Source organism: Salvelinus alpinus, chromosome 36, assembly GCF_045679555.1.
Source record: "Salvelinus alpinus chromosome 36, SLU_Salpinus.1, whole genome shotgun sequence".
NCBI lineage: Eukaryota > Metazoa > Chordata > Actinopteri > Salmoniformes > Salmonidae > Salvelinus > Salvelinus alpinus.
The window spans coordinates 7866173-8135128 of NC_092121.1; the positions used below are offsets into that span (position 1 = coordinate 7866173).

The 268956-nt window shown below is 44.3% G+C and overlaps 6 protein-coding genes across 22 annotated transcripts; 2 read left to right on the forward strand and 4 right to left on the reverse strand.

Annotated features, from left to right (window-relative positions):
- Positions 1 to 4815: 4815 nt before the first annotated feature.
- Positions 4816 to 95266, reverse strand: LOC139565479 (signal transducer and activator of transcription 5B-like). Of its 5 annotated transcripts, none has more exons than XM_071385857.1 (22): positions 95114 to 95254; positions 61086 to 61225; positions 39049 to 39110; positions 36133 to 36270; positions 35692 to 35848; positions 34512 to 34601; positions 33217 to 33391; positions 32673 to 32803; positions 26582 to 26733; positions 18124 to 18279; positions 15956 to 15979; positions 14624 to 14803; positions 14171 to 14258; positions 13418 to 13540; positions 12498 to 12590; positions 12155 to 12361; positions 10843 to 10937; positions 9836 to 9978; positions 9552 to 9707; positions 9296 to 9347; positions 8717 to 8821; positions 4816 to 8523 (listed from the first exon to the last, which is right to left on the reverse strand). In XM_071385857.1, the coding sequence occupies exons 4-22, from the start codon at positions 36258 to 36260 to the stop codon at positions 8400 to 8402; spliced, it is 2379 nt and encodes a 792-aa protein (XP_071241958.1). In that variant the 5' UTR covers positions 36261 to 36270; positions 39049 to 39110; positions 61086 to 61225; positions 95114 to 95254; the 3' UTR covers positions 4816 to 8399. The 5 variants fall into 5 exon arrangements, with proteins under 5 accessions (XP_071241958.1, XP_071241959.1, XP_071241957.1 ...); XM_071385858.1 differs by having other exon boundaries at positions 36133 to 37510; XM_071385856.1 differs by lacking the exon at positions 61086 to 61225 and having other exon boundaries at positions 95114 to 95266.
- A 4834-nt stretch (positions 95267 to 100100) lies between these two features.
- LOC139565482 (signal transducer and activator of transcription 3) lies at positions 100101 to 125921 on the reverse strand. Of its 7 annotated transcripts, none has more exons than XM_071385862.1 (23): positions 125683 to 125921; positions 114356 to 114505; positions 110448 to 110784; positions 110265 to 110346; positions 109933 to 110066; positions 108903 to 109054; positions 108504 to 108662; positions 108220 to 108312; positions 108026 to 108085; positions 107880 to 107909; positions 107667 to 107760; positions 107540 to 107587; positions 107284 to 107367; positions 106108 to 106206; positions 105788 to 105923; positions 105550 to 105602; positions 105351 to 105445; positions 104901 to 105040; positions 104515 to 104733; positions 104291 to 104333; positions 103415 to 103477; positions 102069 to 102166; positions 100101 to 101969 (listed from the first exon to the last, which is right to left on the reverse strand). In XM_071385862.1, exons 2-23 carry the CDS (start codon positions 114481 to 114483, stop codon positions 101893 to 101895), a joined length of 2424 nt encoding a protein of 807 aa, XP_071241963.1. In that variant the 5' UTR covers positions 114484 to 114505; positions 125683 to 125921; the 3' UTR covers positions 100101 to 101892. The 7 variants fall into 7 exon arrangements, with proteins under 7 accessions (XP_071241963.1, XP_071241967.1, XP_071241966.1 ...); XM_071385866.1 differs by having other exon boundaries at positions 100101 to 101945; positions 109933 to 110033; positions 125683 to 125920; XM_071385865.1 differs by having other exon boundaries at positions 109933 to 110033; positions 125683 to 125920.
- A 934-nt stretch (positions 125922 to 126855) lies between these two features.
- Positions 126856 to 160059, reverse strand: LOC139565483 (caveolae-associated protein 1-like). 2 transcript variants are annotated; one of them, XM_071385872.1, is made up of 3 exons: positions 159821 to 160059; positions 159169 to 159680; positions 126856 to 131076 (listed from the first exon to the last, which is right to left on the reverse strand). In XM_071385872.1, the coding sequence occupies exons 2-3, from the start codon at positions 159676 to 159678 to the stop codon at positions 130225 to 130227; spliced, it is 1362 nt and encodes a 453-aa protein (XP_071241973.1). In that variant the 5' UTR covers positions 159679 to 159680; positions 159821 to 160059; the 3' UTR covers positions 126856 to 130224. The 2 variants fall into 2 exon arrangements, with proteins under 2 accessions (XP_071241973.1, XP_071241972.1); XM_071385871.1 differs by having other exon boundaries at positions 159169 to 159737.
- A 5248-nt stretch (positions 160060 to 165307) lies between these two features.
- LOC139564744 (V-type proton ATPase 116 kDa subunit a 1-like) lies at positions 165308 to 186208 on the forward strand. Of its 5 annotated transcripts, none has more exons than XM_071384512.1 (22): positions 165322 to 165460; positions 166957 to 167135; positions 169066 to 169144; positions 169262 to 169359; positions 169458 to 169598; positions 170303 to 170385; positions 171489 to 171615; positions 171880 to 171962; positions 172093 to 172186; positions 174663 to 174875; positions 175986 to 176136; positions 176481 to 176620; positions 177170 to 177339; positions 177461 to 177551; positions 177704 to 177822; positions 178059 to 178275; positions 178378 to 178485; positions 178606 to 178716; positions 180526 to 180543; positions 181108 to 181225; positions 181349 to 181520; positions 185010 to 186208. In XM_071384512.1, exons 2-22 carry the CDS (start codon positions 167019 to 167021, stop codon positions 185101 to 185103), a joined length of 2544 nt encoding a protein of 847 aa, XP_071240613.1. In that variant the 5' UTR covers positions 165322 to 165460; positions 166957 to 167018; the 3' UTR covers positions 185104 to 186208. The 5 variants fall into 5 exon arrangements, with proteins under 5 accessions (XP_071240618.1, XP_071240613.1, XP_071240615.1 ...); XM_071384514.1 differs by having other exon boundaries at positions 169458 to 169586; XM_071384513.1 differs by having other exon boundaries at positions 165333 to 165460; positions 166961 to 167135.
- Positions 186209 to 193191: 6983 nt separating this feature from the next.
- LOC139564781 (serine/threonine-protein kinase 17A-like) lies at positions 193192 to 209448 on the reverse strand. Its single transcript, XM_071384577.1, has 7 exons — positions 208963 to 209448; positions 203187 to 203399; positions 197842 to 197986; positions 196394 to 196520; positions 196221 to 196269; positions 195861 to 196040; positions 193192 to 195141 (listed from the first exon to the last, which is right to left on the reverse strand). The coding sequence occupies exons 1-7, from the start codon at positions 209058 to 209060 to the stop codon at positions 194856 to 194858; spliced, it is 1098 nt and encodes a 365-aa protein (XP_071240678.1). The 5' UTR covers positions 209061 to 209448; the 3' UTR covers positions 193192 to 194855.
- A 54809-nt stretch (positions 209449 to 264257) lies between these two features.
- Positions 264258 to 268349, forward strand: LOC139565263 (estradiol 17-beta-dehydrogenase 1-like). Of its 2 annotated transcripts, XR_011672881.1 has the most exons (7): positions 264258 to 264470; positions 264846 to 265007; positions 265191 to 265370; positions 265497 to 265590; positions 265697 to 265887; positions 266068 to 266463; positions 267639 to 268349. XR_011672881.1 is itself a non-coding variant. In XM_071385450.1 (6 exons), the coding sequence occupies exons 1-6, from the start codon at positions 264374 to 264376 to the stop codon at positions 266233 to 266235; spliced, it is 885 nt and encodes a 294-aa protein (XP_071241551.1). In that variant the 5' UTR covers positions 264258 to 264373; the 3' UTR covers positions 266236 to 268349. The 2 variants fall into 2 exon arrangements, 1 of the variants encoding a protein (XP_071241551.1); XM_071385450.1 differs by having other exon boundaries at positions 265697 to 265880; positions 266068 to 268349.
- The last annotated feature ends 607 nt before the right edge of the window (positions 268350 to 268956 follow it).

A 268956-nucleotide genomic window follows, 5' to 3' on the forward strand; every position in this document is an offset into this window, starting at 1 on the left:
TCAGTGCTAGAGACGTCACTACAGACATCCTTGTTCAAATCCAGGCTGTATCACAACCGTCTGTGATTGGGAGTCCCATAGGGTGGCGTACAATTGGCCCAGTGTCGTCCAGGTTTGGCCGGTGTAGGCCGTCATTGTAAATAGGAATTTGTTCTTAACTCACTTGCCATGTTAAATAAAGGTTAAATAAAAAAAAATGTAATTCAAAAAGTCCCCTAACTTGCATTAAGAACAAATTGCCCTTTCTGGTGGCAAGGGCAAAAAGCTCCATTGATGCTGATGATCCTCATATTACGTATCCCTATGGGCATTATCAACTTAATCTCAGAACCAAATATGACATGCAGTCTCTTAACGAGACTATTATTATTTTCAGGCCAGACTTCAGTCCCAATCAGAGAGGGAGTGGCGCATCATCGACATTATCTCCAACTCTAATCCACAGAGAATGTCACATGGCTTCCACTCACATAAACACCACACCAGGCACCTCCACATTATCGATTGGTGAGAATGAGAAGCACAGGACTCAGAATAGACCTATCCTTGCTGTATCTATTCCTACTGTAGAACCAATCGCTGTGCCACAGTTCAGAATTCAACTGCTGCGGATAGAAACCCACAATATCAGTAAGGATTCAATTCTGACCACAAATTAGCTCAATCACTTTCACTATCGTCATTCAACAAATCTGGGAAACAAGGGGGACAATTATCTCTGTGCAATCGCTGATGAATTCTACAAAAATCTTTATCGATCTACTTCAACAATGACTTCACAGAAACTCATCATTCTGTTAAAGTGTTTTACCCCTAATGATGCAGGACAAACCCACTAACAGGGTTTCATCCCAAATGGTACCCTATTCCCTATATAGTGCACTACTTTTGACCACAGCTCATATAGGGCCCTGGTCAAAAGTAGTGCATTTTGTAGGGAATAGGTTGCCATTTGTGACGAAACCGGTATCTTCACCATCAGGCAGACATGTCAGGGGAGGAGGAAGGAACGATGAACAATAAACACCAAGATAATACAGTTCAGTTATAACCCACTGAGAGGACAAACCACACCACAGCCAATTGGAAGGAGAGAAATCGTGTGCTGCTGCGGTAGAAATGCTCAGAGTGTTTGGTCATTATTGTCGAACCAAGTCATTATAATCAAATCCTGCAGTATGGATGAATGGTTAGATCAGCTGCTCTGTGGTTTTCTGTGACACTGATGTGTCTTTGAATTGAAGGAGTGTGAACTAGGATAGAGCGTGCATGTTTGTGTGTATGTGTGTGTGTGTGTATGTTTTCTTCCTTCCTGTAAACTTAAATGAGGGCAGTAGCATACATCCTGCGGCTGCCTCATCCGTCTTACACCAGTCAATCTGCCAGTCAGCCAGTCAGACAGCCAGCCAGCGGGTCAGTCTATGTACTCATTGACCAGAAACTACTTCTCAATGTGAATTATTTATACACAGCTGATTCTTCTAGAACACAGTAGTTCAGATGCTGGGCTAGAGAGAGATAGAGAGATAGAGAGATAGAGAGAGAGAGAGAGAGAGAGAGAGAGAGAGAGAGAGAGAGAGAGAGAGAGAGAGAGACAGACAGACAGACAGACAGACAGACAGACAGAGAGACAGAGAGACAGAGAGACAGAGAGACAGAGAGACAGAGAGAGAGACAGAGAAAGAGAGAGAGAGAGAGAGAGAGAGACAGAGAGACAGAGAAAGAGAGAGAGAGAGAGAGATGTTGGTGGAATGAACACATTGGGGAGGAAAATAAAGAAAAATGGGGTGGATGGAAAGATCGAGGAAAGGTGAGAAGGCGAGATGGAGGTGAGGGATACTACTGATGAGAAAAATAAGTCAAGAAGGAAGGCAAGAGGTTGGGGTGAGGTAGTCCCTCTCTTTCCTCTCTCTCACTCACTTTGATTCATGCATTATGCATCTTCAGAAATAATTCAGAATAAGTCCTGCTTTTAAAAGTCCTGCGCCAAGCCTTCCAGCCAGGCTGTCTCACTTTAATGTTCAAATCCCTTTGGCTCCCAAGCCTCAAACTCAAACAGGAGCCCCTCCAGGACCCACACGGAGGATCCACACTAGGACTTATTAACCAAGGACCTTATCTTATGCTGCATCACTGCAAACCGATGTGCTAACACTCCTCCGCTTAGGAAGAAAGATGTTGTGATGAACAGATGAGGATGGTCCTACTCTACTGGGGAGGAGAATGGAATTATTATTAATGAGAGCTGGAGAGAGAGAGAGAGAGATAGTGACAGAGAGAGAATAAAAGAGAGGCTGTGAGAGATCATCAGAAAAGGAAACGGAAAGCAGTTACAGCGTTGTTTTCGATTTGACTATCATGCCACTAACAATTAAATCACACCCTGGTTGATTTCCATTGAAGTTGCTTGTTGCTTCCTGTGACAGGAAGTGAGCCGAAGTGGTGCTGTCTCCCTTCCCCCCACCTCCCCCCTCTGTGAACCACGGACATATAAAGGGGATACACCCCCCCCCCCCCCTCAACCCTGATCCCTCGGGCCCCTCTCCAGGAGAAGCCAGATCATTTTAGATTGTATTGATGACAATAGTATTAATCAGGGTTACCCAATCACAGCTGATGAAAGGCCCTTTGACTGCTGGGTAATCTGACGGTGCAGGTCCCACAGGGTTTTTGTCCTGGAGGTTGAGGTCATAAGGTCTAATCGTTACCATGGAAGTTTTTTTTGTATATGTGTGACCCGGCCACATCTTGTATTTAAGACATTAGACCACAGACGTTACGGCCCTCTCACCTCATTCATGCATTGTGAGAATTATTATGTATCAATACAGGAAATCAACTCTGGGAACTCTAACACAAGATGAGGCTGAATAATCCCCAAAAGTGTCATTCGTTTTTTCTAGTGAAGTGAGCGGAGACTCCCCACAGCAGGGGGTCTGAGGGCATTCCTCCCAGAGCATAACCACCATACTTTCTGTTTCTCTCACACATCACTTCCTGTGCTCACTCACATGACCTCTGTGGAGGGAGGAAATTAAACTCGTTCCTTAAACACCCTCTGTGTTAAAAGTCTTTACTTATCAATCAGAGCAGGGCTGTGGTTTTCTGTACCATCCCATAGCGACCGTGTCTGTGCCCTTTGTGCCTCGACTGGACCTCCTTCCACTGGAGCCCCTAATTACTGGAGTTGATATAGAGATTCATTTGTATGCATAGACTAATACGATGGTAATTAGTGCCAATTTGCATCTTAATTATCTGATGAAAGATGTTTCCTGGGGAGGACTTCAAGGCCGTGGATAAATATTCCCATTTCTGACCTGTAGGAGAGACTGAGCTTTATTGAGCTGGGATGATGATATGAACCTAACAGAAGAGCTCGTTTTAAAAAGCACGTCTGTCATGGTGTTTCTATTCCTGTTACAACATGTTCATCACGTGACATGTCCCACATGCATCCTATGCATACTGCTGACTGGCATTGTGCTTCGTTTCATCGTTCATTTCCATTTCCAGTGTTATTGCAGAGTGCAGGAATCACATTGGGCACTGAGGACATCTAGTGGTCACAAGGTAGAACGAGAGGACGGATCCATCTACTCCATTGAAAAAGCTGTTCATTTCAGTCCTGTGCAGCGAGGCTATACATAGCAGCTGGTGGGTGCCAGACTAGCAAATCTCCCAGAGCCTTTTATCTTGAGTATATACAATCCAATGTCAAGTAAGATATGGCTGTGAATACCTTATAATACTATATTTATGTAGTATACCTTATTATACTACAGTATACAATATTCTACTGTAATAACCCTACACATTCACTAACTGATTTAGAGGGGTTGGGTTAAATGCGGAAGACACATTTCAGTTGAATGCCTTCAGTTATATAACTGACTAGGTATCCCCCTTTCCCTTTCCCTTTCACATGCCCTCAAAGCTCTAACCATTTCCTTTGCTGGAAAAAACTGATTTATTGTGTGAAAGGCTGGTTTCCTGTAATATTTCTGTTTGTTTTATCTGCAGAATTGTCTGTTGTCAACTGAAAGAAAACAGTGGTGTCCTCCTGCATGTTTTCAATTTTAAAATGAACCATTTCCTTACTGCTGTGTTACATTGAATTGTATTCTCTGTCCAACGCTTTTAAAGCTATTGTTGTGAATATTGAACAGTAACCAAGCAACCACGCGCAGTTTCGTATCCAAGCAACAGTCGCTCTCTGACCTCCAGACATGTCCGATGTTTTTAAAAATGGAAAATAATTAATTAGAATATAGTAAATGTGATTGAGTTATTTGTTGAGAAGGCTAACAGTGGGTCTTGGATCTGTCTGTTCCATAGGAAATTGACAATCATAATATATTTTATAGTAATCAATGGGGTCATAGTCGATTGCAGTTCATGCATTAGGTTAATTACATTGTCTAATCACTTTTCCATGTCCCCTTGGCCCTGAGTGACAGGTGAGAAAAGCCCCTCTGGCATTAAAGGGAGAGTACATACCAGTACAGTACTGTGTCTCAGAGACAATATATGTTCCTGCCACAAGATGGCAGATGTGAGTTGCCACTGGACAACCGATCACATAAACCAATGTTATAGCGGTGCTATGATGCCCACACCCAGTCCGAAGGCTGTTGAAAGGCTAGTCAGGGTTTGGGTCTATTCCTTTTCAATTCAGAAAGTAATCTAAATACAATGCTTCAATGCTCAATGAGAAGAAATTAGAATTGGAATTTGAGTTTACATTCTGAATTGACTCTATTGAAATGGTCTCATGTACAGTATCGGTAAGGTGCAGTTCACACTGACATTGAATGTGAACAAATAAACCATTACATTTATTCAGTCACAACTTATTTTTCATTATACATGTTACGGTTGAAATTATTTATAAAACTTTTTTTTTTCAATTGCAGTTTTTCTTGGAACACATGCAAAGTGCTAAAACCAAACCACAAACGTGGAACTAACACTGAACAGAACATATACAGCTTCCCGGGTACATAAGGTGTTTGAAATGATCAGAATAATGTTTAAAAAAAGGAAACGTCACAAGAATTCCCATGTAGCTTTGACTCTTCAAAAAACATCAGTAAAATCAAGAAATACAAAGAAGAAAAACTAGCTGTTTTGACCCGGAAAAATTAAAGAAACAAAGACGGGAAAAGACTAAATAATGTCAGCAGGACAAACGCAAAAGCAACATTCTTCTGATTTCTGTTTGCAATATGGCTCTTTTCAGATACTTCTGATGAAACCTAAGAGGTTGCAGTGGCTGCCGTGTTATACGTACACCCTCCTCAGGTCATGCAAGGGGATTACATTCAGAGGGGCGTGCCACAGACAGTATACTGTAATAAAATAGAATTACGGTACAGAAAATAAATTCATATATGCTGTATATAGATAGCAGAGGAGGCTGGTGGGAGGGGCTATAGGAGGACAGGCTCATTGTAATGGCTGGAATGGAATCAATGGAACTGCATCAAACACATCGAACATATGGAAACCACATGTTTGACTCTGTTGCATTTATTCCATTCCAGCCATTACAATGAACCCATCCTCCTATAGCTCCTCCCACCAGCCTCCACTAATAGACAGAGACTCTATTTGTCTTTTTTTCATTTTATGATACATCAACTAAGCATAGGGCTTCATTCCTGAGTGGGCAGAGCTTATGAGTAGAGGGGATGGGTTGTGTGTGTGTGTGTGTGTGTAATATGACTGTGGCGGTTGTGTGGTGCTATTGCCCAATGGTTCAGACGTGTGTGTGTGTGTGTGTGTGTGTGTGTGTGTGTATGTGCGGGGGAGGGGGGGTGAACAGAGTAGCCACGGCAACAGGTGGATCTATCGTTACATGCTTTGTTAAACTGCGGTAGCTTAGGTGTACCATGGCAGACTAATCCTGCTGGGACTATATGGAGACAGACCCCACAACAACATCTTGGCTGAAAGACAGGGAGTGAGACCGTGCCAAAATATCCCAAACTTTATGGTAGCAACGGCCTTCATGCTCAGGACTGATGAGTCAAGTGTTCAAGCGCCTCATATTGTCTGCACACATAGCTATATATCTGTACCTCAGGTTGTCAGTTGATGTTTTATGTTATATCACACAGAGACAGACATGCACATGCAGACTTAGTGACAGTGATCAGTAATAACAGCAAACAGGAGACAGGCTTACGGACAGAGATAAACAGAGTGAGAAAAAACCGACAGAGAGACAGACAGGAGTACCATCAGGGCTGGTTCCAGGCATAAGCGATATAAGCGGTCGCTTAGGGCCCGGGTCACTTTTTGGGGGAACTCAGTTGGGGTCTAAATTTACTGTTGAAAGTTAGAAGGTGAAGGTTCGAAATGTGGTTGTGCATCAGCAGTTTTTCTCCTGTTTTGTCAGTGACAGTCACTTAATTAGCCATGTCAGCTAACAGCTTACATTGGCAAGTTAGTCTAGCTAGTCACACTCACTCAGATATCATTAACATGACATAAGTAATGGCAAAATGTGTAGAATTACAGGAAATTTGCTTTAAAACTGCAAAAATGTATCTCCACCCCATGGCAAAACTGGTAGCATTGCAGGGAATTAGCTTTAAAACTTCAAAACATGCATCTCTGCCCCATGGTAAAATGAGTAGAATTGCATGAAATGTGTTTTGTTTTTTTATCTCCGCCCCATGGAAAAATTTGTAGAACTGCAGAAAACTTGCTTTAAAACGGCAAAAATGTATCTCTGCCCCATAGTAAAATGAGTTGAATTAGATCTCCACTAGTCATCTCAGGCTATGGATCGAGTAGTTAGTGTACTTCAGCAGATGAACTAAGCCAATAAGGACCCAGTATAGAGACTCTTCTACCATCAGTCCTAGTAATGAACTTTCCTACAGATCTCTCAACTAAACCCCGACCTCTACACACACCCCAGTGACCTCAGCTCCTCCACACACCCCAGTGACCTCAGCTCCTCTACACACACCCCAGTGACCTCAGCTCCTCCACACACACCCCAGTGACCTCAGCTCCTCTACACACACCCCAGTGACCTCAGCTCCTCCACACACACCCCAGTGACCTCAGCTCCTCTACACACACCCCAGTGACCTCAGCTCCTCCACACACACCCCAGTGACCTCAGCTCCTCCACACACACCCCAGTGACCTCAGCTCCTCCACACACACCCCAGTGACCTCAGCTCCTCTACACACACCCCAACAGCTCCCCAAATAGATTGTCAGCACTAGACGTCACAACCGATAACAAGACATGACCAAATGAGTTGTTTAAAACACCAGGCAGACAGACAGAGTGGTAATGAGAGGTAGCGTTGATGGCACATGCATAATCTACAGGGGTAAGGAGGGGAGATAGATAGAGGACTGATCTTTGTATCTGTGCCATTAAAGCGTCTGTGTGACAGCATGGGCAGCACCGTTGAGGTACTAAAGTAGTACATGTTATTCTTCTTCATTGGCTGATTGCTCCCAACTCATAGGAATACCCACCCAGTTGACAACTTTAAAATGGTGGAAGACCTCAATGGCAATGGCCATGTTAAAATGGGTTATATTAATGATGAGTCCTCTTATCTATCTCTATGGGCTGTCCAGAGACCTGAGTGGCCATCCTGGATACATGCTTGTATTTACATTACACCTGTGTGCAAATACAGGAAATTAAAATATCCCTGTGAGTGTAGAGGGGGCACAAAGTCCCCAAGTTTCAGCTGGAGCTGATGTATATTATGCAACAGTGTGTGTGTGTGTGTGTGTGTGTGTGACATAGATACTCAGTGTGCTCTGAGAATGAGATGAGAGCCATTCTGCTTGGACTTTAGTGTGTAAAGATTCAGAATTATTATACTACTGATTGAAAACTTCCCTTAGCAACAAATCCAATGATATTGTCAATAACAACAACAAATTATTCATTGAAGTTTTTCTCTTCTTTGGCAGAGGGCGGATTAAAAAAAAAAAAAACTGTTGATAAACCATTTACAATAATAAAATAACTAAACAAAAATAAAAACAGTACAACTGTTTAAATGACTTCATACCGGTTGTAGAGAGTGCTCTTCAAATATCTTTGTTAGAATTATGACCAAATTAAAATACATGCGTGAATTGAATTTTTTTATACAATACTGTAACATTGTAGTTATTTGCATTTATACCTAGTCTGTTTTACAGATACGCACCGAGACAAACTGAAACAAGTAACTGACATGCAGTTTGCATGCTGAGAAGAAAAAACAAAAAAACAATCACAACCATTATTAACATTTCACATTATAGCTATCTGAAATAAAACAGGAGGAAATGAATGGAATTAAACCATCAGAAATGTCAAAAGGTGCGGGGTTCTTTTGTTGGTGTCAGGGGTCAGAGATTGAGGGTCACGACTGCTGGCCGCTCCATTGGTTCTCCATCGGTCGCCGCAGCAGCTCCTCAACATGTCGCGCCACGTCCATGGTGTCATCCAGGTCAAAGTCACCGTCCGCATCTAACATGGAGTCACTCCTGCCACAACACAGGAACCAGTTAGTAACACAGGCCATCAGACACACACACCTCACAACACAGGGACCAGTTAGTAGCACAGGCCATCAGACACACACACCTCACAACACAGGGACCAGTTAGTAGCACAGGCCATCAGACACACACACCTCACACTCACACATGCACGCACACATATGTAATCTATACTCACATAGGCTGGTATATGCCATAGTTTGGAGGGTGACTGACAACAGGGGAGGCGCCGTGATCCATGTAGGTGGGGTTTGCTGCTGGGTCAGGATTGGTCGTGGTGAACCTGCAGGTCCAGACAAACAGACAGACAGACACACGCGCACGAGTCAGAGAACGTCAATCCGATCGCAAGCTTTGTCGGTTACCACGGCAACCTTCATCACCCTCCCTCACCACCACCACCCCCTCCTCCTGCTCCTCCTCTGCCTCCTCTGCTTCATTAATCACCAGTCCCTTTGAGCAGCAGGATCAGGTTAGGCAGGGTGCTGGGCAGCAGCCCCTGGAGCCCTCCCATTGAGAGGCCCACAGCCCCATGGTAACAATAGGGACCCTGCAAACTCATTACCCAGACTGACATTACTAAGTGCAGTGATGAGAGGGACAGAGGCGCCCTCAGGCCCGCGGATGCTGGGCTCTAATTGGTTCCTCCATCTGGAGTGAAGACCTAATGGTTGATCTGCATTCAGGCCACATTGTTAGGTGATTAAATCAGCCCTATCGCCACAGAGAGCGGAGAAGGAGAGAGAGAGAGACTTACTCTGGTACCACTTGTTTGATCTGCGGTTTCACGTATCCATCCACTGCTTTGGCTGTAAGAGAGAAAGACAAGGGAAGGAGAGACAGGGAGAATCGCTATATTCAGACTGCAGATATGGTCCACATTCACAGGTTCCTCAGTGTGGCTGTTAAGCCTCTATCTGAACAAATTGCAACAGATATAGAGAATAGATACTACAGTATAATTATATGTCATCATTTATTTGTATAGAGATGAATAGAGGTTAGGTACATACACAGGGGTGGCGTGTAGTATTTGGAGAAGACCTCATCCTTGGGTCTGTCTGGGTAGAGGAACAGGAGGTGGTTGAGGTCACTGATGCGGTCAGCCAGAGAGCGGATGGAGAAGTCTTTTGTTGTGTAGGGCATGAGGTTCCACACCATCCTCTCCCCTGGAAACATAGACACACTTACTTTAGTTCCACTTGGCTATTTTTACAGACCATCTCCGTCTAAGATCAATTGACTAACTGACAAAATAATGAATTGATTGATCGCTTGACTGGTTGGTTGTCAGTACCTGGTTTGTTGGGATTCTCAGCCACCCAGGCGATAGTGATCCCTCCGATCTCAGAGTCGCTGAAGCGGAGCAGGAAGGTACCGTTGGGTTTGGACATCAACATGTCCTGGGCCTGCTGCTTGTTCACAAAGCCCAGGATCGCCCTGTACATAGAGAACGGAGGAAGGAAAATAGAGAGAGAGAGAGAGCGAGAGAGAGAGAGAGCGAGAGAGCGAGAGAGCGAGAGAGCGAGAGAGAGAGATGTATAGAGAATAAAATGGAGGGCATAAGGAGGACATGAGGAGGACATCAGGAGGAGCACATAAGGAGGACAGGAGGAGTACATGAGGACAGGAGGAGGACATGAGGAGGACATGAGGAGGACATGAGGAGGACAGAAGGAGGACATGAGGAGGACATGAGTAGAACATGAGGACAGGAGGAGGACATGAGGAGGACAGAAGGAGGACAGAAGGAGGACAGGAGGAGGACATAAGGAGGACATGAGGAGGACAGGGGGAGGACAGGAGGAGGACAGGAGGGGGACATAAGGACAGAGATAGACAAAGATACATTGTTACATACATTGTCATGCCGCCCCTTTCCCCTACAATAATTGTATCCTTTTGACCCATTACAGGTAGGGATAAATATCTCTTTGGTTGCTATGGTAAAGCCATGTCCATTGTGGGGAGGGCCTTTTGGTCGGCTCGTTGAGATTAAAAAAGCAATCCAAATGTGAGGCTGCAACAGCAGGGGGGCTTAACAGGAAAAAACACCAAGTGCACTCTATCAAGAAGGCTCACTAAAGAAAGCACATTACAGCTGCCATTCAAATGACAACAAAAAGAGGCATTTAGTTTATTTGAGCCATTTTCTCTGTCCATTTCCCTGTCTACTTGGGCGGCGTGTGCACGCTGCAGGCATCTCATGTTACGCTAACACACAATCCAAGTCAAACCTCATTTCCACAGGTTATTCTGGAGTAGAAATTCTAGGAATATAGACATTAAAAAAAGTATTCTTACCCATCATTCCAGTGTGGTTTGAGATGTTTTTTTGTGAGTTCCATGACCCCATCAAACCACTGCCAGAATGTGAAATTCCTGCCAGGCAGACTCTCCTGTAGGTTAGAGGGATTGGGACATTGGGTTTCATACAGTCGATAAACAATTTGTTGTCTGTCTGTAATCGCACTAACCTCCCCTCACACATACAGAGTAGAGTAGAGCAGCAATTACAATAGACAGTCAGTCAGTGAGAGATATTTCCCAGAGTTCAGCTGACCCCCATCCATCCAGTTCAGATCAGTATGACTGTTGCAGCAATGCAGAGTCCACCGGGTTATTGTGTTTGTGGGGAGAGCGAGTTTATAAGTATGCGTGTGTGTGTGTGTGTGCATACACGTGTATCAGTGAGTGAGTTGCATGTTCCTGTTCCTGTTTCTAGGCCCTCTCTCTCTCTAATGAGGCTGATGCTCTGTGGTGAATGAGGTCTGAATGTGAGTGTGCTCTCTGTCATCAGTGGCTGGTTAGAGGGAGCCAATGAGGACTGGGGCTGAATTAGTCCTTCCTGTCTGGACAAACAGGCCCATTAACCAGACCTGAGGACCTCACAGCCAGCCAACTAGAGCTCATCAGACTAAATGGCACCCTATTCCCTACCTTTGACCAGGGCCCAGTGAACTATGTAGGGAATATGGTGCCATTAGGGACACACCTTAGAGAGAAACACATTAGAGACTCACTCAGCACGAGGAGAGCAGATTAGAATGTATTTTTTTATTTAACCAGGCAAGTCAGTTAAGAACCAGTTCTTATTTACAATGATGTCCTAGGAACAGTGGGTTAACTGCCTTGTTCAGGGGCAGAACGACAGATTTTTACCTTGTCAGCTCGGGGATTCGATCTAGCAACCTTTCGGTTACTGGCCCAACGCTCTAACCACTAGGCTACCTGCCGCCCCCAATGCAGATATAGTGGAATCATTACTCTGAACACGGGAAGGAACACCAAACAGGTCAACTGTGTCTGCAGTGGCACATACTCACATCTAAATAAAATATACCCAAACAAGGCATGGTAAAACCTCTACAATAGATTCCCTCTGAGTAACAAAGAGATGATATCACCCCTCTGCAACAACTTGTTCCTAATGCAGAGGTCAGGTCTTGTAGTCCACTGGTCAGTAGTCATGGGCTGTGTCCCACATGGCACCCTACTCACTACAAAGTGCACTACTTTTGATCAGTGCCCATAGGGTTCTTGTCAAACGATGGGCCCTGGTAAAAAGTAGTGCACCACATAGGAAATATGGTGCCATTTGAGACCCTGGTCTTACCCTGTTGAACTGGGACCAGGTCATGGTCATGCCGCGGTAGTCATCAGGGTTGATGCTGGAGCTACTGAAGGCTTTCTGGGCCAGGAAGACCAGGTTCTCCTCTGAGAGGCCACGGTTACTCTGCACCTCCGCCTTGTACTTCATGTTGAGGGCCTCACACAGCTGGGGCCACAGCACCTTGTCAGGCACTATGAAGGGCACCCGACCCTGGGGAGGAGGAGAGGAGAGATGGTTAAGGCCCCTAGAGCGACGCTAGAGCGTCCATCAAGAGAAAAACAAAACCATGTGTTAAAGACATCATCACACACACATACACACAACATGATGATCACACTGAACTTACGGGTTCGGCAAAAGCGTTGTCCCACAGCACTGTTGCCGTGGCGTTATTGTCTTGGCTACCGTGGACGATCACCACCACAGGAAGTGATAACGTCTGACAGAGAGAGAGAGAGAGAGAGAGAGAGAGAGAGAGAGAGAGAGAGAGAGAGAGAGAGAGAGAGAGAGAGAGAGAGAGAGAGAGAGAGAGAGAGAGAGAGAGAGAGAGAGAGAGAGAGAGAGAGAGAGAGAGAGAGAGAGAGAGAGAGAGGAAAAAGGTCAGCGTCATTACAAACACAAAGATGTGTATGTGTATCAAATACAGTATATATAAGGCAACTCATGTAAAACATGTTTTCACTTTAACCTACTGTACAGTACTTTGTGTTCCAACCAAACAATCCATATAATTCAGAGAAATACATGAACAAATGTCTTATGGGAGTAGGGGAGCATATATGTTTCCTGTATCATTGACAATATGAAGGTCATTTTTCTTGTGTGACAGCTTTAACAATGATTACTACTTCTAATATGGTCACTGAAGGAGCAGGGTAAGGAACATGGTGTATTGACTGAGCCACCCCCTCTGCGCGTCGAAGACAACTGGATGCATCTGGTTTTCAGGGGAAATGGAAAGAGAGCCTGTGACACGACTTCCTCTTTTGGACGTTAACAAGGCGACACTCCGTCTTAACTCCTCCTCCACATTTACTGGATTGGTTGAACAGTGGAGAAGAGAAAACTCCCCCGACATTTTGTTTTCTTCTCGTCAGGACCAGAAAGAAAGAAAGGCTGCTGAGGTGCTAGGTTAGACTAGAGCCAACAGCTCACCTTGGGCTAGTCCACCACTCTGCTCATCTCTTCTTAAGCCTGTGTGTGCTGTATTGATAAGAGTTGGCAAAACGGCACAAACAGATCTGGGACCAGGTTATCAGTTCTTACCTTAACCTGAAAGACCAGCTCATTACCACCGACGCTGAACTGAGACTCAAACAGAATGGTAAACTTCTCCTCTGTCACAGACTCCGCCCCTCGCCGGTCCGAGCGCTTGATCCTCTTCAAAGACTGCATGAAAGACGAGGCGGGGTCGGAGAGGAGGATCATGAAGAGGACAGCAGCACAGCACACAAACATATTCTAGACTATTCACTTTGAGGAGCTGTTCTCTGATCACACACACACACATACATGAGTCTCTTTCATTTCAGGAGCAGATTTGAAGGGATACTTCGGGATTTTGGCAATGAGGCCATTTGTCTACTTCCCCAGAGTCAGATGAACTCATGGATACCATTTTTATGTCGCTGTGTCCAGTATGAAGGAAGTTAGAGGTAGTTTCGCAAGCCATTGCATATTTACTAGCATTCTGTCTTTAACTTCCTTCATTCTGGAAATAGAGACATAAAAATGGTATCCACAAGTTCATTGCCAAAATCCTGAAGTATCCATTTAAGCCCAAGTTTACATGTAAATGATCCATGGAGGACCCTAGGGAACTCAAAACAGCATGTGGGCTGAGTAACATGTTATCTGTATGAGTATGAACACAGAATGAGAATGCAGAATCTCCAAAAGCCTCTTGGACTCCAGTTTAGCTGGGGTTTGTCTCTGAAGAGAATCTTCTCTAGGTGTGTTATTACAGACTGAGACTCCCTGGTCCCGTCCATCCTCTACCCTGGTCCCGTCCATCCTCACCATGTTCCTGAAGTTGGCGCTGAGTGTTCCTGTGGCCTGGTGGTACTCCATCACACAGTTGTTGTTAAGGATCTCTCCACTGCTGTCACTGGGAGAGGGGGAAGGAAGATAGAGGAGGAGGAGGAAGAGGAGGAAGAGGAGAGGTAGATGCTTCAGCAGATGTATTAATCATAAAGTCATGAAACTTTCACAGAAATGAGAATAACTCATTTCAATTTATGTGAGAAGTTTTTTTCAGGATGCCAACGCTGACAATCTTGCAATATGCTACCCAAATTTAGGCTAACACGGCTATTCTTTTAGTACTAGGAAGGAAGATTTATACACTTAATGTGGGAACGTGGGATGTGGCACGCCCAAAAGTATAATCTAAATGTGGAATCTCCACTTGCTCCATAGATTCCACTGTGGCAGTAGATATCAGTGATGAGGGGGCTCTATGCTGTGACTTACTTCCTGGTGTTCTCATTCTTGAGCAAGGCCTTCGCCTGCTGTTCACTGATGATGGTGGCCTTGACCTGCGGGGGGTTCATGTGCACATTGAGCTTTCCGCCCACTAGGAGGCGCACTGTGGCGGCAAACTTGGTCTGGGTCTTCAGCACCTGGGGAGGCTGCTTCTCTATGATAAAGGTGCTAGAGAGAGAGAGAGAAAGAGAGAGAGAAAGAGAGAGAGAAAGAGAAAGAGAGAGAGGAGAGAGAGAGAGAGAGAGGAGAGAGAGAGAGAGAGAGAGAGAAAGCGAGAGACAGAGACAGAGACAGAGACAGAGAGACAGACAGACAGACAGACAGACAGACAGACAGACAGACAGACAGACAGAGAGAGAGACAGACAGAGACAGACAGACAGACAGACAGACATTTACATTTACATTTGAGTCATTTAGCAGACGCTCTTATCCAGAGCGACTTACAGTAGAGTGCATACATTTTTACATACTGAGACAAGGATATCCCTACCGGCCAAGAGTAGACGCTCTTATCCAGAGCGACTTACAGTAGAGCGCATACATTTATTTTTTTATTTTTTTTTATTACATTTTTACATACTGAGACAAGGATATCCCTACCGGCCAAACCCTCCCTACCGGCCAAACCCTCCCTAACCCGGACGACGCTATGCCAATTGTGCGTCGCCCCACGGATCTCCCGGTTGCGGCCGGCTGCGACAGAGCCTGGGCGCGAACCCAGAGACTCTGGTGGCGCAGCTAGCACTGCGATGCAGTGCCCTAGACCACTGCGCCACCCGGGAGACCATCCCGGGTTCCTTCCCCCATGGGAGAACCCTTTTTGGTTCCAGGTAGAACCCGTTTTGGTTCCAGGTGGGACCCCTTTTGGAACCCTTTTTCCAAAGAGTGTATTATGTTTCCATAGCACCTTCACCTTCATTTCTAAGAGTGTTGAGTGTGAGACAGTGCCATCATAATATAGCTTTTGAAAGTAAATAAGCATGTGTGTCATCAGTTACAGAGTTAATACTATAACAGAGTAAGGAGCAAGGACCCGGAATGCGATTTAATGCCTTCCCTCAGGGTTTCCCAATGTCGGTGCTGGGGCCCTCCCTGGGTGCACGTTTTGTTCTTTGCCCCAGCACCACACATCTGATCCAAATAACCAAAGCTTGACAATAAGTTGGTTATTTGAATCAGCTGTGCAGTGCTAGGGGGAAAAAACAAAACGTGCACCCAGATGGGGGGGGGGGGCAGAACAGACTTTGGGAAACCCTGCCTTATCTATGGAAAAATAACACTGCTATTTTGAATGAACACGCGGATCATTCCACATCACCATTTCCTTGCCAAGGACTCTTCCCTGGCCCCAGACAGACAGACAGACAGACAGACAGACAGACAGACAGACAGACAGACAGACAGACAGACAGACAGACAGACAGACAGACAGACAGACAGACAGACAGACAGACAGGACAAACAGATTAGAGTCAGAGGAAAGTGTAGAGGGGTTGCTTTAAAGGGATAGTGCAACATTTTAGCTTACCCAGAGTCACATGAACTCATGTACACCATTTGCATGTCTTTGCATGCAGTTTGAAGGAAGATTCTGGAGCAACTGCTAACTAGCGTTAGCCCAATGACAAAGTCTACAGGAACAACTAGCATGCTAGTTAGCAATGGCCCCAGAAACTAACTTCAACTTCTTTCATACTGCACACAGAGTCATACAAATGGTATCCATGAGTTCATCTGACTCTTGGTTAGTAGAAAAGGGACCTGATTGAAAACATTTAGCACTATCTCTTTAACTGACAGATCACCACAGGGAATTCTGCTCATCACACACTGCTGCCTATTATGTCTATTTGACCTGCTTTTGAAAGTTACACAGTACGCAAGCTGTCAGCTCTCGATGCTCCCACACATAAACACACACAGACAGACAAACGCTACACACAGGCAGCGTGATGCTCATTCATTCAGGCACGGAGGGCTTTTCAGTAGAGTACGCTGCTTGTGTTTTAAGCTTGGCTGACCATATTCAATATTCTCATCTCCGTGAGCAGGCAGTGTTGAGATACCCTCCCTCCCTCCCTCCCTAGCCTCCCTCCCAGGCGCCTGCTAGAGGTTTAGGGGGAACAGTAGAGAGGATGTGGGTGTGGTTTCACTGGAGAGCAGGAAAGAGCGAATTAAGAGGAGAGGAAACACCAGTGCAGTAGTATTGACTTTAAAATAATTGTTTTTACGCTCTCAACGCTCCCCTGTCTGCGGCCTAACGGACATCGTTCTGACAATGACATAGCTTCTCAGTGCGTTATGGGTCTCTGTGGGGACCACAGTACATTATGGGTCTCTGTGGGGACCACAGTACATTATGGGTCTCTGTGGGGACCACAGTACATTATGGGTCTCTGTGGGGACCACAGTACATTATGGGTCTCTGTGGGGACCACAGTACATTATGGGTCTCTGTGGGGACCACAGTACATTATGGGTCTCTGTGGGGACCACAGCTGGAATAGGGAGAGAGTTCTGGGAGCACTCAGAAGACTTCCTGATCCAGTCAGTGAGGCTGGCAGACTGATACGGGCTGACAGACAGTGTCCCCAGGGCTACAACACTCTACCATGGAACTCAAGCTAACTTTCTGAGCCTGTTAGCCTTTCTTCCCATCTCCCCATCATTGTAGACTCTTCATCTCTAGCCTCAAACACTTTTTGTCTCTTTAGCTCTCGAATCGGCCCTCTTTCTTTCACGTTATGTCTTTGAAACTCTGTTCACTCCTCCTCTTCCTCGTACTGTATCTTCCTCTCCTTTTCTAAACCGTTCACTCTCCCTCCTGTTTTCTTTCTCCTTTCGGATCGATAGCAGGCCTCCCTCTCTCCTCGCTCCATCTCTCCCTCCTTGTAGCGTTGAGGGTTAACGCAGGCTGACTGGGGTTGTGTTTGTGTGTTCATTGGCAGGTTCAGCAGGGGTTGGGAGCAGAGCTGGGCTGGGCTGCTGGAGGAACCATCAGCAGCTTGCTCCCCCTGCCTCAGAACAACCCAGCTTGGGCTCAGCACAGAGTCAAACACACACACACGTTTTGCTGCTCCACAGAGTCACATAACCGGGCTCCCGTGATGTGCGGTGCTGAGTCATTTCTAATGTAATGCCGGTAATAAATGTAATCTCACACTCTATTGGCCACATAAGGAGTCAGGGGTTATGTCAGTAGGATAGGGTTTGTATAAGGGTTCACACTGAGTGTAGTATATGGTAAATAATACAGTTCAGTTGCTATCCATTTAGTCCCCACACACAGAGGAAATGGGGGGGTGTAAACATGACTGTAGAGTAGCATACACACTGAAGATACGTGTGTCTATAAGAAGTTCACATTTAAACACACCCGCATTTCAGCTCAAAGCCACTCGCACACAGTCCAACACACTACAACCTATTCTCACAATACCTTGCACTTTGATACTGAACACTAACAACAACTTCACACACACACACCTGGTGACCAGTGCTGAGATGATGTCTGTGATGGTGCTGTTGAGGTCGTTCAGTAGCTCCTCGATGGGGCCGGGGATGGGAAGCTGTTGTCTCAGATGTTCTGCTCTCCTGATCTGCTGCCTGTTCTGCCAGATGGTCTCTGCCAACTTCTCACACCTGAATCATACACACACACACACACACACACACACACACACACACACACACACACACACACACACACACACACACACACACACACACACACACACACACACACACACACACACACACACACACACACACACACACACAGAGAGAGAGACATGCACACAGAGACACACACACACATTTGAAATAAGGTTCTCAAAATGGGCAAATTAAGATCACACAACTCAAAGTTCAGGGTTCAGACTCTTACAAGCTCAGACAACCAGACAGACTACAGTCTAGTTCAAAATATACAGTTTAAGACAAGGTAATAATTCCATGCTGGAGCGTTCAAAAGTAAACACATTCACTGGACCGTTGCTGATTCTATAGGATTAGCATTGAAAACGTGACCAGCGTTCGGAAAATCAAGTAATAAAGTGGTTGTAGATCATGTGATTTTTTTTTTAATGAACAGAATGACAGGAAAACAGTCATTCTATGTGTTTGCTGAGTAGTGGGCTGAAATTCACAACGATTGTGTTTATTTTCCGCTTTGATGGCAAACTTTCTGTACTGCTAACATTCACATGTTCATATTCATATGTTTTTTGTTTGTCTATCTTTTTTATGTCTTTGTCTACATGTTTATATATGTTTACAACAAGCAAGGGGAAGATATCAGAATAGGGGCATTGGGGAATAATAGCATATTGTACGGAATACATTTGTACTGTAGTGAAGCCGTCTCTACAGTAATGCAAGGTCTCTTTCATGATCATGTGAAACGTCAATTGCTATGGAAATGCTGGGATGTGTTTTCAATGATGTTAAAGGTAATTCTGATGCAACTATGATGGTGATACGATATGGATTACAATTATCATCATGAATATTAAGGCTTTACGCACTACATGTCACACACATAGACACTCGAGTTATTATTTATTTGGATAGCAAACATTATAGTCTTACTCTTATACAGACATCGTACACACTCACTAAATCACATCCAATATCATACACATCAACCTACTCAGATTTACTACACATAATATCTTGTCTCAATTTTCTAACATTTGTGGCATTGGCTCAGAGGCAAGGGAATAAAACAAATATTGCAAGAACCTATTTCTTGAATTCTAAATATCAGACATTTGAAAGCTCTAATTTTGACCGTCATAATACCTCTGATGGCAGTAACCTAACAAGCACTAATGATGGTCAATTCTGACTGAGAATAGTATCTTGTTATGGTAAGGGGTGAAATAAGTATAGCCAGTTATAATTGTAACGGTTTAGCAGATTATAAAAAAAGATCAGTCTTTACGTGGCTAAAAGAAAAGGAATATAACCTATACTGTTTACAGGAAACTCACTCTACATCCTTAGATGAAGTTGCTGTAACATCTCTCGTCGGAAGGCATGGACCAAAACGCAGCGTGGTAAGTGGTCATGATTCTTTATTACTCAAAAACACTCGAACAAAATAACAAAGTGAAAAAACGAAACAGTTCTGTCAGGTGAAGACACTAAACAGAAAATAACTACCCACAAAACACAGGTGGGAAAAAGGCTGCCTAAGTATGATTCCCAATCAGAGACAACGATAGATAGCTGCCTCTGAATGGGAACCACAATCGGCCAAAAACAACGAAATAGAAAGCATATAAATAAAGAAACTAGAATGCCCACCCTAGTCACACCCTGGCCTAACCAAAATAGAGAATAAAAGCCTCTCTATGGCCAGGGCGTGACAGTACCCCCCCCCCAAAGGTGCGGACTCCGGCCGCAAAACCTGACTCTAAAGGGGAGGGTCCGGGGTGGGCATCCCTTACGGCGGCGGCTCCGGTGCGGGACGTAGACCCCCCCTCCGCCCGCAGATCCCTCCGCTTTGGTGGCGGCCCTGGTGCATGGACCTTCACTGGAGGAACCGGGCCGCAGATCATCGCGGGAGGAACCGGACCACCGATCATCGCCGGAGGCTCCGGACCGCGGACCGTCTCCGCAGGCTCCGGACCGGGTACCGGACGCCGGAGGCTTCGTGCCATGGATCATCGCTGCAGGCTTCGTGCCATGGATCATCGCTGCAGGCTTCGTGCCATGGATCATCGCTGGAGGCTTCGTGCTATGGATCATCACTGGAGGCTTCGTGCCATGGATCGTCACTGGAGGCTTCGTGCCATGGATCATCACTGGAGGCTTCGTGCCATGGATCATCACTGGAGGCTTCGTGCCATGGATCATCACTGGAGGCTTTGTACGTGGAGCCGGAACAGGTCTCACCGGACTGAGGAGACGTACTGGCAGGCTAGTGAGTGGAGCTGCCACAACACGTCCTGGCTGGATACCCACTCTAGCTCTGTGAGTGTGGAAAGCTGGCACAGGACACACTGGGCTATGACGGGGCACTGGAGGCATAGTGCGTCGAGCCAGCGCAGGACACACTGGACCGTGGAGGCGCACTGGAGGTCTGGAGCGCAGAGCTGGCACAACTCGTCCTGGCTGGATACCCCCTGTAGCCCGGCAAGTGAGGGGAGCTGGAACCGGCCGCACTGGGCTGTGCTGGCGAACCGGGGACACCGTGCGTAGAGCTGGCGCAGAATAACCTGGGCCGAAGAGACGCACCGGAAGCCAGGAACGCTGAGCCGGCACAATCCGTCCTGGCTGAATGCCCACTCTAGCACAGCCACTGCAGGGAGCTTGCACAGAGCGCACCGGGCTGTGTATGCGCACTGAAGGCATGGTGCGCAGAACCGGATAGCACGGTGCTTGACCGGTCACTCGCTCCCCACGGTAAGCACGAGGAGTTGGCTCAGGTCTGAACCCTGACTCTGCCAATCTCCCCGTGTGCCCCCCCCAACATTTTTTGGGGTGGCTGCCTCTCATTCTTGCCTCGTTGCTCCAACTCCTCGTAACGTCGCCATTCCGCTTTCGCTGCTTCTATCTCCTCCTTCGGACGGCGATACTCCCCGACCTGCATCCAGGGTCCTTTTCCGACCAGGATCTCATCCCATGTCCACTCGTTCTTTTTACCACGCTGCTTGGTCCTTTGGTGGTGGGTAGTCTGTAACGTCTCTCGTCGGAAGGCATGGACCAAAACACAGTGTTGGTAAGTGGACATGATTCTTTATTACTCAAAAACACTCAAACAAAATAACAAAGTGAAAAAACGAAACAGTTCTGTCAGGTGCAGACACTAAACAGAAAATAACTATCCACAAAATACAGGTGGGAAAAAGGCTGCCTAAGTATGATTCTCAATCAGAGACAACGATAGACATGACCACTTACCAACACTGTGTTCTGATTGGGAACCGCCAAAAACAAAGAAATAGAAAACATAGAAATAAAGAAACTAGAATGCCCACCCTAGTCACACCCTGGCCTAACCAAAATAGAGAATAAAAGCCTCTCTATGGCCAGGGCGTGACAGTTGCGTGGAAAAAGGAATGGGGTGGTGAAATACTTTTCTGTCATGGACAAAGGAACTCAAAAGGTGTGATGATATTAATTAACAAAAATGTAGATCTGAATGTGCAAACAGTCAGGAATGATTCGCAAGGAAGGTGGATCCTTTTGAATATGAAAGTGAATGAAAAAGAGATTTGGCTCATTAATCTATATGGCCCAAATCAGGATGATCCATACTTATTCGAAAATATTTATACCAATTTATTGAACTTACAGGCAACAAATGATCAAATCATTATGGTAGGAGACTAGAACACAGTGATAAGTACCTCAATGGACCGTAAAGGAAATTACTCTACAAACTATCATCACCGTGCCCTTAAGGAAATCACACATATTATGGAGACATTAGAAATAGTGGATATTCGGAGGCAAAAAAAAACCGACCTAGTGAGATATACATGGAGGAGACTTAATCAAGCTAGTCGTCTTGACTACTTTCTTGTCTCTTCCTCTCTTGCATCAAAGGTTAAAAAAGTTTTAATAGAATGCGATCGGATCATCATCTAATTGGCCTTCACATAACTCTTATAGCATTTCCACTTGGAAGGGGGTATTGGAAATGTAATCAAAGTTTACTGAAGGACAACTTATTTTTAACTAAGACAAAATAATTTATAACTGAATTTTTCCAGTAAAATATAGGTTCAGAAAATCCCCTTATTGTTTGGGATACCTTTAAATGTACCTTCAGAGGTCATTCAATTCAATATTCACCAATAATAAAAAGCAGTTTCTGGCTAAAGAGACAGGACTAACAAAGGAAATCCATGAACTAATAGTACAGGTAGATAGCAATAAAAACGATACTACAGAGATACAAAATAAGTTAGAGGAAAAACAAAAAGAACTTGAGGAACTTATTCAAGAACAATCTAATGTAATCTATTACAAAAATAAAAGAAAACTGGATGGAATATGGAGAAAAATGCACAAAACTATTCCTGAATCTCCAATACAGGAACGCTAACAAAAATCATTTTCTGAAACTTGTTACTGAAGACGGAGTCATTTATGATTTTCCAAATTATATTTTAAAAGAGAATATTTTAGGCAGATGTTCTCTTTTCCGTCTCATCCTCTCCCACTGAATGAAGATTACGGTAAGGAATTCTTTCCAAATAATAAAAAAAGGGAAAACTAACAAATGTACAGAAAAATTTACAGAGGAAGAACTATTAGAGGTTATTAAATCCTTTCAGTCTGGAAAAACCCCAGGGCTTGATGGCATACCGGTAGAGGTACATCAAGCCTTTTTTGATATAATAAAAGCTCCATTGTTAGATTGTTTTAACTACTCAGATAGAAATGGTAATCTGTCAGGTACTCAGCAGGAAGGTCTGATTTCTCTATTATTAAAACAAGACCCAGATGGCAAATATAAAGATCCAGTCTTTCAAAAAAACTGGAGGCCCCTTACACTTCAATGTTGGGATGCAAAAATACTAGCGAAATGCAATGTTTTTTACATGGGTGATACATTGGAAATAATATACGACAACTACTAGAAATAGGCCAGGCCAGGCCAGGTCTTTATAGCAGATTTTGAAAAGGCATTTGATAAAGTAAGACTGGATTTTATTTATAAATATCTGGATTTTTTTCAATTCCGGTGATTCTCTTATAAAATGGGTAAAAGTACTGTATAGCAACCCCAGGTGTAAAATAGTAAATAACAGCTACTACTCGGAGAGTTCTGAATTGTCAAGAGGAGTTAAACAAGGGTGTCCGCTGTCACCATATCTATTCGTTATGGCCATCAAAATGATAGCTATTAAAATCAGACCAATAACAACATTAGAGGATTAGAAATCCAAGGCTTAAAAACAAAGGTGTCCATGTATGCCGATAACTAAAGTTTTATATTAAGTCCGCAAGCTAGATCCCTGCAATGTCTCATTGAAGATCTAGATAACTTTTCTGTACACTCTGGATTAAAACATATTTATGATAAGTGTACAATATTACGTATTGGATCTTTAAAAATACAACTTTTACATTACCCTGCAGTTTACCTATAAAATGGGCTGATGGTGAAGTAGACATACTCGGTATTCATGTCACAAAAGATATAAATAAGCTCTCCACAATGAATTTCAATAGAAAACTTGTAAAAATAGATAAGATCCTGCAACCATGGAGAGGTAAATACCTGTCTATTTATGGAAAAATTGCTCTGATTAACTTCTTATTCATATTTCAGTTTTCTCACTTACTTATGGCGCTGCCTACTCCTGATGATTCGTTTTTCAAATCATATGAGCAAAAAATATTTCGCTTTATCTGGGATGCTAAACCAGACAAAATAAAGCGTGCCTATTTATATAATGAATATAAATTGGGTGGGTTGAGATTATTAAATATAAAAGCACTAAACCACTCTCTAAAAGCTTCACTTATTCAAAAGTTTTACTTGAACACTAAATGGTTCTCAAGTAGATTACTAAGAAAAGCTCATCCATTGTTTAAAAATGGTCTTTTTGCCTTTGTGCAGATTGCCATTTCTCATTTTCGATTAATTGAAAATTATACTTTTTTCAAAGTATCTCTCTTTTTCAAACAAGCATTGCAGAGCTGGCTACAATTTCAATTTCACCCCCCTGAAAAGATAGAAAAAATATTACAACAAATATTATGGCTGAACTCAAATGTGCTGGTTGATAAAATACCTGTATTTATGGGAAAGATGTTTGAAAAGAGTATTTTGTTCTTAAATTATATTGTAAATTGGAATGGTGGAGTTATGTCAGCTCACAGATTATTGTACCTGTACATAGCCCATCTGTAAATAGCCCATCCAACTACCTCATCCACATACTGTTATTTCTTTTTTTGCTCCTTTGCACCCCAGTATCTCTACTTGCGAATTCATCTTCTGCACATCCATCACTCCAGTGTTTAATTGCCATATCGTAATTACCTCGCCACTACGGCCTATTTATTGCCGTTCCTCCCTAATCTTACCTCATTTGCACACACTGTATATAGACGTATTCTATTGTGTTATTGACTATACGTTTGTTTATTCCATGTGTAACTCTGTGTTGTTGTTTGTGTCGCACTGCTTTGCTTTATCTTGGCCAGGTCGCAGTTGTAAATGAGAACTTGTTCTCAACTGGCCTACCAGTTGGTAGGTCTGCTTAATCCAAGAGTACAACCAATTGATTACAGCATTACCCCAAAATGGAGGAGGCGGGTGGCAGAGGGAGGAGGTAGGGAACTTGTCTGTCTGCCCAATATAAAGGATCAAAAGTGGTGGAGCAATAAAAATAGCATGAATAGGAAAGTATACCAGGTTCATTTGAGGACCAGAATGTTGACAACTGTGCCATACAGATTGCAAAATAGTTGGGAAGAGATTTTTGATGTATCGATTCCATGGTACAGGGTGTATGAGTTGATATATAAAATTCCGCAAGATTCAAGACTCCGTGCTTTTCAGCTACATTTATTATATAGAATTCTTGCCACCAACAAAATGTTGAATATTTGGGGAATAAAATCATTGAAGCTCTGCAGATTTTGTTGTGAGGATACAGAATCAATAGACCATTTATTTTGGTATTGTCCTCAGGTAGCCTGCTTCTGGTCTCAGGTTCAGGAATGTCTGAAAATGCATAGCATTGATCTAAAATTGACCCTAGAAATAGTACTGTTAGGAGATCTGGAGAGACCGGGTCAGTCAATTACTAATATACTAATACTCTTAGTAAAACTATTTATCTTCAACTCGCAATCTGTGGATTCTATTCGATTAGATAGATTGAAATTGTACGTTAAACACCACAGAGTAGTTTAAATATATATGTTCCGTAGAATTCCGAAGAGGGTGGCCAGCAGAGATAGGTGGGATGGGCTGAGGGAAGCTGAGGGTTGGGATGTGGAATTGGAGACAAGTGGGAGTGGAGTTGCTGTGCTGGAGATAGAATTATGGTCAAAGATAAAAGTCAAAAATAAAGTCAAAATAAAACATAATTAAAAGTATGTTTGAATGACACTGAGGGACAGTGTTTTTACAGCTAATGCCGGTTTGCCTGAGGCTGATGCCGTAAAGGTGTTTGTACACATGCATATACACACACTCTCATTCAAATACACACATACACGGGCACACACACATGTAATAGTGCCAGACATGCATTCAAACATATACAGTTGGCATTGCTGTTATGATTTTAGTTGTCCTTTATGTCCTTTGTTTTTTTTGTTTTTTTTCTCTTTAGTTCTTCTCTTGGTTGTTGGTGCATTGGGGGGTTCTTGGGGGTGGGGAATGGAATTAACTGTATTTTTATTTTTTTATATTCTTGGGGGGACTGTGGGAGGGGTCTTGGATGGTTGAGGTACAGCTATTGGGGAACTGTGGGGGGGATCTTGGAGGGTTCGGGTCCCTGTTTTTTTGGCCTGGTGGGAGATCTGTCGACATGCCCTTGAGCAGGGCGTTGACCCTCGATGCTTCTGTGTGTCACTCTGAATGGGAGTCTGTTGGATGACTGGTTTGGTGTAGTTGTTGAGCGGCTTCACTGCAAGTATATTGTATGTTTTGGATTTTCAATCAAATCAAATAAAAATTATAAATAAATAAAAAACATTCACTTCCAGTCATTTTCGCTCACATTGCTAGTCCCATTGTTTTGAATTATTCCCCATTGTTGCAAAGAGTTATGGGATATTAGAATCCTGTTGTCTTAACCTTTGTCATCTTCAACCTAGACTACAGTCATCTTCCCAACTACACCCCATATAAACCCAGCAGTATCCAGTAGTCAGCTTGTTAACTGGGTGGCCACTGCCCTTTGATCAATCCTAGACATATGTGATCTCTGTTAGGGGTAGAGGGTGATAGAAGGGGTCTCACCAGGACTGCAGGATGTCCAGCCCCCCCTCCGGAGGACCCCCGTTGCCGGCCAGCTGTTGCCGTCTCTTCCAGTGGATCAGCTCGTCATCCAGGATGATGGTCTGCTGCTTCCTCAGCAGCTGCAGGCTCTTCTGGTGCTTCTCTGCCAGGTCCTAAGCACGCACGCACACACACACACACACACACACACACACACACACACACACACACACACACACACACACACACACACACACACACACACACACACACACACACACACACACACACACACACACACACACACACACACACACACACACACACACACCGATAAGAAGGTGCCAATATATTACACGTAATATAGGCATGAGATCCCTCCAGAGTTCTGAGCCTACATTTCCTCTCCTGTCTTCATGGCTTTAAATAATGACAAATATAATCCTACTGCAGTTCACTTCCAGTTTGTAATCATGTAGTGTCAAATCAAATCAAACTGTATTTGTCACATGCGCCAAATACAACCTTACAATGAAATGCTTACTTACAAGACCTTAACCAACAATGCAGTTTTAAGAATACACCTAAATAAAGTAAAAGATAAGAATAACAAGTAATTAAAGAGCAGCAGCAAATAACAATAGCGGGGCTATATACAGGGGGTACCTGTACAGAGTCAATGTGCGGGGGCACCGGTGTCGAGGTAATTGAGGTAATATGTACATGTAGGTAGAGTTATTATAGTGACTATGTATAGATTTTTTTTAATTTTTATTTTATTTAACCTTTATTTAACCAGGTAGGCCAGTTGAGAACAAGTTCTCATTTACAACTGCGACCTGGCCAAGATAAAGCATAGCAGTTCGACACTTACAACAACACAGAGTTACACATGGAGTAAACAAACATACAGTCAATAATACAGTAGAAAAAGTCTATATACAGTACATGCAAATGAGGTAGGATAAGGGAGGTAAGGCAATAAATAGGCCATGGTGGCGAAGTAATTACAATATAGCAATTAAACACTGGAATGGTATGTATATATGAATGTGCAAGTAGAGATACTGGGGTGCAAAGGAGCAAGATAAATAAATAAATACAGTATGGGGATGAGGTAGTTAGATGGGCTATTTACAGGTGCAGTGATCTGTGAGCTGCTCTGACAGCTGGTGCTTAAAGCTAGTGAGGGAGATATGAGTCTCCAGCTTCAGTGATTTTTGCAGTTCGTTCCAGTCATTGGCAGCAGAGAACTGGAAGGAAAGGCGGCCAAAGGAAGAATTGGCTTTGGGGGTGAATAGTGAGATATACCTGCTGGAGCGCGTGCTACGAGTGGGTGCTGCTATGGTGACCAGTGAGCTGAGATAAGGCGGGGCTTTACCTAGCAGAGACTTGTAGATAACCTGGAGCCAGTGAGTTTGGCGACGATTATGAAGCGAGGGCCAGCCAACGAGAAGTACAGGTCGCAGTGGTGGGTAGTATATGGGGCTTTGGTGACAAAACGGATGGCACTGTGATAGACTGCATCCAATTTGTTGAGGTCGAGGATCGGTAGGAAGGTCAGTTTTACGAGGGTATGTTTGGCAGCATGAGTGAAGAATGCTTTGTTGCGAAAAAGGAAGCAGATTCTAGATTTAAATTTGGATTGGAGATGCTTAATGTGAGTCTGGAAGGAAAGTTTACGGTCTAACCAGACACCTAGGTATTTGTAGTTGTCCACATATTCTAAGTCAGATCCGTCCAGAGTAGTGATGCTGGACGGGCAGGCAGGTGCGGGCAGAGATTGGTTGAAGAGCATGCATTTAGTTTTAGTTGCATTTAAGAGCAGTTGGAGGCCACGGAAGGAGAGTTGTATGGCATTGAAGCTCGTCTGGAGGTTAGTTAACACAGTGTCCAAAGAAGGGCCAGAGGTATACAGAATGGTGTCGTCTGCGTAGACATTGATGTATACAGAAAAGAGAGTCGGCCCGAGAACTGAACCCTGTGCCACCACCATAGAGACTGCCAGAGGTCCGGACAACAGGCCCTCCGATTTGACACACTGAACTATATCAGAGAAGTAGTTGGTGAACCAGGCGAGGAAATCATTTGAGAAACCAAAGCTGTTGAGTCTGCCGATGAGAATGTGGTGATTGACAGAGTTGAAAGCCTTGGCCAGGTCGATGAATACGGCTGCACAGTAATGTCTCTTATTGATAGCGGTTATGATATCATTTAGGACCTTGAGCGTGGCTGAGGTGCACCCATGACCAGCTCTGAAACCAGATTGCATAGCGGAGAAGGTACGGTGGGATTCGAAATGGTCGGTAATCTGTTAACTTGGCTTTCGAAGACCTTAGAAAGGCAGGGTAGGATAGATATAGATCTGTAGCAGTTTGGGTCTAGTGTTTCCCCCTTTGAAGAGGGGGATGATCACGGCAGCTTTCCAATCTTTGGGAATCTCAGACAATATGAAACAGAGGTTGAACAGGCTAGTAATAGGGGTTGCAACAATTTCGGCAGATAATCTTAGAAAGAGAGGGCCCAGATTGTCTAGCCCGGCTGATTTGTAGGGGTCCAGATTTTGCAGCTCTTTCAGAACATCAGCTATCTGGACTTGGGTGAAGGAGAAATTGGGGAGGCTTGGGCGAGTTGCGGGGAGTGGAGGGCTGTTGATCGGGGTAGGGGTAGCCAGGTGGAAAGCATGGCCAGCCGTAGAAAAATGCGTATTGAAATTCTCAATTATAGAGGATTTATCGGTGGTGACAGTGTTTCCTAGCCTCAGTGCAGTGGGCAGCTGGGAGGAGGTGCTCTTATTCTCCATGGACTTTACAGTGTCCCAGAACTTTTTGGAGTTTGTGCTACAGGATGCAAATTTCTGCTTGAAAAAGCTAGCCTTAGCTTTCCTAACTGCCTGTGTATACTGGTTCCTAGCTTCCCTGAAAAGTTGCATATCACGGGGGCTATTCGATGCTAATGCAGAACGCCACAGGATGTTTATGTGCTGGTCAAGGGCAGGCAGGTCTGGAGAGAACCAAGGGCTATATCCTTTCCTGGTTCTACATTTTTTGGATGGGGATGCTTATTTAAGATGTTGAGGAAGGCACTTTTAACGAATAACCAGGCATCCTCTACTGACCGGATGAGGTCAATATCCTTCCAGGATACCCCGGCCAGGTCGATTAGAAAGGCCTGCTCACTGAAGTGTTTTAGGGAGCGTTTGACAATGATGAGGGGTGGTCGTTTGACCGCAGACCCATTACGGATGCAGGCAATGAGGCAGTGATCGCTGAGATCTTGGTTGAAAACAGCAGAGAGTAGCAGCCGCATAGAAGAGGGGGGAGGGGGCAATGCAAATAGTCTGGGTAGCCATTTGATTAGATGTTCAGGAGTCTTATGGCTTGGGGGTAGAAGCTGTTTAGAAGCCTCTTGGACCTAGATTTGGCGCTCCGGTACCGCTTGCTGTGCGGTAGCAGAGAGAACAGTCTATGACTAGGGTGGCTGGAGTCTTTGACAATTTTTAGGGCCTTCCTCTGACACCGCCTGGTATAGAGGTCCTGGATGGCAGGAAGCTTGGCCCCGGTGATGTACTGGTCAGTACGCACTACCCTCTGTAGTGCCTTGCGGTCCGAGGGCGAACACTTACCATACCAGGCAGTGATGCAACCCATCAGGATGCTCTCGAAGGTGCAGCTGTAAAACCTTTTGAGGATCTGAGGACCCATGCCAAATCTTTTTAATCTCCTGAGGGGGAATAGGTTTTGTCGTACCCTTTTCACGACTGTCTTGGTGTGCTTGGACCATGTTATTTATTGGTGATGTGGACACCAAGGAACTTGAAGCTCTCAACCTGCTCTACTACAGCCCTGTCGATTAGAATAGGGACATGCTCGGTCCGCCTTTTCCTGTAGTCCACCATCATCTCCTTTGTCTTGATCACGTTGAGGGAGAGGTTGTTATTCTGGCACCACCCGGCCAGGTCTCTGACCTCCTCCCTATAGGCTGTCTCGTCGTTGTCGGTGATCAGGCCTACCACTGTTGTGTCATCGGCAAACTTAATGATGGTGATGGAGTCGTGCCTGGCCGTGCAGTCATGAGTGAACAGGGAGTATAGGAGGGGACTGAGCACGCACCCCTGAGGGGCCCCCGTGTTGAGGATCAGCATGGCAGATGTGTTGTTACCTACCCTTACCACCTGGGGGCGGCCCGTGAGGAAGTCCAGGATCCAGTTGCAGAGGGAGGTGTTTAGTCCCAGGGTCCTTAGCTTAGTGATGAGCTTTGAGTGCACTGTGGTGTTGAACGCTGAGCTGTAGTCAATGAATAGCATTCTCACATAGGTGTTACTTTTGTCCAAGTGTAAAAGGGCAGTGTGGAGTGCAATAGAGATTGCATCATCTGTGGATCTGTTGGGGCGATATGCAAATTGGAGTGGTTCTAGGGTTTCTGGGATAATGGTGTTGATGTGAGCCATGACCAGCCTTTCAAAGCATTTCATGGCTACAGACGTGAGTGTTACTTTAGTGTTCTTGGGCACAGGGACTATGGTGGTCTGCTTGAAACATGTCAGTATTATAGACTCAGACAGGGAGATGTTGAAAATATCAGTGAAGACACTTGCCAGTTGGTCAGCGCATGCTCGGAGTACACGTCCTGGTAATCTGTCTGGCCCTGCGGCCTTGTGAATGTTGACCTGTTTAAAGGTCTCACTCACATCGGCTGCGGAGAGCGTGATCACACAGTCGTCCGAAACAGCTGATGCTCTCATGCATGTTTCAGTGTTACTTGCCTCAAAGCGAGCATAGAAGTTATTTAGCTCGTCTGGTACGCTCGTTCACTGGGCAGCTCTTGGCTGTGCTTCCCTTTGTAGTCTGTAATAGTGTACAAGCCCTGCCACAGCCGACGAGCGTCGGAGCTGGTGTAGTACGATTCGATCTTAGTCCTGTACTGATGCTTTGCCTGTTTGATGGTTTGTCAGAGGACATAGCGGGATTTCTTATAAGCTTGGGGGTTAGAGTCCCGCTCCTTGAAAGTGGCAGCTCTACCCTTTAGCGCAGTGCGAATGTTACCTGTAATCTATGGCTTCTGGTAGGAGGATAGAATTATGGTCAGATTTGCCAAACGGAGGGCGAGGGAGAGCTTTGTACACGTCTGGGCGAGGGAGAGCTGTGTGTGGAGTAAAGATGGTCTCGAGTTTTTTCCCTCTTGTTGCACATTTAACATGCTGATAGAAATGAGGTAAGACTGACTTAAGTTTCCCTGCATTAAAGTCCCCGGCCACTAGGAGCGCCGCCTCTGGATGAGCGTTTTCCTGTTTGCTTATGGAGGTATACAGCTCATTGAGTGCGGTTTCAGTGCCAGTATCGGTCTGTGGTGGTATATAGACAGCTACGAAAAATACAGATGAAAACTCTCTAGGTAGATAGTGTGGCCGACAGCTAATCAAGAGATACCTCAGGCGAGAAAAACCTTGAGACTTCCTTAGATATCGTGCACCAGCTGTTGTTTACAAATATGCTCCCGCCCCGTGTCTTACCAGGGGCTGCTGTTTTATCCTGACGATAGAGTGTATAACCCGCCAGCTGTATGTTATTAATGTTGTCGTTCAGCCATGACTCGGTGAAACATAAGATATTACAGTTTTTAATGTCCCGTTGGTAGGATCTACGAGCTTTCAGTTCGTCCCATTTATTTTCCAGCGATTGAACGTTAGCTAACAGTACTGATGGCAAAGGCAGATTAGCCACTTGTCACCTGATCCTCACAATCCTCCCCAATCTCTTTCCGCAAAATCGGCGTTTCTTTCTCCAGTGAATGACGGGGATGAGGGCCTGTTCGGGTGTTCGGAGTATATCCTTCCCGTCTGACTCATTAAAGAAAAATTCTTCCATCCAATTCGAGGTGAGTAATCGCTGTTCTGATGTCCAGAAGCTCTTTTCGGCCATAAGAGACGGTAGCAGCAACATTATGTACAAAATAAGTTGCAAACAATGCGAAAAAAACGAACAAAACAGCACGGTTGGATAATAACCAATAAAACGGCAGCCATCCCCTCCGGCGCCTTCATTCCAGTGTGTACATGTGTGTGTGCGTGTTTCAGTACATGTGTTTGCATGCAGTATTAAAAGTAGTGTACCAGTCTGTATTTCTGTAGTGTGTTGGCCTCCCGGGTGAGCCAGGCCTCCACGGTGGCTCTTTTGCTCAGTAATGTGGGCTCCCTCAGCTGTCTGTCAGCAGGGGGCAGTGTGGCCAGGCTGGTCAACTGGGCTGCATGTAGGCGAAGAGAAGGAGAGGGAGAGGGAGAGGGAGAGGGAGAGGGAGAGGGAGAGGGAGAGGGAGAGGGAGAGGGAGAGGGAGAGGGAGAGGGAGAGGACAGGAGAGAGGGGGAGGTCAGCAAATCTCACATAAACACACTTGTCTTTTACTTTGCAGACAACACACACACACACACACACACACACACACACACACACACACACACACACACACACACACACACACACACACACACACACACACACACACACACACACACACACACACACACACACACACACACACACACCCTCTCACTCGCCTACAAACCCACGCCTCATTCTGCCCTAAAAAGGTGAGGGCTGCTGGGGTTGATGACCCAGGGTGTTGTGACTAGGAAGGGGACCAGGGCAAGGCTGACTCACCCTGGATGCGGAGGCTCTCCTGGTACTGGATGATGAAGTACTCCTGGTTGTGCTGGAGCTTTCTCAGGTCGTTCTCTGTGTCCTGGGTCAGCAGGCGCAGCTCCTCGAATGCCTGGTTGATCTGCTGGTACTTCTGGGACATGGTGTCCATCATCCCGCCCACTGGGGAGCTCGACTGCCAATCAGAGGGAGGAGAGAGAGGTGAGAGGGCTGGGCAGGTAAACAACGCTGGCTTTGAGATCATTTGCAGGAACTAGCTCGTGTGGTGTTGAGCATTTCATCATCATTACATGGAGCAGAAAGACACACAAGCTGACAGAACCTGAAATTGCCTCTTTAACACAACCTCAATGACCCCTGCTTGTGTTATTCCACAGTAATCCCTAACGACCATAACCAGCAGTGATCACCACTGACTGAACATGTGAGACCGTGCAGAGGGAAATGCATTTCCTTATCGTGGGCACACAGCCTATCGCTTATTAAGGCTGGGGACGTGAGCACTGTGAAGACAGTCTGAATAAACAGGTGGGAATGCAATCCTGTGATAGGAGAAACCTGGCAGGACTGGAAATCAATTTAACACTGGGTTTATTGATATTCAGATGTTTTATGGACCACCGGCTTTATGGTTTTATAACCCTCGTTATAAAATATCAAATTTCTTCACCTCCCCACCAAGCCTACAGCTGGTTAATGAGGAATTCAACGTTTATCTTTCAGTGAGACATATGAGCCGTGTCTGGGAAGATTTTCTGACTAGGTGTGTGTGTGTGTGTGTGTGTGTGTGTGTGTGTGTGTGTGTGTGTGTGTGTGTGTGTGTGTGTGTGTGTGTGTGTGTGTGTGTGTGTGTGTGTGTGTGTGTGTGTGTGTGTGTGTGTGTGTGTGTATTTATGTATTTGTTAACAGGTTTACGTATGTCTGAGGGAAAATTGAGAGTACACAGCCTTTGATGTCGGCAGAGAGGCAGCAAAGCGACCCCCAATGGCTGTGATTTCCATAATGTCATGCAATTGGTTGTGTTATGTTAAACATCTCTGTGTGGTGTTTATTCAGTTTGGGTGTCTGCAAATGTTTATAAAAGGTATGTGGGTATTTCCATATGTTTATGTGTGTGTGTGTGTGTGTGTGTGTGTGTGTGTGTGTGTGTGTGTGTGTGTGTGTGTGTGTGTGTGTGTGTGTGTGTGTGTGTGTGTGTGTGTGTGTGTGTGTGTGTGTGTGTGTGTGTGTGTGTGTGTGTGTGTGCGTGTAGGTGGGAGTAGGAATGGAAGTTGGAGAGAGTGCTTCATACTCACATTAGAGGCCTCTCGGACTAGCCTCTGCTCCGTGTACAGGATGTGTTTGATGCATCTCACCAGCTCCAGAGGGCAGCGGTCATACGTGCTCTGAAAGACAAGGACCACATGTGCTGTCGTGTTAGGCCTGTTAGCCGCGTTAGCCGCTGACTGACAGCACGGCCGCGCACACAACAATGACCAATTTAGCCCGCTCCCGAGCCGCGGCATGCTAACGCTCTAAAGCCCACTCCCTGAGCCTAGCTAAACCCAATTAGACTAATGAGATCCTTCTCTCAAGTGCAGACGACTTGGTCTCACATCCACTGGCTACATTTCTCTTCCTTTTCTCTTTTCTCTCTCTCTTTAAACTCCGTTCCTCAAGTAACCCCAAAAGCACACATTTTATTGTAGCCCCAGACAAAAACACATTATTCAACTCATTGAAGGCGTGATGATTAATTGACATGTTGAATCAGATGTGCTTGTCCGGGGCTACAAAAAATATTTGTGCTGTTGGGGGTACTGAAGGACCAGAGTTGGGAAACACTGATCTAAATCCCTCTCTCTCTCACGCACGCACACCAAGGCACCATGCGGGGTTGAAAGACTGCATTGTAGGCCTACAGTGTTGTGTTGACAAGATGCCTCCTACTCCCACTGTGGAAGGTGACCCTGTCCATAAGGGTGAAGACAAACAGACTGAGATCCGTGAGTGAAGCACTCAATCATAAAAGGGAACACTGCCTGGTTACCGTAGCCCAGTGTTGTCCACCTTTTGTTTTTCTTCATATAGACACACTGACCAGAGCAGGCTGTTCTCACGTACTGTTTTATTTCTGAGTACTTTGGGTTGGGGTTTATGGATATGGGCCTGTTGCCAATGAGGCTGTGATAACTAACATTTAGCTGAGTTTGGTATCAGTATAATAGAAATAATAATCACAACGATTCAGCTGGTATAGTTGGCTGTAAGGTTATCATATCCTTGTGAGTTTATTTGGGTTTATACTGGCTTTATGAACACTGTCCAGCTAGCTAGTTAGGTGTGGAGGTTTTTGTGAGGGCACTGGCTCTGTGCTCCGAACACTGGGTATGTGTGCGCGGTATCTCTCGCCTTCATACTGGTACTGCCCATCTGTCTCACCTTTCTCTAGTTAGCTTTGTGTGGAGGTTCGTCTACTGGTTCAATCTGTCTCACCTTGAGCTGGCTGGCGTAGTGTCCCAGTTTGATCTTGAGCAGGAAGCCGTCCTCTCCCACCTGATGCTCAGCCTTGTTCTGCAGCTCCTGGATCAGGCTGTCCAGCAGACGCTTGGCCTTAAACTCCTCCTGGGGGTTCTCCAGATCGATCACATCCCTGGCACAGGGACATATAGAACGCTTAGAGATATCCTGTATGTACATACATGCAGAACAGAGGAGCCATTAATCCCCTATGCATTCCCTAAAAACACACACCTTCACTCAGGCACATACACAGGGACAGTGACTTTACACACTTGCTACTATACATTGCTCTCAGGTTACTACACCTCCATGGTCCCTGCTACTACTGTGACTGTGATTGAACCGAATGTGAAGGTTACCGGGTGAGGCATGTCTTTCTGTCAGGTAGAGTGGTGGGCTTTGTGCTGCACTCACCAGAGTTGGCCCTCGAGCCACTGGGACAGGTAATGGCGCACCTCGATGGGGAAGTGCTGCCCATAGAGAGACTGCATCTGGTGCAGCGCATCCCCCTGGAGCTGCTGGGCCTGGATCCACACTGCCATCTTACACACCCTGGGGGAGGCAAGAGGGGGAGAGAGAGAGAAGGAAGGAAGGAAGGAAGGAAGGAAGGAAGGAAGGAAGGAAGGAAGGAAGGAAGGAAGGAAGGAAGGAAGGAAGGAAGGAAGGAAGGAAGGAAGGAAGGAAGGAAGGAAGGAAGGAAGGAAGGAAGGAAGGAAGGAAGGAAGGAAGTGAAGAGGGATGGGTGGAGCAGATTTGAAGAGAGAGTGAATAGAGAGATATTAGAGAGTAGGGTGTGCAGATTCGAAGAGAGAGTGAATAGAGAGATATTAGAGAGTAGGGTGAGCAGATTTGAAGTGACATGGAAAATGTACAGAAGGTTTTCAATCAAAAGAGGAGAACATCAGTTTGAGTTGACTAAAAGTGAAAGAAGCTTCTTTGAGACAGATGATGTATCTGACTGACACGGCCACAGAGCGGTTGGACTGGTTGTGTTTGACAGCTGTAGTTGGGCAGTTTGTTTCGCTCTGGAGGAGCTGAGGGTCTAAACATTCTGCTCTGTGTTGAGTCAACAGCTGCATGAGGGAGCGGATCTGGGTCAAATACACATGTTAAATACCTTCTTCGCTTGGAGCAAAGTCAGCAGACTTCCTTCGCTTGGGGTTTGCATTATGTCATTGGTTCAATAGTACAAGACCAAGTAGCCTTAATTATGTGAAGCTCATATATTGGAACATATCGGACATATTTATTTGACTAAGGTCTGTAAGGTCAACAATAGACAATACAGGTTCCTTAGCTCTGAGAGAGAGTGTGTCAGTAATGTCTCTGTATGTCTTTGTATGACACAATGTAGAAGGGAATTGAAAGCTCTTTATATAGTGTCCATAAGCTCCTCAATACATTTATACATACAGGTGTAGGATCTTAATTTAATCACTATTTTGTTGCTGAGAATTTGAGCTTCAGGATTGACATAAATTCACTGAAACCCAGCACTAACACATGGTTCTATTAACAGTATTGCACTTTTCATGTAACCTTATTATGGCCAGGTAATAGCCTAAACACTGATCAAGCAACATTGTGGACTAAACGTTCAAATCTTGTTGCTGCAGACTTATTTTGCTGCAAAAATACTGGTCAAATTAAGATCCTACATTTGTACATAGATACGACCAGGAGACGGACAGAGAGAAACACAACAGAAAGTGGTAGGGGAAGACTTCGTGAAGAACAATACATGGTTATTTTTAAACGAATGATGTGGTACAGTATAGAACATGACCTTCATCTGAGCAACGAGATAGAGACAGAAATAGAGTGATAGAGCGAGAGCGAGAGCGAGAGCGAGAGCGAGAGCGAGAGCGAGAGCGAGAGCGAGAGAGAGAGAGAGAGAGAGAGAGAGAGAGAGAGAGAGAGAGAGAGAGAGAGAGCACCAGGTGAACAGAACACAGTAACTCTGTGACCTGGTGGGTGCCTCTGGGCATGACGCTAATATAATCAGCTTACGCTCCGACTCCCACAAAATCCACATCCCATTGGCTGCCATGCCCTGGCATGCCCTCATCACAACTTCAATCTTTAACCTTTTTCACTCATCCATCCCCCAATCCACTTACTGCTACATCACCCACCATTCACTACAACGACAAGCCTTTCAGTTGCTTTCAGTGTCTAACTATTAAACCGGTATGTTGCGGTAAAGATGTAGGATCTTAATTTGATCACTCTTTTGTTGGAAATGTGGAAATGCAGATGAGCTTTGTGATTTACGGTTATTACCGGTTATATTAACAGTATTGCACCCTACTTTGGGCCAGCTAATAGCCTCACCACCGATCAAGCAACAGTATGGACTAAACATTCAAATCTTGTTGCTGCAGGATTATTTTGCTGTGACAATAAAGGTGAAATTAACATCCTACACCTGTAAGGTTGCCAAACAAAGAAAAAACGATTGTGAGAGCATGACAGATGGTTTAAATGCGTTCTGAGCTGGAGTGGCATAAGCTAGGAGGTGGATTTAAATGTAACAGAATGACCTCCGTCAGTCATCTCCGTCAGTCATCAGCAGGTGGCTATGAGCAGACTACTGTCAGCCGATCGAAGAGGAACCATACAGGAAGAGCTGTGAGCCTGTTCTACAGTGCTGTACCAGTCTATCCTGACCTGCTCTATACTAGTGTAGGACTGCCAGTCTGTACCACCGCATGCCCGCAACCACACACCCCGACACATAAACCACACAATGACGCACGCACGCTCACACTCACACACACACACACACACACACACACACACACACACACACACACACACACACACACACACACACACACACACACACACACACACACACATCAATCATCATAGGAGCTGCTCTGTATCTGTGTCTGTTGTTGCTGGGAGTTGCCAGTAAGCAAACTCTGTCTAGCGATGGGTTACTGACAGACAGACAGACTGACAGAATTCATCAGCCTCTGTGACCTTACCAGGCGCCCGGGTTCCCACCATTAGCACCTTAGTTGTCAACTCCACCAGAGGGTTAAGATAATTCCCCTCGGTCTAGTACTTACCACAACAGCCAAACACAGCGGCACAATGAGATCTGAGGGGAAGTGAAAGTTGCTCACTTTTGCTTTTTTCTTCTTCAGCAGTCACTCTTTATCATTGAAGTGAATCTTGAGACTCTTTTGTGAGCCACCCACTTATAACGACATTAACTGACACACAACCCCGGATCGCAGATATAGTGCACATTGACAGTTGACCCAATGAGAGATCTACACAGTGTAAAACAAACTGAAAGGAGAAGGTCACACTGCTTACCTCGTCTTCAGGTCTTTGCTACCATGTAATAGCAGGATATTATGAAGAGGAGCACCCCAAACCTGAGAGAGAGGGAGAGAGAAAGAGAAAGAGAAAGAGGAAGTGAGTATAACCTTGCTTGCTACTGAGGAAGTTGTCTTTTTTTCAAAAGGACCACAACATTGACAAAATCTGATCACCAAAGCATTTCATGATGCTGTTCACTGGTGGAGAGCTCCCGCAAACCTTAGCACCTCTAAGCTTTTTCAAAGCCTCTTATTTTAACCCCAATGTCATTTAAAAAATCATAGTGGATAGCATACGTATTAACTTTATTTTGAATTTTTAAAAGAGGATGGGAGCTTGCGAAACATAAAAAATAGAAATAAATGGTGAAACATTTTTAAAAAGTTATCCTTTTTAGATAAAACTATACTAAAAATAATAACGTCACCAAATAACTGATTAAAACATACTATTTTGCAATAGTATCACCTCCACCCTACCGGACACCCTAGACCCACTCCAATTTGCTTACCGACCCAATAGGTCCACAGACGACGCAATCGCAACCACACTGCACACTGCCCTAACCCATCTGGACAAGAGGAATACCCATGTGAGAATGCTGTTCATCGATTACAGCTCAGCATTCAACACCATAGTACCCTCCAAACTCGTCATCAAGCTCGAGACCCTGGGTCTCGACCCCGCCCTGTGCAACTGGGTCCTGGACTTCCTGACGGGCCGCCCCCAGGTGGTGAGGGTAGGTAACAACATCTCCACCCCGCTGATCCTCAACACTGGGGCCCCACAAGGGTGCGTTCTGAGCCCTCTCCTGTACTCCCTGTTCACCCACGACTGCGTGGCCATGCACGCCTCCAACTCAATCATCAAGTTTGCGGATGACACTACAGTGGTAGGCTTGATTACCAACAACGACGAGACGGCCTACAGGGAGGAGGTGAGGGCCCTCGGAGTGTGGTGTCAGGAAAATAACCTCACACTCAACGTCAACAAAACAAAGGAGATGATTGTGGACTTCAGGAAACAGCAGAGGGAGCACCCCCCTATCCACATCGACGGGTCAGTAGTGGAGAAGGTGGAAAGTTTTAAGTTCCTCGGTGTACACATCACGGACAAACTGAATTGGTCCACCCACACAGACAGCGTTGTGAAGAAGGCGCAGCAGCGCCTCTTCAACCTCAGGAGGCTGAAGAAATTCGGCTTGTCACCAAAAGCACTCACAAACTTCTACAGATGCACAATCGAGAGCATCCTGTCGGGCTGTATCACCGCCTGGTACGGCAACTGCTCCGCCCACAACCGTAAGGCTCTCCAGAGGGTAGTGAGGTCTGCAGAACGCATCACCGGGGGCAAACTACCTGCCCTCCAGGACACCTACACCACCCGATGTCACAGGAAGGCCATAAAGATCATCAAGGACAACAACCACCCAAGCCACTGCCTGTTCACCCCGCTATCATCCAGAAGGCGAGGTCAGTACAGGTGCATCAAAGCAGGGACCGAGAGACTGAAAAACAGCTTCTATCTCAAGGCCATCAGACTGTTAAACAGCCACCACTAACATTTAGCGGCCGCTGCCAACATACTGACTCAACTCCAGCCACTTTAAAAATGGGAATTGATGGAAATTATGTAAAAATGTACCACTAGCCACTTTAAACAATGCCACTTAATATAATGTTTACATACCCTACATTACCCATCTCATATGTATATACTGTACTCTATATCATCTACTGCATCTTGCCATCTTTATGTAATACATGTACCACTAGCCACTTTAAACTATGCCACTTTATGTTTACATACCCTACAGTACTCATCTCATATGTATATACCGTACTCTATACCATCTACTGCATCTGCCATGCCGTTCTGTACCACCACTCATTCATATATCTTTATGTACATATTCTTTATCCCTTTACACTTGTGTGTGTGTGTAAGGTAGTAGTTGTGGAATTGTTAGGTTAGATTACTTGTTGGTTATTACTGCATTGTCGGAACTAGAAGCACAAGCATTTCGCTACACTCGCATTAACATCTGCTAACCATGTGTATGTGACTAATAAAATTTGATTTGATTTGATTTGAAGGCCTACAGTAGCCTCAACAGCATTCTTGTAGGGTAGCACCACGGTGTAGCCGGAGGACAGCTAGCTTCCGTCCTCCTCTGGGTACATTGACTTCAATACAAAACCTAGGAGGCTCATGGCTTTCACCCCCTTCCATAGACTTACACAGTAATTATGACAACTTCCAGAGGACGTTCTCCAGCCTATCAGAGCTCTTGCAGCATGAACTGACATGTTGTCGACCCAATCAAAGGATCAGAGAATGAATCTAGTACTGAAAGCACAATATACAGCTAGCTAGCACTGCAGGGCATAACATGTAAACTCAAAGAGAGAGACAGACAATAGTTGAACAGTTTTGAACAAATTCATTTCTTCCAAAATGTAGGAGAAGCAAGAGAGAGAGTGAGATTTCATAATTTTTTCCACTTTCACTTACTTAGCTAGCAAATGCAGCTAGCTAGTTTAGCCTACTCAAACAGAGGGATGCTATGTTAGCTAGCTGGCTATGACTATTCAACACTGGAACTCTTCCAAGTCAAGGTAAGCTTTTGGTTTTACTAATTTATTGCCACCGGGGCCCGCCGGTGTAACTGCTTACTGACTGTACACTGTAACGTTACTGCATGATTGTAGCAAGGTTACTAACGCATTAGTTCTATTAGCTATGTTACTTTAGCTAATATGGTGACAACGATGTAGGCTGTGTGTAGAAGTTATGGAAAGATTTTTTGGCCTGGTCACATACAGCTGATGTGCTGTGCATTGATGTCATTGATGAGAAGGAATACAACATGGCTGTTCTTTTTTAATTTAACCTTTATTTAATAGGCAAATCAGTTATGAACAAATTGTTATTTACCATGACGGCCTACCCCTATGGGACACCCAAACACGACCGGATGTGATGCAGCCTGGATTCGAACCAGGTACTGCAGTGATCTCTTGTACTGAGATGCAGTGTCTTAGACGACTGCGCCACTCGGGAGCGCCACTTGATCGGTGAATGTGAACCGTGTTACGCATGATCAGGGGTGTATTCATTTTGCCGATTCCGTTGAAAAACGTTTCTTAAACGGAACAAAACGGAGATAAACATAAGAGAATTTGTCCCCCAAAAATTCTCATTTGCAACTTTTGGACTAATGATTACACCCTATCAGCTAGATGCAGGCAAGCGTGTGTAAGGCTGTATTGAATGTGTTGCTGTCTGTCCATGTGTCACTGTGTGTCACCTTAACATTTTCTCCCGACCTGTGTGCACCTACGTTGTAAACCTTCATTCATAGGCTAGGTTGTAGCAACCTTCATGACGGGTACAGGGAAAATTCAAGTATCATGTAGTAGCCTAAACCTATCTCTGTTACATTGAACTGGGTGAATGGAATATGAATGACAGTCATCCAATATGCTGTAATAGAAATAAGGACATGCTCATGAGAAGTAAAAATTGTCCTCTGTCATCTTAAACGACAATGACAGCCACTGTCCCACACATATTTTCTATCTTGTCAAACACGTTGAATTTATATGCCACCAACAACAGTTAGTAGGCTAATGGCCCCACGTATACCCAGAGACTACTGAGGGGCTGAGGGGGGCTGAGGGGTACGGGTTAGGAGGAGCCTGCTGAGGCGATATGGTTAGGAGAAGAGGAGCAGAGAGTCAGACCATGATTGATTAGAGAGATAACTCTTTCCTCTGGTTGGACCAGGAAGAAGGAGATCATCAGGACACCACATGCTGTTGCTGTCCAGAGGCTCCAAACAAAACATTCACATATTATCTTGATTTCTGTCTGGATCTCCTTCCACTGTCAAACACTCTCCTTTCATGTCTCCCTCCTTGTTTCTGCTCTCTAACTCTTCCTCTCTCTCTACAAATGGCAGCCTGATGACTTCACCAGTCGTCCTCCCACTACCCCCATCTCCCCCCAAACAGACACACAACAACAGAGTCCAACAACATCCCGACCTAGTCTAGAATCAGTCGAGGTCCTGTGTTTAGTGCCTGGCGGACGTGGTGTTGGAGGAAGGCTGCAAACATACAGACAAACAGACATGTGACCACCATAACCTACACTGCCCCTAACCTATTTCAGGCTTACTGCGCTGACTCAGGCCTGCTGTGCTCTGTTGTGCACGTACTGCAGCCGCACTGTGTCAGTCCACCGCCTGTCAGTCCACCACCTATCTAAGTACCTTTCCTTTCACCTGGCTCTCAGACCACAACACTACCCTGGCAGACTGTCTCATGGCTCCAATTGAACAGGAAAAAATGGAGGAGAGAAAAAGGGAGCGAAGGACAGAAAGGGCAATAAATCAGCCAAATGGTCAATGAGGCGTGAAACAAGCTACATCCTGGTTCTTCACCTGTGACACATGACCCATGTGTCAGTCAGAGGTAAGACAGAGATCAGAAGTGACACCAAGGGAACCTACGTCGTTGGTCTGTTCAACACACACATACAGTATATACAACACCTATCATACATGAGCTCAAAAGATTTCATATTAAGGATGTCAAATGTACAGTGACTTTAAAATTCAACCCCCAGGCTTATGTACCTTCACATTCCTTAGATTCAAATAACCAGTCCAGGAGCCAAGAGTTAATAATGCTCAAATATGTACAAGACTGGAAGTCTTTCCATCAAGTTCATGTTGTTATGGGGCAACAAGCCACCTGGTCTCAGAGAAAGAAGTATAATACTATACATCCTCGAAGATAAGTTGTGTCATCCAATTTGTATGCTATTGTACGACCAGGTAAGACGTATGATACGATATGTCCACTAATTCGTATGATATTGTATGACCGCTATTCCATTCATAATATAACCTAACGTAAAGTAACATATCACACTAAATGGAGTGTCACAGATTTACATACAGAATGATACGAATTGTCCTGAGACCACGTTGATCAAGAGCAACTATTAGCCTTTTACTGCAGTGGGCTGAATCAGGGTCACACAGTTTCTTGGTAGTCTGAAACAAATCTACTTTGAAATAGAAGTAGACACCTCACACACACATGGTTATGGGCTTAAAAAAAGAAGACACCTGTACCATGTCAGATATAGAGTTGACATGTATTAAATCTTGAGTTTGCGTCCCAATAACACACTTTATATGCATCACAGAAGACTGAAATATAACAACACAGTTTGACATAGGAACACCCTTTTTCTTACAATAATGTTTCTTAATTATGAAATGATGAAAAATACGAATAACATTCCAACCATGAGGCCACTAAAGGGTGATTTGGTCATTTGACTGCAGGACTCCGACAATAGGAAGCACTGGTTATGGAGGTGAAAGATAGCGTGATGATGATGCATCATAGGTCAACCCCAGTGAACTCACTTAATGGCCCCGAAAAGACCTCCATCTAATCTCAAACAGTACAATATTATCCTCTGTTAGTCAAGAAAGTACATTACTGTCTGACAGAATAGACACATTGAGAGATATTACTGATATCAGACAATGTGTTCAGTTAGCAAAGGCTGACCAACCCAGATGGATATCTGCAGCACAGACACAGGGCCACACACACACTTTCACAATCCACACGTACGCACACAAACACACGCAGTAGCAGCCCTATGCTTTAGTCAAGTACAAGCCTCGGTTGTCTCATCTTTACCTTGGCCTTCCCTTCAAAGACCGCCAGACCGTCCAGACCGCAGCCCTCGTGTTTCATCTTTATTACTTCTAAAGATGAAAAAGACATTGGCTACTTCACCCAAATCATTCTCACGCACAGACACTCAGCCCAGTGCCATTCTGACTAGATTTATTATACACAGACCGCAGTAGAAATGGAGAAAAAAAGACACAAATATGTACAGAGACAAGCAAAGAAGACCAATTGCAATTACAGGAAAACGCAATAATATTTTTGTAATTCTTTTTTTAATTTCACCTTTATATAACCAGGTAGGCCAGTTGAGAACAAGTTCTCATTTACAACTGCGACCTGGCCAAGATAAAGCAAAGCAGTGTGACAAAAACAACAACACAGAGTTACACATGGGATAAACAAACGTACAGTCAATAACACAATAGAAAAATCTGTATACAGTGTGTGCAAATGAAGTAAGGAGGTAAGGCAATAAATAGGCCAATAGTGGCAAAGTAATTTACAGTAGAGTGATATATGTGCAGATGAGGATGTGCAAGTAGAAATACTGGTGTGCAAAAGAGCAGAAAAACAAAGACAAATATGGGGATGAGGTAGGTAGTTGGTTGGATGGGCTATTTACAGATGGACTGTGTACAGCTGCAGCGATCGGTAAGCTGCTCTGACAGCTGATGCTAAATGTTATTGAGGGAGATATAAGTCTCCAACTTCAGTGGTTTTTGCAATTCGTTCCAGTCATTGGCAGCAGAGAACTGGAAGGAAAGGCTGCCAAAGCAGGTGTTGGCTTTGGGGGTGACCAGTGAAATATACCTGCTGGAGCGCGTGCTACGGGTGGGTGTTGCTATGGTGACCAGTGAGCTGATATAAGGTGGAGATTTACCTAGCAAAGACTTATAGATGACCTGGAGCCAGTGGGTTTGGTGACGAATATGAAGCGAGGGCCAGCCAACGAGAGCATACAGGTCGCAGTGGTGGGTAGTATATGGGGCTTTGAGGACAAAACAAATGGCACTGTGATAGACTGCATCCAATTTACTGAGTAGAGTGTTGGAGGCTATTTTGTAAATGACATCGCCAAAGTCGAGGATCGGTAGGAGAGTCAGTTTTACGAGGGAATGTTTGGCAGCATGAGTGAAGGAGGCTTTGTTGCAAAATAGGAAGCCGATTCTAGATGTCATTTTGGATTGGAGATGTTTGATGTGAGTCTGGAAGGAGAGTTTACAGTCTAACCAGACAACTAGGTATTTGTAGTTGTCCACATATTCTAAGTCAGAACCGTCCAGAGTAGTGATGCTAGTCAGCTGTGCGGGTGCGGGCAGCGATCGGTTGAAGAGCATGCATTTCGTCTTACTAGCATTTAGGAGCAGTTGGAGGCCACAGAAGGAGTGTTGTATGGCGTTGAAGCTCATTTGGAGGTTTGTTAACACAGTGTCCAAAGAAGGGCCTCCACCCAGCTGGATGTGGTCCTTCACAACTAAGAGTACCGCCAGCCTTGTTTGGGTTTGTGTGTTGGAATGTCAGTGTACTATATGGTAGAGCTGAGAGTAGGCACATAGAGTTTACTTTCATACTGTTAATTGTGTAAAACATGTCCAGGAACCAGACATTTGTACCTGAGAAATACTTTGGATAGAAGCACCTAGGAGACTTGGAGGGGGAAGGAAGTGCCCCCAGGCCCATGTCTGTTTTACAACTCTTTGGCTTCCAGTTGCTATACGAGGAGATCATGTCCTTTCTGTTTGTGATATTCCAAGCTGTTCTCCCAGTGATTGCTACAGAGGAAATCAATCCACAGTGAATTAGGAAGTCAAGACAGCTGGATTAGAAAAAACGATTTCCTGTTCAAAGCCAACAGAAAATGAGAACGGAGAGTGTCAGTCAGTCAGTCAGTCAGTCAGTCAGTCAGTCAGTCAGTCAGTCAGTCAGTCAGTCAGGGAGCTGAAACACCTGCCCTTACTTTACGAAACAGACGCAGAGACAAGGTGTTACAATACTGGCCCTATTTACTGTACATTTGCTGAGTGACCCCCCCACTCATAAAGAGAATCATCTCCATTCATAAATAAATAGAACTCTGAAATAGTAAACTAAAAGACATGGTGGCTGATGGTCCAGTTACTGCACAACAAAGCATATGCTCTCTCTCTTGTTTTGACTCTAAATCTACAGCATTTCACTGATAAATCAGCACCTGGTAATTCCTGCTGCTATTTTTAAATGCTAACAGCCAGCCAGCCAGCCAGCCAGCCAGCCAGCCAGCCAGAGCTTTAAAAAAATATATTGAATACAGAAAAAAAAGACAGCCAGGCTTCTCACTCAACTGCTACGTCTCAGATGGGTCAAAGTGCCCCCTGGGAGAAGAGAGGGGGGAAAAGTCTCACTGAGAACATCATCTGTACTTGACAGACAACGGGATTACACACTTCTCCTTTTCTTTGATGGCAGACACTGTGTGTCTTCAACCCTGTCAGTAAGAAAAGGAGAGGGAAACACACTGTGTGTCTTCAAACCTGTCAGTAAGAAAAGGAGAGGAAAGCACACTGTGTGTCTTCAAACCTGTCAGTAAGAAAAGGAGAGGAAAACACACTGTGTGTCTTCAAACCTGTCAGTAAGAAAAGGAGAGGAAAGCACACTGTGTGTCTTCAAACCTGTCAGTAAGAAAAGGAGAGGAAAGCACACTGTGTCTTCAAACCTGTCAGTAAGAAAAGGAGAGGAAAGCACACTGTGTGTCTTCAAACCTGTCAGTAAGAAAAGGAGAGGAAAGCACACAGTGTGTCTTCAAACCTGTCAGTAAGAAAAGGAGAGGAAAGCACACAGTGTGACGCATCAACCATCACTCTCCCGAGCTCAGTCTCAGTGACTCCACTGGAACCACTATGTACCTCTGGTTCGTTGTGTATGGCCCACCACCACCACCATAGGTGATAGAACCACAATGGGTTGGCCTATTATCCTCTGCAGTGTGTTACTGTGTCTGTCTACAACCCTGTAGTGATAGGAGTATTAACAGAGAGAGAGTAAGTCGAGGCTACAATTAGGAGTTAGTCCTTAACCTTGAGGGGTCTCTCTATTCCACTCTCTCCACTGGACACTCTGTGTGTGTGTGTGTGTGTGTGTGTGTGTGTGTGTGTGTGTGTGTGTGTGTGTGTGTGTGTGTGTGTGTGTGTGTGTGTGTGTGTGTAACTATACCAGAAGTCCCCACAAGAATAGTAAATTAACAAAAATGTGCTATTTCTAAGGGGTTTAGGGTTAAGGTTAGAATTAGTGTTAGAGTTAGAATTAGGTTTAGGGTTAGCTTTAGGGTTAGGAGCTAGGGTTAAGGTTAGGTTTTTGACTTAGGGTTAGGGTACGGGTTAGAGTTTAGGAATTGGGGTTAGGGAAAATATGATTTTGAATGGGACTGAATTGTGTGTCCCCACGAGGTTAGTTTGTCTCTCTCTCTCTGTGTGTGTGTGTGTGTGTGTGTGTGTGTGTGTGTGTGTGTGTGTGTGTGTGTGTGTGTGTGTGTGTGTGTGTGTGTGTGTGTGTGTGTGTGTGTGTGGGTGTGGGTGTGTGTGGGTGGGTTTGTGTGGGTGTGCCTTTGTGCATCTCCAAATTGCAACTCCAGGATGTCGAACAAGATCTCCAGTAAATCTATAAATATCTCAAATCATGTTCCAAATTGTACAGAATGAAAATTAAAGCAAGAGTTGGGGCTCTTTTTACAAGAAGTCTATGTCACCCACTCTTTCCTCTTAGGAGAAACAGTATTTCACTTTCACAAGTACTTCCTGTTAGGTACTTATATGGGAAACTGCCGCACCACCAACCATGTGAAACTCACAGCTTCTTAGTTCGTGATGACACCTACTACCGAAACTAAACAACACACAAATCAACCAATGGTGGACTTGTCATTATAAGATATGTTGACCAAGAACATTATAAATTCAAGTGAGTCGTGTGACTGCAAATAGAAGCACATTTACTTGACTACAGAAAGCAGAAGACACATCAATGATTTACCTCAAATATCCAGGTTCTCCAACCTAAATCAACCCTACTACAGTACAAAAAATTCAAACGTTAAATATGTTAATGGTTTGGAGATGCTTAATGTGAGTCTGGAAGGAGAGTTTACAGTCTAACCAGACACCTAGGTATTTGTAGTTGTCCACATATTCTAAGTCAGAACCGTCCAGAGTAGTGATTTTAGACGGGCGGGCGGGTGCGGGCGGTTGAAGAGCATGCATTTAATTTGACTTAGATTTAAGAGCAGTTGGAGGCCACGGAAGGAGAGTTGTATGGCATTGAAGCTCATCTGGAGATTTGTTAACACAGTGTCCAAAGAAGGAAGTATACAGAATGGTGTCGTCTGCGTAGAGGTGGTTCAGAGAATCACCAGCAGCAAGAGCGACATCATTGATGTATACAGAGAAAAGAGTCAACCCGAGAATTGAACCCTGTGGCACCCCCATAGAGACTGCCAGAGGCCCGGACAACAGGCCCTCTGATTTGACACACTGAACTCTATCTGAGAAGTAGTTGGTGAACCAGGCGAGGCAGTCATTTGAGAAACCAAGGCTGTTGAGTCTGTCGATAAGAATGTGGTGATTGACATGGTCGAAAGCCTCAGCCAGGTCGATGAAGACGGCTGCACAGTATTGTCTTTTATCGATGGCGGTTATGATATCGTTTAGGACCTTGAGCGTGGCTGAGGTGCACCCATGACCAGCTCGGAAACCAGATTGCATAGCTGTGAAGGTACGGTGGGATTCAAAATGGTCGGTGATCTGTTTGTTGACTTGACTTTCGAAGACTTTAGAAAGGCAGGGTAGGATAGATATAGGTCTGTAACAGTTTCGGTCTAGAGTGTCTCCCCCTTTGAAGAGGGAGATGACCACGGCAGCTTTCCAATCTTTAGGGATCTCAGATGATACGAAAGCGAGGTTGAACAGGCTAGTAATAAGGGTTGCAACAATTGCGGCAGATAATTTTAGAAAGAGAGGGTCCAGACTGTCTAGCCCAGCTGATTTGTAGGGTCCAGATTTTGCAGCTCTTTCAGAACATCAGCTACCTGGATTTGGGTGAAGGAGAAATGGGGGAGGCTTGGGCAAGTTGCTGTGGGGGGTGCAGAGCTGTTGACCGGGGTAGGGGTAGCCAGGTGGAAAGCATGGCCAGCCGTAGAAAAATGCTTATTGAAATTCTCGATTATCGTAGATTTATCGGTGGTGACAGTGTTTCCTAACCTCAGTGCAGTGGGCAGCTGGGAGGAGGTGCTCTTATTCTCCATGGACTTTACAGTGTCCCAGAACTTTTTGGAGTTTGTGTTACAGGATGCAAATGACTGTTTGAAAAAGCTAGCCTTTGCCTGTGTATATTCCTAACTTCCCTAAAAAGTTGCATATCGCAGGGGCTATTCAATACTAATGCAGTACGCCACAGGATGTTTTTGTGCTGGTCAAGGGCAGGCAGGTCTGGAGAGAACCAAGGGCTATATCTGTTCTTAGTTCTACATTTTTTGAATGGGGCATTCTTATTTAAGATGGTGAGGAAAGCACTTTTAAAGAATAACCAGGCATCCTCTACTGACGGAATGAGGTCAATATCCTTCCAGGATACCTGGGCCAGGTCGATTAGAAAGGCCTGCTCACTGAAGTGTTTTAGGGAGAGTTTGACAGTGATGAGGGGTGGTCTTTTGACCGCGGACCCATTACGGACGCAGGCAATGAGGCATTGATCGCTGAGATCCTGGTTGAAGACAGCAGAGGTGTATTTAGAGGGCAGGTTGGTCAGGATGATATCTATGATGGTGCCCGTGTTTACGGATTTAGGATTGTACCTGGTATGTTCATTGATTATTTGTGTGAGATTGAGGGCATCTAGCTTAGATTGTAGGACGGCCGGGGTGTTAAGCATATCCCAGGTTAGGTTACCTAACAGTACAAACTCTGAAGATAAATGGGGGGCAATCAATTCACATATGGTGTCCAGGGCACAGCTGGGGGCTGAGGGGGGTCTATAACAAGCGGCAACAGTGAGAGACTTATTTCTGGAAAGGTGGACTTTTAAAAGTAGAAGCTCAAACTGTTTGGGCACAGACCTGGATAGCATGACAGAACTCTGCAGGCTGTCTCTGCAGTAGATTGCAACTCCACCCCCTTTGGCAGTTCTATCTTGGCGGAAAATGTTGTAGTTGGGGATGGAAATGTCAGAATTTTTGGTTGCCTTCCTAAGCCAGGATTCAGGCACGGCAAGGACATCAGGGTTGGCGGAGTGTGCTAAAGCAGTGAATAAAACAAACTCAGGGAGGAGGCTTCTGATGTTAACATGCATGAAACCAAGGCTTTTACGGTTTCAGAAGTCAACAAATGATAACGCATGGGGAATAGGAGTGGAACTGGGGACTACAGGGTTAACCTCTACATGACCAGAGGAACAGAGGGGTAGGATAAGGGTACGGCTAAAGGTTATAAGAACTGGTCGTCTAGTGCGTTGGGGATGGAGAATAAAAGGAGCAGATTTCTGGGCGTGGTAGAATAGATTCAGGGCATAATGTACAGACAATGATATGGTAGGATGTGAGTACAGTGGAGGTAAACCTAGACGTTGAGTGATGATGAGAGAGGTTTCGTCTCTGGAGGCACCAGTTAAGCCAGGTGAGGTCTCCGCATGGGTGTGGGGTGGGACAAAAGAGCTACCTAAGGCATGTTGAGCGGGACTGAGGGCTCTACAGTGAAATAAAACAATAAGAACCAGCCAAGACAGCAGTAGACTGTAACGGTTCTCATGGGCTGAAGGAGTGGACCAAGGTGCAGCGTGGTACATGTTCATGATATTTATTTAACTCAGAACACTAAGACAAACTAACAAAAATAGACCAACACGAAACAGTTCTGTCTGGTGCAGACACAAAGACAGAAAACAACTACTCACAAAACACAGGTGGGAAAAGGCTACCTAAGTATGGTTCTCAATCAGAGACAACGATAGACAGCTGCCTCTGATTGAGAACCACACCCGGCCAAACACATAGAAATGGAAAACATAGAACAAAAACATAGAATACCCACCCCAACTCACGCCCTGACCAACCAAAATAGAGACATAAAAAGGATCTCTAAGGTCAGGGCGTGACATAGACGAGGCATTTTGACGTAGAGAGAGGCATAAAGCAATCACAGGTGTTGATCAGGAGAGCTAAGACAACAATGGGACAACATACAGGACCTGAGTTCGAGGCTGGGGGCCGATAGGTAAACAAAATGAGGTACCGTGTTATTGAAACAGTCCAGGGGGCATCAGCTGTGTAGCCGAGTGATCAAAGGGTCAAAAGAGCAGCAATAGGGGGAACTCCTAAAGATAAATGGTATACAGATATTGGATCTTAATTTGTCTCACTGCAGGAAAATAATCCTGCAGCAACAGGAAATGTAAACTATTGTGTGGATTATAAATAATGGACACTTTTGTAGGGGCTGATACATTTCAGTTAGGGAAAATCAAGTCTGTAATTTTAAAGTGGGAATTACAAACTTTAGAAGCCTTTTAAACATTGAACAAGTTTGCATTAAAATGTCCTGCAACAACAGGGTGATCAAATTAACATCCTACACCTGTAGGGACTTACTGTTCTTATTGACTGACTGTCTGGACTGACTGCACACCCTACACAGGCTGGCAGGCTGTTAGGTAAATCTTCATGAACATCATACAAGCTGTAGGACTGCGACAACACTGCCCTCCCTGCCTGCCTCTGACAGCCTCTGCACTGCGGCTGGCTGTGTCAACCCCTCACCTCCCCCACTCACTCTCGCTCTCTCTCTCTCCCCACTGAATTCAATTCTCTCTCTTCTCTCTCACACAGTCTTTCTCACCACGTCCACCCCCCCCCCCCCCCTCTTTCTCCTCCCCCACTCAATTCAATGCAAAGGGCTTTATTGGCATGAGACACATAAACTCAGCAAAAAAAGAAACGTCCTCTCACTGTCAACTGCGTTTATTTTCAGCAAACTTAACATGTGTAAATATTTGTATGAACATAACAAGATTCAATAACTGAGACATAAACTGAACAAGTTCCACAGACATGTGACGGACAGAAATGGAATAATGTGTCCCTGAACAAAGGGGGCGTCAAAATCAAAAGTAACAGTCAATATCTGGTGTGGCCACCAGCTGCATTAAGTACTGCAGTGCATCTCCTCCTCATGGACTGCACCAGATTTGCCAGTTCTTGCTGTGAGATGTTACCCCACTCTTCCAACAAGGCACCTGCAAGTTCCCGGACATTTCTTGGGGGGAATGGCCCTAGCCCTCACCCTCCGATCAAACAGGTCCCAGACGTGCTCAATGGGATTGAGATCCGGGCTCTTCGCTGGCCATGGCAGAACATTGACATTCCTGTCTTGCAGGTAATCACGCACAGAACGAGCAGTATGGCTGGTGGCATTGTCATGCTGGAGGGTCATGTCAGGATGAGCCTGCAGGAAGGGTACCACATGAGGGAGAAGGATGTCTTCCCTGTAACGCACAGCGTTGAGATTGCCTGTATTAACAACAAGCTCAGGCCGATGATGCTGTGACACACCGCCCCTGACCATGACAGACCCTCCACCTCCAAATCGATCCCGCTCCAGAGTACAGGCCTCGGTGTAACACTCATTTCTTTGATGATAAACGTGACTCCAACCATCACCCCTGGTGAGACAAAACCGCAACTCGTCAGTGAAGAGCACTTTTTGCCAGTCCTGTCTGGTCCAGCGACGGTGGGTTTGTACCTATAGACGACGTTGTTCCCGGTGATGTCTGGTGAGGACCTGCCTTACAACAGGCCTACAACCCCTCAGTCCAGCCTCTCTCAGCCTATTGCGAACAGTCTGAGCACTGATGGAGGGATTGTGTGTTCCTGGTGTAACTCGGGCAGTTATTGTTGCCATCCTGTACCTGTCCTGCAGGTGGGATGTTCGGATGTGCCGATCCTGTGCAGGTGTTGTTACACGTGGTCTGCCACTGCAAGGACAATCAGCTGTCCGTCCTGTCTCCCTGTAGCGCGTCTCACAGTACGGACATTGCAATTTATTGCCCTGGACACATCCACAGTCATGCCTCCTTGCAGCATGCCTAAGGCACGTTCACGCAGATGAGCAGGGACCCTGGGCATCTTTCTTTTGGTGTTTTTCAGAGTCAGTAGAAAGGCCTCTTTAGTGTCCTAAGTTTTTAAAACTGTGACCTTAATTGCCTACCGTCTGTAAGATGTTAGTGTCTTGACGACCGTTCCACAGGTGCATGTTCATTAATTGTTTATGGTTCATTGAACAAGCATGGGAAACAGTGTTTAAACCCTTTACGATGAAGATTTGTGAAGTTATTTGGATTTTTACGAATTATCTTTGAAAGACAGGATCCTGAAAAAGGGACGTTTCTTTTTTTTGCTGTGTTTGTGTTTACATTGCCAAAGCAAGTGAAATAGATAATACACAAAAGTGAAATAAACAACAGAAAATGAACAGTAAACATTACCCTCCAAAGGAATAGAGACATTACAAATGTCATATTATGCCTATGTACCGTGTTGTAAACGATGTGAAAATAGTTTAAGTACAAAAGGGAAAATTAATAAATATAAATATGGGTTGTATTTACAATGGTGCTTGTTCTTCACTGCTTGCCCTTTTCTTGTGGGTCTGTGTAATCTCTCTCTCTCCCTTACTCTCTCTCTCCGCAACTTTCACCGCACCATGGCTGGCTCTGTGCATAGTCACACTGTCCCCCTGCCAAGGTTTATAAATAACTTCTGAAGTAACAGCTGAGTGTAAAATTAAGCGCTTAACCTACATCCAGCGTGTCCAGCCCACCTAGCGGCATCTGTCTCTCTCCCCCTACCCAACCCAACCCCCAGACGGATCCAGACTAAGAGGGGGGAGCACTGCAGTCCAAAGGGCACGTTTTCAAACAGACGCAGCAGTTCGAGGCGAGTCTGTGATAGCCAGGACCCAGAGGAATGGGAGTGGGGGGGTAGCTTCATGATTTAGAGGTGGGGTCTTAAGGGAGGGTCCCAGGCAGATATAGGCAACTGGGAAACCTTGGACCGTCAAGAGAGTGCAATGGTTAGGATATAACACCGTAGAAATGTTGTGTTGACCTCCACTGTAACCCCTCACATCATGACATCACAGCAGACCACTCGGTCTAGTAGAGTCCTGCCTGGCTGGCTGCAAACATTAGGCATGGACAAAGTGCAGCTTGCTTGTTAACAAATCAACTCGCCAGTAGATAGGAAGCAAAACACAGAATGTGAAACTCCCAGTAAAGACCAGACCAGCGAGGATAGATTCCAGCCAAGGCCATCCAGTGGACTGGACAGAGAGACTAGCCTCCATAGAGACTGTGAACAGGCTCATGTCAGGGACACTGCATTGGACTTTACGGGTTGTATTGTGGTAGCTACAGTAGACGTTCCGATGATCATCTCTGCTGTACCCCAGAGGACAACACATGACTGGGTCTGTGAGGTGTCGAGAGGGAAAGAGGAGGGAGGAGACCGGGACAAAAGAAGCCCTTTGTGCCTCCCAGTTGCAGCCCAGAGGGGATGACACTACAGTCGTGACAGGAACATCATCCTTCCATCAACCCAACCCTCCTCCCACCACCATATTTACTGTATACAGTAGACTCAACATGACATGACTCAGCAGTTCACTACCAAGGTCGTGTAGGCTATACTTTAGGTGGGTTCTGGTGATGGTTGTTTCTGGGTATAATGTGTATGTGGGGGCGTGTGTGTGTCTGCTTGCATGCGTGTGCGTTCACACACGCTCATCCCTCCATGTGCACATTTGCATCCAGCTGTGGGTTGGGTAGATTTAGATTTGAATTAATAATAAGGGCAGACAAATCCCCCCTGGGAGTCCAACATGTAGCGGGACATCACATCATGGTCTAGTCTCTCTGCCCTATGGTTTATCCCTCCTCTCCCAGCAGCACCACTGTCTGCCAGTTCCTGTGTGTTCTTCACAGCCCCGCTGCACAGCAGGACACTCCACTAACACATCCACACAACACATCCTAAGGGTAGCAACATGAATGCTGCTGCCATGCTATGTTGTTGTCTTAGGTCTCTCTTCAAGTAGTATTGTGGTGTCTCTCTTGTCGTGATGTGTGTTTTGTCCTATATATTTATTTGATTTGATATTTTTAATCCCAGCCCCTGTCCACGCAGGAGGCCTTTTTCCTCTTGGTACGCCGCCATTGTAAATAAGAATGTGTTCTTAACTGACTTGCCTAGTTAAATAAAGGTTAAATAAAACAATTAAACAGTTGATTGGCGCGTGGCTACTGTATAATTTTTACATTTCAAAAATGTATTTGGGTTTGTTTGTTTGTTTGTGTGTGTGTGTGCAAGTCTGCAGAGGACATTGGTCTAAATGAGCATGGCTAAAAGGGTCATCGTGGTCACATGTTTGTCATTAACTTCATGACAAACTTGTGACCTCCATGCAGGCCCAGGGCTCCTCTTGAAGAACAGAGTGGTAGGGTGGTTACGAGACACACACACACACACAAAGCTTTATTCATACTGAGCATAACAACAGCTCTTCATAGAGAGGTCGATGTAACCATCAAAGCATTTGTCACCATCTGATGGGAGCAGGGATACTGAGGGCTACTGAGTGAAGCAGGAGAGAGGGCAGTGCTCTGTAAAGCGGGACAGCCACATGTTGACACGCTAACGAATCGCATAACGAAGGGTATTCAACAGGGGAGGTTCCAAGGCCTGTCTCTGGGCCCTTTACGGCCGGGGCCTGATAGAATCATTACGCTGTTCGGAGCAGGAACAATGGAGGGACACAGAGGGCTTTGATCATGAGACCGACTCAAGGGAGATGGATGGGGAGTGTGGCTCAGAGGACCCCTCGTGAACCGCCCCGGGGAGGGACGAGTGTGGAAAGGACGAAGGATAACGGATTGCAGGATGACTGGTTTATGCATCCCCAATTCTCCAAACTTTATAACCTTCTGAGATGGAAAGGGGAACTAAGGGAGAAAACCTGTTATAAAAGGCAGTGTAACTGTGGTAACTAACTCAGAAGGTGAGTGCTCTGCACATGGGTCGACTGACTCCCACTACCACTTAGCCCCATCGATCAGGTGCGTCACACACACACGTTGCTAAGGAGAAGTCGGCTAAGTGAACCTGTTGCACTCCGCTGGCGAACACACGCCGCCAGATTGAAAGGCCCAACGCTACCTACTGAGAGGAGGCAAGAGAAAAGACATGAGTGATGTCATTACTATCTATCCAGCTGTAGAATACTAATACGCCGGCAGTCAATATTAGAACATCTACCCTCTGTAGTGCACTACCAGTGTCAATGGCAGCAGCAGTACACAAGTACACACACAAACACACACACACAGTCTTGACCCATGGACAGATCCCATTGTATTGTTGCAAAATGGGGAAGATGATAACCCCCCCCCCCCCCCCCCCACCACGGTGCTAGTCAGTACAGCCTTGGAGTTGAGAACACCTGCTAGCTGTGATTATGGGGCGAAGAGAAAGGAGGAAAGACACACAGACATTACGCACACTCACACACAACAAGCACACACAGAGTAGACAGGCTCTCACTGTGAATAAGCCTCATTCTAACTGACATTTTCACACAGCAGCCAGAGACTCAAAATGTGTGGTATTATTTGGATCCTGAGAACCAGATAGGCCAGACAGCACTGCGCCTCTTTCGTCACCCACACCCCCTTTTACATCCCCTCAGTGGGATACAGAGAGAAGAGGCTGTCTTGGATGTTTGAACGAAAGGAAGAGCGCACATACAAAAGAAACACACGCCCTAAATGCCCACCATACTGTATGTCAATATTGATGACAGTCAAAATGAGACACGGTGAAATGCTCATGGGTGTTACTTGTGTGTGTCAAAATGACTGCTATCTATTGTAGGCTACAGGACTGTCAGTCTATCTCGCTCCGTCTGAGAGTCTAGCAGTAATAATGTCCTCCTGACTGGTTCTATAGGGAAAGGGGGGATACCTAGTCAGCTGTACAACTGAACGCATTCAACTGAAACGTGTCTTCCGCATTTAACCCAACCTGGGAATACTGAGTGGAGGGAAATGCCTGAGCTTTGCGCTGTCTGGGAAATTGAGCTCCTTCTTCACAAGTTGGGCATTGTGGCTAAACCCAAAGACCAACCCACACAGCGTGGCAGAGAAGAGAGAGATGTCAATCCGAGAAAAAGGTGCTTGGGTTTTAGTTTGATTAGTAAACAAAAAGCATCTCAACCTCAGCACACATTCTTGACAACCCAACTTTTTGTTTCTGGTTCTACATTCGTCACTGTCCTAGAAATAGAAATACACAGCTAAACCTGGACGACCAGCCCAACCAGAAGTGAAGCCAGATCCCGACATAGCTCATCGGCAGCACTTCTATTTAAAAACCAAAGGGCCTATTTCTATACTGTAACTCTGTAGCGGGCGTGACGGGAGCAGCACGCATAGATGGCAATTGAAAGGCATTCTCTGACTACACCGATCCATGGACAGCCTCAGACTACGCGTCTCGACACAGCACAGAGGCCTCGGCTCTCTAAAGGAATATAAGCCTGTGTGTGTGTGTGTGTGTGTGTGTGTGTGTGCGCGCGCACACTTCTCCTCCCCACCTCTTATAGAGCACCAGAGGCTGGAAAGCTGTTACTTCCATGTCAGTGGCTGGAACATTAGGAGACTGCAGAGTGATGGAAGGGGAGGGCAGGGCAACAAGTAGAAAGCAGAATCAATCAAAGCACACATGGGAAAAGATGGGACCACATATATGAGTGATCAAACACAGTCTGCCATTGACAACTGCTCAATGCAGTCATGCTGATGTGGTTACCTACTTCGGCTTCATTTACACAAGCAGCCCAATTCAGATATTTTGCCCAATTATTAGCAAAAGAGCTGATCTGATTGATTAAAAAAACAATTAGTGGGAAAATATCAGAATTGGGCTGCCTGTGTAAACACAGCCATAATGGCAAGAATAATTCAGAATTGTGGATTGTCTGAGCGCCCACTAGACGAAAGAACACAACACAGCCTAAGGGCTAGTCATACACAGCTGTCGTAATAAATGTTGCTTCTGCAAGACTATGGTCTAGAAGAGGTATTCCTGTACCCCCAGGGGTACGCGCAATGTCGTTGGGGGTACGGAAAATAAAAAATTAATTAAATTTAATATATATATATATTTTTTTTTTCCCCCCACATTTTCAAACAGTCCATTTATATTTTCTAACGGGGCTATACATTTGGGTGAGTTTTTTCCCCCTCCCTCACCTGAGTAGCCTCGTTTCAGTGGCAAAAATCAAATCAAACCATCTAGTGTTCAGCGAAAAAACAACACAATGTCAAATACAGGTAGACTAGTTAAATAATTAACATCCAATCACATTAACCGTTACTCTCTCGCGGGAATTCCACTAACGGTCCATATGTAGCCAAACTTAGCTGCTGCTCATTCAGTTTGCTCGAAAATGGATAAATGGTTAAAAAAAGTAGAAACATATACCATAGAGACACATACCAGCTCTACTGGTAGTACTGCTACTACCAGCAGTACTAAACCTGCACCTGTCGACGACACAAGTTGTTCTGCTTCCACGAGGACATCCAATGCTAGCATCAGTAATTCTACATTTGTTGTTAGCTCAGCCAGCATGGACACTAACAGTTGTGAATCTGATTCAGCCGAAGAGCTGGTAAATGTCCGTTACGTTTACGGGGGGTCAATTAAGGAAGACATCCTCTTCTGCAAACCGCTGGAAACCAGGACAACAGGAGAGGATATTTTTAAAGTACTGGACAGCTTTGTGACATCAAATGGAATTTGGTAGTCAAGATGTGTTGGTATCTGTATTGATGGGGCAAAAGCCATGACAGGGAGACATAGTGGAGTGGTAACGCACGTGCAAGCAGTTGCTCCCGACGCCACTTGGGTACACTGCAGCATCCACCGAGAGGCTCTTGCTGCCAAGGGAATGCCTGACAGCTTGAAAGACGTTTTGGACACTACAGTGAAAATGGTTAACTTTGTTAAAGCAAGGCCCCTGAACTCTCGTGTATTTTCTGCACTGTGCAATGATATGGGCAGCGACCATGTAACACTTTTACAACATACAGAAGTGCGCTGGTTATCAAGGGACAAAGTATTGACAGGTTTTTTTTAAATTGAGAGACGAGCTTAAAGTTTTCTTTACTGACCATCATTTTCACTTGTCTGACCGCTTACATGATGACGAATTTCTCACACGACTGGCCTATCTGGGTGATGTTTTTTCTCGCCTGAATGATCCGAATCTAGGATTACAGGGACTCTCCGCAACTATATTCAATGTGCGGGACAAAATTGAGGCTATTATTAAGAAGTTGGAGCTCTTCTCTGTCTGCATTAACAAGGACAACACACAGATTTTTCCATCGTTGTATGATTTTCTGAGTGCAAATGATCTCAAGCTTACGGACAATGTCAAATGTGATATAGCGAAGCACCCGAGTGAGTTGGGTGTGCAATTACGCAGGTACTTTCCTGAAATGGATGACACAGACAACTGAACTCATTATCCCTTTCATGCCCTGCCTCCAGTCCACTTACCGATATCTGAACAAGAGAGCTTCATCGAAATTGCAACAAGCGGTTCTGTGAAAATTGAATTTAATCAGAAGCCTCAGGGCAGCGCTCAGAGTATCCTGCCTTGGCAAATCACACTGTTAAGACACTGATGCCCTTTGCAACGATGTACCTATGTGAGAATGGATTCCCGTTCCTCACTAGCATGAAAACTAAATACAGGCAGACTGTGTGTGGAAAATGACTTAAGACTGATACTCTCTCCAATACAACCCAACATTGCAGAGTTATGTGCATCCTTTCAAGCACACCCTTCTCGTTAACATGTGGTGAGTTATTCACCATTTTTGATGAACATATAAAGTTTTATATGTAAGATGGCTACATAAAGAGCAAAACTATTGATTGCTATTATATTATTATTTGTGCCCTGGTCCTATAAGAGCTCTTTGTCACTTCCCACAAGCTGTGTCGTGACAAAAACTCACATTCATTCTTATGTTTAATACATGTATCGTATAGTGTGTGTGTGTGGCAAGCTTATAATGATGGCAAAAAACAACATTTGAGAATGCGCTGACCCTGGTGCTCCAGTACGCAGCTGGAGGTTGAATGTTTAAAGGGGTACGGGACTATAAAAAGTTTGGAAACCACTGTTCTAGAAGAATATTGCACCATAAACATGTCATTACCGTAGCTCTGCGGCTATGTCCGATGAATGATGCTTTAGTTCACAGTGAGCGGACCAGATATTTCTGCTGAGTCTTTGCAGCACAGGAGCCATAGTTCACTGGTGATGACATAGAGAGAACGAGGCTGGCCTTTTGCAACGCTGTGGAGGGGTAGGTGAAGTATTTAAAGGGAAGGGAAGAGTGAAAAAGTAGAGGGAGGGAGGGAGGGAGGGAGGGAGTTAGCTTGAAAAGCACGCTGGTGAAGCATGTAACATGGAGGATCTGCCAATGAGAGCCAAGGTAATGTAGCTAGGACAAAAAGAACCAGGCCGGGCAAAGACCAAATGTCTGTAGAGTGAAGTGTAGTTTTATAACAATTGTTTAATGGAGTACACTCCCAGCCTCATTAATGGAGGACAGGAGTTTTTCAAGAGTTTTTATCAATAGTTAGTTCAGGTCACGTAGTCAGGAAAGACACCTGACCTTAGCGAATAAGGCAGACTTACTGGAATAGCGAGTGTTTGTATAACCGCATTACATCTTACGTCACCATTGGTTATGCCTGTTCATTTGTCCCTCTTTGGAACCCATTAAAGGACGTGTCCAAGTAGACACTAGAGACTTCAGGTGAGTCATAGTGGCTTCCTCTTTCTCTGAAGTAGGCTAGGCTAAATTCTTGTTACTCTCACCATTTTGTGGGGAAGAACTTTGGATCAGTCTGATGTTTACTGGGATACGTCTTGTTCTGGAAGCAGAACTGAGTGATTTCCACTAGATGGGCCAGCTGCAAAGTCAAAATAGGCTATATTGTAAAAACCATGAAAACAAACATTTGCTTTTTAGTCGTAGCCCTTTACACTCGTACCCGTATACTTGTTGAAAATAGATTTGGGCACCGATAAGCACCTAAATTGGAACACAGTAGCTGTACAGTAACCTGCTAAAAATGACGTCAGAACTCAGGCTATAAGCTTCACAGTGCTGTATGGATTTTGACTGAGAGCCGTGCTGAACTTGAGCACCGCGCATGACAAGGAGTTTCCCCCATCCCTCCCGCTAATTAGATAACTTTTGCAAATGTTTTGCTGTCTGAGTGAGGGAAGTGCTGTAAATTAAGAGAACTTTGAAAGATGAGACGTTGAGGATTATAATAAATACAGCTTTGATGTCGTACAAGCCAGCCAAACACCTGTGAGTCCAAATGTGCACTTCACATTTCCATATCATAAAACTCATGTCATATACAGAGTCAACGTTTATGATCACTATCTCTGATGAACAGTCACAAGATGACATGGTGTCATACCCTTGGGTGTCCTGAACAGAATGAGCCTATGTTTGTCCATTGTGAAGAAAATTTGCCACGGAACACACAGCTGAATGCACGCATGACTCGTTTCTATGCGCACAAAATTACAATCCGTTTCTCTGAATTTGCCATGTGAATGCCTAACACTGTCAGATCGTATTTTATAACTTAGCTAGTCATGTTGGCAATCGAACAAGCTTTTAAATGATGCCCACCTGACTCGTTTTTGGATTGCGTAAACACCAACAGTAATTGTGTGATTGTGGGGATGCAGGGTTGTGTTCCAACCAAAACGACTACAAGTGTGCTCTAGTTCCTCAACGGCACAGCTAGGAGAGCTCGAAAAAGCACCTTCTAGTTGAAGACTCTTCTTTGAGTCATAAAGTGCATTGAAAAACTGTGAACACTTTGGAGAGGTGTTAGGCCACTTGGAGACACCAGTTAGTCCTCTCACTTAAACCCATGTTATTTTTATTGCACCTAACCCCACATTTTCCAGGTATATTCTTATCATGTTACTGAATGTATCCCGAGTATTTTCAGATTTCGTTATCAACAAATGCAGGGAGAAAAGTACAGTACAGTAAATGTAATGCAAAATAAATTAACTGTGTAATGTTTGGAATCCCTCATGTCAGGTGAACTTTTGTGTTCTCTTTGGTCTAATAATTTCCCCATAATCTCCAAACTGTTCCCTTTCAATTGCTCATTCCTTTCATTTAAATTTAGCCCTATCCCTATCGGCCAATTTCCACGAGTGTAAAGGGTTAAGGTCAGGGTTAGGCAATAGGGTTAGCAGTGCGGTTAAGGTTAGGTTTCAAATCAGATTTCAATGACGTTGTGGCTTTGCCAGCTAGTGACCACTCTGCAAAGCTGCCTTCAGAACAACATTCATGACAAAAAACGCTAACCTGCCTTGAAACAGTGGAACACTTGTGCTCTGTCAGACACACTGGAACCTCTCAGAAGGCATGGGTCACATCATTTGAGTGGTTTTGAATGATCTTGAGGGGATTCCATTTAAATGAAAGCACAACTCTTATACTATATATACAAAAGTATGTGGCTATTTCAGCCACACCCATTGCTGACTAGTGTATAAAATCGTGCACACAGCCATGCAATCTCCATAGACAAACATTGTTAGTAGAATGGCCTTACTGAAGAGCCCAGTGACTTTCAACGTGGCACCGTCATAGTTTGTCAATTTCTGCCCTGCTAGAGCTGCCCCGGTCAACTGTAAGTGCTGTTATTGTGAAGTGGAAACATCTAGGAGCAACAACGGCTCAGACACAAAATGATAGGCCACACAAGCTCACAGAATGGGACAATGGTCTGTAAAAATGGTCTGTCCTTGGTTGCAACACTCACCACGAGTTCCAAACAGCCTCTGGAAGTAACGTCAGCACAAGAACTGTTCGTCAGGAGCTTCAAATGGGTTTCCGTGGCTGAGCAGTCACACACAAGTCTAAGATCACCATGCGCAATGCCAAGCGTCGACTGGAGTGGTGTAAAACTCGCCGCCATTGGACTCTGGAGCAGTGGAAATGCGTTCTCTGGAGTGATGAATCACACTTCACCATCTGGCAGTGCGAAGGATGAATCTGGGTTTGGCGGATGCCAGGAGAACGCTACCTGCCCGAATGCATAGTGCCAACTGTAAAGTTTGGTGGAGGAGGAATAATGATCTGGGGCTGTTTTTCATGGTTTCCTTCACTGGAACTATCTTAAAGCATACAATGACATTCTAGACGATTCTGTGCTTCCAACTTTGTTGCAACAGTTTGGACTAGGCCCTTTCCTGTTTCAGCATGAAAATGCCCCCGTGCACAAAGCGAGGTCCACACAGAAATGGTTTGTCAAGATCGGTGTGGATGAACTTGACTGGCCTGCACAGAGGCCATCTTTGGGATGAATTGGAACGCAATCTGTGAGCCAGGCCTAATCACCTACATCAGTGCCTGACCTCACTAATGCTCATGTCTGAATGGAAGCAAGTCCCAGCAGCAATGTTCCAACATCTAGTGGAAAGCCTTCCCAGAAGAGTGGAGGCCATTACAGCACCAAAGGGGGGACCAACTCCATACTAACGCCCATGATTTTGGAATGAGATGTTCGACGAGCAGGTGTCCACAATTGTTTGGTCATGTAGTGTACATTGAAATAGACAATGCTACAGTATGTTGTGTGATGCGCCCGTCTAGGAGCCACTGTAAACATGTGCTCAGTTAATTGTGCTAGTTAAGTCCGCAGACTTGTTTTGGTGCATTGAAGGGATGTTGAGTGAGATAACGATACAACAGTAGACTGTAGATTAAATAGCATGGAGCACCAAAGAGATTTGATTTAGATTTCTCTGCTCTCCACCAGTGTGTGAGGAGAATGGACACACACACACACACACACACACACACACACACACACACACACACAGATACTGTTCTTCCTGTCGCCTTCAGAAGCATGTCCGTGAGAGGGGAGGTAGAGCAGGAGGGAGGGAGAGAGACAGGTGCTGATTGAGCCAAGCGTTCTGTTCTGATCTGTGATCTGTGATCTCTCTCTCTCTCTCTCTCTCTCTCTCTCTCTCTCTCTCTCTCTCTCTCTCTCTCTCTCTCTCTCTCTCTCTCTCTCTCTCTCTCTCTCTCTCTCTCTCTCTCTCTCTCTCTCTCTCTCTCTCTCTCTCTCTCTCTCTCTCTCTCTCTCTCTCTCTCTCTCTCTCTCTCTCTCTCTCTCTCTCTCTCTCTCTCTCTCTGACAGTGTGGAGCCTTGCTCTGACCTCGTTGTGCTCACTAGGCATGCTAGGCTCTGTAAATCTCTCTCTCCTCTCCTCTCCCCACCCACAGCCCTCTGCAGCCTGCTGTCTCTCTGCTCTGTGTTGGCTCATTCTCTCCAGCCATCTGGACAGGGTATGGTCCTGAGACATAAACAGCTAAACTAAAGGGGCCTACACAAACAGAGACACGGAGCATCGTATGTGGTCCATTGCAAAATTTGAGCCACATAAAAGGTACGTAGAACTACACAGAAAACGATGCTCCGTCGCAGCGTTTGCGTAAAGTGGCCTTAATTTGTTATTGAACCTTTATTTAACTAGACAAGTCAGTTAAGAACTAATTCTTATTAACAATGACGGCCTGGCCAAACTCGGACGACGCTGGGCCAACTGTGCGCCGTCCTATGCGACTCCCCATCACGGCCGGATGTGATACAGCCTGGTTTCGAACCAGGTACTGTAGTGACGCCTCTTGCACTGAGAGACCGCTGCGCCACTCAGGAGATTCCCTGAGTAACTGCCTGACTGGTTGACTTGCTGACTGACTGACTGTGGGTATCAGCAGCACATTGCACTACACACGGAGTGTCCACAGCGTCCACTTCTAGGGAATGATTTGGACACGTTCCGTGAACGTTTGGCACTAAGAGCCTGGTTCTCATGTCATGTTAACATAATCCTAAATCCAGGACCGCAGGGTCACACAGGTTCCAATCTAAGGGAGGCGCTCGGAGGCACTAGGATACATGCATCCGCAACTCCATACCTTCAGTAGTTTTTGGGTTGGTGTGTGTTGTGTGTGTGTGTGTGTGTGTGTGTGTGTGTGTGTGTGTGTGTGTGTGTGTGTGTGTGTGTGTGTGTGTGCGTGTGTGTGTGGTGCGTCAGAAAGTCATATAATCACGGGGGGATGACATAAGGCTGGGGTCAGCAGGAGGAATGCCAGCTGGCAGGAAAGATGCCAGGCCACAGCCAGGTTGGGTTGGACCAGTTCCCTGCAGCCTCCTCCATCCACAGTGGGTAGGGAGAGAGAATGAGCCAGGCAGGAGGGAAGAAGGACCAACAATCCCTTGTTTACACTAACTGATGTCAGGCAGTCCACACCATTCCTCAGATGTTAACACCTCTAGCACCATATCGTCATGTCCCTTACAACACAACCACCAGTAGAAGATCAGGTCCCACTGACATAGAATGACTGTAAACACAACAAGCATGGTCCTGTCCTTCTGACCTACAAATCCTACTGTAGGATGGCAGCATGTGGCACGGGGCTATGAGGTCTGGGCTTGTTGGCAGGGAGCGGGGACAATCAATTTCCTAAAAGAATAAGCCATCACCAAGAAGCTTAACCTACATATGGATAAAAACAAGATGGCAGATGAAATGACCCACTGAAAGACCCATCACTAGCACCTGTCACAAACACTTCATTTCACACATCTGTCAGTTAAGGACATGGACCTATGACTAAGGCATGGCTGGTAAGCCCCTACTGCTGTGGTATTTGCACATGTGTGTGCGTGTGTGCATGTGTGTGTACGTAGTCTATTGGCAAAGACAAGGCTCACAACACAAACAAAGCAAACAGAAAGTGTAGCAGATCAATTTAGACCAATAATGTTTGGGTCTCATTATCCAGCTCTAATTTGGCCTAAAAACCTTGGCCTGGGCTCATGGGGCAGAACTAACACAGCTGACCACATGGAATGGCTGCATTGTTCAGCCTCAGCCCCAGTTACTGGAGACTGGAGACCCTGCCTCCATAGCAGTGAATTCCCTTCCCTCCAGCAGCAGAGCCCAGACCTCGGGCCCCATGGAGGAGACCTGACCACATTAGTGCCTGGTCACTGCCCACACCCTCATCAGAGACTTCAGCAATCCACTGACAACCAGCAATTCTGCTCTCTCTCTCTCTGCAGTAAGTGAACGTGTAAGAAGGCAGCTTCTCCACTTGTCCAACAGGGCTTGTTACGTGACAGCAGTTACAACACAGCGAGAGAGAGACAACCAAATGCTCTACTTTATTGTCCAGATCAGTATGTGTATAAAGTCCTAATCACATCAGTCAAAAATTAAATCACAGAAAACCAAGGCTCCCGCCCAGCTCTGTGTAGCTACTTTGTTACCATGAATTGGCCTTCAGTGAGACTGGTCCAGGGCCAATCCCTGCCATCTGTCCAGGAGCCAAGGTCCACCAGAGGCCTGATCCCCCCCCTCACAGACAGCCTGTGCTACTTCGGTATCTGGTTCTGTCCCAGAGGAACCACCACTAGCCAGGCTCTCTGACACACTAACCAGTCAGTCATAACCTCACATAACACAAGCCAGCCTTATCCCTGTGGGGTAGCCTTATAACCTCAAGAGATCTTGCTTAGCGGCGCAGACCGGCCACCTCCAGGATTAGAGGTCTTTTCTGATGACACAACAGCCTCCTCCAAGTGAACAGACAAACCATTGTCTCTGTCAGTAGGGTCGTGGTGGAGTGGATCAGACAGGCCAGGCGGCCCGGTGTGGTGCGGTGCTGCTGTCTCAGACGGCTGGTTGCAGTAAAGCAGCTTTAGAGGAGGGATGAAGGGAGAGAAAGAGGAGATTAAGAGGCTGAGATTGACAGCTGGAGACGGTGTAATGAGGCCCCTCAACAAAGGGCCTAGGAAGACAAGTGTGAGGGGGGACCATGTTTACGCATCCCTTAGAGGGTTGCTGATGGGGCCTCAGAGAGCCTCCTGGGAGAGGAATTTCAGGGGCCACCATCCCAGCCCCAGTCCCAGCCCTGCCCCAGTTCCAGTCCTACCCCCAGCCTAGCCCTGCCGCAGTCCCAGTCCTGCCACAGTCCCAACCCTGCCCCAGTCCCAGTCCTGCCCCAGTCCCAGTCCTGCCCCAGTCCCAGTCCTGCCCCAGTCCTGCCCTAGTCCTGCCCCAGTCCCAGTCCTGCCCCAGTCCCAGCCCTGTCCCGGTCCCGGCCCTGCCCCGGTCCCAGCCCTACCCCAGCCCCAGCCCTGCCCCAGTCCCAGTCCTGCCCCAGTCCCAGTCCTGTCCCAGTCTGAGCCCTGCCACTGTCCCAGCCCTGCCCCAGTCCCAGTCCTCCCCCAGTCCCAGCCCTGCCCCAGTCCCAGCCCTGCCCCAGTCCCAGCCCTGCCCCAGTCCCAGCCCTGCCCCAGTCCCAGCCCTGCCCCAGTCCCAGCCCTGCCCCTGTCCCAGCCCTGCCCCTGTCCCGGTCCTGTCCCAGCCCTGCCCCTGTCCCAGCCCCTGTCTCAGCCCTGCCCCTGTCCCAGCCCTGCCCCTGTCCCAGTCCTGTCCCAGTCCGAGCCCTGCCACTGTCCCAGTCCTGTCCCAGTCCTCTCCCAGTCCCAGTCCTGTCCCAGTCCGAGCCCTGCCACTGTCCCAGTCCTGTCCCAGTCCTGTCCCAGTCCTGTCCCAGTCCTTCCCCTGTCCCAGTCCTGTCCCAGTCCTGTCCCAGTCCTTCCCCTGTCCCAGTCCTGTCCCAGTCCTTCCCCTGTCCCAGTCCTGCCCCAGGAGGACTTGTGGTAATTAGAGGAAATTGCTACTGCTCAAATCCCATTAACTCTCTCTCTCTCCCAAGGCTTGGAGGAGGAGACTTGCAGTAGACATGCCCACAGGGTTAGGATCTGTCTATTCAAACAGCTTAGGCATCGAGGCATCAGTGGAGGCAGAGTTGACCCTACAAAAAAGGGTCCTATAGTAAATGAAGTTAAATAGAAGAAAAAGAAGCCAGCTCTCACTAGATGTAGTTGCAGCAGATCCTTATATTTTTGATCTTTTCAGAGGCAACATGTCCTAATAGTCAATGTCCTCATGTAGAATAGACATGCTAGAGTCGAGCCAGACTAGTGGAGGTCCCTACTTTATAGCATTTCCACTATGATGATGATGACTGTAAAAACGTCTAGCCGAGCTCCAGCTAGCCATTGAGACAACTATGTTTTATTGTCACACACACCAGGTAGGTGAAGTGAAATGTGTTTTTTTTCAGGGTCAGCAATAGTAGGATGGTGTCCCTGGAGCAAATTAGGGTCAAGTGCTCGACACATTTTCCACCTTGTCGGCTCGGGTATACGCTCTAAACGCTAGGCTACCTGTTGTCCTAATAGCGTAGCCTACCAATCTGCTGACACTGGACAAGATTTTTTTGTAATTCCGCACATTTAAAAAATATTATTATTATATATATATATTTTACCCCCTTTTCGTGGTATCCAATTGGTAGTTACAGTCCTGTCCCATCGTTGCAACTCCCATACAGACTCTGGAGAGGCGAAGGTCGAGAGCCATGCGTCCTCCGAAACACGACCCGCCATGTCGCACTGCTTTTTGACACACTGCTCGCTTAACCCGGAAGGCAGCCGCACCAACGTGTCGGAGGAAACACCATCCAACTGGTGACCGTGTCAGGGCAGCGTGCATGCGCCCGGCCCGCCACAGGAGTCGTTAGAGTGCGATTGGACAAGGACATCCCGGCCGGCCAAACCCTCCCCTAACCCGGACAACGCTGGGCCAATTGTGCGCCGCCTCATGGGTCTCCTGGACGCTGCTGGCTGAGACAAAGCCCAGGATTGAACCCGGATCTGAAGTGATGCCTATAGCACTGCGATGCAGAGCCTTAGACCGCTGTGCCACTCAGGAGACCACACTGGACAATCATGACCAGCATAGAGAGTGTTATCATCACAGTGCAATTTAGAGAAGAGAGAAAGGGCCTGAGAACCAGCCGGGGGGTAAAGAAAGGGGCAAAAGTCAAGAGATAATAGGAGTGACCCATTTCCTGCAGGGAAACTAGCCAGCTAATAGGCTTAAACCAGTCACAATGATCACACATTCACATCAATCACTTAAACCAAAAAATGCACTCAAACCATAACATGACTGCTTTGCTGGTAGTGTCTGTGTGGTTGGGACTGGGAGACAGACAACCACAGTTGGTTTTCACTGATTGGAGAGGTTGACGAAGGCCGTTAGTAAATTGGACTGTCGGCTGTCTGCTGTCGACTGTCGGCTATGAAAAGCCAACTGACATTTACTCCTGAGGTGCTGACTTGCTGCACCCTCGACAACTACTGTGATTATTATTATTTGACCATGCTGGTCATTTATGAACATTTGAACATCTTGGCCATGTTCTGTGATAATCTCCACCCGGCACAGCCAGAAGAGGACTGGCCACCCCTCATAGCATAGTTCCTCTCTAGGTTTTGGCCTTTCTAGGGAGTTTTTCCTAGCCACCGTGCTTCTACACCTGCATTGCTTGCTGTTTGGGGTTTTAGGCTGGGTTTCTGTACAGCACTTTGAGATATCAGCTGATGTAAGAAGGGCTATATAAATACATTTAATTTGTCAATAGGTGATGTGAACTACAACACTTCCAGATCACATCACGATGACCCATTAACAGCAGTGAGATGATTAACTCCCGGTCTGTAGTCTCTTTAGACATCCGGGTTGCTTCCCACAATTTTCAAATGTTCTGTCTGAACACGTCTGTATGTACCTGAACTTCAGTTTGATATTGAGCAAAACTACTTAACTGCCTACATCACTACCTTATGCGTTTGCATAAAATACAAAATAGTAGTTAGCAAGATGGAGATCACAGAGGTTATTTTGAATTAGTGCATTTCACAATTGACTAGTTTGCATTAACTATCTTCAATAAAACCACTGCAAAGGGTAGTTGGGTTTTCGAGACTAGCTTGTCTGGTCTCTGTGTGGCAGACTGACTTGAAGCAGGGGGGAGGAGCCTGCAGCCTGAGCCTGCACCTCATCAAACTGTGGCATTTCATTTCTCTAACAGGCACCTTTCATCAAGGCTGTGTTTATTGAATAATTCACTTACACCTCAGCCTCCTCTGTCTGTGAGAAGTCAACCTGATTAGGAAGAAGAAGAAAGACCCTGTTGATTTATTACTGTGTGTTACTATAATACTGTCTGATGTTAGAGGTGTTACTATCCTACTGTCTGATGTTAGAGGTGTTACTATAATACTGTCTGATGTTATAGGTGTTACTATAATACTGTCTGATGTTAGAGGTGTTACTATAATACTGTCTGATGTTAGAGGTGTTACTATAATACTGTCTGATGTTAGAGGTGTTACTATAATACTGTCTGATGGTAGAGGTGTTACTATAATACTGTCTGATGTTAGAGGTGTTACTATCCTACTGTCTGATGTTAGAGGTGTTACTATAATACTGTCTGATGTTAGAGGTGTTACTATAATACTGTCTGATGTTAGAGGTGTTACTATCCTACTGTCTGATGTTAGATATGTTACTATCCTACTGTCTGATGTTATAGGTGTTACTATCCTACTGTCTGATGTTAGAGGTGTTACTATCCTACTGTCTGATGTTAGAGGTGTTACTATCCTACTGTCTGATGTTAGAGGTGTTAATATCCTACTGTCTGATGTTATAGGTGTTACTATCCTACTGTCTGATGTTAGAGGTGTTACTATCCTACTGTCTGATGTTAGAGGTGTTACTATCCTACTGTCTGATGTTAGAGGTGTTACTATCCTACTGTCTGATGTTAGAGGTGTTACTATAATACTGTCTGATGTTAGAGGTGTTACTATCCTACTGTCTGATGTTAGAGGTGTTACTATCCTACTGTCTGATGTTATAGGTGTTACTATCCTACTGTCTGATGTTAGAGGTGTTACTATCCTACTGTCTGATGTTAGAGATGTTACTATAATACTGTCTGATGTTAGAGGTGTTACTATCCTACTGTCTGATGTTAGAGGTGTTACGATCCTACTGTCTGATGTTAGAGGTGTTACTATCCTACTGTCTGATGTTAGAGGTGCTACGATCCTACTGTCTGATGTTAGAGATGCTACGATCCTACTGTCTGGTCTGAAGGAGAATGATGAGACGCTAAACTGTAAAAACTATGGTTTTATATGGCTGAAAAAAATAGTACTTTAAGATTCAGATTGTTTATGTACAGGGTTGCAGGTGTGATTGCAGGGTACAGTGAAAAGCTTAGGCTACGAGCTCCAACATGCAGGACTAAGTGAAATAAACAATGATAATGGGCGGGTGCTGCCAAAAACAAATAATAATGGGTAGCCTACATTGTCCTGCAAAATCATTCCAAAATCATCCCGCAAAATCATCCTGTTGTCCTGCATTTGGATATGTTGTGGTCACCCTAACTGTATTTCTGTAGTGGAGAGTAACCTTCCCCCCTCAGGAGCAAACCATCTGACTATTAGGCTTTTTCCATTACACCCAGTACGGCTAGTTAGTGATCCTGTGACTCCACTTCCTGGATATGCTCCAGTGTAGCCAATCAGATCACATCAGACCTGCAGGCTTTTATGCAAGTTCCCTGTAACATTAACCTAACACAGCAGGCGTAAAATAAATGCCTGCAACTAGATCCCATAAATATTGCTCTTGACAAGAAGAAGAAAAATGTGTTGGGGGAGGTTCTTTTCTCCGCTGATCAACCAATCCAGTAAAATGTGGAGGAGGAGTTAAGACGAAGTGTCGCCTTGTTAAAGTCCAAAAGAGGAAGTTGCATCACAGGCTCTCTTTCCATTTCGCCTGAAAACCGAAACATCCGTTTGTTGGGGACTCGGCAGAGGCTACTATAACATCTAAACTCCACTTACCTGGCAACGGCAAGAACTCCTAAAAAGTGTGCTACTTGTGCACACATACACAATAGTCCAAAAGTGGAAAGTAAAACAAGATGCTCCAATGGGCAGGAGGTAATGGTAATAAAAGACAAGAGGATTGACCTTGCAAACAGAAAAACAAACTGAACACCAAAAGAACATACATTAAATGTAATTTGGATGTGTTTGATTTTCTATTTTTGAATGAAAAACATGTTGGTGACAAATACAGTACCAGTCAAAAGTTTGGATACACCTACTCATTCCAGGATTTTGAATAACATTTTTGAACTATTTTCTACATTGTAGAATAATAGTGAAGACATCAGAACTATGAAATAACACATACGGAATCATGTAGTAACCAAAAAAGTGTTATATGAAAATATATATTTATATCTGAGATTCTTCAAAGTAGCCACCCTTTGCCTTGATGACAGCTTTGCACACTCTTGGCATTCTCTCAACCAGCTTCATGAGGTAGTCACCTGGAATACATTTCAATTAACAGGTGTGCCTTGCTAAAAGCTCATTTGTGGATTTCTTTCCCTTCTTAATGTGTTTGAGCCAATCAATTGTGTTGTGACAAGGTAGGGGTGGTATACAGAAGATAGCCCTATTTGGTAAAAGACCAAGTCCACATTATGGCAAGAACAGCTCAAAGCAAAGAGAAATGACAGTCTATCATTACTTTAAGACATGAAGGTGTGTCCAAACTTTTGACTGGTACTGTCTCGGCTCTCCTTCACTTTTACTTCTACATACTACGGGCGTACGCAGACAGACGCACTCACACATGCACACACACACGCCTGAGTAAACACCTCAGGCAAGAGGTAAAGGTCAGTTTGAAGGTTGAATTTTTTATTTATTTATTTTTATTTTACCATTATTTTACCAGGTAAGTTGACTGAGAACACGTTCTCATTTGCAGCAACGACCTGGGGAATAGTTACAGGGGAGAGGAGGGGGATGAATGAGCCAATTGTAAACTGGGGATTATTAGGTGACCGTGATGGTTGAGGGCCAGATTGGGAATTTAGCCAGGACACCGGGGTTAACACCCCTACTCTTACGATAAGTGCCATGGGATCTTTAATGACCTCAGAGAGTCAGGACACCCGTTTAACGTCTCATCCGAAAGACGGCACCCTACACAGAGCAGTGTCCCCAATCACTGCCCTGGGGCATTGGGATCTTTGTTTAGACCAGAGGAAAGAGTGCCTCCTACTGGCCCTCCAACACCACTTCCAGCAGCACCTGGTCTCCCATGAGGGATAAAGTACTGTTCGAACTTACTCAACCTGGTCAGACTGCATTAGTATCAATGTAGCATGTGCAGTAATAACCAAACGGATTGTTGTAGCCTACAGTAAAATGCTCCTATTGGCTTTATTATACACTCTTAGAAAAAAGGGTTCTTGCGCAGTCCCCATAGGAGAACCCTTTATGGTTCCAGGTATAACCCTTTTGGGTTCCAGGTAAAAACCCTTTTGGTTTCCATGTAGACCTCTGTTGAAAGGGTTCTATCTAGAAACAAAAGGGTTCTACCTGCAACCAAAAAGGGTTCTTCAAAGGGTTCTCCTATGGGGACAGCCGAAGAACCTTTTAAGGATCTAGATTTTTTGTTTGTTTATTTATTGTATTTTTACAGGGACAGTGCACATTAATCAACGTTTCAGTAAAAGTGCCGGTTTTAGCCGGCTGGCTAATTTTCAACCGCAGTCCCTGGGTTGATAGTACAGTCTTAGGGGGGAAAAAGGTGCTAAGTGTTTTGTTTTGTGACACACAGTCTGCCTGAATGCTGTTCACACGGATGGATCTTCTTCTGTACTTCTCCTATGCAAGGTTACTCTTTTGTCCAGCTAAAGGGTTTGTAAGATAAAAAACATGGAAAAATAACTGTATGAAGAAAACAGTTTCTGCTTGCAAAAATGCAGGTTTGTCCTCCTCGTCATTGATTTCTATTTGGAAGCCCACTTCTTACATGCATCTAATGTCACTCTATCCCTCTACACTCATCTCCCATTCGCTGTACTGTACCTTCCCCCATGTTCTTCTAACTCTCTCGTGTCTTTTCCCTTGGTACATTTCTGCCCCTCTCTCTCTTGCTCCACATCAACACCCCTGTAAACACCAAGGCAGGCAGCTTTTGAGAACCCTGTCCTTTGACCTTTCCAGCTTGTCACGTGTCAGAGTTCAGATAGCTGCAGTTTCTCACACGCGGTGTCTAATGTGGTCACCAGAGCCAAGCCCCCCCCTTCTCACTACTCCTCCAGCACCCCACCCCGCTCTTTCTCCCTCATGTGCACTTCGTAAAGGTCACCCTCTACCCCACCTCACCCACCCTCCCCTCAAATCCCAGTGATCTGCTTAACCATAACCTATGCTGGAGTTTTATTGCACTGTAAAAACAACAGAGTGACTCACACCCTCCTTCCCAAATGGCACCCTACAGCAGTAATCTGGTCAAAAGTAGTGTGCTACAAAGGGAAAAGGGTGCGAATTAAAGTAGATTTAAAGTCCACACCTGTTTTACTTGGCACATGTGACTAATAACATTTGATTTGATTTGAGACGCAGTCCTGGTCTCGGGGCAGAGTGGACTAGGGAGCTGTGCCACCTAGGATAGAGGAGACCATGACTCAGAACCTAGCTACAGTATGGAACAACAGGAGCCTGCAGTAGTACACAGTGGTACACAATTACACAGTGCCAAGTGGTGCTTGCTGCTGCCTGGGAATCTCTAACATCCAGCTGTCCTTCTTGCAACAGCTGATTTGAAGTGGAGACTATGCTACTGCTGAAATAATACAGAAGAATAACAAAAAACACCACTCAACTATAGCTATGTCTATTGAAGCATAATGGAAATAACAGAAAACACTGTTGCCATGGCGTTTTCGAAGGGAAAGCAGTTGATTTGACCTTGCAGACTCACTGGGTTGTGACACATTTCATAAAGAGCCCCACAAGTACTACAAGGGCGTGTCTCCTGCGGCTGCATGTGACGCTCTGACATTCATAACAAGATATCCCTGAATCAAAGTTGCCACTTTGAATTTGTGCTCTGATTGCATTTCAGTTGAATGACGTTGCCACGGTGAGTTAGCGCGGGGTTCCCCCCAAGGCTGTGGGCTTTCTGCCTCATATGACCTGCTAATAGTGTAATGGACAACACACATTGTCCTTTCACTGGGAAACCTTTTAGCTGAGGCCTGAGGGACTCCAAATGTCACACTGTTGCTAGGCTTGTGGCAGAGGAGCAACCCACTGGCAAGCAGAGCAAAGCAGAGCGAACATCCAGCCAAAGCCAAGTGGGACGAGAGAAGCAAAGGTGTGGGATCATGGATGGGGCCGGGACTGAGGCTGGCAGTGGTGCTGGGACTGAGGCTGAGGCGGGCAGTGGTGCTGGGACTGAGGCTGAGGCTGGCAGTGGTGCTGGGACTGAGGCTGAGGCGGGAAGTGGTGCTGGGACTGAGGCTGGCAGTGGTGCTGGGACTGAGGCTGAGGCGGGGAGTGGTGCTGGGACTGAGGCTGGGACTGAGGCTGGCAGTGGTGCTGGGACGGAGGCTGAGGTGGGAAGTGGTGCTGGGTCTGAGGCTGGCAGTGGTGCTGGGACTGTGGCTAAGGCTGGCAGTGGTGTTGGGACTGAGGCTGGGGCGGGAAGTGGTGCTGGGTCTGAGGCTGGGACTGAGGCTGGCAGTGGTGCTGGGACTGTGGCTGAGGCTGGCAGTGGTGCTGGGCCTGAGGCTGGGGCGGGCAGTGGTGCTGGGATGGGGCGGGCAGTGGTGCTGGGCCTGAGGCTGGGGCAGGAAGTGGTGCTGGGACTGAGCCTGGGGTGGGCAGTGGTGCTGGATCTGAGGCTGGCAGTGGTGCTGGGACTGAGGCTGGGGCTGAGGTTGGCAGTGGTGCTGGGACTGTGGCTGAGGCTGGCAGTGGTGTTGGGACTGAGGCTGGGGCGGGCAGTGGTGCTGGGCCTGAGGCTGGGGCGGGCGGTGGTGCTGGGACTGAGGCTGGTGCGGGCGGTGGTGCTGGGCCTGAGGCTGGGGCGGGCAGTGGTGCTGGGACTGGGGCGGGCAGTGGCTTTGCAGCTGAGCTGTGGTAGTGGAGGTTCTTTTGGATCATCAGACACCTCCATGCCCTCCCAGGCAAAACAAAGGACTTGACCTGATTTTCTCTGGGACATTTCCTGGCACTGTACATATAATCCAGTTCCTTCTATTACGATGCTGGAATGATTATAGTAGTCCCTCAGTCTCCCTGGGATAATGTAGATAAACTGAAAGGGCAATGAGTCACGGCAGTTATTCCCTCCGGAGAGAGGCTTTCCTAAATTACACCTCAGATCACCATTACCGTGTTGGTGTTTCCCTTTGTACTGTCCACCATGTCCACACAGTCCATGCTAATACAGCGAGGTGATGTTTCAAATCCACAGCATCATATGGCACCCTGAAATAACTGTTCTGAATATAAATCCCTCTACTCTTCCTCCTCTTCTTCCTCCTCCCCCTTCTTCTCTTCCTCCTCCTCCCCAGCCCGCACCGCGTTGTCCCATTAGGCTCTGCAAAACTCACCCAGGGAGTAGTTCATGCAGTTTGTGCAGCAGCCCTGTCCTGTCACCAGTCTATATTGACTGGGTAAAAGGCTCCTATTGACTTTGCCACTGAACAGGCATGAGAAGGGAGGAGAGAAGTCCTCAGAGACGAGCTCCGTTGAGGCCAGGACACTGTGAACAAAACCAGTACCACATCGGACCCATCCTGCATACACAGGTAAAGTGTAACACATACAGTACACTGATCTTTAACAAACCCCGCTTTCAATTCCTGCATTAGCCAATAATGCATTTGCAAGGCTATTCTCTCTGACATCCATCCATTCATTCATTCATTCATTCGTTATCTTAGTGGATACGTCACCTCTCTTATCTTGTCATTTGCGTTTATGAGAGAGTGCATTCATGGGTATTTTAGTTTGCATGTCCACATATTTTTCATAATGTACGCCGCACAATAACACAATGGCATCGTTTTATAATTCAACGCAGACAGTCACAATAATATAATGAAAACTACCATGGGAATAAAGGCCATGACGGGCCATGAACATATCCAATTGCTATCCTATATCCTATTCATGTACCTAGCAAATCCACTCAATCCATGTTGTGTGAGGCACAGGGGTCTGGTGACGCAATGGATGATTGGGGAAGAATGTAAGGCTGGAGAAAGTACCTCATGAGGACCGTGAATCATGGTAATACCGTGTTACACTGAGTATTTACTCTCTCTGTTCTCTCTCGCACTCTCTGTCCCCCCATCTCTCTCTCTCTCTCTCCTTCTTCCCTTCGCTTTCTGCATATATTTAACGGCACATGAGATCAGTTCATACGGTTGAATGCTTCCCAGAGAAAGCGTGGGACCCAGTGCAACAGAAGGGGACTACAGTACAACAGTCTGTACATTTACTTCACTGGTGTAACTTTGAGAAAGATGGGAACCGGGAAGAAAAAACACGTGTTTTAAAAGTTCAAGGTTCCACTTATACAGTAAGTGAGATATGAACAAGGGTTCTGTTTGTTTATCAAATGTTGCACTCTGACCCCACGCGCACACACACGCACACAGTACAGACAGTCTCCCCCTGCACATGGAGTCCTTGTCTCCACCGGCCTGGGATATCAGATACTTTTCTGTGTTTAATCATTGATATGTCCCAGGCTGTGCTCGGAGGCAGCCACTAGTGTGGGGTAAAACCATACTCTATTCATTTTAATGAGACTACTCCAGTCAATATTTCATTTGCTCCTTCAACTACACTTTGGAGATGTTATATGAGGTTCCTCCAGTGCAAGCTGAGCAGCAGGGTTGGGAGGGAGGGAGAGAGGGAGAGATGGGTGGGTGGGTGGGTGGGAGATGTCGTGCAGAGTGAGCAGCAGCGAGCAGTAGCGAGCCACGCTGTAGAAGAGCCGCCGGGGCAATGACGAACTAATTGGATCAATAGAACCACAGATCCACACTCTGACGGTCCACATTACACTAGCTCTGCACTAGATAGAGATAGATGGAGAGGGATGAGAAGAAGAACAGAGAGCCTAGGACAGAAATGAGACAATACTTCCTTATCCATTAGGATATTTATTTATTTTAAATTTAAAGGGAAACGAGAGAGAGAGAGAGAGAGAGAGAGAGAGAGAGAGAGAGAGAGAGAGAGAGAGAGAGAGATACTGTATATATATATATATATATATATATATATATATATATATATATATATATATATATATATATATATATATATATATATATACAGTATATATATATATATGTGTGATTAAGACTGTCAGAACCACAGATCCTACTGAGGTGGAAAGAGAGTGACAGGAAGGGCCTGAGCTTTGACACCAGACAGACAGACAGACAGACAGCCTGACCGACCAACCATCCGACATGGCTTTCGTCTTGCTCAATCAGGGTTGGCGGCCTGATCCTGTCAAACAACAGATTATAAAACACAACACAACACCACTAAAGCAGCAACATTCATTTTGACAAAAGGCCCTGTCCTTTCTGGATCATCATCATCGTCATCATCACCATCATCCGCTTCATCTGGTCTTAATCTGCTAAAGACATTTGGCCCATTCCCCAGAGGGAGCACAGACATGACCTACATTTGTTTTTGTTTTTTTAACATTCTGGGATTAAGCTGGTCGGGAATAATGGCAACATGATGTGTGTGTGCGGCATCTGATGAGATGTTCTTATTTCCCTATTTCTGTCTCACTCCTTCCCTTCTTCTCAGTTCTCCGCCACCCACATGCTTCATCATTCAGTCCGGGTTTTATATTTAATGAGGATCTCCTGCTGTAACGTAACCAGTAGTAGGTTTGAACGTGGAAGTGGTGATCAACTTACCGGTTAGGCCTCATCCTGCTTTAAGTTACACTACATTTAACAGGCTGATTCTCAAACTCCATTGAAACAGAGGGCTTGACCACTTTACTCTCTGCCAGGATCTTTAACCAAGAAGAAATGCCTCAGAAAGCCAAAAGGATACAGTTGAGTTCTCCAGAACACACTGTAGAATTATATTCCATAACCAGCCAAAACCACCTGCTGGAAAATACAGCCAATTCAAACCCTAACCAGCGAATACAATCCTCCACAACACCAAAACCAGGAAAGACAAGGCAAAATATAAACCAAACACCAGACCAAAATGACCCAATAGGTTTAGAAACCGAAATCATCAGTAGAGGACCGTAAGAGTTTAGATGACATCACCACTGGAGCACATAATAATCTTCAGAGTAGCAGCTAGCCATTGGTCGAGTCATGGGTGAGTTTATTAGGCTTGACCTTTCAGTGAACAACTGCAAGGCTGATGCCAGGCTGATTTATGGCAATAAGGGCAGAGCAGATGACCCCTGACCTCTAGTGCATTACTGGAGCCACTAGATTAGTCTCTCCTCCAGGTTATCTGAGGGGATATCACTGCCTCGCCTAATCCACTGAACAACAGGAACACTGGTCACACAGATGCATACAACATACTGTAGATAGTATAGCTAGCTACAGATGTAGGATTTTAAAATTAGATCACCCTATTGTAGGAGAAAATCTCCAATCATTATAATCTGCATAATAATTCACATTTCCTGTTGCTGCGGGATTATTTTCGTGTTACAGCAAACTGGCTCAAATTAAGATTCTACATCTGTCCACTTATCCAGTCCATTCTGTTAAATCTTTCTCTTCATTTACAAATCTATGATCTGTGCCTGTCTTGACAGGACAGAGTAGCCAGAAGTTTAAAGAGTGCAGGGGGAGAAAGTCTGCGGCACCTGAAGGCTAGGTGAGAATTTGTCGGATTGGTGGGTATCAAGAAAGATTTTTAGGCTTGTGGCAATTTTTTGTTGATGCAAACAAAAGTTTAGGAACCGCTGATGTGGAATCAAGTGATCGGCTGGGAATTAACCCTTAGTAGGCTCTACTGGTCTCTATCTCTAAAGGACAGGTAAAAAAAACAACAACGCCAGAGCCCAACGTGGTTATAGCATGGTAGCTATGGCTTGCTCTGAGCGGCATGTAAGTGATATTGATATTTGCTAACATATGAACAAATTCTGCCGCCCAGCATAACGTGACCTGCAGCAAATTGGACCTCCTGTAGAGTTTATCAAACATTACAGTTCAAACGCCTTCTTTCATATCCCCCGGTGCCAACCCAGCATGAGGTGAGCATGCCTTATGAAGATTGGGTAGCTTTTAATTAATTACTTTAAAAATTATATGTTGGGCTGGACGAAATTATATCAGAGTCATATGATATCACAATAATTTAAACGATTACAATATACTGTAAATAGGGCCTCCTGAGTTGCGCAGCGGTCTAGGGCTCTGCATCACAGTGCTTGAGGCGTCACTACAGACCCGGGTTCGATCCCAGGCTGTGTCGCAGCCGACCGCGACCGGGAGACCCATGAGGTGGCGCACAATTGGCCCAGCGTCGCCCAGCGTTAGGGGAGGGTTTGGCTGGCTGGGTTGTCCTTGTCTCATCGTGCTCTAGTGACTCCTTGTGGTGGGCCGGGCGCATGCACGCTGACTTCGGTTGCCAGCTGTACGGTGTTTCCTCCGACACATTGGTGCGACTGTCTTCCGGGTTAAGCGAGCAGTGTGTCAAGGAGCAGAGCGGCTTGGCAGGGTCGTGTTTCGGAGGAGACATGGCTCTCGACCTTCACCTCTCCCGAGTCCGTACGGGAGTTGCAGCGATGGGACAAGACTGTAAATACAATTGGATATCACGAAAAAGGGGTAGAAAGAACCCCAAAAATAAATAAAGAATATACTGTGAATGCTATGGGAATGCAAATGAGCATTGGTTCAGCTTCAATGTGAAAATGCCTGCTCCTGTTTAGAGTCTATTGAATGTAACTCTGGTGAAGTGGTTGAGCATTTTACTCATGTGTGTTGTTTACTTTACAGAAAGGAACTGAGAATAGGTTGAAATTCTGGTTTCCAACGATTTGCATATTACAACAAGGATAGATAACACCAGTTATCCCCCAACCCCAATACAATGCCAATGGACATTTAAGAAGGAATTAACCAGAAATAAAAGTTAATTAAGTACGGTACATCCAAAGACCATTACATTTAACAAATACATAACCCAGTCAGCTTAACTCAGTCAGAAACTCGGAATCACAGCAAAAACAAAAACAAAAACAAAAATATCCACAGGCGACATTTGAGGAAAAACGTGATGCTCATAGCCACATGTCCCTCCCTAATTTGCATGCTACCTTCCCATGGCTGGCTGAGAGCGACGGCTGAGAGGGACCTTCTTCGAGAGCGCTGGTCATTTCTTGTGTGTCATAAAGATAATATCCGGAGGCCTTATCACGCGTCTCAGTGTCTGGTGTGCAACATAGAAGTAGGGAGAAATCTTTAAAATACATATATTTTTACAGTCTATCAGAGAAATACTGTGAATGAGAGAGCAAAAGTGAAAGAGGGAGAGAGAGAGAGAGATCGAGAGAGATACGTTGCACTGGCACATGAAGACCAGCAGGAGTGATCCAACTCCATGGGTATTGATGACTATGTGGACCATCTTAATCATTTTAAAAGGAAGGATTTTAGTTGGATGATAAATCACTTGTTAACAATGTAACCCATTTAGTGTTACTAGATACAAACTTCAGAGTAATGTAGCTGTCAACCGTGACCCAGGCTACATGATGTATTTGACAGACCGATTATTCTTGCCTAGGCAAGAGGCTGAGAGCTCTGGAGGTCATGTGACTATAGGATTAGTTTGAGCCCAACTGAAAGGGGCGGGGTTAGTGGGGGTAGAGGTTAGCGTGAGCCTTGCTTTCACCACCACATGCTTTCTCATAGACCCAGGGACTCCTCCCCTACTACAGTATCTCTTTCCCTTTAACTGTCTTTCTCTCTTCCTCCCTTCCTCCTCTCTCTGCTTGAAAACATTTTCAACCCGTTTCACGCTCACCCTGGTGAGGTTTAATCTCTGCTTGGACTGGACAACACACTGTTACTCAGCTAAAGGCAGAGAGAGAGAAGAGAATGTAAAAAGAAACCAATCAACACCGTGGCCATATGAAAAAGGCCACGCCACACACTGAGGTACTCATTGGCTGTGTTTGAGATCATTAACACCGTGATGTATCATGGGTAAATCGTGACTGACTGATCTACAACTAAGATTGAGTCGTTTTTTTAGATGCACAGAGATTTGAAAATCAGTCGGTCTCGACTCGCCTTTAAAGTCGGCTTCAATGTTGAACGTGCCCACTTCCTTGTAGCCTACATGACACCGCACTCTGATTGGGCAACACTTCCTCATGCTCAAATAGGAACCCCCTCTTAGTCCTCATCCAAGATTTGATTATCCTACCCCAATAACAGCCTTTATGATTTTCAATGGTCAAACATGGACAATTTGAACCTCCTATCAACACCCCCTCCCCTTTTCCCTTTTCTTCCTCCTTCCCTCCCTCCTCCAGCGGCGTGTATTCATGGACGCCAAGAGATGCCACACCCCCCCTCCATCTTCTGTCTCTCTGTGTTTCAGCATTTTCCCTCAATATGTGTAGGCCATCTATCTGATGCCGTCTGGTTTAAAAGAGTATGACATTGTTGCCTCCCGTAGAATTGAAAGCAAGGGAAGCTTGCGAGCATTTGGCTTCCCTTGATAAAGAATAAAATAATCATAGCCAATCGGCATTGAGATAAACTGAGTGAGATCAACTGTGAATGGTCCTGGCGCGCCCAAAAAAAGTGTCAAGGGAGGGAAGCCAGTTTGGATTTAGCTTCACACCAATCACATCACATCCGAGGCAACATGTAATTTACAGTAAAACAAATCTTGTTGTCATTGTTCTCCGGTGGCTAGCTAGCTAAAATCGTCCCTTTCCTAAATTAGCCAAGGATGGAGATAGGGATTTGGACTAGTGGTTTGACTTAATTCTCCGTACTGGACAATGATTATAACAGCGATTCTGATCTAACCATACATTGTGCCCCTGGACTGAGAGGATGAAAGTTCAATATGTAGCTAGATGTAGTACGCTAATGTTAACTAGCTGGCCTGGTGCATCGTTGGCCATGAAAGGAAGTTAGGCTAGCAAGCAAGCATTTTAGCCAGGTAGCATACGACAACAAAAACTAAAAGTGTGTACTGTATGATAGAGTCATGAAAGAGACTAAATTATTTTTGGTATCTTAGTTATCACTGTCTGTATTAAGACTAAACAGAGGTGATTTGATGATGTTGAAATATTGAACTGGGGCTGGAATATTGGAGGCACCTCCTGTTTTCTTTGTGACTTGAAGTAACTCTCCATGGTTCTAAATCCATAGTTGTTTAGTAGTTCGAAAATGTCGGAAACAATAACTTGCCTGACCTTGATGTAGGTCATGTAACTGTTTGTTACACGCAATATGCTTTGTGGACACCAGACAGATGTTGCTCTCCGGTTTTGTGATGAAACAAAGGTGTGGTTGAATTTATTCTGCCACTGTCTTTTTATTGTCTCGACTTTAGGCCTATATATCACAATGGCAAGGCATATGAAGTAACAGGTTATAGAGCAAACAACGCAATTATCACAACACATAGGTTGTAAAATGGCTTTTTAACCTGGCTTGGATGGCTTCCTCTCCTCAACTGTATGAGATCATCTGGGACTGTGTGACTCCTGACTCAAAGCATTCTGACAGGACAAATCAAATCAAATCAAATCAAATCAAATTTTATTAGTCACATACACATGGTTAGCAGATGTTAATGCGAGTGTAGCGAAATGCTTGTGCTTCTAGTTCCGACAATGCAGTAATAACCAACAGTAATCTAACCTAACAATTCCACACTACTACCTTACACACACACACAAGTGTAAAGGGATAAAGAATATGTACATAAAGATATATGGATGAGTGGTGGTACAGAACGGCATGGCAGATGCAGTAGATGGTATAGAGTACGGTATATACATATGAGATGAGTACTGTAGGGTATGTAAACATAAAGTGGCATAGTTTAAAGTGGCTAGTGGTACATGTATTGCATAAAGATGGCAAGATGCAGTAGATGATATAGAGTACAGTATATATACATATGAGATGGGTAATGTAGGGTATATAAACATTGTATTAAGTGGCATTGCTTAAAGTGGCTAGTGGTACATTTTTACATAATTTCCATCAATTCCCATTTTTAAAGTGGCTGGAGTTGAGTCAGTATGTTGGCAGCGGCCGCTAAATGTTAGTGGTGGCTGTTTAACAGTCTGATGGCCTTGAGATAGAAGCTGTTTTTCAGTCTCTCGGTCCCTGCTTTGATGCACCTGTACTGACCTCGCCTTCTGGATGATAGCGGGGTGAACAGGCAGTGGCTTGGGTGGTTGTTGTCCTTGATGATCTTTATGGCCTTCCTGTGACATCGGGTGGTGTAGGTGTCCTGGAGGGCAGGTAGTTTGCCCCTGGTGATGCGTTCTGCAGACCTCACTACCCTCTGGAGAGCCTTACGGTTGTGGGCGGAGCAGTTGCCATACCAGGCGGTGATACAGCCCGACAGGATGCTCTCGATTGTGCATCTGTAGAAGTTTGTGAGTGCTTTTGGTGACAAGCCGAATTTCTTCAGCCTCCTGAGGTTGAAGAGGCGCTGCTGCGCCTTCTTCACAACGCTGTCTGTGTGGGTGGACCAGTTCAGTTTGTCCGTGATGTGTACACCGAGGAACTTAAAACTTTCCACCTTCTCCACTACTGACCCGTCGATGTGGATAGGGGGGTGCTCCCTCTGCTGTTTCCTGAAGTCCACAATCATCTCCTTTGTTTTGTTGACGTTGAGTATGAGGTTATTTTCCTGACACCACACTCCGAGGGCCCTCACCTCCTCCCTGTAGGCCGTCTCGTCGTTGTTGGTGATCAAGCCTACCACTGTAGTGTCATCCGCAAACTTGATGATTGAGTTGGAGGCGTGCATGGCCACGCAGTCGTGGGTGAACAGGGAGTACAGGAGAGGGCTCAGAACGCACCCTTGTGGGGCCCCAGTGTTGAGGATCAGCGGGGTGGAGATGTTGTTACCTACCCTCACCACCTGGGGGCGGCCCGTCAGGAAGTCCAGGACCCAGTTGCACAGGGTGGGGTCGAGACCCAGGGTCTCGAGCTTGATGACGAGTTTGGAGGGTACTATGGTGTTAAATGCTGAGCTGTAATCGATGAACAGCATTCTCACATAGGTATTCCTCTTGTCCAGATGGGTTAGGGCAGTGTGCAGTGTGGTTGCGATTGCGTCGTCTGTGGACCTATTGGGTCGGTAAGCAAATTGGAGTGGGTCTAGGGTGTCCGGTAGGGTGGAGGTGATATGGTCCTTGACTAGTCTCTCAAAGCACTTCATGATGACGGAAGTGAGTGCTACGGGGCGGTAGTCGTTTAGCTCAGTTACCTTAGCTTTCTTGGGAACAGGAACAATGGTGGCCCTCTTGAAGCATGTGGGAACAGCAGACTGGGATAAGGATTGATTGAATATGTCCGTAAACACACCAGCCAGCTGGTCTGCGCATGCTCTGAGGACGCGGCTGGGAATGCCGTCTGGGCCTGCAGCCTTGCGAGGGTTAACACGTTTAAATGTTTTACTCACCTCGGCTGCAGTGAAGGAGAGCCCGCAGGTTTTGGTAGGGGGCCGTGTCAGTGGCACTGTATTGTCCTCAAAGCGGGCAAAAAAGTTGTTTAGCCTGTCTGGGAGCAAGACATCCTGGTCCTCGACGGGGCTGGTTTTCTTTTTGTAATCCGTGATTGACTGTAGACCCTGCCACATACCTCTTGTGTCTGAGCTGTTGAATTTCGACTCGATTTTGTCTCTGTACTGAGACTTGGCCTGTTTGATTGCCTTGCGGAGAGAATAGCTACACTGTTTGTATTCGGTCATGCTTCCGGTCACCTTGCCCTGGTTAAAAGCAGTGGTTCGCGCTTTCAGTTTCACGCGAATGCTGCCGTCAATCCACGGTTTCTGGTTTGGGAATGTTTTTATCGTTGCTGTGGGTACGACATCGTCAATGCACTTCCTAATGAACTCGCTCACCGAATCAGCATATTCGTCAATATTGTTGTTGGACGCGATGTGGAACATATTCCAATCTGCGTGATCGAAGCAGTCTTGAAGCGTGGATTCAGATTGGTCGGACCAGCGTTGAACAGACCTGAGCGCGGGAGCTTGTTGTTTGAGTTTTTGTTTGTAGGCTGGAATCAACAAAATGGAGTCGTGGTCAGCTTTTCCGAAAGGGGGGCGGGGGAGGGCCTTATAAGCGTCGCGGAAATTAGTATAACAATGGTCTAGTGTTTTTCCAGCCCTGGTAGCACAATCGATATGCTGATAGAATTTAGGGAGTTTTGTTTTTAGATTAGCCTTGTTAAAATCCCCAGCTACGATGAATGCAGCCTCAGGGTGTGTGGTTTCCAGTTTACAAAGAGTCAGATAAAGTTCGTTCAGGGCCATCGATGTGTCTGCTTGGGGGGGAATGTATACGGCTGTGATTATGATTGACGAGAATTCCCTTGGTAGATAATGCGGTCGACATTTGATTGTGAGGAGTTCTAGATCAGGTGAACAGAACGACCTGAGTTCTTGTGTGTTGTTATGATGATCACACCACTTCTCGTTAATCATAAGGCATACCCCCCCGCCCCTCTTCTTACCGGAAAGATGTTTGTTTCTGTCGGCGCGATGCATGGAGAAACCAGCTGGCTGCACCGACTCCGTTAGCGTCCCTTGAGTTAACCATGTTTCCGTGAAGCAGAGCACGTTGCAATCCCTGATGTCTCTCTGGAATGCTACCCGTGCTCGGATTTCATCAACCTTATTGTCAAGAGACTGGACATTGGCGAGTAGTATGCTAGGGAGTGGAGCGCGATGTGCCCGTCTCCGAAGCCTGACCACGAGACCGCCACGTTTTCCCCTTTTTCGGCGTCGCACAGGGTCGCCGGCTGGGATCAGATCCATTGTATTGTGTGGAAGGCAAAACACTGGATCCGTTTCGGGAAAGTCATATTCCTGGTAGGAACGATGATGAGTTGACGTTAATCGTATATTCAGTAGTTCCTCCCGACTGTATGTAATGAGACCTAAGATTACCCGGGGTACCGATGTAAGAAATAACACGTAAAAAAACAAAATACTGCATATTTTCCAAGGAGCACGAAGCGAGGCAGCCATCTCTTTTCGGCGCCGGACAAGGGATTAATGACTGATAACCAAGCCAGGAACTTTTCCCAAATACAGTATACACCATTAATATTATGATTAAGATTATTAATAACAATAATCTTCATAATAATAACAGATTGTATTTGTATAGTGCTTTTCATTACAGCAATGACAGGTGCTGTTAGATTACAATATAATTTTTCTGACTGTTTGGAAGTGTAAACAACACTAAATAAATTAGAAGTAATAGCAGTCTGTTCTAACAAAAAGAAAATGTAAAGCCTTCATTACAGCGTAGCAAAGATCAAAAAGCAGAATCTGGGAATTTGCTTCATCTGACATTTTGCCGTTGCATGAGGCTTGGTGGTCACGGAATTAGTAGGCTATTAAACAAACACTCAAACAGGCTAACAGAAGCTAAATCTGTCATATTTCTGTAGATATACTGTGCCTTCAGAAAGTATTCAGACTCCTTGACTTTTTCCACATTACGTTACAGCCTTATTCAAAAATGTATTTAAAAAAAAAATTATCTGAAAAATCTATACACAATACCCCATAGTGAAAAAGAAAAATAAGTGTTTTAGAAATGTTTGCTAATTTATTGGAACCCCTGTATTTGGGGAATTTCTCCCATTCTTCCCTGCCGACCTCTAAAGTTCTGTCAGGTTGGATGGGGAGCGTTGCTGAACAGCTATTTTCAGGTCTCTCCAGAGATGTTCGATCGGGTTCAAGTACGGGCTCTGGCTGGGCCACTCAAGGACATTCGGAGACATGTCCCGAAGCCACTCCTGTGTTGTCTTGGCTGTGTGCTTAGGTTCGTTGTCCTGTTGGAAGGTGAACCTTTGCCCCAGTCTGAGGTCCTGAGAGCTCTGGAGCAGGTTTTCATCAAGGATCTCTCTGTACTTTGCTCCGTTCATTATTGCCTCGATCCTGACTAGTCTCCCAGTCCTTGCCCCTGAAAATGGTGCCAGGTTTCCTCCAGACGTGACGCTTGGCATTCAGGCCAAAGAGTTTAATCTTGGTTTCATCAGACCAGAGAAACTTGTTTCTCATGGTCTGAGAGTCCTTTAAGTGCCTTTTGGCAAACTCCTAGCGGGCTGTCATGTGCCTTTTACGGAGGAGTGGCTTCCGTCTAGCCACTCTACCATAAAGGCCTGATTGGTGGAGTGCTGCAGAGATGGTTGTCCTTCTGGAAGGTTCTCCCATCTCCACAGGGGAACTCTAGAGCTCTGTCAGATTGATCATCGGGTTCTTGGTCACCTCTCTGACCAAGGCCCTTCTCCCCAATTGCTCAGTTTGGCCGGGCAGGAATAGTCTAGGAATAGTCCTGGTGGTTCCAAACTTCTTCCATGTAAGAATGATGGAGGCCACTGTGTTCTTGGGGACCATCAATGCTGCAGAATGTTTTTGGTACCCTTCCCCAGATCTGTGCCTCGACACAATCCTGTCTCGGATCTCTACAGACAATTCCTTCGACCTCATGGCTTGGTTTTTGCTCTGACATGCACTGTCAACTGTGGGACCTTATATAGACAGGTGCGTGCCTTTCCAAATCATGTCCAATCAATTGAATTTACTACTGGTGGACTCCAATGAAGTTGCGGAAACATCTCAAGGATGATCGATGGAAACAGGATGCACCTGAGCTCAATTTCAAGTCTCATAGCAAAGGGTCTGAATACTTATGTAAATAAGGTATTTCTGTTTTTGAATTTTCCTAAAAACCTGTTTTCGCTTTGCCATTATGGGATATTGTGTGTAGATTGCTTATAGGGAAAAATACATTGAATCCGTTTTAGAACAAGGCTGTAACATAACAGAATGCTGAAAAAGTCAAGGGGTCTGAATACTTTCCGAAGGCACTGTATATGGATGCTTTATAAAGCCAGGCACATTTAAGTTAGGCTATTGGTTATAGACCAAATGAAGTTGGGATTTCCTCGCTACTCAATTTTCTTTGACAATTAGGCTAAGGCAAGGGCCGTTTCCTCGTCTCTGCTGCTGCCTCCGCCGATTTGTTCTCAATCCCAATATGCTGGTCAACTTTGCTATTATGCACATAGCAACCGTACCCAACATTTGTTATAAAATAATATTAGATATATTAGTGTTGCAACATTATTTTTACATAATACAAGCATATACAATATCACTATCACATGTCTTAGAGTGATGGACTATGCCAACTCTGTGGCCTCCGCAGTGGATTAGTCCACTGAGACAGGTGCCAATCAGACAGGTGTCTTGTGCACCATGATTTATTTTTATTTTTACGACTGCTCGACTCAAGAAATCTCAGCCGACCAACAGCCTATTGACCAAACAATCGACCAGTCAACTAAATGGGGCCAACCCTAAAATATGTACAATATGTACAGAGCTCTCTACCTATGCGACCTCACAGCGCCATGGAAACCACAGAATTATAATGTGTTACATCCATGAATTCATCACAGGCATGCATGGAATACTTCAACTACCCATCCCTTTTCACCAGCATCAGAACAACCCACCCATGCACCAAAACCTCTCATCTTCCTCTTTCCTCCAGCCCTTCCAGTAAAGACCCATCAGGTCAGTATCCCTGCCATGGATTGCCTGGTAGCAGGGAAAGAGATCAAGTGGGGGAATCCTGGCTAAGCACACGGGCATGCTGTGACCACATGGCCTGCCCTGCCTGTTGAGAGACGGGATCCTTAAGCATAGGGTTTCCCCTGTTCCCCTGCTGTTCCTGGAGTTGTCTCTCTGTGTCTGTTTCTGCTCTCTCCCTGCCTAGGACAGGTTGTGCTGTCCAACTCATGTGTGCCTGGCATGCCAACTGTCCGCGCCAGCCAGACCCAAAACGACCTCTGAAACGTTGTCTTGGCAGTGGAGACGGCCAGTTACATAGTCCAGTTGAATTAACCGTGGGCTCCCCAGGCAGCACTTCCCATAATGTCAAGTGGGTCAGGGTTAAGTAGTGCAAACAATCCTTGATGGTTTACCATAACGTTTTTTTTTCATTGATGTCTGACCTAGTGCTTATTTATTTTAGAGAGGGAAAACACATCCTAAATTGTGCAGATGAAGCTGGGCAGACAATCCATTAAGGAAAATCTACAGGACCTAGTACCACAAATACTTTGCAGGCATCAGGACAGAAAGCCCAATACAGTGATACAGCAGAACTTATAAGCAGCCAAAGATCAAATGGAACAGAGCCAGAAACCTTTCAAAAATCCAATCTAAGTAATAAAACATATATAGAGCCAAAGTCAACAGTATTTTTTCAAAAGTCCTCATCTGCTAAAGGGCATGCAGCCCCAGGGAGAAGTAGTGGATAGCAGTGAACATGGTATGACAGGAGCACTCGGGTCAGGAACATCATTACTGCACGCATCCTTCTTTCAATCTCTACTTCAAACCAAACAGGCAAGTTGACCTGATGTTGAGTACCCAACTAGTCAGAGAGCCCTGGATGGTGAAAGGGTGGTGGAGGAATAAGGAGTGGTTGTGGGTGGTGGAGGAATAAGGACTGGTTGTGGGTGGTGGAGGAATAAGGAGTGGTTGTGGGTGGTGGAGCAATAAGGAGTGGTTGTGGGTGGTGGAGCAATAAGGAGTGGTTGTGGGTGGTGGAGCAATAAGGAGTGGTTGTGGGTGGTGGAGGAATAAGGAGTGGTTGTGGGTGGTGGAGGAATAAGGAGTGGTTGTGGGTGGTGGAGGAATAAGGAGTGGTTGTGGGTGGTGGAGGAATAAGGAGTGGTTGTGGGTGGTGGAGGAATAAGGAGTGGTTGTGGGTGGTGGAGGAATAAGGAGTGGTTGTGGGTGGTGGAGGAATAAGGAGTGGTTGTGGGTGGTGGAGGAATAAGGAGTGGTTGTGGGTGGTGGAGGAATAAGGAGTGGTTGTGGGTGGTGGAGGAATAAGGAGTGGTTGTGGGTGGTGGAGGAATAAGGAGTGGTTGTGGGTGGTGGAGGAATAAGGAGTGGTTGTGGGTGGTGAAGGAATAAGGAGTGGTTGTGGGTGGTGGAGGAATAAGGAGTGGTTGTGGGTGGTGGAGGAATAAGGAGTGTTTGTGGGTGGTGGAGCAATAAGGAGTGGTTGTTGGTAATGGAGGAATAAGGAGTGGTTGTGGGTGGTGGGGGAGGAATAAGGAGTGGTTGTGGGTGGTGGAGGAGGAATAAGGAGTGGTTGTGGGTGGTGGAGGAGGAATAAGGAGTGGTTGTGGGTGGTGAATTGTCAGGGGAAGGTACATTATGATGTGGAGGAGATATGGGTCAGAGAATTCAGCTAGATTAGGGGTATTCAACTGGGGATCCTTCTTTTAATGAATATTACAAATGAACATCACTAGCAACAACAGAATAAACTAATGTTTATGTCAACTTGATTTCTGAACTCCTAATATTTAGCTAATCACAGTAATTGGAGCTAATTACACTCACTGGAGTATCTGACATAGACTGAAAAAAGCAGGTAAGGCTGCTGGTAAGCATTCTTGACTTGGACATGAGTTTTTGCCAACACATGGCTAACCTTTGTTTAACCAGCTAAACAGCTTCTACTAGCAAAAATGTGTTTGGAGATACCTTTCCAGCTAATAGGCTATGTTAGAGTTTACACTTCGTCTTCCAATTATAACTAGCCTGACTACCCATCCACATCACTTCGGCCAAACACCACACCCACTACCATTTCTTCTCCACCACGAATGTATGGAGCGATCGATAGAACAGCAGAGTTAAATTCAGAATGAGTCGTCAGGCAAAACTATAACTGCAGGGGGTCAGAAAAATAAAAACATCTACCAAATCAATTCATTTTCAAGGGGTGGTGGGCTGGGTCAAGGAAGTCTGGGAGTGCACCTGACTGTTACCCCTGGTTAGCAAATCAAAGCATCCTGACCTGTGCTGCTGTCAGTTGGTGTGTGTATAATGTCATTATAACATGAAAGAGGTAGGATACACAGGGACAAGGAAGGGTGCAATCAAACTGCATCGCAGGAAGTAATGACTTTCTTTATCTGAGATTCTTTAAACAAACATCAATGTCCATACTCGGTGTGGTTGTAACGCACACACACGTGGACACACACACAAATCTTATCACCACTCAAAGCTCGCAGTGACATTGACATTTTAGTCATCAACACATCAACAATTTAGGGGTATTTCCTTTATACATAGACCTGTCTGTGCTTGTAAGGTTGAGCCATATGACAGTCTAGTAAAACACTATAACGTCAATGTATGTGGTGTCATTTCAGCTAAACACCAACAACTACGTTTCCAATTACATACCTTTGCATGTGAGTCACACAGTGTACTATTATGGGACATGTCCATCTCTTCAGTGACAACAACCAGAACCACACAGCACTGCTTTCAGTGGCATTTTAATGCAAACACTTCAGTGGCTTCTGTGACATTAATTAGGGAAAGGTAAAGGGGATACCTGGTCAGTTGCACAACTGAATGTATTCCACCGAAATGTGCCTTCCGCATTTAACCGACATCCACGGCATCGATACTGTGATGGTGCTTCTTCTAACCCCAATAGCAACAATTGTGAACGAAAACAAGTGAATAAGCTCCCTTGATAACACAGTGTGAATCAATTAATCTCAGGTTAGTTGAAGCCAATTGCGCACAAAATATGTTGAGCTCATTTCTCACAAGAGAGGAATAAGAAAGCAAACAGAATGATAGTTTTGGTACTAAAGGGCCAACAATACTAATTAAATGTGATTTGATTCACCCGCTCAGAGTGATTACTCATACAGCACGTGTTTGTTATTTGTTTTCATGTTTGTTTTCATTGTTATGACGACTGACCACATTTTACACAGCATCCTGTGTGGCCATTTTGTTATAAAACAAGTAAAAAACTACCTGACACATATCAATGAGGGATTGGGAGACTATTAGGACAACTAGATGATGTGGCTTGTTTTATTCCAGATTGAATTATGAATCATTGACATAAAGCGTCTTAAATTAAATCCATTGTTTGTGTTCCAAACACCCATGTTTACTCAGTTGTGGTAAGGAGGCTTGGAGAACAACTGGCATAACGCACTCAAATAAACAGGAGCAGAGAGAATGTCACACCTTGACTGCATCACCTGACCAATAGCCAGGCTGCCTTGCTCTCGAAGTGCATGAAGATAAACATTGGGCTACTTTGCCAGCATATCAACACCAAATAAAACGTCTGTAGCTAATATGGCCTACAGTAGCAATTGTGTCATTGTGCACAGTTGTGTATTATCACATGGTTGTTAACAGTTTGTCAAATTATTCCTTAATTGTTTCACCAGCAAACTTGGACAAAATAAAAAACCTCTCCGAAAAATATTCTGCCAGATAATCTCCACAAACACTTTAGAGTGGATTATTACTCAGTTTCTTTGTTGCACTGATCATTTATTTATCTAGTTCTTATCTAAATTCGAAAGTTACCTAACGAACACAGATGTGCAATACAAGTTGAACTTTCACCTGTTAGGCTACAACACAACTTCTTGAGAGGAGTTCCGCACGCACATTCATCATACCATGATATGCGCCTCGCGCTGGCTAACGGTTTGATAGAATAAACTCACATTCCAATTTGCGTTTGACTTAGGCTACACGCTATTTCAATGATTCCGTATAACATTTGTTATAGCCTACATGCAAATGATGTTAATAATATAGCCTTTAAGATGTTATGTTAAAAACATTGTGCAATGTTGAAGAAAATAAATGATCTAGCGTATTCGAGTTCTCGCTTGACTCCCAGGAGGGGGTTGGACCCAGCCTGTTGATTCAATATATATATATAGGAGAAAGGGTCAAAAAACACCAATAACAAAGTAAATATTATATTAACAATATACTCAATCAATATTGTAAACTGGAAAAATATATATTTGTAGCTTCACATGTGGTATTGTCGGTGACATTATAACCACGCTTGGCTAGCGTAAAAGACGGCAGATCCGCACAACTCTAAACATAGTTTGTTTACAAAGCGCTGTCAGAACATTCTTTCGCAATAGAAACCGTCTGCACGAAATATGCTTGTCCAAAATCTTCTCGAAGCTGACATAGTTAACAAACCTACCTTGACGGGACGATCAAATGAGTTGTCTTTTTGCATAAAAGTAAGGGAAAGCTCCGCAACGTACGTACGACCCAGAAAAGGAACCTCTCCCGTCTCTTTCTAACTGTTCGCTACGCAGTTTTTTTCATTCTCTCTCTCGTGTCTTTCGCTTGCTCTCCCCTCTATGATCGGTCAGTGCTATCCGGGATCCTTGGGACGTCCATATCCTAAACCCTAACCTTAACCTAAACTAACTACCCTTACCCAAACATCTAACATAACCCTTACCTAACCCCAACCTTTGTCCTTACCTTAACCATTTTAAATGTCAACTTCAATGGGGGGGGGGGGGGGGGGGGGACTTCCCAAGGATCCCAGATAGCAGAAACGGTCTATGTTCTCTCCCTCTCTAACCGCCCACTTCCGGGGTTTTCTGTTTGACAGGCGAATATTGTCATATGAAAACATGAACATGTGCAATATATTGTCCCTACTTCAGTAAGTTAATTTACCACCATCATATAGCATAACCTAACAAATGTAAGGCAATTAAATGATCAAATTAGCCAATTCTGTATTGATGATGAAATAACAATAATAATAATAAATAGATGGAGACATAGTTTATTCTTATTTTCCTACATATTATCATGTTATATTCTATTGTTATTTTCATCATTAGAAGTAGTCTTGTAGTAACTGAAGTAGCCTTTGTACGAGCAATGTGATCTATTTCTAAATAGCACTACAGTACATATGTGTAGTCAGTACATAGACTATTGACGAACCACATAACAGGTGTTCACAAGAATAGGCCAACATGTGCACATGTTTCCTTCAATGTGTCTCAATGGGAAGAAAGTGGAGAAAACTAATGGGAAGTTGAAGAGATGGAGAAGCCCAGCTCTAGGAAGCAGCAAGGCCAAGTGAGAAACTTTTCTCAGATTTGTAGGCCTTTGTACCCTCTTTGTTCTGCTATGCACTCATATAGCCACTGACAGACAGACCATCAACACATAGCTAAGGGTCTGTCAGGTCAGATGGAAAATAGCATCTATTTTAGAAGTACTTTGTTTGCGAACAAAATAGGCAGTGGCTTTTGTCTCATTTGACTAAAAGCAGAGCACTTTCTAGTCAAATGCAAGGTGGAGTGAATGAAAGATTAAATGAAAGTGATTCATCTTTTGCTAGGTCCTTGCAGGCAGTAGATTTAAGCACAGCATCCTTCTCCCTGCACATTAATATAATGTTTAAGCTGCAGACAGCACCAGAGCCCGATAGGTGTTAGCAGAGAGAGGGTGTGTGTCACTTCCCAGAGGGAGTCTTTTTCTCTGCCCTTTCCAACTGTAAATTAGTTAAATGGTCAAATCTGTGCTACACGCAATTCACACAGATTTACAGATCCACACACACCAACTGCAAAAAAAAATCCTGTATGGTAGATTACAAAAACCTTTTCGATTGACTGTAAAACATCCCGTTGTTATTAGTCCTCAACGTGATCATGTATTGATATGACCATCATGGATACTCAAACTTTAAAATGCTGTGCATTGTAATATTGACATACTCTCTAGCTGGAGATACATAGTGACATCTGGTGGTAGAGGAATAGACAGGGTTAAAGTGGATATGTTTTGGATCTCATTTAGCATACCAGATTTGTCATAACAGAGTAATAGTTGGCCCTAAAACTTCATCCAGCAATCTCTCATTGAGCATACAATGAGTGCTGGCAGTGACATCATCAGGCAGAACAACTAAAGATGGAAAAAAACAGATTTAAAGAAAATGTTTGAGCGTACACATGCACTTTCTAATAGAGATAGAGTGAGAAAGAGGTGAAACTGAGTTATTTGGGAGAGGGCCAGCAGCAGCCGTCTACCAGCTTTACAGGCAGACTGAACAAAACAACCAGAGAATGGTCCCCTCCGAGGGAGATGCATAGTAAGACTGACATGGAGTAGAAGAGACAGAGACGTGTGTGTGTCATATCTTAGATCCGTGTATGCATCAGGCCCTGGTAACCTTTACACACAAAAGCAGGTTTTGGTAGTTATGTGCGTGTATGTTTGTACATAGCTAAGTATATGGCTGGAGACAAAAAACAATCAGGAAATATGAATCTCATTGAATAACCTCCATTACAGATAGAAAGGCCTACATGCACCCAATCCCAGCAATGTTGGTCCCTAGAGACTGAACAGTAAATTACATGTTAACTTGTGTGATTGATACTGCATAAACATATAAGCGATTCATGTGCTAATGACTAATTTATGAACCAGAATTTGGTAGACAGTCCATTTTCCTCCTCTGTAAGTGTCATTTGGTACGCTGCTAGGCATTTTAAATATGAGAGTTTTCAGACTTAATGACCGTCACTTGGCCAAACGCAGCAGCTGGAAGTGGAAGTGTTATGGGAAAGCCAACATTTCTCAAGACAAATAAGGCATGGCAAAAGTATGAACACATTTGAATTATTTCTAACTTCCGTTTCACATACAAAAAGCGTTAAGGAAACTACAGAAAACACACTCCACTAGGCCCTCTGTACACACACACACAACCCCAGCCATACATCAGGCCACTTCACAGCACACCGTTAAAATGGAATCGATTCTCCAAACGGATTGGTTGCTGGCCAGGCAGGCTGGAGGGGTGACATTTTGCTTTCAGAAACTGCTGAGTCAGCAGCTGCTGATGTTAATTAAAAGGCAACGCTCCCAGTCTCCCTCTCTACGCATAGCAGGATGGGGGGAAGGCTAGTTCCTATCAGAGACAGATAAAAGAGAGACATAGACAGACAGCAATAAAGTATGTGAGGAGACTAGAATGATACGAAAAATACTATATTTCACATCTGCCATTTCAGACCAGTTTACATCAAGGAGTGACTCAACGGGACAACTATAGACAACGTAACGTTAAACAAGTGAAACAACGGTGGAAACCCCAGACCTGTGTGCATACAGTATGCTACTATGCAGTGAATGTGAGATACCGTAGCAGATGGGTTTCCTCAGGGTAGGGAAGCAGCACGCACATGTTCAACGTGCCGTCATATTATGGGATTTCCAGTTTCACCACATACATAAAGGCAATGGAAGACCACTCAGTATCGTTTTGAAAGATTGAGTCAAAACTCAGAGGAATTGACAAATAACATTCCAAAGCATTTACATTTTATGCAGAATTTCTATCCCATAGACAAGGTCAGTCAGTTGTGTTTTTTGTCTGAGACTTTGCTAGTCGCACAGCTATAGATTAAAGCCCAGGGTTAAGGCAGAGCGGCAGACATCACAGATTAATTGCCTATTGATCCAACATACTATCACTCATACAAGTGTTTTCTGATCAACTCAGGCGTTAGCATGCTTCAGTTCAGTTCGGCTAACACCGAACCGAACGAGCGCAATCGCATGCTCCCTTAAAATACATTCGCGTGAGAAATGAGAAAAAGCGGCAATAGTAGTGTTTGTCCATTTTGAGACGCTGTAGCCACTTCCTCAATATAGTCCGAATTAATCTAATGTAATTCCAGAAATGTGTCATTAATGTTAACGTTTTAAAAATGTCGAGTTCTTAGTAGCGCAATTTTACATCTTACCAAGATGTTTGGTGCAGTTATCTTAAATGAAAAAATGTGCAAACGAGTCGTCTCTCGTTGAATGACAACAAATACTTTATTGAAGAATAACTACTGTTGACCAATTACCGACGAAGGGGCGTAGATTCCGGCTCCGAACTTCGGTTTGCCTCCCCCCAAAATGTTGTGCCCAAACAGCCGAACAATCTCTCACCGAAGTCCAAAACATCACAAAATGTAATCGTCATAATATGCAAGAACTCTACCGACCGTGAATCGTGCGGGCGCGTTAAGCAATATGTGTTTTAATAGTTAGGTAAATACTCAGAGGATATGCAGTCAGGAGACGAATGATGTGTAGATAAATAATTGTCCTTGTGCATATTCATGTTCGTCAAAATATTGTTTTGAATGTTCGTTTTGGATTGATGTCCAACTGAGCATTCCACTCAATGCCTCGTCAATGAGCACCGATGAAGATTCTGTCAAGTGCATTACAGTTGCTTTGAAATACAACATTCAAAATAATTAGTAGGAAAACCTTTTGTCATCATTGTGATGTCCCCAGAATGACTAGATGCAGTATAACGTTAGCTAGCTAAAGTTGAAGGGAGACACCGGATTTTAGCTAGCTAACATTACCATTGTTGTTAGTCATTTTTGACTAACTGCTAGCAAATGATAACACTGCCTAAAGTAAAATTGACATGATAATGCTGGCAGTTGTTTCTTACTAAATATGACTACTTCAGCAATGTCATCTTATTTCCAGACACTATAGCGTAGTTCAGACTAAACAGTAGTTAAGGTCAGTCCTTCTGGACGGAGGCTATCGCCACTCTAGGCCATCACCAAAGATATTTTTTACAACTAAACCAAGATAGACCAGCATGTCGTTTCCAATTGGAACAAATGAGCCAGCGGGCAAAACAGGCAAGGTGGGCAGAGCTAAGCACGAGCTAGTGAGATCCTATTGGCGCGTTCTAGCATTATCTGCATATTTCCGTTAGGGAACGCCTACTTTGAAGTGCGCGTGTGCAGAACTCAATTCGCCTTTGCACTCTTCCTAAATAATGCGACTTTTTAAAACTTTTGCAAATGGTAAAAAGTCTACAAACCTTAGTCCACTCAAAACATATTCTAGTTTTAGTAACATTAAACTGTATTGAGATCAAATATTTAATCGGTGAGAAAATTTGCAAAATTTAGCCCAAAATCCATCTCCTCCACTGCCCGCCAGTGGGCTTCACCTCACTACCATATTCGACAGAGTGACGGAGGTGCAACCTATGTATAGGTTGTTTGCAAACGCATATGTACAGATACATTTAAGCTATGCAACTGGCTCACCGGTAAAAACAAAAAAAAGACCCCAAACATGGAAAATCGCATAACAAGATAGGCAAACATGAGTCCATGAGAGATACATTTTTTTTCTTTTTATGATTTTTAAACAAATATAAGATTAGTTGCAGCATAATTTACAGATAGCTTTTTTTCAAATAACATCTACAGAGTGAACTCAATTACCGATTCAACTGAGCACTTAACTCAGGAAGTGATGGACAAGTGTTGGGTTGTTTATGATGTGGCATCACATGATACCCATATACAGTCAAACAGAATAGTGAAATATCATTAGAAACTGATACTAACAATATGCAAACTCCAAAAAAAAACAGGTCAACACATACAAGTGTTAGCTTAAAATAAATCATTAATACGGTATGAGATAGGCACTACCTTAACCATTTAGGCACAGACTAGTGCAGTACTGTTGCAATGATAATCTGATTTTTGATGGTTTAATGAAAACAACAAGTGGTATTCTCATTATGACAAACTATGAAGGACAAGGGGGTGTGTATGAATTCAAAACACCAAAGAATAATGTACATTTATCTACAATAGCAGGTTGGCATTCATTGTCATCAATCTTGCCCTGGAGGCAGCTCTGCAGTGGTCACTAGCTGGCACAGCCACAGTCATAAAATTGTATTTTAAACCCAAACCTAACCCACACTGCTAACCATAATGCCTAACCCTAACCTTAAATTAAAGGAAAAAAGTAAATGTTTACATCGCCAAATTTTAAATTTGCAGCTGGTCCAGCTAGCGGAAATTGCTCAGGGCAAGATTCATGACAAACATCAACGTGCTCTACAATCCAGGGAAGGAATCAGTATTTTCCCTTCAACTGAGACATGCTGCCTGCCAGCTGAGAGCGGGGTTGAGCCCAGGCTGAGAGGAGAGAAGGTAAGAGAAATATCCTGTCATTATCGATGCCATTTCAGACACCTAAAACAAAAACCAGCACCATTCACATAAATTACCTATATGAATGAATGTTCAATTAACAAATTCACCAGCGACCTTGGTTCTCATCTTGTTTTTTACAAACACATCATATTACTGACTCATTGTGTCAGTGAGATTCTAGATACAGGTTTTTGTAATAAGGAATAAGATACAACCGGAAAGAATGGACCAGGATATTTCTCAATCAAATAAAAATAAAGATACAGGTGTCCCCTTCAATAGAGAATGACATGGGACACAGACAGACGGACTACCAAAAAGTTTATCATAGAATAGGTAATTGAGAACTATGACGCTAACAAATAATAACTTATTATCTTTGAAAAGCTAGACTGCAATCTTCCTCTTTAGGCATTCTTATAAAAACAAAAGCGCTGGTTCATAAATGAAGGTTGAGATCAAAACCATTTTAAAAGAAAGTCAAGGAAACAAAAATATACTTTTGTATAAAAAAAAATCTACAATTTAAATAAGGTACTTTGTGAAACACCCACAGGGACTGAGATGTGGCTTTTCAAAAACATTGACACCAACGCCTCGATCACACCGATAGCGGCATTGCATCTTGGTACACCAAAAGTACATTCATTTCCAATGGAACGCTGCATTTGCCTTCATCTAAAGTATGCATAAAACTATGCGTCGACGGCTTGACAGAAAAGGTAGCAGAAGGTGAATGTTGAACATTTGTTGCACAAATATCCAGATGATGCTGCATACCATTTAGCACAATGACACTGTAGGTGTGTTTGAGGCGTAAAGGTGAAAGGTAAAGAATGTAATGTATCTTGTTCCCTTTCACAATATGGGACAGAGGTAACTGTGGATTATATATTTTTTTAAGAAAACGGGGAGTTAAAATATTTAAAATTGGTCTGGTTCATTAGTCTCTTCACATGGGTGACGCCACATCAGAACTCAACTCCATGTCCAGAGTGAGGGAGTCTGGGAAGACAGAAAGCAAGAGGGCTGCCATTAAAACAAGTTAAACCTTGCTTCGCATGCAAGCACAGTACGAGTATGTGCATGTGTGTGTGCGCGTGTGTATTAGTGTCTGTCAGGACTTACCCAGCGGGCCAGGGTTGGCCTCAGCCTCGTTGTGCATCAGAGAGTCCAGGGTGCGAGGGGACATGGGAAACAGATCACTGGTGTTACCAGAGTTGGTGCTGCAACAAGACAATACAGGATAAGAGGGAGAAAACCAAGACTATATGTTAACACACATACAGACGTCATAGTGATTAGATCTCTATGTCCTTTTTACCACAAACGATAAGCTAACTGTCAAGTCTACTGCCAGTGCGCAAGTTATTTTCATCATTATCACTGCTGTTATGTCACCATAGATGAGGACAATACTCCACATTATTACATGTACACACAGTATTACAAGTTTAAATACATGATTCAAGCAGTTCAGTGTTGACTGGGTCGGATTAGTGACAGGTTAGGACAGTTCAGCCACTATGTGTCAATGTGCTTCCTTTTGAACAACGAATGACTGAAGTTAGACGACAGTAGCAGAAAGAAAGGGGGAAAGGAGAGCAGTTAGTTAGTGGGAATGTTAATGACAAGTATTCTAGACAATCTAGTTTGTTAGAGCAGGCCAGTGGGCAGAAACACACCAAAACCCTCTACACCCGACCGACATTCTATTCTAAAAAGTGCATGACGTCTCACAACAACCTACTACTATAGTCATATGTGGAGAACAGTGTAGGAAGGGAGGACGGCTCATAATAATGGCTGGAACGGAGCGAATGGAGTGGCATCAAACCATGCGTTTGATGTATTTAATACCATTCCACTGATTCCGCTCCAGCCATTACCACGAGCCTGTCCTCCCCAATTAAGGGGACACCAACTTCCCGCGGTGGAGAACTAAAGGAAGGACCAACTTTAGGGCTTTAGGAGTTCATCTCCACTGAAGGCACTTCTAATGAGCCCTTCAGTCTACAGCCTATCAATCCACAGCCTCTTCTCCCCTCCTGCTGTTCTAGCCCGTTCATAATGGACTGAAGTGGGGACCGTTTTGATACCATTATCAAGCTGTAAACTACACATGGCCAGTGTGGACTGATTGTAATGGACTGGTCATGACACCAGTACGTAGACTTACAGGGAGTTTGAAAGGTGAATGATCTATTGAGGATGTGATTGGGAAAGGGAAGCCATCTTCAAGTAGGATGAACCCAACTCAATATGTCTGAATACAATATGACTGGAAGCTGCTCTGGTGTTAGAACCAAGGAGAGTGGCAGTGAGTTGGAAACAAAACGGGAGGGGGGGAGGGGGGTCTAAATGAGGAGGCTGAGAGACTTATTACTCCATTCCTTGTCTGAGTCTCACCCACCCTCACACACACACGTAGAGAAACACACACACACAGCCCTACATGCCCCCCCACTGCCTACCCAGGGAATATCCCGTTCCCAAGCAGCTCGCTGTCCGGAAAGTCCATGAACACGGAAGGGCACCTACGGAGACAGGTCAGGATCTCACTGAGCAATCCTCTCCAACACCCCCCCTCCACCCAAACAGACACCTCTACCTATGTAGTACACATACTCATCTAATCCTATAGAGACAGGTCAGGTTCTCACTGAGCAAACCTCTCCAACGCTGCTACACCCACCGAAAACAGTACCTCCACCCCTGGGTTAGCCAGTATACACACCCTTCTGATCCCTCTGCTAAACTCATACACACCCTCTGCGTCCCAGAATAGAGAGCACTGCATGGGCTACAGAACACCTCACACACACTCTGTCTGTTCCCCTAGAAGTGCAAGGAACGCTTTCTCTTTGGTTCTACTAGTGGTGTTAAAGTAATGGTGGTAAAGTAATCTGTATGCTTGTCTGGGGATCGTTACTTGCTTCCTCCACTCTGCTTTGTCTAGAGAGATGTGTACACTTTGCTCCTGCCTGCCTACAGTCCTGTGCTTCCTGTTCTACTGTCCCCAGGCCAGACCAACGACTGTATAAATAAGGGAAAGACACTGACTAATAGTGAATCCGTCAGTCAGTTTGTTGGTGATGACTGTATAGGCACGATCTGAGAACCACTCTTCCAGGGTAAAACTCCCACCCGCCCCCCCCTTACACGAAGCCAACAAGGGGATGTTGTGGAGGACACTCAAACATTTCGTAGAAAAAAAGAAAAAAAAATCTAAATTTTGCAATATGACTGTCCCAGTTTCCATTACACAACCTAGTGTGAAATCACTTAGGAGCATTAACTCCTGTGAGGGAATTGAGCACCAACAGCTCTTAAGGAAAGTGGATACTTACGGGGTTACACAGATGAACTTTGTCTTTAAGTATGGTTGAATGGCTGTGGGAGAAAACCAGAACACGTTTTAACTTACACACAGATCAAAATATTCCCCATGTCACAAAGCACCAACCTCCAAAACGGTAAAGAAGTATTCATTATGGAGGTACTTCCAGATCCTCTTCCATTAACTCATCCCACAGTTTTCATGACAATATGTTCAACTTCCTGATTGACTTACTACTACACGGGTCCCCGAGTTCAGCCTCTGGAGCAGCTTCCGGTCGGCAGTACTTCCCGAAGGCGTCCTCCTTGGGGATCTCTGGGAAGAGGTAGACCAGCGGAGACACCAGGATGTTGGTGGCGTCCATGATCTTGTATCCCATAATGATCTCCGCAAAGGACATGCTGTTGAGCTGCTGCTTGGTGTAAGGCTCCACCGACTGGATCTGAGTCTTCCCTACAGACACACAGAGAGAATGAGAGAGATATGAAACCATGTCACAAGAGCAATAATGAGATTAAACTAAATAATGTGCAACATAGACAAAGACCAAATGACATGCGCAATAGAAAAGCGTCAACGACAGACAGAGCGCCAGCCAGCCCAAAACGCTGTCCTCTTACCACTGATGTCCTTCTCCACCCAGGTGAAGGTGATGCCTCCCTCCTTACTGCTCTCACTGAAGCGCAGCAGGAAGGTGCCAGGAGGCTTAGGGCTCAGGATGGCCCTCTCCCTCTCCTTACTGATGAAACCCAGAATATACCTGCACAGACCGAAAGAGAGCAGAGAGAAAAATATGCCGTTTTTTTTAATGGTCACTTACACCGGATAGGATAGAGAAAGACTGAAAGGGAGACAATTTAACTCCATTACACTTGACACTTGTGCATTAAGCCTAAAACCTGTACTCCTCCTCAATCCAGTTTCCCGCTATCTAGGGTTCAACGGCTCAGTATTACAGTTCTCAGCAGTGCTCATATGAACTCAATGGCATGACCTCCACTCCCTCCAACTTGGATTTTGCCCAGCTGTTCCAGTAACAAGTCGGTAAACAAACAGAAGCGACCTCTCACCCTTCATTCCACAAAGCCAGGATGTACTTCTTGACCAGGTCGATGATGTTGTCCAGCCATACCCAGAAAGAGAAGCCTTTACCCGCCATGTTCTCCTGAGGACAAAGGAGGAACTAATCAATTCAAACTGTGAAGCTGTTTACGACAGATAGATAGCTTTAACAACACATCAAGAGAGACCGATTGGGCAAGGACATACTTTGCAGAACTTGGCCCAGGTGATCTGGCATCCAGAGTAGTTCACACACGGCCCTAGACGAACAACACAAACACATTTAGTAGGCATTGACGCCATACAGACCATCCATAGAAATATATTTACTGGAGTGGACACTCATTCCGACTCTCATTCAATGTTCTGTGATAGACATCATTCTATTGCTTTGGAGCCATCTAATCCAGATGAAGGTAAAGTTGCAGACAGAAAGGTTCCTCGCCTAGTAGTTTCTCAGCCAGGGTGGTGAGCTGCTCGATGGTCAGGCCTCTCTTAGTGGTGGAGGAGAACTGCCAGCTCAGCACCTCCGCTACCTGATCCCACGTCCCCACCGGAGGCTTGGTGAAGAAGTTCACATTCTATAGGACATGACAACAGGAAGAGGAGGTCAAGGTGGATTTCGCACCCATTTTAACCCTCTCCAAGACAGACGCCAATGCAAAGAAGGTATGACACAGTAAAGATGACATCAGTAAGACTGTATTTTGGGGGCCAGAAGTTACAGGACAGCGGTCTGACGCGAGGTGGCAATAGCCATCTTACCTTGGGGTGGTTGGTCAGCATGTTGTACCACAGGATGGAGGCCCAGGCGTTGGGCATCTGGCAGATGTTGGAGATGACCACCACTGGTAGAGAATGGGTCTAATGGACCATAGAGAAAACGCATGAAGAATGGTTAACCTGGACGTAGGCTCGATTAAGATATACGTATGGAGCAGAAGCACATTTTGCCAGGCTTTCAAAACTAACCTAGGTTGTTTGGTCATTCTATTCAAGTCTGACATGAAATGCCATTTAATACATTCCTCTAATTCTATTATTTTTTCGGATTGCTGTGACAAAGTAGTCGGCCGTACGGGAGGAAAAGCTGTCCGTGTCCTGGGTGAGATGGCAGAGACATGGAGTGCTTAGTCCCTCACTCAGAATTAAGTCTTCAATCACACAGCAGCACCCCTCGCCTCGCTAAATGGTGTCGTTTATAGAAGACGGAGTGTTGTGATAAATTATTTCACAACGTGGGAGTGCCAAACCCTCTCACTCAAACGCACGCACGCTAATTTCCCTCCATTTCTCAATGCTAATGTGTTAATTATCCTGGCTAATGCATTTTCACACTGCTGTGTTCAGGGTGGGGCATCGGCGCAGTGTTGAGCTCAACACAAAGCACTAAGCCCTGCAGGACATAACCATTAGATGAATGATTCCTGTGTCCCAGCAGGGGGCTTGGACTAGCTACGGTGATATCAGAGGGAGGAACCATGGTGGTGGTAAGGGAGGTGTAGAGCAGGTCAGAGACGGATTACCCCTGGACACGCTCCACCGGCCGGGGGTTGAGGGGAGGGATGATGGGGCGAGGAGAAGCAACAGTAGGGAAAGCATGGAGAACAAGTGTGATTACTGAATCAGCTCATTGGTATTCTGTGCATGGGGAGAGCAGAGCCAGGCCCCTGGAAGCCTAGGGCACCGTCAAGCTAATGATAATGACTATTTTGTCCTTTGGCTCGCGTGTGTGGTAGAGCTAACTCGTGGCCTTAAATATCTAATCTCCATGTAATTACTGTTGACGTAGGATTAAGGTGGAGTTAGGGGACTACATGCTGAGTGTTTGGTGTCGCCATAATGAGACTTGACAAAGACCACCTGGGAGTCAGGAAGCACAACAGCAACTCCCCCAGGCCACCTGTGTGCACACAGGTAGAGAGCTGAGCTAGGTCTCACCTCCAAGTCGATCTTCAAGCCCTGGTGGTAGACCTCTGTCTCAAAGGTGATGAGGTGGAGCTCCTCCGTAACGATCAGGGAAGCCTGGGGAGGAACAGGACAGTCAGGGTTAAAAGGTCGACTGATGCTACTGCTACTATCAATACACATGACAATAGTACTATAAACTCCCAAAATGATACGTTTTTAAGTGAACAGTATAGCTACATCAGTCACCATAAGAAAAGGAGCATTCAAGATTGACTGTGGGACTCACATCACTGTTGGTCCTGCCACCATTGCCACACCTCTGTTCCCTCAGGGTCTGAAAGAGAAGGGCAGTTATCAGTCAAGCCACATACTGTACAGTACCACACTAGACTGACTAACAGACAGTCACTCACCAGGTGTTTGAACTCTGCTGACAGACTGCCGTTGTTGGACTCCTCCATGTTCATCACCTTGGTGTTGGTACCTAGGATGTTGAACTTTCGGGACCTGGGAGAAGCAGGGTAGAGCAGGTGGGGCAAGTTATTCACAGGCTCCATGGCAAAAGTGACATTCTAAGATTGATAGCTTAGGAGACAGAGGGTACGTAACATAAAAAAGTAATTTACCCTCGAATGGCAGCCACGTCCCCAGATTCCCTGAGAAACAAACAACAGAGGTCAATTCACCTTCCCTGGGACTGAGTCGATCGTTGTGTTCTATGCAAATCAGACATGATCGTGGGAGTGATGGACGCAAGGCATGCAAAACTCACTTGTCAATAATAACTTTGATCTTCAGCTGGTAATTCAATTCTGGAAACTTCACCAGTAATCTGGAGAGAGAACATTTTTGGAAAATAACATTTGGTGAGAGCACATAAAGCAAACGCCAAAGACATCAAATAAGGCAGTTTTGTATTCAACATCGTCATCAACTGGTAGCATTGAGTCCCGCAGCTCCTCTTACCTGACTTTGTTGGTGAACTGCACACCTGTCTTGATGACCAGTGGTCTGTCTGGATGCATGGGCATACAAGGCTGCCTCTCCACCACGAACGCACTGCAACACAATGACCAGATAAGAGGCGGTGCATTAGACAAAACTCTGAAGCCTCATCTAATGCCCATCATAATAAAATGTCAAAATATCTCCATATTTGCCAAAGGCTATGCCATGTATCCAAAACATCTGAATATTATGCAAATTCAATCCTATAATAAATATCCAAACGATCTGGAGAAGCTCCCCACCTCTTCATGAGGGTCCTGAACAAGTCCACTATCTTCTCCTCCAGAGCGGGCCGGTGCTGGATGATGGGGTCTCCCTTATAGGACACCTTCTGCTGGAGCTCCTCCAACTTCTTGATCTGCTGGCGGATCTGCAGCTGAGACTCAGCCAGGGAAGTAATCCTAGAGGTCACAAAGGTTCATCTAGGTCAGTCATTATGGCAGTGCTACCCTGTTTGTTAAACAAATTTGGAACTACAATTTCATCTCATGGTGTCCTGTATGGACTACAAATAACAACTTCTCCTTCTTGGCCTCTGACGTTTACTCTACATGAGTGTTGGGGGAGATGGTGTACGGTCATGGGGAGGGCACATAAAAGGATTTCAACGTGGAAAGTAAAGGCTACTAATGGTAACTGACCATGTCTCCAAGCGGTCCAGGCAAATGTTGGGTGGTCCTCCGATGCAGGCAATCTGCTGCCTCCTCTTCCAGTCAGCCAGCTCGTCATCTGTCAGGTTCTTCTGGACAAAGTCCATGGCTGACAGCAGCCCTGCCATTTCAGTAACAATTTGCTACAACAGAGGGACAACAGCACATCCTTCAGACACTGATATAACCAGTGTTAAAGTGCTATTCAGGGGGCTCTGGAATTACTTTTAAGATATATTTTATTCATCCACACGAGATGGACATCAGCCACAGTGCAGCACCCAATGAGCAGTTTTTCCTTGCACCGGAGATATTGATTGCCAGCAACCCTCCGGTTGCCAGCTCACTCCACACCAGCACTAGGATTCGAACCGACAACCCTCCGGTTGCTGGCCCGGTTCTCGAACGTCGAAGGTACGATTATACCTCGCGCATGATTCTTAGGATGATTATCATGTTAGACAACATGATTAGTGAATTTGTTTTACAATTTTGAACTCTGGGAAATGTTTAACTAAATACTCTCCGGCCCCACATTCTCCAAAATTTGACAGCTATTACCACCCTCCTCATCTCGCTCATAAATATCTAGTGCCTGACAGCAGCATGAATATTAATTTAACTCAATTGAAAATGAATGATCGAGCACACATTAATATCAACACACATACAGATCTCTGCATGTGTAGTGAAAGGTACTGCTGCTGAGTCCAAACGTTTATGTCGGGGCTGCAACGGATAGGGAAGCAGGCCTGCTTGGGGCAGACAGTTTGAGCTTGCTGCTGAGAATTAGAGAATGACTAACCCAATTCTACAGCTTACCATTCAACAAACATGTAAATAGGCAGGTTTATGTAATTTATTGCACACACGTATGAGGTTCGAGCAGAATGTCAACTAGCTTAGCCTACTTATCGCAGATATCGCAGACTATCCTGATTCAGGGTATTAGGATCCTCCAAGAAGGGGTGTACGATGTAGGGTCAGATGGACACTAAGGAGGGGTGAATAAGAGGCCTACCCTCCTGAGCTGGTCCAGAGCACTCAGCATCTGTTCCAGCTGAGACATCTTCTGCCTGGTGGCTGCTGCCTGGCTGTTCCCATTCATGTCCTGGGACAACTCTGAGCAAATAGGAGAGGAGTTGGGTGGGTTATCTGTAGATTTAAGAGTCAGTGATATTTGGTAGTATTTGATGGCGGCCCAGAGTTTCAAAACAAGAACAAGCAAAATAAATAGTAGTAGTAGAGTATAAAATTAGAGCCTCTAACAGATTCATATCCTATCCATAAATTCCGATAGAATTCTATAAAAAGAAATCTAGAATTGTATGTAATATTAAAAGTGAAACTTACCACCCTGACTTTTAAGGGTCTTGTAGTTGAAGTCAAAATCATCCTGGAGATTCTCAAGCATCTTCATCTTTTGTTCCATATCCTATAGCAAAGTAAAAAAGCAAAGCATGTAAATCAAATGAGGTATTAAATAACATGCCTGTGTAAAACCACATATTCTTTGGACTAAACATGCAGTCTCACCTGCACCCTCTTCCTGATGTCCTGCAGGTTGTGCTCCAGGATCTGTTGTTTCTCCGTCACCACAGTGCCAGACGGGTGAGACGTGGTTCCGTCCTGTGCGGCGGTGGTGGCGGTCTGCAGCAGCCTCTGCTCTTCCCAGAGGCAGCGGGCCACAATGCGGGCGATCTCCATAGGTTTCTCCAGGTACTTGGACTGCAGGTGCTGCTTAATGCGCCGCAGGTTGTGCTGGTAGAGCACGTTGTTCTCCTGCAGGAAGCGGCTGTACTGCTGGTCAATCTCCCCCAGCAGGTTGTGGAACACCAGCGTGGCGTGGGACTCCTTGTTCGCTGCGTACGCCCTGCATAGCGCATATAGAGAGTGGTTTAGCGAAAGCTTATGCTTTTTTCTTTCATTATCTCTATTTAATTAACCAGGTAGGGTATTGAGAACAACCTATAGTATAACCTAGCCTCTAATACATGTTCATATCTCTAGTTATTACTCAAACACATTGTAAAAAATAAATCCACAGATAAGATATGATATGCTTTCCGAACGCAGTGTATACAGACCACTTGACTTTTCCCACATTGTTACGTTACAGCCGTACTCTAAAATGGATTCAATTGTTTCCCCCCCCCTCAATCTACACACAATAGCCCATAATGACAAAGCAAAAACAGGTTTTTAAAAAGGTTTGCAAAAGTATATTTTTTTTTTTACTGAAATATCACATTTACATAAGTATTCAGACCCTTTACTCAGTACTTTGTTGAAGCACCTTTGGCTGTGATTTCAGCCTTGGGTCTTCTTGGGTATGATGCTACAACCTTAGCACACCTGTATGTGGGGAGCTTCTCAAATTCTTCTCTGCAGATCCTCTCAAGCTCTGTCAGGTTGAATGGGGAGCATCACTGCACAGCTATTTTAGGTCTCTCCAGAGATGTTTGTTAGGGGTCAAGTCCGGGCTCTGGCTGGGCCACTCAAGGACATTCCGAGACATGTCCCGAATCCACTCCTGCGTTGTCTTGGCTGTGTGCTTAGGGTCGTTGTCCTGTTGGAAGGTGAACCTTCGCCCCAGTCTGAGGTCCTGAGTAGGTTATCAAGAATCTCTCTGTACTTTGCTCCGCTCATGTTTCCTTCGATCCGGAGTAGTCTCCCAGTCCCTGAAAAACATCCCCACAGCATGATGCTGCCACCACCATGCTTCACTGTTGGGATGGCGCCTGTTTTTTCCCCCAGACGTGACGCTTGGCATTCAGTCCAAAGAGTTTAATCTTGGTTTCATCAGACCAGAGAATCTTGTTTCTCATGGTCTGACAGTCCTTTAGATTCCTTTTGGCAAACTCCAAGCGGGCTGTCATGTGCCTTTTACGGAGGAGTGGCTTCCATCTGGCCACTGTACCACAAAGAACTGATTGGTGGAGTGCTGCAGAGATGGTTGTCCTTTTGGAAGGTTCTCCCATCTCCACAGATAAACTCTAGAGCTCTGTCAGAGTGAACGTCAGGTTCTTGGTCACCTCCCTGACCAAGGCCCTTCTTTGTCGATTGTTCAGTTTGGCCAGGTGGCCAGCTCCTGGAAGAGTTGGTGGTTCCAAACTTTGTTGATTTAAGAATGGAGGACACCGTATTCTTGGGGACCTTCAATGCCGCAGACATTTTTTAGTACCCTTCCCCAGATCTGTGCCTCAACACAATCCTTTCTCGGAGTTCTACGGACAATTCCTTTAACCTCATGACTTGGTTTTTGCTCTGACATGCACTGTCAATTTTGAGTCTCATAGCAAAGGGTCTGAATACTAATGTTAAGGTATTTCAGTTTTATTTTATTTTATAATAAGCGACCATTTCTAAAAATCTACTTTGTCATTATGGGGTATTGTGTGTAGATTGATGAGGAAATGTTTTAATGTAATCCATTTTAGAATAAGGCTGTAACGTAACAAAATGTGGAAAAAGGGAAAGGGGCCGGACTACTTTCCGAATGCACTGATATCCATGATATATCTATACATCTCTATATCTATGAAAATATGACCCACTGAATCTAATTTGCTTTGGTATGAAACTAAGAACCATTTGGCAGGAAAGATTGAAAGATATTTGCATAAGGAGCAGACTTTTACAGTAACAAGGAAGTTTGGGAACTGAAATAGCTTTTGGGTAAATCCACTTGAAGTCACTTTTTGACAGCATCACTTTTGCTTAAAACAAAACTTTCCATACATGTCTGCCAATGGAAGAAGCGGTCAGAAAGTGACTTTTTGGACCTGAATGCCAAAACAATGCCAAAACATGCTCAAAGTTGAACCATTTGGCATGCCCCAGCACACCATGAGACATCCATGTCTTCATCACTGGAAAATATCAACGGTTGAGTTTGATATACATTTAAAAAAGTGTTGTCAAACAATTGTTTATTATTTTATTTGTTTTATTAATAAAAACAATATATTTTTTTATCTTTAACATCAATTACCTAAAAACATGTGAACACTGATTTTTTTCATATTCACATACGTTGTAGCTTAGACCCTACTTTAGATCCTCTGAGGTTTAAGTGTTGTGCTGGCCATCGGTTGAGACACAACATGCTCTTGAATACAGGGTGAGTGTCATTTCAATCCTAGAAATAGAATTAATAGAATGGCCTGATCAACTCCATGCAAAGGAGATGTGTCGCGCTGCATGAGGTAAATGCTGGTCACATCAAATACTGACTGGTTTTCTGATCCACGCCCCTACCTTTTTTTTAAGGTGTCTGTGACCAACAGATATATCACTATTCCCAGTCATGTGAAATCAATAAATTAGGGCCAAATGAATTTATTTCAATTGACTGATTTCCTTATATGAACTGTAACTCAGTAAAATCTTTGAAATTGTTGCATGTTGCGTTTATATTTGTGTTCAGTGTAATTACTACCACAAAGATGACTGCCGGTCCACCCACCAACGAATGTCAAAATGGTAATGTCTATTCTATTATGTATATTTCAATAGGTTTCTTATGGATGATTGACAGTATAATTTAAACATATTCCCATTAAGTCAAGATTCTCTGATGGGTGGACCTACAACCATCTTTATGGTACCATTTGAGCACATTTATCAGCCAAAACATGACACCCACCCTGTATTCAAGAGCATGTGTCTCAACCAATGGCGGCACAACGTAAAAACCTGAGGTTATGTAAAATATGTTCTTAGCCAAAACATATGCGAATATGAAAAAACACTGGAGTTTACGCATTTTTTCATAATTGACGTTAAAGGTTAAAAAATGAAATGATAAAATAGTTTGACAACCCTGTTCGTAAGCTTTTAAATTAATCTCCGCCGTTTATCTTTTCCAGTGATGAAGACGTGTCTCATGGTATGGTGGGGTATGCAAAATAGGTCAACTTTGAGAACCTTAAAACCCCTTGAAGGTTTTGGCATTCAGGTCCAAAAAGTCACTTTCTGACCACTTCCACAATGGGCAAAATGTGTATGGAAGGTTTTGTTCGAATCGAAAGGGGTGCTATCAAAAAGAAATTGAATTCATATGGAAGTACCCTTTTTTCCTGGCAGAACTGACAACTTGCCATCATGAGATGCCAATGAGGTCAATCATTTCCTGTGTGTTGTTCCCTGACGTGTTCCCTGCTAACAGTCTAGCTAGAAAGTTGTTGATGCTACTTCAAAATAAATCAAAACGATTGTAGAATGCCACACTAATGACTAAAGTCAACATTTTTGAAAACAATGAGTGTGAGCGGATGACATATTTCCTTCCCCACTGTTAACAAACAGAACGAGCAAGCACCACAAACGAGCCACGTCATCCTGCCGAGTGTTGCCAGCAGCAGTGGTGTTAGTGAACCGTAGGTACTAGGTACCCATTCTGTAGTGATGTTGTGAACAACAGGAACTAGGAAAATACACACCAGTCCTGGCTTTCGATCCAGGGGGCGAGGAACTGCCGGAGCTCCATGGGGAAGCTGTCGCTGTACAGGTGGTACAGCTGCTCCAGATACCTGGTCTCCAGCTGCTGCAACTGGTTCCACTGGGCCATGCTGCCGGCTGCCTCCACAACCCTGTATAGGACACACACAAGGAAACAGTTTGAGAGAGAAATGGAACGCAAGGAAGACACAAGGAAGCTAGATACTAATGAGGGGAACAGCTGTGGTCTCGAGACAATGATCGTCTCTTGACAGCTAGCCAACGCAGGACGAAACCTTGAGGCCATCGTACAGTATGTCTCTACATTGAAACATTTCCAATACCTTGATCATTTGATTTGTTTTAACTCCGATTGTCTTGAATTTGACGAGAGTGTGTATAGACACGTCATATTCACCCTGACAGGAAAACCTCAGAAACCAAAGACAAAGGTATCTGATGGTACCTCAGCCAGCTTCCTATAAACACAGAGACATCCTGTTCAACTCAACACACAGCCTTCACCGAGAAACATAGACCAAAATAAACCCTGGTGTTGGGCGAGGTGAGCCAGATAGAAACCCTTTGGTCTCCCTCCAGCCCAGGTCTGATGCTACCAGATTTATTCAGCATTACAAGAGAACTATTCAGACTTCAAAGTAAACAGGAATCACATCATTGATATTCATTCCCAGTTGAATATAATGTCACTGTTGTCATCGTCAACAAACCATTGAATTATGTAGGCCATGTAATGCAGATGACACCGTCTGCATGTTAGCACAAAAAGGTTTCTGCTCCACCTTCCTTCCATAACAGTGTAATTATATTTTCAAAGTGAAAGTGATTTTCCACTAACAGCGTCATGATTTCAGTGAGTTATTTGAGCAGCCATGCTAACCCAGGCCTGGTATTCTTCCTAAATGACAGTGTACTTCCTGAAAGCCTTGACAAAATCCTAATTACAACCAGCGAAAAGGTAGAGAACTACAGAGCATCCCCCAGCCCTGAGAGATCACACAGTCATCAGCAACCATCTGCCACCATTCTCATTTTACTGGACACAGGAAGGAACAACGTTCTCCAAGTAGCTCAAATGCACAATAACTTGCAAGGTGGTGGTTAGGCTACAACTGTCCTGATAACAATTCCCTATACAGTAGCAAGACCATTTTGTACTGTAGGCTAGATGTAAGGAAATTGAGAAGAGAAACAGAGGAGCAAACTGTATAGTTAGGGTAACATTTTAAAATCATGGGATTTGATATTTCTTCCATGCTTTGCGTCCTCATATCTGATATGCTCCATTGACAGATTCAGAGAACAGAACTTATCCAACCACAAAGACTCAATTCCTTGGATAACAGGTGAACAAACATGCTCCGACCGCATTTTGCTTGGCAGAGAAACCTAGGGTTGCGTCCTAAATGGCAAGATTGTCTTGTGCCTTGGTCAAAAGTAGTACACTATAGAGAATAGGTTGCCATTTGGGATGACTCCTCATTTATAAACATGTCACTTCCTCTTGTCCTACGCAGGTGAAACAATGAGTTGAAATTGCCTGTGACCTTTACTGCTTTTATTGGCAATTGGTAGATTTGATTGCAATCCTGGTTTACTTCCCCTCTACTTTCCTTACCCTGTCCACTTCCTGTCAGACTGGAATAAGGCCAACAAATAACATTTTATAATTCCAGTCGATTCCACAAATATGATGAAGTCAGTCAAATCATTTGTCTAATGCAAGCAGAGGTTTAGAGCCACAAGATCACACAAAAAAGCTTGTGATGGTGTACACTGGAGAGCACCAGTGATAAATTGCAAATGTTTGCCATTGTTTGTTATGTTGCTAGCGTGAACAAGCATATACAGTGGGGAGAACAAGTATTTGATACACTGCCGATTTTGCAGGTTTTCCTACTTACAAAGCATATAGAGGTCTGTAATTTTTATCATAGGTACACTTCAACTGTGAGAGACGGAATCTAAAACAAAAATTCAGAAAATCACATTGTATGATTTTTAAGTAATTAATTAGCATTTTATTGCATGACATAAGTATTTGATACATCAGAAAAGCAGAACTTAATATTTGGTACAGAAACCTTTGTTTGCAATTACAGAGATCATACGTTTCCTGTAGTTCTTGACCAGGTTTGTACACACTGCAGCAGGGATTTTGGCCCACTCCTCCTCCATACAGACCTTCTCCAGATCCTTCAGGTTTCGGGGCTGTCGCTGGGCAATACGGACTTTCAGCTCCCTCCAAAGATTTTCTATTGGGTTCAGGTCTGGAGACTGGCTAGGCCACTCCGGGACCTTGAGATGCTTCTTACGGAGCCACTCCTTAGTTGCCCTGGCTGTGTGTTTCGGGTCGTTGTCATGCTGGAAGACCCAGCCATGACCCATCTTCAATGCTCTTACTTAGGGAAGGAGGTTGTTGGCCAAGATCTCGCGATACATGGCCCCATCCATCCTCCCCTCAATACGGTGCAGTCGTCCTGTCCCCTTTGCAGAAAAGCATCCCCAAAGAATGATGTTTCCACCTCCATGCTTCACGGTTGGGATGGTGTTCTTGGGGTTGTACTCATCCTTCTTCTTCCTCCAAACACGGCGAGTGGAGTTTAGACCAAAAAACTCAATTTGTCTCATCAGACCACATGACCTTCTCCCATTCCTCCTCTGGATAATCCAGATGGTCATTGGCAAACTTCAGACGGTCCTGGACATGCGCTGGCTTGAGCAGAGGGACCTTGCGTGCACTGCAGGATTTTAATCCATGACGGCGTAGTGTGTTACTAATGGTTTTCTTTGAGACTGTGGTCCCAGCTCTCTTCAGGTCATTGACCAGGTCCTGCCGTGTAGTTCTGGGCTGATCCCTCACCTTCCTCATGATCATTGATGCCCCACGAGGTGAGATCTTGCATGGAGCCCCAGATCGAGGGTGATTGACCGTCATCTTGAACTTCTTCCATTTTCTAATAATTGCGCCAACAGTTGTTGCCTTCTCACCAAGCTGCTTGGCTATTGTCCTGTAGCCCATCCCAGCCTTGTGCAGGTCTACAATTTGATCCCTGATGTCCTTACACAGCTCTCTGGTCTTGGCCATTGTGGAGAGGTTGGAGTCTGTTTGATTGAGTGTGTGGACAGGTGTCTTTTATACAGGTAACGAGTTCAAACAGGTGCAGTTAATACAGGTAATGAGTGGAGAACAGGAGGGCTTCTTAAAGAAAAACTAACAGGTCTGTGAGAGCCGGAATTCTTACTGGTTGGTAGGTGATCAAATACTTATGTCATGCAATAAAATGCAAATTAATTACTTAAAAATCATACAATGTGATTTTCTGGATTTTTGTTTTAGATTCCGTCTCTCACAGTTGAAGTGTACCTATGATAAAAATTACAGACCTCTACATGCTTTGTAAGTAGGAAAACCTGCAAAATCGGCAGTGTATCAAATACTTGTTCTCCCCACTGTACCTTTTGCTAAAGATTTTTTGTTGCTGTATTTTACCCCCTTCTTCTCCCCAAATTTGATCTTGTCTCATCGTTGCAACTCCCCAACGAGGCGAAGGTCGAGTCATGCGTCCTCCGAAACATGACCCGCCAAAATGCACTTATTAACACCCGCCCGCTTAACCCGGAAGCCAGCTGCACCAATATGTCGGAGGAAACACCGTCCAATTGACAACCGAAGTCAGCCTGCAGCCAATGCTTGCTAGTAGATATCCATAGACTTCCAGTCATTGCGCTAACGCTAGTTATCAATTGCGCTACAGCTAGTTAGCAACTTCCTTCAAACCGCACGCAGAGACATAATAATGGTATCCACGAGTTCATCTGACTCTGGAGAAGTAGATACATTGACAAAGTATCCTTTGAAGTCATACAAAAGTATTACTGTGCGTGAAGTTAAATGCATTCTGTCATTACCATTTATTTATTTTTTTTACACACAGAACTGCTTTAACTCAGCGACATTTGAGAGTTTTCAAGCCCTGCCACAACATTTCAATTGGGATTAGGTCTGAACTTTGACTAGGCCATTCAAAAACTTCAAATTTGTTGCTTTTTAACCATTTTCATGTAGACTTGATTGTGTGTTTTGGATCATTGTCTTGCTGCATGACCCAGCTGCGCTTCAGCTTACAGACGGATGGACATTGTCCCGTAGAATTCTCTGATACAGAGCAGAATTCATGGTTCCTTCTATTAAGTCAAGTCGCCCAAGTGCTGAGGCTGCAAAGCATCGCCAAACCACATGAGGTTGAGGTTCTCACTGTGGAATGCTGTGTTTGGTTGAGACTCATCCAAAAAGTTGACTCAAGTTTTCCAAAAAGCATCTGGTTGATCATCAAGACTCTTGGAAGAATATTCTATGGACAGATGAGTCAAAAGTATAACCGTCTGTGAGCTGAAGCGCAGGTAGGGGCGAGGACAGGACAGGGACGAAAGCTATACTGTTGCACTTTAGTATTGCCAGTGTAAGAACATTCAATAGTCAAAGGTATACGAAATACAAATGGTATAGAGAGAAATAGACTTTTTTACATGGCACATATTGCACTTTAACTTTCTTCTCCAACACTTTGTTTTTGCATTATTTAATCCAAATTGAACATGTTTCATTATTTATTTGAGGCTAAATTGATTTTATTGAACCATTGTATTAAGTTAAAAGAAAAGTGTTCATTCAGTATTGTTGTAATTGTCATTATTACAAAGAAATACATTCAATTCTAACCCCCCCCCCCCCCATAAAACTTACGATTAAAATCGTCCGATTAAATCGGTATAGGCTTTTTTGGGTCCTCCAGTAAATCGGTATCGGCGTTGGGAAAAAAATCATAAATCGGTCGACCTCTAATGAAGACGGCTAAAAAGCAACACATTTGAAATGGCCTAGTCCAGACCTTATCCCAATTGAGATGTGGCAGGACTTGAAACGAGCAGTTCATGCATGAAAACCCACAAACGTCGCTGAGTTACAGCAGTTCTGCATGGAAGAGCGGGCCAGAATTCCTCCACAGCAACGTGAGAGACTGATCAACAACTACAGGAAGTATTTGGTTGGAGTCATTGCAGTTGAAAAGGTGGCACAACCAGTTACTGAGTGCAAGGTGGTAATTACATTTTCACACAGGACAACTTTTTTTAATGAAATAAATTAAATATGTAATTGTTGTGTTATTTGTTCACTCAGGTTCCCTTGATTTAATATTAGGTTTTGGTTGAAGATCTGATAACATTCAGTATCAAAAATATGCAAAAGTAGAGACAATTAGAAAGGGGGGCAAATACTTTTTCACAGCACTGCGCCTGATTAAAACGTGAGCCACTTTCGTGGTACTGGTTATCTCGAGATGAACTTAGTTGACCAAAGTTCTTGCTAACTCCTCAAACCAGGTACGTAGTATAGGGCTCTGCACTCACCACCGCGGGTTCAGACTAGTGCGACAGGGTCGGTCACGTCTGCATATATACCTAGCAGGTTTGCATGCTCAGTAATTAGTATGTTCTATGTTGAGGGGCGTTTTCCTAATATCGCTATTCGTTGACTGTGTGTGATAAATATGTCCTGATATGTTAAGATGTATTATGTATTGGCCATTGATGTTTAAACTATTGAGATGTATTGATTATGGAGTGACATTCATATTGGTTGAATACCTGCTCCAGGGTTTGTTCAGGTGCTCATTTCGAGAGAGCTTAGGCTAGAGTGACATGTCGTCCCAGGGCTCTACTAAACTCTGCTGGGAGGGTCCACTACATTACAAGGTTATTTGAGAAAAGGAAAGCTAGGAAAGTTAGAGGGCACCCCTACTCATTTCACATGTTAGACATGTCACCTTTCCTCATTCCTCTTTCACTACACTGACGGAAACAGGTGCATCACCCTGCCTGGGGTGTATTCATTACGCTGATTCTGTTGCAAACACTTTTGGTTTGGTTTGCTTTGTTTGCTTCCGTTTGGTTCTTTAACGGTAAACGGTTTCCATTGCAAGGCGTAATGAATACACCCCTGGAGTGAGATTGTGCTACATACAAAAACAAGACTCAAACCACAACACAAAGCAGCTGAGCTGACTCATCATCAGTGTCAAAACCCAAACTGTCACCTTCCATTCAATTACTTGTTTTCTTTCAACTTCCTCAAGTCATACAAAGTGCATGGGTTTAAATGGATCCCATGTTAGTTAATCAACAGCTAAGCTTGTAATTTACAGTACCTCAAAACAACCAACTCTTTGGCAACAGGTGACAACCCAGTCAAAACCCATAAAATATAGGTCACAAGATAGATGAACAACTAAAAAGCAGAAACTTCCTTCGTTCAACCGGACCCTGCATCCATGGGTAGCTTCTGGCAATTTTGGGGGGGGATTTCTCATGTCTTACTCATTGGTAGGAAGAAGTTTGGTCCAAATCAGATGTTGGGTACTATATTTGACTATTATCTGAATCTTATAAAAAGTTTAAAAATGGCCAATTTGGGTGCGATCAATTAGCTTAATTTCTCAGAGATCAAATTAGACTAACAAAATTATTTTTTAGAAATACTAAACCGTATCTTTTACTAACTACAGAAAGGATTTCAGAACGATACTCAGTCACACTCAAGAGAATGAAAAGGAACCTATGACAACACCACTCGATTCAGATCATATTCAAAGTGGGCAGTACCAGTGCTTATAAAGATTGCTGGCTTCACTATAGTTCGCCATACACAACTAAAAAAGAGCAGAGCTTTTGTCTGAGCAGCACTTGTCCCATCATTCCCATTACAGAGTGGCGTGGAATGCACAGGCAGACGACAGAGCCACAGAAACACCGAGCTACACCAGGGTTAACAACACAGCTGTGTGAACAGTGGCACAACACCAGACAGGCCTGGGGATATCTACAGCCTTGGCCTACAGAAGCAAGTCAACATGAACTGACTTTCACTGAGCCTGTGTTGAGAGAACTGTAGGTCTCAAGAACAGGAAACATTCCATACTGCAGCAAGGCAGCACTCATTTAAATCACCAGTATCTCTCTGCAGCCACTATGGGTAGGCTACACCATAAAAACATTTGTTGCATGTCTAAACACTGTCTAAAAGAGTGTGGTGTACTGTACACTGTACATTGTACAGTACGGGAGGTGGGATCAGCCTTTAAAGGAACCTAGTCTGCATTGTTCAGCTAAAGATAACAATTTTACTAGAAAGCGTCAGTCATGAGGGCCATGAAAGCAGCCACATGGTCATGGGCCTAGTACTTTCTATGTAACAGAACTAATGTTACTGTATCTTACTTTCTAAAAACTAGCATTGTCATTGTACCATTGTTGTGCGGTGAACTGTTAAACCCCATATTTCTCTAACTCAGGCAGAGAGAAGGTATGACAGATTTCTACACATCACTACAGTATCAAAGTCTGACTCAATGCAGTAAGCAGTTGCCTTTCTTTTAAGTCACCAGGGCCCAGCTTTTCCAGATCAAAATGATCCTGTGTTTTGCTCCCCCTTCAGATGTGGTCCGTCCTCATTTTTGGATGTAGTTTGAAGACAAAATGAAAGCAAATCTCTAACCACATCATATGCTACAACACAGATCATGTTATATGATACCATAACATTTGGCTGAAATATTGTCTTTGTGTCTTTTTAAACAGCGAACAAATTTGAAAATGGGGAAATTTGACAACACAGGATAATTTTGTTCTGGAATAAATGTTTAGATAAACTGGGCCCAGGTTTTTTTTTTATAAACCCAGCAATTTAAAACAATGATATTTAGACATAATATTCAGGAAACACCAAGAGAAAAACACCTTTGAGTTATCATAAAAGCACCCTCATAAAAACACCACAAAAGCTAAACGAGAACATTGAACAATGGAAACATTATTTGAGGAAGAGATTCCAGGAAAATGCATTACTTTATTCCGGTAAGTGTTTCCTGATGCAGTGTCATTAGAGCATGGGACAAGACAAGGAACAATATCAGTGACAACCTTACAGTTTTACATTCACTCGCCAATGCTATGTAAACAACTTAATGATGACAAATAGGACGATTGTATGCATGTAGGGACTTTTTCCCCACTAAGCCGTACTACATCCTATTTGGCACATGGTTTTTCTTACATGTGCTTCTGCCCAGTCCCCCATTCTGTGAGCAATGATGTCATGAGAACAGTGTGTGTGTGTGTGTGTGTGTGTGTGTGTGTGTGTGTGTGTGTGTGTGTGTGTGTGTGTGTGTGTAAAAACACTCGGGAAGCCAAGCCAGGAAAAAAGCCATATCACAAACCTATGTGTTGTGATAATTGAGTTGTTTGCTCTATAACCTGTTAATTCATTTGCCTTGCGACCGTGATATGTAAACTACAAGTCAAAAGTTAACACCTACTCATTCCAGGGTTTTTAATTATTTTGACTATTTTCTACATTGTATAATTATAGTGAAGACATCAGAACTATGAAATAACACATACGGAATCATGTGGTAACCAAATAAAAGTGTGAAACAAATCAACATTTCTTTTATATTTTTCACAGTAGCCACCCTTTGCCTTGATGACAGCTTTGCACAATCTTGGCATTCTCTCAACCAGCTTCATGAGGAATGCTTTTCCAACAGTCTTGAAGAAGTCCCCACATATGCTGAGCACTTGTTGGCTGCTTTTCCTTCACTCTGCGGTCCAACTCATCCCAAACCATCTCAGTACCAGAGGTGTCCCTACAGGCCCTGGTTTGATCCCGGGCTGAATCACAACCGGCCGTGATCGGGAGTCGCATAGGCCGGCGCACAATTGGCTCAGCCATGTCCGGGTTAAGGGAGGGTTTGGCCGGGGTCAGCCGTCATTGCAAATAAGAATTTGATCTTAACTGATTTGCCAAGTTAAATAAAAGGTCAAATACATCTCAATTGGGTTGAAGTCAGGTGATTGTGGAGGTCAGGTAATTGATGCAGCCCGCCATCACTCTCCTTTTTGGTCAAATATCCCTTCCACAGCCTGGAGGTGTGTTGGGTCATTGTCCTGTTAAAAAAACAAAATGATAGTGGGACTAAGTGCAAACCAGACGGGATGGCGTATCGCTGCAGAATGCTGTGGTAGCCATGCTGGTTAAGTGTGCCTTGAATTCTAAATAAATCACTGACAGTGTCACCAGCAAAGCACCCCCACACCATCACACCACCTCCTCCATGCTTCACAGTGGGAACCACACATGCAGAGATCCTCCGTTCACCGACTCTGCGTCTCACAAAGTCACAGCGGTTGGAACCAAAAGTCTCAAATTTTGATTCATCAGACCAAAGGACAGATTTCCACCGGTCTAATGTCCATTGCTCGTGTTTCTTGGCCCAAGCAAGTCTCTTCTTATTATTGGTGTCCTTTAGTAGTGGTTTCTTTGCAGCAATTAGACCATGAAGGCCTGATTCACACAGTCTCCTCTGAACAGTTGATGTTGAGATGTGCCTGTTACTTGAACTCTGTGAGGTGCAATCTGAGGTGCAGTTAATTGCCAATTTCAACTCTAATGAACTTATCCTCTGCAGCAGAGGTAACTCTGTGTCTTCCTTTCCTGTGGCGGTCCTCATGAGAGCCAGTTTCATCATAGCGCTTGATGGTTTTTGCGATTGTACTTGAAGAAACTTTCCGGATTGACTGACCTTCATGTCTTAAAGTAATGATGGACTGTCACTTCTCTTTGCTTATTTGAGATGTTCTTGCCATAATATGGACTTGGTCTTTTACCAAATAGGGTTATCTTGTCACTACACAACTGATTGCCTCAAACGCATTAAGGAAAGAAATTCCACAAATTAACTTTTAACAAGGCACACCTGTTAATTTAAATGCATTCCAGGTGACTACCTCATGAAGCTGGTTGAGAGAATGGCAAGAGTGTGCAACGCTGTCATCAAGGCAAAGGGTGACTACTTTGAAGAATCTCAAATATTAAATATATTTTGATTTGTTTAACACTTTTTTGGTTACTACATGATTCCATATGTGTTATTTCATAGTTTTGATGTCTTCACTATTATTCTACAATGTAAAAATAAAGAAAAACCCTGGAATGAGTAGGTGTGTCCAAACTTTTGACTGGTACTGTAGGCCTAAAGGCCCGAGACAATAAGAAGACACAGTGGCAGAATAAATTCAACCACACCTTTGTTTTATCACAAAACCGGTTAGCTACCTCTGTCCAGTGAAATCCACAAAGCATATTGCATGTACAGTAACATGACCTACAGCATGGTCAAGCAAGTTAATGTTTCCGACATTTTCAGACCACTAAACTATTGATTTAAAACCAGAGTTACCGCAAATCACAAAGAAAACAGTAGCTGCCCCCACAATTCCAGCAACCTTTCAACATCATCAGTGACAACTAAAAGATACCAAAAACAATTTAGTCCAATTAAAGTAAGCCGTCTATGGTTCTAATTTCTCTGTGTGTGTACACCTTCGTGCAAGTAGAAAAACATGTTGACTCACCCTCCTTCTAACGAAAGGGGGTGCGCCAGGACCATTCACAGTTGAACTCAACGCTGATTGGCTAATTGCTTATACTTTTTTTGTCAAGCGAGGCCAGACGCTGTTTTGATCGCTCTACGCATTCTTCCTGTTAGATTCAATTCGCAAGAGGCTGAACGTAGGAAAATTATGAAACAGAGACGAACTCAGTTGTTATGTTTGTTTTTTTATCAGTCATTTTTGGCCTTCCCTTGGCACCCATTAATACACGTCACTGGCTGTATGTGTTTGTAATCCCTCAAACTGTAGACTGGTTGTTGCAAACCTGGAGGCATGCATGGTTGACGTGACGACTTTCCCAAGCACCGTTTGATGGATCAAATGGCCGTGACATGCCCACATGAGAGTGGTCATCACATCCTGCACCACTGGATGTGGCTTTGACCGAAGTCAGCATCCCATCATGGTTGCACTCGCAACTTCAGAAAATGTGCAATATCATCCTTGAAGAAATGGCCAGCACATCATCACAATAATTAGGCATAAACGGTCGGCGTATGCTATCCTTTGAAAGCAAACGTATAACCAACAACAGCTGCAACGACTGGTAGGCCTAATCTATTTGCGAAACAGTGTGATTAAACTTTTGGCGATTTATGTAATAGCATGGAGGACGTAGCTCCAGTTACTTTGTGTCGAGTGAGATTCTCAATCTGATAATACATTGATGCTGCTCGCCCACTACACACAACTATAATGTGTTGTGTAACACTTTTTTAAACTTTACTCTCAAGGCCCAACCACAATATGATGTATACATGATACAAAGCAAAGTGGTCTGCGACCGCCTACTTACCCTACTGTCCACGGGAAAGTGTCAGAAAAATGATCCCGTCAAATCGTAGCCAGCCACCACCCTTAAACCACCAGAACGAAATGTCTTATTGTACAGGACAATCGAGAACTTTTAACCAAACTGTATTTCTAACAATCACAACTACAGTAACTTTAGCCTACTTCAATGTCGCAGTACTGTACACACAGACCCTTAGTTTTCCAATTCCAACATGAGTGCTGACAAACGACAAGAAAGCGTTGATTGACATAACTAGGATGCAACAGAAGACGAGAACACAATTTCGTCCAATCTTTGTGTAGGATATTGCAAGAAGGCGGGATTAAAGCTAAAGGGAGGTTGTGGGTGTAGTGTCCATTGCGCGCGACATGGAGGCTGTTCCATGTAAATCACACTCCCTCCGTGCGTAGGGAAAATTGCATTTACAAGCATGACCTTGCAGCGGGAGAAGAAATTACCAAAAGAAGAGCTGAACTGGAAGTCATCTGAATTACTGGCAGTCTCTACGTCATCAGAAGTGTAATAAGAAGAAATGTGAACGGCGTTGATATTTATGTTTTACCCAAATCAATATGTATTCGCCATCGACAAATATTGTAACCAAGGCGTGAAAACAGTTTTATTCTAGTATTTGAAATATGACATATTCATTATTACATTGATAAAAATTGGGGGATATGGTCTGTGGTCTTCTTCATCATCATCATCTATGTAGGCTATAGCACAAACAGTTCAGCAATAATTAAATATTTGATCAACGTGTTTACTTGGTTTCATGGGACCTAAGAATTACAGGGTTCTATGCTCCTGAACTTTCAAATTTTTCTTGTGCGGCATTGCCCATCAATTTGAGCGTGGCCATCTCTCAGGTAGCTAACCTTATAGGCCTGGGTCATTATAGTGCATTGTGAGACCAATAGCATAATTTGAGTGTCCCTTTTCAGCAGGGAAATAACAAGAGTAGAAACATTACTGAGGTTATGAGAATCATAGCAAGTCAGGTCACATGCTGTGAAAACCAAAAACCAATTCAAAGAAAATGAATGGCCTGTTTATCCCGGGTGACTAATCTGAGTGTAGTAATGGTCTATAATACAGCTGTACTGTCTGCACTTCACATAGCATTGGGTTGAACTTTGACACATTCAATCATCACAGTGGTAAAGTCTGGTGTAAATCATATAGCTTTTATTGATATATAAGTGGTTAGACAAAAATAGTCATTCAACAGAAAAAGCAAGCTTCATTATTAGATCTGTCATAAGAATAGTGGAAAATGGCAGTGCTCAGGACATATGTACAGTATCCTGCATGGTTGAGGTCAGTTGCATTTCAATTCCAGACAATTCAGGAAGTACACTGAAATTCCAATTATCTCAAATGCTTTTCAGTTAGGAACATTTGGAATTGGAATTTGGTTTACTTTCTGAATTTACTGGAATTTAAATGGAATTGGCTCCAACCCTGGTAACCTAGTTTGTCTGATCATTTTACAAAGAGCTGCATATTGACTGACAATGCTGTGAGACTACACTACATGGCAAATAAATTAAACAGTTGAAAGATGAGCAGTCACTGTTTGTATCTCCACTCTCTCCTGAAGAAGGCAGGAAATGCTATTAATCTCCTCGGTTAGTTGGGGGAGATGAGGGGTGTTTAGAGATGGTGGTAAACTTAGCTCGTGTTTGACAAAAACTTGGTCAATCTTTAATGTATCTGTGTTTTCAGTATTTACCTTGGCATTTATGTCATGAGAATCCATTTCAGCCTTGTAAAAAAATGAAGTAAACACAAAATATGAACTGCACAAAGAGGAATACCTTTGGTTGCTTTTTGACTGTATCATCTCTCCTTCTCTCTGCACTGACCTCTCGCTCCACATGATCACCCCCCCCCCTCTCTCTCACTCTCTGTCTCTCTCTCTCTCTATCTCTCTCTCACACACACACATCCTCTCTCTGTGTTCCGTCTCACTCTCCTCAGAGAAAGCACTCTCCTTAATCAGGATCCTGCCTCATTGATTATCCTAATGGTGTTCCACAGAGACCTCCCCTCCCTACCCCGGCTCCTTCATCAAGGTCGGTCAGACACAGAGAGCTATGGAGACACGTAGAAAAGCCTTCTGTAGCACTGTCTTTGAGCTAGGCCCTGTGTGCTTTCAGTCCTTCTGTACTTAGTCTCACTACTTTGTTTTCCAGAGGCATGTCTTGTAGGTAGAGAAAGAACACGAGACAACAGCTTTTAGCTTGTATTGCATTTACTGGTCTCACTTCACGTCAAACTCAAATAATCTATTCTAATCACCATCGTCTCCCTATATCAGACCCTTGCCAGACCACACAGGCACAAACAAGCTGACAAGTAATTCAAATAGACAGAGACTGAGGTCCAGGAACGGACATGTCCTTTTTTCTTTCACCTTTGTAACACTGCCATGTCATTCACAATCCCTTGTAATTTGCTGCCGGCACAAACAAAATTGGATAGCACTTACATTTCTATATGCCACTATAGACTTTCATTTAACTGTCACCTGGCACATTGACATGTGCTGGAGGGGTTCCTACAAGATTCTCTCCTTTTTCTCCCCACAATTACAGCACCCAATGCAGTGAAGTGCTGGATATATCCCGTCATTAGCTGTGGCCATGGTGATAGATTCAATAAGCAAGGCTCTGTCAATCTCAGATAGACTCCTCTTCCAGGAGAGAAGCCTCTGGAATAACAGTAATGTGGCAGGTTAACACAGTTATGTGTGTGCTTATTATAGCATATATGTACAGTACATGTATGATTCTTGTAGCACCTTGAGCATACATGCATACATTTGTACAATGTGTGTCAGTACAATTACATTTTTTAATGAACATTATCATGTAAGCACAGTGAGAGAAAAAACAGTGAAAAAAGTGAACTTCTACAGAACGATGGCACTAGGAACCTTTGATTAAAAGACGGCTCAAAATGTAATTCTCCTGTCATCAGTGACCAGCCTTAGTAACAACCAGGTAGTTTGGTCGTTACACTGGTAACTGAAAACTGAGAGAAATATAACTATTTTCCAGATATCACAATATAGTACAACTTAGAAACTTAATGAAACATTCTTTTTAAAAAAGGAAGGTAAAACTATGCAACTAAATTCAGATCTCTTTCCAGTCGTCACTAATCCTTCATCCTTCTCGTTCTCCATTTCAAAACAAAAAAATAGGATCGGTTGCAATCCTGTTTTTTACGTGAAAAACTTTAGAAATAATTAAAGAGAAGGATTACTTCACACGTCTGGCATCCATCAACCCCATGACATCATTTAAAGGTACACTAGTTTTTCCCTGATTGACTCAAGATTGCGGCTGAAACATTACACACGCACAAAAAAAAATCCATTTATGCCAATCACTGAGTCTCTTCCTCTTCTTTTTTAATATTGCATTTGCCGTGACCCTCCCCCTCAGTCCTCCAAGATGAAAACAATCAACCATTAGGGTCACACTGTTGATCAGAAATAAAAGCTTCATAGTGCTCCTCTAAGAAAAGTGAAAACTATCTTAATCTTTATCATGTTCTTATCTATCTCCTCCTTTCAGAACCACGACGTGTTGACAGAGCGTGTATGCCCACACTTACAGTAGAAAGCTGGCTGCTCAAAATGGCTGTGAGCATTTGTTTAACCGATCTGTAAACTCTTCAGTCAAGGAAAAGATGGTCCCCTGTGTCTCTCCCCATGCACGTTGAAACCATCTTTGGTGTTTCCAGTGTGTGCTCTTGCTCTTCATTTGTCAAACCGTAATTTCTCTGACCTGCACATCACATGACCACTGATCATCAAATAAGAAAATCTCAAGATACCACCACAACTGGGCACACACTGGCTGAATCAACTTTGTTTCCACATCATTTCAATGAAATCACATTGAACCAACGTGGAACAGATGTTGAATTGACGTCTGTGCCCAGTGGGGGATATTTCCATATACATTGTTATGTACTGTTTATCCTACGTTAGCAATTATTGTACATCAAATCACAATAGCAACTACTATTTATTCCCTTAGCATTGTGGTCATTCTATTTCAAAAACAACAACAACAACAACAAAATGATATCAACAAGCAATATCCCAGACTAGACCAACCAGAGTCATTCACAAACTAAAAGACAAGAAAATATGTAAGGAAGAAACAAAAATGCGGGGTTAAACTTTTTTTTTTTGTTGTCTAGAACAGCACATACTACATTGAAAGTAATTCCTGATGCATATTATTTTTTTCTCAAACAAGATGTATGTAGGCACGTTTGACTGTAAGTTGCTTTGGATAAAAGCATCTGCTAAATGGCATATTATGTCATTATAATTTTTATTATAAGATGAGTAGATTGTGAACATTGTCCCGACAGTCCTTATCATGCATGCTGTGTCACTGTCATCCAAATGTAGTATGTTTCTCTCCTCTTCTTTACTCTCCCCCTCTCTCTTCTCCTCTGTCTCCCCATCCCTCTATTGTATCATTCTTCTAATCCTGCTGGGCCCTGTAGACAGAGTTATTTGCTGGTTGTCTTCATGCTTGTCTTCACCACAGGGACCTTACTCTCCAGCCTGATCAGATGCTCTGCCACCTGGTCCTCAGCCACCTCCAGGAAAGCTGCCATCTCTGGGGTGTCTACTCTCACCAGCTCCTCCTCCTCTTCATCCAACTCCAGGACAGCAGCCATCTCTGGGGTGTCTACTACTCTCACCAGCTCCTCCACCTCCACGTCTCCCTCTCCCGCCTGCAGGGCCTCATTCTCGGCCACCTCCACCATCTCTGTGCCCTCTGTGTGCAACACTTCCACGTCTCCATCCCGGAACTTCTTCACGTGGAAGGTGAAGGGCGGCACGCGGTACACGGTCGTCTTGGAGCGGGCGTAGACGGTGTGGTCGGGGGTCAGAGACTTCTTCAACATCTCCTTGGAGCCCTTTAACTTCTCCTTCCGCTCCATGTTAGGGGTCATCTTGTTGCCCAGCTTGCCCATCTTCTTTTCCAGGCTATGCTTGGTCTTCTCCAGCTTGTCGTGAGTCTTCTGCCGGGTCTTCTCCAGGTTATCCCTGGTCTTCTGCTTGGTCTTTTCCAGGTTGTCCTTGGTCTTCTGCGCTCTCTTCTCCCTCTGCTCTTTGGAGAAGGCCTTCTTGATGTGGTCCACGCGCGCTTTGCTGGAGCGTTTTATCTTCTCCGCCCGGGACTCTTCGATGATCTCCTCGATCTCCACCTCTTCGTCTGAGTTGAGGCCAGTGAGCGCCGCCTCGCCCCCCTCCTCAGGGATCTGCTCCAGCCCCCCTTCCACAGAGCAGCCCTCAGCTACATTCTCTGCCACCTTGGATGACTTTAGAGAGGCTTTAGCGGCCTTATTCTCATCCTGTGAAGACACAAAGGAGAGAGTGGATGAGTAAACATACAAGATAAGTATGAACGTTTATGTTTAAGGCTACAGTTAGGGTCATAAAAACAGCAGCAGATCTTGTTTTGCAGCCAGCTGAAAGACTAGGACAGTATTACATTTTTTTTTTAAATTCTGTTTTATCATTTATATTTTATTCGTTTTCAAGCATAAGCTTGCAAAGACAGTATTAAATCTACCTCATTACATATCAGTACTCTGAGTGAGATAAGATGTTCCTATTCTAATGTGTTCATTCATAGGGAACAATGTGTTCACAGAATGGGATTTGTCCAATATATACCCACATTTTCAAATTGACTGCATGATTATAGAGGTTATATTGTAGTGTCACGTAAAAGCCTGAGGCTGAGAAAATGAATGAATATCAATTCATATGAATGTGGGCTCTGAGATGGAAATGAAATTTAAAATGTATGTGTATGATAAATTATTCATCTTCATGGCTTGCCTCAGATACGGAACTTTACATTTATCAGTCGCATAAAAAAATATATGAAACATGCCTGCTACTGTTGGCCAACCCCATCTAGTGGTCATACAATACAAACTGACCAACACTCCAAAATCAGCACAGACAATGAAATACTGTCCAGCCAATAGCACAGACTTTCCATATGTACCCTAGAATGAATGACTATGATACTTTAAATAAAGTCTGCCTGAAACCTCTGTTTGTATGTGAACCAGCAGACTGTGACTGGTGTAACATTTAAGAGTGAGATACTTTAGTCAGATTGAAAGTCACACTTTGTAAGCAGTGGGTTGTGGGAAAATATGTTTAATGGTAGAGTCAAATGCCTAGTTATGTGTCTCCCTACCGGTTGTGTGATAACCACATCAAAGGGTTAGGTATTAGGTAATGTAATACGCTTACTGAGATGAGCTGTAAAGAGGTAGGACAACCAGTGACATTGACATATGAAAGGTTGTAGGTATCCATCCTTACACTCACTAAGACTGAAAAGCCTATTAGAGAGACACAGAGAGTATGTATGTATGAGGTACACCAGGAGAACATTTACCACAGTTATCGCAATGATTCAGCGAGGTAGGAGTGTGCAGTAAAGTACTTTACCAATAGCAGGAAATGCTTCTGGCTCTAGTTGGCTCAGTATGCTAGTTTCATTATTAGACACCATACAAACCTGTATGACATCCTCTTTAAGTCTTTCACAAGCTGCTTGTGATTACACTTATTCTGTGTAATGAACATTTACCAAGTAGTTTGGCTGAGAAGACCCTGACACTAGTTTCTAGTATAACCAAAATAACTGCAAATGTTCTCAATATTTCCAATGGACTGGTTCAGACAGTCTTGCACTCCATCTAGGGGACAAGAAAGTTCTAGCAGCCTGTAAGGGGACGCTACATCAGATATGGCATTGTCTGTTCATAAAACCAGTACTTCACACTGAGATTCACAAACTCACTCAACGTCCCAGTGATGATGTTTTCACAACGTTAGAGAAATGTTGTATTATTGGATATCCACTGAGGGAGACCAGGAATATGCAGAGGATGTTATCCATCAAATCCAATTTTGTTGGTCACATACACATGGTTAGCAGATGTTAATGCGAGTGTAGCGAAATGCTTGTGCTTCTAGTTCCGACCACGCAGTAATATCTAACAAGTAATCTAACAATTTCACAACTACCTTTTACACACAAGTGTAAAGGAATGAATAAGAATATGTACATATAAATATATGGATGAGCGATGGCCGAACGGCATAGACAAGATGCAGTAGATGGTATAGAGTACAGTATACATATGAGATGAGTAATATTGGGTATGTAAACATTATATAAAGTGGCATTGTTTAAAATGACTAGTGATACATTTATTACATCCAATTTTTAATTATTAAAGTGGCTAGAGATTTGAGTCAGTATGTTGGCAGCAGCCACTCAATGTTAGTGATGGCTGTTTAACAGTCTGATGACCTTGAGATAGAAGCTGTTTTTCAGTCTCTCGTCCCAGCTTTGATGCACCTGTACTGACCTCGCCTTCTGGATGATAGTGGGGTGAACAGGCAGTGGCTCGGGTGGTTGTCCTTGATGATCTTTTTGGCCTTCCTGTGACATCGGGTGGTGTAGGTGTCCTGGAGGGCAGGTAGTTTGCCCCCGGGGATGCGTTGTGCAGACCTTACTACCCTCTGGAGAGCCTTACGGTTGTGGGCGGAGCAATTGCCGTACCAGGCGGTGATACAGCCCGACAGGATGCTCTCGATTGTGCATCTGTAAAAGTTTGTTTGTGTTTTTGGTAACAAGCCAAATTTCTTCAGCCTCTTGAGGTTGAAGAGACACTGTTGCGCCTTCTTCACCACGCTGTCTGTGTGGGTGGACCATTTCAGTTTGTCCACCTTCTCCACTACTGTCCCGTCGATGTGGATATGGGGGTGCTCCCTCTGCTGTTTCCTGAAGTCCACGATCATCTCCTTTGTTCTGTTGACGTTGAGTGTGAGGTTATTTTCCTGACACCACACTCTGAGGGCCCTCACCTCCTCCCTGTAGGCCGTCTCGTCGTTGTTGGGAATCAAGCCTACCACTGGAGTGTCGTCTGCAAACATGATGATTGAGTTGGAGGTGTGCATGGCCACGCAGTCCTGGGTGAACAGGGAGTACAGGAGAGGGCTGAGAACGCACCCTTGTGGTGCCCCAGTGTTGAGGATCAGTGGGGTGGAGATGTTGTTTCCTACCCTCACCACCTGGGGGCATCCCGTCAGAAACTCCAGGACCCAGTTGCACAGGGCAGGGTTCAGACCCAGGGCCTCAAGCTTAATGATGAGCTTGGAGGCTATTATGGTGTTGAATGCTGAGCTGTAGTCAATGAACAGCATTCTTACATAGGTATTCCTCTTGTCCAGGTGAGACAGGTCAGTGTGCAGTGTGATGGCGATTGCATCGTCTGTGGACCTATTGGGACGGTAAGCAAATTGGAGTGGGTCTAGGGTGTCAGGTAGGGTGGAGGTGATATGATCCTTGACTAGTCTCTCAAAGCACTTCATGATGACGGAAGTGAGTGCTACAAGGAGATAGACGTTTAGCTCAGTTACCTTAGCTTTCTTGGGAACAGGAACAATGGTGGCCCTCTTGTAGCATGTGGGAACAGCAGACTGGGTTAGGGATTGATTGAATATGTCCGTAAACACACCAGGCAGCTGGTCTGCGCATGCTCTGAGGACGCGGCTAGGGATGCTGTCTGGGCCGGCAGCCTTGCGAGGGTTAACACGTTTAAAATGTTTTACTCACTTTGGCTGCGGCGAAGGAGAGCCGGCAGGTTTTGGTAGCGGGCCGTGTCGGTGGCACTGTATTGTCCTCAAACTGACCTCCTAATGCCCTATGCTAATCCTAGCATGCCCCTCTGACCCTGCATGCCATAGAGATAGCTATGGCTTTGTTGTCACTGCCCCGCCCTGTCCCATCATAGCACTGCGCACCTCACACATCACACATAACACATAACATTTACTCTATGCACACTCATAAGACTATATATACACTCACACACACACTACACTACACTACAGACCCCCACACACACACACACACACACCCTTTAACACTCAACATATGCTGTTGCTACTCTGTTCTTTAATTTAGTCTTATTATTATCTATCCCGATGCTTAGGCACTTTACCCTGCCTGCATGTACATACAGTTGAAGTCGGAAGTTTACATATACTTAGGTTGGAGTCATTAAAACTCGTTTCTTGTTTTAACAAACTATAGTTTTGGCAAGTCGGTTAGGACATCTACTTTGTGCATGACGCAAGTAATTTTTCCAACAATTGTTTACAGACAGATTATTTCACTTGTAATTCACTGTATCACAATTCCAGTGTGTCAGAAGTTTACATACACTAAGTTGACTGTGCCTTTAAACAGGCCTACCTTCAAACTCAGTGCCTCTTTGCTTGAAATCATGGGAAATTCAAAAGAAATCAGCCAAGACCTCAGAAAACAAATTGTAGACCTCCACAAGTCTGGTTCATCATTGGGAGCGATTTCCAAACGTCTGAAGGTACCACGTTCATCTGTACAAACAATAGTACGCAAGTATAAACACCATGGGAGCACGCAGCCGTCATACCGCTCAGGAAGGAGATGCTTTCTGTCTCTTAGAGATGAACGTACTTTGGTGTGAAAAGTGCAAATCAATCCCAGAACAACAGCAAAGGACCTTGTGAAGATGCTGGAGGAAACAGGTACAAAAGTAACTATATCTACAGTAAAACGAGTCCTATATAAACATAACCTGAAAGGCTGCTCAGCAAGCAAGGAAGCCACTGCTCCAAAACCGCCATAAAAAAGCCAGACTACGGTTTGCAACTGCACATGGGGACAAAGATCGTACCTCCACAAGTCTGGTTCATCATTGGGAGCGGTTTCCAAACGTCTGAAGGTACCACGTTCAAACTAAACATGGCGGTGTTCACCTTAGCAATCTCACTAGGATAAAGACCTCCTCTATTCCTGCCATTATTGAAAGAGATCGTGATACCTCACATCTCAAAATAGGGCTACTTAATGTTAGATCCCTCACTTCAAAGGCAGTTATAGTCAATGAACTAATCACTGATCATAATCTTGATGTGATTGGCCTGACTGAAACATGGCTTAAGCCTGATGAATTTACTGTGTTAAATGAGGCCTCACCTCTTGGTTACACTAGTGACCATATCCCCCGTGCATCCCGCAAAGGCGGAGGTGTTGCTAACATTTACGATAGCAAATGTCAATTTACAAAAAAATAAATGACGTTTTCGTCTTTTGAGCTTCTAGTCATGAAATCTATGCAGCCTACTCAATCACTTTTTATAGCTACTGTTTACAGGCCTCCTGGGCCATATACAGCGTTCCTCACTGAGTTCCCTGAATTCCTATCGGACCTTGTAGTCATAGCAGATAATATTCACATTTTTGGTGATTTTAATATTCACATGGAAAAGTCCACAGACCCACTCCAAAAGGCTTTCGGAGCCATCATCGACTCAGTGGGTTTTGTCCAACATGTCTCTGGACCTACTCACTGCCACAGTCATACTCTGGACCTAGTTTTGTCACATGGAATAAATGTTGTAGATCTTAATGTTTTTCCTCATAATCCTGGACTATCGGACCACCATTTTATTACGTTTGCAATCGCAACAAATAATCTGCTCAGACCCCAACCAAGGAGCATCAAAAGTCGTGCTATAAATTCTCAGACAACACAAAGATTCCTTGATGCCCTTCCAGACTCCCTCTGCCTACCCAAGGACGTCAGAGGACAAAAATCAGTTAACCACCTAACTGAGGAACTCAATTTAACCTTGCGCAATACCCTAGATGCTGTTGCACCCCTAAAAACTAAAAACATTTGTCATAAGAAACTAGCTCCCTGGTATACAGAAAATACCCGAGCTCTGAAGCAAGCTTCCAGAAAATTGGAACGGAAATGGCGCCACACCAAAACTGGAAGTCTTCCGACTAGCTTGGAAAGACAGTACCGTGCAGTATCGAAGAGCCCTCAATGCTGCTCGATCATCCTATTTTTCCAACTTAATTGAGGAAAATAAGAACAATCCGAAATTTATTTTTGATACTGTCGCAAAGCTAACTAAAAAGCAGCATTCCCCAAGTGAGGATGGCTTTCACTTCAGCAGTAATAAATTCCTGAACTTCTTTGAGGAAAAGATGATGATCATTAGAAAGAAAATTACGGACTCCTCTTTAAATCTGCGTATTCCTCCAAAGCTCAGCTGTCCTGAGTCTGTACAACTCTGCCAGGACCTAGGATCAAGAGAGACACTCAAGTGTTTTAGTACTATATCTCTTGACACAATGATGAAAATAATCATGGCCTCTAAACCTTCAAGCTGCATACTGGACCCTATTCCAACTAAACTACTGAAAGAGCTGCTTCCTGTGCTTGGCCCTCCTATGTTGAACATAATAAACGGCTCTCTATCCACCGGATGTGTACCAAACTCACTAAAAGTGGCAGTAATAAAGCCTCTCTTGAAAAAGCCAAACCTTGACCCAGAAAATATAAAAAACTATCAGCCAATATCGAATCTTCCATTCCGCTCAAAATTTTTAGAAAAAGCTGTTGCACTGCAACTCACTGCCTTCCTGAAGACAAACAATGTATACGAAATGCTTCAGTCTGGTTTTAGACCCCATCATAGCACTGAGACTGCACTTGTGAAGGTGGTAAATGACCTTTTAATGGCGTCAGACCGAGGCTCTGCATCTGTCCTCGTGCTCCTAGACCTTAGTGCTGCCTTTGATACCATCGATCACCACATTCTTTTGGAGAGATTGGAAACCCAAATTGGTCTACACGGACAAGTTCTGGCTTGGTTTAGATCTTATCTGTCGGAAAGATATCAGTTTGTCTCTGTGAATGGTTTGTCCTCTGACAAATCAACTGTACATTTCGGTGGTCCTCAAGGTTCTGTTTTAGGACCACTATTGTTTTCACTATATATTTTACCTCTTGGGGATGTCATTCGAAAACATAATGTTAACTTTCACTGCTATGCGGATGACACACAGCTGTACATTTCAATGAAACATGGTGAAGCCCCAAAATTGTCCTCGCTAGAAGCCTGTGTTTCAGACATAAGGAAGTGGATGGCTGCAAACTATCTACTTTTAAACTCGGACAAAACAGAGATGCTTGTTCTAGGTCCCAAGAAACAAAGAAATCTTCTGTTGAATCTGACAATTAATCTTGATGGTTGTAAAGTCGTCTCAAATAAAACTGTGAAGGACCTCGGCGTTACTCTGGACCCTGATCTCTCTTTTGACGAACATATCAAGACTGTTTTAAGGACAGCTTTTTTCCATCTACGTAACATTGCAAAAATCAGAAACTTTCTGTCCAAAAATGATGCAGAAAAATGTATCCATGCTTTGTTACTTCTAGGTTAGACTACTGCAATGCTCTACTTTCCGGCTACCCGGATAAAGCACTAAATAAACTTCAGTTAGTGCTAAATACGGCTGCTAGAATCCTGACTAGAACCAAAAAATTTGATCATATTACTCCAGTGCTAGCCTCCCTACACTGGCTTCCTGTTAAGGCAAGGGCTGATTTCAAGGTTTTACTGCTAACCTACAAAGCATTACATGGGCTTGCTCCTACCTATCTTTCCGATTTGGTCCTGCCGTACATACCTACACGTACGCTACGGTCACAAGACGCAGGCCTCCTAATTGTCCCTAGAATTTCTAAGCAAACAGCTGGAGGCAGGGCTTTCTCCTATAGATCTCAATTGTTATGGAATGGTCTGCCTACCCATGTAAGAGACGCAGACTCGGTCTCAACTTTTAAGTCTTTACTGAAGACTCATCTCTTCAGTGGGTCATATGATTGAGTGTAGTCTGGCCCAGGAGTGTGAAGGTGAACGGAAAGGCTCTGGAGCAACGAACCACCCTTGCTGTCTCTGCCTGGCCGGTTCCCCTCTCTCCAATGGGATTCTCTGCCTCTAACCCTATTACAGGGGCTGAGTCACTGGCTTACTGGGACTCTTTCATGCCGTCCCTAGGAGGGGTGCGTCACTTGAGTGGGTTGAGTCACTGACGTGATCTTCCTGTCTGGGTTGGCGCCCCCCCTTGTGTTGTGCCATGGCGGAGATCTTTGTGGGCTATACTCGGCCTTGTCTCAGGATGGTAAGTTGGTGGTTGAAGATATCCCTCTAGTGGTGTGGGACCTGTGCTTTGGCAAAGTGGGTGGGGTTATATCCTCCTGTTTGGCCCTGTCCGGGGGTATCATAGGATGGGGCCACAGTGTCTCCTGACCCCTCCTGTCTCAGCCTCCAGTATTTATGCTGCAGTAGTTTATGTGTTGGGGGGCTAGGGTCAGTTTGTTATATCTGGAGTACTTCTCCTGTCTTATCCGGTGTCCTGTGTGAATTTAAGTATGCTCTCTCTAATTCTCTCTTTCTTTCTCTCTCTCGGAGGACCTGAGCCCTAGGACCATGCCTCAGGACTACCTGTCCACCTGGCCGTGCTGCTGCTCCAGTTTCAACTGTTCTGCCTGCGGCTATGGAACCCTGACCTGTTCACCGGACGTGCCACCTGTCCCAGACCTGCTGTTTTCAACTCTCTAGAGACCGCAGGAGCGGTAGAGATACTCTTAATGATCGGCTATGAAAAGCCAACTGACATTTACTCCTGAGGTGCTGACTTGCTGCACCCTCGACAACTACTGTGATTATTATTATTTGACCATGCTGGTCATTTATGAACATTTGAAACATCTTGGCCATGTTCTGTTATAATCTCCACCCGGCACAGCCAGAAGAGGACTGGCCACCCCTCATAGCCTGGTTCCTCTCTAGGTTTCTTCCTAGGTTTTGGCCTTTCTAGGGAGTTTTTCCTAGCCACCGTGCTTCTACACCTGCATTGCTTGCTGTTTGGGGTTTTAGGCTGGGTTTCTGTACAGCACTTTGAGATATCAGCTGATGTACGAAGGGCTATATAAATACATTTGATTTGATTTGATACTTTTTGTAGAAATGTCCTCTGATCTGATGAAACAAAAATAGAAGTGTTTGGGGATAATGACCATCGTTATGTTTGGAGGAAAAAGGGGGAGGCTTGCAAGCCAAAGAACACCATCCCAACCATGAAGCACTGGGGTGGCAGCATCATGTTGTGGGGGTGCTTTGCTGCAGAAGGGACTGGTGCACTTCACAAAATCGATGGCATCATGAGGGTGGAAAATTATGTGGATATATTGAAGTAACATTTCAAGACATCAGTCAGGAAGTTAAATCTTGGTCGCAAATGGACAATGACCCCAAGCATGCTTTTCAAAGTTGTCGCAAAATGGCTTAAGGACAACAAAGTCAAGGTATTGGAGTGGCCATCACAAAGCCCTGACCTATAGAAAATGTGTGGGCAGAACTGAAAAAGCGTGTGCGAGCAAGGAGGCCTTACAAACCTGACTCAGTTACACCAGCTCTGTCAGGAGGAATGGGCCAAAATTCTTGTGGAAGGCTACTTGAAATGTTTGACCCAAGTTAAATAATTTAATAGCAATGCTACCAAATACTAATTGAGTGTATGTAAACTTCTGACCCACTGGAAATGTGATGAAAGAAATAAAAGCTGAAATAAATCATTCTCTCTACTATTATTCTGACATTTCACATTCTTAAAATAAAGTGGTGATCCTAACTGACCTAAAACAGGGAATTTTTACCAGGATTAAGTCTCAGGAATTGTGAAAAACTGAGTTTAAATGTATTTGTCTAAGGTGTATGTAAACTTCCGACTTCAACTGTATCTACCTCAATTACCTTGTTGATCTGGTACTGGTACTCCCTCTATATAGCTCCATTCTTGTGTATTTTATTTGATTCCTCGTGTTACTGTTCCTCGTGTTACCATGTGACTTATAACATTTTATTTAAATTTGACTTTCACGCATTATGAAAAATTATATAGTATCACTTATCTCGTCAGGTGTCTCTTGCTTCTCTCTCGCTCTCTCTCCGTCTCTCTCTCTCTCTCTAAACTCTTTCACCCTGTCTCTCTCAACAATCTCTCTCTCTCTAAACTCTTTCACCCTGTCTCTCTCAACAATCTCTCTGTCTCTGTACACACTGTCCAGATTTAATGTTGGGAAATTGGCCCAGTCCTGAGTGTCTGCGCTGAGTCACTTTTACCTCTCCTCTGCCGTGTGTGTGGGTGTGTGGGATCTCACATTGAGAGCATTGTAGGGAATGGGAATAGGTCGGCTTGTAATCAGGGAGTGAAACAATCACAACTGAGTCTGTGTTATGACACTGATGGTTGGTGAGCTCATCTCTGATGTGGTTTTATGAGGTGTGTGTGAGGTATGTTTTTTTAATTTTTTTTTTTAGAAAATTTGTTTTACCCCTTTTTCATGGTATCCAATTGGTAGTTACAGTCTTGTATGGACTCGGGAGAGGCGGAGGTCGAGAGCCGTGCGTCTTCCGAAACACGACCCAGCCAAGCCGCACTGCTTCTTGACACAATGCCCACTTAACCCGGAAGCCAGCCGCACCAATGTGTTGGAGGAAACACCGTACACCTGGCGACCGTGTCAGCATGCACTGCGCCCGGCCCGCCACAGGAGTCGCTAGTGCGACCAAACCCTCCCCTAACCCAGACGACGCTGGGCCAATTGTGCACCGCCCCATGGGTCTCCCAAAGCAACATTCCCCTGACGCTTTCTATTTGTTTACATCATAGTTCAAACAAGCGGCTCGGGTTCACAGCTCATGCAAAGCCAAGGCTTTTTATGATGGCTTTCATTACTCTTGTACCGGGGGAGATGTGAGTGTTTTTTGCAATGATGAGATACATTTAAAAAGTAGTTGACTAGAGCAGCGCTGTTGAACAGGATAATGTGATGTTCAAGCCTGCAACATATGTCCTGGGACAAATCATTTGTGATTTTGAATTCCGTACTTTGGTTTATTCTGACATACTGAACATCATACCTTATCACTGCCAGGCAGATAGTATGTTCATACGTTTCATATACTGTATTTTTGCATCAGCATTAACCAATACCACACCCTCCCCACACCCTCACAATGGTGCAAGTGGAACCTATCATAAAATGACCATCGCTTCCTTATCTGGTGCTGTGTCCTACTCGGCCTGCAGTGTGTGTGTTTATTTCGGGCTCGCCTTTCCCTCTCTCCGGATTCCATCCACCATTCCCTGGCTACTAGCCACTGTAACATTCTGCCCCCTCCCCTCCTAGCCTCTCCTCCCAGTCCTCAACAGGGCAACAGATAAACATAGGATCATGTCACCACGGCAACAACCATTGTGGAACATCGCCCCTGGTGGGGTGTGAAGCTAAGCCTGATAAATGACTATGGAGGATGATGAACCCCCCCATGCGACACCATCGGAGGACCTACTGTACTACCACGCTACTGTTCTATGGGACAGATTAGATTCAGAACATAACTGTCGTCATCATACTATTATCAACAGTCTTGCTACAGCTAAACAGTACATTACATGACCCCTAAGCAGCATGTTGGCCCGGCCTACCACTGATTCCATTGGGGTGATGTAATAAGTTGATGGGTGCCTCGCCCACCTCGGTACAAAGCCACATAGAAACGTAGAGAACAAATTGAGAGGGCAGAGTTCTCTGATGCCATGGGGCCTGGTCTATGTCTAGACCAGGCCCCATCAAAAAGCTCTTTCCCCCAACCAGCCCCTGGTTCTTCCAGAGTCAGACCCTGTTGACTCTCAGAACCTTCACTCAGAGCCTCACTGCAGAATAACAATCAGGAGCTGTGAAGTCTGGAACAGGAAGAGGCTGCAGCCAATGGAAAAACTGTTCAGCCGGGCATTCTGGGAAAGGCTGAAGTCATACAAACGTAGGATGTTACATCATTGAGGGCATCGCCATCTCCTGTGTCGGGGTGGTGCCCTGACGCAGCCTGATTAAAATCATGTAGGTAAGGAAATGCACGTCTTCGCGGCCATCAGTAGCTCTCCCTGTGTGTGATTAATGAGCGAGAGAGGGAACGGACCGAGGGAAAGAGTGAGGACGGAGATGGAAACTCCATGAGTGTCCCTGTGTTACCCTCCTCTCTCCTCCCACTCTAGCCGTGGAAAAGTCTGGTCTACATGTGAGTGTGTACGCTACTATGCTTGAAGGAGTGCCTGTGGAGAATGTGGTTGGTTGAGTGTGTGTGAGTCTTCACAGAAAGAAAGGGGGAGCTCTGTTTGTTAGTGTCTCTTACTTTGCATCGAAAGGTAGAGTGGCCTGGGGGGGCTGAATTACTAGCTCATGGAAAAGCTGGCAGATGGTGGAGATTTAGCACTGGTTACACTGTGTGTGTGTGTGTGTGTGTGTGTGTGTGTGTGTGTGTGTGTGTGTGTGTGTGTGTGTGTGTGTGTGTGTGTGTGTGTGTGTGTGTGTGTGTGTGTGTGTGTGTGTGTGTGTGTGTGTGTGTGTGTGTGTGTGTGTGTGTGTGTGTGTGTGTGTGTGTGTGTGTGTGTGTGTGTGTGTGTGTGTGTGTGTGTGTGTGTGTGTGTGTGTCACGATCGTCTTGATATGAGTGAGAGGACCAAGGCGCAGCATGATATGAATACATCTTCTTTTTATTATATAGAAGACGGAACACGAAACACTTATTCAAACTAACAAACGACCGTGAAACTACAAACGCAAGTGCACACACAAACTACTTACGTTCGACATAGACTAGACATATACAATGACCCACAACAGCTAAAGCCTATGGCTGTCTTAAATATGGCTCCCAATCAGAGACAACAGTAACCAGCTGTCTCTAATTGGGAACCCATTCAGGCAACCATAGACTTTCCTAGACAACTACACACAACACTAAACCATCTATACTCCTTAACCCTCTAAACCATACAACCCCCTAGACAATACAAAAACACATACTTCATGATGTCACACCCTGACCTGACTAAAATAATAATGAACACAAAGATAACTAAGGCCAGGGTGTGACAGTGTGTGTGTGTGTGTGTGTGTGTGTGTGTGTGTGTGTGTGTGTGTGTGGCACACGCATGTTTGTGTGTATGTGGAACAAGAGTGTCTGTAAATCTCTATATGCATTACTGTGTGTGTTTGTGTACAGTGTGTGTTGGCTATGCCAGTGTATCCTATGCAGGGTGCTGAGTACAGGCAAGTCGACATCTGTCTATTGCTCATGAGTCGTCTCTCTGAGGGAAACACTCCCTAGGAGGTATTCTGAAAATACACAAACCAGCCTGAGGCCCAGAGAACACAGTAAACAAGTCATACATTCTACTGACTGAGAATGAAATAACAGAGAGAGTGTGTGTATGTGTGAGAGAGAGAGAGCAAGAGAGGAGAGAGAGAGTGAATGAGAGAGAGAGAGTCTGTGGATGTATGAGAGTGAGAGAGAGAGAGGTATGAGAAGAAAAGTAGAAGGTACAGTGGTAAACAGGCCTCTTAACATTTAAAGTCTTGCAGTCCCATCGATGCTACATGAGGCCTATCCTGTTTTGGCATCTGAATGCAGCGTTTTACTATTAAAACCTTAAAAGGCTTTCTAGTTTGGTTATTTTTCTCTGAAGGTGAGTGTTCTGCCTCTGACTCATAGGCACTGGGGATCATTCTTAACCACACATTAGTTGCCATGGACGACAACAGAGCAAACAGTTGTCCAAACCACAGCTAAAAACTACAGCAGCTATGGCTATAAGGGCACTATGGTGTCTCTTTCTTCTCCTAGCCAGCCCAGGGCCCCTTTTCTGCAACACAAAGCCCCACTCTCAGACTCTCTCTCCTTAGATATCAGTCACAGTCCTATGACATCAGCATTTTATAACGTCAATTAAATAAACCTAATATTAATGTCTGTCTGTCTTTCATGACCTATCAAAAATGTCATGTGGATTTGATAATTGTTGTAGATAAGGAATGCCACAGACCAAATTGTATTGTAAATTACCGTCCATGCCCTTTTGGATGGAACTGAAGGTTTTCACAACAAACGTTTGGGACATGTTCGATTAGGACATGTTTGGATGACATTAGGATTGATGCCAACCCTTTACTCTGGTACCCTCCCACATGCATCAGGTATTTTCACAAGAACAGGAGAACAAGAGAGGAAGCCTAGTGAGGTAAGAAGAGCTACTTGGGTTTTACTAGACAATGGACGTCTACCTACAGATGTAGGATCTTATTATGAGCCAGTTCGCTACACCAGGAAAATAATCCTGCCGCAACAGTAAATGTGAATTATTATATGGATTATAATGAATTTACATTTTTTTGTAGGGGTTGATACATTTTTCGTTAGGGAAAATCAAGTCTGACATTTTAAAATGAAAATTACAAGCCTTGTTAAACCTTGAATATACTACAAGTTTGCATTTCATGCTGCGCAGGAAAATTCTCAGTAACAAAAGAGCGATCAAATTAAGATCCTACATCTGTATAAATGACCTCTACTCCCATCTTAATCAGATGCCCTTGACCTCCCTCCATCGTTCCTCATGGGGCACAGATGAGAGGCATGCCTTGTGAGTCACCCTGGCAGCTGTCTGATCCTGTCTAGCCCCAGTCTGCAGTATGCAGCTGTGCCTTCAGCTTTCACAATGACCCATCTGGGCCCCTTCTGGGACCGGAGCAGAGGGTGGAGGGGCCTGGCAGTTATAAACATGGTGCTAGCAGCTGACGTACTACAGTACATTTCCAATGCTTAAGCCTCTTTCTATGGGCATAGGTTTTTGGGGCTCAACACATTTAACACACTACTATAATGAGAATATTTATTTACAAGAAGCTATTACAGAAGGGGGTTGGGAGATAGTCTACGCATCCCAGCTCACTCTTTTCGTTCAATTAGACACAGCCAAGGCACAGAGATCGGGTTCTCGTTCCATCTACCTCGAGCATCCTGGGGAATCCTCATGACCACCACCCCTTCGCAGCGGAGGAGTATAAAGGGAATTCTGTGTAATGACCCACGGCATCTCTGATCTCACCATCCCACTATGGCAAGCAATGTAACATAGCCCAACTGTGATGGCTTCACATGAAATGAAGCAGTGGAAATACACTCTACACCTTTGCCACCAGGACCTCTCCCTTCCCAAACCGAATTCCAGACAGCAAGGTCGAAAAAGTTCCCTGTATTCTATTTGGACACAATTGTGGTGTAATGGTACATTCTGTTTGACACCGGAAGGGAGTTCCTCGGGGTTTCTTTCAGAGCTATGTGTGACCTCACCACACAGGAGTCTGGCGGGGATATATCCCTTTCCAGGGCTCAGCCAATCCCCTCACCCTCTCTCTATGACTACGACCACTGGAATCCCTACAACTACAACCACTGTCAACATGGCATCACCAGCCATCATGGAACCTTTGCTTTTCCACACGTTTTTCTGTATGATTGGCACGTCTAACTCTCTACCGTAGCGATTCTGTAATGTCTGCACTGAGATCTGCTCCCAACGTCTAACATTAACACCAGGTTGACAGTTTAGATATAAAGGCTGTATCAGATCGCATCGGGCTGATGATGATGATTAATGATTGGTGGAGCCATCATTCCTGCCTAATAACATGAGACACACATCAAGCCATTAATCCCATGTCACGTCAGTCTGCCTTTTGTTGTAACTGTCTCCCCTGTGTAACTGATTCTGCTTTATCTAAAAAGGCACATCCCTGGGGGAGGGAGGGGGATGTTTTTATAGAAATAGTTTGACATTAGAGAGAGAGCTTTTGTTCTCGCTCTTGGTCTGCTCGTCAGGTGTGCAGCAGCCTCTGTTTGGGTTTACACGATCAGACTATCCCTGGAGTTTATTGGGACCAACACAATCCAACGGGTTCTCCTTCCCCTCATCCACCTCTGGTGGAGGTTTAGGCCACCTGAGACGACTGATTCATGTCCTATTATGAGATATGCCAGAGTTGTCCGAATCTCTACCGCTGAAGTTCATATCTCATAGTTGACATCAACATACCTGGGTGGGAGGCACTAGTTCTACTACCCGCACTTAAATGTCTTCCCTCTCAGGGAGAGAGGTGTTAAGTAGTTCCAGGCAGTGGTGTGTCTCAATAAGGGTGAAATATAGGAAGAGTAATAACAACTAAAGCCAGTGTCAAACCCTCCATCCACCCACGGAAGCTCCTTGATAAGAAACCATTTTCAAAGCTTGATCAGTCTAATGCCCTCTGTGTGCAGTCTGCTAGGTTAATAATCAGAGATATGAGTGGCCATAACCCACCCTGCCTAGATCTCAGTGACAGGATATAACTCACAGGCCAGTGCCAGGAACACATAGTCCGAGCAGCAGGCATCAGTATTGGGGACATGTCACCAGCTAACACAGCTGCACCTGGAACTGCAGGACACACTGTCTGAATACAAATATGTTATGCACTGTGTTTAGATGTTGACATCTGAATAGCCACACACAATCGCAAAGACACAGGTGTGCACACACAGAGATACAGAAACACAGAGGCACATCCACACACATCCACATACACTGACACCATCGTTCTGTGCTGCTGCCGGTGGCTAAATCCAGTCTCACTCTATGAAACAGGACCCGCCGCCATTCCATTCCACATCGTTGCAAGAGTATTTATAATCAAATCACCAGAGCAGATTTTCTTTTACACGGTTTCTGAAAAATTTGGCCGAGTTATTACTATCTTGGCAGTGGCCTGCTGAAGTAACGGCTAGAGCGTAGGCTACAACGTACAGTAAGTAACATGTTGCTCCAGCTCCCACAATTCTGTGGACTGGAATTGGAACAAAATATCTGTTGACCAACCCAGGAACGTTGAGTGGCGGATGGACAGGTGCCCTGACCTTTAGCTTGCCTGGCAAATCATGTCTTCTGTCGTGGGAGCGAGTTCTGTAAGCCAAGAGGGCAGTGGGTGGTTGAGCCCAGTGCAGACGTCTGGGACATACGAGTAGTCCATGTTTGTATATCTTAGTAAGTGCAGCTCACAGTGACTTCACTTGGTCCCCTTAATTCGAGTCCTCAAGTGCAAGAGTAGACTTTGACCTATACACACGCACAAAAGTACACACACATGCACTCATTGACAGGATGTGAGCTGAATTAGCAGGAAACAACAGTCTTGTGGGTCTGCGAGTCAGACGACACAACAACAAGTGATGCTGTTTCCCAACAGGACCCCACCTCTCGCTCCCAACAGCATCCAAATGAGCCCGGCGTGAACCATGCACATTGTTAACAATGCTGCCGGTGCTCCAGCTGTAAAGTCTACTGCTAATATATAAATAGGCATGGACAAAGAGACACACACTACAGTGGTTTCAGGTTAATATACTGAGTGTCCAGGTTGGCAGTGTCTGAGGGCCACTGGCCTTCAGCCTCAGGAATAGCAGGTGTCCTCTTTCTGCTGCACATATCCCACCGGCAGTGACAGAAAAGCCTGTACGCAAGAGTAACACTGTCTATCAGCCAATCTCTAATCAAGCCAGCACACAGCCATGGCACCCTGATGCTAGCTATGAGACAGATCTGTCAACCTTCATGAACCCATTGATCTTTGTAAAGAAATGATTAGAATGAGAATGGCTTTTCATTACCCTTTAGTATTTGTTGGGGGTGACTGGGACTGGGTGTGATAGGGTGGACCAGGGGTCTTCAACAGGCGGCCCATCTGTTTGGGATTCATTCTGTCAATTTGCAGTGTACAAATGATTATAATCCTGTTCCGTCCCACAGACCATCCACTCAGAATCTAGTTGGGGACTCTTACGGTAGAGGCAGGTGTAATGAAAGACAGAAGAGAGGTGGATGGAACCACCGCCGCTGGGGGGCATATGTAGTCGGGTTTTAGCGGCACGCGGCACGCGGATCTACCACCAGAACCAGACCACGGCAAAGCCCTCCTTGATCTGACACAACTGTGTAAGCAATATGTCTGAAACTCTACCAAGCTATTAGGTGGAGTTATTAGGTGGAGCTAAATGATTGAACCTATCCTGTCACATCTTTGTCTATCTGTTTCTATATCCGTGTCTTGTGTTAGGGGCCAGGGGTTGATTTGAAATCGGGCATACTTTGCATTCTTTAGGACATAAACTCGATGAATATTGTGACAAGAGAATATAAAAAACCTGAAAATAACTATTCTGTGATCTTGAAACATAAAGTTACAGGACAAAGCACGAAGAACCGTAACAAGGGAAGGCGTACACGCCTTTTGTCAAGAGTGGAACCACATTGTTAAAATAATACACAATCGTTTTACACACGTTAGATCAAATTGGCAGAGAGATTCCTTTCAAGCCAGGGAATGATACTGTGATGTGAAACCTATGCAAGCGCACCTTTCACAGCGCCTTTGGATCTTTCCCAAGTATAAAAAGGAAAGAAAAACTAAATTAATGACAGCTCAGTGCTCATGGCTGAGCTCCTCCTAAAGCCAGAACAGATATGAGAGAAGAGGGAGATAATCAGTAGAGGACCACAGACTGCTGCACTGTGCCAATAGATACAGTCCATGTAGCTAGCTGGCTCCAGGCTGTTCCAGTCTGATCCTGGGCCATGATAAAGATGGTGATGATGGGAGGGAGAGCCAACAGAAAGAACCTGTGGTTTGGAGTGGACTCAGGAAGTTCAAGGAAACTCCCACATCGGAGGAAAGAAGAGGAACATTTTATTTGACGCTAACCTACAAGAATGTAGGATCTCCTTGTCAAAGCGAGGGCTTCCCCTTTTTCCTGCCATGTTATGGCTGTGGTCTTCCTTCTGATCTGTCCATACAACTTTTAGGATCCCCTGAATACTCAGGCAGACATCTTAGAACAAAAATAACAATAAAGTGAGTGGAATTAAGGTGAAAGGGCATGAAGGGATACACTTCAAATAAACTGTACATGAACGGCTTACCAAAACTGATATAATACAACTTCTAAATTTGCACTCAACATAGAACATAACACCATGCCAGTGTGTCATTCGGAAATGTGAAACAGTGAGGGAGAGGGGCAGTGAACTGACTTTTCACACACACAAACACTCATGCACCCTAGTATTGAATCTCTCGGCCAGTGTTCTACAGAAGAGCTGACACGCAACAGTGAAATGTAGAGCCTGCCAGACATCTCTCCACAAGCTGCAGGTACCGGAGGGTGGGGAGGGGGAGGGGGAGGGGAAGGAGGGAGGGAGGGAGGGGAGGAGAGGTTGGGGAGTGTAGGAGTGTGGATGACAGGAGAGGTTGACCCAGAGGGGGGCGAGAGACAGAGAGTGAGTGAGGGAAAGTGGGAGAATCCAAGGGGATGAATCAGCGTACTAATTTGGTGCTGCTGTCTATCTCTTCGTTCCTCTCTCTCTCCACCCTACTGTACGCCATCATCACACCCCTCCCCGGTTCCCCCACAGTGATCACAGTGCGTCTAGGAGGACAGGTTAGTCCCTGACTAGACCATAGAGGGGTCACAAGCTTGAGGTAATTGGTTCTGAAGTGCTGCCAGGTTTGCCTGGGGTTGGGGACTGAGACTGGGGGAGACAAGCTGTAACTGAGAAGTCGGATGTCCCCTGTGATAGAGTCAGAGACAGGACTGTCACTGTCCCCTGACTCCATGCCAGAGCAGTACAGGGATGCTGAAGAGACTTGTCCATCATAGACACACAGATCCTGAGTCTTCAATAACAGATGAATGAGTGGACTGACAGCTCGTGCCACACCCTCTTTGCAATGATCAGATGGGCGGGAGGCCTTGGTCCATAGATACCTCGGAAGCATCCCTGCGATGGGGAGGAGTGGAGGAGGAGGAGAGAGGATGATAGAAGATGGGTCAAGGGACATTTGTAGTTGAGAGAGGGCCGATGAGATGTGGCTTTGCCCTGGGCCTGCCACAACACTGTCAGCTGCTGCTGGGACTCTGGGACCCTCAGAGACTCTTCCTCCCTCGCACTCTCCTCCTCACACTCTCTTCCTCACACTCTCTCACAAGGACAGAGTGTTTGAGTGGCATGTGTTTCTCTCCAGGGAAAAACCTAAACAGGTTATAGCATAGGTTATGCACTAGATGGGAGAGGCCATTTATTTGACTTATCATGATTTCCTCTTCTAGAACAAATGTGAGATATGTCTTTGGGTGCCAGTGTCCAATAGTATTGCCACACCCTGCTGTTGCAAGGGGGTCGTGTGTTCTCCCGTCGCTCCAGGTTTAATTATAAAGCATCACTGTCAGAGTGTTTCCCTGATGCTAGCAATATGAAAGGATGTGGCTATTCTCAGAGAGCACTCACACGAGAGAAGAACAGCTGTGGTTGACGCCAGCACAAGCTGACACACGCAAACGCGGAACACGCACGGACAGAACATTCCACAAATGGAAAACACACTCGCAGTAGATCACGAGTGCATCCACCTATGCGAACATACTCAGATAATCCTCTGACTTGCAGTAACTAACTCGTACTGTAACCCCCCACTTGACTTGACACTATCGGCAGTTGAAAACGTAAGGTTATTTGCGTAACCCCAGTTCTCTGATGATGTACATGAGATGTATCACATGTGGGGTTCGCTAGGACCGCCTACTCTCTCGAAAGTACCTATCAAATGCGTCTGTTGGGGACAAACAGGTAGAGTGGAAAATGTGGTGAGAGACCATAAAAGGAGCCAGTCTCCCACCATCTGGTTATTCTCAAGCATAATTGTCTTCCTCACACTCTTGCGAGCAGGGGAAACGCAATGATATAGTCACACAACTGCTCCACGACAAAAACGCACCAATTGTAAAAACATCGAGCGTGCATAAGTAGCTGGCAGGCCTGTTTTTTCTTCTCTCTCACTGGCTATGCCTCGCTCTCCAAGTGAGGATGGATAACTGCTATGTTATGCTTAGCCAGCTGCATACCAGCCTGCATCCAACTACTGGCTCGCTTCTGAAGCAAAGTAGGGTTGGTCCTGGTCAGTCCCTGGATGGGAGACCAGATGCTGCTGGAAGTGGTGTTGGAGGGCCAGTAGGAGGCACCCTTTCCTCTGGTCTAATATTCCCCAGCGCAGTGATTGGGGACATTGCCCTGTGTAGGGTGCTGTATTTTGGATGGGACATTAAACGGGTGTCCTGACTCTCTGTGGTCACTAAAGATCCCATGCCAATTATTGTAAGAGTAGGGGTGTTAACCATGGTGTCCCGGCTAAATTCCCATCTAGCCCTCATCCCATCATGGTCATCTAATCATCCCCAGCTTACAATTGGCTCATTCATCTCCCCTGTAACTATTCCCCATGTCATTGCTGTAAATGAGAATGTGTTTTCAGTCAATTTACCAGGTTAAATAAAAACATTTTTAAAAAGCCCTTCATGACGATAGCTGCCAGGACTAGTCATAAGCAGGATTGTAACTGCCGACTGGAAAATCACTGGTCATCAGGGGGCTCGAAGATGAGGAGGGAAAGGATTGGTGTCGCTCAGGCATCCAGGGGGTCCACTTTTTCTTTGCCTGTTAAGCTGGATATTCTCAGCCAAAGTGTAATTTCTCCCACCACCACTAGGCTCATGGTATAACCACATCCTTGGATGACACTACAGGAAGCACGGATGCTATGGTCTGTAATCCTACAGATCTCCTCCCAATCTGGGTCTAGGGTCTCCAAGTTCAAGTTCAGTTTCTTCCTCACCTCCAACAGTAACTCAGCCGGCTATTACTCAACAGTAAAGAGGTCACGTTGAGAGCTCTAAATGCTTGGGCCAAGACCATGTTCGTTTTCTGAAAAACGGAGGCAGTAAGGCGCTGGTATCGTTAATAACACAGCACATGGGGCTGGTGTGGTGAGCCAGTGACAGCTGCACCGTGGGAGAGTTGCCAAAACTATATTGTGTATGTCCAGGCTTGGGGTACCCTTAGCAAAAATCCTGCTAGTGAGGGTTTTTCCCCACAAGCCCTTAGCCTCCCCGAGGCAAGCTGGTACCGCAGGGAGCAATTCCTTTATTGGGGCTGTATGTGACTGGAGTCTCTTTCTGTCGTATAGTTCCCTTGACGGGCCCTGAGCCCGCTTGCAGATACTATATGAAGGAGCCCAAACTCTATTGGAGGAGGAGCAGCTCCACTGCTCTCGGGCCGTCAGGTCAGCAGACCTGAGAGGGCGGGAGAACGTGGTCGTAATCTCGAGGATCTCCGTGAGATTAATCCCATCGTCATCCTCATCATCCCCTAACTCAACCTCCCCCAACACTACGTCGTCGGACAGTGAGGGGAGGGAGTCAAGGCTATCCACCATGACCTCGCCCCAACTGGGCTTAGTTGCGGAGAGCTGAGCCTCAAGCTATCGCTGTTGGCTCGAAGGCAGTCTGCAGGGTCCTTGAGTCCTGTGAGCACTGTGAGCACTGGGCATGTTCCTACCCAAGCAATTGATGCATAGAGGATGGGAATCTTTCCTGCTTGACCTCACACACACACACACGCACACTAACGAGCTGAGAGCGTTTGCCACAGAGACAGTGAAAAGAGGTGAAACCTGACTCAGAGCCAGTGTTGATTCACCATGCTGTCACTCTCTGGCCGAGCTCCTCCGATATCATTTAACGCGACACCATGCAGTCGCTGGCAATAAATAGAGATGGGACTGAACCGTGTAGGACTACGGCAACATGAAAATCACAGTTCATACGACTGACTACTGGTGGAGTCACAGTTCAGACAGTTACAGTGGTGTGGAGTGGAGTCACAGTTGACAGTTCAGACAGTAACAGCAGTGGCATTCAGTCAGTCACCATTCTGAAAGTCAGAAAGTACATTCAGTAACATAGGGGTCAAAGTTCATAGAGTAATATGGGAGTCAAGGTTAACACAGTCACAGTTCAACAGTAAGTATTAGTTAGTTGTTTTGAATGGCAAAGCACAGGTGATGGAGAGGATGAGGAACTAAATGTGACAGGATATTTTCAGCTCCATCTATGGCTTTGTTGGAACTTGCTTAAGCATGAATTTGGGGAAATGACAAGGCATCAGTAAACAGAGAAACCAAAAAGTGTTGTAATACTTGTCACTTCACATTAGGTTGCTCGCACGCACACAGACCGTAAAAGAAGTCAGAATGCCTCAGACAGAATCCAGGACAGGGCGATAGGAGCAGTGTGTCAAACAGCAGGGGGGCCCTCCTTTACTGAGGTAATTTATTAAGACCGGCCGTCTCTGATTGGGTTCCTGCTAAATGCCAATAGTGTAACCTAGTGCCACAGTGGACATTCCAGGAAGGGGATCTGAAAATAAGACCGCAAGCCAATGCAGACACTCTAGAATAAACTGATCAAGATGGCCTCCAACAGCCAGCTACCAGATATTGACGCACCTTTAACTCTCTTCTAGTTAATTATGTTCAGAAAAAGCAGACAGTGTGAAAATATGTCAATGTTTTATAAGGCATTATATTGACCTCTATAGGCATTTCTAAAGACTAAAAGACAAAATATATAATTTAGGCATTAGGCAAAAATAGATTTTCCAAATAGGTCCTTCCTCTGCTTTCTTCTCCTCTGGTTGATATACTGTACTGTAATCATGCCAGCTAATAAGAGCAGAACTGAGTTCAAATACAATTTAAAATATCTCAATTACTTTCAAATACATTCAAAGTAAGCATTCAGATATATTTTATTTGAAAAGACAAGTAGTTTAATATTTTAATGCATTTGGAAATATACTTGGAAAGTATTTGAAATACTGAAAAACACTTACTCAAAAACACTCCCATGCATTTAACACAGATATTTGAAAATAGTATTTGAAATAACTATTTGAAAACACTGTGAAATACAATTTGGCAGACTATTTGGTTTTTACAAATAACCATTAAAATACTCAAATAAAAGTACTTGTTTTGGTCTGTGTATCAGAAAATACTCACATACACAGAAAAAGTATTTGAAATACCAGATACTCAAAGGCACATGTATTTGTACCCAGGTCTGAATAGGAGACAAGACATCACAGAACTTGCCCCCAGCCAGGTTGCAAACTACCCAAAGTCTCGTCCTGTCATGAGGCTGCCAGCTGCAAGCCATTAGACAGACATTGCAGCACGCAGGGCTAAAAAAACACCAGCCCATTGAGTAGCAGGCTGCCACAGAGAGAGGGGCTGTTCAGACTCCCTTCCCTTTCCCTCACTCATCATAACGGAATCCCTCTGGTTGACTAGGACTTTATGTATGTACACTGGAGTGGTGTGACTGGGAGGTATACAGCCTGGTACTATGTAATTAGGCTACTCTGTATTGAGACACAGGGGAAAGGTACCCCCACTTGTTGCTATGGAGAAGGCAATACAAAGAGACAGCCATACAGTTGAAGTAGAATGTTTACATACACCTTAGACAAATACATTTAAACTCAGTTTTTCACAATTCCTGACATTTAATCAGAGTAAAAATTCCCGGTCTTAGGTCAGTTAGGATCACCACTTTATTTTAAAAATGTGAAATGTCAGAATAATAGTAGAGAGAATTATTTATTTCAGCATTTATTTCATCACATTCCCAGTGGGTCAGAAGTTTACATACACTCAATTAGTATTTGGTAGCATTACCTTTAAATTGTTTAACTTGGGTCAAACGTTTCGGGTAGCCTTCCACAAGCTTCCCACAGCTCTGTCAGGAGGAATGGGCCAGAGCTGGTGTAACTGAGTCAGGTTTGCAGGCCTCCTTGCTTGCACACAATTTTTCAGTTCTGCACACAAGTTTTATATAGGATTGAGGTCAGGGCTTTGTGATGGCCACTCCAATACCTTGGTTTTGTTGTCCTTAAGCCATTTTGCCACAACTTTAGAAGTATGCTTGTGGTCATTGTCCATTTGGAAGACCCATTTGCGACCAAGCTTTAACTTCCTGGCTGATGTCTTGATATGTTGCTTCAATATATCCACATAATTTTCCATCCTCATGGTGACATCTATTTTGTGAAGTGCACCAGTCCCTCCTGCAGCAAAGCACCCCCACAACATGATGCTGCCACCCCCGTGCTTCACAGTTGGGATGGTGTTCTTCCGCTTGCAAGCCTCCTGCTTTTTCCTCCAAACATAACGATGGTCATTATGGCCAAACAGTTCACTCACTGGTCTAAATAACTCACCGGTCTAAATAACTCACCGGTCTAAATACCTCACTCGTCTAAATACCTCATTGGTCTAAATAACTCACCGGTCTAAATACCTCACTGGTCTAAATACCTCACTGGTCTAAATACCTCACTGGTCTAAATAACTCACCGGTCTAAATACCTCACTGGTCTAAATACCTCACTGGTCCAAATAACTCACCGGTCTAAATACCTCACTGATCTAAATACCTCACTGGTCTAAATAACTCACTGGTCTAAATACCTCACTGGTCTAAATAACTCACTGGTCTAAATAACTCACCGGTCTAAATAACTCACCGGTCTAAATAACTCACTGGTCTAAATACCTCACTGGTCTAAATACCTCACTGGTCTAAATAATTCACCGGTCTAAATACCTCACTGGTCTAAATAACTCACCGGTCTAAATAACTCACCGGTCTAAATACCTCACCGGTCTAAATAACTCACCGGTCTAAATAACTCACTGGTCTAAATACCTCACTGGTCTAAATAACTCACCGGTCTAAATAACTCACTGGTCTAAATAACTCACCGGTCTAAATACCTCACTGGTCTAAATACCTCACTGGTCTAAATAACTCACTGGTCTAAATACCTCACTGGTCTAAATACCTCACTGGTCTAAATAACTCACCGGTCTAAATACCTCACTGGTCTAAATACCTCACTGGTCCAAATAACTCACCGGTCTAAATACCTCACTGATCTAAATACCTCACTGGTCTAAATAACTCACTGGTCTAAATACCTCACTGGTCTAAATAACTCACTGGTCTAAATAACTCACCGGTCTAAATAACTCACCGGTCTAAATAATTCACCGGTCTAAATACCTCACTGGTCTAAATAACTCACCGGTCTAAATAACTCACCGGTCTAAATACCTCACCGGTCTAAATATCTCACCGGTCTAAATAACTCACTGGTCTAAATAACTCACCGGTCTAAATAATTCACCGGTCTAAATACCTCACTGGTCTAAATAACTCACTGGTCTAAATAACTCACCGGTCTAAATAATTCACCGGTCTAAATACCTCACTGGTCTAAATAACTCACCGGTCTAAATAACTCACCGGTCTAAATACCTCACCGGTCTAAATATCTCACCGGTCTAAATAACTCACTGGTCTAAATACCTCATTGGTCTAAATAACTCACCGGTCTAAATACCTCACTGGTCTAAATACCTCACTGGTCTAAATACCTCACTGGTCTAAATACCTCACTGGTCTAAATAACTCACTGGTCTAAATACTTCACTGGTCTAAATACTTCACTGGTCTAAATACCTCACTGGTCTAAATACCTCACTGGTCTAAATACCTCACTGGTCTAAATAACTCACCGGTCTAAATAACTCACCGGTCCAAATAACTCACCGGTCTAAATAACTCACCGGTCCAAATAACTCACTAGTCTAAATAACTCACTGGTCCAAATAACTCACCGGTCTAAATAACTCACCGGTCTAAATACCTCACCGGTCTAAATACCTCATTGGTCTAAATACCTCACTGGTCTAAATACCTCATTGGTCTAAATACCTCACCGGTCTAAATACCTCACTGGTCTAAATACCTCATTGGTCTAAATACCTCACCGGTCTAAATACCTCATTGGTCTAAATACCTCACTGGTCTAAATAACTCACTGGTCTAAATACCTCACTGGTCTAAATACCTCACCGGTCTAAATAACTCACCGGTCTAAATACCTCATTGGTCTAAATAACTCACCGGTCTAAATAACTCACCGGTCTAAATAACTCACCGGTCTAAATACCTCACTGGTCTAAATAACTCACCGGTCTAAATAACTCACTGGTCTAAATAACTCACCGGTCTAAATAACTCAACGGTCTAAATAACTCACCGGTCTAAATAACTCACTGGTCCAAATAACTCACTGGTCTAAATAACTCACTGGTCTAAATAACTCACTGGTCTAAATAACTCACTGGTCCAAATAACTCACTGGTCTAAATAACTCACTGGTCCAAATAACTCACTGGTCTAAATAACTCACCGGTCTAAATAACTCACCGGTCTAAATACCTCACTGGTCTAAATACCTCATTGGTCTAAATAACTCACTGGTCTAAATAACTCACTGGTCTAAATAACTCACTGGTCTAAATAACTCACTGGTCTAAATAACTCACCGGTCTAAATACATCACTGGTCTAAATACCTCACTGGTCTAAATACCTCACTGGTCTAAATAACTCACCGGTCTAAATACCTCACTGGTCTAAATACCTCACTGGTCTAAATACCTCACTGGTCTAAATACCTCACTGGTGTAAATACCTCACTGGTCTAAATACCTCACTGGTCTAAATAACTCACCGGTCTAAATACCTCACTGGTCTAAATACTTCACTGGTCTAAATACCTCACCGGTCTAAATACCTCACTGGTCTAAATAACTCACCGGTCTAAATAACTCACCGGTCTAAATACCTCACTCGTCTAAATACCTCACTGGTCTAAGAAACTCACCGGTCTAAATAACTCACTGGTCTAAGTAACTCACTGGTTTAAATACCTCACTGGTTTAAATACCTCACTCGTCTAAATACCTCATTGGTCTAAATACCTCACCGGTCTAAATAACTCACTGGTCTAAGTAACTCACTGGTTTAAATACCTCACTGGTTTAAATACCTCACTCGTCTAAATACCTCATTGGTCTAAATAACTCACCGGTCATGGAAAGCCTGAGGCCTAATAGCTTTGGCCAAGTATACCAGCTAGAGCAGTACCAGTTTAGGGTAAACTCATCCCTGAGTGAGGAGCCACTCACTCTGGTGAGAGAACGTTAAAACAGTTGCTGTAACTTTATAATAAAGTTCAGAGTGTATTTCACACCAGCTCATGATTTTCCCATGCATCATGGAGAATTCACCCAACCCTGTGGTGGAATCTAGTGGTCTTGTACAAGGTTTCTCCACCTCACATCTGAAGCAGCCTACCGCAACCCACTGCTACAATCTACCATACACAAGTGGCTGTGTATCCATCTTTTGATCCACTCTAACACTGATACACTGCTAACACGTTCTAATAACTTTCATGGATAAGCATTACTAAACTACATATATGCTACCTTCATTTTATCCCTCTGTTGCCGCAGAGAGTGTTCCTGCGCAGCAGAAAATGAAAATTGTATTGTATTCAAGGTTTAAAAAGGCTTCTAAAGTTTGTAATTTCCACTTAAAAAATGTCAGACTTGATTTATCCTAACTAAAAATGTATCAACCCCTACAAAAAATGTCCATTAATTATAATCCACTTATTATTTCACATTTCCTGTTCCAGCAGGATTATTTTCCTGCTGGAGCAAACTGGTCGAATAAAGATAGCACACTTGTATTCAGCCTGGCCTCAGAGCCTGTTGGTAAACATGTCTGAACACACACCCCTCCGTTTCCCACTCTCACCTGGTAGATGAGAACCTTGAAGTGCCGTCTCTTGAGCAGCTCGTTTTCGTTGCTCTCCAGCTTCTTGATCTGGCCAGCCTGCTTCTCCAGGTTGGTGCGGACCGTCTTCACGTTGACGCTGACCTTGCGCACCTTGCCCAGCATCTTGTTGACGGTGTTGGCCGTGTCAGTGTGGCTCTTGGACAGCTTGGACAGCTCTCCCTGGATGCAATAAACAGACTTCTCCATGTCCTGCTGTCTGGCCTCCAGCCCGTTCTGGGTCAGCTGGATCTGGTCCACCACCCCGATGATCTTGTCTAGCAGGGTCAGCACCATGACCCCGTTTACCTGCGCCTCACTCTTGGTGCCCGAGCCCGTGGCCAGCACCAGGTCCACTTCTTCTGAAATGTCGTCTTCATCGCTGTCGGTGGCGGGCTGGACCGCTGCGGCTACCAGGGACACCTCCTCGTCGTCGTCAGACACCTCGGTCAGAGCCACTCGCTCCTGCTGCAAGCCTGCTGGATCCGCCATGGCTGTCAAGTCCAAACACACACCACTCAGCTCTCACGCTCACTGAGGATAAAAATACACTACCGGGAGAACAAACTTTAAGGGGCCACCCTGACCAAAAGTCAAATCCAAATACTTTTCCTTTCTATGAAGGGACACTTACTCTTCCACTTCTTTGGAGCTTTTCCTCTTCCCACTTTCTAGTCTACTTGTCTTCTTGCTGTCTTTCTTTTCCTCCTTTTTCTCTTATTCTCAGTCCTCTCAGTCTCTCAGTCTCTCTCTCTCTCTCTCTCTCTCTGTCTTTGCATCTACCCTGGGATGCTGGCCAACCAACGGGAGTGGAGCCTCTCACTGCTGAGGCATGTGTGTCCTGACTCAAATGACGGGACTCCCTGTGATACCAACCAGTCAAACTTTTCCTTTCAAACAGCCGGCCCCCAGTCCACCCCACCCGCCCCCCTGCTCCTGGGGCTCCACCCCATCCCCTGCCCAGCCTGAGGGTATAACAACCCCAAGCCTCTGTCTCCACCCCCAGTGGTGGGGCAGAGCCTGGCAGACCCCGCCCCCATGGTAGGGACTTCCAGAGGGGAGGCAGGGGAAGGAGCCAAACATGCACACAATGGCACAAACTGGCACAGATTAAGTGCAAAGTTTAAAGGTCCAGTCACTTGCGTAATTAATTTAATCAAATCTGTCATTTCAAATATCAAACCACATGGTTTAGTCAGAATAGAGTTTTGGCTAGACATGTTCTATAACTGGGAATAGAGCCCGACAGTGGAGGTGTCATAATACCCATAAAACCTAGCGGTCAAACAGGGAAATGGTTCCAATTGTTTTTCCACCATACACTTTTAGAATATATTGATAAATTCACCTTGTCCGAGAGAGATATATATGGCTATCAAAACGTCACGCCAGGGTAAGCCTACACAAAACACAGCCCTTATTTTAAAATGTAAAAAAAATAAAAAAAAATTTTTTTAATAAGGGCTGTGTTTTGTGTAGGCTTACCCTGGCGTGACGTTTTGATAGCCATATATATCTCTCTCGGACAAGGTGAATTTATCAATATATTCTATTTACTCTCAGATTTGAAAATGGTAATTAGTATCAAAGTGAACATCATGCAAGACTACAAATCCCTGCAAGCTCCTGCACGTCATCTCTAGCTGACATCTTTGCTAACAGGTATTGTGTCAATTTAAAACTTGCACAAGACAGTTCACAGAATTGTCAATATAAATACATTTTGCCAATTTATTCATTTTTAAACTTAGATAGTTAATCCAGAGATTCTTACCTTTGCCTTAATTCGGCAGTCTCGTTCAGATCATCATGGCATTCTGAAATGATAGTCACATATGATAGTCACATTAGCAGCTAATTAGCATTTCATTTTTGGGTGGGGGGGGGGGGGTAAACACAGGCAAATCTAGTGATAAAAGCAACCTTGTCTATCAAAACGTCACGCCAAGGTAAGCCTACACGAGGCACAGACCTTATTTCAAATGGTTCTAAAATCCCCCATGGGAAAAATGAATGGTGGAAAAACGATTGGGACCATTTTCTTTTTTGACCGCTAGGTTTTTGGGTATTATGACTCATGCTGTGGTATTCTATAGTCAAAGTCCAACCTGTAAATGAGATAAATGTAAATGAGATAGAGAATAGGGAGAAAAACTCAGAGTGAGATAAAAACATGGATTGTTTATTTATTTAATATACCAGTACACACACACACACACACACACACACACACACACACACACACACACACACACACACACACACACACACACACACACACACACACACACACACACACACACACACACACACACACACACACACACACACACACATACACAGAAGAGACTTTTCAAACTCTCCCTGTCCGAGTCTGTAATACCAACATGTTTTAAGCAGACCACCTTAGTGCCTGTGCCCAAGAACACTAAGGTAACCTGCCTAAATGACTACCGACCCATAGCACTCACGTCTGTAGCCATGCAGTGTTTTGAAAGGCTGGTCATGGCCCACATCAACACCATCATCCCAGAAACCCTAGACCCACTCCAATTTGCATACCACCCCAACAGATCCACAGATGATGCAATCTCTATTGCACTCCTCACTGCCCTTTCCCACCTCGACAAAAGGAACACCTATGTGAGAATGCTATTCATTGACTACAGCTCAGCGTTCAACACCATAGTGCCCTCAAAGCTCATCACTAAGCTAAGGACCCTGGGACTAAACACCTCCCTCTGCAACTGGATCCTGGACATCCTCACGGGCCGCCCCCAGGTGGTAAGGGTAGGTAGCAACACATCCGCCACACTGATCATCAACACGGGGGCCCCTCAGGGGTGCGTGCTCAGTCCCCTCCTATACTCCCTGTTCACTCATGACTGCACGGCCAGGCACGACTCCAACACCATCATTAAGTTTGCCGATGACACAACAGTGGTAGGCCTGATCACCGACAATGACGAGACAGCCTATAGGGAGGTGGTCAGAGACCTGGCCGTGTGTTGCTAGGACAACAACCTCTCCTTCAACGTGATCAAGACAAAGGAGATGATTGTGGACTACAGGAAAATGAGGACCGAGCACATCCCCATTCTCATCGATGGGGCTGCAGTGGAGCAGGTTGAGAGCTTCAGGTTCCTTGGTGTCCACATCACCAACAAACTAACATGGCCCAAGCACACCAAGACAGTCGTGAAGAGGGCATGACAAAACCTCCGACTGCAAGGCACTGCAGAGGGTAGTGCGAACGGCCCAGTACACCACTGGTGCCAAGCTTCCTGGCATCCAGGACCTCTATACCAGGCGGTGTCAGAGGAAGGCCCTAAAAGTTGTCAAAGACTCCAGCCACCCTAGTCAGAGACTGTTCTCTGCTACAGAACGGCAAGCTGTACCGGAGCGCCAAGTCTAGGTCCAAGAGGCTTCTAAACAGCTTCTACCCCCGAGCCATATGACTCCTGAATACCTAATCAAATGGCTACCCAGACTATTTGCATTGCCCCCCCCCCACCCCCACCCTCTTTTACACCGCTGCTATTCTCTGTTGTTATCATCTATGCATATTCACTTTAGTAACTCTACACACATGTACATATTACCTCAAGTAACCGGTGCCCTTGCACATTGACTCTGTACCGATACCCCCCTGTATATAGTCTCGCTATTGTTATTTTACTGCTGCTCTTTAAATATTTGTTACCTTTTATTTCTTATTTTTATCTATATTTTTTAAAACTGCATTGTTGGTTAGGGGCTTGTAAGTAAGCATTTCACTGTAAGGTCTACACCTGTTGTATTCAGCGCATGTAACTAATACAATTTGATTTGATTTGATTTTATCTGCTATATTTGTCCAAGTGTTATTTATGTTTCTGCTGTAGGCGGTGGTAGACACATCAAACTGACCCCACCTGAATATCGTATCCTTATAGAAATCTGTTTGTAAGCAATGTGGACTCTCTTTTTTGGGATTCTACATGTCTTGCATGAAGAGGATGAAAAGTATGGTGATTTACACTGTCATTTAGATCTCCAGCAGAGGGCATATTGTCTTCATGGGCCCTCCACGTTGTGTAGTTGTACAATGTCATTTTTCAGCAATCAATTCCAATGAAAGTAAGCTAACACATTCTTCCCAGGTCAATACTAGTCAGTCACTCAAGTTTACATTCATGGCCATTCCTGTTTCCAAATATACATTTTCTTCATTACAGGGTTCGTAGTACATTTTTTGACCAGTCACAGTTAGCCTGGCCAGCAATCTCACATGTACGGGCACACCGGAGACCAACTTACTCACACAGGACAGGCCCATCTACACACTCTAGCAACAAGCTGTTGAAATAGAAAAGGAAATATGTCAGTATCTAGTCTTGTAAGTGCACTTATTCAATTGAGGGCCACATCACAATCACAGACACTACTAGGTGTTGGTATAGTTGCCCCCAGAGCTATATATTTAGAATAAATACATGGCTCTGTTTGCCCCTAACCTCTGCTTTATGGTCAGATACAGTGCCTTCAGAAAGTATTCACACCCCTTGACTTTTTCCACATTTTGTTGTGTTACAACCTGAATGTAAAATGTATTACATTTAGATTTTTTTTGTCACTGGCCTACACACAATACCGCATAACGTAGGATGATGTTTTTAGATTTTTTTTTACAAATGAATGAAAAATGAAAAGCTGAAATGTCTTGAGTCAATAAGTATTCAACCCCTTTGTTATGGCAAGCCTAAATATGTAAAAATGTGCTTAACAAGTGACATAAGTTGCATGGACTCACTCTGTGTGCAATAATAGGGTTTACATGATTTTTGAATGACTACCTCATCATCTCTGAACCCCACATTTCAAACATAGATTCAACCACAAAGACCAGGGAAATTTTCCAATGCTTTGCAAAGAAGGCACATATTGGTAGATGGGTAAAAAAAGCAGACATTGAATATCCCTTTGAGCATGGTGAAGTTATTAATTACACTTTGGATGGTGTATCAATACACCCAGTCACTACAACAATACAGGCATCTCTCCTAACTCAGGGATTTCACCATGAGGCCGATGGTGACTTTCAAACAGTTACAGTGTTGAATGGCTGTGATAGGAGAAAATTGAGGATGGATCAACAACATTGTACTCCACAATACTAACCTAATATTCCAAAACATGCATCCTGTTTGCAATAAGGCACTAAAGTAAAACTGGGAAACACATTTCTAAAACAATACACTTTTTGTCCTGAATACAAAGTGTTATGTATGGGGCAAATCCAATACAACACCTTACTGAGTACCATTCTCCAAATTTTCAAGCATAGTGAAGGACTGGGGAGTTTTTCAGGATAAAAAAGAAATGGAATTAAGCACAAGCAAAATCGTAGAGGAAAACCTGTTTCAGTCTGCTTTCTACCAGACACTGGGAGATGAATTCACCATTCAGCAGGACAATAACCTAAAACACAAATATACACAGGAGTTGCTTGCCAAGAGTCAGTGAATGTTAGTGGTCGAGTTACAATTTTGACTTAAATCTTCTTGAAAATCTATGGCAAGACCTGAAAATTATTGTCAAGCAATGATCAACAACAAATTTGACAGAGCTTGACAATTTTTTTTAAAGAAAAATTCTGTAATTGCTGCCAAAGGTGCATTGACTCAGGGGTGTTCATACTTATGTAAATTAGATATTTATGTATTCCATTTTCAATAAATTAGCAAAAATATCTAAAAACATTTGTCATTATGGGTTGTGTGTGTAGATGGGGGAGAAAAATTGTGAGAAAATAAGTCAAGGGGTATGGATACTTTCTGAAGTCATTATGTTTTATCCTTCCAATTTGGAGTTGACGAATCTGCACCCAGATCTGTGGCTTGGGCAATTGTAATTGTCAGGTAGCATAGCGGTTAACAGAGTTGGGCCAGTACCCGAAGGTCGCTAGTTTGAATCCTCGAGCCAACTAGGTGAAAAATCTGTCATTGTGCCCTTGAGCAAGGCATTTAACCCTAATTGCTCCTGTAAGTCGCTTTGGATAAGAGCGTCTGCTAAATAAATTTTTTTTTTATGTGAATGCCAACAACTAGATGTTATCTTCATATGAGTTGAGGTGTGCATCATCATGATCATCAATATCGTGCATAGGTGACGTCAGTAGCCAAGCCTCTGATCGTGAAGGCTGATCAGCTGATATTTCGTTGAGGGCTGTGTGTGGAATAGCGTTGAAAACTGGGAGCCAGGAGCGGAAGACCAGTAGCTAGCTACAACAATAGTAAGACATTTATGGTTTGGTGACAGTATTCGCTATTCAATACCAGCATTGTTTCCAAAATATGTTTTTTTCCCCTGTAGCTAGTAAAGCAAACGTTACGGATGATTCGGTAACATCCACCTCACTGTGTAACTCGCTAAAGTTATCCGGTTACCGTAGCTAGGTTTAATTTGCTATGATTTAAGATTATCTAGATTTCTGTCAAATAACCTGAGTGTCAGTCGAGGAAAAACGTTAACTAGTAATTTTGTACTGTAATATAATATTGTTTTTGCTGAGCAACGTTAGCCAGCGTACGTTACCAGAAAGTTTGAGGTCCAACAAGTGCTTCTCCTGCGCCCTGGCTAACTAGCTAGCTTGCTAGTAATGTTTGTTAGCTAGTTAGCTAAATTAGCCAGTTGGCCAGCTGTGCAATTAATTGTCAGTTCATATCGGCTTTGAATCGATATACGCTGACAATTAATTGTACCGCTGGCTACCGAAATTAAATTTATAACGAACTGCTTTGTTCTTATAATGTAACTAGTTAACGAGTAACTAACATTAGTGTTTGTGTGTTTTGACAGCTGATAAGACTCACTGCCTGACTCGAGCTGTCAAGGATGCAGACAAAAAATGGTCACGCAGATATTCTGAACAAGCAGTGACCCTACTAAAGAGATCCTCTTGCATGGACTTTAACGATATAGTTTGCTAAATGTATCCCCACTTGTTCAACCGTTGTAGTTGGCGTTAATATTGAAGATTTAATCCTGCTTGATTGCTAAATCAGATCACATGATGCGGTTTAATCCATAGCTAGCTAGCTAAACCTATTATGCCACTCGAGGCATTTGCACTTCAAGAACATATGAATATGTGTGTTTAACTTACTTCTAATGAATATAGTGTGAACCTGTTGTCTGTCCTGAGTCAGTTTGCACCCTAGACTGAGAAACTCAAAGGCTTGGCTAGAAATTCTGTAATTGATTGTACAAGATGATCCTATTGTGAGATGAAACTAAATGAGGATTTTACTGGCACATATGATGGTACTTTTACTTTTACATGTATTATTGTTCTTGAAGCGTGTCTCCCCAGTTTCATGACAAAATAATGACTAATGAGCCAAACTGAATTCCTTCAACGATTATGGGGGCTAGATGTCAAGATTCTTTCAGTCTCACGCCTGCTTCTGGCTTAAGTATAAACTATCACACCACTACTACAGAATGTTCATTACTGCTGTACAATTCGGGTCATCCTTACAACACACACATTAGAAGAGGGTGCAGGTCTATGCCAGTATCCTTTTCTCTGAAATTACACTTCAAATAAAGAAGTTAAGGCTATTGTAGTGTGAAAGAAAACAACACAAGGGATCTCCGTTGGCAATGTAGGCCTATGTATTCTCAGTTGGCTGTCTTTTTGACGACATTGGAGGCTCATCCCTTCTGGTGGAACTCCGCTTCTCCTGTTTACTGTGCAGGTGATGTTTTCAATCTCTTTGTCCCTAGCTAGATATCCAGGAGAATCCCATTGATCGCTGTGCTGAGCAGGTGCACCACACTACGCCATCATGGGGGAACTCTTCAGAAGTGAGGAGATGACCCTGGCCCAGCTCTACCTCCAATCAGAGTCTGCCTACTGCTGCGTCAGCGAATTGGGAGAGATCGGAATGGTGCAATTCCGTGATGTGAGTCGTCCAGGCTTTTCTTCCATTCCTCATTGTGCTGCTCTCTCTAGAGCTAGACTCTGTGCTTGTCTCTCCTTTCCTATTTTAAGTGCTATTCTGTCTGTCAATCCATCTTCAGGCTATATAGGTCTAGAACAGTGTAATGTATGGCTGTTAACAAAGGACAAACTCCGGAATAAGGTAGATGAATATGGTAGTCTGTTGTAGTAACATCGAATCAGTCAGATGGTTGTGAAAGCACATACCTTGGCGTCTGCAACATTTTCATCATGTGCACATAGCTGACCCTTTAGGCTGAGCATGGGAAAGCTCACACGTGACATCCCTCCAGGGATCATATGGCGTTGGGGATAACTAAGGCAGTGTTTCCCATATCCGCCGCTGCTAAATCGTTGCCGCCCCACTTAATTATTATACATTTTTGGGATGGCATAATGTTTTCATTTTAAACATAAATGACTGAAACCTGAAGAAGTATGTAGGAAATACAATGGACCTAAACATTTATTTTTATAAGATCATATTTGAGAACAAAAAATCACCAAAATAAAAATGACAGTTGGAGAATTTCCAAGAAAAAAAAAAAAAAAGCCATGGGGCCCCCATTTGATTCTTTTATATATTTTTAAATCACTCAGCATAAGAACACTGCAGAATGTGTAGAATTGCAGGAACACTTTTTTAGCCAAGAGGGCCTCAAATGTTCTGTTGGAGATTGCGCTATTGACCACGTACACACTCACCACCTAAGCCCCATTTTGTTCCAGAAAAAACCCCTGAAGTTACAATGTACACTGAGTGTACAAAACATTAGGAACACCTTCCTAATATTGAGTTGCGCCCCATTTTGCCCTCTGAACAGCCTCAATTTGTTGGGGCAGGGACTCTACAAGGTGTCAGGTGTTCCACAGGGATGCTGGACAGTGTAGAATACAATGCGTCCCACAGTTGTGTGAAGTTGGCTGAGTGTCCTTTGGGTGGTGGACCATTCTTGATACATGGCGCTTACTACCATACCCCGTTCAAAGGCACTTAAATATTTTGTCTTGCCAATTCAACCTCTGAATTGCCCACATACACAGTCCATAGTCAATTGTCCCTACTTTAGCCTGTCTCCTCCACTTCATCTCTACACTGATTGAAGTGGGTTTAACAGGTGGCATCAATAAGGGATCATAGCATTCACCTGGTCAGTCTGTTATGGAAAGAGCAGGTGACCCTAATGTTTTGTACACTCTGTGTATATTTGTAGCATTTGACTCATTGAGTCTTTGGTGTTTTTCAATGAGGTAAATACAGATGGGCAATGCCATGTTTCAGCCAATGTATTTGAAGCTGCTATGCTGCATCAGTTAGGCTATAGTGCTTTTAAAGGGAAATTATATTTCAGATGGTGTCAACATAATTTAACGTTAATGCATTTTGCCGTAGAATGTCCTTTTTTGAAAAAGTCACCAGAAGTGAATTTCTCAGTCGTTCTCCCCCAAAAAACTCACTGGTGTGCATTCCCCCAGACTGCCCCAGCATAAGGACATTCTCCCCATCCCCCACACCAACTTTGCCACACGTTCTGAAAAAGATCCTAGGGGAAACACTGAAAGGGACTAGCTGTTGTACCCAGTATGCTGTTATTATACCCTTTATGTGGTTGTATTACCTCTCCTCATTCATAAGACCAAATGATAGCTAACTGGTGTCCGCACTGTTTTCAGAAGATATTAGCAATGCTGTTTTCGCTCTGAGGTTTCCTGGATAAGTTATTGCATTTTTATAGAAGTAGCCTAAGCTACAATTTCTTTGAATGCATCTTAGTGTTACAACACAATGTTTGTCTCTAATTGTATATGACAGATAATGGCAAATAGATTGAAGGCATTTTTATCTCTGCGATGGCAAAAGGTTTTGAATAGTTTGCATGTTTGCATTTCAGTTGAACCCAGACGTGAACGTGTTTCAGCGCAAGTTTGTCAACGAAGTGCGTCGATGTGAGGAGATGGACCGCAAGCTTCGTGAGTGAGCTCAAGTGTTTAACCCATTGCTTCACTGATTATTCTCCCCCATATTTACAACACCATCACTGCTATTAGTTATCCCTACTCATACCCAGTCATCTCGCTCTCTCACAGGGTTTGTGGAGAAGGAGATCAAGAAAGCCAACATTCCAATGGTGGACACGGGAGAGAACCCAGAGGTCCCCCTCCCTAGGGACATGATTGACCTGGAGGTAACTTCTCTCTAAGAATCCACTCTGGTTACAAAGTGTTCAACTCACCATGTCCCCAGCTCACTAACTCCCCCATCACCCTCTGTCTGTCTCTATAGGCCACTTTTGAGAAGCTGGAGAATGAGCTGAAGGAGATCAACACCAACCAGGAGGCCCTGAAGAAGAACTTCCTGGAGTTGACGGAGCTCAAGCACATCCTGCGCCGCACCCAGCAATTCTTCGACGAGGTCAACTCCACTGTACACAAACCGATTCACTACTTACTCAGTGTTTCTGTGCCTGCCTTATTGACTAGGCCCCTTGAGGACTTCATAATGGATCATAGGATCATGTTAACTTAGTATGGGTCAGATGTCTGCATCCTGTGTACAGTATATGGTAGCATAAGGCTTGTGTATTTATAACGGCTAGGTAATTACATCCCCAACCCCAGACCAGTTATTCAAGTTTAATGATGCACCTAGGTTACATAGCAGAGTAATACGCCATACACAGATAGTCATTCGCATATGACAGAGACGAGACTACCTACTGTCTGTACCTTTGACCTGCATCAAATCCACTCCACTGAGTTTGTAAGCAAAGCTACTTGAACTTAGAATGTTATCACCTATTTTACGAGCGCTTATGAGGTTGCACGGGGGTAAATCATTCAGCTGAATGTGTAGCCATTTTTGCCAATCATTTACTGTTCATATAAACCCCAGCTCGCTGTTTACTATGTTTTATGAAGAGCCTGGCCTGTGTTCAATACCATGCTCCTGCCCAGAGCTCAAGCCACTGATCTGTCAAACCTTCCCAGGGTGTAAATAGTTCCCCAACAAAGCAAACCAGTTGTTCCTGAAAACAGGGATGCATTTCTGAATGTGCTGTCATACGTCTAATTGGCTGAAAATCTCTTGATCTACATGTAATGGTTGTCATTCTCTCCACCCCGCTGCAGATGGAGGACCCCAACCTGCTGGAGGAGTCGTCTACCCTGATGGATCCCACTGAAGCAGGGACCCGTGCTCCTCTCAGACTGGGGTGAGTCTGAGTCCTTGGTCCACTCTATTAAGGAAGGATTAGCCATATCCTCGAGACTTAAAGGTCAATGAAAAGACTGTCATTGCATTAAACCATCGGTTCTTCCTGGAGGTGGAGTCAGTGTAACACCTAAATGGTTTGGCCCACACTAGCTCAGGCTGTCAGATTAGTCGGGCCACTAAGGTCACTTGACGGAGTGTGTGCGGCGGTGCTCTGTGTCTCTCTGCGTACTCAGTCCCTAAGCTGACAGCCCACATGCTCTGTCAGTATCGGTGGACAATTGTTTCCTAATGACTTTTAATGGTTGGTAAGAGGCCAGTATTACTACTACTACAGGTGCTACCACTCTAGCCTGTTGCTTGGCAGTAAGATGTAGCTCTGTTTATCAGGGTTCTGTCTTCAGTAGTGGAGAGAGTGAGCAGATAGGCAAATCACAGACTGATGATAAGCAGTTCACAGAGCATGCAAACACCAGCAACACAAAATTGATACATGGACACACATTATAGAAGAGGGGGGACTTCAAAGGTTGTAATCTATTTGCATACAAAGAAAAGAGATTTGATTTAAATGTCATAAAGAGTAAGCAAATCGGGGACAATTTCAACAGAAAATGGGGGGAAAAAATCACACTCAGAAAACGGTAACTAAAATAGATCAATACTGTGGATGTGGCAAAGCTTAGTGCTCATTTGGTAATGGATTGCTTGGTACGGATGCAGTGCCCCAAGGCCCTAGGGCTTCCCATCTGATGTCTGTTTGATGCTCCTCCATGGCTTTTGCAGCTGTTGAGCAACATGTGAGCTGTGATCCATGCCCTCAGCTACCATTCCGATGTCCACCACTATCCAGAGAGGATGCTTTCATCAGCAGTGCTCCCATCACCAGTGTGAACAAACAAAATCAATGACCTCTGTCCTTATGTGCCCGGGTTTCATTCAGTAATACCATTACGGACTGATCTTGGACCAGCTCCAACTTGAGCTGCCATTTAGGGACCTAACTCATTGCAAATATCAAACACCTTGTTTTGAGATGAGGGATATACATTTGGTAGCTATTCTACTGTAAATGCTGATCCATGCCTTATCGTCTTCCTGTAGGTTTGTTGCCGGGGTGATCAGCAGGGAGCGCATTCCCACGTTTGAGAGGATGCTGTGGAGGGTTTGCCGTGGTAACGTGTTCCTGAGGCAGGCAGACATTGAAGACTCGCTGGAGGACCCTGCCACGGTCAGTAACTATTCACTGATACTAGTATAATAATCTGGAGGATTTAGGGGAACAAAAACTGTGCAGGATTTTTTGTGACCTATTCAGTGGGATACTGTTGTACCATGACCGCTTGGTGGCATTGTGTGATTGTCATATGAGTGGCATTGATGTCCTTATTCATGCGACCTCAGCCATACACTTTATGATAGTGCAGAAGTATCACTATCAGGAAAGGTTTTGTCTTCTCTTCACTTAACTCATGTTTATATGCTTCCCCTACAGGGTGACCAGGTCTATAAGTCTGTCTTCATCATATTCTTCCAAGGAGATCAGCTGAAGACTCGGGTTAAGAAGATATGTGAAGGGTACGGGGCTATGATTGGTTGAGAAATTCAAGAAACCCTAACTAATCTAGACAGAGGAATGTTGTAGTTGGTTTTCTGTTCCGCTCCAGGCACTCTGGGTTGATCAACCCCTCTCTCCTTCACCTCTCAGGTTCCGAGCATCACTGTACCCCTGTCCAGAGACCCCCCAGGAGAGGAAGGAGATGGCTGCAGGGGTGGCCACCCGTATCGATGACCTGCAGATGGTACGACCTGCCTGGCCTATTGTAACACAGACAGGGAGTCCACCCACAGTCAGCCAGCCAGCCAAAACTAACATATTTACATCATGTCTTGTTACATAAATTAAATCTAACAGATCCTTACATTTTTCAAGCGAATTAGTCTTTCAATATTTCATCTGTTTTCATTGTGAACTTGATCTGGGCTCTATCATAGCTTCTGATCAGTGATCTGTTTTCCCTGTAACTGTATACTCCGCTGCCAGAGGCTGTGGTGGAGGGGAGTGGTAGGTGACCACATGAGGTATGTGGCTAATTCAAAGGCGGTTTTAGGCAATCGTTTGAGGAACGAAACTTTCTTTCTATTGTTCAACGTGACATTAGTCATCTTTTGATGTGCTTTTTGGATGGACTCTTATTTAACTTTCTGCTAACGTTAGACTTTTGCGTCCTCAGGTTTCCTGCTCTGCGTCTTGCTGATGCAATGTCCGCGGAAGTTTCAGGTCCTCTTTCTGCCGTTTCCTCTGTACTGAGCCGTCAAGCCCTCAGCCAAATTATGATGAAGTGGAGGGAAAGACTGATACTAGATTAGTTCCCCCACCAGTGTTGCCGTAATAGATATTTTATCTATCACACAACACCACAGAGGAAATGTTTGTTGATCACATTAGGGAGGCCTTCAAATTGAGTTAACTTCTGTCTGTTTGCAGTGTTCATATCTCAAACGTTCTGGCTTCAGTTTCTAACTCACTCAATCTCTTTGGTGGTAGTGGGCGTCAGCATCAATGGGCTGGGTGCGAAAAAGCTACAGGGAGAGGTCAGAAACGGTTGTCACTCACGGGTGCCAGGCCCATGAGGTGGCTGAACTGGATCTGCCTCTGCCAGTGGATATACTCTCCTGCCTACACACACACTGGCCTGGCTTTGGAAGAGCACCTCTAAACCTGGCACAGTGACTCACTGCTCTAAAACTGGGCAAAAACAGGCACGGGACTGGGAGTGAAGGCCAATCCCAACACACACACACACACCACCTCTGTCTCCTTATGCCAACTGTGTCTGGTGACCCAGGAACAATGCCTGTCTCAGTGTTTTCAGTTTTTTTTCTGGTTGAGCAACATGTGAGCTGTGGTCTTTAGAAGTCCAGGCCGCACAGACAGAACTTCAGTTTAGCCTTCCATGGAACAGCAGCAGCGTATGGTGCAACACCATCCCTATACGAAGAGAAACCCAATACTCCCTCTGGGAATACCCACTTCTGTTGTTGTGTTCTGCTCCAAAGCCCTACGTAGTCTGGTGGTGCAGATGGTTTGCACTTGGATGGACAGAAGGCTCCCTTTCCTTGTTTGGCTAGCTGATCATCAGGGTGGTTTACACTGAGTTCAGCCAATTAGCCACCCACTCCACCCAAACTCTCACCCACACTCACATAGTGACCACATTTACTACTCGCATTCTCAGGAATGGCTTAGCTTGAAGTTTAAAAAATAGTCACTCACATACCACTTCTCTCTGATAGACAGACACCCAGTGGTGTGTGTGTGTTTCAGTGGTGTGTGTTGAGAATCTCTGCGGTTCAGGAACAGTTACAGCCCCCAGTGTGGACGGAGAGCTTAGGAGAGAGCGAGAGACTCTGAATTACGTTTGGCAGGCCCCCTGTCTGCCAGAAATGTTAACAACCTCTCATTGCCAGTAAGTGCCTGGGAATGCTTGCCTCGCTGTTTGAGGGGTCACTGTTATGCCCGTCGCTACGGGGGCGGGATAGTCGTCGTCAAGAGAGAAGGGCGAGGGTGGAGGGGAAATGCCCGGCCCGCTAGTTTGGGAGTGAACCGTGTGTGTTTGTGGGCGTGAGAGGGTCTCGACAACGTGGGCGAGAGTGGGTGTAGGGTAGCGGCATGTTAGCAATCCGCTGATCATAAGACATTAACTTGATATGAGTCAGTGCTGTATACCTGAGAACACCTCTGCTGGCTCTTCTGGGAAACCCAGCTATGCTGGGTCTGATATAACCCCTAATCAAACTTGATCACATAGTGCACACTGCCCAGCAAAGCCTTCTATTAATGTGAACCACCTCCACAAATAAGAAGGGGAACATGATTCATTGTAACAGCACTTGCTGTTCTGGACATGGAGGGAAGGCACACTATGCAGACCAATGCCACGCCCCACACAATTCTAGCGTTGAGTGGAAACGACTAGAGGATTGTCCTGATGCCACACTCTCCGGGAGTGGCCTGCATCTGTTAGTTTTCCATTTGAGGTCGGTTTAGTAATGCGCATACCTTTTTTTTGTTTAAATGCTGAGTGCGAATGTGTTAAATGAGAACTGCCTGCACACTTTGTCAGACACATGAACAGCCGGTAGACTGTCTAGGACAGAGTACCTGAGCTAGTTACACAGCTGGATATGTTCTGTACCCAGCCACGCAAGGTTTCAACTACAGTAGCATCCTGTCTCCATATCTCAAACCCTGATCCCCCCCCCTCCCCGCTGCAGGTGCTGAACCAGACGGAGGACCACAGACAGCGGGTCCTGCAGGCTGCAGCCAAGACCGTCAGGGTGTGGTTCATCAAGGTGAGGAAGATGAAGGCCATCTACCACACCCTGAACCTGTGCAACATCGATGTCACCCAGAAGTGTCTGATCGCTGAGGTGTGGTGCCCCGTGTCAGACATGGACTCAATCCAGTTCGCCCTGCGGAGAGGCACGGTGAGTCGAGTGGACACCCGTCTTGACTAGAGGCATGGGGGAGGTACAGGAAGTTTTAAGTTGCTTCCCAAATAGCACCCTATTACCTTTTTGGAGTCCATAGGGCTCTGGTTGAAAATAGTGGGAATGGGTTCATTCCATATCTATTTAATGGGACATTTCTATCATACTGTTTAGGTCAAGTTCTTTGATGGAAGACACTGTAGCATTAAGACATTAAGAACCAGCGTAAGACTATTAAGACTATGAAGCTCGCTTCATAGTCACCAGTTAACCCAGCTTTGAGGTCATTATGCCTAGCCTGTGTTAGGCTGTTAAGTCATAACAGATCCAGACTGAGAGACAGTGCTAACAGGGCGTGGAGAGGCACTGCGTGAGTGCTGGGTATGTGAGGATTTTACACATGAGGCTAGATTCCAGCGGTATCAGGACGTCATTCTGTTCTGTAATCCTGTCCTCTTCTGTAGTCCTGTCCTGTTCTGTAGTCCTGTTCATGCCAGTAAGGGCTTAACCCTGTCACGCACAGCATTCAGTCTCCATGCTGCATTTATCCCACCAGGCTATTTTTACCCCACATGTCTGGTTGAGAAACACGGGGACATACTGCCCTCAATACACACAACGATTCTGCTTCTATCTCAGCCATCAAACCATCACTTGGACAAGCTGTTGTCCTTCACACACAGCAGGCGTGGGAGATCAGATGTAGTGTGATAGATTAATCTCTAAACCAGCTGTGGAAATGAATCTGTCATATTCATCTGATTTATTGAAGACGTTGTTGCAGATCTTTGTGAGTGATGGAGGTATGGAAGGTCCCAGTGCCCAGTCTACAGACTAATGGGGAAAGCAGGAGGATTCCTCTCATTCCTGAGTGCTGAGGAGATCCCAGGGCAGCTGACAGTCAGACTCTGGCTGGAACAACACAACATCCCTTTGTTAGACACATTCATGGGAGATTGAGCTTGCAGGGCAACTCCTGCTGTTCTCAATGCCTTGTAGGGCTGAATACCTCAACTCCCTGTAGAAGTTAACGGAGTGGTATTGTTGTGTCCTCCTGACCATCCTCTGAGCGCGTTTCTCTGGCCGTCTTTTTGTCTTGGTCTTCAGGAGAAGAGTGGTTCCACCGTCCCCTCCATCCTCAACAGGATGCAGACCAAGCAGACCCCGCCCACCTTCAACAAGACCAACAAGTTCACCTCGGGCTTCCAGAACATCGTAGACGCCTACGGTATCGGCAACTACCGCGAGATGAACCCAGGTAACCACATCTGACACCATCAACCTCGTCGCTCTCTCCATCATTCAACTACCAATTGTTCAAATACTAGGCATTGTTGTTTCATGTACCTCACTAGGCAGCAGACTTTTATTTTGTAGGGATCTCATAACTCACATAATGTCTATGTATCCAGCTGGCTAGATCACTGAGCCAAAGCAGGTGATAAATGTTCACCCCCGGTGCCAAGTCTATTTCCCCCATTATCACCCCATCACTGTCGATCATGCTGTGTTGTGTATCACTGGTGTGTGTCAGTGTGAGCTTGGGTTGGTTCACTCTCCCATTCCTCAATGTGTACGCTCATGAGTCCTCCCTGTCCCCAGCCCCATACACCATCATCACCTTCCCCTTCCTATTCGCTGTCATGTTTGGGGACCTGGGCCACGGGGTGCTCATGACCTGCGCTGCCCTCTACCTGGTCCTGAGAGAGAGCCGCCTGGTCGCCCAGAAGAACGACAACGAGGTAGGGACATCACTACCCCTGCCATCAGCCCATCAGCTCCATCCCTCGCCCCTTATCCAGCCTCTAGCTGCATTACTGGGGACTAAACAGGGCTTGGTTGCCTCTCTGCTTTAGACAGATTCTATGGTTCTAACACTGTAGTGGCATCATGATGGCCAGTTTAACATTCAAGTTGGTGCTTTTTGAGTGTGAATAAATAACCAAATCCTCTATGGCTAAAACAAAATGTAACTGAGACCAGATTCTAACAGTGTAAAGTATCACTTCTGGTCTGTGTGGATGTTTGCCATGGTGCGCGTTCAGCAGGACGCAATATTTTGGAACGTTCACATAAGAATATTCTATGTAGAACAAACATGCCTCTGACATGTAGAATAAGGAATCACTTCGGCTCTATTCATGTTTTTTTCTGTCTGCAACGCTCTACAGCGTTTGGCAACGGAACGCGGCCGTAGTTTGATTCTAACAGTGTAACGTGTCACTTCCTGTCTGCGACTAGATGTTCAACATGGTGTTAGATTCAAACAGTGTCACTTCCTATCTGTGTAGATGTTCAGCATGGTGTTTGCTGGGCGCTACATCATCCTACTGATGGGCGTCTTCTCGATCTACACCGGCATTATCTACAACGACTGTTTCTCCAAGTCCCTCAACCTGTTTGGGTCTGGCTGGAGCGTCAGGCCCATGTTCGACCCCCGCGCTAACAACCTCACCTGGTCGTAAGTATCCACCTCTGTCTGTCTCATACTGTCTGTGGATTGGATTAGTTTACCTCCTGTACCTTGTTGGCAGTGCCCTCTGTGAAGTGATGATTCGTGCCATGTTTGATGTTCTCCTCAGGTTTCAAACACTTGATGAAAACAAGGTTTTACAGTTGGACCCCGCGGTAAGAGGAGTCTTCAATGGACCTTACCCCATTGGCATTGACCCAGTGAGTACTCAGTCTCTGTGAAAAAAACAAGCTAAAATCCCCTTTGAATAAAGATGGAATGTGAGCTAAAAAGTGTTATTTTGATAAATGTAATGTTACATTTCTATCATCTGGATTTCATTGTCTTATAACTGTGTTTGACTGTTCTTCAGATCTGGAACATCGCCACCAACAAGCTGACCTTCCTCAACTCCTTCAAGATGAAGATGTCAGTGATCCTGGGGGTCATCCACATGCTGTTTGGAGTGTCTCTCAGTCTCTTCAACCATCTGTGAGTCACGCTTAAGCTACAGTCCTTGTATAAGGGGCACTGTCTATGATTTTGAAAGGGTTTATATTTCACCAGCCTTATCCCTCTGCTGTCTACCAAAGCAAGTGGTGGGGTGATTTTTTATTTATTTATGTTTTTTATCCCAGACTAACTTTAAGCAACCATGACAGTTTGTTTCCTGTCTGTACCAGGACTGGTTTATCCGATTAGTAAACATGTCTTGTTCTTTTCTGAAGGTATTTCAAGAAACCCCTGAATATCTACCTGGGCTTCATCCCAGAGATTGTGTTCATGGCCAGTCTGTTTGGGTACCTGGTCATCCTGGTCTTCTATAAGTGGTTGGCCTACGACGCTCACACCTCCAGAAATGCTCCCAGTCTTCTCATCGCCTTCATCAACATGTTCCTGTTCAACTATAGCGACCCCACCAACCAACCCCTCTACAGAGGACAGGTGATCATTCCTTTCATCTGTCAATCTGTCCTCTTATTTTTTATTGTGCGAGCCATTTTATGGTGGGATAATGTGTGACGCTCTCGTCCTTCCCCTCCGCAGATGGTTATTCAGACGCTGCTGGTGTTGATAGCCCTGGCGTGTGTTCCCTGTATGTTGATAGTGAAAACCCTGGTTATGCGGCGACAGTACCTCTGGCAGAAGAACTTGGTACTGTACTAACATCTGCCCTCCCACACACATTTGTTCCGTTGAGTACCATTGGGATCTGGAGTGTAGAGTTCGTCACCCCAGTAATAACCCCTGTCGTCCTCTTGTCTGTTCCTCCAGGGCACCCAGAACTTTGGGGGGATCCGGGTGGGAAACGGCCCCACGGAGGACCAGGCTGAGATCCTCCAGCATGACCAGCTCTCCCAGCACTCGGAGAACGACGAGCATGAGGTGAGAAACCAGGGTTCCCCCAGCCTCCACTCTGTTGGCCTAGCATATATGAAGTATGTGACCAGAGTAGTCTATTATAATGTTGGCCCAAGACTTAATAGCGGATCCCTTTGGACACGGCTGTAGGCAATATGATCCAGACCTAGCCCAGATGGAATAACCTTGAATAATGAAGTCGTCAGCCAAATAGAAATCCAACCCATTTACTTTACCAGAGCTCTCATATTCCCTGCTTCACTAACAGCAGCATAGAATACGTATTCATTATAGAAGTGGGATCTGGCAGGAGCAAATGAAACTGACCACAAAGCTAATCCAGCAGCTCTTTTTTTACTCAACATGTGCGTTATTGTAATACCTACAGAAATGTAGTTTTACATTTTTAGAGTTGATTCAGTGTGACGGTAAACCGTCTGTGGGATTGTTCTGTGTTCTCTCCCTCACCTTTTCCGGAGTTTCTGATAAACATATGAAACGATACAACAGGCTCCTGTGAACCTCAAACCAGACAAGCTGTCAGTTTGTTTCTGTAGCTCTCAGGAATCGGTTATGGCTGTTTACAGACAGTTTGCTCTTTTATGGTTCCAGGACCGAAGATTTATAGAGCAGCTTTCAAAACGCCACAGATTCCTCTCCTCTCTCATTGTTGACATTTTGAAGTGGAGAGGAATTTTATTTGATTGGAGGTTACTTTATTTAGCAATGTTAGTCTCTACAGTCCATGCCACTATAAACTCTATGACTTGGACGAGACGAGATCTCGACGTGATTCAGTGGACAGGGCATACTAATCTTTTAATTCTAGTATGTTGTATTCATTTCCAAGACGTTTTAGAGCCGTGTCACATCGCATGATGATAATGTGAGCTCTGGCTCATTAACAAAAGGCTGGATAGATTGGAGTGGTTGCATGTATCACCATGCAATCCGCTTCAAGCCATTTTTGTTCATTGCATAGTGTGTTTCCAGTTCACTGACCAGACTGCGTTTTGTGTTATGTGTTTAGAGTTGTGCAGCTCCTCCCTCTGGCTAGCAGGTGTTCAGGCAGGCAGGGTGCTATGTAACTAACACAGTAAATATAGCATTTCTGTTTTAACATGAAGCAACTCATTTTCACAGGCCACCTTTACAGAATTCTTGCCTATAAACTACTCCGGTCAAGTATCCAAATTAGGCTAACCGTGTTAATCCTCAACGACAGAATTTAATTCATTAATTTGTGTTAAATTGGGAAATACCATCTTTGGTCTTAGATATGGTAAATAGCTATACTACCGTTAACTAGGCTACTACCGTTAACTAGGCTAAAGCTATAGTTAGCTTTTTCCTAACCAGCCTCTCTGAATAGCTGAGCAGGGTGTAACCCAAACAGCCCAGTCCCACCTGCTGTCACTGTCAGAAGTGGGTCACCAACCCCATTGCTCACTACATTCCCCATCACTGTCTCCCCTAGCAACCACAGACACAAACTCGGCAACAATATGCCAAAGACCAAAGGCCTATAGATATGTCTGGAAATGTCACAGTAGAATGTTGTCACAATACTAAGCATGCTCAAATGCATGCTTTTGGAGGAATGGTTATGCATCCCCTAGATGCCAGTGCCATAATGTTTTTATGCTGCCCCTTAAGACACTTTGTCAGTAGTTTTGATCCAGTGCCTGTGATGACTGCAACACCTAATCACCTTCTGTATATTATACATCTCCGTTTCCTATGTTTTAATGTCATTGTTTTCTCTCATCACTGTGTTCTGTTGTCCTGTCACCTGTCACTAACAAACCTAACTTGTTGTCAATTGCTTTCAAGGCCCCCGAGGAGGAAGTGGTAAGCCAGGCACTCATGCCCCTCCCCCACCCCATCCCCTTACCCAAAGCGCATGTCTTGCTAGTCTATCTCTGAGCCTCTGCGTGTGTGTGATAGTGTGTATCTCTATCCTGCATGTGTGTGTTCTGTGCCCTGAGGCTGTTGACTGTGTGGGGTCTGAGTTTTTGCTGTCTCTGGGTGTTCAAGGGATTCTTCTAATGCGCAGCAGCACACTGAGACTAGTAGTACTTACTGTCTGCCCCGATCATGAGGTGGTACTACCATTACCAGCATGGCATATCCTGCACATCTCCTCATTTGTCTGCTTCATGGGTTGTAGGGAAGGAGCTTCTTGGGAGACCTCTGCTACAGAGGTCTGACTAGTGGGTCAGGCTGCTGTTTCTGGAGCTGTTTTTAATCTAGTGAATGTCTTCCTCAATGTGGTACCGTTTAGCCATGAACTTTACTGTCGTTAGAGATTGCCCCGGACCTCATTTGGACCAGTCTCCCGGTCTCTGTACTGCTGTGTCCTTGTCACCTAGGGGTTCATACTGGATGTGTGCTCTCTCTCTCTCCCTCCTCCAGTTTAACTTTGGGGACGTGGCTGTGCACCAGGCCATCCACACCATAGAATACTGTCTGGGCTGCATCTCCAACACAGCTTCCTACCTACGCCTATGGGCCCTCAGCCTGGCCCACGCACGTGAGTACATCAACCTTTCTCATGTTCTCCTCTCTCCCTGCCTCTCTCTACACTTTTTTGGTTTCTCTTTGAAAGGTTACAATAAAACAGTTGATTTCCTGCTCTTCCTCTGTGATCCGACAGAGCTGTCAGAGGTTCTGTGGACCATGGTGATGCACATTGGCCTGTCCTCCAGGAGCTTTGGGGGTTTCGTTGCCCTGTCCATCATCTTCGGGGCCTTCGCCGTCCTCACTGTCTGCATCCTGCTCATCATGGAGGGCCTGTCTGCCTTCCTGCACGCACTGCGTCTGCACTGGTGAGAAACACACACTGTGGAGTCTCAAACTAAGGTCTCTAGAACCTTCCCTGCACTTAACAGCCACTGTAAGCTGTGGAGGGCTCCATCTTCTGCTAGTCTGGAGTCCTCATTGACTTGGGTCAAATCACGTTTTATTGGTCACATACACATGGTTAGCAGATGTTATTGCGAGTGTAGCGAAATGCTTTTTGCTTCTAGATCCGACAGTACAGCAGTATCTAACAGGTAATATCTAACAACTCCACAACAAAACCTAATGCACACAATCTAGTAAAGGAATGGGATGAGAATATATAAATATATGGATGATCAGTGACAGAGCGGCTAAGATGCGGTAGATAGAGTAGTATAGTATACAGTACATGCATATGAGATGTAATGCGAGATATGTAAACATTCTTAGTGGCATTATTAAAGTGACTAGTGTTCCAGTTATTAAAATGGCCAATGATTTCAAGTCTGTATGTAGGCAGCAGCCTCTCTGTGCTAATGATGGCTGTTTAACAATCTGATGGCCTTGAGATAGAAGCTGTTTTTCAGTCTCTCGGTCCCAGCTTTGATGCACCTGTACTGACCTAGCCTTCTGGATGATAGCAGGGTGAACAGGCAATGGCTCGGGTGGTTGTTGTCCTTGATGATCTTTTTGGCCTTCCGGTGACATCGGGTGGTGTAGGTGTCCTGGAGGGCAGGTAGTTTGCCCCCGGTGCTGTGCAGACCTCAGTACCCTCTGGAGAGCCCTGCGGTTGTGGGCGGGACAGTTGCCGTACCAGGCTGTGATACAGCCCGACAGGATGCTCTCGATTGTGCACTTGTAATAGTTAGTGAGTGTTTTCGGTGACAAACCACTTTTTTTTTTTGCCTCCTGAGGTTGAAGAGGCACTGCTGCACCTTCTTCACCACACTGTCTGCATAAGTGGACCATTTCAGTTTGTCTGTGATGAGTCCACCGAGGAACTTAACTTTCCACTTTCTCTGCTGTCCCATCGATGTGGATAGGTTGGTGCTCCCTTTGCTGTTTCCTGAAGTCCACGATAATTTCTTTTGTTTTTCTGACATTGAGTGAGAGGTTATTTTCCTGACACCACACTCTGAGGGACCTCACCTCCTCCCTGTAGGATGTCTCATCGTTGTTGGTAATCAAAGCTACCACTGTTGTCGTCTGCAAACTTGTCCATCTTGAAACATGTGGGGACAGCAGACTGGGATAGGGAGAGATTGAATATGTCCGTAAACACACCAGGCAGCTGGTCTGCGCATTCTCTGAGGACGCGGCTAGGGATGCCGCGGGGCCGGCAGCCTTGCGAGGGTTAACACGTTTAAATGTTTTACTCACGTTGGCCACGGAGGAGAGCCCACAGTCCTTGGTAGCGGGACACGTTGGTGCCACTGTATTGTCCTCAAAGCGCGCAAAGAAGTTGTTTTGATTTGTTTGGAAGCAAGACGCCCGCGACCGGGCTGGTTTTGTTTTTGTAATCCGTGATTGTCTGTAGACTCTAAAGGAAGGAGCATGTCTTCAATAGTTTCCTCCTCTGTCAGAGGGCATGGAGGTTTAGCTCAGCCCTGTAGCTCCCCCTGCTGGTGAAACTATGGTAACAGACGTTTTAGCTCTAGTTCCTCGGGGCCTCGTCTGAGCCCTCAACCGTGTGTGTCTCAATGGAAACAGGGCGTGTCTCTCCGTCCCACTGGTATTAAGCAGAACGGTGCTACTGGGGAGCTGTGGATTTCCAGCTCTCACCTCCAGCTCTTTCCTGGCCAGGAACCTGGAATCTCTCTGCATCCCATAAAGCAGTGGAGGATATCATGGAGAAACTTCTGGTGTCTCGGAACAGCCCTGTTGGACTGGAAGTGATCATCCACTGGCACCCTCGCACAGCACTGACACAGACCCTCATCACTGTATTTCCCCAGCACATTGGAATCTAATGCTCCACTCACTGAAAGGCCCTTAGGGAAGGGCAAACAGGACATGGGGCCTTCTTTTTTTCTTATTTTGCTTAGTGGCCGCTATCTAACACAGTTGTAAATGTGATTTTGAACTGCCAAAGTAATGTCAGGCGCCTGTAAAATGTATAGCAGTAGTACATGTTGATCTAGCTGTGGCCAACATGCATACGTACTCGCTCCTATTCCAAAACCATTTGATCCAGCCAGAGATTCCTCCAGTAGCTGAGAGAGGAGTCATCCCTTAAACACTTCTTGGTCTATTTTAGATTCTGCCTTTTTTAGCTTCAATCAAATTCTGCCTCTGTACTCCAGCGCTTTGGATTTGAAAGGATACAATGACTGTCAACTTTAATTTGATGGTATTTTCATCCGTATCAGGTGAAACGTTTTAGAAATTACAGCACTTTTTGAACATAGTCCCCCCCCCCCCCCCCCATTTTAGGGGACCAAAAGTATTGGGACAAATTCACTTGTGTATTAAAGTAGTCAAAAGTTTGGTATTTGGACCCATATTCCTAGTACACAATGGCTACATCAAGCTTGTGACTCTACAAACTTGTTGGATGCATTTGCTGTTTGTTTTGGATTATTTTGTGCCCAATAGAAATGAATGGTAAATATTGTTTTGTCATTTTTGGAATCACTTTTATTGTAAATAAGAATAGAATATGTTTCTAAACACTACATTAATGTGGATGCTACCATAATTATGGATAATCCTGAATGAATCGTGAATAATGATGATCGAGAAAGTTAGACGCACAAATATCATACCCCCAAGACATGCTAGCCTCTCACCATTACAATAACAGGGTGAGGTTAGCATTTTGTGGAGGGTATCACATTTGTGTGTATCATTTCAAATCCAAAATGCTAGAGTGCAGAGCCAAAAAATCTAAACATTTGTCACTGTCCCAATACTATTGGAGCTCACTGTAAATCAGTTTTCAGTCTAGGGCGCAATTACGATCTCAGATTCATAGAAACACCAAGCCTATCACTTTTCCTTTGTTGCCTTAAATGTTCTGAAGGAAAGTAGTGTTAGTTGACTACATCAAACATAATGCCACTAAGTTTGACCTTTTCTTTGTAAGTGTATTCTAGAGCCTCAGCCTACCCAGATGAACTTACCTCCAGACGTAGGGAGGAATGGCAAGCATGTCTGCTTCCTCCACTGAAAGGTTATCCAGCCGTTAGTTTGCAGGGAGATTTTATAAATGGGGAGATGGGAAGAGGGTTGTGTTTCGCTTCTGAGGACCAGGCCTAGGCCCTACCGTGGGTGTGTTAAAGTGGGTTACACAGGGAGGTTGTGGAATGGAGAGCAGGGGTCATCTCATCTTGCCGTCATCTCTGTCTGGCTTTGGCTTGATACAATCATTAAGGGCTACCTATATTGCACCTCAAAGACACTCCAGTTTAAAGGGACTCCTCAGGTTTACTTTCAAAAGATTTTTGTATATATGTCTGTGTAGCATTGATCTTTGCGTTGATTCTTATTGTAATATGCCTAATGTTAACTGTTGCCTCTCTTGTTCTCTCTAGGGTGGAATTCCAGAATAAGTTCTACGTAGGCCAGGGCTTCAAGTTCCTCCCGTTCACCTTTGAAAGCATTCTGGAGGGAAGGTTTGAGGACTGAACACTGTCCTGACCACTGCTCCTATAACCTCACTCTGTTCCTCTTGACAGCCAATGTGATGTTGGTGTAAGGTAGACTCCACCCACCCTGGGTGTTGCCATAGGAACCCATGTGATTAACTCTGAGCTCACTGGTCAGGATCTTGGGTAAAATAGCTCTTTCTGAAAATCTGAAGTTAATGACGTCGTTATTTCACATCCTGGTGCCGTGATTGTTTTGTTTGTTCGATAAATTATTTAATGTGTTGTTGTTGTGAAACCTGTCCAATGATGTGTTTGAACCTCACTGTGAGAATTGCACTTCTGATCATTGTAAACAAGGACTAGCTTTCGGGTAGTCTAAATTGAGTTAATCTACAGATTGTCATTGATACAGTAGATGTCCATGGAAAATGAGAGAAAATGGCACCAGGCTCAGATCCAGTAAAGGAGATTACTGGAGGGATTTAAGTGTGTTTTGTTTTTTAGTTGTCCCTTGTCCTTACCAACATCTCCCTCTCACATCGCTGCTCATATTAATACACAGAACACATAGAAAAAATGTTGACCCACACATTCTCTGAAGCACGTAAAATCAGACCGACCTCTACTGTAAAAAAGTCTAAAGGGAATGAATTCTACCATTATACTCATGATAGCAGTTTCTTCTCTGTGATGCAGTGAATTGAATCTCATGTATCAGAGGTAGATCTTGACACACGTCCTATAATTTTCTGCTGTTTTTGACCTGATGTGTTCTATACTGACGGCACCGTTTTCGACTACATGTTACCCAGTGAACTATGGGTAACATGTCTGTCACGTGTCATATTAGTGTGGAGTATTTCAATAGTGTAGAAAGTAGCTGGATTTTCTGTGATAATCCGTGACTGAGATTATTGGTCATTGTGTGTTTTGTTTTTGTTCCACACCTGTTTAATGAATTGTTCACACCGTGACTGTAGGCCTGTGTGAGGGGAGAGGGAAGGGCAGACCACACAACAGGAATATGTAAAGGAGATCAGTGTATTGTCATAAATATGAGACATCAACTAAATCTGTATAGGAGGGTAGTTGCATTGAGAATCTGTATGTGTTTGTCATTAAACGTGAAAGAGCTGGTTAAACAACTTATTACAATTCTTCTGGCTGGGATTGGTGGAGGGTCATGTGTTTCAAGTGAGCAGTTAACAGATCAAGTAAATGTTGGGTTTTGAGTGTGGTAAGATGCCATTTAAGTGGATAATAATTAATTGAATGCTAGCACCACACTTTATTTTTTACATTTAATTCCAACACTTTTTTGGGGGGTATTATGGAAAACGGTTAATGCATTATGCATGCTTTCAAAATCCATTCACAAACATCAAGGTAAAACTGTGCTAAAACTGAAACTTTGGCTATATGAATACAGGGTTGACAAAAGCCAAGCCAAGGGCACTTTCTGGTGGTTACTGAGTGTAGTGCAGGTATGGTTTTAGTATCTAGTTTCTCAGGAGTCCCCATGAGGGAGCTATTGGACTGGAGTTATCACTGGTCAAGCAGCCAAATGCTTATTCACTTGAATCATTCTAGTAATGTAAATGTTATTCAGTAGACAGTGCTCTGTTCTTCAAAACTAGCTGTCAACGGAAGGAAACTTAATTTGCACCGTAAGGGAACTTTTCCTTGGCTGTCCTACCAGAATCCGATATGTGTAAAAAGGTCTTAATAACATCAGCTAAAATGTCTCGGTGACACATCAATTATTTGAATGACCTGCTCTACATGTGTACTTTTGTGGCTGGAATGTGATATATTAAAGCTCCGTGCAAAATGAAATGAGTCCAGAAACGGCTGAGCCCTTACTGTAACACTCATCCGCTCTCACATAATGGGTCTTTCTTATAGAAAACCACTTTTCATTGCATAATGGATTGACCTGATTTAAGACTTATTATGGCAGGGGATTGTGTTATGATATTATTACTCCAAACATCTTAAGTGCACACTAGATATTTCTCCTGCTGCACAGCTAGCTCAGTCACATTGACCCTCTTATCCGGTGGAAGACAGCTTGAAAATAAAGCCCCCCCCCCCCATCCCATAATTAAACCTGACCTGGTTTATCTCAAGGAATAACAAGGACAACACAAGGGAAGGCATGTCGAGGGGCTCCTCAATTTAACTATGTTTATGGGGTCTCTGTCTACATGGTGTGGTTCTGATCCATGTGTTACTGTAAAGTGCCCTTTTAAACAGTAGTCCTCAGACATTGGGAGAAAGAGGGAACACTGTGTTCTTCTCCAGATAATATTTTTTTTCTAGGGCCCTCAACAATAGGCCCCCATCTGCAGTATCGGCACAAAGTAATAATAGTTTATTTATCGTATTTTTTTTTTTTAGACAACTTTTATTGCCCGGCGTGTCATGGATAAGCAGCAGTATGAGCTGGCTTGCGTAAGAGGCCTACAATCCCCACTGTGTTTACATCACCAGCCCCCCCCCCCCCCCCCCGTTGGTCATGGTTCAAAGCAGAAAGTAAGGATGAGTTTATTATTCTCCTTTACCTAATTAAAATATACAGTGTTCTTTAACTGACCACAAATAATCTCCTTTGGAATGTTCTTTTTCTAGTATGGTTACAAGAGATTTCTCCTGGGTCAAAATATGCTTTTACAGCTATTGTACTGGCTCTGCTTCTCAAATCTTCACATCCACTGATCCAGGTACAGTAAGATATAGGGACTTACAGGCTCAAGATGTGATATTAATCAATTAGGTACAAACATGTGCACAGTCACCACCCCCCACCCCACCACAGAGCTGTGGTGGGGTGGGGGGGGTGATACCTATTTCAAAGCCCAATCCTTATCCATTGACAGTATTTCGTTGAATAACAGTATTTGCATAGTCTATTTTTATACACTTGTGTGTACTGTACACTGCCTGTCTGTGTGTGGCCTGTGTGTACAGTACACAGGTCTATAGGGATGTCAGTGTACTCTAGCATGGAATTGGAACATTGTGTACCTTGCTCAACTCATTAGCCTGATTCTAACACCCCTTTAACATCCTCTTGACAGGCTTACGGAAGCGTTTTTTTTTCGTTTACCACAATCTGACTCAGAATTCGATCGATCATATGCTTTTCTTTAGGTTGGCACATTTTTTTCCTCCCAATGGCCATTGAACCTTGGATGTGACAACGCCAGTGCTCAGCCAACCACAAGGTTCTTAGAGGCGACAAATTGGCGGCACACATATCCAATCGTTTCTAGCCCCAGTTATTGTTTAGTTATTCCAATGTGCATCTGCTTCTACTGTCTGAGTTGCAGGCACATTGAAATGATGGAGAAATCCTCTTCTAGCTTTAATCCAAGGCACCGCTATAAACCACAGCCATTACTCGGTAACGGGAGTAAAATGATCTGTGAATTACAGGATCATTAATGACCCCGACTGTGGAACATGGCCTAACCATAGCATGTTACCCATTTTGATCAGGATGACTGACCCATTCTCAGAAGATGTATCTTTCAAGTAAAATATCTGACTTAAAAACAGAAATCAACTTTGATTGAAGAAATCAAGTCTCTCCTGTTTGTTTGCCATGTAATAACAGAGGAGGAAAGACGAGACAATTTGTCCTGGGAGTTGTAGGACTTGTTACCTCTTAACATTCCTCTGAAGGCCCCCCTCTTTCCCCACAGCAGTAGCTACCTCTTAAGCTTAAATAATGTACCATCTGTCAGTTTATCCTGAGACAGGTTAAAGAAAAAAACCTAAATTGGCACAGCTGACGGATAGCGTAAGAAGGTGCAGTCGGAGAGACCGATGAGATGATAAAGGAGAGCGTTAGACACTTGAGTGACAGGTACATTAGGTATGTTAAACGCTCAGGTGAGACCGGGACGGAGAAACCCCCTATTCCGAGGGCTAGGGCTGTTCCTCACGATAGTGTTATTACTGCTAAGAGCGCTGATAACATTGTTACAGAAACACTTTTCCACGACCTGTCTGGCCTCGCCATTGTTTTCAGCGGGGTTTGTTGTGCACAGCGATATGGCCGATTACATCAGGAAGTTTCTCACAATATGAGAATCTGACTCTAATGACGGCATTACACACGCATACACAAACACACCTCTGTGGGAGTGAGTTACATAACACCAAGGAGGGAAGGAGGAGGAGTGGAGGAAGAAGAAGCTACAGACACACAAATTAAACGATGACAGCCTTTCTTCTCGTTAACGTGTCCTGTGCTCCCCCGAGCAACCTTGAAAGTATTCTTAGAGGGTTCCAACAAGTTCTTCCATTGTATCCTGATACATCAGCTGGTCCTAAACTGAAAGAACACAAATGTATTGGTTTCCCTGCCTCCTCATCAACACACCTGCCAGAACAGAACCAGTAATACCAGCTGCCATGGCCATCATATCATCACACAGCACAACGTTGTCACCATTCTCCTTCACACACACACAAAATGACAGTTATGTCACCAAACGAGAACCAAAAACAGCCAATGCCAGCCACCAGATAAAACCATCATGGTAAATAGTCTTTGATCCTCAACTCACATGGGCACACCAAGTGGCAGTTATGTCGCGTCACTGAAGAATCGCAAGTCTTAGCTTGCAATTAAATCCAGGAGGCCTGAGTTTTGTTCCCTTCCTCTTTGACAACTACAAGCGTGGCAGAGTAGAAGTCACAGGGTAGAGAGCTATTGAGAAAGGCCGGGAGAGGAGGGAAAGACCAACCGTATCAGCCTATCGCAGCTAGAGAGCGTGTTGTGTACTTGACTGTTCCCCAACCCCAGAACTCCAGAGCTGAAGTGAACAGTGTGCATGTTGTGATTGGGATGGAAATGACTAAGAGCTCTGAATGATCCAGACCACCAGATTCAGTTCTGTTCTGTTCCCCCTCACTCTGAAACACTGGACTACCTTACGCACTAGTAGAGTCACAATGAGCCCACAGAGTTCACTGTGGGTGCCTGCGTGTATTTGCGTTAGTGTTCGTGTGTGTGTGCATGTACAGTACTCCAGTTCAAACAACTGTTTGGCAGTATTTTTATTGCTGTCAGTGAGGTTACCCACCACACAGAAAATGAACCCTATAAGGACTGGCTTAGCTGTGCCTCTTGTTTTGATTGGGCCTTTTCGAAGGTATTGAGTTGAAGTTGAGAAGTTCACCCTGAGTGGAGTATCACCAAGTTCAATAATATCCTTTCTGTCAATGCTGCCTGCCTCTTCCATGTTGTGGCAGGATACAGTTGCCACAGACGGAGAAAAAACAGACATCAGCCATCTGACCTGGCAACTTTTTGTTTAGAATGCTTTTGTGTTCTTAGGATTTTTCCAGGGAAAGAATAAATAGCTGTGCTTAACCAATGGCATTCAATGTCTTGTCTGAGAATGCCTCGCCATGAGAAACATATTACCCGTGGTTAGGATAGGCTTTGTGCTCTCTGAACCATTTATTCTTTTCTCTCTTCAAAGCGTGACTAACTTGTGACGACAATTTTCTCTTAGTTAGTTGATATCTATAGAGGACACAAGCAGAACGTCACTGCACATTAGAGGAACAGTATTTGCACGTGCCGTGGTTGGTCTTGTTATCAATAGGAAACACTACTGGCCATGAAACACAAAGACATGAACCTCTGGATCTTTTCTCAGTGAGTGAACTGTGAACTGTGAACTGTGAACTGCACTTGAAGACATGAGATACTTGAGGTCAATGCTGGAATGTAACACAACAAGTCAACTAATTGGAGAGGGCCAGACAAACAGGCACATACCAGGTTAATTGGTATGTCAATGAACTGTCAATGTTGTAGGCTACACTTACAACATTTTCTGGAACGCTGTTGGATCATTTGTCTGGGCCTGGGGAATGGAATGCCATGTGATGTGTTGAGGGGTTGATAGATTGACAGGCTTGCCTATTGAACAACATGGCACAGAAAGTTCACTGGAATCTAATTGCTGTACCATTAACAATGCCTTAATCATTTTTCACATGCGAAGCTTGTCAAACGGATACAAGTTCTGATATTTAAAAGGTGAGCAGGTCCTGAGAGAGAGGAGAGTAAAGGGGGTGGGGTGGAGAGAGGGAGTAAGGCAGCCGAGCCTCCAAGGCCCTGAGCAGGGATTGTTTTGTGATCCCCCCCCCTCTTGACTACTCTGACATCAACATGATCACACCATAATGAAACTTTAATCAGGAACATAAGCATCAAATCATTTCCCCGTTATGTAAGGTGTGAGGGAGCAGCTTCTAGGAGATTGAAGAGAACGGGGCGAATGAAAGAGCACCAGAGAAACGTGACGGATAAAGACAAACAGAAAAGAGAGAAAAGTGAGAGAAAAAAAATAAAGTAGGCAGGGGTATAAACAAAAAGTCTGGGAGATTTTATTCCCATGGTGTCAGCTGCTAAATGTCCTTAAGTATTGAAATAGAGCATGGTAAGGCCGTGTGTTGGCTTGGTCTTTCATACAAACAGCCTTCACACTAATCTCATAAGGAAGATCTCTCATGACATCATATCGATACGATCTTATGGAAACAAAGTCCAACATTCTATTTGCCCTATGCTCAAACAATTCAAATTAACACCGGGCCAGTGGTCCATATCCCTAATTCCAACCGGTTGTCAAACATGGTCAATCTTGGTTTTGTAACTGGGGATGTTGAGTTCAGTCAATGGAGTCTATATGGGAAGACAAAAGATTCCTCCTCTTCCCCACGTTCTGCTTTTCTGATTCCCGGTTACATTTTCAACTCGGGGATCAAGGTTGTGACAACTTCTGCTCTTTTAGGACGCTTGGTTACCAGGGAACAAAAAGCTCGCTGGCTGCTTTTAGCAGGAACGATTTAGCATCCAGATGTCTGACATTTTCAAACAGAACGGCCACATTTTGTTTTGTACATCAGCAACACAGTTCACAGAGTAGTACTAACATCATGGCTGGAGATGTGAGGGCGAAGGTCAAAATGGGATGAGTTAGTTGCTGGAACAGATCATTGAATCAATTTGGTATGTCCTGCTTTGGTAGAAAGAGATGGCCAGGACTGCTAAACCAAAGGAAAACCTCTACGCCAAAGCCTTTGCATCTGCTTCTCCTCCAGAGAGCAGGTTATCTTAGTGTCTATGGAAGCTTTGCTTTATTCTTTTCATTTGTATTGGTCCAGTGGTTTTGAGCTGTAGTTCTTCCGTGAAGGCTTGTCTTGACAGAACTACACCTGAATTAATTTTAAAAAAACTCACAATGGCTGTCTTCCAGATATCAGGACAATTTTCCCGCAACTGTGTGAAACCCAGCAACATAGGCTATGACTATCATCTCTGTCACGGTTTGCATAATGTGTGCGTGCGAGGGTGTGAATGTGTGTATGGGGTTGGTAGGTGTGAAGATATAGCCATGGTGCAAAACAGAGCCACTCCTGCCGAGAAAACAAAGGCTATATTAACACGGGTGAATAAAGGGAGAGGGAAAGTTACTAACATTTCTTGCATTCCAAAGGTCTAAGGAGCAGGATATTCAAGGGAAACAGTCACTCCAGGCAGGGCCCGTCTGTCCGTCAGTCCAGAGCTCAACACGGCCTGAGTGGAGCTAGCTGGACTGGGCCCAGTGCCGACCCTCAGCGGAAGAGCACATTAAAGCAAGAATCCAGAACATTGGCATGCAGGAACATTGTCTCCCTTGTTTACTTGCAGCAGGTTGAACAGTGTGTGCACACACACACACCAGTGAAGAAAGCATCACAGCATGTCCCTTTTCAAGTGGTATTTCCTGTGAAGTGTGGCTAGATATTTCTGGAAACGCAGCAGTTGTTCTTGCATTTAACTTGTTTCCCCAAAAATACCAAAAACAGGAAAGACGGACACTTGGGAAATGCTCTTAAGTGTAAACTAATGATACTGTAGTTTGAGGAATGTTTTTCAAGTGGAGAGACCATAATATTCAGCACACAAGAGGAGAATAATGTTAAAATGGGTCACAAGTGTTCCCTGGTCCTTTGTACAAGGAACTACATTCTGACCAGACTAAAACTTTGTGGTTGAGGGAACAAGACAAGCAGTGGTTGTTCCATGCCTAAACAGACCACACAATGAAGTTAATTCATCAAGATGAATAGTTTAATACAAAATGTACATTTATTGTTCTTCGATAAATTTTTGCGAGGCATGCCATCAAACATTTATTAATTTCAATGTAACGTCCACCTGGACACAAGTGCAAACCTGCCTGAAATTCATGAGCAGTAACCAGGAATGAAAGTCAAAAGTACAGAGTCAAGATAAAAATAAAAAAATAAACAAAAGAGGCATACAATAATTATTAAAATGTTCATACATTATGGATATTAAAAATATTTTGCAGATTATTCTTACACTATCAAACAATATACACTTCAGTACTTTTTGAGAAGTCCTCAAGAGTAATTTATCTTCACTCTCAAACACCACATATCCAAAAGGAGCTTTCTTCAAAGCCTTTCAATTGGTTGCAAATCATTGAATCCTAGTCACTTCCTCTTCAAAAAGACAAAAGTTCACAAAGCCTGAAGGGAAATATATTGTGACATATCCAACATGGCAAACTGATATTTCAAACATGAGTACATGGAAATTGTGCAACAATAGCAACAAAAAAATTCTTACAAGAATAAACAGAAACACAACAGGTGAACTATATGGCACTTGGTGGAAACGAGTGACGCAAATATATTAACAATAGATGGTGGGAAGTGGCCATGTACATTTGTGTCTTAATTAATCATTCAACTAAACTGTGCTTTTTGAGCCATTTCATCAAGACTTTGGTTATTACTTTCTGACCATTTGTGTAGTTCATTCTTAAAATAAAAAGTGCTTTAAATTGACATCAAGATTGTCCTTACACTAAACAAAGGATGTGATTTAATTAGATGTGGTGATTGAGATGGCTTACTATTTTGGGGGGCCTGAAGTGGTCATATGAACACAAACAAAATCAGAGAAGACTATTTAACCCTCTGACTGGTTTCTGTGAGGGCACTCCCCTAACACAGTCAGTCAGTTCGTTTTCCTTTGCTGCGTAGGCAGCATCTCATCTAGGGACATCTGTCTAACCACATAGGCATCCTTCATAATCAACATCATGAAAGGCATTTAAGGCTCAGACCTCAACAAAAGCAAAGTGGTTCCAACTTCCTGTTGGCCAACGTCATTTCCTCTCAGGGTCAGCAGTTACATCCTCACAAAGGAGAGGAGAAGTACTGGTTCAAAGGTCAGTTAGGGAGTGGAACGTGAAGGGCAGCCAAGGTGAGAGCCAGGTTGAGGGCCAACATGGGATCAACCCAGCCTGGGACAAAGCAGGACTTCCTTCACTGAGAGTGCAGACCAGACCAAGTGATGGATGAAGTCAGTCCCACTGTTCTAGTCTTCATAGCCGAGCACAAAGAACTGGCCCACTCCTTCCATTCACAACACTCATACAGTTACAATACCCTCGCTAGACATGCATTAAAAGTGTGTCAGTGTGGCTCATTACCAGACATCAGCACACTAATGAGCACAGGGTAACATGCATCAAACACGCATGGATTTACTGCACACGGTCAGCTGAGCTCAGACAGATATCACACATCCATCGCAGCAGTAGCAGCAGCACACATACAGAGTCAAACAGAGCTGGAGGCCCTGCGTCGGACCAGACCAGGTCTCACTGGCTTCCAGACAGTGTCCATTCTGTGACAGCAGTCCAGTCAGTCACTACACACAATGTCTAGTGGAGCCCTTCCTCAGCAGATGAGCTCCTGTTGGATCTCTGGCAGCGCGGGGAAGGGCTCAGAAGTGAAGGAAAAGGCATTGCGGCCTGTCTTCAGTTCTACCTGACCGGGGCACATCATGTACAAACCCATGCCCTCCAGCTCTGGGGAGGGTGCCGGGCTCTCAGGCTCAGACTCCGATTGGCTGGTCTCAGGCTCGTCCAATGAGGGTAGAGAGCTGGCGTGGAGCTGGGTGTAGAGGTCAGCTGGTCCATTCAGCCAGGGGTGGTTAAGGCACTCCGCTGCAGTGGCTCTCTTCCTGTGGACACACAGACAGAGAGGATGCGTGTCAGATCTCAAATCAATCATGAATGTCTAGGCAGCAAGGACCTTAAAGCTTCTGTTCATCCGTTTTGAACGTAAAACTGAAATAGCTAAGGTGAATATATGTAAAGGAAAGCCAATGGTAAAAAGGTGACAAATATGCAGTTATACAACTTCCTGTCCCTCCCCTTCCCTCAGACACTCCTCTTTCCCTGACAGTCTGTTTGACAAACCACCAAAGCCCACTTTTTCATCCCAGCCTTTCCCCTCTTTGGGATTACTCAGACACACAGGAATTTTTCCCACTTTTTTATACCGCCGATAATCTGCAGCAATTAAATTATACTGAGTGAAGATTATGGCCCTGGATCACAGCGATAGACTACGGCTGTTTGTCATTGAGACATGATGGTGACATACAGTATCTAGCCCTTCTGTGCTGGAACACTTGGCCAAATAGTGACAGTGGTGACACAGAACATGTTAATAGATGAAACGTAACAAGGACCAGTATCCTTTAATTAAATTGTTCATATACATTACCACGCATCGGGAGACTTAACGAGGATGTGCCGCAAACAGCAGTATGACTGACATCACTCACGTGTTAATTAGCATTGAACTCACTATGGGACATGTGGGAGAACATCCATCTGTCGGGCTGTGGCACTGAACTAAGTGAGTGTTGATTCTTGGACCTATCCTGTTCCTCACCTGGGGTTTTTGAGCAGCAGGGTCTTAATGAAGTCAATGGCGAGGGAGGAGACGCCCTCGAAGGCATCCTGGGAGTAGTCCACGTTGACCTGGGAGATGTTCAGGAAGGTCTCCTGCTTGTTGTCCCCCAGGAACGGAGACTCGCCCGTCAGCATGACGTAGGTCAGGACCCCTATGGACCTGAGAGGAGGAGGAGGAGGGAAAGGTGTCAGACTACAAGACATGAGGAAGTATTTTTCTCAGATTTCCACTGTGGAGCTGGCTGGTGATATCAATATTTTATGGCTTCTGGAAAAAACGAGATGTATTGAGGACACTAGCTGATATCTGCTTGACACAGTCTCTTTAGCTCATACTCACCACATGTCTGTCGCTATGCTGATGGGTTCATAGTTCAGGATCTCTGGAGCTGGAATAGCATAGACAACGCCAATTAGTCCTGATAAACATTTTACAGTACTGAAGTTAAGAATTGCTTATCTATCTTCCTTATTGATATAAACCGACTGCAGAAGCCAGGAGGCAGGACTCACCCACATACTCCGGGGTGCCCAGGATCTCTCGGACTTCTGTCACACTGTCCATGCGTCTGGACAGGCCAAAGTCCACGATGCGGATATCACCCAGTGGGATGGCACTGGTCAGCAGGATGTTCTGGGGCTGAGGGGAGAGACCGAGATAAGACAGATGAGACCAAATCCAAAGAGTGCATGGTAAGTGAATTGACAGAGGTCAAATACCATGCTTGATAGATAGTTAATCAGTTGAGTAGTCATTGAGACTCAAGGCCTCCCACTAAAGAGTCTAATCTACCTCTACATGAATAAGCCAAACCCAGAGTGTACAGCCCCAGAGGGTTTCAATTTGGTTACATCAATATCACTAAACCAGGTTCATCCCCTTAGCCTATGAGATGATTCCAAGGAAAGGTGGGATGTCTTGGAGGGCCTATCAGATTAGCTGGCTCCTATATCATGTACGATGCTTAACCTCCGGGTCATACTGGCTAGATTCCTGGCCTGGGGCCTTTGGCCAGGACATCTTGGAGGACCAAGTGGTGCAGCGGTCTAAGGCACCGCATCGCAGTGCTAGAGCCGTCACTACAGACACAGGTTCGATCCTGGGCTGTATCACAACCAGCTGTGATCGGGAGTCCCATAGGGCGGCGCACAATTGGCCCAGCGTCGTCCGGGTAAGGGGAGGGTTTGGTGGGGTAGGCCGTCATTGTAAATAAGAACTTGTTCTTAACTGACATGCCTAGTTAAATAAAAGGTCAAATACATTTTAAAAATCTAGGATAAATGAAGGAGCAAGAGACAGACCAGAGCCTGTGACATTTCACCAGGAATAGATTTAATACTGTCTATCACTGGGGAAGGAAAATGGGGAGCTAATAAAATCTAGTCTGGTGACAGAGTCGGTTCAGTCCCCCTCACCCAAAAACCCTGCTCATAAACCCCCCTGGAACAAAGGAGGGTTTCTTCATATATAACCTGCCTGCCAAATTCTAACACGCTCCAAAACAGTGTTTTTTTATTCATCATTATCAACAATACAAATGTTTTTGACATCACTGGCCAGACAAAACAAACTTATAAGACTTACAGCTTTCGTTTTGCGTCTGTGACACAACCCTGCAGTATTTTACAAAATAAGTCCTACAGAGAGAAACCAGACCCTGACAGAGTTCATTTGTAAGAGCGGGAACTCCGGGACGAAAACTATGCAGCATTCACATAAAAACAGTTGTCACTCGGTAAACAGAGTAACTTGGATGGGCGTCTTTATTTGCTAGACAAGACCCATGTACAGGGAGAGTTATTGTTCTGCCACATTAAGGGGTTCTCATTGCTTAAGGGGGGAAATCGGCCATTCTAGGGGTGCCCTGTTATAAAAACATTTTTTAAACTAGTCTCTCGCTTTGACAGCCGTAACTAGTAGCGGATTTGGTTCTGGGTGACGTGATTAGCTTTCTACTGACCTTCAGGTCCAAGTGGACCACGTTGTTGCGGTGCAGACAGGCCACGCCGGTGAGGATCTGTATGGCCAACCTGATCACATCCTTCTCTGTGAAGGCCTCGTCGTTCTCCGCAACACACTGGTTGAAGATCTCTCCACCGGCGGCACTGGAAAACAGAGGCAATGGAGGATCAAAATAGAGCCATGGTGACGAGATGAACAACAAACAGTACATGGTTATTATATCTGTAGTTTTTACTTGGGCTGCTGTGATCGATTGCTGATTATGCATTGTAAAGCATTTACACTCATGAATAGTATACACCCTTACACTGTAAATCACTGCATTTGTACCACTATCAACTCAAACATGATGACAATGACAAACCCACCTCTATCCCGTTATCACATACACTGAAGTGTCGAGCCCTAGCCCGTGTTTTTTTTAAAGTTACGCAACTGGTCCTGTGGTTATTGTACTTTGGGCTTGGGAACAAGGTCCGTGTTTCACATCCACACACAAAGCATGTGACTCCTGTCTGTGGCACTCCGACGTTCCCGCACGGGAATCAGAAGAAAAATGGTGCCTCCCTGACCTCAGCTTTGACTCGAGATACGAGGACCCATATCAGTCAGTGCCAGTCCCGGATAAGGCTTTCCAGAGTTTACACACATTCCAGATCAGTTAAGTCAAAAACTTTTAAAAAAGGGGGGATTTTTTCTCTCTCAAATCTATCAAACTAGAGATCCCTGTCGTATAATAAAGAGTTGAGACAGTGACAGGACACTGAAACGATCCCATAGTTTTACAGTAGTGGATAGAACACTAAATTGTAGGGATTACCACCACACTGCTGTGTCACTCCCCAATAATTGGAAGTTTATCCAATCTGGGCATTGATTGGGGGGGGGGGGGGGGGGGGGGGTTATCCTATTTGGATCCACTTTGAAAATAGAAAGGCTAATTACCAAATCAAAAAATGGTGACATCTCATTTTTGTTAAGGCAAATTCCTGGTTTGTCAATCCTTGTCATGCTTGTGTAACAACGGTAAGCAATGCCGTCTGGGACATGGCACATTTATGTTGGATGATTCTCCAAAGCAGATGAAAAGCCTGGAGAGAGGACGCTTGCCAAATAGCACAGCCATGTGTGGGGGATTTAGTCAGCACACATGCTTTTTATCTTGAGAGGAAATCTGTGACCATGGCCCGGGCGTAACTGTTACATAACCACACCACCCAATCCCCGGTTAGCCTCGCGCCGTTGCATCCTCACCTTCACTGTCCTCAGCTGTGAAAATATGAGGTCCTGTTTTCCTGGATATCCATCAGTGGGCCATATAAATCCCCGTTCGCTTGGGGCTCCACACATTTATTGCTGGCCGTCTCTTTTGACCCCCCCCCCCAAAGTCCCTACAGTACCCATGTATACCAAATGTGCATAGCAGGCCTAGTTTACCATTTTTGGGGGGTCGAGAGGAAATGAGAGACATCAGTGTGTTGTTGGAAGCATGGCTTATGCTTGCTGACAACTGCATGATAAAAAATAAAAAGCTAACTGATCGTGCCACTCATTATTCATCTGTTCCATGTGCCGGGTCTCAATTTAATACAACTGACTCAAATAGGTCTAATTATCCCACCCCTTCCTTTCCCCCGTTTGAACTAATTACCAATAGGCGGAAACAAAGATACCCTCCAAAGTACTTCAATAAACTCATCTAGGAGGAGACGAGGCTTTTAGTACTAACAAAACCCATCCTGTAGAAATTAAATGGACTGAGGACATACTCTCCAAGCACTATGGAAAGATCTGATACATCTCCTGCCATCATGTTTGTATGGTCTCATTTCCCCCTCTATGCCTCAGTGGATCAGTCTCCCCACTGTCAGTCAGCAGACAGATGACATGGAATGGTTTCCCCATCCACTTAAGACAGAAGAACTGTGCAGAGTCCCATCAAAGAGACGCACAGTAGCCGTCACCCGCAGAACATCAGGGTTGGGCGGAGGGCGGGCAAAGAGCTACTTGAGAATGAGCTGAAGACAGAAGAGCCATGACTTCTCAATGAGAGGATGTGGGACAGAGTGTGCATTTACGTGTGTCCTTTACAATATTGGCTGCATTCTCACAAGCCAACTTGGTTAGTCTGTGCTTAAGATCACCTGGAATAGGCATTATGCTCTTGCTGGCCAGCTACCAAACGCCTACTACTCATCATTTCTCACAAGGCCTGTGTGTTGACTGCATTGTGTTCTCAGTACAGTACATAGACTGGTTTCAGAGTTGTCATCATTTAGATGGGATTATGCTGTGACAACTCATCCTCCGTTACAGGAGACTTGACGTGTCAAACCTTACTAGAACGAAGAGAACGCATACAAACTGTTTTTCAAGGAGGATTTTCCATTTTGAAAATTGGAATACAATTAGACAGCCCTCATCCTCAAAAACACTTTTACTAGTTCGTAAATAGATTTTCTGAAGACTTTATTGCGGTTTTAAACGAAGGGCAGCCCATGCCAGACAGTGGAGATGTGTCAAAGACTCTTACATAATCCATTTACTTATCTGAAGACTGCATACATTTGAAGTGACAAAGATAAAATGGCTGACATGGACTGGAGGGTTTCAATTTGCGTTGCGTAAGATGTCTCAATACCCACGTAAAAACATCAAATACCATTACACTTGAGGATGAAAGCAGAAGGAAGAGGACAGAGGGGAAGAAGAAAACACCACCCTCTTTCCCAATTACAGAGGGGCTGAAAAACTGCTGCAGAAAAAATTACCTCAGGAATGATTCCATCAGCGCTGAAGGATCAAGCTCGAGTGAGTCAAAGTGATACATTTTCATAAACATACCCTGTAAAGCTTTAAAGCTGCTTTAGGGTTATGATTGGCCGGGCAATCTGTGGACCGGACTGCCATTCCCAAGACTATCCGATTGCCCGTAATTGGTTAGGATTTTGAGTTCCTCTTATCTGAAGTTACCTCAGTTTACAGCAGTGTCATGAGTTCAAGGCCTCTGAGGTGAAACAGTATTCACAACACTTGTATCGTGTATTGTTTGACAGATGATAAACAAATATGTAGTGTGAGGGTTGGACCAAACCTTAGTTTCTCAAGGTCACAGTGTACACACAGCTAACGTCAGGTGACTTGGTTCATCTAATTTCCCCACATATAACGTGGACCTCTAGAAATGCACCTGCACAATACTGTATTTGTCAAAATGACAAAAACGTAAGATGTTTGGTCTCATCCTAGAGGGTTGTTTGATGTCTGGTAACACCATGGGTTTTCCTTGAGAAGACATGTAGAGAGTTGGGAACACATAGATGACAATCTAATGTTTGTTGAAGAACCATTGAAGAAATGTATTTCTTGCAACTATTCCCCACCATCAGAAGCAGCCCATGGACTGTGCCCCGAGTACGGAAAACCATTCTGATTAAACCGTCAGAATGCGTTCTAAGCAGAGACGACGCAGGTTCATTTCTCATTAAAAAGTGGCATTTTCGTTTAGACTAGTCGTTATGTGGTGCGTTTGCGGTGCTCGCGCAGACTGGGTTTAAACTTACTGATGAGGAACATTTTGTTTATCATTTCCATTTCTCATACGTCGCGTGGGGATGTGGTTGTGGCTATGTGCAGACCAATGTGTGCCAATGTGTGAGTATGAGTATGCTACTTTGTGTGTGTGCTACTTTTGAGAGCGTCACTAACGGCTTCTATGTAAACCCACAGGGAACGGAACATTATTCTCTGGTTTGCAGCAAAGCCCACGCTGAGGTCAGAGAGCCCTTTAACAGGAAAAGAGTTCACAGTCATACAGGCTGCAACAGCATCTCAATGGCTGCAGATTACCAAGTTAGTAGGGGATTTCACTAGGAGCCATAACCTATACTGGGATCTGGATGAACATAGGCCTATAAGAATCTCTCAAACAGACAAAGGAAGACCGCACAAGGAAGCGCAAAGTTATTTGGCAGCTAGTGCAGGGCTATGGACCAGTGCGTGCCCCTGCAGAGCTGACCCCCTGAAGGCATGAAATAGTGGCTCTGCTTCCTCTTTTCACACTGGGGTCCAAGGCCAAGCACATAACACCACCACCTCCCCCCCGTATAGGGAACCTTTTGTTCTGCAGGAGCATTCTATGTCTAGGAGGGGAATGGGTGGAGATGTGGGTGGTTTATGACCAGACCAGGGTCAGGAGGGGACACAGTCTTTTGGTCTTCTAGATTAACTGATTGGTGTTGTCTATTTGTCAAATGGGGCTTGGGGATCAGTACGACGCTTATTACCATCTGGCTCCTAATTAGAATGAGACCAGAGTGGTCATGGAGGACAGACATGACACATATCCTATGACCACTATCTAGTGTATGACACCAGACAGATCCTTTCCTTCCACCCTGACCTCCGTGCTTTGTTGATCAGATGGATGCAGCACAGATGCTGACTGGTTCACCCGTGTCTGGATGGAATGAATGCTCTGAAGCATGATGAAATCATTTGACTGATGCTAGCTTTCCTTAAAAATGTATCATGTGACAAATACTTATTGTCAAGAATCTTCTAGACCGAGTCATTTGGTCCATCTTCGTCCGTCTGTTTACAGGAACACTGACACAATCACAGTCAGACAAGGTAACAAGAATCGGGGATGTGGCTATGAGCACAGCGACCAACCACAGGGGAGTTATCATTTCCTTATAAGGTTACAAGGTTCAAGCAGGCGTGCGTGCGTTTGGCGTGCGTGTTCATGCAGCTGTTTTTCAGGTGAGAAACTCTTGAGTGAAACGCAGCTGCATCCTCAGAAGAAAGAGTGCAACACGGGAAGTCGACGCGTTAGGGTTAGACTGGAGAGATGTAATCTACCATTTCTCAAGAAACCCAACTCTGGCATTCACGTCACTCAACACCCTGTCTATGCAAGAGCTCATGCGGTTTTGAAACAAAGATCACATAAAAAAAAAATTCCCATGTTTTATATAAGCAGAATACATTTTGACTCAGGCGACCACATCAATCAAAACCCCTCGAAACTACGCAGAAATAGAAAAACCTGCAGAGACGGAAAGTATTTTCTGTAAATGGCGCATAATGGTTTCTCATTTCCCCCTTCATTAGGAACCTTATCATTTCATCCCGTTTTTCCTGGCAGTGCTGCATTGTGGTGGAGCGTCAACATGTACGGAGAGTTTAAAAGGTCTTCTAGATTACCATCACCAGCATTTTCCCCCCTATCACTGGTGACATGACCTAAGGGAGGTGCAGAGATCCAAACACACACTCGCATACTGTACACGCCACGTTTTTCCATGGTCTTTGCGTTTCGACGCATACGAGTTCACTCACCACTCGAGGATGAGGATGATCTCAGAGTTGGTCTCGTAGACCTCATGCAGCGCCACCACATAAGGGTTAGCCGTGGCTGACTCCAGAACAGCGATCTCGTTGAGGATGTCCATGCGGCAGTCCTCGCCCTTCCGACGCTTCCTCAAGAACTTGGCAGCGTGCTCCTTCCCCGTCGCCTTTTCAATGCACTTCTTCACCACAGCAAACTTTCCCCTGGGAAGAGAAAAATAAAAAGGGAAAGGGATATGTTGAATAATCAAAAACACAATTAACAGTTTAATTGACAGTAGGCTTACACGTTTGATTTGGTTGTCTTCAATGTCTTATCGGTAAATCTGATCGGCCATGAACCTGCAGGGAGTAATCATGGCAGAGATAAACAGCAATTACAGCACTGAGAGTACCAAACAATTATGACGCAACCAATAACTGAAAGGCCACTGAAAGACCACCAAGGAAAATGAAGATGTGGGCTGAGTGGAATTACAAAACAGAGGGATACACATGGAGTTATCTACCATTGTTACGCAATATAGGACTGATGATGAACACCAAGTGATAGGCTCCCTCATCAGTGTAGTAAGATATCCCTCTCTCCTCTTCCTCCTCCACAGTGGAGAGCCTGACAGGCAGGAGACGGGAGTGACGGTTGGGCCTGAGTGGCTGTATGGACAGGCGAGGGGGTGATAAGATTAATAGCACTCTTTAAAAGTCAACAAAGAGAGGAGCGCAACAGCTGGGCTTGTTGTCTGTCCACCAGCCCCACCCACAGAGAAAAGAAGAGGAACGTACAACCACAATTCTAGAATACCATCTGAGCATTCCATTTGCTGCTGCGTACATTGACGGATTCAGCAGAGGTGTTGCGGGTCAGACTGCGGGTGTGGGCAGGAAATCCGATGTGTAGAATCATCCCACTGTGTCCAGCCTTCTACAAACACCATCCCAGGACGATAAAGGAGCCTTGTACACTTCCCATTCTTACAGCGGCGGGGGACAAATGGAATTCCCCAAACACCTCCAACCAGACCTTTGGCAGGACCCTGCATCTCCTCGGACAGCCACACAAAGGCCTGTGCAGGCTGACCAGCAAACATGGCAGCCCCTGCACTAGGACCAGGACCACCCACTTCCCTGGGGCTGGACTAGGGGAGAAGGGGGTCCAGGAGGCCACAGCGGAGTCCTCCCAACCCCTGAAAAAATAGGCCGCAACGTCACTTAGTAAATCATTTGGCAACCCTGTTAGTGAATTTCGGCCTTCCCTCACTTTCCTGATTCAACTGACAACTGTTTCTGCCATGTTGCTTGACAAGCGACAGACACTGCTTTGGAGTCAGATGTCTCAGCTAGACAGAGCCTGGCAGTGAAAGGTAACCATTCATGGAAACTGCACAGTTCTGCTATTAAAAGCAGTGCCTGTATGGGGATGGAATGTCATCTTGGTGCCGGTCATTTTCTCACATCTTTCCTCCAGGCTGGCGGTGCTGTAAACCAAAGCCTGCTACTCCTCCTGGATATGTTAGCTGGCACAGGCCCATTCCCTGTGGGCTGTTCCTCCTTCCCCTTTCTTCACTCCCACTGGTTCCCAGCCCTAGTGAGGATTGCTAGGGCACATTTGATTTGGAACAAAGACCCAAACCAGTCAAAGTCAAAGCCTTTCTCCTTTAATTAGCCAATTCCCCAAGTTCAGAGCAGCTACCTCTGTGCTGGGAACTGCAGATGAAATTAAAAGAAACCCCAGGCGATGCGGAGGAGAAACAGGAAGCCTTTGAAGATGGTGACAACAGGTCAAAGGTTGCTAAACTAGGCCATCATTACCCTGCTGTTTTCACACTGTCTGTAGTAACACACCAGAGACAAGAGCACAGGGGTTAGAGGTGGATACAAACCTAAAATTCAACATGCTTCAATTCAAAATGTCTGACCCGTGAGAGAGGACATTACTGTCAGCCTTCTCCTTGAGCAGGAAGCTGCTTCCAAAAGACACTCAAACAGAAACCACGTCTGCCCCTTGAAGGTTGTCTTTAACAGTCTGTGTAAATCCCAAATCCCACAGAAAAGGCAATTATGCCGACACACCAACACCTGATTTGCAGATCCATCAGTATGCAGCTTCACGTCAGCATCTACGAGGTGTCACTCTCCAAATCAACAGGGGATCATAAGAGGAAGTTTTCATTCAGTATGCAGACACCAACCCAGGAACTTGTGGTGGTGATGGCACTAATCTAACTGAGAAACAGTTTTTTCTGTGGGGTCTGTTTCTCAAAAGGGGAGTGACTCATGTCTGGGGAGCACAGACAGCTGACCGCCTTCAACTGCCTCTCTCACACAAACTCCCCTCAAACACAAAAACCCACACATTGTTGTTAAATGACAACCCCTTTGCCATCCTTCTAAATCATAGTGAAGATAGCCTAGATTTTCACTAACTAAATATCAGAGGACAACCATTTGACCTAGAAACAGGGACCTGTTCCAACCAGTTCAAAGTCAATACCTTTCATGTCAACTCTTGTAACTTGCCCTCAAAGTCAAAACTCTTCTACGTTATCAAAATGGCTGATTTGTGTGAGCATATTTACAGACGGGGGGGGGGGGGCTCATTGAAGGGAAGCAATCAGGGGCAGATTTCAGAAGCCATCAAAGGTGTTATTGCGGAAGTCCGCTCCAGCAGGTTCACCAGGAGCCACAATGTCTCACACATAGTGGAGAAGAGAGAGAAAGGGAGGGAGAGATCCATCCTTCCTCTTCTACTGGCCATCTAATCTTGACAAGCTGCTCTCTTGGCATCCAACAACTCACATTCCTGCACTTAATGGGATTTATGAGGCCAGATCAGGATGTTGTGGGGGCGAGGAGGTAATGGGAGGAAGATGAGGATGAGAGAGATGGGGGTGGAAGGAGTGTCGAGAGGATGCTGGACTCTCTCAAAGCTCAAACAGCCCCCCCAGGTCCTGGCTGCTGGCCCAGGATGTCCCATGGTGTCTGACAGGGAAATCTGGCTGCTACCAACTGGCAAAGTGAATGAGTCTTTATTTAGCCCCTGACTACATACTATCAAGAAGAGAGAGAAATGAAATATCTCCCCGTCTCCCACTCCCTATGAAGTTATAAAGGACGGTTGCATGGGGTATTGGTACAATATCACCTGAGACAGAAGCGATGTCCCAAGTCCAGATTATATAATAATCCTAGTCAACAGCTTCTAAATAAAACATTTTCCATGTGTATTGGACCTGGGGAGTTTAAAAATCTCTGAGACCTCCCCATCAACCCCCTTGGAATGCACACACGTTAGTGTCGGGGTTCAAATGCATGGTACGTCACACTCATCTGTGGAGAACAACAGGGGGCCGGAGCAGGGCGGAGGGAGACTGATGGTAATTACACGTTATCCCCCACCCTGACCCCCAGGACAAAACAGGGCTGATTGGCAGGGAAATAGCCCACTGTAACAGACCCAAACAAACAGCCATGGGTGAGGCTGTAGGCATGGTCTGGATCCTGGAAAAAAAACACAGAATAATAGCAAACATCTCTTCCTGTGTATGCCAGAGATTTCTTGGATGGTGGAGATATAGAGATAGGCAGCTACTGAGTCCAGTGATGGCACATGTAGGTCAGAGCATATTTCATGCAAATAATGGGACTGGGGCTGGTAAAATGCATTGCATATTCACCCTTCTACCGACAGCCCCCACAGCAGCAGCAGTTAAAGGGATATATAGGGATTTAGGGTAAAGTTCTCCTCTGACATCTGAAATCTGTTTACAGGCGACAGAATGTGCCACAATTGAAGGAGAATCAGATAAGTCTCACATGCCATTGCGCGAGGCTGGGATGAATTCCAAATGAAGGACATTTTTGTTGGTGCTAGTGTTGATACTGTATGTGTATCATGAGCAGAAGAATGGTCCCGTTTCAGAGTTAAGTGACAGTCAACATATCATCTGCCCCAAAATAAAACACCACATAGAAAAACAAGGTTAAATTAGCATCGCATTGATCAACTCCTTACTCGTGTAAAATCAGCCATGAAAAAAAAGTAGCCTACATACCAAAACCAGTTCTCAGACCACAAGAGGCATAATTATGATGCTCTTTATTGTGACTGAAAATATGTGACTGCGCAGTTGTCAGGTGGACTCCCAAGAACACCTACAAGATCATTAACAGGAGAGGGAGTGAGACACCCAACTCGCTGTTTTTTTTAGACCAGACCCAGCAGCTAGTGCATTTGTGTCTATGGGAGACACACCCAGTTAAGTAGACCGAACTGACAATTTTTGTCAATGGTAAATGTGTGAGTGAATTATCTTAATTTATCTACCATCTTTGTCATGAACACCTTTCAGAATGATCTACCCATGCAATTGTGCATTAGAGGCTGTTATCATAATTCAACAGAGCTCGTAATACCAACTTTTTTATACCAATTTTGCAGTATTCTGTACGTAAATCCTAACACTCCATTTAGTATGATACCTTTCATATGGTATGTATTCATTTGTGGCTGTCCATCATCCATTTAGTATGGTATGTTACGAACTGCAATTCATACAGTATGTTACAAATTTGCAAAAAGTTTGATATTTTATGAATTCCAATTTGTTGTTGCTAACATTAGCTAGCTGCTAATGTTCACTAGGCTAGGAGTTAGGGTTAAGAGTCAATGGTGGAAATGTACTCACTTGTCATACTTGAGTAAAAGTAAAAATAACTTAATAGAAAATTACTCAAGTGAAAGTCACCCAGTAAAATACTACTTGAGTAAAAGTCTAAAAGTATTTAGTTAATATACTTAAGTAACAAAAAGGTGAAATAAATAATTTCAAATTCCTTCTATTAAGCAACCCAGATGGCATAATTACATTTGTTATTAGCAGATCGACAGGGCACACTCCAGCACTCTACAAATGAAGCATGTGTGTTTAGTGAGTCCACCAGATCAGAGGCAGTAGGGATGACCTCTTGATAAGTGTGTGAATTGGACCATTTCCCTGTCCTGCTGAGCATTCAAATGTAATGACTACTTGTGTGTCAGGGGAAACGTATGGAGTAAAAAGTACATTATTTTCTATAGGAATGTAGTTAAGTAAAAGTTGTCAAAAATATAAATAGTAGAGTACAGATACACCCCCCCCCCCCCCACACACAAAAACTTATAGTACTGAAGTACTTTACCCCACCGTTAGGAGTTAAGGTAAAGGGTTAAGGTTAGGGGAACGGTAGGCTAACATGCTAGGTAGTTGCAAAGTAGCTAAAATGCTAAAGTTGTTTGTGATGAGAATCCAACACCCATGCTAGACGTTCACGTTATACGCCTGGCCAACCAACCTTTTTTTGCCATAAGTAACCATACCAAAAGTAACATATCATACTAATTTAAGTGTCTCAGAATTACGTTTACTATGTTACGTCTAGTCAATGAGACCAGGCTGGTTATACTTAAAGAAATATCAGGGCTCACACGAAGAAGAATACATCCCACAGATTTCCCTTAAAAAAAAGAAAAGTCAACCACACAAAACAATTCAATGGGCGCAAATCGAGAGTCTCCATGGCAGTGCCAGCGCCACTCAACCGGATTGGGCCGACACGGTGAAATGTTCACTTACTCCCGTTTGCACGTGCAGAGAGAAAAATACAAACATTTCAAATTTGTGATTCCTCGCTTGAAAGAATTAACAGTGTTTAGTGCATTGACATCTATTCTATCTCATCATTTCATGATCTGGACAGGGTAACCTATTAAACATTTCAACCGACTTACCTGCCCAATTCTCTGCCAAGCAACTCATAATTGCTCGTGAAAGGATCGGTCCTAATTCTCGTGTGAATTTTTGTCACCATCCCGTTCTTGTTCATCATTGTTATTGCAGTCCGATTGGAGAGAGATAAAATATATTTCCTTGACAGAAGTTATATTAGCTGTTCAATACGTTCAAGTTAATTTCATGACAAAAAATATAGAGGAAGCTAAATGAAGAGAAAAATAAGTTGTAATGAAACTTCAGAACAGCAAACTTCTCAGCACCCAAAAAATCCCCAGGTTAATTCTGTGACCCTCAGAAACAGACGTTGACTGGCAAGAAATAGACAGATGAATCATTAAAGTATGAAGGAACTGCTAATACACCGCAGCTGTAATCAAGCCAAGCGCTGTATGTTAGTTTGCGTGTGGACAGACAGTCCCAACAATGAGCTCTATCGCAGAGCCAGCCTTTCTCAGTGACGCTGTGCCATGAAAGCCAATGGTAATTTGGCTTTGTTAAGGGGAGGGTTAAAGTCAGTGAGCATACTACGACACAGCTGATAGACAGGCACTAGCCCACTTGGGGTGGCAGTCAACAGGTTGCCTACTCCTACTGCCTCAGTAGATGTCTTTAAAAAAAATGGACACAACTACACCTCTAATGCAGGTAGTAAGTAACCAAACTTTACCGCCTACTGCTTAGATTTTGCAACACACACACACACACACACGCACGCACGCACGCACGTACGTACGCACGCACGCACACACACACACACCTAAAAACAATAAGAATTTGATGTAACAGAAACATGCTGTATGCAAGTGAGCAATCAAATGTGTCAATCATTACTTTGGGCAAGGTTTTACCAGGTGAGGCATGCATCTCTCCCACATATACTGCAATCGTGGCAGTCAGTCAGACTGGCCATGGGGCATGATGCTAGGAACTGCTCTTCTCTCATCCTGAACATGTATCCTTCACCTCTGCACTGGGAGTGGCACATTTATGTCAGTGCCCCTGTATCTGGCAAGAATGCACAACATGTCCCCATCCATTGGCAGCTTATTCATGGAAGACAGATGCAGACAAAGAACACACAAAATAGAAACTACCATGGCCTGAAATATCATGGCCTGAAATATCATGGCCCGTAACAACGTTAAAGTCCAAAATAACTTAAAAAGTAGGGCAGTCGTCAAGGATCACAGTTTTCACTTTATCTTATAATTACATAATTTAATCAGGACCCAAAATAAGAAGAAAGCATCCCTCCCTCCCTGGGCAGCCACAGTGGAGACCCAGTATATTGGGTAGCCACAGTGGAGACCCAGTATATTGGGTAGCCACAGTGGAGACCCAGTAAATAGGTCAGACACAGTGGAGACCCAGGATATTGGGGAGCCACAGTGGAGACCCAGTATATTGGGGAGCCACAGTGGAGACCCAGTAAATTGGGAAGCCACAGAAGATACCCAGTAAATTGGGGAGCCACAGTGGAGACCCAGTAAATTGGGGAGCCACAGTGGAGACCCAGCATATTGGAGAACCATAGTGGAGACCCAGTAAATTGGGGAGCCACAGTGGAGACCCAGCATATTGGAGAGCCACAGTGGAGACCCAGTAAATTGGGGAGCCACAGTGGAGACCCAGTAAATTGGGGAGCCACAGTGGAGACCCAGCATATTTGGGAGCCACAGTGGAGACCCAGTAAATTGGGAAGCCACAGAAGATACCCAGTAAATTGGGAAGCCACAGTGGAGACCCAGTATATTAGGAAGCCACAGTGGAGACCCAGTATATTGGAGAGCCATAGTGGAGACCCAGCATATTGGGGAGCCACAGTGGAGACCCAGCATATTGGGGAGCCACAGTGGAGACCCAGTAAATTGGGAAGCCACAGAAGATACCCAGTAAATTGGGAAGCCACAGTGGAGACCCAGTATATTAGGAAGCCACAGTGGAGACCCAGTATATTAGGAAGCCACAGTGGAGACCAAGTATATTGGAGAGCCATAGTGGAGACCCAGCATATTGGGGAGCCACAGTGGAGACCCAGTAAATTGGGAAGCCACAGAAGATACCCAGTAAATTGGGGAGCCACAGTGGAGACCCAGTAAATTGGGGAGCCACAGTGGAGACCCAGCATATTGGAGAGCCATAGTGGAGACCCAGTAAATTGGGGAGCCACAGTGGAGACCCAGCATATTGGAGAGCCACAGTGGAGACCCAGTAAATTGGGGAGCCACAGAGGAGACCCAGTAAATTGGGGAGCCACAGTGGAGACCCAGCATATTGGGCAGCCACAGTGGAGACCCAGTAAATTGGGAAGCCACAGTGGAGACCCAGTAAATTGGGCAACCACAGTGGAGACCCAGTAAATTGGGCAACCACAGTGGAGACCCAGTATATTGGGCAACCACAGTGGAGACCCAGTATATTGGGCAACCACAGTGGAGACCCAGTAAATTGGGCAGCCACAGTGGAGACCCAGTAAATTGGGAAGCCACAGTGGAGACCCAGTAAATTGGGCAGCCACAGTGGAGACCCAGTAAATTGGGCAACCACAGTGGAGACCCAGTATATTGGGCAGCCACAGTGGAGACCCAGAAAATTGGGCAACCACAGTGGAGACCCAGTATATTGGGCAGCCACAGTGGAGACCCAGTAAATTGGTCAGACACAGTGGAGACCCAGACAATTGGGCAGCCACAGAGGAGACCCAGTATATTGGGCAGCCACAATGGAGACCCAGTAAATTGGGCAACATGCATGGCAGAAATTCAGGCATCCTCATTAAGTAATTGCTGTTTACAACTGGCAGTAGAGCAGAGCAGAGTAAGTTGGCCCATGATGCAGCAGCACCAGACCTGGGCTGGGCTCCGTCCCCTAGGAAATGTGTCACCTAAGCGCCAGAGGCTTGCTGACGTCACGACTGGCCTGGGCCGAGGATGTTCAACGTTATAGGGCTGAAGGCCCCTGTGTTGGGGTGGATTGCCCCCTGGACAAACAGAGCTGGTCATTCTGTTTGGGGGATAGTTGTTCTACAATGATGAGACACATCCCAGACAATAAGGGAGCGGGGGGGGGGGGGGGGGGGTAGAGGTTGAGGTTATGACCTCACTTTACAAATGGTGTAGAGTGGGAAGACCACATGTGGCAAGGTGCAATGTTGATCTTTATCAAGCCATTCATTCACAGGACCAGTCAGCTTACAGGGTCCTGCTGTAGCAGAATGCAAATGTACTTCTGCTGACGTTGAATATCAATCAAGGGTGTCATAATGGTAGGAAACATAATTATCTTGAAACTGGGTGAGGCTTTGTTTTTGACCATGATAGCCCAATCCTCATTCTCTGTGTTTATACTGAAGGAGAGAGATATGTGAGCAGCTAAGAGGGAAAGAACAGGAATGCATAAATAATGAAACAGCAAAAGAAAAATGGAAAGAACCCAATCTAAAATTCAGGCATCTAGTTATGGTTGTCAGGTGGCCATTAAAAACTACTAATGCAACTTAGAAAATCGCCACTCGTCTGGTGCACAGTATTTAAGTAAACAAAATAGTATTTACTTTACTTTTTACTTTTACTCAATTATGACAGTTCAGTACTTTTTCCACCACTGTATTCAAGTACATTTTAAACCATATACATATATTTACTCAAGTAGTATTTTACTGGGTGACTTTCACTTTCACTTGAGTAATTTTCTATTAAGTTTATCTTTACTTTAACTCAAGTGTGACAATTTAGTACTTCTTCCACCACAGCACAGCACAGCACAGGACAGCACAGACAAAGGATTTGTTTAAGGTTACAATACCAAACCTAATTAGTGTTGCCACAAACAGAGCGGTGAAAAGAGAGACTTTTTGAGAATTGGACATTCCAAAGGGCCTGTGAAGTCATTAAGGACCGGTGACTATGGGTTACATAACCCTGTAATGTTGCTGCCTGCCTCCTCAAATTGTTACCTTAAGTCTGGGCTGGGTGCATTCCAAAGCCTTGACCCCCATCGCTATTACCCTGCATAAAACTGGGGTCAGAGTCCAGACAGGCAACGTTAGAGAGGGGGCTCTACTCGGCCCCTGGGACCTAATGAAAACATACCACTGAATTAGCCTACCAGTCTGCAGTTCAACTCACATAAATACGAGATGTTCAGCCGTGACCTGGGGACCGTGAGCACTTTCAGAGGGACTGGAACCAATCGGTCTGGACTGCTGTCGGTAAAAAAAAAGAAGAAGCTTTTTGTTTAACAAAAACCCAATTTATGTGTAAGATTTGGATCGGAGCTGATAGATAAAGTGTCAAAGTTATGTGCCTGATGTTCTTCAATGGGCATTTGAATGGTTCTGTATATCAGGGGAAAACACTGAACTCTTAGCTATGTACGTAAGCTAAATGGCTCCATTCAGAAAAAGAGTAGCATAAAATTGTGTGCAAGTCTTACATGACCAAAGAAACAAACAAGCACAGAGGTGTGGCTGGGCACGTTGTCTCAGTCACAACATTGCAAATCCAATGACATCCAATAGCACTGAGAGACCAGCTAGAGACACAGACAAACATGTCAAGGCAAAGGGCCCTCTAAGTGAATCTTTCCTCACAAGACTGAGATCATGTGACACACAATCCTTCCTCACGTGAGGTGTCTGCCATCATCCGTGTGGAGGGAGAAAGGGATGAGTGTAATGTACCGGGGGAATTGGGAACTTAAAGATCAGGAGGAATGTACGCTGCCAAGCACCCTTAGTTACAACTGCCCTTAAGTTAGTGAAACAGATCTTTTGTCCAAGTAATCAATATGATTATTTCTCTTCTTTTCTCTTTTTTTAGTGCCACTAGGGTCTGTTAATGGGGATATTTGTTATATAAGTGTTTTTCTCCCTAGGCCTAGACCCTGTCACATGCTGGTAGATAGGCATCTGCTGGTATTCCTTTATGAGGCTCCTCAGAAACCGTCGTGGAGTAGATAAGTGGAGATCTTCTGCTTTGATAAACTACTGTGACTTTCCTTTTCTGTCTGAGGGAAGGAACACCGTGACCTTCTCTCTCTGTTTTGGTTGTTTTTCTACAGAGAGGGAGTTAGCGTGGCTGAGGCAGCATGTCATGGACAGGCACCAGCAGGCAGGCGGTCTGAGGAGGGTGTGCCATCTCCACACACGCCAAGTGTGGTATCAACGGTGAGAGGCATCGCATTTCAAAGCCCTATCTGACACACACTGAACACGTCTCTACACTCTTAGGAGAAAAAAAGGGTTCCAAAAGAGTTCTTCAGCTGTCCCCACAGGATAGAGCCCTTTTTGGTTCCAATTAGAGCCATTTTTGCTTTCAGGTAGAACCCTTTTGGGTTCCAGGTAGAACCATCTGTGGAAAGGGTTCTACATGGATCCTAAAAGGGTTTTTACCTGGAACCAAAAGGGTTCTTCCTGGAATAAAAAAAAGGGTTATTCAGAGGGTTCTCCTATGGGGACAGCTGAAAAACCCATGTAGGTTCCTGATAGCACCTTTTTATCTAAACTGTAGAACTGACAGAGTGATTGAGTTTCTGGCACACTTATGTCTTTAGACATATGTCTTTAGTTTGTGAGTATTTTTTTCAGTGGTTACAGACAGAAGACATTGAGCTAGTGATGACTTGAGGCAACCAACCATAGGGCTGTTGTTTGAAATGAACATGGGGGGCTTTCTTGACTAGTTATAGAATTAATATAATGTTCACAAAGACAGAGTCCTTGACTTACCCCTATGAGGAAATTTGCCATTTTAAAAGGGGTGAAAGATTTCAGTTGCAGACTTACACCATGTTCAATCCCCATGGAGGATGATTGCTGGTTGTCTACCTGCTGTGTTTATGGTTCTTAGATATAAACTGTTGCTTACGCACTATGGGATCTTCACTAATGAACGGGTGATGCCCTGAAAGGTTACTTTAGTTAATCTCTGCCTAAATCCATCTTGGATGAATGAGATGCATTGCCTGTCACTGCTTGTTTACAGTAGAATACCATACCTGCACATTCAGTGCTTTCAACAAGTATTCACACCCCTTGACTTTTTCCACATTTTCTTGTGTTACAAAGTGTGATTAAAATTGATTTAATTGTCATCTACACAAAATACTCTGTAATGTTAAAGTGGAAGAATAATTATATACAGTGGGGAGAACAAGTATTTGATACACTGCCGATTTTGCAGGTTTTCCAACTTACAAAGCATGTAGAGGTCTGTAATTTTTATCATAGGTACACTTCAACTGTGAGAGAAGGAATCTAAAACAAAAATCCAGAAAATCACATTGTATGATTTTTAAGTAATTAATTTGCATTTTATTGCATGACATAAGTATTTGATACATCAGAAAAGCAGAACTGAATATTTGGTACAGAAACCTTAGTTTGCAATTACAGAGATCATACGTTTCCTGTAGTTCTTGACCAGGTTTGCACACACTGCAGCAGGGATTTTGGCCCACTCCTCCATACAGACCTTCTCCAGATCCTTCAGGTTTCGGGGCTGTCGCTGGGCAATACGGACTTTCGGCTCCCTCCAAAGATTTTCTATTGGGTTCAGGTCTGGAGACTGGCTAGGCCACTCCAGGACCTTGAGATGCTTCTTACGGAGCCACTCCTTAGTTGCCCTGGCTGTGTGTTTCGGGTCGTTGTCATGCTGGAAGACCCAGCCACGACCCATCTTCAATGCTCTTACTGAGGGAAGGAGGTTGTTGGTCAAGATCTCGCGATACATGGCCCCGTCCATCCTCCCCTCAATACGGTGCAGTCGTCCTGTCCCCTTTGCAGAAAAGCATCCCCAAAGAATGATGTTTCCACCTCCATGCTTCACGGTTGGGATGGTGTTCTTGGGGTTGTACTCATCCTTCTATTCCTCCAAACACGGCGAGTGGAGTTTAGAGCAAAAAGCTCTATTTTTGTCTCATCAGACCACATGACCTTCTCCCATTCCTCCTCTGGATCATCCAGATGGTCATTGGCAAACTTCAGACGGGCCTGGACATGCGCTGGCTTGAGCAGGGGGACCTTGCGTGCGCTGCAGGATTTTAATCCATGACGGCGTAGTGTGTTACTAATGGTTTTCTTTGAGACTGTGGTCCCAGCTCTCTTCAGGTCATTGACCAGGTCCTGCCGTGTAGTTCTGGGCTGATCCCTCACATTCCTCATGATCATTGATGCCCCACGAGGTGAGATCTTGCATGGAGCCCCAGACCGAGGGTGATTGACCGTCATCTTGAACTTCTTCCATTTTCTAATAATTGTGCCAACAGTTGTTGCCTTCTCACCAAGCTACTTGGCTATTGTCCTGTAGCCCATCCCAGCCTTGTACAGGTCTACAATTTATCCCTGATGTCCTTACACAGCTCTCTGGTCTTGGCCATTGTGGAGAGGTTGGAGTCTGTTTGATTGAGTGTGTGGACAGGTGTCTTTTATACAGGTAACGAGTTCAAACAGGTGCAGTTAATACAGGTAATGAGTGGAGAACAGGAGGGCTTCTTAAAGAAAAACTAACAGGTCTGTGAGAGCCGGAATTCTTACTGGTTGGTAGGTGATCAAATACTTATGTCATGCAATAAAATGCAAATTAATTACTTAAAAATCATACAATGTGATTTTCTGGATTTTTGTTTTAGATTCCGTCTCTCACAGTTGAAGTGTACCTATGATAAAAATGACAGACCTCTACATGCTTTGTAAGTAGGAAAACCTGCAAAATCGGCAGTGTATCAAATACTTGTTCTCCCCACTGTATATTTTTTGTACTTAATAGAAATTTAAAACACTAATATCTTGATTGGCGGCGATTACAGCTGTGAGTCTTTCTGGGTAAGTCTTTAAGAGCTTTCCACACCTGGATTATACAATATTTGCCCATTATTATTTTTTTAATTCTTCAAGCTCTGTCAAGTTGGTTGTTGATCATTGCTAGACAGCCACTTTCAAGTCTTGCCATAGATTTTCAAGATTATTTAAGTCAAAATTGTAACTAGGCCACTAATGTCGTCTTGGTAAGCAACTCCAGTGTATATTTGGCCTTGTGTTTTAGATAATTGTCCTGCTGAAAGGTGAATTTGTCTCCAAGTGTCTTTTGGAAGCAGACTGAACCAAGCTTTCCTCTAGGATTTTGCCTGTGTTTAGCTCTATTCCGTTTCTTTTAACCTAAAACCTCCCTAATCCTTGTCAGTGACAAGCATACCCATAACATGATGCAGCCACCACAATGGTTGAAAATATGAAGGGTGGTACTCAATGATGTGTTGTGTTAGATTTGTCCCAAGCATAACGCTTTGTGTTCAGGACAATGATCCATCCTCAGTTATCTCCTATCACAGCCATTAAACTCTGTAACGGTTTTAAAATCACAATTGGCCTCATGATAAAATCCCTGAGCGGTTTCCTTCCTTTCCGTCAACTATATTTGTGTAGTGACTAGATGTATTGATACACCATCCAAAGTCTAATTAATAACTGCACCATGCTCAAAGGGATATTCAATGTAATTTTTTTTTACCCAACTACCAATACTATAGGTGCCATTCTTTGCGAACCATTGGAAAACCTCCCTGGTCTTTGTGGTTGAATCTGTGCTTGAAATCCACTGCTTGACTAAGGGACCTTACATATAATTATATGTGTGGGTTACAGAGCTGAGGTATTTATAAAATATTGAGTGTAGAGTGTAGTGTGTAGATCTGTGACACAAAATCTCAATTTAATCCATTTTGAACTCAGGCTGGAACACAACAAAATGTGGAAAAAGTCAAGGGGTGTGAATACTTTCTGAAGGCACTGTATGTCCTTCTGGCCTCTCAGTATTTGGGAACCAAAGCCATCTGTCGTCCAGGGATGTTTGAAACCCTTGGCAGATGGGACTAGAAACAATATCTAAATGTTGTTAGCCTTGTAAGGTTTGTAGGTTTGGTACCTAACGCCCTGTACAAGTGCAGAATGATTGGGCCAGTTGACAGTAGGTCATCTTGGATGATATCATTGCAGAGTCACTATGGTGACACTTCTGTGACACAGGAGCGATGAGGTAATGAGTGTGGGCCCAGGTCACACACTGTTGCTATCTCCTCTGTGTTTGTTCTGAACTCAGTGTAAAGATGCCTTGAAGGAACAGGAAGGTCTCACACCACATAAAACCACATAGGGCTAATAGCTTAGGTTGATTTAGATCCTTACCACACACACCTCTCATGTCTTACCCCCCAGCCCCTCTTTGTCCAACTGGTGGTATTTGTGGCACATCTATTGTGGCTAACAAAAGGAACAAATGTCCCCTCCATCGGGCTGGCGGTGAGCCGTTGTACTGTCCTGATCACTCGCCGGCCACACAATGGTGCTGTGCGTCACTCGCCACAACAGAACCTGCTGACGTACCGTGGTGACGTTCAAGTGATAGAAAAGGCACAAAAAGACTGACTCCAAATACCGTTGGCAGCCGAGGGTAGAGAATAAAACAACAAAGGGAAGGAGCAAATTAAGGAGGAGAATGTCAAAGTGATATCATTCACTCATTGGTAATCGGAGGAACAAAGAGCAGTCAGGCCCAAAGTAATGGGGTTTCATCTATGTGTATTTACCAGAGGAGGCTGGTAGGAGGAGCTATAGGAGGATGGGCTCAGTGTAATGGCTGGGATTGATTAAATGGAACGGAGTCAAACATGTTGTTTCCATATGTTTGATGTGTTTGATACCGTTCCATTATACCATTCCAGCCATTACAATGATCCTGTCCTCCTATAGCTCCCACCAGCCCCCACTGGTATTTACTCATGTTAGAGTGGCTTTGAAGTAACTTCTTCATGGAGACAAACATACAGTATAAGCTATGGGAACTTTGAATTGGTGATGACATAGGGTAGCGTTGCTAAATTGAGATTTAGATAAAGCTGTCAAAGTGAGATTCCTGATAGGATTATTTACCACTTTCTGAGGAGGTGACTGATATTGAGAAATACTGACTAGCCTGTTTAACAGCAAATGACTCTTGACATGCAGACCATCAACTTTATCCTAAAACGGCTTTCATGCCCAATCATCTTGCTTTGGATGATAACAGTCAAACCATTGTTGTTGTATTTTGATCAGTGAGGCTGAATAAGAAAGGTGTCAATCACATATAGTGCAATCCTCTTCTTCTTCTTCTTTTACTGCTGCAGCTTTTCCAACACTAAGGAAAAGCCAGTGATGAAACGTTTCCTGATGAACTGTGTGACTTTGGTCATTCCTACAGGAAGAGGGGGGTCACCCAGGTGCCTGGTTTAAAGTAGTTATCAGACACATGTCGTTTTTAATCCGTGTGAAAAATGCACTTCCCATAACATTTTTCACATGCTTCGTAAACAACAGGTGTAGACTAACAGTGAAAGGCTTACTTACGGGTCTTTTTCCAACAAGGCAGAGTTAAAGATAAGATACAAAATACAAATACAAATAATGACACAAGGAATAAAAACATTGTGAATAACAAATAACAATAACGAGTAAAAAATCACATAGCTATATACAGGGAGTACCAATACCCGAGTTGACGTGCAGGGACACGAGGTAATTAAAGTAGCTATGTACACATAGTATGGGTAAAGTGACTAGGCAGCAGGATAGATAATAGACAATAACAGCTTATGTGGTTAGTGTGAAAGTGTATGTGTGTGTGCGTGTGTGTGTGTGTGTGTGTGTGTGTGTGTGTGTGTGTGTGTGTGTGTGTGTGTGTGTGTGTGTGTGTGTGTGTGTGTGTGTGTGTGTGTGTGTGTGTGTGTGTGTGTGTGTGTGTGTGTGTGTGTGTGTGTGTGTGTGTGTGTGTGTGTGTGTGAGAGAGAGAGAGTGGCGTCAGTATGCATGTGTGTGTGGGCGCATATAGTGTGTCTGTGTGTGTGTGTGTGTTGGGGTGTTAGTGTAAGTTTATGTTAGTGTGTGGGTAGTGTCCGGTGTTTGTGCATAGAGTCACTGCAAGAGAGTTAGTGCAAAAATGGGTTAATGCAGGTACTCCGGGTAGCCATTTGATTAGCTATTTAGCAGTCTTGTTAGCAGTCTTAAGCTGTTCAGGGTCCTATTGGTTCCAGACTTGGTGCACTGGTACCGCTTACCGTGTGGTAGCAGAGACAGTCTATGGCTTGGGTGGCTGGAGTCTTTGCCAGTTTTTTGGGCCTTCCCCTGACACCGCCTGTTGTATGGTTCTTGGATGGCAGGGAGCTCACCGCCCTCTGTAGCACTTTGCGGCCGGGTGCCTTTGCAGTTGCCTTACCAAGCGGGGATGCAGCCAGTCAAGATGCTCTCAATGGTGCAGCTGTAGAACTTTTTGAGGATCTAAGGACCCAGCCTCCTGAGGGGGAAGAGGTGCTGTCATTCTCTCTTCACAAGTGTGTGGGTGTGTGTGGACCATGTTAATTCCTTAGTGATGTGGACACCAAGGAACTTGAAGCTCTCGACCCACTCCACTATAGCCCCATCAACGTGGATGCAGCGTGCTCGCCATTCCGTTTCCTGTAGTCCACGATCAGCTCCTTTGTCTTGCTGATGTTGAGGGAGAGGGTGTATTCAGGCACCACACTGCCAGGTCTCTGACCTCCTTCCTATAGGCTGATTCATTGTTATCAGTGATCAGTCCTTCCAGCATTGTATCGTAAGCAAACTTCATGATGATGGTGATGGAGTTGTGAGCGTCCACGCAGTCGTGGGTGAACATGGAGTAGACGAGGGGACTAAGCACACGGCTCTGAGGGCCCCCCTTGTTGATGGTCAGCGTCGTGGATGTTTTGTTGCCTACCCTCAACGCCTGGGGATGGCCCATCAGGAAGTCCAGGATACAGTTGCAGAGGGAGGTTTTCAATCCCAGGATCCTGAGCTTGGTGATGAGCTTGGAGGGGTCTATGGTGTTGAATGCTGAGCTGTAGCCAATATAGAAGACTGGATTAACTTTTTCAATGCAATTTAAGGAGACTATAGGCCTAGTTATCACGTTTCACTTTGGATTTATTAACTACAAAAACGTAAGAAGTTATTTTTGATTCTGGTGCCGCTCTGCATACACAATCTTGTTATCTTGCTAGCTCAATCTTGCTAGCTTACTCCTTCAAGCCTGCTAGCTAGCTAGCACAAAGGACATTCAAAGTTCCTTCATAGAAGCCACTCCTCCTAGGTATAATTCTGTGGACCTAATTCAGATAATGCATGTCATAACAAGATGCCTAGGGGTTCAAACCTGCTCCTCAACCCTCTCTTGCTCTCTCCCCACCCATAAGGGGAGGCTACACTTGTCTGTCCAGCGTGTATGTAAACAACTAGCTTGCCTGCTCTATCTGCACTGATTGGTGAAGTCATTTAATGAGCTAAATGTAAAAAAAATGTGATTTCACTGGTTAAAAGAAAAACAGAAAAGGAACGATATAAACCGTAACTTGTGATTGTTAACCTGTTTAAGCCTCTGCTGGACCCTCTTACCCTCTGCTGGACGTGCCAGGTCTCGACGGGCCCTCCAGCCAGGACTAATTGGGGCTGATTGAGGCTGGTGCGTAATCAAGGGGTTGATTGCTCACCAACCATACGAGTCCCATGAAGCTGCCAGAAGGGCATCACACAGGGGGTTTTCGGGGAGAGAGGTTGCTCCCATATAGTCGTCCTAACAGTCTGCTAGAAACGAGGGGGCTCTGTTTTTACCCCCCTAAGGAGACAGCAATACCCCAGAGCCCAGAAGACGGTAACCCGGAGAAGGTCTCCTGGAGAAGAGCTATTATTTTATTTTTCTTTATTGTTTTAATAAACACCCTTGAAACTGAGCTATCACACTTGTGTCCATGTCTGATCAGTGTAAACATTTTGATCAAACCCCCTGTTCTGCCACAGCACTTATTAATGAAGCCGGTGACTGATGTGGTAAACTCCTTAATGTTATCAAATGAATCCCGGAACATATTCCAGTCTGTGCAAGCAAAACAGTCCTGTAGCTTAGCATCCGCTTCATCGTACCACTTCCATATTGAGCGTGTCACAGGTACTTTCTGTTTGAGTTTATGCTTGTAAGTAGGAAGCAGGAGGATGGAGTTATGGTCTGATTTGCCAAATGGAGGGCAAGGGAGGGACTTGTTTGCATTTCTGTGTGTTCCCATTTAGATTCTAATGCTAAGTGAGAGCTGACACATTCACAATGCAATCTGATGGAGGTGACATATTTCACCTTCCCAGTTGAACTGGGTTAAGTTTCTGTTTTGTATCACTTCAGTATCACTTCATTTTCATTTAAATCACCAGCTGATAATGTAATGTTTTCATTTGAGTTTCCATGGAAAAACTCAGGTTTCACATGCGTACATAGGTACAAATGTACAGTACATAGGTACTTTATATTATTTATGCACTGAGCTTACACATAGATACCAACTTGTTTTTGATTGGCATCTAACCTTAGGCCTGGAGAGTTCCTGTTTTGCTTCAAGGTAAAATATGTTTAATGAATTACTTTTTTCATTAACTGCTAAAAGTGCTCTCTTTGTTCCAGTCTAATTAACTTTTCCTTGGTGACCAAAACGAGGGAACTCCTTCAGCTATCAAGGTAGACTACTGTTTGGGCTGAATTAGTGCAAACCCCACACCCCTCTGTCTAAATGGGGTGAAACTATTTATTTTCCTCCGGCAGACCCAAATAGCCCTCATCTATCAAGCCTTTCCCCCAGGGCGTATATACACTCCTAATTGCTAGCATCTCTCCGAGTTGAACCCCAGCCAAAGCTAACACCCCCTGTTTGCCAGCCTGGGAGCGGCATCCATAAGAGTGAATAATGTTAGTCATTCCTTCACACCTACAATAGTATAGCAACAGGAGAGACAGGCCGACTCGATGGATCATCACTGTTAATCAAACTAGAATGGCTGGTCCCAGTTCAGCTCTCCTATCCTGAACACTGTCTAATAGGGGGGGAGAGAGAGAGAGAGAGAGAGAGAGAGAGAGAGAGAGAGAGAGAGAGAGAGAGAGAGAGAGAGAGAGAGAGAGAGAGAGAGAGAGAGAGAGAGAGAGAGAGAGAGAGAGAGAGAGAGAGAGAGAGAGAGAGAGAGAGAGAGAGAGAGAGAGAGAGAGAGAGAGAGAGAGAGAGAGAGAGAGAGAGAGAGAGAGAGAAATAGAAAGAGAAAGAGAGAGAGAGAAATAGAAAGAGAAAGAGAGAGAGAGAGAGAGAGAGAGAGTGAGTCAATGATGAGAGACAGATTGAGGCACGCTAGGAGTATGAAGCTCAGCGGCCTGTTTCTCCCACACACACTGCTTCATTAACAGTACATTACAGTGTTCTGGCAGCAGCATGTGTTTATCACTGAAACAGGTCTGAATCGGTTGGGAAGACAGAGATAGAGCTATCGCTCCCCAGAATGTACACACAGTAGGCTACAGTAGCTCTGTAGATGCACGGCAGGATGCCCAGTGCTGATGTTTCAATCATCTTTTCAACAGACTTACATTTTTTCCAGAGGACAGGATGTTTTCTCTCTCTGAGCTCAAGCTGCATGGGCTGTTGCAAAGCAGACACAAGAAGAGAGAGAAAGAAAGTGAGGAGGGAAAGAGAGTAAAAAAGAGAAGATGAAAGCTGTTCTCAGGTAAAGGCAGCAGAGATGTTCAGCCACATCCTGCCACGCCCCATCGCTCCGTGTGCCGTCTCTGACTGGAGGAAGACATAACGATAACTCTACTGCACTGCACATGGCTATCACACACACACTGCACGTGTCTTCATGTGTCGAGGTGTGTCTATGGCATGCAGATAGGTTGAAATAGGCAATGTATACACGTATTGACTGATATACTTGTAAAATGTGACAGAAAAATCGGATTAGGGTAGAGATACAGTATGATCAACCTTGATTCCATGCTATTGAAATATATTGGTTGGGCTACACTGAGATTCAGGGAACGTCTCTGCAAAAAGGAGAAGCCAAACCTGTGAGTTACTGAAAACCATATACAGTAAGCACTGCTAGCTAAACCAGACAAACATACAATAGTTTCAGCTTTGTCAAGCTGACGCCACAAATGGTCACGAGCAGAGGCTTTCAAAAGCATGTTACAGTTTGCCCAGATCAGTTTCAGTGGTCACATACTACATGCAGCTATTACACCATCATAAAGACATTTAGGGTCTGCATGGCTCCAGCAGATGCAGCCTTGCCCTGCCCCAGATAGACAGGAAGACAGACAGGCAGGCACAGACGGACAGACAGACAGAGCTTTTTCAGCTGTTCCTGTAGGCAGCCAAGTGTCTCCAGACTCCATCCCCCTCATAGCCGGCACATTGTCTCCCTAATCCAATACAAGGCAACACGAGACCTAGAAATGACATGGGCCAGATTTACTGTACATACTGTTGGCTATACCTCATCCTGAAGTTTAGATGTCAGATGTGATCAAACACGATGAAATAAGATTGCTGAAACTGTAGGCCTGTTGCAGGCCCAGACGAGAGGGTCGTGTTGGGCAACCGCGATGTTGCACCCGTGGCCGTCCATCAACAGCATGCCTGTGTCAGGGTTTAGTTGTAACCAAAAACAAGCTAATATTGTCTCTTCCTGGCAGTCTGACGATGTGGGAAAAAATAGAACGAATAATTGCAGAGAGAAAGCGAGAGAAACAGATGAGCTCCCAAAACAAACATACAAGTCCTGGTATGTGTCTCCACCATCTCTAGATGGCCAGCATAACATCCTGCTAAACCGTGGGACAGGAGCCTTTCTCAATGGGCAGTGTTCAGTTGCGGAGCCTCACGTATGCCTACGCTTCCTATGTATGGGCTTCTGTATGACTGGTGGATAAATGGGGGGAAAGTAATAGGAGACTGCTATAGCATAAGGCTTGACCTAGACAGTCAAGACCAAACCAAACACAGAGGGAAAGACTAGAGAGGAAGAAAGGAAGTGAAGAAAGAGAAAAGAAGCTGCATGAGGACGAATATTAAACACATAAGGGCGGCGGATGTGGAAGAAGGGAGGAAGATGGAGAGCGGAAAGGAGGAGGTGAAGAGATAGGAATCACGTTAGAACACCTGACTCAAGGTGCAAAGATTGTCAAATATATTTGATTTGGCTTCTGTGATTAGTGGTGTGCAGAGAAAGAGAGAGAGATAGAGAACACTAGTCTGGCAGGCGGAAATACCATGGTCTGACTGAGTCAGACAAGGAGCAGCTGGAGACGCTACACAACACTCACTCCCACCGCTTCAAAAAAACCCTGTGTAAGACACCAGACTCCAAAACAGAGCATTGTAAACTTATACCATAACACTGCACACACAGTCACAGACCATCATCTGAGAATAACAGATATTACGATAAATGAATTTGCCTTCATTTTAGAGGCTTTTGGTTGTGTCTTCTACCAATTAAGAAAGAATTTTAATGTTTAGCGAGGGAGAAACAAAAATCACTTCACTGCTGTCGCCTTGTGCAGTCAGGCGTAACAAACACCCTTCCAGGAAACAAAAACAAAAAGTCCTAGAATAATATGGTAAGGTCTCTACTTCAAAATGGAAAACAGAGAGGTGGTGCTGCAGAGGGCTCTACTAGCAACACCACCTAACCTCCAACAACATGCCCTCCCTCCCTCCTCCCCCCTGCCAACTGCAGCACCCACTAAAGGCGTCAGCATGCCTCAGTTCGGCTGGCACCTAGCAACGACTAGACGGACCAAACAAGCGTTTTTGCAAACTCCCTTAAAAGACCTTCCTTGAAAGCGGCAATAGTGCTGTTTGTCCATTTTGAAATGCCGTAGCCAAATCAAATCAAATTGTATCTGTCACATGTGCCGAATACAACAACCTTACCGAAAAATACTTTCTTACAAGTCCTTAACCAACGATGCTGTTCAATGCTGTTTAAGAAAATATTTACTAAATAAACTAAAGTTTAAAAAAGTTACACAATAAAATTACATATCAATAATGAGGCTATATACAGGGGCTACCGGTACCGAGTCAATGTGCGGGGGTAGAGGTTAGTCGAGGTAGTTTGTATATGTAGGTTGGTGTAAAGTGACTATGCATAGATAATAAACAGTGAGTAGCAGCAGTGTAAAAACAAAGGGGGTAGGGGGTTCAATGTAAATAGTCCTGGTGGCCATTTGATTAATTCTTCAGCAGTCTTATAGCTTGGGGATAGAAGCTGTTAAGGAGTCTTTTAGGACCTAGACTTAGTACGCTTGCTGTGCGGTAGCAGAGAGAACAGTCTATGACCTGGGTAACTAGAGTCTTTGAAAATGTTTTGGGCCTTCCTCTGACACGGCCTAGTATATAGGTTCTGGATGGCAGGAAGCTTGGCCCCAGTGATGTATTGGGCTGTGCGCACTACCCTCTGTAGCGTCTTATGGTCGGATGCCGAGCAGTTGCCATACCAGGCGGAGATGCAACAGGTCAGGATGCTCTCAATGATGCCGCTGTATAACTTTTTGAAGATCTGAGGACCCATACCAAATCTTTTCAGCCTTCTGGGGGGGAAAGGGTGATGTTGTGCCCTCTTCACGGCTGTCTTGGTGTGTTTGGACCATGATAGTTTGTTGGTGATGTGGACACCAAGGAACTTGAAACTCTCGACACGCTCCACTACAACCCTGCCTATGTTAATGGAGGCCTGTTCGGCCCTCCTTTTCCTGTAGTCCAACTCGTTTTCATGCAGTACACACTTTCTCAAAATAGTCCGAATTAATCTAAGATAACTCAAGAAATCTGTCATTCATTTTGACGTTTTTGCAGGAGAGATCTTCGTCGCACAATTTTACATCTTACCAAGATGCATTATTTCGCAATGAAAGAATGTGCATGAAAACGAGTTATCTCTTGTTGAATGACGACAAGGACTTTATTGAAGAATCCATACTGTTCACCGACGAAGGGGCGTAGACTTCGGCTACTGACTTGAGCTTGCCTTGAGAGTTTTCTCAAGCTCGAACAGTCGAAAAAACCCTTAATGAAGACCGAAACAAACAAAAATGTCACAAAAGGTTGTCATAATATACCCACAAACTCTTCCAAACTGTTTCATCTGAGAAGCATGCAGATGCCTCTAAAAGTACTAAGTACCATGGATCATTTAGCTATTTGATTTTGACATTTTAGGAACCCTTTAGGTATCAAAAAATTATCTTTACAAATGATTTGATAAAATATTGAGTTTGGCTTTTACTACTATATCTCATAGAAAAGCATGGAATAGCACATTCATAAATGGCAAAAAAGACAGTCAAAAAAGAAATGATAAGGAATAAGGTTGTAAAGTGTCTGTCCTATATCTAGGAGATACAAGAAAGCTCATGAAATATTTTTGTGTTTTTTGGACACATATTTAACCCCTTATTTTTGTTGCCACAAAACGACCTCCATACTTCCATTAATTTGTATGGGTTAACTTCAGACGAGACCCTGACACCTGTGAGTCTCATCTTTCCATAGAGGGGTCATATTAGTTTGTAGGCCAAACCGTTCAGACGCTACAGAAGTTTCTGTGAGAAGGACGATTTTTGGGATGTCTTCTGGTCGGACAAACACCGCTGTACCTCGGCCACCTTCCACCGCAGATGTGGAAGACCTACATAGGTGGGTCGCAGCCCATACAATAAACTGACGGATTTTGATGGGTATTTTTTATTGCGTTACTTAGATTGTAGCACGGGTGCGTTAATAGACTCTTAAGGATTAAGGTCTCTGTATACTCACTGTCCACCATTTGTTGTATGAAACATGGGTTATAATCAGCTCTAACACTGACACAGGAAACTGGTAAACAACATTTACCATGAAACATGTTCAGACAGTGTGCACTACTACAAAAGTACAAACAACAAATATATCAGAGGATACACAAATCAAAATGTTCAACAACAGCCTTCTTGGTACAGAATCTAATGAGGAATTGAAAAAGCTCCAGCACTGTTTTTTCCCAGAGAATAAATGAGTGTGGGAGGAAGAAGTTGCTTTAAACGCCAGCCAACAAGATCTTTAAGACGTTGCCATGGACCTTGTATCCATCGGACCACAGAGCCAGACTAACAGGGAGAGTTTTGTGGTTGGGTCAGGGGAATGTCTCAACGTCAAATGCATTGAAAGTAGAGTCAAAAATCATAATATCCCTCATAAAATATACAACAGTTAAAATTTGTGAGGCGTAGTCCACATACCGTGGGTCTCACGGGTAACTCAGAGCACAGGCGGATTGATACCCAAGTTCTGAATGTCATACTCTATATACCTTTTACTCTGCATTATGTTCTACATCAGTGGTCAGAAACAGGTGATTTTCTTTGGTCAAAAATAATAAAATCACCAGGAATTCAGCTAACAATGGGTTTCATTTAGGAAATCTGTTCACCAAGTATTCCCACAAATAAAGAATAAATACATATGTGATCATGTGAAATTATATTAAATTATAGTTGTTTTCAAATACAATCTCTTTTTGGGCTTAGTTGTGGTCAATTTGCAGTGTACATGACATGAGGTAGGGGTCACAGGTCAGAGGAGGTGGATAATCTTCCTCTTCCTCTTCCTCTTCCATACACTAGACAGATGGCACATTTCCCAATACTCTCAACTCTTACGTCCTAGGGTATTGTCATTGTAAGTAGTAAGCGTTCTTACTTCTAAAAAATAATCAATATCCTGTGCTTTATTCTCCTGCTTTGTGCTGACTTGTGTTTACAGTTTATTGAGTAGGGGATTCATTCAGCATCACTATAACAAGGTATTCTTTTGAACAAATATATCTACATACATTACCAGTCAAAAGTTTGGATACACCTACTCATTCCAGGGGTTTTCTTTATTTTTACTATTTTCTACATTGTAGAATAATAGTGAAGACATCAAAACTATGAAATAACACATATGGAATCATGTAGTAACCAAAAAGGTCTTAAACAAATCAAAATATATTTTTTATTTGAGATTCTTTAAAGTAGCCACCATTTGCCTTGAAGACAGCTTTGCACACTCTTGGAATTTCAATAAACAGATGTGCCTTGTTAAAAAGTTAATTTGTGGATTTTCTTTCCTTCTTAATGCATTTGAGCCAATCAGTTGTGTTGTGACAAGGTAGGGTTGGTATACAGCAGATAGCCCTATTTGGTAAAATACCAAGTCCATATTATGGCAAGAACAACTCAAATAAGCAAAGAGAAATGTCGGTCCATCATTACTTTAAGTTATGAAGGTCAGTCAATCCGGAAAATTTCAAGAACGTTGAAAGTTTCTTCAAGTACAGTCGCAAAAACCATCAAGCATTATGATGAAACTGGCTCTCATGAGAACCGCCACAGGAAAGGAAGACCCAGAGTTACCACTGCTGCAGAGGATAAATTCATTAGAGTTAACTCCACCTCAGATTGCAGCCCAAATAAATGCTTCACAGAGTTCAAGTAACAGACACATCTCAACATCAACTGTTCAGAGGAGACTGCGTGAATCAGGCCTTCATGGTCGAATTGCTGCAAAGAAACCACTACTAAAGGACACCAATAAGAAGAAGAGACTTGCTTGGGCCATGAAACACGAGCAATGGACATTAGACCGGTGGAAATTTGTCCTTTGGTCCAAAATTAAGATATTTGGTTCCAACCGCCGTGTCTTTGTGAGACGCAGAGTAGGTGAGCGGATGATCTCCGCATGTGTGGTTCCCACCGTGAAGCATGGACAAGGAGGTGTGATGCTGTGGGGGTGCTTTGCTGGTGACACTGTCAGTGATTTATTTAGAATTCTGCAGTGATATGCCATCCCATCTGGTTTGCGCCTACAGGCTGTGTAAGGGCTATTTTACCAAGAAGGAGAGTGATGGAGTGCTGCATCAGATGACCTGGCCTCCACAATCACCCGACAACCCAATTGAGATGGTTTGGGATGAGTTGGACCGCAGAGTGAACGAAAAGCAGCCAACAAGTGCTCAGCATATGTGAGAACTTCTTCAAGACTGTTGGAAAAGCATTCCTCATGAAGCTGGTTGAGAGAATGCCAAGAGTGTGCAAAGCTGTCATCAAGGCAAAGTGTGGCTATTTTGAAGAATCTAAAATCTAAAATATATTTTGATTTGTTAAAAAAGAATTAGACTGGTACTGTATATGTCAGAATCTTATGTATCCCTGGAAATAATCAAAATTTATGTAAACATAACAGTTTTGAAAACATAGCTTGTCCAAAAAAAGTGGTCTCTTGCCACAATTTATGGGGTACGTTGAGCATAGGGACAGAGTAAGGTGAGCCGTCTTGGGGTAAGTGGGTGATGTCCTGTGAGAGTGGGTGATGGTGCTGGAAGATCAAAATGTCCTTCATGGAATGGGGGTGTGGTATATTGTAAATCTTAAATGTACCCCTACATTCAGATATAGGTCTCTCTGTTCAATATCACTTCCCCTTCCATTTCTTGACCTGTTGTCTGGGATGGGGATGTTGTTTAGAAGTGCCAATTCATAGGCGATTTCTCTGCATTTGAGGCTACTAGCTAACCCATGAAACTGGTCTGCAAGATTTGTGATATGTTTAGTAAGCTCAGACTCCATATCATCAGATAAGACCTTGTGTGCCTCTGCTACTCTATCATAGCCTCTCTTTCACACAGGTAAGTTTGTTTTATTTTTTGTCAATGTACCTCTTCAGTGTAATTCAGTCAATTTTTCTTTATCACTTGCTGCTGCTCGAATGGACTTCTTCCCTTCTCTGACTTCCTTGGATACTCTCTCAAGAACATCAAAGGGGGCTAGATCCGTGCTTGTTTTACATTTGTATACACGGGGCATGATGATTCATCTCTGAAATAATAAAAATGCATTATCTTGAGTTCATATGCAGAGGGCTGTGGCGGTCACGAAATTTCGTCAGCCGGTGATTGTCAAGCGAATAACTGTTGGTCTCACAGTAATTGACCGTTAATTAACATAAACACATTTAGCATCTCCTGGCTTCCACACATAGCCTACAAGCCATTTTAAAAAGTATAATAAATCCATGTAATATAGCCTACACCATCACAATAAATCCATTATTAATTTTAGACAGGTCTAAAGAGGCATGATATGAAGAAAATGTGGTCTATTTCAGAAGAAATTAAAAGCATACTCTGAGTTGTCCTTATGTTAGGTCCTGATGTGGCTATGCCAAATGGCTGTGGGCGACAAACAAGATTTGCTCATAATTCTGTGGCATTATTTTATATTATTTCATAGTATGAAGAATACAATTGAACAAAGCTGAATAAAATATACATATTTTCTCCAAACGATTTGAGGGAGTGCGCACATGCAGCTATTCTGTGTTGAACGGTTAACAAAGAAATATGTAGTCCTATGTGCTTAATTTAGAGTTATTAATGTAACTTTAGTTGTTCTACAAACATTGGGCTCTATGTTTTGATGTTTAAGACATTGTAAGGCTGCATGACGAGACTCTAATGATGATTTGAAAATAGTTGTTTGAAAGGCATGAGCACTGCTTTGTTTTTTTATGCAGGCTGTACACACTACATCAGTCTCTCATTCACAATTTGACAAGCACTTGATAATGCCTCAAATTTTACAGCCTCATCCCCTTTGTGGCCGTAATGCACCCCCCAAATATTATGCTGGGCATCATTCACAGGTGATAATATATAATTCACAAGTTATATATTCACAAGGCTATTATTGTCACCCATCAGACTATTATTGATTTAATCTTGTCTTTACATGTACTAAATAATATATGTGTGACATTTGTTTTGATTTGGAATGGACCATTATCATGCACCTGTATCGAAACAAGGGCAGCTGTAAAATATATGTAATCTATGCACTTAAATAACGAATGGAGGACGTTTTCCCCCGTGGTTTATTTTCATGCCAGCCAGATAGGCTATACTCCTGCTGTACATATAAGCAATGTGCTTAATATTAGGAAAGTTGAAAAATAAATATAGTAGACCTAGCCTATAGAAAGCTGATCCTCCTCTTTTTATTAGAGGTCATCACTCTGTTTTCTCCCGCAATTGCATAGCCTATAAAAATGTTGCGCAACATGAGTTCATGGGCTCTCATGAAGTGTTTGATTAGATTTTTTCGAATACATTTGCATTGATGTCAGAGTGATTAGAGGGACAATAGAGTACTGAGTACCAGGCAGTTAGCAGTTTTGTAGGCTACTAATGACCAGAAGCAGCATGAGAGCTTGGAGAACCATAATTACCGTACATAAACGGAATTTGCTGAATTTGACTGCCTTCATGACTCGTGACTGCCGGTGTGGCGTAAACCCAATGACAGCATGACACATTGCAAAAATACTATGCATTTAATGCATAAAACTGACAAAATGTAATTATAATTTGTATGGGGTATGGTGGCTATTGGCTCAACTTACCCCATGGCTATTGGCTCAACTTAACCCAAGGCAAACATTTTGACTATATTAACCCACACAGTTACAAGGATGCACTTTCATGCTAGGTTTAGGACCTCATATTGTAGCTTATAGAGAGTCCAAATGATGTATAAAACAATCTTAAAACATCTACCTTGGTTTAGATACAAGCATCATGAAACCTATAACAAAATACACGTGAACCCAACTTGCTTACCACCTTTTCCATGTGGTTTCTTCCTTCACAGACTCCATGAAATGATGACTCTCCCTCTCCCCTACAAATACATGGAAAATATAAAAAGTGGCCTGTTTCACTGATTTACTTCTTCAATATGATTAATCCAGACGTTATATATAATGTCTACAGTTACAATATTGATAGCTCACTCATACTCTGACATTACAGCAAAAGTATGACCGTTGGCGTCTGGAGTCCAAACTATCTCTGCATGGGGAAATTCTTTTAATCTTAATATTGGGCCTTGGAATATAGTCTACCTCATACTCAACAGCAGCCAGAATAATCATACAAGCACCACAACAAAGCCATGAGCAACGTCTTCATCCCCACTGAGTGTACATGATCCTTACACTATAGTCGCTACAGTTCCACAAACACTAGATGACAGCGAGCGTTTCCTAACCTGAACCTCCCCCTGTGGAACACTGGACTGGACCACAGATCCATTCGGAATTTCCTGGATTTCCTGCGGTACCTCAAAGTGGCTGGAATAAAGGGGGGCGTTGGACCAGATCCAGCTCACAGCTGGCTTCAGTGAGAGGTCGTAGCGTGTAAGAAGAGATGAGGTCAGGAGGGCAGAGCTGATGGGTCCTTGAAAACTCTGAGGGGGGTAACACAAGCAGCCCATTGCAGAATCTGACGAAAGAAGGAAGAAGGGCTGGGGGGGGGGGGTACTTCTCTCTCCACGCTCTAGTTCTTTGATTCCGTCCGTGTGAGCTGATCATGCACAGTCCTGCTCGTCTGTCTGGTGAACTCATTCAGATTCACCCCATTATATGGTGAGGAGCAGTACTGGCGCTTGCCCAGTAGCCTGCTTGTGCTTCCTGTGTTTTGTTCACTTCCACACAAACAGATCACCTCCTGTAAATCCTAAATCCCAAGTTAGATTTCTTAGGAACCCTAAATGAGGGTGTAGCTCTCTCCTCTCCCATAAACCCACTCTTTGGGTTCTTTTAGTAGTCCTTCACCCCTTGGCCTATAAGACACCTCAGGGCGACCTCACATCTTGAGAGTGTCTGTGTTTCCTCCAGCTTGAGGACCCAACATATATGAGTTATAGCACATGTCAGCAGCCAGTTATTCATGTGTCCCTCATGACCCCAGTGATAAAACGACCTACCATACAACTCCCCATTCCCCCTCGGCTTTTCAACACATCACTCCCTTAACCGGACCATCAACGCACAGCACCAATTCCCTCACACACTGCCTTCTCAGTTTCAGATGACCAGATTTTCCACCAGAAACATTTACAAAGCCAGCCTTCAACAGAAGTTCACATTTTACAGTACTTCAGAGGATTAGATACAAATGTACACATATGGATGTAGGATGATGAAAGGTGAAATATGGTCTCCCCCAAATATACTATAAGGAACTCAGAGGGTGTCAGATTTTTACTGGTCTGGTGTGTTGCATCTTGCTCTCTGTGTTGTAAATGTGGCCATACAACACACTGGCTGTGATTCAGCCACCCGGTCCCCTGTTCTGTCTACTGACATCCAGAGGGAGTGGCCTGTCTAGAATGGATGTCCCACCACTGTTGCACCCTAGACGGAAACACCTCTGGTTGTGGGAGGGGGCCGGGGGGACACACACCCCTCCTCCAAAAAGCCCATTGAGGGAGGGGTGAATGGGTGCAGCACACCATCTGTTAGCTTAAACAGCCTCTTCATAATCAATATCAGTGGTGTGTTACGATCTGAGATTACTACATGGTGTTGGTGGTGGTGGTGGAGCTTGTGGGTGGAGATTCTCCAGATGCTTTTTTTCTCCCATCCCGATGAGATCAAAGTCCTGCTGTCGTGTTTTTGAAGTCGGGTAACTTAGGCTGACCACACTTCCTTTTCATACAAAGAGCAGAATTGAGCATTTTGATGGCTCTTGTGTTGAGAGATGTTGAATTGCACCATTGTCCCGTCTCCTCGCCTGAGGAGGGGCTGTTAGGGGGTTGAGGGATGCTAATGAAGAGGGAGCGCTCTTCACTGTAGGCTAAGGTTATTTGGGTGTGGGCCACTTTTCGCCTCCCGGACCATAACTCTGACCTCAGTGTGCATGTTTCTCACACCCCTGCCTCTCCTCAGCTGCAGCACAGGCCCTGCTTGTGTCTCTGTGTGCAGTGGGGCCACTGTGCTGGCGCGTGAGTGTGGGGATGGCAACACGTGGGGACCGGGAGGAATGCAGCTCACAGACAAAGAGCCCAGCGGAGTCCCCCTGCTGACGCAAGGCTGGGCCAACAAGAATCTGCTGCCACTCCAGTGTTAAACTCAGAGACAGGCCTGAGACTGTCTGTGGACCAACTCTGAGAGCAGATCAACACTGGGGCAGTCAGATAGCATTTCACACACATCACCAACCCTACTGTCACATGCCGTGAATCACTCCCTCTACTCTCAATAGACATGATCAAAATACTTATACCACATGCAGTGGAGGACATATTTTACGACATTACTGTGATGTGTCTGAAAATCTTTCTCACGCTTCGCACATGATCAAAGTTCTAGCGAATAGACCTTATTCAAGCCCGATCTGGCTTATCTTGTCAGTTCAGTTTTTTCCCAGTTCCTTTGAAGCTGTCTCTTTCTTGTGGTCAGAGTGACCTTGCTGACGACCACAGTATCTGTCCACTGTGGTGTACGATACCGGGCACTGATCAAAGAGACAGACACATAACAACAGGCACGTGATTTCACTCAGTCAGGCATGAGAGCGTAACGGACCTGGGTCGGAAATATACAACCGACCGCTCAGCAGAGGACTCAGGTCATGACAAGTGTCCTCTATGATTACATGTTAAACACTACGTTCTAGGTAAGCCTTAGAATACTGGTCAGGGTGCTGTTCACAGTGGATGAGGAACATCTGAGAGGGATGGGTGATGACACCTAGAAAGGAACATAGGAAGTACCCTTCTGAATGACTGGAACTCATAAAGGAGAGTTAACTTGAATTGGAAGCTCTGCTATGTCTTTAATCTGGGTGGAGTTGGCATTCCTCTCAAACGTCAATAGAATAGTCTAATGGAAATACTCCCAGAGCTAAACTTGAATTGCCACAGGACAGGTTTGACATGATTGTACAGCCCCATGACCAGGCTGCTTATGAACACTATTCAGACTTTGTGTGCCAGAGAAATGAACCCACAGCAGTATTATTCTACTGTTCTCGTTCAGTCCTTACGTAATCAACGTTACTTACTGTCAAAACCAATAAATCACGTTTATTAAAATACCTACCTATAAAATCACTGTAAGTATGACAGATTTCAGGCAAACAGAGAACAGAACAAATCAGGGTCAAGTGTAGCTGAGGAGTCAGTTGTTGGTGGAGAAATTTTAAGAGACTTCCGGGGAGACGTGCAGCACATCATGTTCCCGAGAGACGGTCATCGACCTTGGTCAAATCACCCCACATCCACTCCAGACAGTAAGTAGACCTGGCCAATGTACTGGGTCAGACAAAAATGGCATAGACCCATTCATTTGTCGAGATAATGTCACTTAACAATGCACTTAAAATATCACTTAACATTGCAAGTTGCAATGTATCATTACTGCCAAGGAATTTTTCCAAGCATCTGCCTCTAACCCTAGGAAGCTCTTTGCCACCTTCTCCTCCCTCCTGAATCCTCCTCCCCCTCCTCCCCCCTCCTCCCTCTCTGCTGATGACTTCGTCAACCATTTTGAAAAGAAGGTCGACGACATCCGATCCTCGTTTGCTAAGTCAAACGACACCGCTGGTTCTGCTCACACTGCCCTACCCTGTGCTTTGACCTCTTTCTCCCCTCTCTCTCCAGATGAAATCTCGCGTCTTGTGACGGCCGGCCGCCCAACAACCTGCCCGCTTGACCCTATCCCCTCCTCTCTTCTCCAGACCATTTCCGGAGACCTTCTCCCTTACCTCACCTCGCTCATCAACTCATCCTTGACCGCTGGCTACGTCCCTTCCGTCTTCAAGAGAGCGAGAGTTGCACCCCTTCTGAAAAAACCTACACTCGATCCCTCCGATGTCAACAACTACAGACCAGTATCCCTTCTTTCTTTTCTCTCCAAAACTCTTGAACGTGCCGTCCTTGGCCAGCTCTCCTGCTATCTCTCTCAGAATGACCTTCTTGATCCAAATCAGTCAGGTTTCAAGACTAGTCATTCAACTGAGACTGCTCTTCTCTGTGTCACGGAGGCGCTCCGCACTGCTAAAGCTAACTCTCTCTCCTCTGCTCTCATCCTTCTAGACCTATCGGCTGCCTTTGATACTGTGAACCATCAGATCCTCCTCTCCACCCTCTCCGAGCTGGGCATCTCCGACGCGGCCCATGCTTGGATTGCGTCCTACCTGACAGGTCGCTCCTACCAGGTGGCGTGGCGAGAATCTGTCTCCGCACCACGTGCTCTCACCACTGGTGTCCCCCAGGGCTCTGTTCTAGGCCCTCTCCTATTCTCGCTATACACCAAGTCACTTGGCTCTGTCATATCCTCACATGGTCTCTCCTATCATTGCTATGCAGACGACACACAATTAATCTTCTCCTTTCCCCCCTCTGATAACCAGGTGGTGAATCGCATCTCTGCATGTCTGGCAGACATATCAGTGTGGATGACGGATCACCACCTCAAGCTGAACCTCGGCAAGACGGAGCTGCTCTTCCTCCCGGGGAAGGACTGCCCGTTCCATGATCTCGCCATCACGGTTGACAACTCCATTGTGTCCTCCTCCCAGAGTGCTAAGAACCTTGGCGTGATCCTGGACAACACCCTGTCGTTCTCAACTAACATCAAGGCGGTGACCCGTTCCTGTAGGTTCATGCTCTACAACATTCGCAGAGTACGACCCTGCCTCACGCAGGAAGCGGCGCAGGTCCTAATCCAGGCACTTGTCATCTCCCGTCTGGATTACTGCAACTCGCTGTTGGCTGGGCTCCCTGCCTGTGCCATTAAACCCCTACAACTCATCCAGAACGCCGCAGCCCGTCTGGTGTTCAACTTTCCCAAGTTCTCTCACGTCACCCCGCTCCTCCGCTCTCTCCACTGGCTTCCAGTTGAAGCTCGCATCCGTTACAAGACCATGGTGCTTGCCTACGGAGCTGTGAGGGGAACGGCACCTCCGTACCTTCAGGCTCTGATCAGGCCCTACACCCAAACAAGGGCACTGCGTTCATCCACCTCTGGCCTGCTCGCCTCCCTACCTCTGAGGAAGTACAGTTCCCGCTCAGCCCAGTCAAAACTGTTCGCTGCTCTGGCACCCCAATGGTGGAACAAACTCCCTCACGACGCCAGGTCAGCGGAGTCAATCACCACCTTCCGGAGACACCTGAAACCCCACCTCTTTAAGGAATACCTAGGATAGGATAAAGTAATCCTTCTAACCCCCCCCCCCCCCCTTAAAAGAGTTAGATGCACTATTGTAAAGTGGTTGTTCCACTGGATATCATAAGGTGAATGCACCAATTTGTAAGTCGCTCTGGATAAGAGCGTCTGCTAAATGACTTAAATGTAAATGTAAATGTAAAGGAATTGACAGATGCATAGAACAGGTCAAGTGAGGCCTGGGTCCTGGGACAAGGTAAACAAACAGGCAGTGGCGATGTCTGATAGGCACGTACAGCCTTTTAAAAACACTCACACAATTCAGATCTTGGCTTCATTTCTCCATGGTCTCCCTGGTTTTTATGAGAAGGAAGTGATGCTGTGAAACGATAAGAGACAGATGGGCCTGTGGAATGTTTCTGAGTACACGGAATGTGCATCCACAGCCTCCCAAACAGTAGGGGGGACTAGGGGGGTCTATATAGAACAAATACATTCTCGGGATTAATGGGATTTCTGGAAAATGGCCATGATATAATAAATCATCCCAACTCGCTGCTATCGTATCCTAATGTTGAGGGGGCCAACAATGTGTCTGGAGAATGAATTTGAGAGGTATATTATCCTTGTTTTGCTTTGTGATTGTTATTTAAGTTTTGATTTAAATGTATGTTTTATTGGCCCTGGTTCATGAAATGAATCATGGGATTTTAGAGTTAAATGCCCTTAAAATACCAAACTCAGTCTTATCTGGATGTCTTTACCATTCTCTCACTCTTACTTCTATTTCCCCAAACTTTCCCAGCTAGGGAGAGACTTAGGGGATCAGTGTCTTTCAATTAAGCTATTCCCCCATGTCAAAGTGAGGCACCAGAATAATATGCAGACTTGCAATGCCTCCTGTGTAGACAGGCTATCTGAGTATGGTGGTGACACATTATTCCCCCCAGTGGAAACAAAAACCCCAGAAGGCAAGCCCTGGTCTGGACACCAGTCAAAACGGGTGAGACTCCTGCTGGGCCTGTCTTTCAAATTAACCTAGCCAGATGATTTCACCCAGTGAGATTTCAGAGGGTTAGTTTAGCCATTAAACGGCCGTAGTGCCTCTCCATCGAAGACAGGCTCATCACCACTAGAAAAATCACAAAGATCAATCTGAAATCTATAAGAACAATCTGAAAGAACAGAACAGTGAGAAGGAATGGAAAATAAACATCTACAGTATGTGGGGTGCTGATGCACACCCGTCTCTCCACTGATGCCTATATATAGTCATCCCACCTAAAAAACTATCTGATGTGATTCATGGTATGGCAGATCTAGGCCATACAAACATGGTTCTCGTAAACCGTCTCTCCACTGATGCCTATATATAGTCATCCAACCTAAAAAGTATCTGTGGTGATTCATGGTATGGCAGATCTAGGCAATACAAACATGGTTCTCGTAAACCGCACCCATCCAGATACTACATGTCTAGAAACTGCTGAACAATGATGAAACAATCAATAAGAATCAACAAGGTCTCAGAACAATGACTCACTATGACAGGAATGCTCAAAATGAAGACCGGTGACATTTCTTTCTATTGAGGTCTCAGCCCTATTCAGGGAGGAGGTACAGTTGATATAATTGTGAGGATTAGTTTCACTGTGAAAACAAGGTAGCTAGGCTGGGCTACTAGGCGAGTACAGGGAGTAGGTAGCTAGCTAGGTGACAACACATTCTTAGCAGGAAATATAATAATCTAATAGCATAAATTAGAGCAGTGAAGAAAAACATTTCAGGTGATCTCCCTAGTGTTGTTTGCATACCTGGGTTGTGAAACCGCAATGACATTATAACATTGTGTTCCCTTGGCCCTATGTTCCCTCAACCTATGTTCCCTGGGCCCTATGTTCCCTAGACCCTATGTTCCCTAGACCCTACGTTCCCTGGACCCTACGTTCCCTGGACCCTATGTTCCCTAGACCCTATGTTCCCTGGGCCCTATGTTCCCTAGACCCTATGTTCCCTAGACCCTATGTTCCCTGGACCCTACGTTCCCTGGACCCTATGTTCCCTGGACCCAATGTTCCCTGGACCCTATGTTCCCTGGACCCTATGTTTCCTGGGCCCTACGTTCCCTGGACCATACGTTTCCTAGACCCTATGTTCCCTGGACCCTATGTTCCCTAGACCCTACGTTCCCTGGACCCTATGTTTCCTGGGCCCTACGTTCCCTGGGCCCTATGTTCCCTGGACCCTATGTTCCCTGGACCCTATGTTTCCTGGGCCCTACGTTCCCTGGACCCTACGTTCCCTAGACCCTACGTTCCCTGGACCCTACGTTCCCTGGACCCTACGTTCCCTGGACCCTATGTTCCCTAGACCCTACGTTCCCTGGACCATATGTTCCCTGGACCCTACGTTCCCTAGACCCTACGTTCCCTGGACCCTACGTTCCCTGGACCCTACGTTCCCTGGACCCTATGTTCCCTGGACCCTATGTTTCCTGGGCCCTACGTTCCCTGGACCCTACGTTCCCTGGACCCTACGTTCCCTGGACCCTACGTTCCCTGGACCCTATGTTCCCTGGACACTATGTTCCCTGGACCCTATGTTCCCTGGACCCTATGTTTCCTGGGCCCTACGTTCCCTAGACCCTACGTTCCCTGGACCCTATGTTCCCTGGACCCTACGTTCCCTTCCCTCAGCCCTATGTTGCCTGGGCCCTATGTTCCCTCAACCTATATTCCCGGGACCCTATGTTCCTTCAGCCCTATGTTCCCTCAGCCCTATGTTCCCTTCAATATGTACCCTTACACAGCGGTGTAAATAATTTAAAGTACTACTTAAACAGTTTTTTGGGGGGTATTACTATTTATATTTTTGACAACTTTTACTTTTAATCTAATTCCCTCACTTATCAAGAGAACATCCCTGGTCATCCCTTCACTGCCTCTGATCTGGTAGACTCACTAAACACAAATGCTTTGTTAGTAAATTATATCCGAGTGTTGAAGTGTGCCCTGGGCTTTCCGTAAGTAATTAAACAAACAAGAAAATCGTGTCGTCTGGTTGACTTAATATAAGGAATTTTAAATGATTTATACTTTTACTTTTGATACTTAAGTACATTTAAAACCAAATACTTTTAGACTTTTACTCAAGTAGTATTTTACTAGGTGACTTTTACTTTTACTTGAGTCATTTTCTTTTAAGGTATCTTTACTTTTACTCAAGTATGAAAATGTGATACTTTTTCCACCACTGCCCTTACATAACGTGTTTATATGTGTGTTATTGTAGTTAGGTTTCTCAGGTAACAATATACTTATAGTGTGGCTGGCAGTCAATCAGTGCAAAGCTTCCCTTCAATAACAAGCTCTGGGTGGAGCACCCTCTCTAGAAAAATACCTGAAATGCCAGTTTTGGCAATGTCAGAGTCTGGACCATTAGGTCAGAGATGGTCATAATGTTAAATGTTGGAAATGTGCTGGCCTGGGCCATAAAGCAAAATACTGTACTGAAGAAGCTTCTTTCAATGTCCAGTGGCCTACGCGGGCATGGTAAGAACAGGTGCAGCCTCTAATCCCAGGCCTGACAAGGAGGGAGAGAGAGCAAGTGAGCCCGCAGCATCTGACCCAGCACCCCAGACAGTCAGCAAGACCACCGCTCACGCTGTGGCAGTGTGTGCAGTCACAGCTGCTGGTCCAGGAGACAGAGCCCAGGAGAGAGAGAGCCAAGACAGCAGAAGAAGAAAGAAATGGAACCAGTAAAGTCCTCTTCCCATCCCTCACTGTTTCCCTCCCCACTTCCCCTCCACCCCTAACTCCCAATGATGGCCCAACCGCCAGCACTCCCATCCCATCACGGAAGGTCTGAAAAGACAGCGGGTCTCTCTGGAGGAGGGAAGAGAGAAGAAGAAAAGGAGGAAAAACAAGTGAGGTAAGCTAACTTATTTACTACAAACTACAGACAATGTCCCTATTCAAAGACGAGAGATTTAAGATATCATTTAAATATCTCAATATAGGCCTATCTATTATTTTGTGGTTTATCAAAATATTGGCACTTGATTTAAAATATACACTGCTCAAAAAAATAAAGGGAACACTTAAACAACACAATGTAACTCCAAGTCAATCACACTTCTGTGAAATCAAACTGTCCACTTAGGAAGCAACACTTGCACATTTGTGGCCTGCTGGAAGTCATTTTGCAGTGCTCCTCCTTGCACAAAGGCGGAGGTAGCGGTCCTGCTGCTGGGTTGTTGCCCTCCTACGGCCTCCTCCACGTCTCCTGATGTACTGGCCTGTCTCCTGGTAGCGCCTCCATGCTCTGGACACCACGCTGACAGACACAGCAAACCTTCTTGCCACAGCTCGCATTGATGTGCCATCCTGGATGAGCTGCACTACCTGAGCCACTTGTGTGGGTTGTAGACTCCGTCTCATGCTACCACTAGAGTGAAAGCACCGCCAGCATTCAAAAGTGACCAAAACATCAGCCAGGAAGCATAGGAACTGAGAAGTGGTCTGTGGTCACCACCTGCAGAACCACTCCTTTATTGGGGGTGTCTTGCTAATTGCCTATAATTTCCACCTTTTGTCTATTCCATTTGCACAACAGCATGTGAAATTTATTGTCAATCAGTGTTGCTTCCTAAGTGGACAGTTTGATTTCACAGAAGTGTGATTGACTTGGAGTTACATTGTGTTGTTTAAGTGTTCCCTTTATTTTTTTGAGCAGTGTATATATATATATATATTCTGGACTAATTTCCCACAGGTCAGTTTTTGTTAATATTTCCAGTTCACATATTTTCTGTGTTTCAAATTTCAATTAATTTATCATATCTTTGTTTTCCAGACATTTCACATGAAGTTTTCAAAATCTTTTGGGGTATTTTTTGAATCATAGTAATTACTGACTTAACAAAAAGGATAACAAATGTATAGTCTCTCATAGGTTAATCACCTCTCTTTGATCCCAAACAACCAGCGAAATATAACCAACCCCCCAGTATTCAGACCCCTTGACTTTTTCCACATTTTGTTACAGCCTTATTCTAAAATTGATTGAATAGTTCCCCCCCCCCCCATAATGACAAAGCAAAAACAGGTTTTTAACATTTATTTAGCAAAAAATGTAATAAAAATACTGAAATTTACATTTTACATAAGTATTCAGACCCTTTATTCAGTACTTTGTTGAAGCACCTTTGGCAGCGATTACAGCCTCGAGTCCTCTTGGGTATGATGCTACACACCTGTATTTTGGGAGTTTCTCCCATTCTTCTCTTCAGATCCTCATAGTCATGGCTGAACAAGGACATGGATAAGGTACATCTAGCTGGTTTTCTATGCATCGGCAGGACAGAATGGCAGAGTCCAGTTAGATCGGGGGGAGGTGTGTGTCTTTTTCTACAATAGCTCTAATATTAAGGAAGTCTCAAGTTTCTGCTCACCTGAGTTAGAATGCCTCATGACAAGCCATAGACCATACTATTTACCGAGAGAGTTTTCATCTTGTAACGGTCCTGACCTGTTTTATGTTGTTTTTGTATGTGTTTAGGTCAGGGCATGTGTTTTGGGTGGGCAGTCTATGTTATCTGTTTCTATGTTGGTTGTGGTTGCCTGGTATGGCTCTTAATTAGAGGCAGGTGTTTTGCGTTCTCCTCTAATTAAGAGTCATATTTAGGTAGGGTGTTCTCACTGTTTGTTTGTGGGTGATTGTCTTCCGTATCTGTGTTATGTCTTGCACCATACGGGACTGTTCGGTTGTTCGTGTCGTTTCGATGTAGTCTGTTCCTGTCCGTAAGTGTTACGTTTAATTATGTAAGTTTATGTTCAGGTTTCGTCTACTTCGTTTTCTTGTTTTGTATTTTTGAAAGTGTTTTGTTTTTCCGTGTTGCCATCATCGTCGTTTCAAATAAAGATATGGCCTATTTCCCTACTGCTGCATTTTGGTCTGATGATCCTTCTCTCCTCTCCTCGTCCGAGGATGAGGAGAGCGACAGCCGTTACACATCTGTATATTTCGTAGCTGTCTATTTTCCACCTCAAACCGATGCTGACACTAAGACCGCACTCAATGAGCTGCATAGGGCCATAAGCAAATAAGAAAATGTTCAGAGAGGCTGCGCTCCTAGTGGCCAGTGATTTTAATGCAGGAAAACTAAAATGTGTTTAATCTCATTTCTACCAGCATGTAACCTGTGCAACTAGGTGGGGGAAAAAACTCTAGATAATCTTTACTCCACACAGAGACGCGTACAAAGCTCTCCCTTGTTTTCCATTTGGCAAATCTGACCATAACGCTATCCTCCTGATTCCTGTTTACAAGCAAAAACGTAAACAGGAAGTACCAGTGACACGCTCAATACAGAAGTGGTCTGATGAAGCATATGCTAAGCTACAGGATTGTTTTGCTAGCACAAACTCGAATATGTTCCGGGATTCATCCGATGGCATTGAGGAGAATATCACATCAGTCACCGGCTTCAATAATAAGTGTATCGACGACAATGTCCCCACATTTACCATACGTACATATCCCAACCAGAAGCCATGGATTAGGTAACATCCGCATTGAGCTAAAGGCTAAAGCTGCAGTTTTCAAGGAAAGGGACACTAAGCCGAACGCGTATAAGAAACCCTGCTACGCCCTCTGATGAACCATCAAACAGGCAAAGTGTCAATAGAGGACTAAATTCAAATCCTACTACACCGGCTTTGAGGCTCGTGGCAGGGCTTGCAAACTATCACCGATTATAAAAGGTAACCCGGCCGAGAGCTGCCCAGTGACGCGAACCTACCAGATGAGCTAAATGCCTTCTATACTCGTTTTGAGTCAAGCGAGCATAGAAGAACGCCAGCTGTTCCGGACGACTGTATAATCATGCCCTCTGTAGCCGATGTGGGTAAGACCTTTAAACAGAATAACATTCACAATGCCGCAGGGCCAGACAGATTGTGCCCAAGAATGCCAAGGTAACCCATTTAAATGACTCCCGCCCTGTAGCAATCACATCTGTAGCCATGAAATGCTTTGAAAGGCTGGTCATGACTCACATCATCCCAGAAACACTGGACACCATCATCCCAGAAACACTGAACCCACTCTAATTCGCATACCGCCCCAACAGATCCACAGATGACGCAATCTCTATTGCACTTTACACTGCCCTTTCCCACCTGGACAAAAGGAACACCTACGTGAGAATGCTATTCATTGACTACAGCTCAACGTTCAATACCATAGTGCCTTCCAAGCTCATCACTAAGCTAAGGACACTGGGACTGAACACCTCCTTCTGCAACTGGATCTTGGACTTCCTGACGGAGTGCCTCCAGTTGGTGGGAGTAGAAAACAACACATCCGCCACACTGACCTTCAACACGGGGGCCCCTCAGGAGTGCGTGCTCTGTTCCCTCCTGTACTCCCTGTTCACCTACGACTGTGCGGTCGACGACAATGAAACAGCCTATAAGGAGGAGGTCAGAGACCTGCCAGGACAACAACCTCTCCCTCAACATGTGCAAGACAAAGGCACTTATCATGAACTACAGAAAACGGGCCGAACATGCCACCATTCACATCAACGGGGTTGTAGTGAGTGGGTCGAGAGCCACCTCGATGTCCACATCACTAAGGACCAATCATGGTCCAAACACACCAACACAGTCGTGAAGAGGGCACAACAACACCTCTTCCCCCTCAGGAGGCTGAAAAGATTTGGGATGGGCCCTCAGATCCTCAAAAAGTTATACAGCTGCACCATTGAGAGCATCTTGACTGGCTGCATCACCGCTTGGTATGGCAACTGCTCGGCATCCGGCCACAAGGCGCTAGAGTAGTGCGTACAACCCAGTACATCACTGGGGCCGAACTGCCTGCCATCCAGGAAGGCCCAAAAAATTGACAAAGACTCCAGCCACCCAAGTCATAGACTGTTCTTTCTGAGACCAAAAGGCTCCTGAACAGCTTCTACCCCCAAGCCATAAGACTGCTGAACAGCTTATCAAATGGCTACCCGGACTATTTACATTGACCTCCTTTACTATTCATTCTTTATCGTAATTTTTTGCACTGACTCACTTGCACTGGCTCTATGCACACTCACTTGCACTGGCTCTATGCACACTCACTTGCACTGGCTCTATGCACACTCACTTGCACTGGTTCTATGCACACTCACTTGACTCTACCCACCCACACACTCACACAAACTACACTGACACTCCAACACACACACACACCAAAACACAATATGATATATTTTCAATTTAGTTGTTTTAACTACCAGTTAATCCAATAGCAAGCAATGCAAGATACAGTATGTTTCAAACTGCCCTTAGAAGTACTGCTGCTGAAAGTAACATGCTACAGTACTGTAAATTACAGTAGATTACACCGTCTTCACAATAGGCAATACACTTACATTACCCCAAAAAATGTACAGAAAATCTCAAATTTCCATAATATCTATCCAATGTGTAGTCAAAGGTGTGATCAATGAAGCCATCCTCAACAATCATTCCTGTCCCAATTTTTTTATATATATAATTGCAACATAGGTGTACTGTCTGTAATAAAAGGTAAGAGATGTAATAAAACAAACGAAATGAATGAAAATGAAACATAACGTTTAGCACAAATTAATTTGCATCAAGCCTGTCTCATCCACATCACAATGAATGTCCTCATTGTTCATGTAAAAACCTTTTGGCATGGCGAATCCAAGCTTGGCATTAGTCTGCATTGATGTTGTTGCATGCCTCATCCATGGCCAGAAGGAGGGTGGCACGCTCATGGGGATGGCGATCGTACACCTTCCACATCCATGCTGAAAAAAAGTCCTCAACAGGGTTGAGGAAAGGAGAGTATGGGGGCAGGTATAGGGTCACGAATCGGGGATGGGCCCGAAACCATGCCTGAATCACCTCTGCATGGTGGAACCTGACACTGTCCCATACAATGACATAGGTGACCCCTTCACCTTGACAGGCCTGCTCAATTTAATTGAGAAACACAATGAGTTGTGCAGCGTTGTCTGATCCAAGTAATGGGCAACGTTCTACCAGACCATTTTCAGAGACAGCTGCATACATGGAGATGTTTCCCCCACGTTGTCCAGGTACTTGGACGATCGCCCGTTAGCCGATGAGGTTCCGCCATGGCGCAGAGTTTTGGCCAGGTCGAAGCCCACTTCATCAACAAATCATGTCATGGTTCACAGCAGCATCAAGCACCATCACCCTCTACAAATATATTTTGGTCAGTTATTTTTTACAGTATACTTCCAATATGATGTTGTGAAGTAGCATCTGCATCAAATAGTAACAGTAATACAGTATATAGTGATATACCTGAACACTCAGCCTGCAGTTGTTTCACCCGGTCGTTGTTTCTCTCGTAAGGCACCAGGTACATGTGTTTCATAGATGCCTGGTGGGTCTTCAAAAGGCGGTGATTGTTGGTAGGCTGAAGGATGCTACATTGGCAAAGGTGTCATCGTCCTCCTCAATGGCCTGCTTTATTTCGGACAGCCGTATGTCAATCCTGGCCCTCACCATTTCCACCACGGCCAACTCCTTCTGGTCGGGCAGCACACGGCCACCACCATGGGGTCTTCTGTCAATTCCGAGGGTAGGACAGAGTACACTGTCAATAGATCATACTATAAGAATACTGTAACATGTTTGGCATTACAATATGTAATTTACTGTAAATGTAATGGTAAAGAATAGTGCATATCCTGAAGAGCTAACCGGTTTTATTGGCAAAATGTTCTCATGATCTAATTGACAGTTGATTTTTTCAGATTGGGGTAAGCCTCTGTCAGCCTCTGTCATGGTAAGGCCTCTGTTAACCCATTAAATCTATGGGTTTACCAAACTGTTAAGTGATTAGCCCATTAAGCGCAGTTGGATTAAGTTATGGTCAAATGTACTTAAATGAGAAGAGAATCATATGAAAAGTACTGTGAGCATTGCATTGGGAAAGGCAATGACTTTATATGAAGGTATTTCTAGATGAAACTCTGATTAGGTTTGGTGAAAAAGTTACCGTGTGATTTTGTGTGTTGTACTTAGTCAATTGAAAATGTGCTTAATGTTTTGGGAAAACTGGCTTTTTGATGATCTGTTTTGAGTTTTGAACTAAGGGTTGTGAAAGTATACCACATACTTGTGAAAATAGTACCAAAGCGATACAAAAAAACAGTATTTAGGTCAACTTTTTAACTCTGCATTGTTGGGAACAGGCTCGTAAGTAAGCATTTCACTGTAAAGTCTACACCTGTTGTGTTCAGCGCATGTGACCAATAGAAAATTTTTATTTTGAAATGTGGAATAAAGATAATATATACTTTTAACAAAAATAAAAAAAGAAGCAACAAAACAAGAGATGATGCAAAAAAATCTCTGTAACTCATGAAAGACAAAAGTAACAGAGAGATATGGTTTTGAAGCTGATCTTGTAAAAACCTGACAAAATTGTAGTATTGTAGTATTGTACAGAGCCAAAGCCTAATCACAAGCATATTTCATTGTAGAATGATGTGGTGTTTGTTTTCTGTTCTGTGTTAGAGTGGCTGAGGAAGTGGGTCTTAGCAACCAGCACACAAAGTGTTACATCTCACTGGGAGAGAACACAGGAAAGAGCCTCAGACAAGAGAAGGCAGAGACACGTTTTGCCAAAACGTGCAAAAGTAATGTGTTTGTGTGTGTGTCAGGGCCCATGTTACCTTTACCTCTACCTGCACTCTTTTGTCCTTCAGACAACCCACTTCACCGTGCCCACACACTGAGTCAGCTGAAAACAGAGAGGGACGGAGGGTGGTGAGAGAGCACACAGCTCATCAGCTCTGTCTATAGATGAGAGAGCACAGACAATCACGCCAGGCAGCAGGCAGCTATACTGAAACTATGAGGGGGCGGATCGAGAGACGGAGTGTGTCAGAGTTAGAGATGGAGAGATCGATAGTGAGTGTGTGGGAGCGAGAGAGAGAACGGAGGAAGGATCAAACACATTTCCAGAAGGACATATACAGTACTATAGGAAGAGAAAGAAGAAAAGAAAGAGAGAGAGAGAACGAGAATAGAGACAGGAAGAGGCTGTAGCAGGTTGAGAAAGCACTGGTTGAGGGAGTATAGCGTGTGAACCTATCTGAGCGCTGTGCAGTGTGGTGGAAATGTGTCTGGTTAAACTGCAGGGAACAATTAGGTGCATATCTGTATGGTTGACTCACCTGCTGTGCCTGCGTTCCCCCTGTCACTATAGCTTCCCACATCACAGGTGAGCAGGCAGAGCGCTCCCTGGCAGTCTCACCCAGCAGCACCTGGGGCTAGGTACACTGTGCCAGAGAGGAAGAGATAAAGCTCTCTGGAATTTAGTTTACTGGCACGCTAACTGGAATTTGTGATGCCGTTCAACAAATGTTCCAATTACCTTCTGAGTATGGAGCCAGGGTCCTCTTATTGCTAACTTGTTTTCACGGTTGACGTACATGTCTCATGCACTCAAACAACAATGAATTATGTCATACTTGTAAACGTATGTTAAATGTATGGGGTTTACCTGATCTGACCTGTAATGAATCTATGCAGAAAGTAAAATGGCTTGTCGTTCCCATGTATAACATCCAGCATGACAGATCTCACTGTAATGACTGAACAGGGAAGATACCTATCAGCCCTGTTCATTTTGACATTTCTTTTTTATGCCTGTCAATCTGACAGACTCATTCATCAGAAAAGCCACCGTGATGCTTCAGCTGCATAGCCAGGTCACGTATCCCCACTAGCTCTGTCATCCACTGACCCAGACCTTGACTTAGTCAACAGCCAAGACCTCAGGGCTGAAAACAGGCTTGCCCTGGGCCTAGAGCAAACTCAAGAGAAACCGGGAACAGGATGTCCCCGACATAACTGAAAATAAAGAATGGCTGGCCGTCTATTCAAGTAGATGGGGGAAATTTCCCACGACACAATCCCCGGCATTTCCTGGAATGCTGGGACTCGAAACAGAAACTGGACTAGTGGAATGCCAAACTGCCGGGTGCTGTGGTGGCCCTGAGGGTTAAAACTGACGCACTGAGACTCTGGTCCCATAAAGGACACTTCCATACCCACCATTGCCCCATACATCACTCTGCAGACCTGCACCAAGGCTCCCTGGGAAAATACACATTCATAATATATAACCCTCTGCTCCATGGCCGTGACAGGATCTGAGTGACCTTTAACTTTATTCTGTGGCATATGATTGGCCTGTGGCTTCCCTGGGGACTATTGCTGGAGCCATTGAATGTCGAATATGTTTTTCCTGGAAATGCTGTTGCAATGAGCAGTACAATTTATCATTTATCTGTCCAGTTCTCAGATTATTGATATTAGCGGTGCCACGGCACGGCTTCAAATACCAATAAGATTATCAATGTTCTGAAAACGTATTTCATTACGAAGTATTTATTATCATGCGTTATCACTTCAGTATGGCATGCTCCCTCAACCATTTTTATTGTTTTGTCAAGTGAGTAATTTAGAAAATATGTGAACTTAACTAAATCCATTTCATCTCATGTGAAAAGTGCACCGTATAAAAGTGCTGATTGTGCTTCGAAGTGAGTCTGTTAGCTCAGAGCGATCCATTCTTTCCACCCGTCCTCTTGTGTTTGGGCCTTGATGACTTTACCAGAGAGGAGTGAAAGCTGCTCCCTCCGTGCCAGCTTGTGAAAAATGTGCTGTGCATTTCTCAGGCTCTCTCTTCTCTCTCTGCCTCTGTAAACCTGCCATCTACTCCATGGTAGCAAGAATGGAACTATTCCTACTCTCCACGTTTCCCATCTGTTTGTGGTTTAGAAGCCCTAAGCAGGCATATAAAGTTATAGCTCCTTGGTTTTTACCATTTTGGATCAAATTCTCTCAAAGGGGGGAATTCTTTAAATCTCCCACCACTGTCCCTGCAGACCTGATGAGTTCCACAGAATGGAGAAATACCTTTAATTTTTACCATATATCCCACCAAAATCTACAATATGTGACCGACCACCTCGATTCAGGCTTATGTAGCAAAATTTGAAATTGTGTTTTTTACATTGGATAAAAGTAGAGACTCCACGACCACACTTTCTACCACTAGAAAATGGTATATCATACACTGCATTTGAAAAACAGTGGGAAAGTAATTCTGCTTTGAAGTTAAACTTGTAACCCCACATTTGAGAAAATGTCCCTTGAATGTTTTGTTACACCTACTGGAGCGCTCTTCTTTGTCTACACCCATTCAGCATCATTCACACCCTCTTAAGCCTTAGCCCCACCCATCTCTTTAAGGCTTCACAAATGCATAGTAGCAATATCAAAAGAGAAAGTGTCCAGATAAAAATATTGTGTACATTTTTTTATCATTATTAGCTGACGCTTACCCGACACAGTTGTCTAAATTGATCGGTCATGTGAAGGAAATGCTATAACTACCCCCCAGCCACATCTAGATAAGTGGATGGGTCACTATTGTCTAGACATGTACACATGTTCATGAAATACATAAAGGGCCGTAATCACCCCCAGACACACCTGGCTAAGTTGATGGGTTATGTAATAATCTGGCTGATTAGCTAGCTAAACAATGAACCGGCATAATCCCAAGTCATACTATTACCAATATAAACATTGTCATAGCTGTAGTATGAATCTGCAGGTAGCTAAAGCTAACAAACTAGGTTCAATGTTAGCTAGCTAACATTAGGCTATAACTAGCAATGCAAATGGGCTTCTGATTCGAATGATAGTGCTACACAGATCACACACGTAACATTAGCTAGCGAGCCAGCAAGCTAACATTTGCTTGCTAGCTAAAAGTACGCTTTAAGGTGCAATAAAAACAACTTTCTGACAAAATTTTAAACTTATATCTGAAAATGTAGATAGAATCTTATCCGTATACATGGATGAACACTTCATGGAAGACTGGAACCATTGAACTCCGTTTGTTTGTAGCTACATCTTGTTTGGCCAGTGTTGTGTCAAGTCACTCCGGTTCACACTGACCGTGGTGTGTGCAGAAAGTAGCCCATCACTTTTTCCAACTGAACGGTCGATATCGCCTGCTAAATTCAGGCCATCAATGGTGTTGAGAAAGTAGCAAAACTTTTGTAGTTTTCAATGGCTAACGTTATATCTTTCAAAAACGGCGTGGTAGAAAGGCCTGTCAACACATGTTATAGACAGAAGCATGCTACATGGCAGACCAATCAAAACTTATCTCCCGGCATGTCCGGCCTATCCATTATCTCAGCCAATCATGGCTAGCGGGAAGGCTCCTGGCTTTTTCCGTGGCATAACCAACTAGTAATCGCTCGCAATTTAACAATTTTATTTGTATTTATGGATGGAATACAAGTTTGTTATTAAGGCACATGAAAGTGCACATGTTCCAAAACACATTTCTGCCAAAAAAAGCATTTTGATGAAAAATGTATGTTTTCGTTCAAATGCCGCTCATGCGACATACGCCTAGTTTCCTGAAATCAGTCACGTCGTATCTCTCAACTCTCTATCAGTCACACGGCAAGGCCACTAGCCTCATTCACAAACTGTAAGGGAAACACCTACCAGTAATCATCATCATTGTCATCAGGGATATCATTATTCTATAACTTTTATTTCTATGATGTGGTTACATTCCCTGTGTAAGAAAACAGCATAGACCAGCATAGATTTCAAGCTGGTCAGTGCTGGTTGGATGCTGGCCAACCTGGTTTGACCAGCATGGTGTAGCTAGCTAATAACGAATCATGTTAATATGGCTAGTTAACAAGTTAACTTTCATTTGTTTGATTTGCTTGCCATCTATAGTGGTGATGACACAAGTCTGACTGACAACTTTACCAAGACGAGGACTTGCTGATGTCAAGCTCTTTCCAAAAGCCTAATCTCTATGCAAGCAAGCCAGTTAAATATAGATAAATGACACATGTTGTTTGCTTAGCTAGCAACATGCCAAATGGATATGCTACCCTCACATATCTGAAATTACATGATCAATTGATGTTTACTGATCATGAAAAGCATGCAGTTATTTGCTTCATAACTCTGCTAATAGAGCTAAATGTAGAATAATTGGAAATGTATAGTTCTGACTATGCTCTTCGAGAGATGATGATATTAAAACCAAATAGCGTTTATATAAAAGTTTTTTAACAATCCTTTGAAAACTGCACATACTGTCAATGGTTTTATCGGCGCTGGAGGTCTCCTTTCCCCGAGCAGCCAAATCGAACGCTCTGCACAACATTGTACATACACAGTGTGTACTTGTTTGAGCTCCTGTTTGACAGATTCGATTGGGTTTCTCAAGGGGAAGCTTCCCGGTCTTTCCCCCTAATTGCGTCCATTTAGATAGATTAAGCCTGATACAGAGGCTATTTCTTTTGCCCTATATCCCGAGTATATTTGCTAAATCTACTTGTATATTTTTTATGATATGACACTTTCAACATTGGGGCATCAGTAAATAAATCTACAGACTGAGCACGTCAACCTTCCGTTTTTTATAATTCTCTCTTTCTCTCTTTCTTTCTTTCTTTCTTTCTTTCTTTCTTTCTTTCTTTCTTTCTTTCTTTCTTTCTTTCTTTCTTTCTTTCTCTCTCTCTCTCGGAGGACCTGAGCCCCAGGACCATGCCTCAGGACTACCTGGCATGATGACTCCTTGCTGTCCCCAGTCCACCTGGCCGTGCTGCTGCTTCAGTTTCAACTGTTCTGCCTGCGGCTATGGAACCCTGATCTGTTCACCGGACGTGCTACCTGTCCCAGACCTGCTGTTTTCAACTCTCTAGAGACAGCAGGAACGGTAGAGATACTCTTAATGATCGGCTATGAAAAGCCAACTGACATTTACTCCTGAGGTGCTGACTTGTTGCACCCTCGACAACTACTGTGATTATTATTATTTGACCATGCTGGTCATTTATGAACATTTGAACATCTTGGCCATGTTCTGTTATAATCTCCACCCGGCACAGCCAGAAGAGGACTGGCCACCCCTCATAGCCTGGTTCCTTTCTAGGTTTCTTCCTAGGTTTTGGCCTTTCTAGGGAGTTTTTCCTAGCCACCGTGCTTCTACACCTGAATTGCTTGCTGTTTGGGGTTTTAGGCTGGGTTTCTGTACAGCACTTTGAGATATCAGCTGATGTAAGAAGGGCTATATAAATAAATTTGATTTGATTTCATGCCCTTATGCCTGCTACAAGGTCCCTCAATAAATAGACAAAGCTTTGTAGGTAAACAAGTTGTTTGCATGTATCCATTTTTATTTTACTTGACTTGAGACTTGACTTGAAAAAACTTGACTCGACTTGTTCTTATAATGCACGACTTGGACTTGACTCGAGACTCAACCCATTCTACTTGAGAGTCGACTTGAGACTCGGACTTTGTGATTCGCAACTTGCTTGTGACTCAAATAATAGTGACTTGGTCCCACCTCTGCTAGTATGTTAGCAGCAGTTAGTTGCCAGTGAGTTACTATCAGTAACTGGCTATTAAGTTACTGTGAATTTTACAATAACTTACTGACAGCTGGTTGCCAGTTCAGTAACGCAAAATGTATAGCAACTTCCAGGCTACTGACTTCCATTAAGTTACTGTGAAATGCACAGTAACCACTTAACAGTGCAGCTCTTTAATGTCACATGATCTTACAACAATTACAGAACAGCCAGTGTCAATAAAAAAAAATAAGGTGTCAACCTTTGACAGCATAACCATCAACCACTTAAACTGCTACAACACTTCCACTGACGGTTGGCACAGATACAGATATATTAGACCATACCCACAAATATGCTAATGAACCAAACCAGTACATTGGCCCCACCTACATTTCAAAGCACAGTGATGATTGTACCTTATATTCAAAATATTGGGGAGAAAAATTGACCATTGTACTAGATTATTATTATGCACATGTACCCTAAAAGGAACTGACCAGTATCATGTGAGTTCCTATGTGTACCTTTTCAGGGTACTTTGTTTCCGCCTAATTTTGAGAGTGTGTGGATATATGTTCTTGGTAATAAAAATGTACCTGGTGGCACTGCTGAAATATTAATGCACCATCCACTGAGACACAACATACACTGCTGCTAAACGTATTATTGATTAGATGTATTACTCCAGTACACTGCTGTCCATTGATTATTGATTTCCATTAGTATTAATCTATTTATCCTGCTAATGGTCACTATTAATCATGTTTACATGTATATATTACCATTAGTATATTACGATAGGTATTTGTATGTTCCTGCTACCAGTCACTTTTCAGCCCTGTTTACATGTATATCCTACTACCAGTCACTTTTTATGTATAAACCCACCTCAAACACTCTCGTACCCCTGGACATGGAATAAGGTACTGGCAGTGACCTGTATATACTTGCATTCTCGTGTTTCTTATTCACATCATAGTTCTTGTGTTTTTTATTTGTATTAAATGTTCTATTATTATCTATACTATTATTATTATCACTGCATTGTTGGGAAAGTGCCCTCAAGGTAGGAGTTTCACAGTACTGTTTTTCAGCTGTATCCTATGCGGGTGGCGAATGAAGTATCAAACTTGAAACTTCCACCCAAATGCTTTCAAGTTCAAATCCCCAAAGCATTTATGCGCACTTTACATCAAGTGTTCCCGAGCACTGCTTTACTTTTCACTTTGTTGACGAATAATCACATCATATCTTACTTGAATCTGGGCAACTTTTAGCGAAGGGCAGAACTGTAATCAGGGCATTAAATCTGTGTACAATCTCTGTCATGCCCACAGACCTGGTGGCATAGCAGGAAATTCAGGTCACTAGCAACCAACGGTTCTGAGTTCAAATCCCAAGAGATGTATAGTCTCAAGTAACCAGCATTCAGCAGCATACTATCCTTTTACAGCAATCACACCTTCATTCAGCTGTACACATTCTGTAACTTGTTGTTTACCTTACTTTCACTGCAACCGGTAGCCTGTAGTGTACCGTTCAATTACAGGAACTTTTTAACAGTGTAGCATTTAATGCCATAAAAGGAAAACATGGGAGAGAGGGAAAGAACAGGATGGGTCTTCACAACCATCACAGCAGTAAAGAACCATGTTTATGTGTGTATGCTGGTCCAGCATGGTCAGATGACTTTATTTACGATACCAGAGACAAAAGGTAACCTGCATGCCCTCCTCTGTCTGTCAGTTTCAGTAAACATCACTAGAGGATAATGTCTCAACCGGATGAGACAAATCTGAGGTCATTTTCTTATTACAAAAATTAGCAAAAGTTAATGGAAAAGTCCACCCCAAAACGATATATTTGATATTTGTTTCATTAGTCCATTGTTGACATTGTCCCAGTGTGTTTTGCTTGTCAGCAATCAAGTTTTCAAGATATGTCATTTTCAAAATACAGAAATCACACCCATATGATGCAAAACGCAGCATCATATGATGCATCATCATTAAGAAGAATTCTTAATTCTAAAATCTTCATATTGATATAGATTGTATATGTTTATCTAAACTCAACAAGTAATGTCTGGACCTTGCATTCAATGACTGTACTGTGCCATACTGTGCCTATTACCATGTCATAATCAGAGGAAAATCAATGTCATGTTTTTACAAATGTTTAAGAGATCGAATGACTAGCCTAGCAGTTAGAATGTTCGGCCAGTAACCGAAAGGTCGCTGGTTTTAATATTCAATGCGACAAGGTGAAAAATCTGTCGATGTACCCTTGAGTGAGGCACTTAACCCTAATTTGCTCCAGAGGTGCTGTACTACCATGGCTGACCCTGTAAAACAACACATTTCACTGCACCTACACAGTGCATGTTGCAATAAAATATATTTTTCATTTATTTTTTACTATCACACAGTTAGCTTCTGTTCAGTACCAAAAGAATTCAACACTTTTTTGATTGTTGTTGTTCTTGAATTTATGGTCAGTGGTGCCACCAGCATCTTCATTGTTTAGGAAAGAGATTTAGTTGTGGATATAATCATCCTATCACGTGATCACAGTGGAATCAAGCAGAGGCATTATCTCAAAGTGAAACCCTTACTAAACAAGCCCCTATCTCCTTCCTCTCACACTGCCCAGGTGACACAAAGCCACCTGCACGGCCCCTATCAGCCAATCCCAGACAAGATAAACAGACACAATGTCACCCTCATCTGAGCTGAGAAATGAGGAACATGCTGTTGATGACAGCAGAGCAGGCTTTGGTTTTACGCATGTAAGCAAGAGGGTTGGGCTGTTGGTAAAGTTAGCAGGGAAGACTGTATGTAATAAGAGTTATAAAAGTCGTATTGATATAACAGTGCAGCATGTAAAGCCTTATACTGTGAAGGTACATGGACCTTAAAGATATAAAAGATTAGGATGAGAGATGATGCAATGAGAATTGATATAGCATGAGGACTTCATCACAGTTAGGCCATTTGACATTTCAAGAATGTTTGTTAAGTCTCACTTTAAAGGAACCTCTCACTGTGAGAGTGCAGATGAGAATCAGACTCTCACTGCTATCTATAAAGGTATGGTACCGTGACATTTCAGCTCAAGCTCAGTCACCACAACACATCTGCAGTTGTTTCACTTCTGCTCATCTTTCTCCCATGGGACATCCTATTGAGCATGTGCTGCTGTCATTAAATGTAGACTTTTCTCTTTAGTCTACGTATTCAAGGCGTTTAGCTTCGTTTGATTAGCCAAACTCTCTGTGGCTTAGCCCATCTCCATACTGCTCATAGACCAATGACAGTGACTCTTTCCTCAGTGTGCCAGACAGACATTTATTGTTCATCTCCAAAACATCCTCCAAATTCACTCACATTTCTACTGAGAGAAACACCCATACACAGAGCCTAACACATTTGGAAACCGTTCTGTCTCTAAGCAGCCCAGAAGTCCTGAAGGAGGTGTGTATTTTGTGGGTGTCTGGTTGTGGAGGTGGGCCCGAGGAGGGGTATTTGCCAGACCTCCATACCCCCCTCCTACCTAATCACGCTGAACCCGCTGTGGCAGGGCAGGGGGAGAGGACACGTACAGAGGCACCAGGCTGTAGTAGCCTACAGTAGACCATGGACCACAGGACTTCCCCAAGCTGTCAGAATGGGGTTCTGACACAATGGTAGAACAGTTTGCAGCACACATCGCCCTGCTGACTGGCTTGGCTAGGACAGGCTAATTGGCTGAAAGTGTGGCACAGGCACCACACCAGGGGATGTGATGAGGGTAGCAGATGAAGGTTTCCCCACTGTTTCCCTCAGGGTCACAAAATCAGAACATACTGTACGTAAAGAGATGCTGTATTCACCAATGCTACTGTCAAATCACATGCACCCTAACATGTTCCACCGACAACATACTGTACACAGACAGTCAATGTAACTTCCCCTACGCCAGTAGCAAGACATTTGTATCCTTACAAGTTAAATCGCTATCACTTTTGGGTTGCTATGTACTCAATCACAATCAGGCCATTGAAATGTTGCATAAGGATACAGCCAGGGACCATGGGTTGGTCAAGAGGAATTTAGCTCTCCATAGAGAAGAAAAAGAAAGGGCACAGCCTTGTAAAGGAAAAATAGGAAAATACCGAGTGGTGTATGTGGTCACTATTACCATATCCAAGCACATCTTTAATACATTAACTTTTAGGGAACCTCATAGGCCTAATGGTGCACCCCATTGCACAATACGAACAGCATCATCTGCTTCTGACTATATGGAAAACAAATCCTTACAGATGACACCGTGCAATCTAATCTTCAATCAGCCAGCCACAAACACGGATCATAATCATTAAAAAAATATATATTCTTGAAAATGGGACAACCAGGTAGGTATATCCAGTGATAGAAAATTAATACTGTATTGGAAACTGAAGCTTTATCACCACCTAGTGAGTATTTATAAAGTCTATGGTAGGACACACAGACATAATACACACAGACAGAGACAGACAATACTGAACATTGGGCAAACTTAGTCTCGGCTACCAGGCTTCTCTCATGAAGGTGAGGAGAAGGCCTGTGACAGTGGCGAGGGCAAATCCCACTGTGTGTTCGCTCAGTAATTGGGACACAAACACCACTATGCAAGCACTCCATGGGAGGTCTTTCTAAACACACACTACACACTATGCATGACCTGATGCATCTATTAGGCCTACAAACCTTAGGACTCACTCTACACCACAAAGCATGCACAGAACAGCATCGTAGCCTAATAATAGACCCTCTGTATCACTGGGGCCCTCTTGTTGCTGGCAGACAAACAGGGATGGGCAAAAATGACAAAATACTATAAAGATCAATGTATCAAAATAAACTTCAAAATACTTGTATTTTGAAATGTATTTCAAATACACATATTTTGTATTATAAAACACAGAAATACATTTGCAACTAGCCCGAACAGTAACACCGTTCTCAGTAACGGTTCCTTGCTACGACGGTGATATGTGTTGTTTATCTACCTTAGGTGAATGCACTGTCTATAAGTCACTCTGGACACTGGGTATTATTATTGGCCTTGTTTCAGGGTCATGTCTAGATGGGATACAGTTTAACCTAATTCTCCTAACCTGCTGCGTAAATTCTCCTAAACCTGGTACGAAAAGTCAATGTTGACAAAAAGTGTATCCCTTCTAGACAAAACCTTGTTTCAGGGCAGAGCTCATTAGAATAATACCCAGGATGCTTTGCAATTGTCAATTATTACATATACATTTATATTTAGTTAATTTAGCAGATGCTCTTATCAAACCATAGTGTCATCAAATTTCTGATACCAATGCAGGGTGAAAGGGGCCACAAAATGGTGAACCACTATAAAAACAAATGGTAAAGAAAAGTATTTGGTATTTTAAAAATACAAATTACAGCTCTTGAAAATATCTTGTTACAAAATACATTGGAGTGTAGTTCAGCCCATTGTAATACAAATGACAAAATACTCAGAAGTAATTGAAATACATATTTCAAATACATGCAACAGAAATACTACCCATCTCTGGAGACATGGCCTGTACTCTACAAATTTCTGACAGGCGGAGATTAATGCACTTGGCATGCAGATCCAATCAGCAAATATTTGCGCTAAAAATGTATGTGTTTTAATCTACGGCCACTTGGGGCTTTAGGGAGGGCTGCTGACAGTGGTCGAGCATGGGCTTGTGAGTGCCCTGGAATTTGTGATGGCAGTGGGGGGAAGAGATCTTTATCGTAGGAAATCAAGGGCTGTCTGGACAGACGCCTTCTTGGCAGATGAACAAACCCCATTTCTCTTTTACCCAGAGGAGTTGACTGGAGATGGCCATTGTGGATGAGGTCACCGTCACCACCATGCAAATATTTGCGTGATGGATTGAGCCCCTGGTTTATTTGCATTAATAATAATGGTGCACTTATGTTAAATTATTACTGGGCCAGGCGCCACTGATCTGAATACCATATTTAATACTGACCTATATCACGTTTTCCCATGCGCTTCTGACTCCAAATGGAAATGTAGGACAAACTCAAATGTCAGGTGACCTGGCGCAGGCACTTAGTAAATTAAAATAATAAGCCTACGATTATTGTGAATACTCAAAATGATTAAACTGCCGCCCTAAAAAACGACTTCTCGCTTAGAAAACAGCCTATATGTGGCATTGATATGAGTCAGAAACATGTATTCTACTGTCAAAATTGACTACAATGTGTAAATAGGATCATAAAGTCAGAGTAGGATTATTTTATGATAAATATTTTCTAAGCCACTGTTGTTATTCTAAAATATGGTGAATCAGTTGTTTGGAATTGGAATGATAGATTTTCTACCTGTCCCCTACTTTGTTATATTCTGATTGGTCAGATGTTTGTTACTTGTTGTAAAGAGAACAGGACATAGGGCAGTTCAGGCTGTAAGCAAGGTGCCAGGTTTCTGGTTGTAGAAGCACAGTTGACTGCTCCTACAGTCTTTTTGCGGTATTGCAGTTTAACTGACACCCGGCCGAGAAAGACAATATCCATAGACGACACATAGAGAAGTTCCTAATAAGACACGTTAGTCATCACATTTGTGCACTAAACATCCACAGAATTATTTCAATTGTCACTGAAACAGATTCTTTTCATTACCCGCAGCCGAAGACATTAACATTTTATATTCATCCAATGTCTGCAATGTTTTCGGATGACGTGATGACTGCTAGTTCTGTTCCCTGTGCTCACTAAGTGCTAGTGCGCATGGGAAGTTGGACCATGTAAACCGGATGCAACCTGTATATAGACGGTCCATGACTCGGCGAATGTGAGTACTTTAAGTTGAAAACAACGGTCGGACATCTTGGGATGCAGTCTCCAGTTCTTTATATCTCAGTGGCTGTAACAATGGTCAGTTGATGATTAAATCTACAAAAGAGTAATCAGTCTCCATCCTATTTGTATCCACATGGAGAGTCATCCATCCCCCATTGAAAGAACCCTCAAACTACATCAGTCTCATCCGAAACTGAGTTTTGTGAGACTTGCGTTCCTGACTGCACACAATGTACATGAAGGTTGGGTTTTTTCAAACCTACCCACATGCCACAGCTGGCAACACATAAGTAATCATCAATTCGGAGTGCAACTGCATGCATCCAATCGTAATGCATGTGGTAAATTTGGGTAGACTTTGGATATCCCAATGGGGCTAGTTAGGGACCATCGGTAAATTACACAATGTACATGGGACAATATGTAAAAAAATTCCAATAGCTCCACATTTCAATGACTTAAAAATCTCAAACCAACTTTAAATTGTAGAAATTCATATACAAATATTGAAAGCATTTAATAGAAAGACTAAAAGGTGTGCAACATGAAAATATTGTCCATTTACATTGTGCAATTTATTGACGGTCCCTAACAAGCCCTGGAGACAGGCTATCCAAAGGGAAACCAATTTTGCCACAGGTCGCACACCAGCCAGCTGAAGCTAATTGGTGAAATAATTTGGCTAACGCTTCCCACCTGCGAACACACACAAGCGACACCCACATCAAACCACACCCCAAAACTAACTCAAGATTGAATTCAGTCATGGCCACTAGCAAGTCAGTTCTTAATTTACAATGACGGCCTACCCCGGCTAACCCCTCCCCTAACCCAGACGACGCTGGGCCAATTGTGCGCCGCCCTATGGGACTCCCGATCACGGCCAGTTGTGATACAGCCCGGGATCAAACCAGGGTGTGTGGTGACGCCTCTAGCACTGAGCTGCAGTGCCTTAGACCGCTGCGCCACTCTGGAGCCATGCAGAAATTCTCCAATAAAAATAAACGTTCAACCACACCATGTTATTATTTGGAAGCCTATTTGATTTGGAGTTCGGACATATAATGTTTGTATGTGAAAACTATTTCTAAGATGCATACTTTCAATTTTTCCAAACTAACCCTAACCCTTTTCCTAAACTTAACCTAATTCTCCTAACCTGCTGCATAAGTTCTCAGTAGTAAAATGTCAAGGTTTCAGCACTGGCCTCTGCTATCTGCTATTCCAGCAAGATAATGCATAGGCCTATATATTAACATTTGTGCTATAACTTAGTTCCTCTGGCTAGAGGTCTGGACTTAAATGGCACAGTTCTTAGGGTGGATTTGAAACAATGTTTCAGCCTACCCTACCATAGCACTAGACTGCAGCTTTCCAAAACAAAGAGCATCTACATGACCCTCACTGCGAGCCCTATAACTATCCTACCAGGGGTTTACAGGCTTTAAATGACTGTAGTCATTTCAGCCAATGCATTTCTGGTAATTGTGGGTGTCAGTTGGCCAGTATAGCCAACGAGAGACTAATTATACTCCAAAATGTCTCTATTCTTCCTTTTATCCAAGATTATTTTGTTCTTCACTGGCTGTTCTCAACATTATTGTTTTAGGTGGAGTGTTAGCGGTCCACTGTGTATTCTTGGAGAATGTGTGGTCAGTGTGGGTTTGAGTGTGACCAGATACTGACGAGAGGGCCCATTGGCTAGGGCTCCTGTGCTGCACACATTGATAATGACAGTGCTTCCATCTCCTGGTTAAAGTAACTAACTGCTGTAGGGATCTTTATTGTTCCAGATAATTTTTCTCAGGTTTGGCATTTTTTGATTTCAAATTATGTGATAGTTTGGCTGACACTGAGGACAAAATCAAAGCCCCAGTCTCTATCAGTGGGTCATATTTTTTTTGTTGTTGTTTGGATCCCCCATTAGCTTTAGCAGAAGCAGCGGCTACTCTTCCCAGGGTCCACAAAAAAAACACAAAACATGACAAGTAACAAAACACTGATAGACTGATAGACAAGGATAGTCACACACATTTTAAATACAACTATATACACACCATACAACAAAAAAAGAATACAAACAACACAACTAAAAGAGAATGTGTGTGTTAGAGTGTGTCTGTGAGTGCGCGCGTGTGCGTGTGCCTGTCCCCTCACAGTCCCTGCCGTTCCATGAGATGTTGTTTAATTTGTTTTTTAAAGGTCATTTTGTTGTTTGCTTGAGTAATTGGAGATGGAAGGGAGTTCCATGTGATCATGGTGCTGTATAATACTGTGTGTTGCCGTGAATTCATTTTGGACTTGGGGACTGTGAAGAGACCACTGGTGACATGTCTTATGGGGTATGTATGGGTGTCTGAGCTGAATGTTATTTGATTATGCAGAGAATCAGGAATTTTCATCACAATAATATTTCTCATAAAAACTAGAAGAGAAGCAATGAATCTCTCGTCAACCCTCAACCAGGAAACACTGGCATGTTGTTGATGTTAGTTCTGTGTGTGCAGTTAAGGGCAAGGCCTGCTGTTCTGTTGGGAGCCAGCTGCAGCTTTGCTAGGTCTTTCTTTGCTGCACTTGACCATATTACCGGACAGTAATCAAGATGGTACAAGACCAGAGCCTGGACAACTAGTACAGTTGATTTGTGTCAAAAACGCAGAACATATTTTTTATAACAGACATAACCCTCCCCAATCTTCACAACAACTTTGTCAGTATGACCATCCAAGTGACCATCCAATGTTATACCTAGGAGGTTAGCTTCCTCAACTTGCTCAACGGTCCACAACTCCAGGTGAGGTTTAGGTCTTAGAAAATGTTTTGAACCAAATAGGGAGTGAAAGGGCTCGGGTCATGGGTTGATGGCCACAGACAGACCTCGTGGGAACACCTGGCCTAGCAAAACTTCATCCTGGGCTGGGAAATGAGAGCATGTTTACATTCTAGGGACCGTGTTTACATTCTAGGGACCTTGTGATAGGGATGACAGTGAAAACATGACTTTGAGCATCAGCAAACAACACAAACTGTATTTTTTCCCATACCATCTCACCTCACACCCCTCATCAAGCCCTACTGAGCTGCTCCGTGTATCTCCTGGTCTCCTTCCCTCAGACCTCATCTCTCCGTTAGCTAGCAGACCCAGAGGACGTGTAGACCAGCAGCCCAATGGAGCAGACAGTGGTGCTGATCACAGGATGCTCCTCGGGGATAGGCCTCAGTCTGGCCGTCCGGCTGGCCTCGGATCCAGCGAAAATGTACAAAGGTAAGCAGTGACTGACTTGCAAGGACATCACTGTACAGAAAACGTTCATTTTGTTCAGTGCCATAAGATCATGCAATAAACAGTATGGATACAATACGTGGCGTGTTCGTTGCATGAGGGCTTTGAAGCAGTAAGCTCACTCTGGGTATTATGCCTGTTTACTACATGGCATCCACATATTAGAAAACATGTTTTGGTTGGTTTATCTGCGTCACAATGTAATTACAGAAAATTCTAGTTTTGGAAACTATGGTGACAACATAATGTCAATGTCAAGCTCTGTATTTCATCCGTTTTGTTTCGTACATGTTTAATGGTAAACCTCTGATGGGGAAATCTCTGATGTCCTTGACCACTGATATCAACTCTGTTTAGTCTATGCCACCATGAGGAATCTTGCCAAGAAGGAGCGTCTGCTGGACTGTGTGAAGGGCCTGCACAAGGACACCTTGGACATCCTCCAGATGGACATCACTGACCAGCGGTCCATTCTGGATGCCAGGGACAGGGTCAGGGAGAAGAGGGTGAACATTCTAGGTACGACCCGAGTCATGACTTACAGTAATAGTGTTAATTCGTGTGTGTGTGGTTGTGTGTGTGAAACAGAAGAACAGATGTCCTTCATATTTTTACATCAACGACAATTTCTTTACATGTATACAGCATACAGGATGTCATGTGCTCTGGCTTTCTGTTTGTCTGTGGTATTCATGTTGGCAGTGTGTAATGCTGGTGTGGGGTTGATGGGGCCGCTGGAGGCCCAGTCCCTAGCCACCATGAGGCAGATCCTGGAGGTCAACCTCCTGGGCACCATCAGCACCATCCAGGCCTTCCTACCAGGGATGAAGGCCCAGGGCCATGGACGCATCCTGGTCACTGGCAGCATCGGTGGGCTACAGGGTAAGAGAGAGAGAGCAGGGCTGGGGTGACATTACCCTTAGACACTGCTCTAAGGTCAGATTTGGGGGTTTGTTTAGTATTTATTGCCATGATAGTCACATATCTCTGTGTGTTATTGTATTGTAGGACTCCCCTTTAATGAGGTGTACTGTGCCAGTAAGTTTGCAGTAGAGGGCGCCTGTGAGAGTCTGGCCATTCTCCTGCAGCACTTCAACATCCAGTGAGTGCAGACAGTCATCAGCTCATGTATCCCTTTGTCAGTGTTTCATTTTGGATGTGCACTGTATCTGTGTTGGTACTGATTGACTCCATCCACCATCGTGCAGTGTGAGTCTTATTGAGTGCGGCCCTGTCAACACGGATTTCCTGGACAACCTGCAGAGGGCAGAGCCAGGGGACTCTTCGCTGCAGCAGGTCGACGCCCACACACTCAGCCTCTATGACACGTACCTGCAACACTGTGGGATGGTGTTCCAGAACGCAGCTCAGGACACAGAGGATATTGTGAAGGTACAAGGTACTGCTTACTTGACATATATTAGTTATTTAGCTGATCTGATAAAGGTGCTCCTCCCTGTCCCCAGAGCATACTGCATGTACATACGTATGTATATGATACTAGATATTTATAGATTTTCTATGGAAGTGTAAGTAGTACTGATGAGTAGATTTAATAGCTGGACCCCTCTCAATACAGGTATTTCTGGATGCCATCCAGTCATCGAACCCTGCATTCAGATACTACACCAACAATGCCCTCATTCCGCTCAGCAGCCCTAAGATCTCAGCACTGGACGGGTCCCAGTACATCAGAAATATGAGCAAGATAATCTTCTCAACCAATGGGAAAGGGGAACAGAAATAGCCATCGAACTATAGACTATAATATAACCCTTTACTTTTTACATGCAGTACCAGTCAACAGTTTTAGAACACCTATTCATTCCAGGGTTTTTCTTTATTTTGACTATTTTTTACATTGTATAATTATAGTGAAGACATAAAAACAATGAAATAACACATATGGAATTATGTAGTAACCAAAAAGGTCTTAAACAAATCAAAATATATTTTATATTTGAGATTCTTCAAAGTAGCCACCCTTTGCCTTGATGACCGCTTTGCACACTCTTGGCATTCTCTCAACCAGCTTCATGAGGAATGTTTTTCCAACAGTCTTGAAGGAGTTCCCACATATGCTGAGCACTTGTTGGCTGCTTTTCCTTCACTCAGCAGTCCAACTCATCCCAAGTTGGAGATCGGGTGATTATGGAGGCCAGGTCGTTTGGTGCAGCACTCCATCATTCAACTTGGTCAAATAGCCCTTACACAGCCTGGAGGTGTGTTTTGGGTCATAGTTCTGTTGAAAAATAAATGATAGTCCCACTAAATGCAAACCAGATGGGATAGCGTATCGTTGCAGAATGCTGTGGTAGCCATGCTGGTTAAGTGTGCCTTGAATTCTAAATAAATCACTGACAGTGTCACCAGCAAAGCACCCCCACACCATCACACCTCCTCCTCCATGCTTCACGGTGGGAACCACACATGCGGAGATCATCCGTTCACCTACTCTGTGTCTCACAAAGACACGGAGGTTGGAACCAAAAATCGCAAATTTGGACCCATCAGACCAAAGGACAGATTTCCACCAGTCTAATGTCCATTGCTCGTGTTTCTTGGCCCAAGCAAGTCTCTTCTTCTTATTGGTGTCCTTTAGTAGGGGTTTCTTTGCAACAATTTGACAATGAAGGCCTGATTCACACAGTCTCCTCTGAACAGTTGATGTTGAGATGTGTCTGTTACTTGAACTCTGTGAAGCATTTATTTGGGCTGCAATCTGAGGTGGAGTTAACGCTAATAAATGTATCCTCTGCAGCAGAGGTAACTCTGGGTCTTCTTTTCCTGTGGCGGTCCTCACGAGAGCCAGTTTCATAATAGCGCTTGATGGTTTTTGCGATTGCACTTGAAGAAACTTTCAAAGTTCTTGAAATTTTCCGCATTGACTGACCTTCATGTCTTAAAGTAATGATGGACTGTCTTTCTCTTTGCTTATTTAAGCTGTTCTTGCCATAATATGGACTTGGTCTTTTACCAAATAGGGCTATCTTCTGTAACCCCCCCCCCCCCCCCCCCACCTTGTCACAACACAACTGATTGGCTCAAACGCAATTAGAAGGAAAGAAATTCCACAAATTAACTTTTAACAAGGCACACCTGTTAATTGAAGTGCATTCCAGGTGACTACCCCATGAAGCTGGTTGAGAGAATGCCAAGAGTGTGCAAAGCTGCTACTATGAAGATTCTCAAATATATTTAGATTTGTTTAAAACTTTTTTGGTTTCTACATGATTCCAAATGTGTTATTTCATAGTTTCATAGTCATTATTCTACAATATAGAAAATAGTAAAAATAAAGCAAAACCCTTGAATGAGTAGGAGTGTCCAAACTTTTGGCTGTATATAGGTTATACACATGATTTGCATTGGAGCCACACACAAGCACATCATTTCAGCAAACAACATAGTTGGCAAAAATCGTCTTCTTTACACACAATGTTCAACCACCAACTTCGAGGTGGAGGTTTTGCTATCATGTCACAACTTTCTTATACATTTGAAGAGTTTATTTCCAAAACTCTATATCCACCAATCAGAGATGATTGCTAATGGGTACCTTCATGTGTGTGTAAGATATTACTGTTCTTAGATTTTAGTGTATGTGCATGAAAATGTGTATTTTTTTTGCAAAACTCGATATATCCATTGTTTAGCATGGAATGAAATGATTGTATCCTGTATATTTGACAGTGATGTGTGGTTGTCTCACCTAGCTATCTTAAGACGAATGCACTTTTACTGTAAGTCGCTCTAGATAAGAGCATCTGCTAAATTATTACAATGTAAAATATGTAGATCTCATTGTAGATCGTATTGAATGCTTTTTAAAATATATTTTTAAAATATTGATGTCACAAATGTATCATTCATACAGTTCTTTATAAAAAATGTAGTTATTGTTACATTTGACTGTGTGAAACCTAGCAGTACTACTCATTTGAGAGTGAGGTGAATTTGTCTCTAAGGGATTCTTGAAAGACGAGACAATCCCAACTTTTCTTTTACAAGTATTTTTCTTAATATTAACAACATTTGAAATATAACTGTTCATAAACCAAAGTATCAGCTACCACACAATATAAATGAACAACCTCCTAACTAAAACCTTTTTCATAAAATGCACCTAACTGGATTTATCTCAACTTAGTCAGACACCATAAAAGGCATTTTATTTATTATTTATTTATTATTATTGTCCAACATGCGTTTAAGGGCCTTGATTGTTTCATTCTAACATTAGATTATTCAAATACGTAATAGAAAACTCCAAATGTATTTTGTTTTTGTTTTATACTACTGTATAATGTTCCAAGGCTAATTGTGTTAGCATTTTGACACGTTTTTCTAAATTCAGAACATAAAACAAGATTTATAAAGGATGACTAGCACAGAAAGTACTGTACTTCAATAGTTGACATATATTGCAGGACAACGATGAACATATTTCTTCAGAATATTTACAAAG

What these genes read in the sequence shown, in the direction of transcription:
- LOC139565479 (XM_071385856.1), bottom strand. Translation starts at nt 95,149, where the DNA reads ATGCAAAAAGACAACTCATTTGATCGTCCCGTCAAG. An exon ending in AAGAATGAGAACACCAGGAA is followed by an intron (nt 14,259 to 14,623) that starts GTAAGTCACAGC and finishes CCCCTCTCCCAG; the next exon opens with TGACAGCAGTGGAGAGATCC. An exon ending in CCTGGTCCCAGTTCAACAGG is followed by an intron (nt 10,938 to 12,154) that starts GTAAGACCAGGG and finishes TCTAACCTACAG; the next exon opens with GAGAGTCTGCCTGGCAGGAA.
- LOC139565482 (XM_071385862.1), bottom strand. Translation starts at nt 114,483, where the DNA reads ATGGCCCAGTGGAACCAGTTGCAGCAGCTGGAGACCAGGTATCTGGAG. An exon ending in CAGCAGAGTTCAAACACCTG is followed by an intron (nt 107,588 to 107,666) that starts GTGAGTGACTGT and finishes CTTCTCTTTCAG; the next exon opens with ACCCTGAGGGAACAGAGGTG. An exon ending in GGCCAACCCTGGCCCGCTGG is followed by an intron (nt 101,970 to 102,068) that starts GTAAGTCCTGAC and finishes TTTTAATGGCAG; the next exon opens with CCCTCTTGCTTTCTGTCTTC.
- LOC139565483 (XM_071385872.1), bottom strand. Translation starts at nt 159,678, where the DNA reads ATGGCGGATCCAGCAGGCTTGCAGCAGGAGCGAGTGGCTCTGACCGAG. An exon ending in TCAAGGTTCTCATCTACCAG is followed by an intron (nt 131,077 to 159,168) that starts GTGAGAGTGGGA and finishes GTGTCTTCACAG; the next exon opens with GATGAGAATAAGGCCGCTAA.
- LOC139564744 (XM_071384512.1), top strand. Translation starts at nt 167,019, where the DNA reads ATGGGGGAACTCTTCAGAAGTGAGGAGATGACCCTGGCCCAGCTCTAC. An exon ending in GTATCGATGACCTGCAGATG is followed by an intron (nt 172,187 to 174,662) that starts GTACGACCTGCC and finishes TCCCCGCTGCAG; the next exon opens with GTGCTGAACCAGACGGAGGA. An exon ending in CTCAGTCTCTTCAACCATCT is followed by an intron (nt 177,823 to 178,058) that starts GTGAGTCACGCT and finishes TCTTTTCTGAAG; the next exon opens with GTATTTCAAGAAACCCCTGA.
- LOC139564781 (XM_071384577.1), bottom strand. Translation starts at nt 209,060, where the DNA reads ATGATGAACAAGAACGGGATGGTGACAAAAATTCACACGAGAATTAGG. An exon ending in CTTGGCAGAGAATTGGGCAG is followed by an intron (nt 203,400 to 208,962) that starts GTAAGTCGGTTG and finishes TTCTCTTCCCAG; the next exon opens with GGGAAAGTTTGCTGTGGTGA. An exon ending in GGGCACCCCGGAGTATGTGG is followed by an intron (nt 196,270 to 196,393) that starts GTGAGTCCTGCC and finishes ATGCTATTCCAG; the next exon opens with CTCCAGAGATCCTGAACTAT.
- LOC139565263 (XM_071385450.1), top strand. Translation starts at nt 264,374, where the DNA reads ATGGAGCAGACAGTGGTGCTGATCACAGGATGCTCCTCGGGGATAGGC. An exon ending in TCCAGCGAAAATGTACAAAG is followed by an intron (nt 264,471 to 264,845) that starts GTAAGCAGTGAC and finishes AACTCTGTTTAG; the next exon opens with TCTATGCCACCATGAGGAAT. An exon ending in CAGCATCGGTGGGCTACAGG is followed by an intron (nt 265,371 to 265,496) that starts GTAAGAGAGAGA and finishes ATTGTATTGTAG; the next exon opens with GACTCCCCTTTAATGAGGTG.